This window comes from Narcine bancroftii, chromosome 7, assembly GCF_036971445.1.
Source record: "Narcine bancroftii isolate sNarBan1 chromosome 7, sNarBan1.hap1, whole genome shotgun sequence".
NCBI classification, from domain to species: Eukaryota; Metazoa; Chordata; class Chondrichthyes; order Torpediniformes; family Narcinidae; genus Narcine; species Narcine bancroftii.
This window is the reverse complement of record NC_091475.1, coordinates 173,104,373-173,389,730: the sequence shown is the minus strand read 5'-3', so window position 1 is coordinate 173,389,730 and position 285,358 is coordinate 173,104,373. Positions and strand designations below refer to the sequence as shown.

General features: G+C 39.4%; 3 protein-coding genes and 1 long non-coding RNA gene across 15 annotated transcripts; 2 read left to right on the top strand and 2 right to left on the bottom strand.

Moving 5' to 3' along the window:
- The first annotated feature begins 12,876 nt into the window (after nt 1-12,876).
- On the top strand, nt 12,877-103,054 carry xpo4 (exportin 4). Of its 4 annotated transcripts, XM_069891367.1 has the most exons (23): nt 12,892-12,977; nt 18,691-18,895; nt 27,083-27,224; nt 30,305-30,443; nt 35,571-35,687; nt 40,295-40,448; nt 44,408-44,520; nt 48,181-48,338; nt 53,694-53,868; nt 60,340-60,516; nt 76,996-77,138; nt 77,746-77,891; nt 80,135-80,312; nt 82,394-82,553; nt 85,128-85,297; nt 86,523-86,697; nt 87,703-87,996; nt 90,668-90,848; nt 92,553-92,671; nt 93,118-93,248; nt 96,310-96,427; nt 98,937-99,029; nt 99,124-103,054. In XM_069891367.1, the coding sequence occupies exons 3-23, from the start codon at nt 27,130-27,132 to the stop codon at nt 99,319-99,321; spliced, it is 3,234 nt and encodes a 1,077-aa protein (XP_069747468.1). In that variant the 5' UTR covers nt 12,892-12,977; nt 18,691-18,895; nt 27,083-27,129; the 3' UTR covers nt 99,322-103,054. The 4 variants fall into 4 exon arrangements, with proteins under 4 accessions (XP_069747467.1, XP_069747466.1, XP_069747468.1 ...); XM_069891366.1 differs by lacking the exon at nt 18,691-18,895 and having other exon boundaries at nt 12,877-12,977; nt 35,574-35,687; XM_069891365.1 differs by lacking the exon at nt 18,691-18,895 and having other exon boundaries at nt 12,877-12,977.
- A 4,715-nt stretch (nt 103,055-107,769) lies between these two features.
- On the top strand, nt 107,770-132,651 carry eef1akmt1 (EEF1A lysine methyltransferase 1). 3 transcript variants are annotated; one of them, XM_069891360.1, is made up of 5 exons: nt 107,770-107,917; nt 118,951-119,105; nt 123,327-123,409; nt 127,927-128,207; nt 132,393-132,651. In XM_069891360.1, exons 2-5 carry the CDS (start codon nt 118,968-118,970, stop codon nt 132,518-132,520), a joined length of 630 nt encoding a protein of 209 aa, XP_069747461.1. In that variant the 5' UTR covers nt 107,770-107,917; nt 118,951-118,967; the 3' UTR covers nt 132,521-132,651. The 3 variants fall into 3 exon arrangements, with proteins under 3 accessions (XP_069747461.1, XP_069747463.1, XP_069747462.1); XM_069891362.1 differs by lacking the exon at nt 107,770-107,917 and adding an exon at nt 107,927-108,013; XM_069891361.1 differs by lacking the exon at nt 107,770-107,917 and adding an exon at nt 108,028-108,265.
- A 760-nt stretch (nt 132,652-133,411) lies between these two features.
- Nucleotides 133,412-271,605, bottom strand: ift88 (intraflagellar transport 88 homolog). Of its 7 annotated transcripts, none has more exons than XM_069891355.1 (26): nt 271,523-271,605; nt 254,955-255,055; nt 251,057-251,119; nt 243,413-243,469; nt 226,722-226,775; nt 226,320-226,389; nt 225,490-225,559; nt 220,040-220,130; nt 198,892-198,996; nt 198,285-198,387; nt 197,931-198,045; nt 174,901-175,132; nt 168,740-168,810; nt 168,290-168,376; nt 167,029-167,128; nt 160,312-160,398; nt 158,625-158,811; nt 156,749-156,878; nt 152,900-153,095; nt 151,100-151,215; nt 149,218-149,270; nt 147,292-147,357; nt 141,315-141,421; nt 136,291-136,351; nt 134,626-134,733; nt 133,412-133,808 (listed from the first exon to the last, which is right to left on the bottom strand). In XM_069891355.1, the coding sequence occupies exons 2-26, from the start codon at nt 255,036-255,038 to the stop codon at nt 133,687-133,689; spliced, it is 2,535 nt and encodes an 844-aa protein (XP_069747456.1). In that variant the 5' UTR covers nt 255,039-255,055; nt 271,523-271,605; the 3' UTR covers nt 133,412-133,686. The 7 variants fall into 7 exon arrangements, with proteins under 7 accessions (XP_069747456.1, XP_069747454.1, XP_069747458.1 ...); XM_069891353.1 differs by lacking the exon at nt 271,523-271,605 and adding an exon at nt 258,635-258,926; XM_069891357.1 differs by lacking the exon at nt 271,523-271,605 and adding an exon at nt 258,635-258,926 and having other exon boundaries at nt 254,955-255,047.
- LOC138739404 (uncharacterized) lies at nt 250,639-250,961 on the bottom strand. The gene is made up of 2 exons (XR_011342219.1): nt 250,863-250,961; nt 250,639-250,739 (listed from the first exon to the last, which is right to left on the bottom strand). It is a non-coding gene; the product is annotated as an uncharacterized lncRNA (long non-coding RNA).
- Nucleotides 271,606-285,358: the final 13,753 nt, after the last annotated feature.

Below are 285,358 nucleotides of genomic sequence, written 5' to 3'. Positions count from 1 at the left end.
TTTCTGACGGGGTTGACCGAATCACACCCTTTCTTACTGCTGTTAACTGGGGTGTAAAATGTGAAAAGCGAGGGGGAGGTGGTGGCCCGGCCTCGGTTGAGTGAGGCAGGCAGAGGCCACAGACCGGACAGAAAGAAGGAGGAGGCGGCCCCGGGTCACGGGCACAGGGAAGCTGGCGGCTGCCCTGGCCCCAGTCCGAGCAGAAGGTAGGCGGCGATGGCCCCGATCGGGGCAAAAGCGAGGGGGAGGCGGCGGCCCCGGCCTCGGTAGAGCGAAGCAGGCGGAGGCCCCGGTCCAGGCGGAAAGAAGGAGGCGGCGGCCCAGGCCCCAGTCCGAGCAGAAGGTGGGCGGCGGCGGCCCCCGATCCGGGCAAAAGCGAGGTGGAGGCGGCGGCCCTGGCCTTGGTAGAGTGAAGCAGGCGGAGGTATTACCTGTATTTATACAGGTAATTATAAATACCTGAAATTATAATTAACCATATTATATCTTACATTTAATAATTTCATAAGACTGTCAACATACATTTAGACCATTCTTCCCAAGGCAATACAATATCCAAATCCTCCCACTTCTCCATTCGTTTTATATACATCAATTTTGTTCAATTTTTTCTTGTAATAACCTATACATATCCAAAATAAACCCCTTGTTTCCTTTATCAGCAATTAACATCTCAAATTTTGTTTGACTTGATAATACCAATTCGTCCAAAATTTGTTCGTAAAAAAATCTCAAACTTGTTAATAAGCAAAGAAAGAATTTGACAAAATACCAAACTTCTCTCGCAATCTATTAACTATAAGAAATCTACCTGCTACACAACAATCCTGTACCAAACTTACTCCTTTCAATTCCCAATCTTTCAAATAAGGGTTATTTCAAGAAAAAGGGATTAATTAATTTTGATATAGTAGTTATTTTACTGAAATTTTTCCTTTAGATCCTATAAGTTGATCTTGTCTATACCAAATATCCATTAAATGTCTCAGTGCAGGCAACTTATATTTTTGTAATAATAAAGGGTTCCTTTTATATATAGAGTGACTTATTTTATTTTCAAAATCTGATCCAATTCAACCTTTGCCCACATAGGTAGTTGTTCAGTATCAAATAGCCTATTAATAAATTTTAATTGCATCGCCTCATAATAATTTTGAAATACGGTAATTGAAGTCCACCCAATTCATACTACCATGTTAATTTTGCATAGAACTCTTGACAATTTACCTTTCCACAAGATAAATCAAATTACTTTATTTAATTCCTTAAACATTTCTTCGGTATTGTACTGGAATAGAATGAAAAAGATATTGTATACAGGGATATATGTTCATTTTTTTACAATTAACTCGCCAATTAAAGTTAATGGTAAATCTTTCCATCTATGTGAATCAACTTTAATCTTATTTAACAACAGTATATAATTTAAACTATATAGGATCTTGATATTTTTTATTCACTATAACTCCTAAATATTTAATTTTCTATAGACCATCTAAACTTAGTAATTTGTCTACAATCTGTATAATCTTCATCTGATATAGTTAATATCTCACTTTATCCAAATTAACTTTATAACCTGAAAACATACCATATTTGATGTTAGGATATGACAAATATATCAATGCATCATCTGCAAACAAATTGATTTTATACTCTTGTTCTGCCTATTATAATCCTTTAATATTAGAATCTTGCCTTATGGCTTGAGCCAGAGGTTCTATTACCAAAGCAAACAGAGCTGATGAAAGTGGGCAACCCTGTCTAGTTGATCGAGACAAATTAAATGCCAGTGAAATCTGTCCATTTGTCATCACTCTTGCAGAAGGACTAGTATATAAAGGTTTAACCCAGCCAGTAAAAAGTGGACCAAATTTAAATCTTTCTAGCACCTTAAATTAAAAGTTCCACTCAACCCAGTCAAAGGTTTTTTCTGCATCTAATGCTAATATTATCAGTTGATTAATCTGTTGTCTTGAAGCATTAATTATTGTAATCAATTTAGTAATATCAGCAGGATATCTATCTTTAATAAAACCAGCTTGATCGACATGTACCAATTTTGGTAAAAAATTAGCTAATCTATTAGCTAATACCTTTGCCACAATTTTATAGTCCACGTTTAATAAAGATATTGGTCTATATGAAGCCACTTTTAAAGGATCCCTATCTTTCCTTGGAATAACTGTTATCAATGCCCTTAAAAAAGATTCTGGAAATGAACCTGTTTCGGTTGCTTGTTTCAGGACTTCTATATATACCGGAAATAACAAATTATTAAATTCTTTATAAAACTCATTCTCTCCAGGAGATTTCCCTCCAGTCATCGATTGCAGTACTTCTTTAAGTTCCAAATCAGTAAATGAACTATCTAAATCTCTTAATACCTGTCTCATTCAATAACGGTAAATTTAAATCAGATAAAAAGGTATCAATCTGGTCCATATCTTGAGTACCATCAGACATATACAAACCTTGATTAAAATTTAAGAAACTCATTAATTTCCTGTGGTTTATATGTAATCTCTGAAATTTTCCTAATTGCATTAATCGTTCTTGATGCTTGTTCAGTTTTCAACTGCCAAGCCAGAACTTTATGCGCTCTCTCTCCCAGTTCATAATAACGTTGCTTCGATCGCTGAATCATTTTTTCATATTTATAAGATTGCAAAGTATTATAACAAAGTTTTAATTTAGATATTGTATCTTATTATCTTCAGTGGAATTCTTCTGAAATTTTTTCGCTAACATTGTAATTTCTTTTTCCAAATTTTGACTCTCTAACAAATACTGATTTTTCACTCTTGCTGTATAACTAATAATCTGACCTTTTAAATATGCTTTCAAAGCATCCCATAAAACAAATGTACTCTGTTCCGAATCTTCATTCATTTGTAAATAAAAAAAATTTGATCTCTTATATACTTAACAGAGTTGGGCTTTTTTAACAACACTTCATTAAATCTCCAATGGTAGACAGTGTCTACCACCTCAGTGCCCACACAAGAAACTAACAACAATGAATGATCAGACAATATGCTACTCTTATATTCAGCATAAGTAAATCTACCCTGCAATTGTACTGAAGCCAAAAATAAATCAATTCTAGAAAACTAATTGTGTCGGGCAGAATAAAAAGAAAAATTCTTTTTCAGTTGGATTCAGTCTCCTCCAAATTTCTGCCAAATTCAAATCTCCTCAATTCAATTATTCTTTTGACCATTTTAGTTTTCTTCACAGTTTTTGGACATTTATCTAACAATGGATCTAAGCAGTAATTAAAATCCCCTCCTATCAAAATATCCTCAGCATCAAAATTTTATGGCACGTGGGGTGGGGGGGCGGGGGGGGCAGTAGGGGGAACCTGGGGTTAAGTCCCATACATGTTTTGTGTTGATCTGATAGAATTAAATAAAACCCATTGAATTTTTTAGTTCTGTCAGGAGCATGGTCGCCTATTAACAACATAATTGTAGTTTTCACAGAGTATATATTTCCTCTGGTTTATTTTTCTTTCTTCTCTGTGTCTCGTTTTTACTCCTTCTGTATAAGTAGTAACTGAGAAACACTGAAGGAGTGAAACACCATTTCTTGATTGTTACTTTAATGTCCAACAATTGTGAAACTACTGCAAGATTGAAGCACTCTGGAACAGTGGTTCTCAACCTTTTTCTTTCCACTCACATACCACTTTAAGTAATTCCTATGCCATAAGTGCTCTGTGATTAGTAAGGGATTGCTTAAGGTGATATGTGAGTGTGAAGGGAAGGTTGGAAATCACTGCTCTAGACTCAAATGTTACTGAAATATTTTGCTTGAGAAAAATTGTCATTGGCCCGTTTCCTTTGGAGTTATGAAACTGTGCACATAATGAGTCAATTAGGTACAATTAAAACAATGGTTTTCAAACTTTTTCTTTCCACCAAATACCACTTTAAGCAATCCCTTACTATTCAGAGAGCACCTATGGCATAGGGAATACTTAAAGTGGTATGTGAGTGGAAAGAAAAAGGTTGAGAACCACTGCTCTAGAAGGCAGGTTTCAAATTAATGAAGCCTGAGTTTTTTTTTTTAAACCCCTTCTTCACACCATGTTCAGTCTTATTACACAAACAAAAGTGCTCAAGGAGCCTGGAAGGAGGGAAGCAAATTTTTTCAAGTTTTTTTTTCTAAAATGAACAACAATTCTCCATCAAAGCTGGGTCAGAAACCTCACTTAGCGTAACTAGTAAAACACAGGACTGGTGACTGTGGCTACTATGGTACACTTTGATGTGGTCTTGCCTACAAGGAATCTTTTGATTCCTCATCCTCATCGTTCTGCAAGAATAGGATCACCATGCCTGGCATTGGATCCCCAGGCCCTTTTTTAATCACCTTCTGTTTGTTAACTATCTGGCGCATAGCTCTGCTCTCATTCTTTCTCTGAAGGCCATTTCAGATAGCCTAAAAGTTGAGATGTTAAGGCAGAGAAACTCTGCCAAAACGAATAATCATCTATCTTTCTGAATGTGTGGAGGCAGTCTCCAAGCTGTATATTCCAACCCATCTCCGAGAGGGATAATCTCCGCAGTGCAGCCCTCTGCTGATCAATCTGAATGTACAGCTGCTCTAAGTGGCTATTTAGGGGCGGGCTGATGATGCCGTCACCCCATTCCCTCCAAGTCATGGGCAGCGAGGCAGTGGGAACCCTCAGCAGCGGGGACTGTTGGGGCAGCGGGAGCTGTCAGCAGGACCATCAGGGCAGCGGGGACTGGTGGGGCAGCGGGGCAATGGGAGCCATTAGGGATGGCTGGTGTGGTCTGGGACTGCCACACAGGGCCACTTCGGCCTTTGGGCCACTCTCTGTGGCTCAAAATGTGGCAGAGCAATGGCTGTCTTCCCAACCCATAAACCCCCATGCAGCTGGAGCTATTTTGGGAACCATAGAGCAATTTCAGCTATGTGGGGGATTATGGGTAGAGAAGATGGCTATTGCTCTGCCACGTATTTATGACGGGTGGCTCTACGACACTAGTCGCCCCACCTCCGTCGGATCCAGAGGGCTCTACACAGCACCTCTGGATATGAATAGAACGCTGGAGCAGTTTTAGTGCTGCTGTCTGAAAGGTAAGTTCCCATTTTCCCATCTGCTCCGAAGCTGGTTTCAAGGCGGAGGCCTAACATTAAATGGCCTTGTCTTTTCTCTTGATTGTCATCCCTCACATTCAACCTGCAGGAATTCCCAGTTTTTGGGGTACTCCCTCATTGTACCTAACACTATCCCTTTTTGACTTGCATTTGTTCCTCCAGTTTATTTCTTTAGATTTCTGCCATTCTTGTGTACATTTTCTCCATTTCTTTGCTGCATCCTTTTTCTACACTTATTTGTCCTTGCGATCACATGATTCTTTGTCCTAAGTTCCTCCCTTTGTTTCTGTTCCCTTTTTTCTCGTTGATTTTTGCAGCTTTTTCCTCTGACTCTGCTATAGCGCTCATGTTCCATATCTTTCCTACGGACCATGCTTCATTTGTTAGGGTCACACTTGGCATTCTTAAATTCATTTAATCTCCCGAGTGCAAATCACACATTGCCTTCATCAGAGAACCTTTTTAACTCTGTCCAATACTCACAATCTATTATTAAAAATGTAACATTTAAATTTACCCAGCCAGCACTTTTCTGGCCTCCTGCTCAATTCCTACCTTTTTTTTCTGAGTTGCTCATCTCGCTGTCCAATTTAAATTCTTACCATTAATTTACCAGGTCCTCATTTCCCCATCTCTTTCCTATGTATTTCTCCCATAATAATTGTTCTGCTTTTCTGACTGGTCATGCTTCAATACCCACTCTCTATTTGTTAATGCTATCGACAGCTATCAAAATGATTTTCCATACTTCAGATACAATTAACACATTTGTTGTAAGGTGCGCATCCATCTCGTTTATCCATAAGCTGTCCCATTTCCCTAGCCTGCTTTCCAAATTCATTAAGTAACTACCTTTTACCCAGGCTAACAGATCTATGTGACAACAAGTCAAAAAAATCACTTTTTTTTAAATTACCTGGTTCTTTTCTGGATCTTGGTAGGGAACCAGATCAACCTCGTATGAGGGACCACAATGCTCTTCAACATCACTCTCTAACAGAGAGTGGTACCCACCTGTTTCAAACAGGCCTCAATCGTTCCAATACCCAAGAAGTATATGGTGACCTGCCTAAATGGCTACCCACCAGTGGCACTCACAAAGTGATGAAGTGTTTTGAGAGGCTGGAAGCCTCTCAGCTCCTATCTGAGCAGCTACATAGATCAGTTTCAATTTGCGGACCACAGCACAGGTTGACAATTGATACCATCTTACTGGCTCTATACAAAACTTGGAGTATTTGGACAGCAAAGTTGCATACATTAGGATGGTCTTTATTGATTACAATTTGGCATTCAATGCCATCAGCCCCTCAAAACTGATCAGTAAACTCCAAGACCTGGACCTTAATACCCCACTGTGTCATTGGATCCTGGATTTCCTCACCTCCAGACCCCATTCAGTGAGAATTGGTAAGAATCAGCACCGGAGCACCACAGGGCTGTTCTCTTAGTTCCCTGCTCTATTCGCCTTGCACCTAGATTGCGTGGCTCAGTACAACAATACCATGGTGACCCCCCCCCCCCCCCCCCCCCAGAAATTTAAATTTGCTCATCCTCTCTACCTCTGATTTCCCCACTATCATTCTCACTAGTCACCATCTTGGAAGATCTTTCCTGGACCTGACATACTAATGTCATTATGCAAAAGCATGTCAGTGACTCTATTTCCTCAGGACTTTGCTGATGTACAGTATGACATCAGAATCCTTGGCAAACCTCTACAGATGTGCAGTGCATCACCCCCTGATATGAGGTCACCAATACCTCTGAGCAGAAAGCCCTGCAAAAGGTAATGGAAGCAGCCCAGTACATCATAGGCAAAACTCACCACACCACTGAGCATATCTCTATGGAGTGCTGCTGTCGGATAGCAGCAATAATCATCAATTATTTAAACCATCCAGGACGTGCTCTGCTCTTACAGTTGCCATTAGAAAAGAGGTATAGGTACCACAGGACTCATACCATCAGGTTCAGGAACAGTTGGTACCCCTCCGTCATCAGACTCGGAAACAAAAGATGCATTCAGAGACTCATTTAAGGACTCTTACTTTGTATATTATTTATTACAGAATATTTATCTTTTTCCCCATATTTGCACTGTTTGTTTAAATTTCTTTCTTTGTTTATATTTCTCTTTTGTATACCTATCTTTCTCGAGTGCACTTTACATAAGTAGATATTCTGCCTGGTCCACAGGAAAAGAAAATGTTATACATTAATTATTTTTAAATTTATGGACATACAGCACGGTAACAGACCCTTTTGGCCCACAAGCCCGTGCTGCCCAATTACACTCAATTTGCCTACAACCCCAGTACGTTTTGAAGGATTGGAATGAACCGGAGCACCCAGAGGAAACCCATGCAGACATGGGGAGGAGAACGTGTAAACTCTTTACAGACCGTGTGGGATTCAAACTACAGTTGCTGGTGCTGTAACAGCATTGCATCTACCGTTACACTAACTGTGCTGCCCTGATGTACTCTGGACAATAAATTTAGATTTGGGAGGCGCTAATTATTGGGCATCACAGTTAAGTGACATATACACATGCACCTTCCAGCAAGAGTCACTGGATGGCAAGCAAGAGTTGCAAATTTGAATTACTAGATATAGTTGTAAAAAAAGAGTGATTGTAATAGTGAGAAGTTTCATAGTTGCATTGTCATTTACTGTGGCTATGGAGCACTCCTGTATGTTAGTGATTTCAAAAATGGCATTTTCATCTTTATTCTGATGTATTTTAAATAATGATGTTTAAATTGCAATTTTTTTTCCTTCATAACTCAATTTATTTTATCGGAATTAAGTCTGAATGAAGATCTAAGCTATTCAGTGTGAATGATCTTGTATGTAATTTATTGTATAAATTTGGGGATGAATTATTTTGGAATTGGAAAAGAAAAGCAGAAAAGCTACTGAAAACAAGCAACATTCAGAATCAGAATTTACTGTCACAAACAAGTCATGAAATTCGGTGTTTGCGGCAGCATTGTGATTCAAACATTCTTATTATAACCATCTTACAACATTACTATAAATAAATAAAAGTGGTACTGCACAAAAAGTAAGGCAATGTCTTTGGTTCATTGATTATTCAGGAATCTGATGGCAGCGGGGAAGAAGCTGTCCTTGTGCTGTTGAGTACTTGTCTTTAGGCTTCTGTATCTTTTTCCCAATGGTAGCAAAGTGAAGAGGGCATGGCCTGGGTAGTGGGTCTTTGAGGATAGAGGCTGCTTTTTTTTAAGACACCGCCTCGTAGTTGTCCTCGATGGAGTGAAATCTGGTGCCTGTGATGTCACAGGCTAAGTTAACAACCCTTTGGAGTTTATTCTTGTCCTGGAAGTTGGCGCCTCCATGTCAGGCCGTGATGCAACCAGCCAGAATGCTCTCCATGGTACACTTTTCGAGAGTTTTCGGTGACATACCGAATCTCATCATAAACCTCACAATATACGGCTGCTGGCGAGCCTTCTTTGTGCTTACATCAACGTGGAGGCTCCAGGACAGATCCTCAGATATCGACACCCAGGAATTAGAAGTTCTCAACCTCCTCCACTAATGAGCCCTCCATGAGGACTGGGTCATGTTCCCCTGACTTCTTCCTGAAATTGACATTCATCTCCTTGGTTTTGCTAAAGTTGAGAGCAAGGTTGTTGTCATTACACCATTCAACGAGCTGATCTATCTCCCTCCTGGACGCTTCCTCATTGCTGCTTGTGATTCTATTGACATCTGTGGTGAAATTGGCAGACGTAGATAGCATTGGAATTGTGCCTGGCCACACAGTCATGGGTGTATAATGAGTAGAGCCTCTTTGGAGTGTGCCTGTGTTGAAATTCAGTGAGGAGGTGATGTTGTTTCCAATTTGTACTGACTGTGGTCTTCCACTGAAAGTCAGGGATCCAGTTGCAGAGAGAGGTACAGAGGCCTAGAGTTTGTAGCTTCTTGACCAGAACTGAGGGCATAATGGTATCGATGGCTGGGCTGTAGTTGATGAAGAGCAGCCTTGTGCATGAATTGCTGTTTGAAGTGAACCAGAGCTGAGTGGAGAGCCAGCGATTGCATCTGCTGTGGAGTGATTGTGACAATAGGCGAATTGCAGTGGGTCGAGATCTTTGCTTAGGTATGTGTAAATTCTGGCCATGACCAGCCTCTCAAAGCATTTCATCACAGTTGAAGTTAGTGGTACTGGGCGATAGTCCTTGAGGCAGCTCACTCTGCTCTTCTTGGGTACCAGGATTATTAATACCCTTTTGAAGCAGGTGGAAACTGAGGTTGAAAAGGTCAATGAACACTCCGGCTAGTTGGTTGGTGCAGATTTTCAGTACCCTGCTAGGTTCGCCATCAAGGCCTGAAGCCTTGCATTGAGCTGTTAACTGAAAAGCCATTTTGAATATGAGATTTCAGATGCTGGCATTTAGAGCAAAAAGAATTGCTGGAGGAACTGAGCCAGTTAAGCAGCATCTGTGGAGGGAAATGGATGGCCGACATTTCTGGTCAATACCCAGTTGTTTTGAAACTGCATGACGAATTACAATTGAGTGTTGTTGTAAAGCTGTGTTGAAGCTCTGTCCACTGGAGGAACTCAGTAGATCGAGCATCATCAGTGGAAGTAAATGAATTTTGGGCTAGAATCCACCATTGTTTTGGCCCAAAACATTAACATTTCTTTTTCTCCAACTGATTCTTCATCAACCCACTGATATCTGCCAATAGATGGTGTGTTGTTCCAGGGGATCTAGCATCTAGTCTCTCATGTGTCTTTACGTTTTGTGTTTTTTTTTTAAAGATAATTTATTCATTCCACCATATGGGAATGTGTCCTTTTAAATTCTTTCTTGGAAGCTAAACATTGATGGCAAGACAACATTTAATGTCCATTGCTTCACCTATCCTAAGAATGTGGTGCATCACCATATTGAATCACTGCAGTCTTTCAGATGAAGGTGCATCCATTGTAGTGTGGTTGGGGAACGATTTGTGGGGTTTGGAGCCAGTGACAGTTGATTTGCACCTAGAGTTGTTTGTAACTTTTACATTTATCCCTGGCCTTTTCTGAACATTTTCAATATTCATTTCAATAATATTGTTTCACTGCAAGAGCTGGCTTTCTGATGATTAAAACTGATAATTAAATGATAAAACCTGATAATTTAAACTCCTGTTAACATAAAAAGGAAAGTCAATAAGTGAAACACTTTAGGATGTGAATCAACTGACTTCAAATGATTGGGCTTCTCTAGACAATAAGATGTTAGTTTTGTTCAGTTAATTTAGATTATCCGTAATAATTTTTTAAAATTTTCTGATTAAGACTTTTTATGGTTAGGAAAATAGGTAGAAGATCTGTTTCCCAGTCTTGTCACTTCTATTCCCTGCCTTTCGTCAACAGCAAATAATAGGTGCACCATAGGAAATATTCCTGTCTATATGCATCATAGCTTGGTATGGGAACTACTGTGCCCAAGGCCAGGAGAAACTGGGGAGAGTTGTGAGTGCAGCTCAGGTCATCATGCATGCCAACCTCCTCTCTTGGCTCTGCACTTCCTGATGCTTTGGGAAACCTGCCAACTGAAGAGACCCTTCCTACCTTGGTCACACTTTTTCTCCCACCAGGCACAAGATGCATGAATTAGAGGGCACGTACCACCAGATTTGAGGATGGTTTCTTTCTTTAAAAGATCTCTCAAAATTAAACATGGATAATTTGATCTCACAAAACCTTACTTCAGTATGGTCCTTAACTGTAATTTTCTCTGTGCTGCTTTATTCTGCATATTGTACTATTTGCTGTACTTGAATATGGATTGACATGACTGGATGGCATGCAAATCAAAGTGTTTTCATTGTATCATGGTACCTGTGGCATAAACAATATAATTTTGTTTTTACATGATTTATTTATTACTGAATAGTTATTGTTTTCTCTATTTCACAGTCAGTTTGTTTACATTTCTTTCTTTGTTTACTTTTCTCTTGTACAAATGTCTTTTCCTGAATGCAGTTTTTTTTTCATGACCAATAAATAGAAAGTCTGCCTGGCCTGTAGGAAAAAGAATCTCAGGGTTGTATGTGATGTCATGTATGTACTCTGACAATAAATCTGAACATGGTACTTTGAACATTGGTACTTTGTCTTGGAGAGTTTTATGTGAGTGGCAGAATTAACAATGGGAGAAGAAAATGCTGATGGTGAGATGAAAAGCAGAGTAGCTAGTTGCTGGACTGAGACAGATATGGAAACACTATTTCACTGAATATGTTTATGCTGACAAAATGTGTGATTTGCATTAGTGGATTTCAGAACATTGGTTCTAAATAATAATGCAGAATGGTACACTGAGGAACTAGAGAAGATTACTTGCACAATACTGCAAAATCCCGGAGGGATCGCAAAAAGAAATGACTTTGAGATGCCAAGGTACAGTGAGTTGTAGTGAGGAGCCTGGAGGTAAAGACTGACTAAATTGTAGGGAAGGAAAGGATTGGAAAAAAAAGGATTCAATAGTTAAAGTTGTTTTGAAGATAAGTAATTGACAGTAGAGAAATTAAGATAAAGTTGCAAGTATTCCAGGGAAACAAGATGCTTTTTTTTGTCTGATGGGTGATGCTTTTGCAAGCTCTGAAGAAACTGCTTGATCTCTCCCTGTGGGACCTTCATTAGAATTTAAAGAAGCATTCTTCTGCACTGCAATAAATGTTTGTCCCAAGCAATTTGTTTGTTTACCAGTAATTTCTGTGATGTATTTGGGAATGCACCATAGTTTGCACTAAGATTATTTGTTCTAATATCTTCTAATGTTTTTTAGATATGATTTAAGCTATCTTGACAGTGAAAATCTTGTTTAGTTCATTCTGATACTTTGTTTTGCAGCACATCATGTAGCTGTACTACCAAACTTAGAGGGAGCTAATTGATTTATTTAGCTGAGAATGTTATAGAGCACATGTGAGTGCAGTTGAATATTTGTTTTTTTAAAGTGTCAAATATTTTTTCCCTCTCTTAATTTATTACTTGGACTGATAATCTCATGATAGGCCACTGTTACCAAATAACAGTTCAGTTTAGTTTTTATACAGCATCATGTGCCATTGCATACAAGCTTTGCTTCATTATACATAGTGCCAAGACATTGATTTTTAAAGCCTGGAAATGGGCCCTTTAGCCCAATTCATCCATGCTGACCAAGGTGCCCGAGCTAGTCCTATTTCCCTGCATTTAGCCCATATCCCTCTAAACATTTTCTACCCATGTACCTGTCCAAATGTCTTGTGAATGTTGTAATTGCATCTGCTTAAATAATTATTAAATTAATTAATCTTTTCCATTTGCAAAACACTGCAGGTGGTGAAATTCTGAAATGGAATCAAAATTATAGAAAGACCCCCGTGTCTGTATGGCTCTTCAATGGGGGCTCTGGTTTCCTCGCACCGTTCAAAACATACTGGGGTTTAGGTTAATGAGGCATAGATTGGGCAGCACAGACTTGTGAGCCAAAATGGCCTGGAACTGTATTAACCATATAACCATTTACAGAGTGGAAATGTATGTAAATTTTAAAAAATTAAGGAAAGACTATTGACCATAGATGTTAACTCCTTCTCTTCACCTGCATTTTCTAATTTGAAATATGTTTCTACTTTGTTGCTGAATACTTCATTATAATTAGGCACTGGCCTGCCTAGAACTGAAAAGCTACTAATAATGAATTACCATATTTTGTTCTTCTCACAGGCACCCCCATCCATGGTCAGTCATGAGCAACGCCAACATGCGGAACACATATTTCTATCGTTTAGAAAGTCAAAATCCCCATTTGCAGTATGTAAACACATATTAGGTAACTCTCCCTTTTTATCTGTTTTCTATCGATTATACTGAAGTATTTATTTATTGCATTCTTATAAATGTTTGAGAATCTGTGCAAGGACGGGAAGAGAAATCTTTGGAAAATATGCTGAACTGGGTAGAAATAATTGACCCTTTACTGGTTCAACTTTTTTTAATGGGAATATAAAACAATTTTTTTTTCTCTGAATTATGCGCATCAAATGCTGTGGGGTAAATGAGATACTGTTACAAGCCCAGAGGACCCCAAAACCCAGCAGCAATAGATATTCACCAAGACTAATGATTAAACAAAAGTTGCTTTTAATTATCTTTAAATATGAAAACAGAATCACATTTTAACTTATCACTATTAACTAACCTAACTTAACCCCCTTCTAATTCTAAGCGCATGTGTATGTAATGTGTGTGTAAGTTCACAAAAGTTCTTTGGTTCACAGTCCAATCTCACTTCTCAATCCTCCAGGTTCACTGGTTGCAGGCAATTCTTATACTGTGCACAGAATTTAACATTTATAAAGTTCACCACACTTTGGTGCTTGAAAGGTAAATGGTTACCACTCATGAAGATTTCTTGTCGGTTTTCAGAGAGGTTTATGGTACGCTGGACACCCAGCCACTTCAGTGTCTTGCCAAAGAAACTTTCCCTGTCAGGGTTCTCCAGATGATAACCTCTTTCTTTCAGATCACCACAGAGTTTCTTCTTGTTTCTCTTATTTCAATGAAACATTAGACACCCAGTCCTCTCCTCTTTCATGAACCACAAGGGCTTTAACTAGGCTGAACTAAGCACTCACAACCCATCTTCCAAATGTGGTTTTCCACAAGCTTGCAGCTTGTCCTGTTCCAGTCCCAGCTGCTATTGCTGACTGTAAGACTGTAGAACTGATCTCTCTCTCTCTTTCTCTCTCTCTCTCTCTCTCTCTCTCTCTCTCTCTCTCACTCTCTCTGAGAAAGCCTGTTTGACTCTCTTTTCTTGAAAAACCACATGACCCTCTTAGAACAGCAAGTTCCCTTCTAGACAGAATGTGGCTCTGACAAGCTCTTTCATCTGTTGCCTTTTTGTAAACAACAATCCATTAGTGAAGTCTCTTGGGCACTCTCCAAAGCTTTTGCAAAGGCTCAAGCCCCGATATGTCTAGCATTAGCAGAGCTCCAGTATCTTAAATAAGATCTGTTTTAAAGTGTTTGTATGTGACCAACACTAACACCTGCCCCAATTTATCTCCCAAAAACATATCTATATTCTATCACAATACCTATTATCTCCATTTGTCATTATTTTTCAGAAAATCTCAAGATATGTCTATTTTAGATTTCAGAAGGCATTTCTACAATGATGGTGAAGTTTAACCTGTTAAGCAACTGGGTATCTCCAGCATTCGTTATTTTTGTGGATTTAGTTTTTTTAAAAAATGCTTCTCATTGGTAATTACATCAGCAGTTGTCCTTGTCAAATGTTATAACCTAAGATGAAAGGCATACTAAAAGACAATGATCAACAGAGTTGAGTGGCATCTTGTGAAACAAGTGTGTCCTTAATTCACTTTGAGTTGCACGTTTTTGAGGGTCTGTGTGGTTGATAGGTAACTATGGTTAAAAAATGGGGAAATTCACATGGATTTAGTGGGAGCTGCAGCCCTGCAACTGCAGTTAAAGCACACTGTTGAGATGAAGTAGAGAGACTTTCACCTGACCTGAAAATTCTTGGCTGTCTCTGATTATAAAATATGAATTGACCAAATGGAACAACTGTTAGCTTTGTGGTGTATTTTTGAAGTCTCATCGTCAAATGGAGCCATGACCTTGATGAATGGAAGGGCAGGCTCTGTTTGGCTTACCCTTGCTCCTATTTCTTATGTTCTAATGAAGCTTGGTGTACACAGAAATCCAAAACAGAAGTATAGATTCTGGAAACCAATGATTAAATCAAACTGCTGAGACCCTCAGCAGAAACACAGAAAATACTGGGGGAACTCAGCAGTCAGGCAGAATCCACAGAAGATAAAATGTAGGAGACTATTTGGGCTGAAAACCGTCATTTGAAATAGCAAGCAATGGGTAGATGCTTGAATTTAATGGTGGCGGAGGATCACAATGGCAGCCGATCGATCGGGGGGGAAGGTTGTACCCTGATAAGAGGACAAAAGAGAAAAGATGGGGAGCTGGTGGAACGAAGGTGTGGGTGATAGGCAGGTAGAGAGCAGAGAGGAAAGGAAGAGGAATGTTGGTGCCATATGGTTGGAGAATACCAAGACAAGGCACAAGGTGATGTTTCTCCAATTTCCAAATAGCCTCAACCTCCAGTATATTAGGCCATGGACAGACATGCTTGTATGGGAATGGTAAGTAGAATTAAAGTGGAAGACCATTAAGAGAAATGGGATGTTTTGGTGGATGCATTGAAAGTATTTAATGAAACAATCACCCAACTGCGACCAGTCTCCCTGAAGTGGAGGAGGCCACACCAGGGGCACCAGATGGAGTATGTAACCCTCACAGATTCACCGGTAAAATGTTGCCTCATTTGGAAGGACTCTTTGGGTCCCCGAATGGTTGTCTGGGAGGAGTAGGTGCAGGTGTAGTACTTAGTGTGGTCATAGGGATAAATGCCAGGGGGCCATTAGGAGGAAGGGATCAATAGACAAGGGAGTTACAGAGGGAGTGATCCCGATGGAAAGCAGAGAATGGAGGGAACATTTTGGAGGTGATGGAAATTGTGGAGAATAATATTTTGGATGTGGAGAGAGGTAGGTGAGAACGAGCGAAAATCCTATTTCTATCTTGTTGGGGGTGGGGGGGAATGTTATGAGGCAAGCAGATATGTGGAAGATGTGGGCAAATTTACTGAAGGAGGAGGACATCTGAGGTGTCCTGGAATGGAAAGCCTCTTCATGGAAACCGACACAGTGAAGACAGAGGAACTGGGAGAAAGTAATTACATTCTTGCAAGAGACCAAATGGGAAGAGATGTAGTTAAGGTAACCATGGGAGTCAGTAGATTTGTAAAAGATGTTTGTCGATGCTCTGTATTTCGAAATGGAGATAGAGGAGAGAGGTACTGGTGATGGGCTAAGCGAATTTGGGAACACTGGGGAAGTTAGCGCAAAGCTGATAAAATTGACGATCTCCATGATGCAGCTGCAGCCCTGCAATTGTTGAGAAGTAGAGAGACTTGCACCTGATACTGCATCAATGTCTTTGTCAATAGAAGAGTTGGAAAGATTACTGTGTAGGTTTGCAACATGAATTGTTGAGTTTGCAACATGAATTGTGACCTGGTTGGGGGCTGTGGGAGACTGGCGGGGCTTTGTGTTGAGATGATAGGCGGATTGAAGTAGACCTTGTTTTTGGAAGAAGAGTAGGCAGAAGGGAGGAATAGTGGTAGAGGGCAGTTGGTAGTTCTTCCAGACAGCGGAGTGGTAGAGTATGGGTTAGTTCCTATTTCAGCATGAATGGAAGTCTTGAGGACTTCCTTGTGGGATGTAAGTGTGCAAGGACTAGACTTCAACGGAGAAAATCAGGCAGTTAAGGTTGGGAACTGAAAGTTGTTAAAGTGTTGGAGGGCATGGGTGGTGTCACAGATATAGGTGGGAAAGGACTGAACTAAGATAAATAATGTGGAGCAGGAGCATGCGGAAGCAATGGACCTACTGGGACATTTGGGTTTGTGGATCTTAGATAGGAGCTAGAATGAGGCAGTCCAGGGCTAGGAAACCACAAGGTGGGAAGCTCTAGAAGGGAAATTTCTTTATGGATCATATCGTAGAACAATATGATCACATCAGAAAAATATATAATATCTTGTATAAGGAAATTTTGCATGTAGTATTTGTATAATTTTTGTATTCAATATTATTTTTGGACATATTGCAAGTTATGATTTAATTGTTTAATTATTATAATTATAGAATTTGATGTCCTGAATAAAATAAGTTATGTAATAATTATGGTTATGTTTATAATTTACAATTTTTATATATATATGTGATATGATTTGATTTGTTATCATTAGTATACATTATGCAAATGGATTTTGTTAAACAATAAATTCTTTTAAAGTAAAGAAGGGAGATCTCCAGAGGTGATGAGGTCAGTGATAATGCAACAAACAGTTGCCTGATGATATTTGGTGGGGAGCTCAAGGGACAAGTCATTGGAAGTGTTTGAGAACTGCCATCTGGTCGCGGCAGGATAGTGGTCAGTACACTAGACTACAACAATATCGCCCTTGCCTGCGGGTTTGATGGTGAGGCTTGAATGGACAAAGTGGCAAATAGAACATTTTGAGGGACGGTAAGATAGGAATAGAGGGGAGTGGTGAAATTGAGTTTTATCGGCTGTTCAAAATAAAAAGATCCAGGGTGGGCAGAAGGCCAGAACATGGAGAGTCCAATAGCAAGGAGAAGGCTTGAGGCAGGAGTAGACATTATCAGAATGGTGGCAAATCCTTGTTGAAGAAGTAGGCAGCAGAGAAGTAATTGAGCCGCAGGGGTACGAAGGTAAGGTCCCTACTGAGTACAGAACATTCTGCCTCAAAGGGAAAGTTTGGAGTGGTTAATAAAGACCCAGCAGGCATTGGAGCTAGAGTTAGAGGGGACAGAAGAGGACAGAGGGCTAAAGATTCAAAGTGAGACAGGAGGAAAAGGCTTAGGAGTGGAGAGGGGAACTGGTGGGATGTGTGAGGGAACATGGATAGAACATAGCGCAGTACAAGCCCTTCGGCCCTTGATTTTGTGGAAACCCATATATTTCTTAAAAGTACTAAACCCACCCTACCCGTAACCCTCTATTTTTCTTTCGTCTATGTGCCTGTCTGAGTCTTTTAAATGACATTAATAAAATGGAGGGATACTCTAGCTGGGAGGACAACTGGGAAAAATTGAAGGATACCCTAGCTGAGAGGACAACTGGGCAAAAATGGCAGGTATTTCAAGGCATTTTTCACAGGATTCAGGACAAATTCATTCCAAATAGGAGGAAAGACTCTAGGGCAGGGGTGTCAAACTCAAATTCACGGAGGGCCAAAATTAAAAACTTGGACTAAGTCGAGGGCCGAACTAAATATTTATTGAAATTTTTCAACAACATCTGCATGTTTTCTCTTCTTTCAACATATGTAATGTTAAACTTTAGGATATAACTTTAGGAAGATAATGTTACAGGTCAGGAGTAGGTAGCTCAAGCTCTCCCTTTGCTTGACCTGAGGGAAACATATTTGGTCCCTGTGGAGATGTAGTCAGCATTCACAGGCTGTGTCCATTTTGGACTGCATCAGGACTCAGCATTTCCTGCTCACTCCTCAGGCTCTAGGCCTCTATTCACCCTCGACCCACCATCCCTCTACCTGACCAGTCCTTTACCCAACCTCTACTCACCCCTCACTCCACTCGCTCTGCCTCTACCCACCCCATCCTATACACGCCCCTCTACTGCCTCTCCCCTCAACCTGTTCCTCCCTCTACCTCCCTCACCCTCTAATCACCCCTCCCCTACTCGCCCTGCCCCTCCCCTTTTACCTCTTCCCTATCCACCCCTCCTTCTACTCATCCCTCCCTCTAACTGCCCCTCGCACCACCATAACTTCCCCTGCCCATTACTCCTCACTTACACCCTCTGCCCACCCCTGCTTACCCACCCACTCAGGCCCAGCGCGCTGCTGATTAGCCTTTGCGGACAGCCACCATCTCTCTGTTCATGTGCAGGGCCGAACCAGCCGTCCCTGGGGTCCGCGCGGGTACAAGCGCTGAAGGCCGTGGCGACCGGGAGAAGTGCGCTCGCGCTGTGGAAGGGCCGTCCAGTGCCAGTCGCGCGGGGCTCGTGCTGCCCGGGGACCGTGTGCAGCCTGCCATGTCCGTCGCGCCGACAGGAAATCACAGGCGCTCGCCCATCCGCCGCACCGCTCGACAGGTGGGAGAAGTGACTGGTTGTGCAGGGAGCCTTCCAATTGGCTTGCCGGCTGATGACATCGACAGACTTCTAGTGTTACAATTTCTCGTGTTACAATGGGGAAGGATATGCAATGAAGGGGGAGGATGGTGGGGGTGACGTTACCAAAAAACAGCATTGGCTCTCGCTGCAGGGCGGGCCACCTCTAATACATTTTTGAAATGATCTTGCAGGCCAAATATAATTATATCGCGAGCCAAATTTGGCCCGCGGGCCAGAGTTTGACATGTGTGCTCTAGGGGGAGCAAATGGCAGAGACAAATGAAATCAAGTGCAGTATCAAGTCCAAAGGGAGTAAGTATAAGATACCAAAGCAGAGTGGGAGGTTAGAGGATAGGGAAACCTTCAAAAAACAACAGAGGGAAACTAAGAAAGACATACGGGAGGGGAAAATGAAGTACGAGAGTAAATTGGCAAATAATATAAAAGGGGATAGCAAAAGCTTCTTTAGTTATGTAAAGAGGAAGAAATTAGTTAGGACGAAAATTGGGCCCTTAAAAACAGAAAAGAGTGAAATTATTACTAGAAACGAGGAGATGCCTGAGGAACTTAACAGATACTTAGCATCTGTCTTCAACAAGGAGGATATAGGTTATGGTCAGATAGGGGGTAGAGGTCATGCAGTAACAAGGGACTTGGTGGAATTTCCTAAGGAAATGGGGAATCTGATGGATATCCAGATCCAGAAGCAGGTGGTTGTGGGTAAATTGTTAGGAATTAGAGCTGATAAGTCCCCAGGGCCTGATGGGCTGCATCCCAGTGTGCTTAGAGAGGTTGCTCTGGAAATTGTGGAGGCACTGGTCGATATTTTCCAAAGTTCGATAGATTCGGGGGAGGTGCCTGTGGATTGGAGAGTGGCTGATGCAGTGCTGCTTTTTAAGAAGGGAGGGAGAGAGAAAACAGGAAATTATAGACCGGTCAGCCTGATGTCAGTGATGGGGAAGATATTGGAATCTATCATAAAAGGAGAAATAGCAGAACACTTAGGCAGAAATTATAGTATCAGTGCGAGTCAGCGTGGATTCCTTAAAGGAAAATCATGCTTGACTAACCTTCGGGAATTTTTCGAAGATGAGACAAAGAAGGTGGACTTGGGAGAGCCAGTGGAAGTGGTATACTTGGACTCCCAGAAAGCCTTTGATGAGGTCCCACACAGGAGACTAGTAGGCAAAATCAAGGAGCATGGTATTGGTGCTGACGTGGATAGAAAATTGGTTAAGAAATAGGAAACAAAGGGTTGGGATAAACTGGTCATTTTCAGGATGGCAGGATGTTACGAGTGGGGTACCACAGGTATCGGTGTTGGGTCCTCAGTTGTTTATCATTTATGTAAATGATTTGGATGAAGGGATTATTAACATGAGCAAATTTGCAGATGACACGAAACTGGGTGGCAGTGTTAAGTGTGAGGAGGATGTCAGGAAAATGCAGAGGGATTTGGAGAGGTTGGGGGAGTGGGCAGAGGAATGGAAGATGAAGTTTAATGTGGGCAAATGTGAGGTTATCCATTTTGGAGGCAGTAATAAGAGAGCAGAGAATTATTTAAATGGAGTCAAGATAGGGAGTGGGGTAGTGTAAAGGGATCTGGGTGTACTCGTACACCAGTCACTAAAAGGTTCAGCAAGCTGCGAAGAAAGCAAATGTCATGTTGGCCTTCATAAAGAGGGGATTGGAGTATAGGAGCAGAGTTGCCCTCCTACAGTTGTACAGGGCCCTGGTGAGACCTCACCTGGAATATTGCATCCAGTTCTGGTCCCCAAATTTGAGGAAGGACATCCTTACTATAGAGGGAGTGCAGCGCGGATTTACAAGGTTAGTTCCCAGGATGGCAGGACTGACATATGCTGAAAGGTTAGAAAGACTGGGCTTCTATGCGATGGAGTTAGAAGGATGAGGGGAAACATGATTGAGGTATATAAGATTATCAAGGGGCTAGGCAGGGTGAAATCTGATTACATGTTTCCAATGTTGGGAGAGACTAGGACAAGAGGGCACAGTTTAAGAATACAGGCAAAGCCCTTTCGGACAGAGATGAGAATTTTTTTTAACCCAGAGAAGTGTGGATCTATGGAATGCTTTGCTGCAGAGGGTGGTAGGGGCAGATTCCCTGGATATGTTCAAAAGGGAGTGAGATAAGGCTCTTGTGGGCAGGGGAGTTAAGGGGATAAGGCTGGGGATGAATACTGATAGTGAATGATCAGCCATGATCTGAAAAATGGTGGTGCTGGCTTGAAGGGCCAATTGGCCTACTCCAGCACTTACTGTCTATTGTTTATTGTTTCAGCCTCTACCACAAGGCATTCCAGGCACCCAAAACTCCAAGATTTTTTAATAAAAACCTTACACCATAACTTTATTTTGTACATATGTCTTCTGGTGTTTGCTATTCCTGCCCTGGGAAACAGGGGCTGCCTGTCCACCCTATCTATGCTTTTCATAATCTTGTAGACCTCTATCGAAGCTCCTCTCAACATTCTATGCTCCAAAGAGAAAAATCTCAGTTCCACAAACCTTGCCTCATAAGACTGGTTTTCCAATCCAGGCAAAATCCTGGTAAATCTCCTTTGCACTTTCTTCATAGCTTCCACATCCTTCCTATAATGAGATGACCAGAACTGAACACAATACTCTAAGGGTGGTCTTATCAGAGATTTGTAGAGTTGCAACATGACCTCTCGACTCCCAAACTCAATCAATCCCCCTATTAATGAGGCCCAGCACCCCATAGGTCATCTTAACTATCATATCAACCCGTGCAGCAACCTTGCGGATGTATCACTGCTTCTGCCTCTGCCTCCTGAATGATCATGAGTTCATCCAGCTCTAGCTCCAGTTCGTTAACACGGTCTCCCAGGAGCTGCAGCTGGATGCATCTCTTGAAGGAGTAGTCATCAGGGACAATTGTGCTGTCCCAAATTTCCCACATCCTGCAATCAGAGCTTTCAACTGCCCTAACTGCTGACTCCATTAACTCTTTCTAATTAAATTCAAAGATCTTGCCTTACTGGAATCAAGCTAGTCCTCAGCCTCTGCTTGCCAAAGCCTCATGAGCCAAAGTCTCCAAGTGTCACTCCTACCCTGAGATGCTCTCCACTGCCACTCCATTAGAGCTACCCCTTTTTTTATTTGTCACTACCCCTTATCTTAATTACTCCTCCCACTAATCACTGTTCTATTTAACCCTTAACTTGCTTTTTAAAGACGCTCACATCCAGCTAGTTCTTGACAGTCCCAACTTTTCTAGTCCCACACTCCTCGTAGTGGTCCTGCGATTAAGAAAAGAGCAGTGGAACTCTGCTGCAGTGGCAGGGGTCAAGGTTGGAACTAGTGGTGGCTCCATTCTGAAAACTATTCATCTATCATCTGCCAACCTGTGCTCTTTCACCATCCACTATCCTTTTATTTGTGAGTATGCCAGTTTGTTGTTATTCCCGATAAAGGGCTTTGGACTAAAATGTACACCATCTTTAGGCTTTCTATGGATGCTGCCTGACCTGCTGAGTTCCTCCAGCATTTTATATGTTTCTCTAGTTTTCTTTCGAGCATCTGCAGTCTATTTTATTTATCTCTGAGACACTCAACAGGTCAGGCTGCATCTTTGGGAATATAAATGGTTTGCATTTCAGGTCAAAGTTTCTCTTCCTCTAGGTGTAGTCTGTCTTGCTGAGTATTTCCAGCATTTTCTGATTTTTTTTTTAGTGAGCTTGATATATACTTCTGACACTGATCTAAATCAGGGCAAGAAAACTTTAGCTGACCAGCATAAGTTAACAAGCTTTTGTATACCATTAGCAATGTAGAAAACAAGTCATTTTCTTTCTTCCTCCCAACCTCCATTGGCTTCATCATTAACACATCCTAATTAAAGTTAATAATTCAGCTGAGTGTACATTAGAGTGGTTAGCACGACGCTATTACAGTGCCAGCAATCTAGGTTCAAATCCGGTGCGATCTATAAGGAGCTTTTATGTTCTCCCCGTCTCTATGTGGGTCTCCTCAGGATTCTCTGGTTTCCTCACACCCAAATGTACTGGGGTTGTAGGTTAATTGGGTTATTTGGGTGGAAAAGGTAACTGGGCTGGAAAGGCCTGTTGCCACGATATATGACTAAATTAAAATTAATATTATAGTTTGGAAGAATAATCTCTACTTTGGAATTAATGTCTTGTTTGAAGATATAGTAGTGTAGCAATTAGGTTACTGGACTGGAAGTGAGATCTAGAATAGTGAGCAGCTGGGAAATTGGAATTTAAGTAATTAACCTAATTTGTCTTTTTTTAATGGCTAATTACAGTAATAGATTCCCTGAGATGTCCATAACCATCTAGTTCATTACCATCCTTCAGTGAAGCAAATCTTTCATCCTTACTTAGTTTAGGATAAATGTAACTATTATCCCATCTTTACTGGGCCCTCAATTCAGGGTCAAATGGGAATGAGTAATAAATACCAACACTGCCTGTGATATGCATGTGCTGTGAATGAATATGTATGCCAGGCATGTACTCAGTGCACCTCAGGACATCAAATCCACTAACTACTGTGTATGCGGGGGAAGGACAACATCCATATAAAAGGTTGGTCTTAGAAATTAGATTAGTAATAGATTTTTTTTCTTTTTTTTAATCAGTAATGCTACGAGCCCAGAGTACTACACAATTCAGTACCAATAGAAATTCACCAAGACAAATGATTACTAAGGTGCTCAATTTATAAAGACCGTGGCGAGAAAAAGCAATGGTGGACCTGACTTCCCAGAATGCTGTGCAACAGAGAAACCCCTCGATGAATGCTCTATGCATGCAGCCGGGCATACTGCCACATTGAATTCTGGGAGGGCAGGTCTGCCATCGGTTTTTCCCATGGTATTTATAAATTATATGCTATAGCACTACAAACTTTCCCACACTATAAATTGAGCACTATAGCGCTACCAACTCTCCCTCCCTGTTTAAAAATTCTCCACTATTACAATTTATTGCTCGTACTTTCCCATGGTCCTTTATAAAGGTTTATCTAGGTCGGCACAACAACATCACGGGCTGAAGGGCTCATATTATGCAGTATATAAAGCTTAATTATGTTATAATTCAGTATGATTAATTTTTTTCAAATATAAGATCATAATACATTGAGCAGGATTTAGGGCAGGTTCACCATCACTCAATGCGTCATGATGTTACCAGTAGAAACCCCAGGGATGGCTCCTTGCAAGTGTGAAAGTGTTCAGTGTCCCAGTTAGGAGTGGTCAAGTGTGAAAAGCCAAACCCCCATTCCTATCCCAAGACACTGAACAGCCAATTTAGTGGAATGCAAGTGTGAAAGGGGCTAAGAGAAGAATCCTGTTTGTTTTTTTTCCTTCTCTTTGCTTGTAAAAACCAAATGACCTCTCCCAAGACTCCAAACTCAGTCTTTGAAAGATCTTATCAGTGCTTCAGCCTGGATTTTGTTCCATTTGCACCTCCTTTTGAAATTCTTTCCAAAGTAGTTCCATTGTCTCTGCAAAATCAACCAGAGCCTCAATGTCTAGCTTCAGCAAAGCTCTTGCATTTTAAATGAGATGATTTTTTTGTGAAGTGTTACTCTTTGGAAGTGACTTACACTAAACCCCACAATCTATCTCTTTTAAAGACATAACCATACTAATATAACCTGTAACAGTAACAAGGATCTTGCATATCTTGTTTACTGTTTTTTACATCTATAATTTTATTTTACCTTTACTTAAACATTATTTCATATGTACCTGATAGTATGTTGCTCAAAAAAACAATAAAGAGATTGGAAAAGAAGAAAGCATTAATGAGCTTTGGTCTTATGGAAAGTTTTTTGGGAATTTATAGTGGGGGGGGGGAAAAGAAGGAAATTACATGGATAAAGCAATTTATATCTGTTTTCATCACAGAGAATGCAAGTTATACCTTGCATACCTGTTTGGTTGCAGCAGGTAATAATCTTGGTGCATCTGTATATGTGTGTGCACATTTAATGCCATATGCTTGAACATTCATTCACTTCGCATTTGATCTTAGAAATTGGGAATAACTTTGGGTAAATTGCAATTGTTGGAACGCAGGCTGACTGGTCCGCTGGTACTGATGGGCTTCATCCAAGGGATTTAAGAGAATTAGTTGAAACTTGTTTTTTGATTTTTCAGAGTCCCTAGAATTGAGGAATGTTGCATTAAGTTGGAACATAGCAATTTTATTCAAAATAAAAGAGGGGTACAGGAAGCTACTTTATATCAGTTATACAGAGGAAAAGAAAAATTGGCAGCGTTGCTTGCAGACCCGGGAGAGTAGAGAGTGGAGACACAGCGCTCCTCAGCAGGGTCCAACCATCTTGTTCTAATGCCAACAACTCTGTACAGGCTTCAAATGGTCTGTTAAGGGAGCTGATGTTTTTAAATGAAATTCTGCAACCTTGAAGACCTGTGCCCAAGATGGTGATGCCTGTGCTCACCAGCAGCCATGAGGATTTGCAGACTCTGAGGGAGCAGTGAGCAAAGAGCATCAGAAATAGGGAGATCACCAACCCCTCCCCCCTACGCCTTGTTGAGAAGGAGAAGCAGAGGATATGACCCAACTGGATGGTTACCTTGGCAGCAGATCAACATGAGCTCCAGGCTGCTCGAGACTGGCTCATGGGAACCAGGTTTCGGATCCGGGATTAGAGTGTGCTGAGGGCAAGGGCTCTGGGCCCTGAGGGCTTCCTGATCGTTGCGGAGGTTTGGATTTGGAGCTCGTGTAGCCGATGGATCAAATAGGAGTTGGTGTGGATGCTTAGGCTGGGGGAGCACTGGAGGCGATTCCATAGACCCTCGGGGACTCTTTTGCTTCTCTTTCTCCCTTAATATAAGGGAGCCAGGTGACGTTAATGATGACTGCCTTATTGCAGGCAGAAGGTAATTTTGTATAAGAGTGTACTATTACAGAACAATAAAAGAATCTTGAATCTTGCTGTGTGGCACTGGGCAATACTAATGCCTTATGGCAGAATAATGAATTTTTGTGTAATATTACATTTTCAGTTTTATTACATGTCAAGAGAATTTTGACTCTTAACCACTTCAATAAGCTATTATTAATGGTATTATAGATTGGTAAGAGTGGTGTGTCAGTAGATCTGTACTAAGGCATCAATATTTTACAATTTGTAGAAATGACTTGCATTTAGGCATCAAATACATGACCCAAAGGTGGACAGAAATGGAAATGGTGAAGAGGAAAAAAGCAGGCTGAGAGGGATGTGGGCCCAATATTGTCAAGTAGGACAATTTGGTTGACATGTTGGACCAAAGGGTCAATTTCAAAAGGACCAAAGGGTACAAGTGGATAGGGATAATTGGCAAATTTTTGAAATTCTTCAAAAGGAAGTTTTTTTAAAAAGAAACATTATCTAAATGCTGACAGATTGCAAAGCTGTAAGATGTGGGATGACCTTCTGATTTGTGCGTGATTCATAAAAGATGTGATGGTAACAATATTGTTAGGGGAATTCATTACAAAAGTAGCAAGGCTATGCTTTTATAGAGTGCAGCAGTGAGACCACATTTGTGTATAATATTGGTCTTGCTATTTAATAAACTCCGAGGGACTACTCATCTAACATCTGGAATAGATGGTTTGTTTTGTGGAAAGATTTGCCTCTGGTCGGGTTAGAGAGATGGAGTTTGCAGGCCTATAGGCTGAATTGATTGAAATGTGTAAGATCCTATGGTGTATTCACGAGGTGGATATGCGTAGGATGCTTCATCTTGCTGGTAAATATAGATCTACTAACAGCCATCTTGAAATACACTTACTCAAACTCTATCTGAATATTTTTAAGGTAAAAGTAGATAGATACTGATAAACAAATGAGTGAAAGGTTACAGGTAGGAAGGTGTATGGAGTTGGGGTAACATTTGAGATAGATCTTATTAAATAGCAGAATAGGCTTGAGCGTTTCAGTGGCCTACTTCTGCTTCTAATTTATGTTTATGTGATAATGTGTACTAATCAGTGGTTTCTATTTTTGGCATGTTTATTATGAATACATATTGGAAATGACAATATTTTTTTCAGTTCTTAAAGCTGTCTTACACTTGTGTCAATGGTTAGAAGGAAAGATTGATGAACATTTGTTCTTGATTTGTTTTCTTCACAGAAACAAGTAAAGTTGACTATGTTCTATTTCAAGCTGCCACAACCATAATGGAAGCAGTTGTACGAGAATGGGTACTCTTGGAAAAAAACAGCATTGAATCACTACGGACATTCCTATTAACTTATGTCTTGCAAAGGCCTAAGTGCGTACTAAGTAATTTTGGTCTTGGGGAAAATTGGACTATTATTAGGGAATTTAGGCAGAGGTCTTGAAACTTCCCCCCCCCAAAGTAGTTCTACTTGTAGATGAAAATGGTTAAGCTTTAGAAATTTGTTTACATGATACTGTAAAACTAATAATTTGTCACCTTTGTGATTTTGATAGAACCAAACAAGCAGATTTTCTGGAGTGAATGATGCTCCTTTTATTTCACTTTTTAAAAAGCCTGTTACACAGTAGTGTCATTAATTTTCCAGAATGTAAAGGGAATTAGAAAAATACAAACTTTCTAGATCCTGACTCTATCTGCCTTTGAGCTCCGTTGATTTGGACCTTAATTCTGGATCCAGCTGCATGCCTGGTTGTAGCACAGACTCCCTAGCTGACCGTATTTTGGTCGCTGAGCTCACATTCTGAATTCATGAGTGAGAGATGCTGGTCTAGCAGCATTTATTAACAATTTGATGCCTAATTATCTGAGTTTACTATAAATTGTGATTTCTGAATAGTATTCTAATATAGGCAGCCATTATGGTTGTAACTATTTTTGGAAGTTTTAAAAGAGGGAAAATGAGATCATGTGTGTTAGTGATTAAAATAGTTAGCATCCAAATCTAAGTTTAAGGTTAACAGAAAATGGAAGAAATGGCAAGGTACGATTAGATGAAATCTGTTGCAGTTTCCAGGGGGTGGGGGGGGGGGGGGGAAATATTGTTACCACTGTGCCTGAAATCCTTTAGCCTACAGCTTAATACTAAACTAAAATTATGAGCTTAAAATTTGTGAAACTCAAAAACTGTTTGATAAATATTGACTGGCTATTTCTACCCATGGATGCTACCTGAACCACTGAGTCCTTCCAGCACAGTACAGAAAAGTGCTGGAGAAACTCAGCATCCATAGGGAGTAAAAGGTAGCTAATATTTCAGGCCTGAGCCCTCATCAGGAACCTGGTAAAACTGGGAAATGCCTGAATAAAAGCCCAGCATCTGCAGATTTTCATGTTTGAGTCCCTCCAGCTTTTTTTTTTTCACTCTTTAAAACTAGTCCTGTTTTCATGCTGTTGCTGTAATCCATAACAGAATGTTCAACAAATATCAGTGGAAAAATAGCAATTGCATTCTACGAGCAAATGATTAAAGCTTCTCTTAATAAAGTGCATTTGATATGGGTAAGCTCCAACATTGTACTCTATTCAAATTGCAGTTCCATTAGGAGTTAGCAAGCATTTAATCATACCTCCTCTTGTGCTTAATCTTTATGTACTTTGATGGAATCACAGTGGTCTGGTTCTATTTTAATAGTTTACTGAAAATCACCAGCAAGGACTACTCCGATATATTTAATTGAAATTGCGCATGCCTCTCTGGCCCATATCCCCAACTTGTCAAGTTCCCCATCTCTCATTACTGTCTGTTTACTGATCTGGAAGTGCAATCAGTCAAGCACATTGAAGTTCTAAAATGGTCTCATCACTTTTTGTCCTGTATTCTTCTGCAGTCCTATAATGTTTCTAGTTGTCTCTTTCTTGGCATCTGCAGTATTTAACAGTTGTGCCTTCAGTTGCCAAGGCACACTGGAATCCCATCCTAAATCTCTTCCTTGCACCTTCCTTTTTTTTTAATGGTACTTCTTCATTTCTCTGAAATGTCCTTGCCTGTTTGATCTTATAGTAAGCTTTAGAAACTTTACAGGGTCAAAGGTGCTATGTAATCCTAATGCTGCTGCTCTTCCAAGTTGTTCACTGAACTTCATCTTTTGGAACTTTTCAATTAATGGATTTTAGTTTAGTTTGAAGAATATGTCTTTAATTGTAAGAATTAACAATGATGACCAAACTCTTTTGTCCAGTAGACTTTTAGAGGAATCTAACCTCAAATGAGTGTTTGGTCAATAAATCAGTTATTGTCTGTTTAAAGCTCAAATATACCATCAACCTTGTTTTGGAGCATTGTAATACATGGGATACAAATTTGTCAACTATCAACGTTGATGAAACTACACCTGAGCAAGAAGTTGCCTAATATTAATGGCAAGTGGTGGAATTTTTGAAAAAGCATTAGATCCCTTTTTTTTTAAAAAAAAGAAAATGCACAAAAGCCTTACTTGCACTAAATTATGAAAATTTGGTAGATGGTTAGGTTAGCTAATTCTGTGTTATTTTTCGTTGAGTTGTGTCTTCCCCTTTGCAGTAGGAAAATCACATCTTTTTGGTTTGTCAGTAAACAGGCAACCTTCCTGTTCTTTTTCCAACCAAAAGAAAACTTTTGCATAGGTACTCAAATATGTTCAAAGTACAGTGCAACACAATGAGGAGTACCTTGACCAGCTTTCCCCTTGCTGCCAGCAATTCTGCCAATCATTTTTCTTCAATAATTGCCTATTTATCTTCAAAGAAAGGAGATGTTGCATCAAATTTTAATATAACTACTAATAATCTCGGTATATTAATACGATATCATCTACATTGTAATCCTTTCCTGCAACATCAGGTTTTGTGTTCAAATTGAATGGGTTTAAATTCCTAGATATTGAAGCTATACAAATTCTCACATCTGGAGAAGTACACCCAGCTTCTGTACTATGATAAGGGAGCTCAATGAGCTTGTATGCAAAACTAAAGAGTGAAAGGTTGACCCTTGGTTATGGAGAAATTGAGATTGACAACAAAGATATTTGGATTCACTCTACCTTTTGCAAAGGTTCTGGAGGATAATGATAATTAAAAGAATCAAAAATAGAAGCAAAGCAATATTTAAAGGCACACTGAGAATGGGTTAAAAACATTCAAAGTTATTAGAATCAAATTGATGTTAGGACCTATTTTTTGAGTGCAGGTGCAGATGAGAAAGCTTCTTTTGGTCCTTACTGCCAGATGGGGAATGTTATCTGGAAGAATCATTGGGTATTATGGAAGGTTGTAATCAGATGGACTAAATAACTATTTGTGTAAATTTACTTAATCTCACAGTTCCTTAATTCTGAGCTTTGATCAATGTATTAATAGTATATTGCCATAATTTTCTTTCAGAGGTAGTCAATGTGTTTGTCATTTCTTTATAGCCTTCAGAAATACGTTCGAGAACAGATACTATTAGCTGTAGCAGTAATTGTCAAGCGTGGCTCATTAGACAAAACCATTGTCTGCAACAGCATCTTCCATGAAGTCAGTCACTTAATAAGCAGTGGTAACCCAGTAGTGGTAAGTACTGTCTTCTGGTTTTTCACATTTTTTTGTAGTCATAACTACCTTTGCTAGTGGTGCTTTATGTCAGTGCATTTCTGTCAAAACTTGGTTAATTTTATTTTTGCCTTTGTTTGTCTCTCTTCATTTCCTTTGAGTGAAGAGGAATGTCATCAAGTATTTTCTAAATTTTAATCTCTTTAGTTGATAAAATGAATATGGAAACCGTATCCCAGTTCTTCCACAGAAAGACAAGTAACATCTGACTTCCTCTGCACTCCATTCTATTCTTTTTATATTTATGAGCTTCCATTGCTATCTTACAACTATTCTGATCCGAGCTCCTTTGTATTCATTATCTCTCCTAGTTAATTAATCCTACTTTGTTCCAATACCAGCCCATTGTTCGTTGGTATGGGGCATCTCAATAAGACTCAAAATTGCATCCATCCAGGACAGTTTGCTCCATTGGCATGATACAAGCCATTTGGCCCATGATGTTGTGCTGACCTATCTAAACCTACTCCACAGCAATCTAAGCCTTCCCTACCTCGTGCTCATAACCCCCTATTTTACTTGCAGTCATGTGCCTATATAAGAGTCTTTCCAGTGTTTCTATAGTACCAGCCTCCATTCCAGGCACCCATCACTCTCTGTATGCATAAAATAAATTTGCACCTGATACCTTCTCTAAACTTTCCATCACTCACCTTAAACTGATGTCTTCTGATATTTGCTATTGTCACACTTGAATAAAGGTGCTGGCTGTCTACCCTTTCTATTGCCTCTTATTATCTTATATACCTCAATTAAATCAACTCTCATTCTTCATCGCTCCAAAAAGAAAAATCCTAGCTCTAACAACCTTGCTTCATAGGAGATGTTCTCCAATCCAATCAACATCCTGGTAAATCTCCTTTGCACCCTCACTAAAGCTTCTACATCCTTCGTGTAATGCATCAACCAGAACTGAATGCAATATTACAAGTGTAGTCTTACCAGAGTTTTATAGAGCTGCAACATTACCAAATACTTAATCATTTGACCTAACACTCCCCTTCCTATCCCCCTGTCCACCTTGTTTAAACCCTCCAAAATAGTTCCAGCCGCCCTGCCTGCAAAGATATTGATCCCTCTCATTTTCTTTTTGCCTCTTCTATTTCTGATTCTTACATCTTGTATCAATTACAATTATAGTATATGTCTGTCACTTTATTAACAATGTGTTTCAAAAGATCAACTTAACTCCAATGTGTTTTTCAGGAGTACAACTTAAAAATGCCCATCAGAATCTATTCCTCTAGATATCTGCATTTAAACGGGAAAGAATTGCCTAATGAGCAGCTTAAAATATTGAACAAGACCTGTTTTATTAGTTGTAATTGTGCATCTTAGCAGCCTACCCCAGGATTGTATTCTAGTACTTCATTATTTCATATAATAGCATTTCATCAGTATTTAATGCAGTCTAAAGTCAATCTATTAAGCTTACTAACTCTGAGATCAGTTTCTTCATGGAAATGGTGTGAGAAGGGTTGGGGGGGAGAGTTGGAGAACTGGCTTAATTTTGATCCAAGATCAGAGTAAATATTTGTGTCCTTTCCACTTAGGAATTTGCTGTAAAACAGCTGCACCAAATGGAAGTTTACAGCTGTAAATTGTTAAGTAGACTGTTGAGGATGAGTGATTGATAACTTTAAAGCGTCATATTCATTTGGCACATTTCCCACATGAATATTGAGATGGAATGAATGTCCTATCAAAATAAATTTTCCACTGCTCTCCAATATTAAGCAATGCTTGTTAATTACATTTCCAAATTTGACTTTGTCATTGGCCATTCACTATAAAGATATTGTTATTTTAACCAAGAACAAGACTTTCTACATATACATGTGGTAAAAATGAACGTCTTTCAAACGGATTACCGTTTTGCTATGGTTCTAACAGGACTTTCCCCTTGTGCTCACCCTCTTTATTTCCACCACCTCAGCTTGGATTCTCTGCGGCCATTAATGGAGGATGGATGTCACAGAATTTATCTTAGCTTTCAATAATTTTATTTTAGCTTATAAGGAAATCTAACTTTCTTATTGAAAATGTCAGCATTTTGGATTAATGTTGCTGTAAATTGGTTGTAATTTTAACAAACACAATTATTTAGTGGTTTGCTTGGGTAAGCATCCTAAATACTTAGTTAACAGAAATTTTGTTGATATCTAAATGTCATCACATGTTCCTATTTTCTAGTTATCAATCCCCTAGCAAATATTGAGGCTGCATCAAACTCTTTTGCGACCCTAATATCATATTAATGATGCAATGTAATTCAGACTAGATATCAACATCATTGTTGACGCAGCCTATATCAACCTGAGTAACATACAGTTATGTGACTCCATTTTAATTGCTGCTGAAACCATTATCTGCATTTCTTCTAAAAATAAATAATTGTGCACAATTCACCCTCTAGTATTTTACCTTTTGCCAATGAGATTGTATAAAACTCTTCTGGCAATGTCTTAGTTTGGCAAAAGTTCATTCATCCCCTTACTTGCCAAATTGCATTGGTTTCAAGTTAATAAATTTCTGCATTAAAATTTTCTTCCTTTGTGGCCTTTTTTACCAACTTCCTATGTAATCATTATCAATGCTAACCTCAAATAGCTACTCATTTAAATCATTTAAATTACTCCTGCTGCCAAGCTCCTGGATTTTGAAATCCCTCACCAAAGTCACTCCACTTTTCCATCTGTCTGAAAACCTAACTGTTTTTGAACTATTACGGTATATTCTTCTGTGATTGCGATGTAGTGGCATAGCATACTTCTTTAGAATTCTGGTTGATCCTTTTGTAATGGGCTGTTTTGTGTCTTATTAAAGTTGGCTATTATTCCAAACTACAAAGCTGTATCTTAATTTTTTTTTTGAACTGGGGGCCTGAATTAATTCAGCCACCAAAGTTAAGGTATTACTGTTGAGTGGCATTTCTGAACTGAAATGTTGCAGCTGACCAACAGCATTTCTTCAGCTGTTGTTTGCAATTTCATAAATAGAAACACACTGGTAACATACTTTCAGTGTACAACGATTAACTAGGTAGGAAGACTCACAGCATTTTCCCTGTAGACATCGACTTCACAGGCATAATTTTGAACATCAACACTTTTGTGGACCCCACCTTGGCACCATATGGTCTGGGCATCTAGTCAGTCACTTTGAAGTTGACAATGTTTTAGGGGGAGAGAAGGCATTGAGATTGATTCAAAATTGGTATTTCAAGACTGCACCACTTCTTTCCCTTGAGTTGTTGTATGACTAATGCACGGTTTCTCAAATTGCGCAGGCAGCTCTAAAAGTAACAAAGGCATGACACTTTCCTCAGAGCCCTTATACTCAGCTGTATTTACCTTCATAATTTAAAGTGTGCCTCCAATAATTTTCAGTTGCCCATGTAATTTGAAAGAAAATATTGAACCTATTGAATTATTTAATTCCAGATTACTGTATATTTTTAGGATTGATATTTATAGGTGACACTAGTGATTTTACAAAATATGAGTTGATCCTTGCATCTGTTGCTTTTTGCCAGCTTTATGCCTTTTCTTTTTCTTTTCTCGCCCCATATGCCAATAGATGTCTTGATCTTCTGCTTTTGGTCACCTGTGCATCCTCTCCATTTATCTCGGCCAGATACTAAAATATAAAATAAATCTTAAAACACAATAACCTCCTTAGTTCCACTTAAAATTTTGTGTTGGCAATACAGACCATGCCAGTGGAGATGGGATCTTTACTGAACTCTGACTTGAGTATGAATCCAGATTTCCACTCCCAAACCACCCTCCATCCTCAAAAGCCTGGGTAAATGCCTTGTAGTCCCTTTTGGATTAATCCTTGATTTATATTTTCGACATCCCCACTCCACCATTCATCCAAATGGTGTCTTTTGAAAAGGCTGAAAAGTGGTATGTTTGTCTTCTCTTTTGGTCATAAGATTGAGATCCACTCGTAGATGAACATTAGGTTTCCCTTTTTAAACATTAGAAAAATTAAAACCATTGCTAGAAACACCAATTTTTTCATCTTTATTACAGTTTCCTTTCCTATCCCAACTATACTGAACCATTTTGTAACATGTAGTAGCATCTATCTTTTCCTGAGCTGAATTTCTGCTCTTTGTCATTATGACAATGTCTTGCCACCATCTCTGTAAATATTAGTCAGAGATTAGTCCCTATCTTGGGCTACTTAATATTTGATTTAGTACGTCCTGGAATGCTTCCTATCCTAAACTGTTCACTAACTTCAACTTCTCCAAAATTTGTAGTTGTCCATCCTGTTACTACTTGTGATGTGCACATTTTCTACAGTTTCCAAAGTTTTTGATTCTAGATAATTACTGATGCATCTAACTTGCGCTAATAACTTCATTTTGTAAAATCTCAAACCTGAATTAAAGAGTTGGCTTAGTGATTAAACCTATCTATTATCAAACATTTAATAGGCTTGTATTTTGGGAGCTTAATCCTATTTGCAGAACAAAACCTGTTACTAACTATTTATCAATAGATTTAGTTTAAGTGATAACCTGTATTAAAAGTTTTATTTTTACCTAAGAACAAAGTCTAAAATTCCATCCCAAACCACATTGCAGATTCTTTAATCTTGAAATGATGCATGTATCCATAAGTTTTACAAAGGGAATAAATTTTTATCTTTTATTGTAACTTTTATTATGTTTTTACATTGGACTGTTTAATTGGAATTTTGATTTAAAAGTATTGAGTTGTATTGTCCTGCTTTATCTTGAAGATAGATGGCACTCTGACTCCGTTCTCTATCTCTTGATGGAACTTGAAAGTTGGTCTTTGTAATTCTGTCTCCTGTCGAAGACTCTCATTAATTCTTCCACTGTACCATACCTTAATCTCTTTTATGAGATTTATTGATTCCAATCAGTATTTCTATACTGCACCCCTATCCAAATCCACGATACTGTTGGCTATCCCCCACTTGGCAGTTTTTTCATCTTGCATTAAAGCCTGGGGAGTATCAATCTTTGATGATAAATAATTAGATTAGATAATATGAAGTTACCTACTATAACTTGTTTTTTAAAAAATATTTTAATGTATCTTGCAGCAGACATTAGCATGTTCAATCCTAACGGCATTATTGAGTGAATTCTCAAGTTCCACTAAAACCAGCAATATTGGCCTCAGTATGGAATTCCATGGGAGTTGCAAAAGAATTTTTCAGGTAAAAGATTATTTATTAATATGAAAAATTATTAAGACATAATATAATTTAAGATTCATTATCTTAATTATTATACTTTGTTTTATTCAAACTGTTTGAGTTGGGTCTTTTCAATTTTCCTGTTGCTGTAATAATGGTGAAATAAAAACTGAGGTAGACTTGAGAAAGTATGTTTTAAATTAACAATGAGAAAACTAGATAAAATTAAAAGAAGCTAATGATCTTAAGTGTCCTATTCCAAACATATCGCAAGCATAAAAAGAACCACAAATATAAAGATTGCTTTCATGATATCTTCGCTTTTCAGAACTCTTCCTTTTCATCAAGTTTTCTTGATCTTGCCTGCATCCTTTATTTTTTACAGTCCTATGATTTCTTGGATCTTTGGGGGATTTTCTTAACATTCAGTGCAAACTGCTGTAACAATTTATTATTGTAATCTATTTTCTTCACAAGATTTGACCAATGACATTTTATATTTAATGTTGGAAAGCTGTTTAACCATTGGATTCTTCATGGTGAAGTCCAAACGAGTAATTTTTCATCATTCACACATGTGATGGGATAGTTGGGGATTAGGAATAGTAACCCTACATAATCTTTCCCTCCCTATCTTGGGACTCCCTGCCTAACATTGACTTACCTAAGCCAATTTCCTGATCTGTACTTCTCTGGCATAACCCTCTCCTGCAGAGCTGAACAAATCCCTGAGATCTACACTGCAAATTTTTATTCTGCTGCAGATTGCCTGGTTAAGATAGAAATGAAGGTTTAGTGTAAATATTTCTGAGATTTCTGAAAATGATTTATTTATTGCAAACATCGTGTCTAATAAAAAAGAAACAATTACTCTTGATGAAAGCTCTGAGATAAATGATCTAGCTTTGTTTCCTGGTTTTGTTATGTGACTGAGAACAAAAATGGGAGAAACAATCTTATTAAATATAATTTGCTACCAATCTCAAATGTCATGAACTGATGCAATACACCAGAGCGTTGAATTTGCAAACAGCTTTACTATTTGATTTGCAGGTTGCTTGCCCTAAAGTAGTGGATGTAGTGAATTATGGGAGTGTTACATTTAAACGTTTATGACAACTGAAGGAAGTAGACTTTGTAAACTGGCAGCAAATGGGTATAGGACTGAAAGTGATCTTGTGGGTTAGAATCCGCTGATTTTCTCTTTACTCAAGCTCTTTGGTACTTGGTTGAATACTGGAGACTATTGATGTAATATATCACCGAGCAAAATCTTCAGGGCTGAGATCTTGATTAGTTCTGAAGAAAAATGTGTTTTTTATTTTGTCAGCTTGTGAGAAATGTTTAGTTCTCTGAATTATCAAAGCCTTCGAAAGTGAAGTAACCCATATCACCTTATACTGCAGTGAAATGTGTCACAGTGCTTCAATAAAAATATGAAGAAGACTTTATATGATTAAGGGCCTGAAGCCTGTGCTCTGAGAAACTCTCAACAATTTAGTATGTGAAAGGCTTTAAGCATTTTATTTTAGTCTTTCTTTCCATTCACTGTTGGTCGTAGCAGACAACAACAGGGTGCTTTGGTGAGGCACTCCAAATTCAGAGTAAAGATTTCTATTAGGTTAACAAGCAGGTTACTGACTTTATTAAGGAAACATTGCACAGATTACAGTTTAAATTTCAACTGGTATGAGGATGTAGAAGTGTTTTTATACATTGGAGCTTTTGAAAAGCATGAAGTTTCATAAGTCACTAGATCCAGACAAAATTTATCCAAGGCTACTGTAGGAAACGAGAGAAGAGATTGCTGAGCCACTAGGAAAGGAGAAATATTGGAGGGTTGCAAATGTTGTTCTTCTGTTCAAGAAAGGGAATAAAAATAATCCAAGAAATTATAGATCAGTGAGTGGGCAAACTGTTGGAGAAGATCCTGAGAGACAGGATTGACAAGCATTTAGAAAGGCATGAAACAATTTGGGATAGTCAGCTTGGCTTCGTCAGGGGAAGATTATATCTCGTGATCCTAAATGATATCTTTGAGAATGTAGCAAAGAACAATTATGAATGTAGAGCAGTGGATGTAGTGTATATGGATTTCAATAAAGCATTTGGCAAGGTTCCCCATACATGACTCATTGAGAAAGTAAGGAGGCCTTGTTTTGAGTACAGAATTGGCTTGCCCAGAGAAGGCAGAGTAGGTCATTGACCAGTGGTGTTCGACAGGGATCTGTTCTCTGACCCCCCCCCCCCACCATGCGAATTTTATAAATGACCTGGATGAGGAAATCAAAGGGTTTGCAGATGACAGTGTTGCCTCAGGCGGTGTTGTGGATAGTCTGGAGAGTTGCCAGAGGTTATAAAGGGATGTTGATAAGATGCAGAGATGGAGTTTAACCCAGAAAAGTGCAGTGGTTCTTTTTGATAGGTTGAATTTGAAGGCAAAGTACACAGGAAGAACACAGCACTGTGGATGAACTGAGAGATCTTGGCATTCATGTCAATAGGATACTCAGAGCTGCTGCACAGGTTGATGTGAAACAAGGAAATCTGCAGATGTTGTGATTGTACTGAATACACAAAAGTGTTGGAGAAAGTCGGCAGGTACCACAGCGAGCATAGGAGGCAAATATATAAAACCTATATTTTGGTCCTGAGCCCTTCATCAGGTATGAGCAAAAGTAAATGCTTCACTCGTGCCCACACCTCCTCCCTCACCACCATGCAAGGCCTCAAACAGTCCTTCCAAGTGAAACAACACTTCACTTGTGAATCTGCAGTGGTCATCTACTGCATCTGGTGGCTCCTGTTGTGGCCTGCTGTACATTGGGGAGACAGATGAAGACTGGGAGTTTGCTTCATTGGGCACCTTCATTCAATCTGCAGTAATGATGCAGATCTTCCAGTGGTAAGCCATTTCAGTTCCCTGCCCCATTCCTATGCCGACATATCTGTCCATGGTCTCGTGCATTGCCAGACTGAGACCACCCACAATTTGGAGGAACATCTCATATTCTGTCTGGGCACCCTCCAACTAAATGGCATTAGCATTGACTTCTCTGTTATCCCCCTCTGCCCCCATCTCTCTCTTTCCCTATCCCTATGTCTCCATTCCTCCAGCTCCCCATACCATGTCTCTTTCTATTTCCCTTTCCTTTGTCTTTTATCCTCCAGGTCTGCATTCACAGAACTATCTTCCTCCCCAATCAGTTCTTAACTTTTCTCTCCCTGTCCTCCTATCTATGTCCACCTATGGCCTTGGCTGTTGGCCTGTGCTCTTCCCTCTGTCCCTTCTTCCCCCCCCCCCCTCCTGTCCACGCACATCTGAACTACCCTCTCCTGCCCTGGGACACAACAGGGATGGGATTGCCCTTGTCCTCATCTACCACCCCACCGGCCTCTGCATCTAATATGTTATCCTCTACAATTTCTGCCACCTACAATGTGATCCCACCACCAGACACATTTTCTTCACTTTCTGCAGGAACCAATCTCTCTGTGACTCCCTTGTCCGCTTATCCTTTCCCATTAACTACCCTCTCATCACCTACCCCTGTAATCGCAGGAAATGTTACACTTGCGCCCACACCTCCTCCCTTACCACTATTCTGGGCCCAAAAAAGTCCTGCCAATTGGAGCAACACTTCATTTACTAGTCTGCAGAGGCCTTCTACTGCATCCTGTGCTCCAGTTGTGGCCTCTTCTGCATCAGAAAGTCTGGACGCAGACTGAGAGATCATTTCATTGAGCACATTTCCAGTATCTGCTGCAATAACGGGAACCTCCAAGTGGACAACCATTTCAATTTCGCACCCCATTCCCACACTGATATGTCTGTCCATGGTCTCATGCACTGCAAAACTGAGGCTACTTGCAAATTGGAAGTTTGCCTGGGCACTCTCTGACCACAGCATCTTCCCATGGGCCGTGAGATCGCTGAACAACCAAAGGAACTGCTCACATTTACCATTCAAGACTCTAATATTCATGAAACAATATTTATTTATTTGTATGGATGAAATATTTGTCCTGGATTTATATTATTTGTATGTGTGTGCCTGGTTGTATGAATGTGTGTTTTTGCACCAAGAACTCTTTTTTTAAATTGGGTGTACATGTACAATCATATGACTCAACAACCAGATGGCATTAACATTGACTTCTTCGGTTTCCTTTAGACCCCTCCCCATTTTCTTTCTCTTTCTCTCTCGCTTTGTCTCTTTTCCTCCAGCTCCCCACCTCCTTACCTCTCCATTTAGAGAGCTAACCCCCTCTTGCCCGTTGGCCTGTACTCCTCCCCCTGCTCCTCCTGCCTTCCTCCCCCCCCACCTTTTTATTCAGACACCTGCCTGCTTTCTGCTCATGGCTCGATGGGGGGGGCATAGGCCTGTCGCTTGGTTATGTCGCCTTGCTTCCTATAGACACTGCGTGCCCCCCTGAGGTTCTTCAGCACTTTTGTGTATTGCAGCAAAATCAGAGTCTGTACTGACTTTCCTGTTTAACAGAAATATCATCCGGGAGAGGTCTTAAGCTAAGCTTTTAAAATAAAAACAATAAAATAAGATTCAATATCAATGAATGTAATTTTTTCAAGCATGTGCATATTTTTGTTCTTGTTGCTCAAAATACAGGAAGATGACCTTCGGCAGATATTTGTTTTGACGGTTGAGGTGCTTCAGGAATTCAGCCGACGGGAAAACCTCAGTGCTCAAATGTCTTCAGTGTTCCAGCGTTACCTTGCACTAGCTAATCAAGTTTTGAGCTGGAACTTTCTTCCTCCAAATTATATCCTTTAAGCTTTGTTTTTATATTGTATTTTTGTGGCTAATGTGCTTTGTGATTAATGGACATTAATGGCTGTATTTTGGAAACCATTATAAAGCCATTTTGTTGAAACACAACTTCCATTCTTCCACTAACTTAGTAAATTTAAGAAGCTAAAGGAGGTAGCAGTTATCCTCTGTGCTTTAAGTTAGAAACTAATTCAAGTTCCAATTCCAGATTACTGGATAATACATTTGTTTTGTGGACTGGTTGCAAACAGGAATGTATTTTGCTGTTACTAAAGTTGGGTACTAAGTTGATATCACGGTATGGTTCCTGTGCAGCCATCCTGAATAAGGAGGTAATGTTTTAAGTAGAGAAGAAAATTGGTAAAGAAGAATTCCACAAGTTGTCATTTTATTTGCTGATGTTACTTAAGCATGTTAAATGTTTGAACATAGAACATCACATTACAGCACAGGAACGACATATCTATGTTAAATATTATGGACATATTAAACTAGAACTTTGCTGCTTATGCATGACACGTATCCCTCTATCCCTATATATTCATGTATCTACCACAAATCTATCCTTGACTAGTTCTAATGTCTCCTCAATGCACTGCCTGATGCAGCCACATCTGAGGAAGCCATGTCAGTATCTACATGTGCTCGCAGCAGCCAATTTTGCCTGATTATGAACTCCCTTGAACTTTTATTTCTAAATCGTCAAATTCAGGTAATGAATAAACAGAAATTTCCTCCATCAAAATGTAGGAAAAATGAAGCCTTTGGTCCCCATCAGGAACTTGATTTCCTTCCATCTTCTCTGTCCTTCACATCTGTTGAAGATACAGAACCTGTTTGGGTGCCTGTCTACATTTTGCTCCTATTTTGATGAAAGACTCAAGCCCAAAACGTTGGTTATCTTTGCTATATAAAGTACACTGTTTGTCATGCTGAGTTTCTCAAACATTGTGCTTTTACTTCAATCATGGTGTCTGCAAACTGGCATGGTTTACTCTTGACATCTGTTGAAACTGAACTCGACTGTTTGCTACCTTGTTATATTTGACCTGAGATTAGCATGAGCCTTCTTTCCACACCATATTTAATATTGCCTTTTACCTTTACATATCATTGCCTCCTTCTGTCCCTGGGTCAGCTGGTTTGATGAAACATAATAGACTATTCCAAAATAATTTTGACTGGCATCCTCCACTGTAGCTCCTGAAAACTTGCTGTGATCAAAAATTGTGCCATCTGTGTCTCGACTTGTAACATGTTCTTATTATCCCTGTGCTGACTTGCATTAGCTCCCAATTACAAAATACCTGGGTTCGAGGAATTCTCATCCTATTTTCACATCCATGCCTGTGGAAATACTGCAGATGCTAGAAATACTCAGTAAGTTAGGCAGCATTTGTGGGATGAGAAACTATTAATATTTCTTTCGATAGCTTTCGTGGGTGTCAATCTTAGGCATTAACACTTTCTCCACAGATGTAGAATAATTCAGAATTTTCAGAACTTGTTTTTATTTCAGTCTCTTGTATGTTCTGCTAGGTCAACAAGACTCTATAAACAATATAATGCATTTTAGATGATTCCTGCCAACTAGATATTGTTATGGCTTGGTATAATAGGGTATTTGTACTGAAATTTAGAACTTAATTGAATTTAGTAACTAGTTATTGCTCGTTCTTTGCGAGTCAATATGAACTAAATAGTATAGTAATCCTATAGTGCCAAAATTGTCAACAGTACATTAGTATGAATTGTCTTACTAAAAATAACAGGATGTGACAGCTAAATATCGTGGCTGGTTAAAATAGTGCCAATAAACCTAACTGCTTTGAAGAGATCACAAGTTGTCTAGTTCTAATCATTTGAAGTAAGTGAATACTTAAAGCTCTTAAAGTTTTACCTTTGATTCCAATCATTTGTGTGTCTATTAAAATGTCTGCTCATCTTAATAGTTTAACAATTTAACCATTTTTGCATGTGAACTATTCTTTTAAGATGAACATAGAGGCATTTTACAGGAATATTGAAACCTAAAATATTCATTGTGAGTTTTGTAATTATTTTGTTGAGCATTTGGTATTGATATTTTTGAATGAATCAATCTCTTGAGAATTTTGAAAGTAATTCTTTCTGACTTTATGAAGGAATGAATATTTAACAAACTCATTAAAAGGCCTTAAATAAGGTGCACTGAAGAAGGAAGTTGCAACTTTATTTTTTAATTGAAAATTAATATTTTTGCATCAGCAATTGGAATTCAGTTACTTTTAAGGGTCAAAACGATGGCAACTTCCCATTTTTGTCCAAATGAGAGTGGATATTTTCCTGGAATGCTGTAAAATCTGTGGAATGTCTTCCAAGTCGGAAAAACCAAACACTGCATGAGCACAGCAGGCGAACGCTATATATAGGTGTTCCTTTCAAGTGGGATGCTCCTCAGCTGTGCTTTTTTATTATCTGCACTTCACAGTTTTCTTTAAACACATAAAGTAATTATCATGTAACTTCAGCCAGAGGCAGTTTATCAAACGTTCAGCAGCAAGCAGAAACAACCAAGAATATTCCTAATAGGTATGTAGGATTTTTTATTACATCTTTTGATTTCCCATCACAAAAGCAGTTTGACTGCAGAGAATTGTCAGATCCATTTGAACCTTGTGATTAATATTTTAGAACTTACTAAAGAAACTTAATAAATATCATTTATATTGTATGGCCACATTTTGTAATTACTTTTTAATAAAATCAAATTTATGTTTTAAAGTTATACCGATCATTTGGCAGTCTGAATTTTTAAGCATTTTTATTTTTAAATTGGCTATAAATAATAAGATGGTGAAATCATGTCTTTAGTCCCTGTGTATCTGCAGTGTATGACTGTTGTCCGGTGAATGTCCAGATTTTACTGCTGCCCAATCATAGGGATTGCATCTATATGCTTTGATACATTTGTGTTTGACATTTCTGCAGCTAAAATGCATATTTAAACTAATTTCCATTTATTAAAAAAAAATTAAAATAAAGGCACAAGTGCTGCAGTTTTGCCTGCTTTGAAATTACTATTGGATAGTTCCACGTGTTGAGTCTACAAATGGTTATAGAAATGTAGCATAAGTGTATTTACTTAGTGTCTTTCATGCATCAAAACATTCTAAAGTATTTGATAGACAAGGAAATATTTTTAAATTTTGGATACTATTCTAAGGTAGGAATAATTGACAGGCAATTTCTGCATAACAGAGTGTACCATAATTAACAAAATAATTCAGGGGAAAGTGTTGACCACACTAAGAGCTCCTTTGTCTCAATTTGAATAATGTAATGGGATCTCTTGTCCACTGAAGCAATAGCCTAAATGTTGGCATCTCCAGCAGATCAGCACCCTTTAGTACTGCACCAAAGTATTTGCTTTGTTTATGTGCTTGCTTCTGAAGTGGGCTTTGAACTCGTGGCCTTTGACTTGGGCAAAGCACTAGAACTGAGCAAAGGCTAACACCTGTTGTATGTATATTACAGCATCAAAAGAGTGCCACAGACTAATGACTGCACTTTGTAATGTACATGTAAATCTATAACCTCGGGGAATATAATAAAAGGTATTGGGACAGTTATGGAAAAATCTGTTTTAACTATCTCATAAATCATGACACCTGTTAATTAAAGCTGTTTTTGCCCTCTTGTCATTTAAGATACTGTGGTTATTTATGTGATCATATCACGATGGAATGCCACATGATTATAATCAAACTTTAATCTTGCAACCCTTCATGGGTCTTGTTTCTGAACGGTTAAATGCGTTTATTCCTTGGCCTCATGCAACAGTTATTCCATGTATTTAACATGGCTTAAGGTTTATTTCCATTACAGTCTCCCTCTGAACTCATTTTAGTTGTAGCTAAGAGGTATTTTCCCCCTGGTAATGTTCGTCTATTGACCTTGACTTCAGATAACTGGGCAGGCATTATATAGCTATGTTTGAATCCTCCCAAAATGTGATGTTAAAGCCAACAGAATCCTGGCGAGACACTCTTCTGGACAGCAGAGTTATGAATCTATTCTTTACAGTAAGTAATATTCCAAAAATATATTTAGTTATTGGGTTGAAGATCAGAGAAGCTGATCACATAATGATTAATATTATATTTCAATGTTGTGTGAAACTGCAGTAGATCTCTGAATTTTTAAAGTAAATTGTATAAATATTTGCATGTCTTTGCAAGAAATATTATTGGGAGATTTTCTTGGGTATACCATCTAAAAGGATTGATCCATGTGCTGTACATGATGCTGTGAAAATAAAAAAGTTGATTTAGCGCAACTACCATAATTTACTAATCTATTATATTCTTTTAATGTTAATTTTTTTCTCAATTAAAAATTAACAATTCAATTTACTACAATAATGTAGTATGTTGGAAGCTATGGTACAGCAATTTTCAAGGTAAAAAATGCTGTTATCTTCAAGTTCTGCACTGTCAGTTTTATCAATAAGAGAGACAGGCTTTCTTCTGTTTTCCACGGTTTCCATTGTGCTACATTAATAGGAAATCTCCAGAATCCCATCTGTTACAGTTGGCACTACCATGGTGCAAATTTTAATAAAAAATGTAAAGGGTGCAATGAGTTTGTCCAACTAATAAGTTATTCATTAATGTTAAAAAAAAATTCACATCTTGCTCTGTATCCTCCTTTTCTTGTATGTATTTTGCATTTGACTGTTATTATCACTTGGATAACAATAGACTTCAATCTTAGTCTAAAAATATACTTTTATAAGAAACTGGGTTAATTAAACTACTATTTTAGGAGTCATTCATCCATGATACATTTATGAATTTGACATGTCTCTGTATTTTTAAATAAAAAGTCACCACACGTGCCAAACTCTTGTCAGGGGTGTTAATAATATTTTGGCGTCACTCACAGAATGTATAATTCTGTAACCTGTTTCAAAATGTATGCATTAAAAAAAACTATGTATATTATGAAGCCAAGTTGCATGAATTTTAACACCAACAGGGCATTGCACCTACTAAGTTCTAAAGGACTGACAGAACTGTTGGTTAAATTAATCTGATATTCATTAACTGCTTGCATTCACAAAGACAACATTCAAACAACATTTCTAAATAGTACAATGGGTTCTGAAAGCATTGTTGTGGATAGTTCATTGAATGGTTGTTAAAGACTTAACAATTTTCAGAATTCCCTAATGATCACCTGTGGTTTGTATCAGAACATCATTCAATTCTGACACTAAAATCTTCAAAAAGTAATCAGGTAAATTTCACTTCCATGCCACCAAATCTCCCACAATACTATTTGCTGAATATATGTAGTCTTACACCATTGAATAATACAGATGTGGATTATATGATCATAATTTTGTTGGATTTATGAAGAAATGTTATTCACTTGCATGTGTACAAAGAGGTTTATGCAGCTGAAGAAAGTTTAGGAAATTTCCATTGTCATTAAAATCTTGGGCTCTTGTTTTCATATTTCTGAAAATTTGATCTTGACCATTGATCACACGCTGTTGTACGTTGACTTCATAATTTCAACATTTTTCTTAAAATATTTGACATTTTGTTTCGTAGTAAGATGAACAATGTAAATCAAAGAGCATGAAAAGGCATGCATAGAAATATTAAGAAAAACTAATGTGGCTCACTTGCTTCCAGAGCTACTGCTAGAATCTCAGCTTCAAAATGTGAAATAAGCTTCTTCGAGAATGCACCATTGCTGAATGCCCCCTAAGGTTGTGCACCATTAGTTTTATACCAACTGACCTTTTCTCTAGTTTTATTGTGTGCTGCCCCTTTCACTCTTCACTATGTTCCCATCTTCGTTCAATTAGCTTTCTACTTTAGCATTACTTCTTTTGCTACTGTGTTCCTTCTTTCTCCATTGCTACCTTAAGATTAAACAACCTACCAAGTTTTTTTTTGTCGGTGCTGCTTAAGTTGTCGACGATCAGGATATTCCTGATCTACCATTAGCTATGCTTAGGATAGCAATTGTTTATTTTGTCAGTTCTTGCTGAAAGTAAAGAGGTTGGGAAACTTTGTTCATGGTGTAAGGTTTATTAGAAGAGTAAATTAGTTAACAGAGGGGAAATAAAAATCAGGAATATGTCAGCTGCAAATTGGATATGTTTTCAATCTAGTGAATGATGGATTAGGCAATTGAAAATGTGATCAACTTGAATGCATACATGGAAATTTAAATTTAGAATCAAAGTCAGTTCGAGTTTCTGAAGGAAATATGCATAACCCATATCTAAATAAATGTTTTATTTAAAACTAAATTAAAACCTTAATGGCTGCATAGGTTTTAATTTATAAATTCTTAATGCCACTGAGTTAACTCATAAGACTCCAAATGTAGCACAGCAATGGTGATTAATTGTAACCTTAGTTATACTTTGAAGTGTTTTAAAATAGGTAAAATTTAAAGAAGAAAGCGAGGCTTATTTGACAAGGTTTTGTTAAACTGGTTGTGTAGGTGACTGAAATTCGTAGGTAGTTGTAATTGTCCCTTGAGAAATATATTCACATCTGTTTTCTTTTTTAATATTTTTATTAAAATTGAAATTTCACATCCAATAATACAGACATACAGATACGTTAAAAGTCCAGAAGATACATCACACTTAAATCATATCATTTAATTATATTGTATTAATATTTTATCATTTTATGAAAAAGGAAAATCTCAACCCACTACCAAAAAAGAAGCTGTTCGGCTTTAATGAGGTAATTTATCACTTTTTTTAAAATCAACAGTTCTACCTTCATAACAAATCAAAGATTATAAAAGTAACTCAAAAAGGGTCCCCACAGTGTTTGAAAGTTTGAATTCAAATCGGAAATTGAGCATCTAATCTTCTCTTAAATTTAAACATGACATGACATGACTTAGCCATTGAGCACGATAATGTCCCTCCATCTGAGCAAAACAGCATTTGTTTTAATTCTTGATGTAACATTTGTATTTCCAAGAATAGAGTTCATCCATATTTACACTACATTTAAGTTTTTTGCAATATGACAGAGATTTAAAACAATTTGACTTTCTTATCCTTGACAGATTAATGCTCAGCAGATGTCTTTGTTTACTTGCCAAAGCTGTTTGCCATTTGACACCAATTTAGATTGAATAAGTAGGCACACTTAAATCTTTAATGATATTATTCCAATGTGTAATATCTTGTAAAAGTGATGTATAGTTCTTGGTTCCAAATCTCAAACTAAGGAAGCATTGAATAATCTTTCTTACTCTGATCTGTGTTAAATGTAAGTTTTTAAACTTTTGGTACAAATTGTGGATATGTGAGGCAAGAAACTGATCCAGTCAAATCAGGGCAGGTGATTACAATGAAAAATATTGCATTTTCCATAATTTTGCCCAATGTGTTCAATTTTGGGAATTTACTGTTAGTTGCTGCATATTGGAATTCAACAAATTCAACTCTGTATGTATAAATTGCCATTGATTTGCAGGTTTTTGGGATCTATCATGTTATTCGCTATTTTTTGAATATCATGTATTGGAGAGCCAATCAATTTTTATAGTTGTAGGTTCAAGAAAAATCTATTTATTCAGCAAAAGCTTACCTAACTTTTCAATGTCTTTTGGACAAGAATAGATAATCAAGAAAGACATAAATTATTTCTAACTTAATGCATAACTAGAATTAAAATATCTTTGTTCTATTGTAGGTACACCGCAAAATCAGAGAAGATTCTGACATGGCCCAAGACTCCTTGCAATGTCTAGCACAGCTGGCCTCAATACATGGACCTATATTTCCTGATGAGAGGGCTCAAGTTGATTACCTGTCTCATTTCATTGAAGGATTACTCAATATGATTAATGGGTATGCTCTTAATTTATTAGGAAATAATGGTTTTGTGCTTTAATAGCATGTGAATCATTTTAGAAAATTATAGTGTTTTTTTAATTCTATCTGGGAGGTAAATAAGTTGGGTGGTTCATACTGTGCAGGCTGCTAGTTCTGAATGGAGCCACCACTATCTAACCATTTGAGTAGCATTGTCAAATTTAGATCCAGGATGTTCAATCTGTCTATCAGACGATCTAGGGGTCCATTGATATCAGTGGGGGGGGGGGTTACTGGCTGCAAATAAGGAATCAAAAGTGAGCTTTTTAATTATTAATTAAATTTTAACTGTTTCACTTTTCATAGTTTTAAATGTCTGATTGGCCAAGTTGATGGCAGAGTTTTTACTGCTGTGAAAACTTTCATGGCAGATATGGGGGCATGTCTCCTGGGTGCTATTTGAGGTTTTGCTGCCGTCGGAATCTAGGACACCAAACTATGAATGTGGGACCATTATATCAATCTTACATAATACAAATGTGAAGTGTGATTTTCTTTAGTAATATTTAGTTCCCAATAGAAAAGGATGTGGGCTTTGCCAGCTGAGCCAGAATTTAATTGATTATCCCTAATTGACAGGAGAAGGTGGTGGTAACCTCCCTTATTGAACTACTGCAATCCTTGAGGTGCTGTTAGGGACAGAGCACCAGGATCTAGACCCAGTGATGTAGAAGGAATATTTTGAAGTCAAAATTATATATGACTTGAATGTCAACATCCAGGTGATGGTGTTCCCATGCTTTTGCTGCCCATGTCCTTTTTGGAAGAGATGATAGGGTTGGAAAGTGCTGTCTAAGGAGAATTGGTGAGTTGCTGTGGTGCATCTTGTAGATGGTACAAATTTTTGCTACTTTGTGCTGGCGGTAAAGTAAGTAGGTGTGGATGGGGTGCCTATCATGCAGGTTTCTCTGCTCTGTGTGATGTTGGATTTCTTGTGTAGGTTAGTGAAGGGTATTTCATCACATTCCTGATTTGAGCTGTGTAAATGGGGAGTTAGGAAACAAGTTACTCACTTCAGGGTTTCTAGCCTTTGTCCTGCTCTTGTGTGTATGACTACTCTGGTCATTGGTAACCCAAGATATTGATAGTGGGGTATTCAGTGATAGTAATGTCATTGAATGTCCCGGGATAATGGATGGATTTTGTTTTGGATGTTGTCATTGCCTTATTCTTGTGTAGTGCAAATGTTACCGGTTGCCTAACAGCCCATGCCAAAATATTGCCCAGGTCTTGCTCTATTGGACTTTGTGTCTGAGGAATTGCAAATGGTGCCAAACATGGTGTAATCATCAGGGACCATTTCAGCTTACAGCCTTACAAATGAAGGAGGGTATACTTAATGTGCATTCTTGGGAAGTAGATTTCATGCCAAGGCAATTTTAAAAAAAAATACTTGCTCTATATACCTTAAGGGAAAGTTTGTTTTGAATCTGTGATTGTTCTTTACCCTTTGAAAGCAGTATTGAGGCCAATTATGGTGAATCTGCTGTCACCCTTGTTAACATTCATTCTCTCAGTAGGTGAGGAAGTATTTTTTGTTGTGCTTATCTAAATATTTTTAGTTGAAAGTTGTTTCCATTGGTAGTTGAATAAGAATTGAGAATTATTGAAGTGCCCATGAAAGTGTTGTTGCAAGTTTTATTATCTGAAGGAGACCCAGGAGGATTCAGTGCAAGCAGGAACACCCTTCTGTTTATACTAGTGACATTTAAAATTCTAATAATGTAGGGAGCATATTCAGCACAAGTATAAAAATAGATTGGCTTTTTAAAAACTTTTTTTGAATCTACAACAGGTACCGTTTAATCTTAATTTCAGAGATTCAATGTGTAAGTTGCACAAATAGTATATGTATTGGTCATCCATTTGACCAGATTTGTCAGATATTTATACTGGGGACGTTCCAACTGTCTCTTCAGAAACTTCCTGTGGTCTCCCTTTTTAAAGGCTACTGTTTAGGCCACCATAAAACAGGAAAATTATTTGGTGCATTAAATATATTTTGTGGATGTTAAGCACCTGAGCGGTCTGCCTAAAGAGTGGCCAATTTATTCACTATTAGCCCAAATTACATATTGGATTTCAAAGAATCAGAATAAATTGTGCCTTATTATAGATTCAAAATATGAAAAGATGGCAAATGTATTCTCAGTACTGAATATAACCCCCAAGAATCAGAATCAGGTTTATTGCCATTAACATGTGTCACAAAATTTTATTGTGTAGCAGCACCATCACAGGAGCAAAAATTGCTATAGAGTTCCATAAATGTACTATTTAAAAGTAAATAAATTAGTGCAAAAAAAAGAGGAAAAAGGTGAGGTACTGTCATTGATCATTCAGAAAACTGATGGCTTAGGGGAAGACACTGTTTTTAAATAGCTGGGTGTTTGTCTTCAGGCTCCTGTACCTCCTTACTGAAGGAAGCAGTGAGAAAATAGCATGGCTTGGGTGGCGAAGGTTCTTGATTATGGAGGCTACTTTCTTGGCACCCCTCTTTACGATGTCCTTAATGGAGCGAAGACTAATGCCCATGACAACACTGGCTGAGTTCATAACTCTCTGTCCTGTGCATTGGCACCTCCAGACAGTGGTGCAACCAGTTAGAATGCTCTCCACAGTACACCTTTAGGAATTTGCAAGAGTCTTTGGTGACATACCAAATCTCCTCAAGCTCTTATCAATAATAGCCTCTGGTGAGCCTTCTTCATGATTGCATCAATATGATGGCCCCAGGATAGATCTCTACCCAGAAATTGGTTCTTTACCCTCTCTACTGCTGGCCTTTCGAGGAGGACTAGTTTGTGTTCTGATTTCCTCCTTCTGAAGTCTACAGTCAGTTCCTTAGTTTTGCTAACTTTCAGTGCAAGGTGGTGGTTGTGACACCACTCAACGAGCTGATCTATCTCCCTCTTAAAAGCTTCCTCGTTGCCATCTGTGATTTTGCCAATGATGGCGATGTCCTTGGCAAATTTGTAGATGGCATTTGAATTGTGCCTTGCCACACAGTCATGGATATAGAGAGAGTAGAGCAGTGGGCTAAGCACACATCCTTGAGGAGCACCTGTGTTGATTGTCAGTGATCATTATCTCAGGATATTGGTCTAGGATGAATGTGTAAACTGAATTAAAGGTACATAGTAAAATCCTTTTTGAAATAATATGTACTTTTCTCTTGAAAATATTGAAAACTATTTTCATTTGGGAATAACGTTTCCATTTTTGTTTCCCATCAGCATATATCAATTTGTCTTTCAGCTCATGATCTAGAGTATGTGTTAATCATTTCATTTTAACTCAAAACTAAAAATGAATCAAATTATAGTATCAACGTGATAATGAGTTTGAGTGGCTGAGGGAAGGCATAAAGTACATGGGGGGTCAAAGTAGATAAGAATTTATATAATTAGTATAAGCTTAATTATATCCCTTTGCTCCAGAAGGTTGAGGAAGACCTGGTCAGATGGAGGACTCTGCCCATTACATTGATGGGAAGAGTCAGCTGTGTCAAAATTAAGGTGATGCTAAGGCTCCAATATCTTTTCCAGTCGTTACCCATTGCATTGTTCGGGGTTTTTAAGGTGCTTACCGAATGTGTCAGGAAGCTTCTGTGGAATGGGAAAGTGGCTAGGATCTCCAGGGAAAAGTTAATGTGGGATTGGGGGGGGTGGGGTTTAAAATTACCTGACTTTGAAAAGTAGTATTGGGCATCCTAAGCGAGATTTATCGCCTTTCTATTTGAGGGAGAGGAGCCCTAAAATGGATGCAGATTGGGTTGGGCTGCATTCATTAGGTGAAGAGAAAGTCAAAGAATTTATTTATAAATGGGATGTAAAACTACTCTTAAAGAAAAGGGATAACTCCATCCTAAAACATGTACCTCAGACATGGAAAAGGATAAAACAAGGCATTGGATGGAAGGTGGGGATATCCCCCAAAGCATTCTGACTCAGAATAGTTTAATACCCTTGACTCTGGGTAATAAGATCCTGGACACCTGGTGCCAGAGTGGGATCAGGATTGATACAAAGGTGGGTCGTGGTGGGGGGGGGGGGGGGGGGGGGGGGTGGGGCAGCTTGTGTCATTTCAGCAATTGAGAAACAAGCATGATTTGTCCATCAGAACATTCTGCTGCTATCTGCAAATAAGATATTTTTTGAGGGAAAAGTTGGGACCAGCAATGACTCTGCCTGAATGTAGTGATATGGAGATTCTAATTCAAAAGGGGAATGTGTGTAAATTTATTTCTAAGATGTATTACATATTCCAAACTGAGGGTCCGAAACCAGGCCTACAAATGTTGAGGGAGAGTTGAGAGTCAGACTTGGGTTCAACAATTAATGAAGAATGGTGGCAGGACCTGGGTCTGGACAGTGTGTCAGAGGTTGTCAATTCCAGAAACAGGATTGTATAACTTCCTGCACCAGATGTACCTTACACCTCAGAAACTACACAGATCAAATTCTGAGATTTCAGAAATGTGTTTTAGATGTGGTGTGAAGGTGGGAACTTTTGTCCACTCTACCTGGCTATGCTCAAAGATGAGACCTTTTTGGGAAGACCAAGGGGATATTCTAAAAAAAATTACAAGAGTGGATTTTTCACAGGACCCAGAGCTGTTCCTCTTGAGGGATAATGGTGAAGTGCAGTTTAGATTGACTAAATTCCAAATTTTGTTTGTGAAGATCACTTTGATGGTAGCCAGGAAGTGTATAGCAGTTTTGTGGAAGTCCGACTTCCAGCTAAGTATCACGAGATGGAATATGGAAATACAGAGTTGCATTCCCCTGGATAAAATCACATATAACCTATGGAGAAAACATGACACGTTTGTTATTTGCAACCTTATTTGCAGTACATTGGTTCTCAGATAGATTGATTTCTCCTCCCCCCCCCACCAAATAGGGATGAGGTTAAATTATCCCAGTCTGGCCAGAGGTGTGATTATGGAAATAGGATGGCGGAGAAGATGCACCTATCCTTTTCTTTTCAGATACTTAGTCTTCTTTTTCTTTTGAGTTTCTTTTTAGTGTTTGAATGGTGTTGCATTTTGTGATTTCTTTTAATTACAGGTCTTGATAGGGGTTGTATGCCCCATGATGAGTGGGATCGAGATAAGTTTTTGGAATGTATTTGTTGTGGTGGGTGGGGGGAGTTGGGACAAATATGGACTTTGGGTATGCATATGTTTATTGGATTTTGTAAGTCTGAAAACTAAAATAACATTTAAAAAAATAAATAAATTTTCAAAGTTCATGCTCTGAAATTTTCTTATGTTATTACTGAAAAGTGTCAAGTAGAAATTAATTTCAATTTCATTAAATTTTCTAGGATAGAAATTGAGGATTCTGAAGCAGTAGGAATTGCCAGTGTTATGAGCAACTTGATTTCAGAGTTCCCACGTAGTATTTTAACTGCCATTCCAAGCGAACTGTTTTCTTCATTCATAAATTGTCTGACACATCTCACCTGCTCCTTTGGACGAAGTGCTGCCCTTGAAGAAGTGGTAAGCATTTTCTCATTTCTTCTCGACTTTGTCATAACTTTTGAACTGAAATCAAAAAATTCACATTTTTGCTATTTATTTGCATGTACACACTTCCACTGCTATTTTAGTATCATATGATCACTTCTTGGTTGAAGAGAAATTCTAAAGTTTTCATGAAGTTGAAAAATACTTGGATGTATAGTTTGGAAATGATCTAAATATAGTACAACTCTGATTATCTGAAATGGTCGGGACTGGGCCCATTTCAGATAAATGGTTTTTTTCGGAGAACTGGCCATTTTTTAAAAGCAGCCCAATAGCAACAGCAAATCACTTGTAATAGTATTTAAACAATAACAAGGTAAGGCTTTTTAAGTACTAAAATAATGTTTAATTCTCACCATAAAATGCTGGCCACCGCCAATCCCGCTCCTGTCTGGGAGCTTGAGGTCCCCGCTACCACCAGGAGCCCAGGGTCCACCAGTGCTGGGAGCCTGATGTCCCCGGTCAGTTTGGCTCAAAAAATTTTTTTTGGATAAATGAGGATTTTGGATAACTGAAGATTTTGGAGAATCCGATTTTTGGATAATCGGAGTTGTAATACCAAATAGTTCTACGTGAATCTAGTTTGATTTTTTCAGTGTAGAAAATTATATCACCAAAGATCCCTGATTCATTTATTTTTGTGATTTGCATTGTTTTATTCTGAAGAGAGAATTATTTAACTTTAATGTTCTTGACTTTTAATAGACGAGAAGATGAAAGTCGCATAACTTTCAGTCTTTGGCAACTCTCTTAAACTGATCATGAGTGTTCCCACCCTTGGTGTCATATTTGACACTGAGGTGAATCATAGATCACGCATCTACTCAATGGCTATGATCCTCCATTTTCACCTGTGAAATATTAACCTCGTCCATACCTGAATCTGCTCAACTGCTGAAACTCATCTGTGGCTTTGTTACCTTTTTACCTGATTGTCCCAGTGCACTGCCAGCTGACCTCATTCCACTTTCTGAATTTGCCATCACAGTGTTGCTCTGTCATAATTTGTATTGCTCCATTATAATGAGTGCATTGTCAATGTATATGTGTACCAAAATTCTTTTTAAAATATTTTATTTTTGATTTTCAAAGACTCATGTAAATTCAACAAACATTAGATTCTTTTCCCATGCAATATGATTTAGAGTTCTTGCTCCCCCCCACCTCCCCATCCCTTAAATTATACAAACACAAAAATCTAAGAATACGGAAATACAAAAAACACATAAATACCAGTGAAATTAACGATTCCCCTCAAGGCACGACAACCCCGAATGTTAAATAAAAATGGGTGCACCACATCCTCCTTTTCACACTCTTAGTCATTTACCTGCTTTTTCCCTTATTTGGGGTGGTGGGAAGGGGGGTGGAAAACATAAATTATATTTGCGCACCCATGTGCTTCAGATAAGGTTGCCACACTTCAATGAATGCATCTTATCTCTTCCTTAAATTGTAAGTGATTTTTTTTCCAGAGAAATGCAGCACTGTATTTCGATATTCCATCATGTGATACTTAGCTGGGACTTGGAGTTCCACATAACCTCTATACACTTCCAGGCTACCAACAAGATGACCGTCACAAACTGAATTTGGTGTTTGGACCATCTAAACTGTACTTCCCTAATGTCCCCCAAATGGTACAACTCTGGATCCTGTGGAAAATCCACTTTTGTAATCTTTTTTAAGAATTAAGGATTTCACCCTTTTACACCCTTGTATACACCCTTGTATACAGCCAGGTGGAGTGGACAATGGTTCCAACCTCCACACCACCCGTAAAGCACATTTCCAAAATTTCTGTCATTGAAAATTCCCGTCAGGCTACTCAGACACAAGTCTTCCCACCATTGTTCATCAGTTGATATGCCCAAGTCCGACTTCCATTTTTCCCTCGACCGATGTAAGCCTCGCTTCGGGGCCTCACTTTGGAATATGGAATACATTTTAGAAATAAATTTACACTCATTTCCCTTTCATATTAGAATCTCCATGTCACTACAATCAGGCAGGGTCATTGTTGGCCTCAGTTTGTCCCTTAGGAAAGATCTTAATTTCAGAAAGTAAGAAGAATGTTCTGTTCATTTGCTCATATTTGGTCCTCAACTGCTTGAATGAAATGAGTTGCCCTTGAAGGTAACAATCCTTGATACACCTGATCCCTTTCTGGTACCAGATGTCCAGGATCTTATTGCCCAGAGTCATGGGTATTAAATTGTTTTGGATCAAGGGCTTTTTAGGAGATATCCCCACTTTCAATCCAATACATTGATTTATTCTTTGCCATGTCTGGCACACGTTGCATTATGGGGGTTATCTGTTTTTAAAAAAAATAATTTAATGTCCCATTTGTATATAAATTCTCCTGCTATCTATTCCCCTATTGCATGTAGCTCAATTTGTGCCCAAGAAGGGGGACCTCCCTCAAAAAATGAGGTGATAAACCTCACCTGGGATCCCCAGTAGTATTTATTTTTAAATCTGGCAATTTTAAGCCCCCTCCGATTTATATTCCCATGTAAACTTTCCCATGGAGACTCTAGACACCATTTCACAAAAAGTTCCTGGCACATCCATAGAGCATCTTAAAGAAATAAATGGGCAGCGTTCGAAAAAAAATATTGTAGTCTTGGCATCACCTTCATTTTTACACAGTTAAGTCTGCTCACTAACATTTTGGGCAGAGTTTTCCATCTAGCCAGGTACTCCTCAATCTCCCGGAGAAAAGGGAGATAATTTATATATACATTGCGTAAGTCTTTTCCACTTTTATTCCCAGATATTTAGTGCCTTCCTGTGGCCATTTAAATTCACTTCCCTGCCAAAGGCATAATCTTGCTTTTGTCCAGATTAACTTTATACCTGGAAATCTTCCCATAATCCTCCAGTGTGGTCCTCAGTCTGGCCAATGACCCCCAGGTTTTGTCAAATACAATAACACTTTGCCGGCAAATAGGTTGATTTTGTGTTCCACCTGGCCCACCTTGAACTCCTTTATGCCTGGATCCTGCCAAATGGTTTTCGCCAATGGCTCAATAGCTAGTATGAACACATCTGGGGACAGTGGGCAGCCCTGGCTACTAGATCTACTCAGCGGGAACAATGGAAACATCTGCCCGTTTGTGATGATTTTAGCCTGGGGTTTATAATAGTCTCCTTACCCAATTAGTAAATGTTTGACTCAGTCCAAATCTCTCAAGTACCTTGAACAGAAAATCTCACTCCAATCTATCAAAGGCCTTCTCTGCATGCAAAGATACAGCCACTCCCAGGTTCCAGATGTATTGACCAATCTAGCTATGTTGTCTGCTGATGCCTCTTTTGATCCTGATTTGTTAATTTGGGTAAATGTTTCGCCAACCTTTTAGCCAGTGTTTTTGCTATAATTTTATAATATGCATTCAATAAAGATATAGGCCCATAGGAGGAGAGTTTCATTATGTCCCTGTCACTTTTTGGGTTCACTGTAATGATTGCTGTTGAAAAAGACTCCGGGAGGGTATGAGTCTCTGCTGCCTGATCCACCACCTTCATAAGAAGGGGCATTAAAAGGTCTATAAAATTCGGCAGGGAAACCATCTTCTTCCAGCGATTTACCGGCCTGCAGAGTGCTCAGAGTATGTTTGATCTCTTTAGAGAAGGGGGCAAGGGGGCATCTAGCTCCTCTAGATCCAAATTTGGTAGTTTCAATGAAAGCAAGAAATAATCTATTTTAGCAGGGTCACCCCCGCCCCCGATTCTGATTTATACTGCTCTTTATAGAACTTTACATATGTTTCATTTATTTATTTTGCTTTGTTCAAAATCTTGCCTTCCCCCATTGATTCCCTTAATTGTCCTCGAGACCTCTTCTGCCCTCACTTGCCAGGACAAGACTTTAGGAGCGTTTTTGCCCCCCAATTCATAACACTGTTGCCTTGATCTTAAGATTACCTTTCATGTTTGCAACATACCGTATTTGTGCTTTTTATTCACTGAATCCCTATATTTTTCTTCAGACCCTGATCTTTGATGGTCTTTTTCCAGTTAAGCTATGTCGTGCTCCAAATTATTAAGCTCCTTCAAGTACCCCCTTTATCCTTTTAGTGCATCCAATTACATAAACCTTCATCGAGTCCCAAATGAATAAAATTATTGTCAGTAGAGGGGCAGTTCACTTCACAGAACAGTTCTATCTGAGTTCTGACAAAGCTACAAAATTTTGACTTTCCCAGCAACAGTGAATTTAGGCACATCCATATGCCATAGCCTGCTTATCTGGCATTATGATGGACAAAGTCAGGGATGAATGGTCTGACAACTGCCGAGCCATGTACTTAGTTTCCACTATCCTACTTTCCAACTGGGCCAATGCCCAAACAAAAAGTCGATTCTGGTGTAGTATTCGTATTGCCATGGTTCCTCCTTGACAACTTCCATCTTCAGCCTGCACTTTCTACCGCCTGCAGAGCTCATCGCTGTAGCCATAGCCACCACTGCCACCGTAGCTACCCCCGTCTCTACCGTCGCCGCTATATTGCTGCCATTGCTGTTGCTGCTGCCTCATCCCCTCCGCTGCTCGCAGAGCTGCTCTGGGGTCGCAGGTAAGGTGTCCTCCACAGCGTTCTCTCTGTTGCCACCCCTTTTGGCCCATTCCTTTTGCCGCCCAGGGGTTTCACCTCAACCTGCCCCACAGCGATGTCTGTATTCTTCCCTGAGCCTGCCGACGAGCAGGTCCCATTGTCTTCCAGGAGCTGTTTCTTCTTGTGGGTGCCTCAAACAAGCCCTGCCATTTTCTTTGCCATAAGGCAGCTTCTCCTGGTCTTTGTGGTGCGCTGGGGTCACTTGATTTCTGGATTGCCTTTTTGTCTTTCTTCCCCATAGCTATAAGGTTTAAAATCATTCAGTTAATTTTTCATCATTCTTCTGGTTGTTTTCCAATTATTTTCACTTGCTATTTCTGGAACTCTGAGATTCACGCCTACCCCCTACTCTGCATCAAGTGACTCAATTCTTGTTGGAACGAAACAGGTACTTTGTAAAGAAAAATACAATAACTATAATAGTTTACTTAACTGAAATAATAAATACAAAAAGTATAATAAATATTCGTAGTTATCCCAGTGCAAAAAAAAAGTAACAACAAAAGTGCAATTGTATCAAGGCAGTTCCTGATTAGTGTGACAAGGGAAAGTTCGAGAGCCTTGTAGCTGTTTGAAAGAAACTGTTCTTGAACCTTGAGGAGCTGGTCTTCGGACTTCAGTACCTTATGCCCAAAGGTAGCAGTTAGAAGAGGTTGATGTTGGCTGCCTTCTTGAGGCAACTCCTCACATGGATACATTCAATGAATATGAGGTCAGAGCTGTCAATGTTTGTTATATTTTTGGAGCCTTGCATGTTCCTGGGCAGTCAAATTCCCAAACCAAGTTGAGATGCAACCAGTCAGTAGACTTTCCACAGGGGACCTGTAGAAGTTTGATAGAGTATGTGATGACGTACCAAATCAAATCAGGCTTTCTGGAAAGTAGAGACATTGATGCATCTTGGCCTAATGTGCTTTCTATTGTTTATGCTCCACTGGACAGATTAGCAGGTTTAAATAAGTATTCAATTCTCTCTTGGCTGACATTACTAGAATGTATGTCACCTATATGATTGCAGTCTTGTTCCTTTGTTTTAATCCCTACCCTTGGAACACTCCAGTTCTGATTAAAGGTCATTAATCTGAAACATTAACTGTGAATAGATGCCTGGTTTGCTAACCATTGCCAGTATTTTTTACTTCAATAGAGTAATTTCAACTAAAAGCTTATTGATCTGTTTTCTTGACGTTTAGCTACAATTTTGGTGGACACAGACCTGCTGAGTTCCTCCAACATTCTTATGTTTTTACCTAAACGACTGTAGTTTTATTTTGTAGTACTTTTACCATTAATTTAGAAAAACGAATGTTATTTGAAAAATACATATACTTGGAACTAATTGATTAGCTATGGTATTCTGCTTCATATCCACTGCATTTTTTTTTAATATAATGGGACCTTTGGAAACTTAAAGAAGTCATAGGTTGTGATGAATGTACTGAAATGATTAGTACTCAAGTGCATAGAAGATCCAAGCTCTGCTAAATATGCATAACATTATTGGTTTCTCAGTGTTTACACTGACTTCTGTATGCTTTTCCATGCAGAAAACATAAATGCAATTGTCTAAATTATTTAGGATTACAAAGTACTCCAGATTTTTTTTTCTACATCACGTATTTTGCAATTCTGTCAGTATCCAAAGCAAAAATATTCAGCTAGAAACTATTTTGATAATTTTTGGGAAAGTTCTGGAATATACTGAGTGGTTATAATCATTCATTGATCTTGTTTTTTATTTTGTACTGTGGAATGTTTCCATTCAGTTCTGTATGTTTACTTACCATTCAATTAAATAATTTACTTTTTTTTTGGTTCTCAGCTAGACAAAGATGACATGGTGTATATGGAGGCATATGATAAACTCCTTGAATCATGGCTTACACTTGTGCAAGATGACAAGCATTTTCATAAAGGATTTTTTACACAACATGCTGTGCAAGTTTTTAATTCATACATTCAATGCCATTTGGCAGCACCAGAGGGCACAAGAAACTTGGTGAGTATAACTTCAACATTTATTCTGTTTGACTTCACCAATCATGCTTTAAAAAAAGTTATTTTTCACCCACTACCATAGATTTTTACACCAATTATCTTACATTTTTGCCGTCTCTTGCTGTTCCTGTTTCAAAGCACTGTTCTTGTGTCTTTTAAGTCCTACAACATTAAACAGGCCGTTAACATTGGCATCCACATTGTTAATATAGATGACAAACAGTGGATCCAGCACACCACTGGTCACAGTCCTTCCAATGCTACCCTCTTCCTCCTTCCATAAAGCCACTTTATAAGCCAATTTTGAATCCAATGGGCCAACTCTCCTTGGATCCCAAATGGTCTAACCTTCCAGACTAAGTTGCCTTGCAGGCCCTTGTCAAATGCTTTTCTAAAATCCATGTGAATATATTTATATTCACTTCATTGCCATTAATAATCTTCTTTACCTCTTCACCAAAAACTCTATTACATTCATGAGACATAATCTCCCACTCTGTAAGCAATTATTACTGCCTCCAGTTAGTCCTTGATTATCCAAATGTCAGTAGATCCTGTCCCTCCAAATCCCTTCCAAAAATTATCCAACCACTGACATCAAGTGCATTGACCTATAGTTCTCTGGCTTGTCCTTGTTGCCCTTTTTATATTTAAAAAAAAAAATCAGCACAACTTAAGTCACCCTCCAGTGTTCTGGCACTTCACCCAAGGCCAACGATTATGTAAATACCTCAGCAAGGGCATTGTAGTGGCTGCTTCAGCAGAGCTATGGAGTAAGGACATGTTCACACAGTGTGAGGGTGAACCAAAGAGTGTCCCTATGCTGGCCCGTCCACTTCTTGTGTCGTACCAGCCAGATTCCGGAAGTGACGTCATCACTTTGTGGCGTTACTCTCCGGCCAGTGAGGCGCTATATGGAAGTGGAAGGTGGCTTAGCCCTTACATGTTGCTAGGCACGGGTTCCTTCTTGGCAGTGAAGTGGAGCTCGTTCCATTTTGGACAGGCCACGTGTTGCAGCGATTTGGCCCATTTACTCGTGCAGTCACTCGGCCCGCTGCAGCATCTGCACTTTCTTCCCTAGGTTCCCACATGGTATAAGGATGGATCTTATCAGACCCTGGTGATTTATTCACAGTTTGCTCCAAGGCTGCCAAGTCCTCCTTCCTTGTACTTCCAACATGGTCCAGTACATAATATCTTATTTCCTTGATCTTCACAGTAAAGACTAATGAGAAAACATTCAAAATCTCACCCATCTCCCACGGTTCCACACAAAGATGGCCCTGTTGATCTTTAGTTGGCCAGTTCTCTCCCTAGCCACCCTTTTACTTACAGTTGTACTCATCAAGGGATTTGTTTGATCCAGGGTGCCTCCTTTTGCTGATCGGAGCCTCGATTTCCCTTCTCAAGTAGCGTTCCTTAAACTTCCCAGCCTTGCTTCACCCCAGTGGGGACATAAAGTGCCTCAACTTGTGGTATATTGCATTTCTGGCCTAATTGCTCCAAAAGGATGTTGCCAGGATTTGAGGAACTGAGCTACTGGGAAAGGTAAAACAGATTGGGACTTTATTCCCTGGAGCATAGAAGAATGAGAGCCCATGGTGCTACAGGAAAGATACCAGCATGGATAGAAGAGGGCTGGCCACCAGGAGGCCGAGAGTGGGGATAAAAGGGGCCTTTTCTGCTTGGCTACTAGTGACCAGTGGAGTTCCACAGGGGGCCACTTCTTTTAATGTTACATGTCAGTGATTTGGATGATGGATTAGATAACTTTGAGGCCAAGTTTGCGGACAATGCAAAGATCGGAGGAGGGGTAGGTAGTGCTGAGGCACCACTGAGTGCAGAAGGCGTTAGATAGGTTCAGGGTTTGGGCAAGGAAATGGCAGATGCAGTGCAGCTTAGAATTAGAAGGGGGTGTCTGATCAGCCACGTTGGTGGAAGGGATAAAGGCATAGACTATATTCTAAACAGGCATCAAGTTCAGAAATCAGAGGCCTAGAGAGACTTTGCAGTCCTCATCCAAGACTCCTGAAATGTCAACTTGCATGTTCAATTCATTTATCAAAGATTATACAAGTGCAACCCAATGAAACAGCGTTCTCCGGTCCCCAGTGCAACATACTGCAAAGATACGTACGGACAAAACACGCATAAAGACAAATGAGACATATGCTTAGTTCGTACACGCAAATATAAAAGTAAATCAATGTTATTGTTAAATAAATTAGGGCAGCACAATTAGTGGAGCGGTTAGCACAATGCTATGACAGCACCCGTGGTCCACTTTCAAATCTGCTGCTGTTTGTAAAGAGTTTGAACGTTCTTCCCATGTCTGCGTGAGTTTTCACCAGCTGTCGTAGGTTAATTGGCGGCACAGGCTCGTGGGCCAGAAGGACCTATTACCGTGCTGTATGACTAAATTAATATAAATTAATATAAATTAAAATAGTTGAGTCATGGAGGGCATTCTCACTGCCCGTGAAAAGAAGCTGTTTTTCTGTCTGGTTCTGGCTCTGATACCTCTGTATCTCTTCTTGATGGGAGTAGCTAGAAGATGCCGTGTGTGGGGCAGTCCTCATTGACTTTACAAGATCTCTTTAAACAACAAAACCAGAAAATCCAATCGATGGTGGGGGGGGGGGGGGTGGAGGGGGGTGGTGGGGGGGGGGAGGCTCCAGTAATCTTCTCTGCCGCTCTTATGGTCCTGTGGATTGACCTCCAATCTGATGCTGAACAGCTACTGTATGCTTTTCAGGACTAGGATGCTCTCGATAGAGCTCCTGTAGAAAGTTGACAGGATGGTGGTTGATGAGCCTTGCCTATATCAGTCTTCTCATCACCTCTTACAACCCACTACCATGGTATCATCAGGAAATTTGTAGATGGCACCTGCTGAAATTTTTCCATACCTTGATGAAGGGCTCAAGCCTGAAACGTTGGTTATGTACCTTTTACCTTTGCTATATAAAATACAGGTATGCACCGGTTAACGTCCATTCAGACAATGTCCGACCACATATATGTCTGTAGTCCCATAATTATTCTGTTACTGTGAGCAGGTCTGCAGCAATTTAGAAAAAGCGATCGCTAGCTATTGGAAATTGTATTCTGTATACTCAAATTGAACCGACTGCCCTGCTCTTCTCCCCACAGCCCTATATCAGTCCCAACTAATCACTGCCTCACGTTCTCCCCCCCCCACCCCCAGCCCTAGCCCTGTATCAATCCCCACAGCCACGTGTCGGTCCCCAGACTGATCCCACTGCCCCACTCTCTCCCTGCAGCCCTGTGTTAGTTCCCGCTCTCTCCCCTCATCCCTGTGTCGGTCCCCACACTGATTCCACTCTTTCCCCACAGCCCTAAGTCAGTCCCCACACTGATCCCTACTTATGAACAAAATGTTTACAGGTATACTGCAGTATCCCATATAGTTTTGATAAGTATATAATATAATGTTTGCACAATGACCACATTGCATAACAACCAATTTCACAGAAGGCATCTGGGCGTTAAATGGTGCATACCTGTACACTGTTTGACCTGCTGAGTTTCTCCAGCATTGCGTTTTTACTTCAACCACAGTGTCCGCAGACTTTTCATGTTCTACTTGTAGATGGTGTTGTTGTTGTACTGAACCCCATAATCATAGGTGTAAAGCGAATAGAGCAGAAGGCTAAGTGCATAGCCCCGTGATGCTCTGGTACTGATGGAGTTGTGGAGGAGATTCCTTACTGATTGGGATCAGGAGTTGAGGAAATCTAGGATCTGGAGTTTTGACGCAAAGGTCTTCAGGTTTTCTGATCAGTTTTGAGGGAATGATGGTGTGAATGCCAAACTTGTCAATGAAGAGCATCCTGATGTTTGTGTCTTTGCTGTGCAAGTGTTCCAGTGTTTTCAGTAGAGCCAGTGAAATGACATCTGCTGTAGACCTGTTGCTGAGGTAGGCAAATTGGAATGGATCCATGTCACCTCTCAGACAGGAACTGATATGCTTCAACACTAATGTCTAAGAACAGTTAATCCCTGTGGATGTGAGTGCCACTGGTTGTTAGTCATTTAGGCTTGTTTGAAACAGGTGGGTACCACACCCTCCCTGCCGGAGTGAAATTTTGAAAATATCCATGAATACATTTGGACAGCACAAGTTTTCAGTACTTAGCTGGGTAAACCGTCTGGACAGGATGCTTTCTCCGGATTCACTCTCCTGAAGCCTGCATGTCATCCTTGTTTACTGACCGTAGAAGATCATCAGGGAAGTGAAGGTGCCTTTTTTGTGGTCAAATCAGGTGAAGAAGGCATTGAGTTAATCTGGGAGTGAAGTTTTGATGTCTCTTGCTGCATCAGATTTGGTTTTGAAGCAGGTTATGTCATTTAGGCTTAGCCACACCTGTCAAGTATTCTTAGTTTTTTCCATTCTTGTCTGGAATCTCACTTTGCCAGGGAGATGGTTTTTCATAGGTTGTCTTGATCTGGATCTTTAGACTTAAATGTGTGTGAGTTGGCTCTCAGCAGGTTCTAGATTTCATTGCTCATCCACGGCTTCTGATTGGGGAAAACCCTGAACAATTTGGTGGGGACACATTCATCCACAGCTGTTTTGATATCTGTGTAATCTGCATTGGGAGAGATATAAACTAGTGAGAATCACTGGTGAGAAATCTCCGGGTACGTACTGTAGAAGGGTCTGCATTTAATTGAGATTTGCTCTAAGGCAGTGGAGCAGGAGGTCAACATGACCCAAATGTCCTTGCACCATCTGGTATTTACTAGAAAGCACATACAGCCACTTCTCTCTTTGCTAGAATCAGAGTTCTGATCCAGTCTGAATGGTGAACCCCTCTGATTGGATTGCGGCATCCAGTGTGTTCTCTGTTAGCAGTTCTCCACCGAGATTTGTCTCACCTGTCTCTGTTAAGCAGTTTTATTTTCTAATGATTGAACATTCAGCAGTCGTATGAATGGTATATAAATTCCATCATATACTTCAAAAGGAACTCAGAGGACCCATAAACCCAGCAGCAAAAGATATTCACCAAGACAAATGGTTACTTAAACAAAAGTTGCCTTTAATTATTTTTAAACATGAAAACAGAATCACACTTTAACATCACGATTGTCTTAACTAACCTAATTTAACCCCTTTCTAATTCTAAGTGCATGTGTATGTAATGTGTGTATAAGTTCAGAAAAGTTCTTTGGTTCACAGTCCAATCTCACTTCTCATTCCTCCAAGTTCACTGGTTGCAGGCAGTTCTTAGACTATGCACAGAATTTAACTAAAAGTTCACCAGGCTTTGGTGCTTGAAAGGTAAATGGTTACCGCTCAGGAAGGTTCTTGTCGGTTTTCAGAGAGATTTGTTGTTCCAGAATATCCACAACTGATTCCTTTTTTAATCAGCCACTCCAGTGTCTTGCTGATGAAACTTATCCCCTTTGGGGTTCTCCAGATGATAACCTCTTTCTTTCAGGTCACCACAAGTGCTTTTTTTTGTTTCTCTTATTTCAAGTGAAACATTAGACAGCCAGTCCTCTCCTCTTGCATGAAGCTCAAGGGCTTTGACCAGGCTGAACTAAGAACCCGGCCAGTCCCAGCTGCTGTTGTTGACTATAACACTGTAGAAATTATCTCTCTCTTTCTCTCTCTCCCTCTCCCTCTCCCTCTCCCTCTCTCTCTCTCTCTCTCTCTCTCTCTCTCTGTGAGAGAAAGCCTGCTTGACTCTCTCTGCTTGAAAAACCACATGACCCTCTTAGAACAGCTCCAGGCAATCTGTGGCTCCAACAAGATCTTTCTTCTGTTGCCTTTTTGTGAACAACAGTCCATTAGTGAAGTCTCTTTGGCACTCTCTAAAGCTCTTGCAAAGGCTGTGGGGCCGGTATGTCTAGCATTAGCAGAGCTCCAGTATTTCAAATAAGATCTGTTTTTAAAGTGTTTGCATGTGACCTACTCTTAACAAACCTTTCCCAATTTATCTCTCAAAACATAACTATATACTCTGTCACAGGACAATCTTCCCATTACCAATCTCTGAGAATTTGCTGTGTACCCTCCTCCAGTCTTAATTGCTCTCTCCTTTCTACAAGTATGGTGGGTGGGGAGCGGGTAATGAAGGGGAGGGTGGAAGGTATGGTTCTATCTAATTTGAAGTTATGATGCTGCTGCTTTTAATAATATCCACTTAATTTTTAGTTCTCCTAAGAGAATTTTGAAATCGTCATGAAGTTGTACAGAATCGAAACTTCAGCCCACTGCAACTATGCCAACTATCTTGCTGACCTATACCAATCCCACTGAGAGTCGTACTGTTATAGATTTGCTTTCTGCTCATATTCCCAAGCATTTCCTCTCCACATACTTTTCCAAATGTCTTTTGAGTGATGCTGTTGTATCCATCTCTACCACTTCCTATGGCAGCTTGTTCTATTTACTGGCCATCCTCTTTGTGGGAAAATGTGCCCCTCTGATAAACTTTTTAACTGTTCCCCATCTCACCTTAAATCTACGCCCCCTAATTTTAGACTCCTCTATCCTGGAAAAAGAAATTATGACTCTTTATCTCATCTCCACCTCTCATGATTTTATATACCTCTATAAGGTCACCTCTCAGCCTCCTGTGTTTCAGGAAAAAAAAACCTATCCAAACTCTCCTTGTCCCACAAGTCCACCAGACCTGGTAACATCATGTGAATCTTTTCTGCACTCTTTCTAGCTTAATGGCATCCTTCCAATAGCTGGATTACCAGAACTGTATCCGGTGTACCAAATGTGGCCTCACCAATATCTTGTACGCTTGTAACACTGCTCCTGTCTCTTGTACTCAATTCTTCTACCAATGAAGGCAAGCATGTCTGCTTCCTTCTTTACCACTCAGTCTATATGTGACACCACTTTCAGAGAGCAATATACTTGCACCCCAAGTATTTCTGTTCAGTAACATCCTTCTTTCTGATTTGTGTTTCCCAGTTAAACCTTGGACAACATTTTACACTACCCTTCATTCAGAATCATTAGTTGTTTTACAACAGCATTACAGTGCAAACCTTACAAAAAGAAATTAAAATAGTACATAAAAAGCCAAGAGAGGCAGTGTCTTTGATTCATTGATCATTCAGGAATCTGATGGCAGCAGGGAAGAAGCTGTCCTTGTGCCACTGAGTGCTCGTCTTTAGGCTCCTGTACTTTTATTCTGATGGTAGAGGAGGGAAGAGGGCATGGCCTGGGAAGTGGGGGTCCTTGAGGCTAGAGGCTGCTTTCTTAAGACATCGCCTCTTGTAGATGCCCTTGATGGAGTGAAGTCTGGTGACCATGATGTCACAGGCCAAGTTTGGTGACAAAAGTAATATCCTCAAACATTTCACAAAGTATAGCCACTCATGAACCATCTTCATGATTGTATCGACATGGAGGCTCCAAGACGGATCCTTAGAATTTGAAGTTCTTGATCCTCTGCACTACTGAGCCCTTAATGAGGACTGGATAATGTTCTTCTAACTTCCTCCTGAAGTCCACAATCATCTCCTTGGTTGTTGGTGTAATACCACTCAATGAGTGGTTCTTGTATGCTTTCTTTTTGTAGTTCTGCCGACAACTATGGAGTCATCTGCAAATTTGTAGATAGCATTGAAATTGTGCCTGGCCACATAGTCTTAGGTGTATAGTGAGTAGAGCAGTGGGCTAAGCATGCATTTGAGGTACCTTAGGCGGCCTTCACTGCCCATTACAACTGCAATACCTTTACTGTTTTCTGTTAATTGAATATGACAAGGCATATTGAGACTTTTCAGAAATCCAAAGTGTTTGAATGATAAAGCTTCATTAATATATGCGTAAAGTACAAATGTGGGGAAGTTATAGTTAATATTGATAAATATCTTGGGTATTATCTCCAATTCTTGTTCTTTATACTTTGGAAAGGATGCAAAGGCCTTCAGAAAGTCCAATGAATATTCAAAAGAATTATACCAAGTATGTAGATGAAATTAAGATGAGGTTGTTCTCAAAGCAATGCAAGTCCAAGAGAGATTTTAGTAGGTGTTTGAACCCTATCTGTTGGCCTGAGATTTGCTCAGTATACAGTTCCTGCATACTTGCATTTATCTCAGCCAGGTCCATAGGATGACTAGGCTGAGTGTAGTGTATGTTGTGTGGAAAGGTTTGAGAGCTGCCAATGGTGAGGGTCAAAGCAATGGCAAACCTCGAGGTTTTCATAATTTTTGTGTCTTTGCCTTACAGAGATTTTAAAATATTTTTTATTTATCTTAAATAAACATGAAAACTTAGAAATAATAATAAAGGCAAAGCATTTAATAACTCTTAAATCTGTTTGCCACAATTCGAGTGCATCAGGTCAGACCTACCACAGGATCAGTGCACTTTCAAGCTTTGCTGAGCTTGCTGGGAGTCTGGAGTTTCAGTTTGAATGCTTAAGGTGACCAACTATAGCCAGCATAATTTGGCCCAATTTATTTTACTATGGCATTTGCACTATCCCCTTCTGTCATGACTGTTGATGTGAAGTATTCACTTCGTACCTCAAATTCCAAACTAAACCTGCTGGAATAACTCAGTGGGTCAAGCAATATTAGTGGGAGAAAAAAAATGACCAACAGGGTGTAATGATAAAGGTAAAATATGACATCCAGACAAAGGGAGAAACAAATGGGTCTGGAGGGGGAAGATGAGCCATACTGAGGGGAGTGGGTGCCACTACTGGAATCTGATCAGTTGAGAAGATGAGAGTGGTGGGGTTAAGAGATGAGATGGAACTGAAGAGGGTGGGAGAGAAAAGAAGAACTAAATAATCCAATGGAGGGAACCAAAGAGGAGAGGATGAGAATGGGTGGGGTGGTTGAAAAGGGGAAAGTGAAGAAGAGAGGGGGAGCACATTACATGAAATTAGAAAACTGCTTTGGGAATCATTATGGCAGTAAAGAAGACCCAGGAACGATGGAGGAATGGGGAAGTGGAGTTAAAATGGCATGTGACCAGGAGCTCGGTATGGTCATTGCAGACAGTGTAAATGCTCTGTAAAATGGTCCCCAAGTCTGTTTGGTCTCTCTTATGTAGAGGAGAATACATTGGGAGCACAGAATGCAGTAGAGTTGGTTAATGTGCCTCACATGGAAGAAGATGCAAGAGCAAGTGTTGTACTTTCTGAAATGTGGGAGCAGAGCTGTCGAAGTAATGGTGTGCAAGGTATCTCGGATGTGGATGGGAAGGGGCTGGATCAAGGGGGACAAATGGAGTCGAGTTATGATGATACCAAAGGGGACAAAATTGGTTACCTTTTACTCGCTATGGATGCTGTGTGAACTACTGAGTGTCTCCAGCACTTTTGTCTTCTGCAAAAGGGGAACATACTGGAGATATTAGAGAGGTGGGTGAGGATGGACAAGGGAATCACAGAGATAGCAATCACTGTGGAAGACTAAAAGGGGTTGATGTGTATGGTGCTGGGGTCAGGTTGCAGCTGGTGGAAATATGGCAGACAAAGTCGTCATTTGTATTACCCAGCACCCCTTACAATATGGGAAAAACAAAAGAAAGTCCCTTCAGAGTCCCTGAATGTCTGTAAATTTGCCTCCAGTACACCCACAGCCTCTGCAGCAGTACAGATTCCTGTTCAATTCATCGGCAACCTGAGCCACAAATCAAACCTCCGACAAGATCAGAAAGCCTTCAGGAGCCCTTCTTGCCCTCAACTCTCTCTCAAGTCCTGGCTCTGATGCCTGATTCCCATGAGCCAGTGTCCAGCAGCCACCAGCCCTTAATGATACAGGTAAAATATGACATCCAGACAAAGGGAGAAACAAATGGGCCTGGAGGGGGAAGATGAGCCATACTGAGGGGAGTGGGTGCCACTACTGGAATCTGATCAGTTGAGAAGATGATAGTGTTGGGGTTAAGAGATGAGATGGAACTGAAGAGGGTGGGAGAGAAAAGAAGAACTAAATAATCCAATGGAGGGATGCTCCCAAGAGTCTGCATCCCACCATGGCTGTTGCTGAGTACAGGCACTGCCATCTTGGGCATAGACCTCATGGTTGCAGGATTTACTTATAAACTGCTCCTGTTTAAAGCCTGTAGGTTGCTGTCTACATTCAGACCAGGTGGTTGAAACCTTGAGGGCAGTGCAGTGTCTCCATTCACTTGGGTCCACTCTAGTGGCAGCACTGGTGTTACAACAGCTCGGGCAGCGCCACCATTTTTTTTAAAAGAGCCCAGAAAAGAACAGCACAGTATCATTCTTCATAATCATAAGTAAAACACAAAAGTCTTCAGTCACTGTGGTTGAAGTAAAAACACAATGCTGGAGAAACTCAACAGGGCAAACAGTGTTGTTTATATAACAAAGATGAAAATACATAATCGATGTTTCAGACTTGACCCCTTCATCAAATGTTGGAAGGCATCAGAATAAAAAGATATGGGGGGGGAGGTGTGGGGGAGGAGCATAGTCTCAAAGGCAGGAGGTAATAGGTGGAGAAGGGAGGAGGGAACAGCAAAGGGAGGAGGGATGGCTCGGTAAATTGAGAGGGAAGAGGGTGGAGAGCTGAGGGAAAGACAGGTAAAGGAAGGAAATGAGAGCAGGTTAGCAGAACCACAAAGGTTGATGTTAATGCCATCTGGCTGAAGAGTGTCCAGATGGAAAATCAGGTGGTGTTCCTCCAATTTATGGGTGGTCTTGGTGGGATATTACACGAGGCCATAAACTGACATGTGAATATGGGAGTGGGATGCAGAACTGAAATGGTTGGCCACTGGGAGGTGTGGACAGAGTGAAGGTGTGAGTGAAGTGATTTTCCAATCTGCGGTCAGTCTCTCTGATGTAGAGAAGGTCACAAAGCGAGCACTGGATGCAATAAATCAATCAAGTGGATACACAAGTGAAGTGTTGCTTCACTTGAAAGACCTGTTTGGGGCCCCAGACCATGGTGAGGAAGGAGGTGTGCGCACAAGTGTGGCACCTCCTGTGGCTACAGGGGAAGGTGCTGAGGAAATGATTGGTGGGGAGGGAGCAGTTCCTAAGTAAAGTAGAGAGTGGAGTAGATGGGAAGATGTATTTGGTAGTGGGATCCTGTTGTAAGTGCCAAAAATTCCAAAGGATAATGTTTTGGATGCGGAGGCTGATGGGGTGTAGGTGTTTGTTGCTTATGGGGGCAGGAAATGGAGGTGATGTGGGTGAGGGCTGAGTTGATGGTGGTTGAGGTAAAGTCACATTTGTGGAAGAAGGCAGACATTTCAAAAGATCTGGACTGGAAGATTTCCACAGGGGAAGTTGGGGGGGGGGTCCTTGGTTTCTTTTTCTTTTCATTATTTTCTTATTTTGGTGTTGATTTTACAAATCTTTAAAAGGTTATGTGCAGTATATTCAGCTTTACATTCTTGCTGAGTCATTTATTAAATCTGTCAATGTGGTGCATCTGGTGAGCAATGACAGGATGAGTCCAAATCAGCATGAATTTACAAAAGCTTGATAAAGCTAGAATATTTTGAAGTTGTAACCAGTAGAGTGGACAGAAGTGAACCAGTTGATGTGTTGTATTTGGACTTTCAACGCTTTTGATAGGTCCCACACAAGAGATTGGTGTGCAAAATGAAGAACATGGTATCTCTTATCATGGTAACATTGGTAATGTACTGACATGGATAGAAAACTGTGGCAAGCAGGAAGCAGAAAATGAAAATAAATGGGTTCTTTTCAGATTGGCAGGCAGTCTCTAGTGGGGTACCACATGGATCAGTGTCTGTACCCAAGCTATTTACAAAATATATATATATATATATGATGTAGATGAATGAAAAAAATCTCAGGGTTGTATGTGATGCCCTGTATGTACTCTGACAATGAATCTGAAATCTGAAGGAGTTGTATGTAACATCTTTAAATTTGGAGATGACACTAAACTAGGTGTCAGTGCAAGTTGAGAGGAAGATTCCAAGAGCCTGCAGTGTGATGTCAGAATATTAAATGCATGGCAGATGCAGTATAATGTAGATAAACATGAGGTTATCTGCTTTGGTGGCAATATTGGGAAGGCAACTTTTTTTAAAAATACTTTATTTATACATTTTTATATCACAATAATAGTTATATTCAATCTTAGAAATTGTTTCAAAAAATTATACATGTGGTATATATCATCCCACCCTCTCACTTTCCATCCCCTACTCTGAAAAAGAAAAGAAGAAATAAAAACTGGAGAGTGCCAAGAAAATAAAACATTTATACAATAAAAATCTATTGAGGTCTTCAGAGAGCCTGTCAAACATACAAACCAAAATTTTGTAAATGTGGGTTCCATATTTTCCAAAAAAAAACAATATTTGTCTTGGAGTTCATAAGTAATCTTCTCTAATGGTATATAACTACAAAGTTCTGCATGCCATCATTCCATACTTAAGTCTCTTTCTGATTTCTATGATTTTGCTATATATTTCCTTGAAACTGCTAAAGTAATTAATACAAATTTAATTTGATAGATATTTAATTTTAATTTTGGCCTTGTACCCTTAGTATTACTCAATAAAAATAACATCGGATCCTGTGGGAATTTGACCCGTGTAATTCATTCCAAAAAATTATCTACTCCTATCCAAAATTATCTAACTTGCCAAGTTGAATGCAAAAACAGTTCCAATCTCAGATCTACGCCTAAAAAAGCATACATCTGATATGGCAGGATTTAATCTATTTAATTTTTTGGAGTTAAATATAAGTGATGTAAAAAAAATTATATTGAACTAACCTATATCTTAAGTTTAGTCATATTGTTCTTGCGTAACTTGATCCTTTTCACTTAATTGTGTATTTAAATCATTTTCCCATCTTAATCTTGATTTATGCACCCCAGTTTTTGGGGCCTTAGTTTGAAGTAAATTATACATTACTGAAATAAATTTATTTACAAATTACAGGTATTACAAATCAGTAATTCTAATTCACTTTGATTAGGACCTATTTTGCCAGATGAAAAAGCTTTAACTTGATAGTAACAAAATATTGTTAGATCCATTAAGTTTTTCCCTCAATCTTTCAAATGTTATAAATCTCCCATCCTCAAAACAATCCTGAAGGCATCTTTTCTGAATGGGGAGAAATTTGGGAAAGGCAAGGTGCAATAAGACCTTGTGTCATGGTGGGTCAGTTATTGATGCAGGTACAGCGACTGGAGAAGAAACAAGTGCAATAAAGGCCAACATGCCAAGAAGCAGGGAAGACTTACAGCATTTGTATAGGGGGAAGGACATTCTTGCTTTTGAGGGACTGAGATGAGAAAAAAACTTCTTCACTCAGAGACTCGTGAACTTGTGGAACTCCCTACCACAGAATGTTATTGAGGCCAGTTCATCAGACGTATTCAAAAGTTAGATGGCATTGACACTCTTCACTAAAGGGATCAAGGGGTATGGAGAGAAATTAGGATACTAAGTATACTCAGCCATCATCTTATTGAATTTATAGAAAATACCTGAGGTTATTTGTTTAAGCTGAATGGATAAAAATTTAGGGGAGATGTTAGAAGTAAGATTTTTTTTTACTCAAGAGTAGTAGCTGCCTGGAATACATTACTGGGAGTAGTGGTGGAGGCTGGTACAAGAGGGACATTCAAAAGACTCCTAAGATAGGCACATGGATGTCAGGAAAAATAGGGAATTATGGGTGTGTGGAGGAGAAAATTTAGGTAGTTGTGGTGTAGGGTTAAATAGATCAGCAGGCATTGTGGACTGAAGGGCCTGTACTATGCTGTAGTTGTCTATCTTCTATGAATGGTGGAGGTAACTCAAAGGACTGAATGGGCCTCTGCTCCCGTTTCTCTTAAACATGTTCAGTAGAATGCTTTTTAATGTAAATACAGTTGTGTAATGCCATATTCTGAAGTAACAACTGAAGAAGACTGTTGCCAATATGATTTTAGTTGGATATTTAATTTATTAAAACAAGGGATTCTTTTAAGAGAGGTTTTAAATCCTGGCCAATCTATCCTAGGTACCAGAAGGTCTAGGTCACTTCTGAGTTGCATGTTATTTTGTGCACATAGGTATTCACTGGGATGGATTACTTGGATTCCTTGCCTGTGTGAAGGTGATCTTGGCATATATTAAACAAAAAAGCAGTCCATCCTCTTGAACTATGAATTTTTGTGGGTTTTAGTTCAATATGTACAAAAATTAAAATGGGAACAAATCTGCGATTAAATTACACACCAGGTTCCTCATGTTGAAACTGTATTGATCATGTATTAAATTGTTTCAGTATTTACTTATGCATTTATTCAATTTAATTCAAGCTGTTATAAGTGTTTAATACTCTTCACTATGTTATATAAACTGCCTCTCGCCTCTTCAAAGGTGCCTGGCTATCATCATCGAGTCCACCGCTCATGTTATATTTAAACTGTCTCTGCCAACTGATTTCAGTGTCTAGCCCCATGATCTACAGGCATTTACATGAAACTGAAGATTGTTGGCTGTGATCTTTCTTGCTATGTAGTGTAATGAAAGGTATGCCTACACAAAGTGCCCTTCTTGAGAGATCCAGAATATTCAGATCTGTGGTTTGAACAGGAGTCTGTTATGTTTTTTACACTGCAATTGTAGTATTACCATTATGAGGTGCCTCCCCAATGCCAGCATTAGTTGTTCACATGGGAATGACCAAAACCTGCAAATTTCTGTTTCAGTCCATCATTTTAAACTGCATACAGGCATTCTGCAAACAAAAGGGGTGAGACGTGTAACTTAACAGCATCAGTGTCTGCATCTAATGTCATGTATAACATATTTGATGACATGTTAGACATACTTGTTTTTCCCAAAAAGTGGCTCAAAAATATTCCCCAGTTTTATATGCCAGGTTGAAATTAGGGAGAGAGCGTGGGGGAAAACGCACACAATTTAATAAGACCTTAGTTCACAATGTATAAGAGAGCATGGGAAAAAAGTGCACAATTTAATAAAATCTACGTGCACAATGTATAAAGGAGCATGGGAAAATACACCTTGGGTTTAGGGTTAGGTGTTGATTTCAGGTTAAGTGTTGGGTTCAGGTTAGAGTTAGGTGTAGGGTTAGGCTTGGAGTTCAGGTTAGGGTCAGGTTCTGGTTAGGTATAGGGTTTCAGGTTAGGGTTGGGTTAGGCTTAGAGGCCAACAGCAACAGAAAGAAGGCAGGCGTTCTGGGAAAATGACAAGGGGGTCGAGGAGGAAGAAAGTTGGAACTGGAATAGCACCCACATTCCGGTTCTGAGCTTTTTAACACAGCATGCTTTCCAGGAAAATGGTAATAATTTCACGGAAAGCAGCGGCTGTGTTTTTGAAAAAAAAACACATGGCTGCCCAAATGTGGCGAATCTACGGATATTCAATTACTATTTTACTTCCCTTTTTTTAATGTTGTATGGGATGTCGGGCAGCTCTAATGGCGACTCTGTATACCTTATGGTAGGCAGAACACTATTTTATGTCATATTGTATGTACTGTGCTGTTAGATGACAATAAAGGAATCTAGAATTATCATTTGCATTTTGAAAATTAATATCTTTCAAGCAAAATGCGCTGTTAACTTTATAAAATGTGGTGCCAATGAGGCATATCACTTTTGTAAAAAAGCAACAATTGTGTCGGCTTTGTGATGTTTTTGATTTGCTTTCATTAGACCAAAATAAATAGAGTCTTAATTTTAACTGAAACTTAAATGAAATAATGGTTACTTTTTGGTCCAGCTAAGTAGCTGGATTTTGCAGATGTAAAATACTCAGATCTTTAAAAGACAAAATTTTCACTTGTGTATTTGTACATCGTGTACACATCAGTGTATATTGCAGACTCATATTGATGGTAGCTGGGGAGGAGGGTTTCAGATAATGAAAACTACTAATCTATTAACCAGATTTAAGATAGCAATAACTTCTTTTGTGTATTAGCATTTTTATATAATAAACTACACCTGGTTGGTAGACTTGTGTGTTGGTCACAATCGATTTTTGCAGAACTGTGCTCAAATGCAATATCTTGGTTTTAATTTTTTTTAAAAGTGAATAAAAATTTTAATTCACACTGAACTTCATTTGTTTCCTCGCTATAAATAGAAAAATAAATGTATGCACTACAATTTGTGAAGGATGTTTCAACCTATGGCATGTAAATCATTGAATATGATATTGTGGTTGTATTCTCATATTTTTAATAACATTATTCTGGAAAATTGCTGATGAACCGAATAGGGGGAAAAAAGGGGAAAGGGTATAAATCTCCTTGGCACTTTCTCTACCCCATTGAGCAAACTAATTTAAAAATAACATTTATTGAAAGTAGATTAACCTGTGAGTTGCATGAAAAGGGTTAAGAGACAAAGTAACTGGTTAAGTTGTACAATAAAATTTGTTTCCACTTGACATTTTAATTGCAGCATGTTAGGGAAACTATTCACATCTTGTGCTCTGTTATATTTAATTTCAAATATAGCTTCTGTTTTTATACAGACTACCAATGGTGTAGCAACACGTGAAGAAGAAGAAATCAGTGAAGTACAGGAAGATGATCGAGAGATGTTTTCAGACCAGTTAGCTGGTATAGGTATGCTAGGAAGAATAGCAGCAGATCACTGTATTCCTTTGCTTATCAGGTGGGTACTTTTTGCACAAAAAAAAATTAAACACTTTTCACCATCCAGAAGCTGTAAATTAATATGGCACCACCATAATGCTGCCAAATATCCAACTCCTGCTTTTGTTTTTTTTAGCGTTATGTTTATGTATCATGTGCAAACAGCCAAATTTTAGTTTAATTTGGGCATCATGTTCACTGCAGATGCATGGTCCTGTTCCTGTGCTGTACTGCTCCATATTCTATAATTTCTGTTTATCCTGTTCATTAGAGCAAATTATAATTAGGATCGTTAAATTATAAAATTCTTATGCATCTGTTAACAGAGATGAAGAGATTTTATTAATTTTTGGTCCAATTTGTCGTATTTTATCCTAACTCACAAGTCTCTTGCTTATACACACTTTCCTTCGAACTCTGATCCAGTATTTCATAAGTCTCCCATTTATCCACCTTTTGAGTGTTTCAACAGCCACCTGGGTTATGGAATTTTGATAACATCCTACAGTTTGCCTCTCTTCCCTGGTTATTGCATTTACTTAGATCATCACTTATTTTCAATGTGCACAATTTTGGTGATTATGTGTTGAAGCTTATTATTTAATTGAATAATTTTTTTGGTTCAGTTTGTTAGAAGATAGAGTTACAAGACTTCATGGTCAGTTACAAAGGCAACAGCAACAGTTCCTTTCATCACCAGGACCAGCATCATTGGATAATAAAGTACTAGATGATTTGTATGAGGATATTCATTGGCTAATATTAGTCACAGGTATGTTCATTGCTAATTGAATTATTTCTTAGTGCAGTGGTTCCCAACCTTTTTCTTTCCACTCACATACCACATTATGTATTCCCTATTCCATAGGTGCTCTGTGATTAGTAAGGGATTGCTTAAGGTGGTATGTGGGTGGAAAGAAAAAGGTTGAAAATCACTGTTTTAATTGTACCTAATTGACACGTTATGTGCATGGTTTCACAACTCCAAAGGAAATGGGCCAATGACAATTTGTCTTGAGCAAAATATTTCAGTAACAATTGGGTCTAGAGCAGTGATTCTCAACCTTCCCTTCCCACTCACATACCACCTGAGGCAATCCCTTACTAATCACAGAGCACCGATAGGATTGGGATTACTTAAAGTGGTATGTGAGTGGAAAGAAAAAGGTTGGGAACCACTGTCTGAGTGGATATTAGATTTTAATTATTGTAAACAATATATATCACAAATGGATTAACAATAAATTGTTTTGAAAGAACACAAACAAATTTACTGGTTTTCTTTTAAACTGAGTCTTACCAATGGCTCTTTCAGACTAAGTGTGATGATCCCACATTTCCAAAAAGTTAATTTTGATGTTGCCTAGAGCAGAAAGCTAAGGAAGAATGATGATCAGTAGAGATTTAAGGTGATTATAGTGTGAAAAAGTTGCCTTCTGTGAGCATTATTAGGAAGAAATTCAAAAGTAATGTTTGTGGAAAATAGTTTAAAAAAAAAACTGAGCATAGATTTAAAGTTGAGTGAAACACAAAAGACTGCAGACTCTGCTATTGTAGTAAAAACACAGAAATGCTGGAGGAACTCGGCAGGATTTAGAGTTCCCATGAATATCAGAGGGAAATGTATTTTATTGAGGTGAAAATGGGCATGGAAAGGCAAGGGACAAAGCTGCTTGAAACTCTGTACTGATCATTGGTAGCATAAATTATGCTACCAATATAGTGAAATATTTTGAAATAAATAGATTTAATTCTCTGCACTTAATATAGTTTCTGGGTCATTCAAGGCCTTTACTTGACCTTTTTTCCATCTATCTGCTGCTCCTTAGCAGATTATTTACGTCTGCAATACACTTCTTTTGTTCCTACTGTCTCTAAATTGTCAGACCCAATCTGAATCAGCAGAATTTCTTATAATTGAATATCAGAAAAACTAAAGCCGTTGTTTCTGATCCGCTCTAAAAGCTCTGCCCGCTTGTTACCTTCTCACTGGCATCTTTTTGAAACTGAACCAGATGTGTTCATGTATGTCATATTTGCCCCAGAGATTAGGTTCATTTCATGTATCCATGCTTTCACCTATTCTGCCTACATCACCCTATCCTGTACCTGCTATCAACTTTTGAAGCCCTCATTTGTGCATTTTAACGTCTTGCTTTTGCTGTCCTTGATACGTTTTAGGTTAATGGTTTTCAGACATTTTCTTCCATTCGCATACCACCATAAGTAATCACTATGCCATAGGTGCTCTATGATTAGTAAGGGATTACTTAAGGTGGTATGTGAGTGGAAAGAAAATGTTTGAAAACCACTATTTTAGGTCATTCATTATTTGATCCCACCCAATACCTTTCATGAATTCATTTTTGCACTCAATACTCTATGCTGATCTTCTGGTTTAAAAAAAAATTCTCATCCTGGTTTTCAATTTAGTCATAATCTCTCTTTAAAATTAAAGAGGGGGTGAGTGGGTCAGGTGGCGATGTCCTCCTTCAATTCTGAGGAATGTTCCAGTGATTGTCAATGCTGTGGTCACAGACTCAGCTGTACCTCACACCTCAAAAATTACATAAACCAAAGGCAGAAATTTTGGAAATGTGCTTTAGGTGTGGTGTGGAGATTGGAGCTTTTGTCCATAATCTCTCCCTTTGTACTTCTATAATTAATTCCTGCTTTATATACAAGATCTTTTGGTCTTTGTCCAAATCTGGACTCTTGTTCAGTCTTGCACTTCCTCACTATAGGATTGATTGTTGGGCCCTTTTATGCTTCCTTTCCTGGGTATTTTGGCTCTTCAGGTATTTCTTCTTTCATACCATTTTGACCATGTTTTTTGTCAATTGCCTTTGATTCAATTTATTTGATATTTTTTCTGTTAAGTGTTGTGGGGCTATCCTTTTTGAAACTGCAATATAAATTCAAGTTTTTGTTGTTTGTTGTAATTTATTAATATAATTGTTTACAAAATATTAGCATAGAATTTTAAAGTGTTCTTGTAACCTGCTTTATTGTTAGGCTACCTCTTGGCTGATGATACTCAGGGAGAGACTCCTCTTATACCTCCAGAGATAATGGAATATTCAATTAAGCATACAACTGAGGTTGACATTAACACCACACTTCAGATTCTGGGTTCGCCAGGGGAGAAAGCCTCCTCAATCCCAGGATGCAACCGAACAGATTCTGTGATTAGGTAAATATTTTCAATAATATGATTGGACTTTGTAAGAATCCTGCCATCACTACAAGACTAAATATAAATGTAAATAAAGGGGAAAGAGGGATTCGAGGAAGGATGGTTTGTAAATATCGAAAGTGTGGGGACTACACACTTTATTATAGCATTAATGTTGAAGGGTATTGAATAGATTAAATAAAGAGATACAGGGAGCTCACAGAAAGGGAGAGAACTATAAGTGGAAGATGGGAGGGGGAAATTGGCGCTAATAGCTTGGTTATTGGTCCCGAGTGGGTAAGGGCAAATTGGAGGGGAGGAAAGGAAGAAGAGGGCTTTTTTTTCTGGGGAGGGTTTTTTTAGTTTGATTTTGGAATGTGGGTTTTAGTTCTGTTAATTTATTTAATTTTGTTTGGAGCACGATCGGCTGTGCCAAGGATCTACAGAAGAGAATAAGGGGACAAGAAGGAGTGGGAAGGGCATAATGGAATGGGCTAAAAACAATAGATAAGACAATTAAATTGCGAGTTTTAATGTAAATGGGATAAATGGAGAGATTAAGAGAAAAAGAGTCTTGACTCACCTAAAAAAGATGCAGGGGGACATAGAGATTTTCCAGAAGACCTACCTTACAGAGCAAGAGGATTTAAAATTAAAGAGGGGGTGAGTGGGTCAGGTGGCGATGTCCTCCTTCAATTCTGAGGAATGTTCCAGAGGTTGTCAATGCTGTGGTCGCAGACTCGGCTGTAGCTCACATCTCAAAAATTACATAAAGCAAAGGCAGAAATTTCGGAAATGTGCTTTAGGTGTGGTGTGGAGATTGGAGCTTTTGTCCACCCTGCCTGGCTATGTAGAAAGGTGAGATCCTTCTGGGTGGACCTAGCAGACATTCCATTAAAAGATCCAGAGTTGTACCTTCTGGGAAATGTTGGGACATGAGTTTTAGACTGTCCAAATATCAAATTCAGTTTGTGAAGGTCACCCTGTCAGTAGCCAGGAAGTGTATTAGCAGTTACACGGAAGTCTGACTCCCAATTAAATATCACACAACAAATATAGAAATGCAGAATTGCATTCCCTTGGAGAAATTCACTTATAATCTGAGGAGGAAATATGGCACATGCATTAAAGTGTGGCAACCCTATTTGAAATAAGTGGGCACGCAAATTGACTAGTTCCCCCCCCCCCCCCGCCTTCGAAATATGGACACTATAAAAATCTGTCCCAGCAGGGAAAGGAGTGGAGTTAAGGAAGTGGGACATGACACAGGTGATGTGCATTTTTTAAAGTTTTGTTTTTTAGTCTTCTCTTTTTATTTCTTAACCTTGTAATTTCACTAGCTAGGTTGTGTTTTCTTAAGTTTCGGTAGGGGTTGTGAACCCCACTAGTATTTGTAAAACTTGTATGATTATTAGTTTGGGGGCGGGGAGGGGAAATAAATACAAAGAGTACATTACATGAATGTTGAAAAAGATTGTATTGGCTGTTTGAATTGCTTCATGAGTCTATAAAAACCAAAATAAAATATTTTTTTAAAATATGATTGCTAAATAATTTAAGAAGTCTCTCAAGATGCCTAAGCAGAATATTTACCAACTTAAGCTGTCAGTTGGCAGAAATTGTCCATCTCTTTACAATTAAAACTTAATTTGTGAACAGCTGTTCATCTTGAAATTCTACCCACAATAGTAATTCATTTGGTAAATGTTGCCTGTTAAGCCTGCTGAACTTGAACAGCAAAATGGCAGTGTGTTGTGAATGTCTCAGGTAAGGGAATGTATCAATCATGGTTCACTATTTTTGGAAAAGGAGAGTGGAGAGCTGCTCTGGAGCCAGCTGACATTTGAAGAATAACACTTGGGCATAGTATTAAGAGTGTACATATTGAATAATACCCATGGGAAGTTACTATCTTTAGAGCAAATTAAGACTTGGATTTTGGATAAAGAGCTGCAAGGAATAAATCCATTGTAAAGTATTTCAATAAAAGCACAAGGTATAAATAAAATGCACAGTTGAATTTTAATTTATTTGAAACTGTAAATTTATGTCAATTTTGTTACCAACACATAAAAGGAACTGAAACTCCCTTTTATCAGGTTGTTAGCTGCTGTTCTCAGAGCTTCAGAAGTTGAGTCTCGAGCCACAAGGGCAAACTTGACAGAACTGCTCAGCCCACAAATGGGAAAGGATATTATGTGGTTCCTGAAACGATGGACAAAGACTTATCTTTTAGCAGATGAAAAACTCTATGACCAGGTCAGAAATTGTGCCCTGTGTTTGCATATATGGATAAATAAATATTTCTTATTGGGAATTTTGTGGATATTTCTGTAGATTTTATTCATGTTAAAGGTTTTGATATTTTTCATGGTCCCTAATTCAAACTAATTCTCCATAGCTGTTGGAGTATTATACCTGAAGGGTCATTGCTTCCATTATTAATACATTTTCTTGTGGATTCTTATGCATAGTGATTTATATTTTTAATTTTGCTTAGCATCTATAGATATTACCCTCAATGATATTGATTTCTCTTGGTGGGAAAAATCACATTTAGATCAACTGCCTAATTTTCTTCAAGATTAGTTGATCTTCTCTTGTTTGTGCTAAAGAGAGAAGCATGTTTAAGAAAGTTTCATGATTATTTCAATTACATGGAAACAAAAGATACATTGATCATTCTGGGCACTTACTCTTGGAATGTAAATATTAAACAGGCACTTGTTTGATTTAATGATGACGACTTGTATTTAAAAACCTTAAATATTTGAATCCCCAATGTGTAAAGGCAATTTCACAGAGAGGGGAAAAAAATTACACAAATTGACATGTGCTATTAATAGACTAATTATATGGGGAGAAAAGTGGCAGTAGAATTGGAATAATGCAGGATATTGCAATGTGGAGGCCTCTCAAGGAAGTGGTAGAATTTTAAAAAGTATGGAACAACAGAATTACTTCAGAATGCAAATTCTCACAACCCTGAAAGTATAAGGAAAAGTAGATAGGTGGTTAAGAATCATTAAAAATATCTTTCTCTATTGCACAAGATTCCAAATACAGTAAAAACCCCAGTAGCAGGCATTTAGGGGATTGGTAGATGCCAGATAAGTGAATTTGCAAGTCACTTGAGATTGTGTGTTGCGTGATTGGTGAACTAACCACAATGGGGTACCAATTTTAAGCTTTCGTATTTTTTTTAAACCTATTTATTCTCCATGTTCTTTTTTGTTGGTTGCTTAATTACAGTATATGAACAACGAAAAATATTTTATAATTGGTTTAAAACGATTGAGTTTTGTTAGGTGATGAACAGAGAATGAGTAGGAACACAAGAAGCCGACAGAATTTTGAACTTTTGACTATTGGAAAAAAATTGACGAGTTTGGGATTTTGAGGAAGCGTACAGAAGGGAGATGGATCAGCACGTTGAGTGGTGTCATGCCAACAATCTTACACCCAACATTAGCAAAATCAAGGAGATGATTGTGGACTTCAGGAGGTAGTCAGGGGAACAAAACCCACTCCTCATCGAGAGCTTAACAGTGGAGAAGGTCAAAAACTTTCAATTTCTAAATGTTTACATCTCCGAGGATCTTCCCTGGAACCTCCATGTCAATGGCAATCATGAAGGCTCGCCAGCGGCTATACTTTGTAAGTTTGAGGAGATTCGGTGCAGGTGTACCGTGGAGAACATTCTGGCTGATTGCATCATTGTCTGGTATGGAGGTGCCAACTCTCAGGACAAGTATAAAAAAAAGGGCAGCTTCTTCCTTGCTGCTATCAGATTCCTGAATAATTGATGAACCAAAGACTCTACCTTACTTATTGTGCAATATTTTTTCTTTTAATTTATTGTTACAGAAAAAATGGGAATGGAAGAACAACACTCCATTACATTTAAATATACTTGCAAACAATTATTTGGACAGCTGGTTTTTTGATACAGTAGATGCGGTTGGGCAAGTAGCTTCATTCTGTGCTATAAATTTAGCAAAGGGCTTTCCTAGTATAGTAAAGCCTGTTATAAGGAATTCAAGCAACCGGCAAAAAAAAAGGAAAATAAATGGGTAAAAAAGATGGAAGTTTAAAATTGGCACAGCTCACTGTTAGTTTGCCAATCATGCAACAAGCAATCTCAAGCAACCTGAAAATTCACTTATCTAGCATCAGCCAGTCCCCATTGGTGTCGAATACCAGGGGTTTTACTGCATCTTGGATAACTTTCCTCCTCTAAAATAATCTCATGAAAATAATGGTCCTTTCATTTATTTGCTGTTTGTTGAAAGTTGCTTGTACAAATTAGCTACTACAGAATTAAAATAAAAACAAAATCATTAACTTCTTTGGGATGGTTTTTGACCTGATCCATTTTCCTGTAACTCTTTCCATGTATGTTGCCTGGCACCACAGGTGTTTGCAGTATTTTCTGTTATTTTCGATTTTCATAAACAGCATTTTTATTTAGAATTTTCTGTAACCGAACTGAAGTGGTTTTTGTCTAAATTTCTTAAAGCACTTTAGAAGGATGCTAAATTTGTGATCTGCTATGAAAATGAAAGTTTCTTAATTCCTTTAAAATTATGAATTTTTAGAACAATAAATGTTACCCCAGGCAGGACAAACAAAGTGCCATGAAAGAGTCATTTTATAAAGTCAATATTTTTAACTGCTGAATTATTGAGTAAGCTGAAGTGAATTTGAAATATTTAATTTTATTTCTCTATGATTAGTGATCCACAAATATTAACTTTTTGATAATTTCCTTTTAGACATGAGCTAATTGAGCATCATTGTTAATGTTTTTTTTAAAATCCTCTTTCTTTACAGATAAGTTTACCTTTAAGTACAGCATTTGGTGCAGATACCGAAGGTGCTCAGTGGATTGTTGGGTATCTTTTAGAAAAAGTTATAAGTAATCTTTCAGTATGGATTGCAGAACAGGACCTGGCAAATGACACTGTTCAACTCCTTGTCACACTGGTAGAGAGGAGAGAACGGTGAGTACTTGCTGCAGTGAGGTAGCACAATTGCCCAGTGGGCACGGCAACTCAGTCAACTTAATGGTGGTAGATTTCTTCAGAACAGTATCTTAGCTAGCACGTTTCTGCTCTTCTGTATTGTTAGAACCTGTTTTTTTTAAACACGAATATGGTAGTTAAAAAAAATTGTATTATGGAACAAGAAATGGACTTGTCTGCTTTCCTGGGGTTGATTAGTGCAAGGACTCATTTTTCACTGTGATTTGGCACTGATCATCACTGTGTCAAAATTGTAGTTTTCTGATGATTGCATGATAAAATATCCTTCTCTCCACTTGTATATTAATTTGTGTTAAGACCCTTGCTCCTAGTCTTTGGACATACCAATGAAAATTCATTTGCATCTTGCTCTTGTTATTATTTTGTCCACCAGTAAGATCCATATTGTCAAATTGGGAGAATACAAGCTCATTGTGGCGTATAAATCAAACACCTCATTGTGGTAAATCTTTTTAAGGCTTAAAATATCCGTTGATATTTTAAAATCCAAAAATGCACTCAGTGACCCTACTATTATTAAATGTTTTGCAGTTAAGACTTTGTTTATATATTCAGTCCCATTTGACTGAAATTTTGAAAAATATATTTATTTAGAAGTCTTTTTTTTTCCAATTTGCATTCCTGTGTAAGAATTTCATTTCCAAAGAACGAATCAGGTTACAACCATGTATCTGAAAGTTCCCTGTAAATTGCTTTATTGAAACAACTTTCAAGCTAAGGGAGATGTTTGCTGTAAAGGGACGATATGCTTCAGTGCCTAACCTCAGCAGATGGCTGTAACTGCAGAAGATTTTTTTAAGAAATGACCTTTTTTTTAATATATATATTTATGCATCCATTTGAAACTTCTCAAAGTAATGATAGCCTGAAGACCTAATTGGGAGCAACATGTAGTTTGCTGATTGGATCAGTCTAAATTGATACATAAAAGTGAAAGTTCAAAATTGTGTATAATCCAAAGATTTTCCATGATTGTAATATGATATTTGTAATTTTAAACATGTCAATTCTTTTGAATATTTAATTATGATTTTAAAAGATCTTTGGGTTGTACACAACTGTTAATTGCCCATAAGATTTTACTACTTTTTATGCATTTATTTTGTGAAGGGTTTAATTGGATCATAACAGCATTCTTAGCAAATATTTCATAGGTAATGTTCATTGATAACTTTCCTTTCAGGGCCAATTTAGTAATAAAATGTGAAAACTGGTGGAACTTGGCAAAACAGTATGCAAGTCGAAGTCCACCTTTGAACTACCTTCCTAGTACTGTACAGCGAACATTGATGAAAGCCCTCGTTTTGGCAGGGTTTGCTCATGTGGACACAGAAACAAAACAGCAGTATTGGACAGAGGTAAGAAATTGTACATGGATTTAAGTTAATATTTTGTCTAAAGATTTCCAGGGTCTAGCAAAGTTATTGTTACATGTAATGGAGTAAATGTCTGTATAAGATAATGATTAAGGATCCAAATGTTGATTATTTTAACTTGACTGGTCACAACTGGAATTGACCTCTAGTAGAATATGTCAATAGAGTACAACATTCCATTGAACTTTGTAGTTCAATAAGCTTCAGCTGCTCTGTTTAAAATTCATAGTTTGAAGAGGGTTTGAATCAGCAATTAAGTTTATAAGCTATAAATTTTCAATGTTAAAGCCAAAGTAAGTTTTACATTAAAGTTAGCAGTATGAAAATAACCACATACTGTATATTGTATAGATCCACACGCTGCTTAATTTGAGAGGACAAAATCAAAACTTGAACACAAATTTCCAGTTTCTACAGACTTGTGAATTCAAGTTAAGCCACCACAAGGGATTTGTCATTTATATTAATGAAGGATATTAGGTATCTAATTTATCAATAGAAACATGGCAGTGATTTTTTTTTTTAAAGTTTCCAAGAAGATTTTTTTCTTATTATGACTTCCCTCAAAGGATGTTGGAGCCTCAAGAAGAACAAAAATAGATTTGTTTTTAGAATCTCCAAAAAAGAGATGGGAATGGATCAACAATTAGTGCTCTTGTCTCACTTTGCCAGGAACTGGTTCAAAACTGACCTTGTCATCTTTGTGTTGATGTTGCATATTTTCCTCTCAAAGTAATTTGGAATTCTCCCAGGTCTCAAAGACTTGCTGATAGGTTAAATGGCTACTGTAAATTGGCAAAGTTTCAGGGTTACAGGGAAATGAGATGAGGGTGAATAGGACTGACTGATTACTCTTTAGGTAGCCAGCATGGGCCCAAGGTGCTAAATGGCAGCTTTCTATGTTGCAACAAGCAAGAAAGAATATATCAAGATAGGAAACAATCCATGATTCTCACTTATTTAACACATTTATCATATTTTTCTCAGGTTCTACAGCCACTTCAACAGCGATTTCTTAATGTTATAAATCAAGAAAACTTCCAACAAATCTGTCAGGAAGAAGAGGTAAAGCAGGAGATTATCGCCACACTAGAGGCACTTTGTGGAATAGCTGAAGCAACACAGATAGACAATGTAGTCATACTCTTCACCTTTTTAATGGACTTCCTCAATAATTGCATTGGTTTAATGGAAATTTACAAGAACACACCTGAAACTGTTAACTTGATCATAGAAGTTTTTGTTGAAGTTGCACATAAACAAATCTGCTATCTTGGAGAGGTAAGTGAAATGTGTTAGAACCTTTTCGCTTGTAGCTTGGTGTGTGGGATATTGTTACTAAGAAACAATTTCATGCTTAATAATTTGCCTTTATTCACATTAATTAAGTGTTTCTTCCTTCAAAGGGAATATTTGATTACAGAATAGGAGCAAGTTTATTTTAATTTAATTTAATTTTTAATTTGGACTTACACCACAGTAACTGGCCCATGGGCCCATGCTGCCCAATTACACCCAATTGACCTATAATCCTGGTATGTTTTGAAGGGTGGGAGGAAACCGGACCACCTGGAGGAAACACATGGGGAGAACATACAATCTCCTTATAGAGAGTACCGGATTTGAACCCCACTCTAGGAGGATGGAAGGAAAGGCAGTGGGAAGCTGGAGAAAGAAAGGTGTGGGTGAGAAGGTGGAGCTAGGGTGGGGGAGAAGAAAGGAGGAAGAATGGAGCCAAAGATGATGGAAAGGGGAGGGGAGGTTACCATAAAGAGTATCGAATTATATTTTTTAAGTGTTGTGTTAGCCGCTACGCTAACCATGCCAGATTTTGTTGGTGATGTTATAATTCATTAAAATAGTTGTTCAAAAACAATGTTTTAGACTTCTGACATGAAAACATAGTCAACGAATATAGATGAATAATTCTTCTTCTTTGGCTTGGCTTCGCGGACGAAGATTTATGGAGGGGTATGTCCACGTCTGCTGCAGGCTCGTTGGTGACTGACAAGTCCGATGCGGGACAGGCAGGCGCAGTTGCAAGGGAAAATTGGTTGGTTGGGGTTGGGTGTTGGGTTTTTCCTCCTTTGTCTTTTGTCAGTGAGGTGGGCTCTGCGATCTTCTTCAAAGGTAACATGCATTGTGACTATTACAGTAATGATATAAAATCTGGTTATTCGGAATTGTATGTGCTCTTTAGCGGTTCTAACAAGGCTGGGAGAAAATGCAAATAAATTGCAATACTGAGTACAAAACGCTAGAGGGACTCAGAAGATCTGGCAGCATCTTTGGTAGGCAATAAAAGGGTGAGAAGGAGTAGCACAGGCGATAGTTGAATGCAGGCAGAAGGGGAAGACATGGGAGGAAAATAAGATAGGAGGAAGAGGCTGAGGAAAAGGAGGGAGGGAAGATGGTGGGAAGCTAAAGGTGACAGGCAGCTTGAGAGGGTGGGGGAGAAGAAATGAGCCAAAGGTGATGAGGGGGTGGGGGGGGGGGGAAGGTTATCAGAAGGAGTATCAAATTATAAGCAGTTTTAAAAGTGCACCAGTGTAATTTGGATTTTATGGAGTTGATATCTACTTATTTGAGATTTTCAGTTTTATTGCTGTTGAGTAAGAAGGACCTCAAAATGTGGTGGATGCTCCTGTGTTTGTTATGCCAGATCTTGTGAGATCTTTGAGCTGTGTCTCTCTTAAATGCATTATCTCATTTCATTATAGAGGCAGATAAAAAAAAATAAGTCGGTCTTGTATAAAATAAAAAGAAATAACTAAAAAATATTTCAATAAAATAGTCTCTTTTAAAAATTCTTCAGTTTTCTTTTATCAGGAATTTCAGAATCTCCCTAGCAGAAATGTTCTAATGGCTCTAAATTTTCCTTGTTTCTGCTTCTTATTCACTAAGATGATAGTTAATTTGCAATCTTGTCTTTGGCTCAGGAGATAGTGGGTAGGAATTTCATTTAGTTGGGGGTACTCACAACTCTTGGAGGCCCATTTTCAACTGCTAGCAATTTTGAGGGCTAAGATTGTTGCTGGACTTTCTGCATGAGGCACATATGTAGGGAAGCTGATGAGGATGTGCTATGATGCAAAAAATGCACATGATGCCCAATGAATAGCACTTGCATTAAATTTTACAACAATATTGTTCTGCATTTTTTTCAACAACCACTGTATCACTCGCCTGTCTCTGATCTTCTCTCCCTGGATCACCTGTTTAACACAAGCACAGCAGCAGCCTATTCCTCCCTCACCCCCACCTCTCCAAACTAATTATTGACCTAAGTGCCAGCTTTCACATCTTAGTCAATACCATCAGAATAAATAGTTCACATACTACATAGATACTAACTTACTAAACATTTTTTTAAAATTTAGATATACAGCATGCTAACGAGCCCTTTTGGCCCACGTGCTACCAAATTAACCTACAACCTTGATACATTTTGAAAGGTAGGAGGAAACCAGAGCATCCAGAGGAAACCTGTGCAGACATGGAGAGAACGCACCAACTCCTTACAGACAGTGCCTGATTTGAACCTGGGTTGCCAACGCTGTAATATCATTGTGCTAAATGCTACGCTCACTGTGCCACCCAAACTGACATTTGTTACATAACAGTGATACCATTATTTATTCTTGTATAATATCTTACAATAACATGAGAATGTACAAGTTGCTCAAGAATTGTCTTCAATTTGTTCTTGATATCTAAACTAATGAGCCTTTTTGTTTATCTTTGTTTACAATATATGTTTTATGATGCTTCTAGGTGTTAATAGAATTGTTAAATGACATAAATTCTTACAATCTCTCACCAGATTTTCAGTTCTGAGTATTTATTTCCAAGAGGAAAATAGATCACTGGTTGGCAAGTTTATTTCTAGGTGGTTTGCAGTCCTTTTTGGGGGGGGAGATTAAAAATATATTTTTTTTTGGTTTATTTCTAGTCAAAAGCCATGAAGTTGTATGAAGCGTGCCTGACACTACTGCAGGTTTATTCCAAGAACAGCTTGGGCAGGAAACGGACTGATGTGGCAGCCGAAGAGGAACAGTATCAAGATTTGTTGCTTATTATGGAACTTTTGACTAACCTGCTATCAAAGGAGTTCATCGACTTCAGTGATACAGGTATATTTTAACTTCTGGGTATAATAAAGACAAAAGATACAGAATAAAATAATAACATGCAAATTGCAAGCCAATGTAAATTCTCCATAAATCATGGATACTCCAGGTATAAATTAGCTGTTTAAAATAATGGGTAATGTTGTTACATTTATTTCAATGTTCTACAGCACCTTACTATTTAAGGGTGAAGCTGGCATGGAGTTGTTATTTTTAAAGTTGTTTCTCTGTATTTTTGTAAACACCACAAAGATTTTGAAATAAGATCTTGGGGTCAAGGATGACTTGGTTTAGCTAAAGTGAATGAGGTCAGAATTGGGGCTGTGATAGGTTGACTGGGTGGATCAAATGGAAGGTGAAAATCCAGTGAAATTGCCAAGGGCAACACATCTTGTATTCCTACCAAAGAAACTTGATTATTGGTATTAGGATGTTACTTCTCTATTTTGAATGTCTATGGTCCAGAAAGTCCCAGAAGTAGGTGAAGATGTTACACTTTTCTTCCCCATGAGGTTTTGAGAATGTATTTGAGAATTTCTTCGGTCCTGTTAACTTACTGCCATGACAGATCTTGGAGTTGAGTCCCTACTTTGTGATTCTAGTGTTGGACATTCCAATGGGGTGGCTTGTTACCGTTTCCTTAATTGCAGGAAAATACTGGATTCTGATTTCAGTTCAGACTTCAGATTTATTGTCAGAGTACACACATGACATCATGTACAACCCTGAGATTCTTTTTCCTGCGGGTCAGGCAGAATTGCCACTTATTGGTAATGCAAGAAAACTGTCCCAAATGTGCATATGTAAACAAATAAAGAAATCTACAACTCTCCAATACAGAGAGGAAAAAAAACAAACAATAAAGTATAGAAGTAAGAGTCCTTAAATGAGTCCGATTGATTTTATGGTTGAGGATTTTGATGGTGGAGGGGTAACAGGTGTTCCTGAACATGGTAGTTCGAGTCTTTCCTGAAGGTAGCAGCAAGAACTGTGTGCGCTGGGCAGGGTGGATCCTTAATAATTGTTGCTGCTCTCTGATTGCAGCTTTCCCTGTAGATGTTCCCTGTGATGTTCTGGGCTGTGTCCACTAACTTTTGCGGGAGTATTGGTGTCCCCAGACTGTGATGCATCTGGTCACCACACTTTCCACCGCACATCTGTGGAAATTTGCCACGGTTTCCCATGTCATACCGAACTTCCACAGACTCCTGAGGAAGTAGAGGTGGTGTGAGTGTTAGATCCAGGAAAGATCCTCCGAGATGGTGACTCTCAAGAACTTTAATTTGCTCACTCTCTCCACCAATTATTATTATTATTCTACTCCCAATTTCATTTTAACTGGTCTCTTGTTGTATTCTCTGCCATCCAGTCTGGGAATCATTCTGGAAGATGACAACTAGTGCATCCAGTATCTCCATGGCCAGCTCTTTCAAAGACTTGAGAAGCAGATCTTTATGACCTGGGGAATGATAATTTTGTCCATATTATTTTTTTAACTGATAATTTATTTATCATTCATATTTACTCTTCACTATTTGTGATGGGTATTTTTAAACATTTATATCAAATTAATATTATTTTCACATATAAAATAATTAGGGTGATGGAATTTTTTTTCTCTCTCAGAAACAGTCCCAGTTTAAAGTTTCCCTTTCTGTCTTTTAAGAAAAATATTTTAAGCCATTTTACATATTATTTGCTCTGCAGATGAAGTATTTAGGGGGCAGGAACCCGGACAATCAGGAAACCGATCAGTGTCAGCTGCAGATGTCGTTCTTTATGGAGTTAATATTGTTCTTCCATTGATGTCACAAGACTTGCTAAAGGTATGTGTTTTTAATATTACAAAACAGTGGGGAGGAATTACAGTTTCCTAGTTACTGTCACTGGAGATTGGGAATACATTTGAACAACCTGGAGTGCTGAACAATGTCTTGAGTAAAACTAAATAGGTGAAGACTGGTATTTCAGTTTGGTCTGGTTCAGCAGACTAAAGCTTATGTGAACAGATCAAAGAGGTGGAGATGGAGGGATGAATGTCTAGAACTTTGGATTTTAGACTGATAGAAAGTACTGATAGTAAGGAGAACATAACCTTGAATAGGAATAGTAATGCATCTTAGGATCAGAAAAATCAAATTGTGAAATATTTGTTTCAATTATAAGAATTTGATATTGAAAGGGTAGTTTGATGCAAGTGCTTCTAGGTATGTGTAATTGCTTTAGTTTTGTATTAAACACTGTACATTTTTTGACTTTTTTGTCTTGACAGTTTCCATCACTTTGTAACCAATATTACAAATTAATTACCTTCATCTGTGAAATATTTCCTGAGAAAATACCACAACTTCCAGAAGAGCTTTTCAAGAGTCTCATGTATTCCCTGGAATTGGGAATGACATCGTATCCTTCTACTGCTTATAGATTATCTGGTCTGTGAGAATTATGGTTTGGAAGGTTAGAAATATTTGACATGGTTTGGAGGCGTTGGCATGTGCTGGAGTAATCTGAGCCTGCTACGTACAGAAGTAGATTTATTTTGCATGTTTTGTACTCACTAAGCATTACAAGAATCCTTGTGTATATTTAAAGTAATATGGGCAATTTTCTGTGAGAAATAATCAAAATAATATGGGTAATTTTCTAAGAAATAATCAGTTTTCCCCTTACCTAATGATAAGATGTAGGTGGGGAATTAATGTGGAAGCTCGAACAGCATTACCTTCGAATTAGTTGGCATATTATACACTGTAAATGCTTTCAAAGGTACTTGAAAGGAGGATTATAAGACAAAAATTGAGACTTAGCTGCATGGAGATGAGGCCTAATGATGAACAGTCTGGTGGAAAAAAATTAGGTTCTTAGAAGAGCCTTAAAAGAAGAAAGGGAGGTAGAGATGTTTAGGGACTTGGTATCTTCAAAAAAAAAGTGTATTTGTCAGAGCTGGGGGAATTAAATTCTGGATGAGAAAACCAAAATTAAAGGAGTACAGCTATCAGTTAAAGATTAAAGACCCTAATTATAAAGATGTTTAAAAAAAAAAGTTGTGATAATAAGGCTGAATTATATTATTTAAATCATTTTTTTTTGCCCTTGATCATTAATGAAATTTTGTACCGTTTAGCAAACAGTATTGAAGACTGGAACAGAGCATAATTTATGATACAATACTCAGACTCGCAATATCCATCCAATTTCTTTCAATATCAATTTTGATTTACAAGAGAGATGGAAGTCTTTTAAAGATCAGATTTTGAGAGTGCAAAAGCTTTATGTTCCTGTTAGGTTAAAAGGAGGGGCAAAAGGTTTGAGAGAGCCGTGGTTTTCAAGGAATATTGGAAACTTGGTTCGAAGAAAAAGGGAGGCGTACATTAGATATAAGAAGCATGGAGTTAAGGAGATGTTTGAAAGATACATTGAATGTAAGAGGAATCTTAAGAGAGGAATTAGGAAAGCTAAAAGAAGGTACGAGAAAACTATGGCAAGCAGGGTGAAAACTAATCCAAAAGAGTTCTACAAATATGTTAATGGTAAGAGGAAAGCTAGAGACAAAATTGGTCCCTTAGAAAATCAGAGTGGAAAACTGTGTGTGGAACCTAGAGAAATGGGGGAGATATTGAACAGTTTCTTTTCTTCGGTATTCACTAAGGAGAAGGATATTGGGAGATGTGGAATAAAAAAAGCAAATTGGGTAAATATGGGGAATATAGAGATTACAAAAGGTGTAGTTTTAAGGCTTTTGAAGAATATAAAGGTGGATAAGTCTCCCGGGACCAGACGGGATCTTCCCCAGGACATTGAGAGAAGTGAAGGAGGAAATAGCAGAGGCTCTGGCGGTAATTTTTCGAATGTCATTAGATATGGGGATAGTGCCGGAGGATTGGCGCATTGCGCATGTGGTTCCGTTATTTAAAAAGGGTTCAAGGAGGAAGCCTGGCAACTATCGGCCTGTAAGTTTGACGTCTGTGGTAGGTAAATTAATGGAGAAAATTCTTAGAGATAGTACTTATAAACATCTGGATAGACAGGGTCTGATCAGGAGCACTCAACATGGATTTGTGGGAGGAAGGTCATGTTTGACCAATCTGATTGAATTTTTTGAAGAGGTGACTAGGAATGTGGATGAGGGTAGCGCAGTGGATGTTGTCTATATGGACTTCAGTAAGGCCTTCGATAAGGTACCACATGGAAGGTTAGTTAGGAAGGTGCAGTCTTTAGGTATAAATTTTGAGATAGTCAAATGGATTGAACATTGGCTGAAAGGACGAGGCCAGAGAGTGGTAGTGGATAATTGTCTGTCAGGTTGGAGGCCGGTGACCAGTGGTGTGCCTCAAGGATCTGTATTGGGCCCATTGTTGTTCGTTATATACATTAATGATCTAGATGATGGGGTGGTGAATTGGATTAGTAAATATGCAGACGATACTAAGATAGGTGGAATAGTGGATAATGAAGAAGGTTTTCAAGGATTGCAGAGGGATTTGGGCTGCTTAGAAAAGTGGGCTGAAAAATGGCAGATGGAATTTAATGCTGATAAGTGTGAGGTGCTTCATTTTGGTAAGAAGAATCAGAATAGGACATATGTGGTAAATGGGAGAGCATTGAGAAATACAGAAGAGCAGAAAGGTTTAGGAGTGACGGTACATCGTTCCCTAAAGGTAGAAACTCACGTGAATAGGGTGGTGAAGAAGGCTTTTAGTATGCTTGCCTTTATCAATCATTGCATGGAATATAGGAGTTGGGAGGTGATGTTGAGATTGTATAAGACGTTGGTGCGGCCTAATTTGGAGTTCTGTGTGCAGTTCTGGTCGCCTAATTATAGGAAGGATATAAACAGAGTGGAGAGAGTGCAGAGAAGGTTTACCAGAATGTTGCCTGGGTTTAAGCATCTGGAGTATGGGGAGAGATTGGACAGATTGGGTCTTTATTCTTTGGAGCGTAGAAGGTTGAGAGGGGATTTGATAGAAGTATTTAAGATTATGAAAGGGATAGACAGAATGGATGTGGATAGACTATTTCCGTTAAGAGGAGGAAAGATTAAAACAAGAGGACATGAGTTAAGAATTAAGGGGCAGAGGTTTAGAGGTAACATGAGGGGGAACTTCTTTACTCAGAGAGTGGTAGCCGTGTGGAATCATCTTCCGGGAGAAATAGTGGCGGTGGAGTCAATTGTATTATTTAAGAAAAGGTTGGACAGGTATATGGATGAGAAGAAGATGGAGGGTTATGGGCATTGTGCAGGGAGGTGGGACTAGAAAGGGGTGTTTGGTTCGGTGCGGACAAGAAGGGCCTAATGGCCTGTTTCCGTGCTGTAATTGTTATGTTATGTTATTTAAATATATTAATTTGAATAATCAATTCTATTTGAGTTATTCATATATAGCCTGGTCCTTTTTAAATTTTCATGTAAGGAAAATGAATTTATAGATGGCATTTCTATGATTTCCTTGAGTCTTTCCTTCAGAATGACATCTGAAGTTTCCCAACTCTGTTTGGAAGCCCTCACACCCCTGGCCGAACAATGTGCCAAGGCACAAGAAACAGAATCACCACTCTTCACTGCAACCAGACATTTCCTTAAGGTACATCTTTAAAGGAGCAATAACTGATATGAAATTATTTTGTTCAGTGTGAATGGCAAATCACAGGAAGGTTAACAAAATTATAGCTCATATATAAGTTAAGATGATTAGAGAATGTTTGGTAAATGGGAAAATGTAATTTTAATTCTAAATTTTGTGAGGGTAAAATTGTACTTGTATTTCAGTATTATTGCTGTCAATTGTCACTGCTCTCTCCTTTACATCTTCCATCTCTGACTTTCCCTTTTTTTCTAGATCCCTCAGTCTCCATCTCAGGGTATGGGCTAGATGCAAACATCCAAAGCAGGCTTAGAGATATCTATAACTATTTTGACTCTACTTCTTCGTAGTGCCTCATGTAAGGATTCCATTCTCCTAGTTTGACTGTCTTTGTCATATTCTTTGCTGAGTTTTTTTCAAAATTCTTCTGAAGTGTTGTTCTTTTTACTGAACAATGGGTTTACCTCTATCATGTGGACAGTTCTCATGGCCACATTTTATCTATTTACTGCTTTCTGGACAGGGCAAGGAAGAGTTCCTCTGGAGTTCACTTGTTAGACCACTACCTTCCACATTCAAGAGATGGTGTGTTATTTCCACCAGCTCCAACAGATACCATTCCAGACACACACTTCCCTCCCCTTTTAGCATTTTCAATAAACTGTTGCCTTCACAACTTTCCGGTTCTCTCTGCCAATCACTCCCCCTTTTCATGGTATTTTCCCTTGCAATCGCAGGAGATGGAACAATTCTCCTTTCATCTCGCTTCTCACCATTCAGGAACCCAAGCAGTTTTTCCAGGTAAAGCAGCAACTCTGGTATATTGTTCCTTTTGCCTTTCTAAGTGCTGACTATGGCCTCTTGCACTGTATAATGGAAAATGAAGAGCTGATCGTCAAGCTTACATTGGACCGCTTGTCGGAACATTTCAGCTTTCCACCCTCAATGTTGTATCTTACAACATCAGCTAACTTGCTTTCTGTGTCGATATTAGATCGGTGCATTTCTGTTGTAAATCATCCATCTGTGATATTCACTCTTTTGCCTTCAAGAGCACATCTTGATGCGAACCCTACATTTTGCGATATTGTAGTTTTGTTTATAATATCACCCTCTAACTGGCCTCATTAATCCAATAACTGGAGAGTTTGCAGTTTATCCCCACATCATCGTAGGCCTCACCCAATCACAAATATTCCCTTTCTCCTACCCCATTTCTCACCTGCCTTCTCTGTAACTTAAATCTAACTTGTTTTTCTCTTGGTTCTGACAAAGGGTCTTTGACCTGAAGCATATGCCTCTTCACTTGCTGAGTGCTCGCTAGCATTTTCCATTGTTTGACGCATTTGTCATATTTAGCTGTAATATTACCTTCATCCGTATCATTTTCAAGTGTTATAAAAAGTACATGATCTTTGCACAAAAGGCAAGTTACTTTTTTGCCATGAATTGAATTTTCAACACAATTTCTGCCTTTCATATTTGTTTACAGTCCAGTCTTCCTTGCATTTGTTCTGGACAATATCTTTGCTTGGGTTCAGCCAAGAATATACAACAGCCCTATGATTTTCATCCAAATGTGCTGCTTTAAGGCTATTCCTCTGTTTACTTTTTTTCTTTGCACTAAAGTATAAATTATTGACCTCAATTGGCTGTTATTGGCATTGGTTTCAAGTAGTTCCTCCAGGTATTACTACTGATAAACAAGTTGTTGGACCATTAGAGTTGAATCCTGACCACCACCATTCAAATTCCCACACCGCAGAGCAAAATGTTAGCTACAGGAAGGTATTTGACTGAATATACCTTCTCCAAGATATACATGATTATTGGAAAATGAATGGACTTTTGTTTTAAGATTGCTTTGGTTTCAACCAATCAGTCAGATGTTTTCACTAAGAATTTGGCCTTACTATGCATAGTAAATTCTGCACTGATCACTCTCAAAATATTGATCTTCAGGGACTTGTGATAAAACAGCGAAGGAAGGTGAGAGTATCTGCTTATTTCTCCATTCATTTTGAATCATATCTATAACATGGACTATTGGGAGTTATCTATCAATGAACAAGATTGAAATTTGTTGATCATTGCTGGTGTTCGTACAATTTGCTGTAATAAATTAAGCTAAACATTGAAGGATATTACTTTAAATTCTGCATTTCTATAACAATAACTGCTGACCTATGAACTATGGATGGCGCCGTCCAATCATCTCTATGCCCATTGCCTCAATGGGGAGGAGGAAGGAAAGAGAGTAACCTGACTGTGAAGGAATTATGTTTTAGCAAATGTGTTGTTTTCATTCAATGTAGTGAAATGTGCTTAATTGACTTTCTGAGTTTAAAAAGGAGATATTACAGTATACTTTTTTATATAGTATGGCTGTCGTAGTTGAAAAGAATAAGTTGAAATTGAATAAAAAGTTGTTTGTGACACATTTAACACGGCAAGGATAAAACTTACCAAAAAATTGAGAACCACTATGGAGTTTTTTGTGTGATTACAGCTAGTCTTTGACATGCTGGTATTGCAGAAGCACAATGCAGAACTTACTGATGCTGCAGGAGAAGCATTCTACACACTAGTATGTCTGCATCAGGTAAACTTGTTTAAATAATCTTTATTTGCCCGTCTAATCTTAATGCATCTTTTTCAGATAAATTTCTTTAAAATTCCATGTGTTATTTGAACAGGCTGAATATTCAGAATTAGTTGAAACCCTCCTATCAAGCCAGCAAGATCCAGTTATATATCAAAGATTAGCAGATGCCTTCAATAATCTTACTGGAAGCAGCACTCCCCCCACCTTGGACCGGAAACAGAGGATGGCCTTCCTCAAAAGCCTTAAAGACTTTATGACAAATGTTGGCGGTCTTCTGTGCGTAAAATAAACTCAAGCTGCAAAAGGCCCATGTTGACTAATGCACTGTAAAACGTGGAAATCAAAGCTGACTGAATTTAACACTTGTTTCAAGGCCATCTTGGATTTTAGACTCTCAGGATATCTAGTCTACCACAATAAGACTGAAGGATGAATCCACTATTCAGTTGCCAGTGTTTCTTAGCCATGATTTGCCATATCAACTAATTGTTTACTTAAAAAATAGTGTATTTTAGAGAATTCCAATGTGTGGATGAATGGCACAGTGAATGAATCCAGTGCCTTTTTTATGTCTGGTTTAAACCAGCTGCCCAAATGGTCAGAGAAACTGTCTTATTGCTTATATTTGAACCCTTGCTTTGGGAGAATCACTGTAGACAAAATACACAGCTGTAAATCTATAGCTGAAATTAGCTTTATTTTTTTTCCAACATATGGATTTATTTGTGACCTAAAGAAGAAAACACCAAATTATAGCATTTTGATCTTGATTTTCTTTCACGTGTCAGGCAGAAATCACACACACAACATTTCAGATTCAATTTGTACTGCCTGCTGTTCAGAATAAAGTATATATTTTTGCTTCCCAGCCATGGATTTTCAGAATTGTAACCAGTTGCCTTATTTTCTGTAAATACAAAAGTTCTCTGTTGTGAAAGACTGAAACTGGATTGCCAAAGTGGCAGCTTGTGTTGTTTTTCTTTTAATGTATTTTTTTCTAAAATGAAGTTTGTCACTGTTTGTCAGAAATAGTGTTAACATTTACTTAAGAATGGAAGTTATTTTGGATACAAAAATTAAGTCATCTAAGTTCTGCATTTAAGGTTTAAAGGGATTTACTTTTAAACAAAACACAACTTTACAGCTGAACTGCTACACTGCAAGGTTCTTGTGTTTATTTGAGCAATAACTAATTCTAGGGTGTGAATTGTTTAATAATGTTCATCAGAATTAACTAGGGAATTAAAAAATGAACTCTAGTTTATACTGTTACCCAGTCATAAATCAAAACTTGTGACACTTAGAAAAGTGTAAATAAGCTGTTAGTCATTTTGCTTGTGACAAATTTGCCTTCACTTGCTGTTGCTCAACAAATTTCAATGTATGTACTGTACATAAGTAAATAGAATATTGTAATTCTTCAGAGTGGACTTAAGGCTCCAAAATGAAAAATTAATCAGGATGAGTCCATTGAGTTTGACCATGCAAATTAGTTTTAAACACACAGATTAACTTGTGGGTGTTCACCATTTTAAAAAGCTGAAACAGAAAATATATAATAGAATGATCATCTTAACAGAGGAAAAAAGGTGTGTTAACATTTTGGATATGATCATTATAATAGCTTCCATCCAAAATATTCACTGTTTCATTAACTTGTTTTATTTTCAATTGTGGTGTCTATTTTGTTAACCCTATACAAAAATCCTTTTTGATGAACTATGGGCAGGTTGTGTGTGAAAACTACTGAAAAACAATAATAGTTTATTGAGGGCAGCAGAGCAACTAAATGTAAGTTTGCATGGGTCCCAGTAATATACTCAAAATAAAATTGAAGTACTTGATGGAATAGAAGTTGCTGATTTCACTTCTCAACTTTTATATTAACAAAACAGACCAAAAACAACATTTGAGAGTTTGTAGATATCATTTTTCTGTGGTTGCCCAAACTTTGGATCTCAACAAAATGCTCAATGTAGCAAGCTTTAACTTCTTGCTATAAAAGGCCAAAAGCATAATTTACCTCATTTGCTATCTACTTGTAATTATCAAGCTCAAAGTAAATAAGTAATTTATTCCATTTTCTATGGAAACATTTGATCTGGCCCTCACACAAAATTGTTATTTTTAGCTACCTTGTTTACTTCAGGTTCAGATATAATTTTGAAACCTGCAGATGAGAAGGTTTTGTGCAAATTAGGAATAAATTTGCATTTTTCTTTTCTGATTACACATGTCATCTTTCTATATGGGTGGCAAGATTAGAGTAGCACTTGGCGCAAAGCTCTTGCAGCGCCAACAATCGGGTCTGGGGTTCGAATCTAGCACTGCCTGTAAGGAGTTTGTACATTCTCCCACATGTGTTTTTCTGGGTGCTCCAGTTTTCTCTCACCATTCAAAATGTACTGGGGTTGAGGTTAATTGGATGTAAATTGGCAGCATGGGCCGAAAGGGCTTGTTACTGTGCTGTATGTCTAAATTAAAAAATCTTAAATATATATTCATTCAAAGAAAAAGCATCAAAATGCTTGATATTATCTTAACTACTGCTCTATACTTTGTGCCAGACTTCTATTAAAATGCAGTAAATCATAAAACTGTCAGTTGACTTTTTTATTACACTCATTATGGAAACTTTTTGAAGGGGTAGTTTCAATACACATTTGTGGAAAAAGCATCAGTGGTTAATTTAAGCATAGAATTGTTTACGATGCTCGCAAAAATTGAGTACTGCCTTTGCCAAGTTTTCCCCTCCCACTCTTCCATTCCCTCCAATCTCATGCATTGCTTTCAAAGACACAATCTGATTGTAGTTTGCCTGCCAATAGTGATTTATTTAATTACATTGCAAAATGAAAGATGATCATATTTAAATAATGGATATTAATCAATACATGCTCTGCAGCAAAATAACAATTTTCAAATTTGCATGTGTACAAACTAGTGGCAAAGCTATCTGGCTTTATGACAAATTTGATGTTCTGCATCACTTAATAAATGCAAATATATGCTGAAGACCAAGATTTTTTTTTCTCCTCTGCCATGATCGAATTAGTGTCATTTGTGTCTGGTCAGATACAGGAAAATGGGGTGTTGAGTAAGGGACGCATTGTACATATTTTATTCACCATCCTTTATTGTGGCAATATGTTTAAAAGTTCAAAGGGTGATGAGATTTGTCTTGGGTATTCTTTGCCCCCAAACATTGTATTTAATATTCCATTTTATCATGTTGTATGAAGTTTCTATCCTCTGGTTAAACTGCTGGAACTATTATTGTCTGTTAATCATAAACGTTCAGTAATTTGAAGCCAAGCTATGCTAAAAAGAATTTGTTTTTAATCGGTGCAGAATGAATGCTTCTTCATCATTACTTGTAATATTTTTGAAGTGTCACATTTTAGTTTTAATTCCATGGTTTCAGCCCTTGTTCTGACCAGGGATATACAGGACTGTTGAACAAAGTATTTAACTATGCTGTGAAATAATGCAGGTCAAGAAAAATAAAATGCTGTCAATTGCTGCCATGTGACAACTACTGTGACCTTTTTAATTTGTCTGGAATTTGTTTTGAATGAATCATAGCTTTTCTAGATGTGTAACCTGTTTGTGGGCAGTTATGCATAAATAGCTATGATACATTGAAATTGTTAGTATTTTTTATGTTTTGTACTTTTTGTGTGATTTGCGTTGACATGTTATTACATCCCTGATGTGTGCAAGCACCATTTTATGTACATTATAGGAATTTTGACCATTACATTTTTTAATTGTGCATTGAGGGAATTGTAAAAGTTTGGATATGTTTTGGGGACAACTGTAACCTAAAATGTATCGTACAAGTGTTCTTATAAAATTTAATATTTTGCTGCAGTTGAGTTCAGTACAAATTCTGACTATTGCATAGTCTACCCTTCTTGCATAGTACAAGATACATTTTTAAAAAGAAAAATACACATGGAATGTTTTTCTGTATATATGCAGTGACGACCAAATAAACTTTGGCTGCTCTTTAAATCAAACTGTCACTAATAACAATTGGTTTTGTTTCTAGATTTGCTTACACTACATCTAAACAGCAGAATCTTTTATAACATTTTCAATTCAATCTCATAATTATCAAGTATTTAAAGCACTAGGAATTATAATTGTAGTAGACATTAAACTAAGTTTTAAACTATCCAATTCTAATTAAAAATGTACTTTTGTAATTTGCAAATATTAAGATTGTAACACAAAATGTATAGTTCTTTTAAACAATGATTTATCAGTAAATGTTAATAATAATTCCTAAACTATTGGAATGACGAGACATCAAAATTTATTCTTTTCAAAAATGAAAACTGTTACTTAAAAAATTAGCAGAAATTTCTGAAATGTACTATTAATGCCAATTATTTAATAACAGAATATCTTTCAACTTCAGAAACCAAACTGTGTGCCCCATAGAACATAGTTTTCAAATTATTACCACACTCCAAATCCATTTAACAATCAATTTAAATCTACATATTTATTTTATGCTCCCTTTCACTTTATTTATTAATCATTCTTATTTACATCTGTTGATACTTCAGTTACTAATTGCATCTGCTATCGATCTGCATTTGATTAAAATGATTTTTAAAAAGTACAAATATTTTACAAACAATTTGTGCAGTGTCAACCTTGTAAAGCAATGCATTATGCCACACTCTGTCCTTGGGCATTTTCAAATGCTATATGGATTTGAATTCCATTGATGGCCTTTGGTATTATAGACATAAAATGCAGTGAATCTGTGCACAAGAGTAATCAGTTAACTTTTGTTTGCTCCCTAAGGAAATACAATTGCTTTGAACACCAGGAGAACCAAATAATGTCATGACTCTTCTGTATGAATGCGAATGAGGGATTGGTTTAATGTCTCATACAAAAGATGAGGCCCTCTGATATTGTAGTATGAGTTATGACTTAAAGAATGAAAATAAACTTCAACTCATGACCTTCCAACATGGATGAGAATACAATTACTGAACCAATGCTGCGCTATCCAATATGTGCAGAACAAAGTCTCCTCCTTGTTAAGCCAATTAGGCAGCTGCTGCTAAATTTCATACCTTCCAATTTAGTTTGTGCTGTTTTAAGATGGAAATTACTCCCACCCCCCCCCCCACCAAACATTGCACATATTGTAAATAATTAACTATTTTCTTTATAATAAGTTTAATATTTAAATTCACAACGTTAATTTTCTGTTAGTTTTTTTAATTGTTCATTCTGGTGTGAATTAACATTTGACTGATTGCAATTAAAATTTATTTTTCCCCAGCTGTTTCTATATTAGTTGCATCCTTTTTTTTTTGCTGCCAGACTCTTCTGTTTAGAAATGGAGTTAACATTATTTTAAAAGTCCAAACCAAACAAGAAAATCTGCAGATGCTGGGGACTAGTTCTATACATGAAAGTGCTGGAGAAACTCAGCAGGTCGTGCAGTATCCATGGAAAGTAGAAGGCCATCAATGTTTCAGGCTTGAGCTCTTCAGGATTGCCAAAATCAGACAGATGCGTGAATAAAAAGGTAGCTGGGTGGGAAGAACACAGTCTAACCGGGAATACAGATGGGAAGGTAGAAGAGAAAGAAGCTGAGAAGTGATAGGGCAGAGGGCTAAGAAAGATAACTGATAGAAGGAAGGAAGGGATGGGGTTGGGGTAGACCGCATCAGTAACCCCTTTCACGCTTGATTCCATAAATTAACTGCCAATCGGCCTTTAAAGTGTCTAGTGTGAAAGCAAAATTAGCTCAAAGCCGGCATCAGATGACATCATTTCACGCCAGGGATTGACTGCCTTGACCCATAGTACGATCCCCAGCATTTGCAGACAGCGTTCCAATCAGGCAAGTGAGAAACAGGTAATTGCATTGTAGGATTGAAATGACCTAAGTTTTTGCATGAGTGCAGGAACGTGAAGGAAGAAAAGATTAAAATGAAGGTATAAACTTTGCCATAAATTTTCAGGGGGGGGGGAGGAAATAAATAGCAGTAGGTAACAATTTTTAAACAGCGTGGGAAAATTATAAGTGCTATAGTACACAATTTATAAAGACCGTGGGGAAAAAAGCAATGGCAGACCTGACTTGCCAGAATGCCGTGTGCAGAGAAAACCTTCTATGAATGCTCCATGCTTGCAGGTGGACCTACAGCCCTTTCTCTGTAATATGGAATTATGGGAGGGCAGGTCTGCCATCGCTTTTCCCCCACAGTATTTATAAATTGAATGTGAGAGTGCTACCAACTTTCCCACGCTATATAAATTGTGTGCTATAGCGCTACAAACTTTCCCACCCTATTTAAAAATTGTCCACTATTGCTATAATTTCCCTTATAAAGGTTTATTACAGTCGGCACAAAAACAATGGGGCTGAAGGGCTCATATTGTGCTGTACATGAAGTTTAATTATGTTAGAATTAGGCATGATTAATTTTGTTCAAATATAAGATCATAATTTGATTTGGAATTGGGGCAGGTTCACCATCACTCTATACGTCATGACATCACCGAAGGTAGGAAGGTAGAACAGTCCTAACCCCGGGGATGGATTCTTGCAAGTGTGAAAGTGTTCAGTGACCCAGTTAGGAGTTGTCATTTGTGAAAAGCCAAACCCCCATTCCTATCCCAAGACACTGAACAGCCAATTTAGTGGGATGCAAATGTGATCTCTTTTTCCTTTGTCCCTGTGTCCCTCCAGCTTCCCAGCCTCTTCCCTTTTTTCTATTAGTAACATCTTTCTTAGTCCTCTTTCCTCTCATTTCAGAGCTTCTTTCTCTTCTACCCTCCCACTTGTTAGCCTTTGTTCTTCTCCCTCCCCCTCTTGATTTTCAACACCTGAAAAAGGGCTCAGGCCTGAAACACCATCTGCCTTTTATTTTCTATGGATGCTCCGTGACCTGCTCAGTTTCATCAGCATCTATTTTAAGTTATAGTTTCAAGTAATTTGTAAACTTTGTAAAATAGCAAAATACCATTTTTAATTAATAAGTGGATTTGGGTTATTTAAAAGGGATTACAAAGTTCAAATTTCAGATTTATTGTTCAAGTTCAAACATAACATCACATACAACCCTGAGATTTTTTTTACTGCAGGCCAGGCAGAATTTTTACTTACTGGTAACTTAAAACTCTACTCAATTTTTAAAAAAAGATATGTATACAAAAGAGAGAAATGTAAACAGGAAGGAAGTGCAAACAAAATGCAATACAGAAAATATTCAATAATAAATCAAGTTCTTAAATGAGTCTCTGATTTTAGTTTATTTAGGAATATGATGGTGAAAGGGTAGCAACTATTCCTCCACTTGACAGTACACATCTAAGGGCACCTATTCCTCAGTTCTGATGGCAGCAGCAAGAACAGAGCATGTCCTGGGTTGTGTGGATCCTTGATTGCTGCTGCTCTCTGACAACAGTGTTCCATGTAGATTTCCTCCATGGTGGGAAGAGTTTTGCCTGTGATGTGTTTGGCTGAGTCCACTACCTCTTGCAGGGCTTTCATCTCCATAGGCTTCTGCTTGTGATGTTGGTGCCCTGCATACTAGGCCTGATGCGAATCGGCAGTTTCCACTGTCGAGGTTCAGCAAGGTTTTGGAGGTCACACCAAGCCTCCGCAAACTCCTAAGAAAGTAGAGGTGCTAACGTACTTTCTTCACAATGACATTCATGTCGGGTCCAGGAAAGGTTCAAAATAGTGATTCCCAGGAATCTCCACTTCTGGTTTTCACCTCCTGAAGTCCACAATCAGCATCTTGAAGTTGGTGATATGGAGTGTGAGGTTGTTGATCGTACATCATTCAGCCAAGATTTCAATCTCCCTCCATTATGCCAACTCATTGTCCCTTTTTAATAGAACGGACCACTGGTATCATCAGCAAATTTGTAGATGATGTTGTTTTACTGAACTACACAATCATAGATCTAAAGTGAGCAGAGTAGGGATCTGAGTACTCTGTGGTGCTCTGGTACTGATGGAGATTGTGGAGGGTGTTCTCATTGATCTTCAGTGATTGGTGGTGAGGAAATCTAAACTCCCATTACCGAGTGGGGTATTAAGGTCCAGGTTTTGGAGTTTGATGATCAGTCGATGGCCAAACTGTAGTTGATAGAGAACATCCTGATGTATGTGGATGTCCAGGTGTTCGAGTTTTGTGTAAAGCTAGTAGATGTGTTTCTGCCGTAGGCAAATTAGAATAGATCCATGTCGCCACTCATGGAGGAGCAGAAATGCTTCAACGCCAGCCTCTCAAAACACTATGAGTGTGAGTGGCACTGACCAGGGACACAACCAGGGACAATTGAGGCCTGTTCGAAATAGGTGGGTGCCTTGCCCTGCCTGAGTGATATGATGAAATATGTGAATACACGTGGATTACACCTTGATAAGGAAGGAATCAAAATTATTGAAGCTTAATTGAACCGTAAAATAAGTAGATATGATTATTTTTGAGAATGTCTTTGTGATTATGAAATGCATTAATTAGGAAAACACTAAGTTCTTGATCAAAGCTGATATCGCAAAATCTCTTTTTCCCTTGTTAATAGAGCCTGGATTCCAGCTCCTCTGCTTCTTCAGAGCCTGTGGTGCAAATGAAAACAGGCGGTTTTACTGTGTTCCCGGAAAACATCCTGTGGAATCCAGCGGCCAGGTTGTAAAAACGGTCCGAATAGCCTTTAGGAGCCCCCAGCTCCTGCCCCTGGAAGTCCCCCGTCTGCCAGCGGCTGACGTGCCCCCTCGGAGCCCGCCAGAAACCTTGCCCCGCTGTTCTTCCCACCGCGCATGCGCGGCAGTGTCCGCCCGGAGAAGGGGTCAGAGGGCAAAGGTCAACGGCCCCGGGACGCGTTTGCAGCAGGTCAGTGAGGTCATTTTCTCTGATTTCCTCGCCCAGGACTTGGCGTCAACGAAACCTTTCGCAACTGCCGCGTTCCCCTCATTGGATGTGACCAAAGTAAACATTGCTCGTGGCCGTTAACGTTTCATTTCCAGGGTCCTTCGTGGAACGAGGAGAAAAGTGGCAAAGAAGGCCGGAACCAACTTGAATGGATGGTTTTCGGCCATGAGAAAGGAGGAGTTACCTCAAGCCGGGCTGTTGCTTGTCCAGAGAGAAGACGTTGCTGGAGCTGGAAAGCTCGAGTGGGGATAGAGAATTGAAGTGGCAAGCAACTGGAAGCAGAGTCGCTCCTGCCCTCTGAAGAATAGAGTAGGAGGATTTGCATGATAGAGGGAGATAGGCATTGGTATCTGTTAGCATTTACCCAAACCAGTGAAGAACGTGCAAAATATTGTTGGAATGCAGGAAATTTAATTGCTTTATTACAGCAGGCGGTCATGAACAGTCTTGCACCAATGACCAGATAACATTTTTTGAGCTATCAGAATCTTTGGCTTGGCTTCGCGGACGAAGATTTATGGAGGGGGTAAAAAGTCCACGTCAGCTGCAGGCTCGTTTGTGGCTGACAAGGAGGAAAGGAAGCTATCAGAATGAGAAAGAAATATTGGCAGAGGCCTTAAGGCACACATGTCAAACTCAGGCCCGCGGGCCAAATTTGGCCCGTGATATAATTATATTTGGCCCGCAAGATCATATCAAATATGTATTAGAGCTGGCCCGCTGGCCGCCGCGCCAGAATAGCGCAAGCACAGCTAATACTACAAATCCCAATGCGTTGGCACCGGCCCGTCAGCCCGCTAATCGCCCCCACCTCCTCTCTTTACTTTCATTAGCATCTGCGACCTGTCGCCTCTTCTTCTCTTTGGTTTGGCTTCGCGGACGAAGATTTATGGAGGGGTAACGTCCACGTCAGCTGCAGGCTCTTTTGGGGCTGACAAGTCCGATGCGGGACAGGCAGACACGGTTGCAGCGGTTGCAGGGGAAAGTTGGTTGGTTGGGGTTGGGTGTTGGGTTTTTCCTCCTTTGTCTTTTGTCAGTGAGGTGGGCTCTGCGGTCTTCTTCAAAGGAGCTTGCTGCCCACCGAACTGTGAGGCGCCAAGATGCACGGTTGGAGGCGATATCAGCCCACTGGCGGTGGTCAATGTGGCAGGCACCAAGAGATTTCTTTAGGCAGTCCTTGTACCTCTTCTTTGGTGCACCTCTGTCACGGTGGCCAGTGGAGAGCTCGCCATATAATACGATCTTGGGAAGGCGATGGTTCTCCATTCTGGAGATGTGACCTACCCAGCGCAGTTGGATCTTCAGCAGCGTGGATTCGATGCTGTCGGCCTCTGCCATCTCGAGTACTTCGATGTTGGAGATGAAGTCGCTCCAATGTATGTTGAGGATGGAGCGGAGACAACACACATCACCGGCATTACCTGTCGCCTAACTCACATGTAATAAACCCCTTACGAAAAATGGCCAAACGAAAGACAGAAAACAGGATCTTTCAAGACAGGTGGGAGGCAGACTATATGTTCATCATTTTAAAAGACAAACCTGTTTGTCTTGTGTGTGGAGCCAGCGTGTCTGTAGTTAAAGAATATAACATACGACGACACTATGAAACGAAACACCAGGACAAGTATAAGGATCTGAACGAGAAGCAAAAGCTCCAGAAGGTGGAGGAGATGAAAAGAAGTCTGGTTTTACAGCAAACTTTATTTTATATTTTATTTCTCATTTGTTAATGCTTCTTCTGGAAAGAGTTTAACCAAAACTATTATTAAACATTTATTTTAATAAGAAAAAGTTTAACATTACATATGTTTTTTTTAATTTTTTTAAATTTTTCACACCATAAACCACATTTTTGAAAGAAGATGGAGATGTTGAAAATTTTCAATAAATATTTAGTTTGGCCCACGATTTAGTCCAAGTTTTTAATTTTGGCCCTCTGTGAATTTGAGTTTGATGCCCCTGCCTTAAGGTAACTTTTAAAAAAATAGTGCCGTGGTTCTTGTGTCCACCAAAATTACCAAAAAGTAACATTTCATCTACAAGGATGGCATGAGATGCTGTTTGCACTTTGTATTTGCCTCTTGTGGATGATCATTTACCATTTGTGCCCATGCAGCTCTCAACATCCTGCTCTGCCCATTTTGCTCGACAGAACGGTCTTTGAGAGGTGATGGGGATGCTCGGCTGCAGATGCTAGAAATGTCAATCGTGATGGCTTCAGACTGCTTGTGCTTTTCACACTTTCTAAATATTTTTGTTGATCAATGACATTTCGAGTTTATTGGAGAATATCTAAACCATTAAATATTAATAGAAATCAAAATGTATCTAGATTACTTAAAATAGTATTGATTAAAACAAACATTTGAACTTTGAAAAACAAATTCTTTATTTCACAAGGCTTGTTAACGAGCAGTTTCAGACACCTTGCTAATAATTGGCAATGCCATAAATGCTTCAGCGATGGCTGGTGCAAAGCTGAAGAGTAGATGCAAGAAATCTGAAATATGGTGTCATATGCACTGTGGCTACAGAACTGCAGGTCAGCTGTTAGATTCAACTTGACGTTTCTGATAGAGCCATACTCCCCTCGGGCTTCCCTGGTGCAACCCTAGCTTTTCTCCTGAAATTTCAGGAGTCTTGGACACAAAGATTTTTGACTAAAGAGCTGAAAATGTGCCGACACAGCCTTGACTGTCAAAGATTACAGAAGAGTGGAAAAAATTCCTACAATCTTCTGGGCAGAATTTCCCTGAAATTGGAATAAGTGTAGTTGTGAATGGGCTCTTCGAAAACAGAAGAAATATGTGAGAATTTTTTTTCAGAATGGAAGAATTTTGAGAGATGCCAATTTTGGGGCATTAGCAAAGTGTCTGACCATAGTATGGTGACTCCAGAAATTATGCGCTGAGACTGATTCACGTTTAGGATAGCTGAATTAGGGTTCAAAAGGGACTGCCTGGAAGCAGCAGCCACAAGGGGCTGCAGACTCCGGGGAAGCGGAGGACTGGAGCAGGGCACTGGAGGATGGAAAGATCACCCCCTGTCTGAGAAGGAGGAGCGGAAGAGATGACCGACAGGACTGTGACCACGGAGGTGTACCAGTGAGGAGGCTCTGTGGCAAGCTGCTGGTGACTCGAGGCGAGGAACCCATGGAAACTGGGCTGCTGGAGACTGATGTTGGGAGACTCACACCAGGCTGTGGACTGCTGGAGACTGGCTCGAACTGGCTGGAGGTGTACCAGGTATCGGAACTGGTATGTGAGGGGGTGCTGAGTGCTCCAAAGGGTTTCTGGCCATGTCGGGTTGCCAATGGTTTGGATTGGATATGGCTGTGGAAATGGTGGAGGTGAATCTATGGACACTTGGTGACTCTGGGGGACACTCTTTTGCTTCTCTTTCTCTGTCTATAAGTCTGACTAAGAAATTTAAGAGGCACTTAGGCAATTTCTGCCAGTGGCAAATCTGTTTGCCTTGCAGGCAGAAAGGAATTTCATGTAATAAGACACTGTTATATTGCTATGACAATAAATTCAATCTTGAATCTTGACCTTTCTTAAAATGAACTTTGTGGTGCAACTGAGAGCTCATTAGTGCAGTTCAGAGTTATGAAATAACTCATGGGACAAAATGTAAATGTAGTACATAAAGCCAGAGATGCCCCAAGGAGAGGAAGTGGTGAGCTTGAAATCATCTTCAGGAATCCCTAAGGACTTCAGAACATTTTCAGGCATTTCAGGAAGGTTTGTTGGCATCATGAGAGAGAACAAATGCAGAAGGAGACACTATGGTATTTTGCCAGTGCGTTAAGATGTTGGCATGGAGCCTAGTTTACAACATCTATCCTACCACGCATAAGCAATTTCAGAACAATATGTATCTGAAAACCTAAATGTTAAGATCCTCATAGACAATCCCAATTGTGCTTGACCTGGATTATCTTCTGTTTTCATGGCACAGGGATTCAAATGTTTTTACATTGGGATCTGAAGGATATACCATGAATATGTTGAAGGCTAATTTAAAGAACAAGGCAGTGGGTACACCTAGGAGGCGTAAACTGGAATGGCAGTGCTTCATGGACTGAACTTTGCCTTAAAAGTGAGCTAGACTGCATATCAGTGGCTTCTGCAGAATTAGTGAATGTTCTGTGGCCTTTCAGCTCATTGACTCAGAACCCTCATGCTACAATCAACAGAACATATTCCACAATCCTAGAAGCTTCACCTGAAGAAGGACGAATACATCATCCTTGAAACAATTTTGGTGCACCCTAGAGGGAGAAAAATATTCTGGATGACACTTCCCGCCTCGCACAATGATTTGCAAGGAAGGAGTTGAAAAAATGAACTCCACTGGGTCCTTCTCCTGATTAAATGCTTGAGCCATCGACACATTTCATCAGAGGGACAAACACAAGAGATTGTGGGAACATCTCCGAATCCAAGCACCGTTCATTATCTGTGCATTCTCAGAACAAGGGTCTGCAAAGATGTTTGCCACTGGTCGGACCATGGCTTTATCTCTGTTATCTCCATCAGTCTGCCAAAAATCACTGAATGTTGCTAGAAACAGATAATCAAAGATTTTGTGATCACCACAAATACGGCTCTTAGACACTGCATCACAGATCATGTCAATTCCAAACCTATAAGAGCTGCAGCTAATGACCTGCCATGTTTGGCAGCTGTAAGGAGATTCTTGGCTTCTGTATCAAAAAAGGCCTGGACTTGTTTGATGAAAGATCAAGGAGTTGATCAACTGGATTCCTACATTGTAAGATCCATGTTTATTTAGGATAACTTTATTTACTAGGTAACAAGCTGGCCAGAGACTGTTTAATACTAATGTAGCTTTGGTTATTCACTATTGGATTGGGAATTGTTGGGGAAGTATTAGACTAAAAGCAATAGGCCAATTTCATCATGTCCTAGTGGCAAGGAATAAGCTGAGGGAAAGAGGGATGATCTAATCAGTGATTTGGAATGACCTCAGTTTGAGGTTTACCTTCAAGAAAAGCATTAGCTGATGAAAGAACTGGACCCTGAGATAATTTTGCAATGGTTGGTTTTGGAGAAGCAATTGATGTTGAGATACATGATTATAATAAACACCAGATGTTTACTAGCATCAAAGTGAAGTTTGTGGAGTGGAGATTAAAATGGATACATGATTCATTGTGGGCATACAAAAACAGAAAATGCTGAAAACATTGACCAAATTAGAGAGCTTCAAGAGAAAGAGAATTAATGGTTCAATTCTAAGATCTTGGTGACATTTGTATCTTTTTGTCGCTGCTATCTGAATTGCTAGTTTTCTGCTTTTGATTGTGTTTCACATTTTCATCTTTTGTAGGCAAGTATTAATATTCACGTAATTACACTGGGTAGCAAGTATTTTATGTTAAAAAAACTGCTGTTTGTCATTCATTCAATGCATGTCTATTTTTGCCGTGAGATATCCAAAACATTTTTTCTGCATTCCACATCTTGCAATTAATTAATTATTTGTATGCCCAGATTTTCAAATGGTTGTCTAGAGATTTAACCAGATGGGATCATCAGCTTATTTCCCACAGACTAAAGGCAAAATGTAGACTATTATCAAGCTTGTTAAACAACAGGGAGAGTCACGTGATGGAGTAGTGGCTGGTCGAGTAGAACCAGTCCTCCAGAGAAAAGAAAAAAAAGTTTGAAAAAACAGAGCTCATTAAACATAAAATAGAGGAAGCGAAAGATAAAGTTACAGAGAAGAGACAGAGGATGGCACCTAAAAGAGAGAAAGTAAGAATAACAGAGAAAAGGGAAGAAGGAAAATCATTGGATAAGAAAGAAGAAGGCTTTACCTGCACGTCGGGGCAGGGAGCCACCGTGGAGAGGAGCGGCCGATCTCCGACGTTGGTGAGTCCCTGGAGGAGAGATGTCCTCTCGACTGGCGGGCTTCAAAAATAGCTCTCAGAGCCAAGCAAAGGTGCGCAGTGCACAAGTAAAAGAAAAGGTTAACGCCGGCAGGAGGGGGACTCAGCTGAGGAGCAGACAGCTGAGAGACGCCCAGCATCGGGGCATTCGGATGGGGGAAGTAAGCACAAGAAAGAGGAAAAGAAGAGTGGTGAGAAAGAGAATGAAGGGCTGGAAGAGGGTGAATGGCAAGGGGATGACCTGCAGCAGGAGGCCCAGCAGCGGGTCGCCCTGCAGCAGGTGCCCCAGCAGCGGGTCGACCTGGAGCGGGAGGCCCAGCAAGGGGTCGACCTGGAGCGGGAGGCCCAGCAAGGGGTCGACCTGCAGCGGGAGGCCCAGCAAGGGGTCGACCTGCAGCGGGAGGCCCAGCAAGGGGTCGACCTGCAGCGGGAGGCCCAGCAAGGGGTCGACCTGCAGCGGGAGGCCCAGCAAGGGGTCGACCTGCAGCGGGAGGCCCAGCAAGGGGTCGACCTGCAGCGGGAGGCCCAGCAAGGGGTCGACCTGCAGCGGGAGGCCCAGCAAGGGGTCGACCTGCAGCGGGAGGCCCAGCAAGGGGTCGACCTGCAGCGGGAGGCCCAGCAAGGGGTCGACCTGCAGCGGGAGGCCCAGCAAGGGGTCGACCTGCAGCGGGAGGCCCAGCAAGGGGTCGACCTGCAGCGGGAGGCCCAGCAAGGGGTCGGCCTGCAGCGGGAGGCCCAGCAAGGGGTCGGCCTGCAGCGGGAGGCCCAGCAAGGGGTCGACCTGCAGCGGGAGGCCCAGGAAAGGGTCGACCTGCAGCGGGAGGCCCAGCAAAGGGTCGACCTGGAGCGGGAGCCCCAGCAAGGGGCAGCGGGAGGCCCAGCAAGGATACAGAAGCAGCTCATCAGAGAAGGATGAAGATAGACAGATACAGAGAAGAGAAGAAGACACAGACATAGATACAGACACAGAAGAAGAGGAGGAAGAAGACCAAGAACTTCAAAGGAAAGAAGAAGGTAAAGCAGATTTACATGAAATAGAAATCGAAAGGGCGCATAGAGCACTAGTACTGAAACTGCCACGACATCAAAAACCGAGATCCATATTGGTAAAACTTCTAAAATATACGACAAGAGAGAACATAGTGGAGCAGGCAAGAAGGAAAGTTAGAGAAGTCAACAAGCCGTTGGAATATAAGGGACAAAAAATATTTTTTTACCCAGACATAAGCTTTGAACTTTTAAAGAAGAGGAAGGAATTCAACACTGCAAAAACAATCATATGGAAGAAAGGTTATAAATTTATATTAAGACATCCAGCAGTACTCAAATTATTTTTTCCTGGGGAACAGAATAGACTGTTCTTGGACCCAAAGAAAGCCCAAGAATTTGCTGAATGTTTGCAGAACAGGAGAAGAGAAGAGGAGGAGTGACAAGAAAGACCAGCAAGAGAATATATAAAAATATGTAATAATATAAAGTAAAGATAATGTATATATAAAGATTTAAAGATGGAAAAGAGAAGGGGAGGAGGGGAAGAAGGAAAAAAAAGAGAGAGCTTGGTTATATGTATAAGAAAATAGTGTTCTCTGGGGGTGGGAGGATAACGGTCACTGCGAAATCGGTTGACGCTTGCGAGTAATTTCACAAACTGAATGGAAAGGGGAGCTGTGGTTGCCCGTCAAGGGACAAGGGGCAACCCAAGGAGGGGGGTTCATTTGGGGTCAAAGGGTTATTGCTTGTGGGAATTGTTGGGTATTTCATGTCTTAAGTCCGTTGTCATATATTGAGGTTAAAAAGGAAAATTTAAAGAACAGTAATGGAAAAAAGGGGATGGAGGTGGCGAAGAGGGGGAAAAGAAGTGAAAATAAAGATATAAGATGGCCACGTTGAACTATATGACTATAAATATTAATGGAATACATAACCAAATTAAAAGGAAGAGGCTACTAAATTTACTGAAAAGGAAAAAGTGGATATAGTATTTGTGCAGGAAACACATCTAACCGAGGTAGAACATAACAAATTGAAGAGAGATGGGGTAGGACATGTAGCAGCAGAATCATATAACTCAAAAGCTAGAGGTGTAGCCATATTAGTTAAACATGTACCAATCAAGATAGAGGAGGAAATAACAGATCCAATGGGGAGATATGAAATGATGAAATGTCAGATATACTCAGAACTTTGGAATTTGCTCAATATATACACACCCAATGATGAAGATCAAAAGTTTATGCAGGATATTTTTTTGAAGATTGTAGATACACAAGGAAATGTATTGATAGGAGGGGATTTTAACCTTAATTTGGATCCAGTGTTGGATAAAACTGGAAAAAATACAAGCTAAAAGAATAAAAACCAAATTTATGGTTAAATCAATGCAGGAAATGAAACTTATGAATATATGGAGGAGACAGCACCCAAAAGAGAAGGAATATTCATATTATTCGAGTAGGCATAAAACATACTCAAGGATTGATATGTTTTTGTTGTCAGCTCATTTTCAAGGGAGTCAAGAAAAAGGAGTATAAAGCTAGACTACTTTCAGATCATTCACCCCCGTTATTAGCAATAGAACTGGAGGAAATCCCACCAAGAACATATAGATGGAGGTTAAACCCCAGTGGAGCAGAAAGATCTCGGAATAACGGTGCATTGTTCCCTGAAGGTAGGACCACATGTGGATAGGGTAGTGAAGAAGGCCTTTAGTATGCTTGCCTATATAAATCAGTGCATAGAATATAGGAGTTGGGAAGTAATGATGAAACTGTATTGGTGAGGCCAAATTTAGAGTACTGTGTGCAGTTCTGGTCACTGATTTATAGGAAGATAGAGAGAGTGCAGAGAAGATTTACAAAAATGTTGCCTGGGTTTCAACATCTGGAATACAAGGAGAGATTGAGCAAATTAGGTCTTTATTCCTTGGAACATAGAAGGCTGAGAGGGGATTTGATAGAGGTGTTTAAGATAATGAGAGGGATAGATAGAGTTGATGTGGAAAGGCTTTTCCCATTGAGAGTAGGAGAGATGAATACAAGAGGTCATGGGTTGAGAGTTGACGGGCAAAGGTTTAGGAGTAACATGAGGGGGAACTTCTTTACTCAGAGTGGTAACTGTGTTGAATGGGCTTCTGGGAAAGGTAGTGGAGGCAGGGTCAATTTTGTCATTTAAGAAAGAGTTAGATAAGTATATGGATGGGAGGGGGATAGAGGGATATGGGCAGAGTGCTGGTAAGTGGGATTAGAGGAGGGTACTTGATCAGTGTGGACTAGAAGGGCCAAATTGGCCTGTTTCTGTGCTGTAATTGTTATTTGGTTTTACTTAAAAGGCAGGAATTTAGAGAGTTTGTTGAATGCCAAATTAAAACATATTTTGAAATAAACACAGAATCTGTTAAAGATAAATTTATACTATGGGATGCTTACATTAGAGGGCAGATAATAAGCTATGTAACGAAGATAACATAAGTAGTAAAGAATTAGGTCTCAAATTGGATAAAGCACAAAAAAGATTTATTATGATAGCCTTAGCAGTAGCAAAAAAATGTATCATGTCAACTTGGAAAGTGGATGAGAGCCTGAGAATACAGCAGTGGTACATGGAAATGAATGTGTATTCCATTGGAAAAAAATCACATATAATTTAAAAGACAAAATTACATTGTTTGAAAAAATCTGGGAACCATACATGGAACATGACAGAAAGAGCCGTTCTCTGACCTCCATCCCCTAAAATGATAAGAAGATAAACACGATCAGATTTAATGTATATAAGTAGATGACACATCTTTTTTGTTTGTTTTCCTTTTGTATAAAGATGATGTTTATTGTATTTTATATGTTCAATATTTACTGTTTTTGGAGGGGGTTGGGAAGGGAGGGAGGGAGGGATGGGGAAAAAAGAGAAAATGTCACTGTATATTTAAAGAGATGCATCTAAATATTTTGGTTGATATGGTTCATAGTGTGATAAAGAATTACAAAAAAAAAGATAGTTAAACAACTAATCACAGAATATTAATGACTCAAAATTTCTAAATATCTTAAATTTGCAAGCACAATTCCTGGACAGACCCTTTGCATGTTGGGTAAAACACTTTTGCTTTTAACCATGTCATTTGCAAATCAGATATCTGAGGGGAAAAGTCAATTTTTGGTATAAAATAACATTTGTTAACATTATGCCAAAGGCAGTGTTTAACTACCAGGAAATACACTACAGGGATTAGCTGAAGATAAAACTTCAGAGTTTCAATGCAGGCTGGTATTGTCTTTGAGGGGTGTGGGGTGCCTGAGCATGAGTGGAATCCAGATAGCCATCATGGTTTTAGAAAAGCCACCGATTCCTTAACCACTGTTTGATCTGCCATTTTAAATGTTTAAATTAATTCCAGGCTATGAATTATTTAAAGATTCATTGACCCAGTTTTTACTGAGTTGTGAAAAGGGAGAGTGGGTAAAAGAGGCACCAGCTGATGGATTTTGATCTTGATGTCTAACCTAAATGTAGATTCAGGACTGGATGTCATGCCCTGCTCTGTAACATTGTGGAAATTTGCCCTCCTATCCTCTCTCCCTCTTGGATTTGATTACTTTCCCTCCCTCACCCACCCTTCATGAGTTGTTATGGTTGCTTGGAGTACCATCAGCCTTAGGTGTTAATAGATAGTATTGGCTTGCTATTTGTTGTGAAGACATCATAATTAAGGCTTTTCCTTTCATTATCTGACACCTGATAACCAGAAAAGAAACAGATCTTTGTCAGGTTTCCTTCACTCCAAAATCAAAGAACATAGAGCAATCCTTATTAGTACATAATTTACAGTTCTGTTTGAGGTAGACAAATTTGGCTCTGAATGAGATCAAAGAGATATTCTTCTAGCTATAATCTCCCTCTACCAACTGTCTCCTTCAAGAATTCTAAAACATTTTTCTGCAGGCTGAAGTCGAATCCTAATTATAAATCAACTGTATCTGTTGGTGGAAAAATTGGCACTTTACCAACGGGTGTTTCTGGAAATAGTGCACGTATTGCAGTATCTCTGTGAAGTGAATATCCTTTGATTTTTTTGCAGGATAATTTGTCTTCAGCATGGATGGCTGTGATGATGACGATACACAATTGTCAGCCCATACTTTGGCCGCCCTGCAGGAATTCTATGTGGATCAGCAGAAGAAGCAATTTGTAGAGTGCAATAATTATTTTGTTGGATCCATAGAGGAAAACTGGGTAAAATACTAATGATTATTCTGTGTCCTACCTTTTCCTGAAGCATTTGTTCAAACCGTATTCCCTGTTCAAACTTGAATAGGTCATCTGTGATTTTAGGATTTTAATTTATTTAATAATGGCACAAAATTGTATTTCATATAAATTACCTGTGAACATGAGTCAGGCCTTTTACTTTACAATGATGGATTTTATCAGTAAAAAAAAACTGAGGTACATTTACAGCAAATTAAACTGTTAAGGATGGATACAATCCAGGATTATTGTGTACAATATGGTTGATTTGTAAAATTAGTTTTGCCTGTTATTTCTGTGTCAATATGTTTTATTTTCAGACTAAATTGCTAATATTATTTTAACTAAAATTTAAATATCAGTTTCCCCCAATATCTGCATTTTTCACTCTTTGAGAACATGCACATAAATCATCTTAATTCATTTGCAGAGTAGTTTTTTAAAAATCTGAAACTGGAGGTTCAATCCCACGCAGATGATGGGATGGAAATCTGCTTTACTCTTGGCAGTGGGTCAGTTCAGGCAATGATATTCTGCAAAATGAAAATTATGGGCCCACTAGGACAGCCTCAATAGTATAGCAGCCTGCCCTAGATAAGCAGAGTGCACGAATCTTTGCTCTGTGTCTAATTTATATACCAACTTCATTGTATTTGAAACTGGCACTGTAGAAAGTTAATAATTGTCCTATTTTCTAGGGCTATTATTTTTCAACTTAAAGAATTCTTTAAAATACCTCTGTCATAACTTATCTGTGCATTTTTTAAAAATTGTATGTCCCTTGCATTTTATTTTTTAAAATTAAAATGGTGCATTAATTTTGCTCATCAAATAGAATTGCATTTAAAGGGAAAGCTCAGGATTATATAAATTTCTGAAAATGGCGTCATAGATAGACAAGGTTGTGAAAAAAGCTTTTGGCATCTTGGCCTTCATAAATCAAAGTATTGAGTACAGGATTTGGGATTTTATGGTAAGGTTGTATAAGACAGTGGTGAGGCCAAATTTGAAGAATTGTAGTTGCCAAACTACAGGAAAGATATCAGTAAGATTGAAAGAGTGCAGAGAAGATTTACTCGGATGTTGTCAGGTCTTCAGGAGTTGAGTTACAGGGAAAGATTAATCAGGTTAGGACTTTATTCCCTAGAGTGTAGAAGAGTGAGGGGAAATTTGATAGAAGTTTACAAATTGTAAGAGGTATAAGGGAGAGTAAATGTGAATAAGCTCTTTCCACTTTGATTAGGAGAGATAAATACAAGAGAACAAGGCTTTAGGGTGAAAGGGGAAAGGTTTAGGGGTAACATTAGAGGGAACTTTTTCACTCCCAGAGTGGGAAGAAGTATTTGAATTGGTTTCATAAATAAATCAATTTGGTCGTTCATAAATCTGAGAAATTCGGGATCATTAAGCATATATGTTTTAAATCTCCAACTATGAGATGATTGTGTAATATCTATCTTCCAAGACATTTTTATTGGATTATAGTAAAAAATAATGGCCGGTAGAGCATTTAGTAAACCTGGATACAATACTTTGGGATATTAGAAACATGTCAATTCTAGAATAGGAGCCGTGGACATTTGAAAAGAAGGAAAAGTCCTTTACATTTAGATTAAATTAATGCCAAATATAGCATAACCTCAAATCCCTCATCCCCTAATCCAGGACCATGAACGATTAAAAGATCTTGGTGTAGATCGGTCCATTGCTGGGTCTAGGACCACGTTGAAGTCACTACCTACCAGACAGTGGTCCTAAGCTGTCCTAAGTTTTAATACCAAATCATTAACAATTGTGACGATCCTGCTTTCTTTAATTTAATTTAGAAATTAAATTTAAGAAAGCAGGATTGTCGTGTTGGTGCCATGTACATTAACCAGTACGTTAACTCATTCATATTCAGTTCACAGTTCACAATTAACTTAAAGAAATCTGCCATTCTTATGTTTTTGTTGATATTAGTTTAAACCTCACATTTTATTAACAAGTATAGCTACTCCCCCTGCTTTTGTGGTAAACGAAGAATAGTAAACATGTCCAACTCAATCCCCTTTTAACTTTATATGTTCTATATTAGAGAGATGAGTGTCTTAAATGAACACTCTATCAGTGGAATGTCTCTTTAAATATGTAAGAATTTTTTCCTTCTTAATTATAGAATTAATCCCCCTTACATTCAAATAGATTAGTTTAAATTGACTAGTCGTACCTTAAAGAAAATGAAAAATAATAGATACCTCAGAGCATAAAGATGGCATGGGAACTATGAGAGTGACATTAATTAAGAAACAAAACTAAACCATATCCCCGTATGAGACCCACCCATAATGCCCCCTAAATTAAACATCCCCAGAGGGTAGGCTATTCTTTCTAAATATATAAGGGTTCTCAACAGTTACAGAAAAATGTAATAAACATTAAACCACATTAATTAAGAATTCTAGGTTCTACAGCCTCTAAACGAGTACAAACAAGACCAAGGAGCATGTACATAAAACCCTGTAAAGCAACATGAATAGAACTTAGGTTATAATGTATGCAAGTGTTTAGTAAAAGGAACATCACAAATGAAAAAATATCTTAAAGTACTAGTGTGACAAAATATCAAGTCAAAAGTTTAAGAGATGTATTTTTCATAATAGCCAGGTGGGAAAATAGCCATATTGTGAAACTTTCTCAAGTCCTCATATCAGAATCACAGCGGTCCGTCCAATGGTCATTTAAGTAAAAAGTACATAAGCACCACAGTGACCCATCTGTTGTGTATGGGACAAGAAGACTCAATCATTAGTGTCAATAATCTTCAAAAACTTCACTACAGCAGGAGTAACATTCCACTTGGTTGCTTGCTTATGCATAATCTGAAGTTTAGCTGGATGGTGCAGGGAATAGTCAGTGCCCCTCTCCCATAGGCTCGCTCAGACTGCAGTCGGGAAATATATAAATCCTGTTCATTTTCATAGTAAATGTCTCCTTTTTTCCTAGCCAGGCACATAATTTTCTTGTTCTTAAAGTTGAGGAGCTTTGCGATTATAGTGAGTCATCATCGCTGGTGGGAAATTTTTCTAAGCGGTGAGCTCTCACAGATGAGAGGAGTAGAAAAGTTTTCAACGCCAAAAATTTCTGATATGATTCATTCCAAAAATTCAGATCGTTCCGCTTTCTCAGGGAGTTTAAGTATTCAAATATTGTTTCACCTGCTCCTGTTTTCCAGTCGTCCACCTCGTCTTTCAGCGACTGCACCTCTTTTCCAATTTCTCGATATGCATGGTGGCTTTTTTTATGTTGTCTTCATTGGCCGATATGCGCCTCTCTATTTCTTTGACATAGTCAGCTAGGGTTGATAGTTCAGATTCTATTTTAATTAATGAGGACTGGATATAAGTTGTTTTAGTATTGATTTGTATTGATATTTCCTGCTTTTCCAGAGTCGGTCACCATCTTTATAAAGTACAAGAGTCTGGTGGCTCCTTCAGTTAACAATAAAATATCCTTCATACTCCTAAGATTATAGTGTGTCATGCAGCACTAGAAAGTGAGGTTTGTTTTGAAAGTTTTAGAAATGCAGTTTTGACAATAAGATAGTGAAATAAAGATAACTGTTGAGGTGTTTTACCCAGGGAGCTCACATTTGCATGTCCTTTCTCATGGCTGCCTCATGTGATTTTCGCCTTGCAAACATTTTTAGTACTTTTATTGCATGTGTCGGTCTTTAATTATTTTTTGGCCAGTATATCCAACAGCATGCTTGAAGAAATCGGTATCTGAAGGAATCCCACATGGTCATAGGGAGAATATGCAGACTCTACATAGACACAACCAAAGTCAGGATTGAACCTGGCCTAACTGCCATGCCCCCATGTTACCTTAGGCTGTGCAAGAGTAGCTGGTAGAATGGATAGACAAGTGTCATTGAAACCACTTCACACCACTTAACAAAATTTTTTATCTCAACAATTCCAAAGTGTGTGTAGCAAGACCTGGTTGTATATATGCATAAATCCTTGAATGTAACTCTGCTTATTGAGAATGTGGTCAATAAAGCATAAGAATTTATAAATAGAAACAGATTGCAAATGAAGGGAGATTCGTTGAAACCATATAAAGACTGTTTAGGCTACAGAATCTGAGCATTGTTGATTTTTTTTGTATTATTACCACTTTTAACCACTGACCAAGTGTTATTCCTACCATTGTTTTTAATAGCAATTGAGCCAGTTTTGGTACAGTGATGAAACTGCTCATCGACTAGCCCAGGAGGCAATTGAAGCTGCAGGACGAGGTGGCAGGTATGCATTCTCTTTCCGTACGACCGTAAGATATAGGAGCAGAGTTGAGACTCCTACACCAGTAGGGTCAGTAGCTCAATGTTCCTCTGGTGGATTGTGTTATGTATCAGTAGATGTATAACTCTGGGAGTTTATGTAGTCAGTAAATAAGACAGATGAAATGGTGGAGCCGAGATAGGTAAACTGGTTGACCGTTTTGAGTTCTGTGTGCCTGATGGAGATGTGGGGGGGCTGGTAGTCATGGTGGGGAGCTGGCTGATGGAGGACCTCAGTTTTCTTCAGGCTGAATTTCAGGCCAAACATTTTGGCAGTTTCCGCAAAACAGGACATGCGCTGGAGAGCTTGCTCTGAATGGGCAACTAAAGCGACATCCTCTGCAAAGAGTAGTTCACGGACAAGTTGCTCTTGTGCCTTGGTGTGAGCTTGCAGGCGCCTCAGATTGAAGAGACTGCCATCCATGCGGTACCGGATGTAAACAGCATCTTCATTGTTGAGGCCTTTCATGGCTTGTTTCAGCATCATCTGATGCAAGGATCGACAAAGAGATAGACAACAGACACGCCAAGGCAAATAGCGCCTTTGGAAGACTACACAAAAGAGTCTGCCCAACCACCTGAAAAAGCACACAAAGATCAGCGTATACAGAGCCGTTGTCATACCCATGCTCCTGTTCGGCTCCAAATCATGGGTCCTCTACCGGCATCACCTACGGCTCCTGCTTCCATCAGCGCTGTCTCAGCTCCATCCTCAACATTCATTGAAGTGACTTCATCACCAACATCGAAGTACTCGAGCTGGCAGAGTCTGCAAGCATCGAATCCATGCTGCTGAAGACCCAACTGCGCTGGGTGGGTCACGTCTCCAGAATGGAGGACCATCGCTTTCCCAAGATTATATTATATGGCGAGCTCTCCACTGGCCACCGAGACAGAGGTGCACCAAAGAAGAGGTACAAGGACTGCTTAAAGAAATCTCTTGGTGCCTGCCACATTGAACACTGCCAGTGGGCTGATATCACCTCCAACAGTGCATCTTGGCGCCTCACAGTTTGGCGGGCAGCAACCTCCTTTGAAGAAGACCGCAGAGCCCACCTCACTGACAAAAGACAAACGAGGAAAAACCCAACCCCAACCAACCAATTTTCCCTTGCAACCGTGCCTGCCTGTCCCACATCGGACTTGTCAGTCACCAACGAGCCTGCAGCAGACGTGGACATACCCCTCCATAAATCTTCGTCCGCGAAGCCAAACCAAAGAAGAAATAAGACATGAATTTTATCTCTGATACTGTTTTGCATTAGCTGATCTCAGTGTGGCAATAATTTCATATGATAGGACGAGAGAGTTTATTGTCATATTTATTTATTTATTTATTTAGTCATCCTTCGGTTTGAAGAAGATACATTGTTGTGCAGTTCATCTGTGGACATGAAGGTGACTTTGCAGTCCCAGTCTGAAAGCGCAGAGTCTAGCACAATGGGGGCACTGGAAGCCCATTTTTGTAATAATGGACTTTGCGCGACCCAAAACCTCCAGGTTGGAGATGCGATCTGTCAAACGGAAGCCAAGAATGGAACAGAGGGAGTGCATGTGGAATTTCTTGGGATGACCACAGCTCTTTAGACTTTCATCTTTGTGGAGATGTGGACATTGTGTTGATTAACCTTTTCAAGTCTACACATACCCCCCCCCCACCTCTGACCTCCCCAATCCTCCACCTTCTCTCTGACCTCCCCTACCCCCACCTCCCCTTTGACCTGCCCTTACTTCCTCCTATGACTTCCCCAACTCTCCACTGACTTCCCCTACCTTTCATCTCCACCCTCTGACCCTAACCCCCCCAAACTCTCCCCAATACCCTCTACCACACCGACTCCCACTCTGACCTTCCCTCTTTGAGATGGAGCACTCGGTCCTCAATAGAGGCTTGGCCTTCATCCTCCTCCACCCACACCTTGATGCCAAAGTCTTTTTCAATTGCCTCGGTCCAGGCCTACTTCCACAACCAGGATTCTCCACCCCCCAATTGAAGACCCATTCTCATGCTTTAAGCCTTCTTCCTCCTCTTGGACATCTCATCCTGCCTAGCTTCCCCCTCAGGACCTCTTATTTTCAATTGCTGCCAAGACATCAACTATCTCAACGTCACCACTCTCCTCTTTTATACCAGTCTCACCTCCTGAGAGCTTCCACACTGTCCGCAACAATCCCAACCTCAAAACCGCAGATAATGGTGGCACTGATGTGGCCAGACGATAGCTCTCTCATAGCTCATCACCTCTGGTCACCTCCCGCTCACAGCCTCAAATCTCATTGTTTCCCAATCCCGCACTGCCCAGTTCTACCTTTTACCCAAAATCCATTAACCCAATTATTTGGGTAGACCCATTGTTTCTGCTTGCTATTACCCCACCGAATTAGTATTGTCTTAACTCGATTCCATCTTTTCTCGCTGGTCCAACCCCTCCTCGCCTATATCTGCGATACCTCACATGTCCTCCATCTCTTCAATGACTTCCAATTCCATGAATTTGACTGCCTCATTTTCACTATGGACATCCAATCCCTTTACACCTCCATTCCCCATACAGAAGGTCTCAAAGCCCTTCGTTTCATTTTTGACAAGAGACCTAATCAGTCACCCTCCACTTGTTCTTGCTCTTAATAACTTCTCCTTTGACTCATCCCACTTGCTTCAAATCAAAGGAGTAGCCATGGATCCAAGCTATGCCTGCCTGTTTCTGGGCTTTGTGGAGCAATCCATGCAACAAGTCTAAACAGGCAAGGTCCCTCAACTCTTCCTCTGCTATATTGATGTCTACATGGGGGATGCTTCATGCACTTGTGATGAGCTTGTCAACTTAATTCACTTCGTTGCCAACTTCCATCCCGATCTTAAATTCACCTGGTTAATCTCTGGCAACACTTCTCTTTCTTGATCTCTCTTTCTCAATCTTCGGGTACAAGCTTTCCACAGACATATTTAACAAACCCACCAACTACCTCAACTACACTTTCTCACACTCTGTCCCCTGCAAGGATTCTATTTCCTTTCTCTCAATTTCTCTGTCTCCACCACATCTGTTCCCAAGATGAGGTCTTCCGGTCCAGATCATCTGAAATGTCTGCCTTCTTCCACCAACATGGCTTCCACTCCATCACCATCGATTCAGTCCTCACCTGCATTTCCTGCTCATCTGACCTGGTCTCCTCTGTCCCCAGGCATAACAAAATCAGGATTCCTCTTATCCTTACCCAATCAGCCTCCTCATCCAACACATTATCCTCCGTAATTTCCGTCACATACAACAGAATCCCACTACTAGACACATCTTTCCTTCTCTTCCCCTCTCTGCTTTGGGAGGGACTGTTCCCTCCGTGACTCCCTCATCTACTTATTTCTCCCCACCAATTCCCCACACCCTTCCCCTCTGTCCGCAGGACATGCTACACTTGCGCCCACATCTCCTCCCTCATCACCATTCAGGGCCTCAAACAATCCTTTCAAGTGAAGCAACACTTCACTTGTGATTCGCTGGAGTTACCTACTGCAGCTGGTGCTCCGTTTGTGGCCTTCTCTACATCGGAGTGTCTGGGAGATTGCTTTGCTGAGCACCTTCACTCTGTTCATATAAGTGACAGGGATTTCCCAGTGCCCAACCACTTCAATTCTGTGACCCCCTCCCATTCTCATGTCTGTCTGTAGCCCCATGTACTATCCCACCAAGACCACTCTTAATTTGGAGGAACAGCACTTGATTTTCCACCTGGAAGCTCTCCAACCAAATGGAATTAACATTGACTTCAGTTTTTGCTAGCCTGCTCTTCTTTCCTTCTTCTCTCCACCCCTTCCATCTCCATTCACAAAGCCATCACTACTCCCCCAGCTTGCTGATGTGCCCTCCCTCCCTTAGCCACCTATTTACTCCTGCCTTTGGGACCGTCCTCCTGCCCCTCCCCCACCCACCATTTTGTTCAGCACCTGCCAACATCTTTTCATATCTTGATGAAGGACTCAAGTCTAAAATTGCTACATAAATTACACTATTTGATCAGCTGAGTTTCTTCAGCATTTGTGTTTTTATGTACACCTGTAGAAGCTTGTTTTTGATGACATGCCAAATCTCCTAAGACCTCTTAACAAGTAGAGGCATTGGTATGCCTTCTTACATTTACTTTGAGGTGCTGGTTCCAGGAGAGCCTGCTGCTCAAAGCTTTTGATATCTTTTTAACTGCCTATGATCATTTGACGCATTTACAAAAAGTTATTCCAATAAATTAAGTAATAACATTTACTGAAAGAAAATTAAAGCACTTTTAGTACTTTAATTATTTGATAGTATTTTAAAACGTAAGCACATAATTGATTCTACCTTTTTCCTGAGTCAGTGGGGCAATCGAGGGAACATAGATTTTTTGAGCTGTTGTATTTTCTGAAATGAACGTTAAATTTCCCGTCCTTTTTATGTATGTAAAGCATGGCTGTATTGTACCTTCTTCATGCTGCTTCTATTTCAGAATTGCTTGCATCAGTGTCCCAAGTGTCTATCAGAAACTGAAACAGCTTTGGAATGAAGAATTCTCTGCTGTATTGTTGGAATATGACAGACGGTTTTCTGTTTATGGAAAAGATTTTAATTTCTACGATTATAACAATCCTCTGAATTTGCATGAAGATCTTCACCCTCAGAGTTGTGAGTTAGTGATTGCTGATCCACCGTATCTCTCAGAAGTATGTCTCAGCAAAATTGCACTAACCATCAAATATCTAACAAAAGGAAAGATTCTTCTTTGTACTGGTATGTAGACTTGTTTTGGTTTCCTAAGTTCATAGCAAAGCACATATTTAAGAATGCTTCATCAAGATGGATAGTGAAGGAAAGGAAATTCATTTTTTTAACAATGATTTCATTATAACATTGCTGTAAATCAGATGTTCAAAGCACTTGTGAATATAGTCATTCAATATTCCTATTTCTTTATTTTCACTTATGGGATCACTGTGATCGAATCACATTTACTATTTTGAGAGGTCCACATTGCTCCTGACTTCCCTTTTATCCCTAATCGATTTCTGAGAACAATTGATGTTGATAATGAAATATATCAGATGAGTTCCTTAACTTCAAGCATGACTACTTCTGCAAGCTGCGCCAAGCAGATCTTCTTGTATTAATTATAATAAGTGCAGTACCTAAGTAGTTGATCTGCCTGGAAAACAAGCAAAACAAATCTTTTCACTTTGGTACAAGAGATGATAAACAAATCATTTCATACATCCATTCGTGGTTTCACCATCCAAAGACGAAGAGATTTATTTTTGTTGGTTCCTTCACTTCCTACTGGAAGTCAGGCTCCCACATTTGTTACCTACAGCACTTGAAGGATCTAAGAGCTGGAAAATGACCTAATATTTGATGTTTTTTTTCTGTTCACCATTTTAGGCCATCAATTTTGGCAATACTTCCTATCCCAGAAACCTATTTTGCAGCTGAATTTGGGAAAAGTCACAAGTTTTGTATTTTGTTAAGCAGCTTTCACTTGCCAAGACCAACTGTGCCTTCCCCAGTAGGGTTTCATTCCATTCTTTACTCTGGATGTACATCTTACTTTTCCCAGAGAATAGTGAGACTGTGGAATTCTCTAAATTCTCTATCCTAGGAATCAGTCAAGGCTACCTCATTAAATATTACACGAGGCAGGGTTAGACAGGTCCTTTGCATAGTTGGGAAAAGGCAGATAGGTGGAACTGGGTTCACAGCCAGATCACCCACGATCTTAATCAATAGCAGACAGAACAAGTTGAATAGGCCAGATACTCCTGCACCTATTTCTTATGTAAATGTCGCCAGAATAAAATTGGGCACAATTATGGCCCAAAAAATCAACAGCTATAATATATGTTAATGATTTGAAAAAAAACATACATGGCCTTATTAGCAAATTGTGGATGGCACCAACGTGTCTGGGACTGGAGTGGAGACTTGTTGCCAAAGATTGCAGCAGGATCTTTATAGGTTGGCTGGATGAATTTTTATTAAAAAAATTATTCATCTGCCCATCCAATAATGATCCTGATGCAATATTTGGCTAACTTTTTGGATATGGGGAGTTTTGTAGACTGAAGGGATCTAGGAATGCAAGTAAAATACCTTAAAAATTACATCACAGGTAGATAGGGTGGTCAAAAATATTTCCAGCATATTGGCCTTCATCAGCCAGAGTAATATCTATAGAATTTGGGAGGTCATATTGCAATTGCCTAAGATATTGTCAAAGCCCCATTTGGAATATTGTGCTCAGTTTGGTCATCAATGCTGCAGGAAAAATGTTGTCAAACCGGAGAGGGTCCAGAAAAGATTCATGGGCTCAGGGGGCCTCATTTCTAAAAAGTTGAGCAGGCTGGGCCTTTATTCCTTAAGAGTGTAGGAGGATGAGGAGTGATCTCAAATCATGAGGGGAATAGATTGGGAGAATGCAGTATTGTGGTAGGGAATTAGTAGCCAGAGGACATAACAGTGCCCTCCATGATGTTTGAGACAAAGACACTTTTTTTTTTCTCCTCTATTTGCCCCTGTGCTCCAGTTTTAAATTGTAATCAATCAATTCACATTTAATTAAAATGCACATTTCAGATTTTATTCAAGGTTATTTCTATACTTTAAGTTACCATTAGATCCATCTATTTTTTTAATGGGTTATATGATTCCTTTAAAGGGATTAGGGTTGGATAAATTTCAAATTGTATTTATATATTTAGCATTGTCTGTAGCTCGAAAATGTGTAGCAAGTACATGGAAAGATAATACAGTGATTAATATAATGCGATGGGATAATTAATTGAAAGCTTGTAGTTACAGAAAAAATTACATATAGTCTGCATGACAATTATTCTTTTTTTGTTAATAAGTGGTTACCATATTTGGAATATATGCATTTAGATATATTTTGATTTATTATATACTTTTAGTTTCTGTTTATATATTTTTAGCTCTCCTTAAGAGAACTGGCTGATGGGGTGGGGATTTGATTTAATTTTTTTTGTCTTATTTTTTTCTTTTTAAAAAAATATATATATTCGTATAAAATTCTCTTTATGGAATGTATTCTGTATTACTATTAATGATTCTTCAAATAAATAAAGTTTAATTTAAAAAAAGGTTATTTCTATACATTTTGGCTTGACCACGTAGAAATTACATCACTCCTGTGTTTCAGGGCACCATCATGTTTTGGCTTCACAAGTGTTTGTGATTACTCGGGTGTGTTTAATTGCTTCATTGGTGCAGGTATAAGAAAGCTAGGCTTGCTTCTAAGCTTTTGATCACCTTTGGAGTCTGTAGTTGCCAATTTTCAACGAGGACTAGAGTTGTGCCAATAAAAGCCAAAGAATCCATTATGTGGCTGACAAACAAGAATAAAACAGTAAGAGACATTGCCCAAACCTTAGGATTACCAAAATCAACAATTTGGAACATCATTTAAGAAGAAAGAGTGTACTAGTGAGCTGAGTAATCGCAAAGGGACTGGTATTCCAAGGAAAAGCTCCACTATTGATGACAGACAAATTCTCATCATAATGAAGAAAAATCCCTAAACATATGTTCAACTGATCAGAAACACTCTTCAAGAGGCAGCTGTGGATACTGTCCACAGAAGACTTAATGAACAGAAATGGAAAGACTACACTGCAAAATGCAAACCATAACAAAGGTGGTGTGCTTTGGATCTTGGGCAGTTCCTTTACACCTCCACACTTTGCTTTTGCCATCACTCTTGGTCTCATCTGTCCACAAGACCCTTTTCTATAATTCTGCAGGCTCTTTTAAATACTTCTTGGCAAACTGTAATCTGGCCATCCTGTTTCTGTGGCTGACTACTGGTTTGCTTGGCTTGGCTCAATGACAATAAACTCTGGTCCTCATGTTGAAAAATGGCAACTACAGATTCCAAAGGTGATCAAAAGCTTAGAAGCAAGCCTAGCTCTCTTCTACCTGCACCAATTAAACATACCTGAGTAATCACAAACACCTGTGAAGCCACATGTCCAAAATATCATGGTGCCCTGAAATGAGGGGACTCTGTATAAAAAGTACCTTATTTCTACATGGTTAAACCAAAATGTATATAAATAACCTTGAATAAAATCTGGAATATGCACTATAATGTGAATGGTTTGATTACAAATTTAAAACTGTGGAGTAAAGGGGTAAATAAAGGAGGTTTAAGGTGAAGGGGATGAGATTTATCAGGATTCTGAGGGGTAACATTTTTACACAGAGTGGTGAGTGTATGGAATGGGCTGCCAAAGGTGGTTGGGGCAGGTACTTTTGCATCGATTAAGAACAAAATTGGATGAATGGGTTTAGAGGGATATGGGCCAAATGGAAACAGGCAGACAAGTGTGGCAGGAACATTCTGGTCAGCATGGGTAAATTGGGCTGAAAGGCCTGTTTACATGCTGTATGACTCTAATAGTATTTAAAAGGCAGTAAAGCAACGTAAACTTAATAACTATTACTGGGTAAGTAAATAATAGTAAAACCCCTGGTACCTAGCACCTATAGGGATTGGTAGGTGCCAGTGAATGAATTTTCCAGTTACTTGAGATTGTGTGTTGCATAATTGGCGAGCTAATGGGGAGGAGCTCCAATTTTAAACTTTTGTATTTTTTACCTATTTATTTTCTGTAATTTTTTTTGCCGCTTGCTTGAATTCTGGATAAGAGGTTTTACTGTAGAATGCTAAGAGCGATAGATAATTTCCCAAGACTTTAAGAGAGTTCTCCAATGAACATCAATGGCACTCAATAGGAAAAGGAGGGGTGAAATCAATCAGGAGGAAATTGTCTCTGGATGTTAAATGAGGGCATGATGGAGATCCATCCACATTGACGGCTGAAATTGTAAAATGGTCTATAAAAATTTGCAGTCTAGAGAATCATGTGAATGAAGTATCAGTGATTTATTTTATTTATTTTTCAGGTGCAGTTATGGAAGACTTGGCAGCAAACTTACTTTCAGTGAAAATGTGTCGATTTCACCCAGAGCACCATAACAAGTTAGCAAATGCATTTTGCTGCTACACAAACTACATGTCTGGATTAGATTAGTCCACTATACATTAATGTCTTGAATGGAAAATGCATGGCTGTATTTATACATCATTGAAAGACACTGATTTATAAGAGTTCTGATTGTGTCACAGACTTTTTATGTTATCTATTAAAATAATTGTCTGACATGTGGACTTGCAGACATGGTTTCATTTTACAACTGTCCAAAAATTGGTTTATTTGGTGGGAGAAGACATCCAAAATAATAGTAGGTGCACACTAGACCATGGAAGTTTCTTAATGTCTCTACCCAGTATCATTTGCAATAATTTGGGAACAGATTGATAAATTAGTTTATTTTAAACAAAAAGTTTGTACTATGTATGTTTCTGAAATCTTCCATCTTAAGTGGTGTCTGAGAATGAGTGTACTTAGTGTTTTTCTCATTGAAAGACTTGGACATGTGCTATGTTAAGATTTATTTTTAGATAAAAGTTATCTAAAAAGATCAACTTCCATGGTGGTCCCAAACTGAGATGAGGAAATAGTTCTTTGACATGGTTTGCATCTATATTTAATTATAATGTGATGAGGGTAAATAGGAACCTCCAAAAATGATCTCGAAATGTTGCAGTTGTGTTAATTTGAACAGTGCTTTCAACACCAACCCGTCATGAGATGTGTTTTTAATGGTGAAGCTCATGACAACCCTTTAGCAAAGCTTGAAGCTACTGTTGAGATGATTTTGGAAGCCGAGTGGTTGCCTAGAATGCAATGTAAATTGAATATGGTGAACCAAGCAGAACCAATGCAAAGATTTCCATAGATGCTGGCTGGCAGGCATGCAGTTTCATTATAAAGTTTGCAACAGAGATCTACTTCTGAGCTAGCTGATTGGAGCATTAAACAGGGCCTTTCATATAATTGTTAGAAAAATATAGGTCCATCTTCCAATTTTGATTTAATATCAATCAACAATATAGTACAGTATTACAGTAAAATTGTCACATCTGCAGTCCTAAATACTTTATCCAGGACTGAATTATTGGATAATTAAATAATAATAAATACAGTACAATAAGCAATAACAAGATGCATTAACACTACAAAATTTTACAAATTGAAAAATGTACATTTACAATTAACTGTAGCAATGGAAATAAATGATGCCCATTATAATATCTGAATATATTTAATTGTTTTCTCTTTGAATTCTTCAGTCATCATTCTGGTAACAAATCATCTCCAAGTTCTTCATCTGCAAAATCATCATCTTCGATACGTTTTCGAGCTGCAGTTTTGGGCCGTTCAATTTGTGGTCCGAGTGGATCCACATATGATGCATCTGGTATAATAGAACACAACTGAAACTATAAAGCAGCACATATTGTTTCACTCCTATTATAATTTAGATCAATAGTTCCAAGGAAAGCAGTAGAAACTGACTCATTAAATAGATTTCAGACAGAGATTTTTCCATAGCAGAGGAATCAAGATTCATGAGGGAAAAGGCAAGAAAGTAAAGCCAAGTCTATGACCAGATTAGCCGTGATCTCATTGAATATGGCAGAGGAGGGTCAACACATCAGACTGTCTACTCTTGCACCTATTTCTTATGCAAGCCAATTTTGGACATAATTAGCCAGCTTGTCTTGAATCCACTGCATCTTTAAAAATTCTGTACCAGCTTCCACACAGGACATACTTTTAATATATTTTTATGGAGTTTAACCTAAGAAGCATATACAATAAATCATATTACATTATGAATAATTATATACAAGCAAATACCTACCAAAGGCAGAGGAAAAAATGATGGACATTGTGAATGAATATATTCAATAAATATTTTGCTGAAGGAAAATGGGGAGAAGTTTGGAAAGGGTATTGAAAGGTGTTGAATATTAAAGGGGGCCGACTCCTGCTCCCATTTTCTTCGCTTTAGACTAATGGTTCTCAACCTTTTTCTTTCCACTCACATACCACTTTAAGTATTCCCTATGCCATAGGTGCTCTGTGATTAGCAAGGGATTGTTTAAGGTGGCATGTGGGTGGAAAGAAAAAGGTTGAAAACCACTGTTTTAGATAGATCATTCTCTAGAATAATTTTCTACTTTAAGAGATTTTTGCATTAATAGTATAAAAGAGGGCCATGAACTTGCCTATATCTTTATTGGTGTTGGTTTCATAAGGATCGTTAACTCCTGGCAGTGTCCTCAACTTGGTGCTCATCCTTTCTCCTTTGGCACTATAACTATTTTGTCCATTGTCTGAAAAAAAAATGAAGGACAGACAGCTTGAGATACAAATACACTTACAAAATGTGAAGTTGAAGGGATACAAGAGTATTCAAAATTATACCGTTCTTGTAGAACACAAATTGATACACCAGCTTTCAATATGGGATGATACATATTCCTATCAAAATTTAAAACTGAAAACAAAATTGCTCTAAATTTATAGTTAATTTCATCTGCACAAATGAGAACAGGTAAAACCAAGGAAAATTATGACTTTTTTGTAATCTTTTAAACACTGTTTGTCCTATCACACCTCTGAAAGCTTTTTCCTAAGATATCACAAAATAATTTGATTTTGTTTTCAAATATTATGCTATTTCAATCATTGTTCCAATCGTCTTATTATTAACTCGACAATCTTGTTCATAATTAAATGTTATAATGCAATCTTTGGCTTGGCTTCGCGGACGAAGATTTATGGAGGGGGTAAAAGTCCACGTCAGCTGCAGGCTCGTTTGTGGCTGACAAGTCCGATGCGGGACAGGCAGACACGGTTGCAGGGGAAAATGGGTGGGTTGGGGTTGGGTGTTGGGTTTTTCCTCCTTTGCCTTTTGTCAGTGAGGTGGGCTCTGCGGTCTTCTTCAAAGGAGGTTGCTGCCCCCCAAACTGTGAGGCGCCAAGATGCACGGTTTGAGGCGATATCAGCCCACTGGCGGTGGTCAATGTAATGCAATACATTACAATAAAACCCCTGGTATCCAGCACCTACAGGAATTGGTAGATGCTGGATAAGTGAGTTTTCCGGTTGCTTGAGATTCACTCTTACAAAGCCCAACTAATGTACCTGCATTAAGAATAAACAGTTTAAAATAAAAACTTTAATTAAACTGAACAAACTTAACTGCTGTATCTGCAGATTCCATGGAACTGTCCGAAAGATGAACAATATCATAATTAAGCCCCACACCTTAATACTTAATAATACGAATAAAGATAAAGATTTGCTAAGCAGATATAAGGAAACACTTTACGAGAGCCGCAGCATTAACCAGCTCTTCATCCTGGGCGATTCCATTTTATTCAAACAGCTGCTTCGAGCAAAGCACAACCAAGGCCCTCTGCTGGCCGAATATTTGCTCCCATCGTCACCAAAGGTTTATGTTTTACTTCAGACAACATAATACTTTTACAATTTAAAATTTTTAATTCCTTGATGGCTTTAGCAGGTTGCTTGAATTCTGCATAGAGGGTTTTACAGTATTTGGAAAATTACAAATTTAAGCAATTTAATTTCTAGGATAATATCTGCTTACAAATGAAGACCGTCACATTTAACATGGATATTCTGTGTGAAAAGTGGCTGCCTTTATTAGTTTCATCTTAATTATTGAGAATGAAGCACAACAGGTAATAAAAATATTTTGAAAATAATTGATGTTTTATTGATGGAAACTGATTTAAGATCACTTTATAGTCCCATGTGCCCTTTTACCTTTACCTCATGGATTTGAAAGTTAAAAGATGAAAGAAAAATTAGACAATCTAAATTATTCAAAATCAGTTGAAAAAATATACTGGTGCACTTACCACTACCAGCGCTGCCTTCTCTACGCCCACGAGCACTGCCATCTCTGCCAGATTTCACACGCTGTATTAAAAATATTACAAGTAAACAGTTTTCCCCACAATTATAGAGATTTTTAAATATTTGACAATAGTATCAACATATTATCATAAACAAAAGTGGAATAGACTTTAAGGTTAAAGCCTTGACTCAAAACATTTATTGCTTTCCCTTCACAGTTGCCGTCTGACCGACAGTTTGTGTTTGGTGCAGCAATTAAACCATGGGAAAAATAATAGCCAATAATCAGAAGATTATTCTCAGAGACTGAGAAAGGAAAGTTAATGAAATTACTTGAAAGCAATAACAGGAATTTAAAAATCAATGTTAAACAGGGACAAGTTCTGTGATATATTTTGGAGGCAGGTGCAAACAGAATTACTACCTTCCATAATGTTTAAGACAAAGACACTTTTTTCCTTTACTTGCCCCTGTGCTCCACAGTTTAAAATTTGTGATCAAACAATTCACACTTGGTTAAAGTGCACATTCCAGCTTTCATTCAAGGTTATTTGTACATTTTGGTTTGACCAAATTGCAGGCATTTTTATACCTCCCACTGATCATCCCTTGTGCTGTACATCTAAGTGCATGTTGATCATCTCCCTAAGTACAACCACTGATATTAGGCTCACTGGCCTGTAGCTCCCTGGCTTTTCCTTGCCAACTTTCTTAAATAGAAGCACAACATTTGTCTTCTATCACCTCACCAGTACTTAATGATGACTCACAGTTCTCAGCCAGGGCACCTGCAATTTCCTCTCCAACCTCCCACTGTGTCATTGGATAAATCTGATCATGCATAGAGGTCTTGAATTCTGTAATTCACACTCCAAAAATTTTTACTTCTCCGACCTTTGAATTCTTAAAAATTGGCCTCTTTAACTAAGCCTTTGTGTCAAATACTTTTTTTTTGGCGGAGGAGGTTGGGGGGGGGGGGAAGCATCATGTGACATTCATTATAAATACAGATATTTGTACATTTTTCCTAGAGCGTAGCATAGTTCCACATGGCCCTCTGGCGTCCTATTGAGAACTCAATGATTTGCTGAACTGAGAAGGATTCCATTTCCTTAAAAGGATCAAATTCCTTGCAAGAAATTTCAGCAAATTCTCCACTTTCAGAAAAATCTGTCCAAATGTAATTATTTTGAACACTTCTATTCAGCACAGATTGTGATGTTGGGGTCCAAAGAACTAGCAGAGGAGGAATTGATGGAAATTATCAGTCATAAATTGTGCAAGATAAATTGGTGGTGTTGAAAGTTGATAAATTTCCAGAGCTTGGCAGTTTGCATCCAAGTGTGCTTAGTTAGGAGGTAGCTCTGGAGAAAGTGAATGCATTAGTGATTATTTTCTAACATTCTCTACAGCGTGCAATGTTCTCTTTGTTTGGAGGGTAGCTAATGAGACACCACTTTTTGAGAAAGAGAGAAAAAAACATTGATTTATAGATCAGTAAGTTCTCTTCAGTGTTGGGGGAAAAAAATAGAGGAGTGCCAAAATTAATCCAAATCCGAAAAGGGAAGTCGCTTGACAAATCTAGAGTTTTAGGAGGACATAACAAGTAAAGTTGGCAATAATGAACCAATTATGTGGTATGTTTGGACTTGATAAGGTCCCACACAAAAGATTAGTATGCAAAATTAGAGAATATGGTATTGGAGGTAATGTGTTCAAGTGGATAGAAAAGTGGTAGGCAGGCAGGAAGCAGAGTAGTAATAAATGGGCCCTTTTCAGATTGGCAGAGAGCAACTAGAGGGATTTTCCAAGGTTCAGTGCTGAGATTCCAGCTATTTACATTATACACAAATAATCTAGATAAAGGAATTCAATGTAATATCTCTAAATTTGCAAATGCCACTAAGATGGGCGAATGTGTGAGTCGTGGAAGATTCCAAGAGGCTACAGATTGACTTGGACAGGTTAGGCAAATGAGCAAGTGCAGTAATAATGTAGATAAATGTGAGGTTATCCACTGAGGTGGCAATATTGGGAAGGCAATTTATTATCTGAATAGTGGGAAATTGGGGAAAAGGCACCTTGCATTATGGTGCATCAGACATTGAAGGTAGGAATGCAGGTTCACCAAATGTTGAAGAAAGCAAACACAATAAGGATAATGTGACAGATTATGTTATATTTTATATCGTATATAGATATGTTTTAAAGGAGATAAATTGTGGCAGCAGGTTTTTTAGTGTAGGTCACAAACAAACACTTCAAAACAGATCTCATTTGAAATGGTGGAGCTCTGCTGAAGCCAGACAGTCCAGGCTCCAAATGCCGATGAGGACTTCACAAGTGGGTGTTTATTGGATTATTGTTTTGGAAAGCAATAGATGAACGAACTCGGAAGATTAGGTCCGGTGCCGCAGTCTGTCTGAATGCAGTTGGCTGTTCTAGGAAGGTTATGTTATTTTTTAAAGCAGAGAGAGTCAAACAGGCTTTTCTCTGAGAGAGAGAGAGAGAGAATTCAGTTCTACAGTTTAGCTGCAGCAGCTGGGATTGGAACATGACAAGCTGGCAAACTTGTGGAAAAACCCCATTTTGAAGATGGGTTGTGAGTTCTTAGTTCAGCCTTTTCAAAGCCCTTGTGATCAATACAAGAGGAGATGGTTGGCTGTATAATATTTCACTTGAAATAAGGGAAACAGAAAAGGAACTCTGTGGTGACCTGAAAGAAAGAGGTTATCATCTGGAAAATCCTGATGGGGAAGACACTGAAGTGGCTGATCAGAAGGAATCAGTTTGTGTCCAAGAGCAAAAAATAGCTCTGAGCTTCCTGAGCGGTAACCATTTACCTTTCAAGCACCAAAGTCTGGTGAACTTCATAAACGTTAAATTCTGTGCACAGTATAAGAATTGCCTGATACCAGTGAACTTGGAGGAGTGAGAATCAAAGAACTTTTCTGAACATTACATACACTGGTGCACTACCAGCGCTGCCTTCTCTTAGAATTAGAAGGGGATTAAGTTAATAGTAATAAGTTAACATTTGACTCTTTTCATTTTTAAAATAATTAAAAGTTACTTTTCAAGTCTTGGTGAATTTCTATTGCTGCTGGGTTTTGGGGTCTTCTGGGCCCATTAACATGCTGAAAGACTTTGAACAAAGAGCAGGTAGGACTTACAGCAGTTGTATAGGGCCTTGATGAGGACACAGTTCGAGTATTATGTGCAGTTTTGGTCTCCTGAGGAAGAATCATCTTACTATTGAGGGAGTGCAGTGAAGGTTCACCAGCCCTGGGATGGCAGGACTGACGAAAAAAGTAAGACTGGATAGACCAGAGTTATTCTCATTGGAATTTAGAAGAATGAAAGGTGATCTCATTGAGACATACAAAATTCTGACAGGTTAGATGCGGGAAGAATGTTCAGATGACCCAAAACAATGGGTCACTGTCTATGGATAAGAGCAAGCTATTTAGGACTGAGATGAGGAGCATCTTTTTTTCACTCAGGGTGTTGTGAACATGTGGAACTCTCCACCACAGATAATTGTTGAGGCTTTTTTGTTACACATGTTCAAAAATGAGTTGGATGTGGCCCTTATGGCCAAAAGAATCAAAAGAAAAAGCAGGATTAGGATCCTGAAGACGCATGATCAGTTGTGATCATACTGAATGGTAGTACAGGCTTAAAGAGCTGAATGGCCTTGCACTTATTCGATGAGGCAAAAAACAGAAAATGCTGGAAACACTCACAAACCAGACAGATTCTCTATGTGTTGGCTTCTTTTTTTACTGACGTTCCACCAATTTTCTGTTTATATCAGACTTACAACATTTACAGTCTTTTTTAAAATTTTCATAGGCCATGAAATATTAAAATGAGCCCTAGACTTAAAGAATTTTGCTGAGGTCCAAATGATTTTGAATTAAGGTCTCTATCAGAATAAAAGATCTGGTAGTTTATCCTTGTTCAGCAAGCTACCTGGTCTTTAAAGTTCAGGCACACGCCCAGCTACATCTAACCAAGTACATTCACAAGCAATCTATTATTGGTCAACTGATGTGTCCACTGTCTCTCTCCAGTATGAAGTGCCTACAGCACTGGCTCCTTGAATCTTCCAGATACCAGGATTTAAAGAGCCAGCTTTTACTCTGAAACAATAGTCACAGCATCAGATTCTGAAGCAGGGCTCAAAAAATGTTGTTGAGGGCTGCACTAGCTTCTGGGTAGTTTCAATACTGTTTCCAGCATTGTTCCAAACAATGGTAACAATTTAGTGATCAAACTCCATATATCAATTACAGTACGGAAACGGGCCATATCGGCCCTTCTAGTCCGCACCAATTTAAGTGAACTCCACAAATCCCACAGAATGTGGGAATAAGCTATTTCCCAGCCTGGCTCTCGTGATTTTGATGCTCCTACCTGATGGGAGCAGGTTGAAGATGATGTGAATTCTTGGATTCCATTTGAATTTTGACAAGTGTATTATATTAAATAATCATCCTACACTATTTGAGGAATGTCTCCCTTTAACAAATCTTGTTTGATCAGTATGTATCAATTTTGGTCCTAACTCAAAAGTAATTTGCGTGAAAAACAGAAGTATCATACTAATTCAAGAAGAGATTTAATCTTAGATGAGGCAAGTTAGCTAACCAAATACTGCATTAGATCATTACTGTTGCATAATTTTATTACTTTCCATGAATGGATTTAATCATTTGATAATGAGAAGAGCATACTCAAGTAAATGGGGTTGAACCAGGATCTACTGTAACGGCACTGATTTACCACAGCACACCATGAAGTCTATTTTATTATTCACTCGACACAACATTGCATTCTTTCAACTCCCCAACTACTGCCCAGCTAAACTCATCTGACCTCATTGGCTCACTGACACATGAGTGATCCTGACCCTCTCACCTCCTCCACATTCACTCTAGTGCAGCCAGCACCGCTCCCGACGAAGGTAAGTACATGGCCGTGACACTGCAATGAAAAATTTAATGGTTGTGTGTTTGCTTGCCTGCTCTCGTAACTCCTTCATTTTCTCAACTTTCTTCAATTTTGTGGCAAACTCCTGAACTTCTTTCAATCCCATATCTGTACAAAGGCGAACTAGGAAGCGCAAACCTAAATAAAAGAATCAGATAAGAACAGACCAAAAAATAAATTCTCAAGAGCAGCGTGATCCTCAAATTAATAGATTTTCCTTTGAGAACCCTTATTAAAACAACAATCACAGAAATTTGTCACCCTCCTTGAGATAACCAACCAATTTAATCCACAAATCAGGAATTTTCAAAAAGCCTTTGATAAAGCTCTGCTTAAAAGGTAAACAAGACAATCTGCTGATATTGGGGTCTAGTGTAGTACAGAAAAGTGCTGGAGAAACTCAGCAGGTTCTGGATAATGCATTACTCCTGCACTTTTGTGTACTGCCCACTTAAAAGGTTAGGTGTACAATTAAAATACATAGATTCAAGTTTATTTGGCAGAATCAGCATTTATTGTCATGAACAAGTCACAAAAAGTGTCATTCTGCGGCAGCATCACAGGTGCAAACATTCATATAAACCACCTTACACATGTAAATAAAAATAGTACACAAAAAGTCAAAAGTAAGGCAGTGCCTGGTTTATTGATCATTCAGGAATCTAATGCCAGTGGGGGAAGAAGCTGTCCTTGTGCTGCTACGTGCTCATCTTTAGGCTCCTGTATCTTTTCCCCCAATGATAGCATGGCCTGGATGGTGGGGATCCTTGAAGATAGAGGCTGCTTTCTTAACCCTGCCTCTTGGAGATGTCCTTGATGGAGTGAAGTCCGGTTCCTGTGATATCACAGGCTGAGTTAACAATCCTCTAGAGTTTTTTCTTGTTTTGAGCATTGGCACCAGCTAGAATGCTCTTCCCTGTCCATCTGTAGAAGTTTGAGATTCTGCGATTGTACCAGTACAATGCAATGAAAAGCATTCTCCTGTCCACAGTGCAAACACACATACAAATGATATTATATATATATATACATACACACAGTACATATATTAAAATAGTAGAGCCTATGACAGTTGTTTTAGCAGTTCAACAGTCATTCAGTAGTCTCACTGCCCCTATGAAGAAGCTGTTCCTCAGCCTGGTGGTTCTGGCTCTAATACTTCCGTGACTCTTTCCCAACGGGAGTAGCTGGAAGATGCTGCATTCAGGGTAGTACGCCCCCACCCCGCTCTTTTTAAATACGATCCCAGTAAATCATATTGATTGGGGGAGGGGGGACAGTGAAGGGAGACACCAGTAATCCTCTCTGCTGCTTTTATGGTCCTATGTTTTGATCTCTGATCCAATGCTCTACAGTAACTAAACTACACTGATGCTGTCAGCCAGGATGCTCTCGATAGAGCTCCTGCAGAAAGTTGACAGAGTGGAAGCTGGAAGCCTCGTCCACATCAGCCTTCCAAAAAAGGGCAGTCACTGTTGCACCTTCCTGACAAATAGGGAACTGTTGTGTCTTAAATGGACTCCATGAAACTTGGTACTCTGCACTCTCTTCACTACTGAGTTATTGATGTGAAGTGAAGGGTGGTCATCCCTGGTCCTCTGAAGTCCACAATCATCTCCTTTGTCTTGACCACATTGAAACTCAGGTTGTTATTCGTGCACCATTTCACAAGGTTTTTCACTTCTCTGTCGTGTGACTCATCGTTGTTGGTGACGAGGCCCAACAACTGTCCTGTCATCTGCAAACATGATGACACTGTTGGAACTGGATCTGGCGTTGCGGTTGTGGGTGAGTAGTGTGAACAGGATTGGGCTGAGCACACAGCCCTGAGGTGCACCAGTGCTCAGCACAATGGTGCTCGATGCTCTGCTGTCAACCCAGACAGACTGTGGTCTTTCCATTAGGAAGACCAGAATCCTGTTACAGAGAAAGAGTGTTGAGTCCCAGCGAGCACAGGTTCTCCATCAGTCTCTGGGGTAGGATTGTATTAAAACACCGAGCTGAAACTAATGAACGGCAGCCTGGTGTATGAGGCATCATTTGCCAGGTGGGTCAGGATAGAGTGGAGGGAATGGAGTGGTATGGCTATCGCATCGTCAGTGGTACGGTTCTCTCTGTAGGTGTATATAAATGGGCCCAGTGTCGCTGGAGTGTGCGATTTGTATATTTTCTATAACCAGATATTCAACCCATTTCATAATGGTAGAGTACACTGCCATTGGGTGGGAGTCGTTGAGGCCTGTTACTTTCGTCCTCTTTGGTACTTGGATGATGGTGAGTGCTTTGAAACTAAGGAAACAATGGACTGTTACAATGACATGTTGAAGATCTCCATAAGGACCTCTGTCAGTTGGTCTGCACAGTCCTTCAATACCCAATCAGGTATATTGTCTGGTCTTGCTGCCTTGTGCAGGTTCACACTGGATAGGATTCTCCTCAGCCGCAGCTATGCAAGTGGTCTGTTCTTCAGGAGGAGTCAGAGCTTTCTTTGGCATCAGCCTGTTCTTCTCATTGAAGATCCAAAGAAGATGTTCAGTCTGTCTGGGAGGCATCATTACCGTTGACTTGCAAGGTTGCCGTGATCTGTTATTATTTTGATAACTTCCCACAAAGGATTGGTAGTAATATTGTGGCACAGTCTGAAAATTGGTTGACAAACTGGAAAGAGATGATAGGAATAAAAGGGATGCAGGTTACCTAAAATTGGGAATTAAATATTCCTGTTATTGGGTTGTTAGTTACCCAGCTGCAGTGTGTTTGGTCTTACCTTGGCAGTGAAGGTGGCCAAGGACAGACAGGTCAGTGTGAGAATGTGGATGGGAGTTAAAATGACTTGCAACCGGGAGCTCAAGTTGGCCTTTAAGGACAGAGCACAAGTACTCAGCAAAACAGTTGCCCATTGGTTTCTCTAATGTAGAGAAAGTCACACTGAGAACACTAAATTTAATAGATGAAGTTGGAGAAGCTGCACGTGAATCTTGGCCTCACCTTGAAAATCTGTTTAGGTCCCTGGGTGGTGGTAAAGAAAGAGGTTAGGGACTCCTGTTGCAACACCTATGGTTGTAGAGAAAAGCACCAGGAGACAGAGAGGCATGGATGAGCAAACTAGCAAGCCACAGTAGAATGGATCTTGTGGAAAGCAGAAAGAGTCGGGAGGGGAAGATCTTTTTTTTTCTAAAAACTTTATTTAAGATTTTCAAATTACATAAAAACAATAATAAAATAAACTAAACTAAGAAACACTCCCCACCCTCCCTCCCACCCTCAGCATACCCCGCAAGGAATGCAAAAAAAATCAATCAACTACAAACATAAACTATATATCTTTATATATTCTAAACCCATACATTACAAATAAGGTGACCACATTTGAACAAAAAAGGAATAATTATCATGCAAATTATAATTTTTTCCATTTAAATACAAGATCTCAATTCATTGTGCCAACGATTCAAATTTACTTCTACAAAATCTTTCCAAGTAATTGCTACACATTTCCATGCTACTGCTAATGCTAGACGAACAAAAGCTACCTGAAACTTATCCAACCCCAAACCAGTCAGTGAAACAATATAACCCAGCAAAAAAAATCTCTGGATCTAACGCCAATTTAATCCTAAATAACTTTTCAAAAAATACTCTAATTTTTTCCCCAAATGGTTGGACTTTATCAGAAAGCCAAACTACATGAGGGGAAGATCTGACTGGTGGTGGGATCATGTTGTAGTTGGTGAAAACAATGGAGAATGTTGTTCTTATTAAGGAGGCTGGTAGGGCAAGGATTGGTAGTAATATAGTGACAGAGTGAAAATTGGTTGACAAACTGGAAACAGATAACAGGAATAAAGGGGATGTAGGTTATCTAAGGGAACTCTATTTGTGTTCTGTCTGTGGGGAGGTGGGGTGAGAGCAGAAATGCGGGAAGTGGATAATGGTAATGAGTTTATTGTCATACACATTGTATAAATGTCCAAAAATTCTTACTTGCTGCAAACAAATAGGTACTTATAAAGGAAAACATTAATGAACTAAATGAATTAAGTCAATAAAATACACAAATTGACACTAATCCTTATGCAAAAAAGTGACAGATAGTCCACGATTTGGGTACCATGGGGAGGTTCAAAAGTTTAATAGGTGTTAGAAAGAAAGTGTTCTTGAACCTAGAGGTTCTGGTTTTCAGACTTCTGTACAAAGGTAGCAGCAAGAAGATGTTGTGACCAGGGTGATAGGGCTCCTTTATGATCTTGGCTGCAATGGATGGGAGATTGAAGCTTGTGATGGACCTGGCTATCCGCTGCAGCCTTCTGCATTTCCAAGCACTTGTATTGCCAAACCAGGTGTTTGACTGTCCAACAACATGCTAAATCCTCAGACTCCTTAGAAAGTAGAGGCATTTAGGTGTCTTCTTCGTGGTTGTCTTGATGTGCTGGTTCCAGGAAAGGATTTCTGAGATATGGACTCCCAAAAACTTGAGCCTCTGATTCCCTCTCCTTCCAGTCAATGTGGACAGCTGCATGGTTCCTTGGCCTTCCCTTCTTAAAATCAATATTAAGCTCCTTAATCTTGGTGGTGTTGAGAGCAAGATTATTGTTCTAGCACCACACAACCAGATTCTCTATCTCTATCCTGTATTCTGACTCGTTATTTACAGTTATTCACCCAACAACAGTTGTGTCCACAAATTTGTAGATTTCAGAACTTAGTTGCACAGTCATGGGTGTACAAGGAATAGGACTCCATCAAAGACAGTAGAAGGGAAGTCACATTTCAGATGTCCTGGAGGGTAAAGCCTCATCTCAAAAACAGATGCGGGGCAGAGACTGAGAAACTGTCATACTTAAAAAGACAGTGGGAGGAATTATAGGTAGCTGTGGGAGACTGTGTTTATAGAAAATGTCAGTGGATAGTTTGTCTTCTTGAGAAGGACGGATAAAGGTTCAGAAAGGGAAGAGAGATTTTGGAAATAGTTCAAGTGAATTTGAGGTCGGGATAGAGGTTAGTAGTAAAATTAATAAAATTGACATTGTGCTTGGCAAGGCAACACCAATGCAATCATAGATTTAGAGGAGAAAGTCTGGGTTTTGGAATAAGGACTGCTCTCAGTAGCCCATTGAAAAGGCAGGGACAGCCTGAACACATGGGAATATCCAAGGCTACTTCCTTTGATTTGAGGAACGTGACAGGAATCAAAAGAGATGCTGTTCAGGGTAGGAAGGAGAAGAAACTATTAATAGAGGGAAACATGCAAGCAAATGGTATGTCATTCTTCAATGTACTCAATTATGCAGGGCTTTGTTGAAACCTCATTTGGTCCCTGAATTTTTGGTGTCTACCAAAAAAAAAAGATTTTCCTTGCCATAGAGGGAATGTAATGAATGTTCAAGAGTCTGGTGTCTGGGATGGCAGGATCAATTAGCTTGTGTTCATTCAAGTTTGGATGAATGAAGGACACCTCTTGGAACATGGAAGATTCTGGCACATTTACTAGGCTTGATGCAGGGAGGATACTTCCCCTTGCTGAGGATCTGTAATTAGAGATCACAATCTCAGGAAACAGAGCAAGACAATTTAGGACTGAGATAAGGTAAAACTTCTTACTCAAGAGTAATGTAAATGTGGAATTTATTGTGGATGGCTGTAAAGCCATGAAGTATATTTCATAAGGAGATAGTTTTCTAGACACAAATGGCTAGAATTAATGAGCAGAAATATGGCATTTAGTCAAAAGATCAACCAAGGTTGGATGAATGATGGCCTATTCTTGCTGTTTCTAAGTTCCACACTAAAATCAGTGTGTTAAAAGCTGGCTTAAACTGGGAATCAAATAGTACAATGTATGCATTAATTGAGTTGTAGCTCTAAAACAATTTCACTACTAAATTAAGCACATGAAAACCTTCAATAGGAGAATCTCACAAGCATTCATATGTTTTTCCCAAGCAGTAGACTGGTCAATATGAAAGTGAAATCTTATGACCATTATTAATTTTGGTAATATCACTCACATTCGATATTTTCTGGAAATTTCCGGTGAATATCTTTGTATGTTTCCAATGCCTTTTGGTAGTTACCTGTGTTAATAAATTTAACCCATTATATACAGCATTGAAATTTGCTCTTCAGCCCAACTTGCCAACGCCAACCAAAATGTCCACCCCCTCTAGTCCCACATGCCTGTATTTGGCCTATATCCTTCTAAACCCACCCTATCCATGTATCCATATATAGCGTTACTATTTTAGTAATAGATAACTTTAAAAATGTAAGAACACTTAAGTAAAAATTAAAAAAAATACAATCAAAAGATAAACAAGAAGTCTGCAAATGCTGAAGAATAGGAACAATATAAAATAGTGTTCAAGGAACTCAGCAGGTAATGCAGTATTCATGGAAAGCAAAAGGCAGTCACCGTTTTGGGCCTTAGCCCCTCATCAAGAATGGCAAAAATTGGGCAGATATCCAAATAAGGGGAGGGGAGAGGAGGAGCACGGGCTTACAGTATAGGTGATAGGAGAACACCAGTGGGAGTGAGAATAAATGAAAGCCAAGAGGTGATAGGGGAGGGGACAGAGGGCTGACTAAGAAGCTCAGACATGAGGAAGGAAAGAGGGAAAGGGTGAGGCACTGGAGGAAGGAAGATGTAGGTGACCGGCAGGGGAAAGAATTAAAGGAGTCAGAGAAATGATGGAAAGCGAGGGGGTGGGGGAGAAAGAACGGGAGAGGGAAATTACAGGAAATTGGATGTCAATATTGATGCAATTTGGTTGGAGATTGCCAAGATGGAACAAAAGCTTCCTCCAATTTGCAATCAGCACCGCCTTATAGTGTTCAAATCCCAATTTGGCTTTGTTTCCATCCCCTCTATAATTTTTTTCAATCCAGCAACTCCTAAGAATTCTGCATTCTTCCAATTTTAACATTCTATTCATTCCCAGTTTCTGTGGCTGACCATGAATTGCTTTCCTGCACCATTCCTCATCTTTAAAGATCCTCCTTAAAAACCTGCAATCTAGCCAGGATATTGCTAATTTGACCTGATATCTCCAATGGAGATTAGTGATGAAAATGCCCCTGGCATTGCCTTCGGACACAATATGAATACACATTGCTGATGTTATTGCAACTCTGTACACTAAGAGAGATGATATAATTGTTTAGTGCTTTACAGGAAAATATATGGGTTCTAATTGGTGTACCCCTATGCAACATGACTCGAAACAATTAAGTTGTATTAGAAAAATAATTCAGTTATGTTTCTTGGCCCTGCAAATATAGCACTACTTTAATGTTCTACTGCTCTTTATTTTATTTGAAAATTAACATTTAGAGAGAGGAAAACAAATTAGTGTTAGGACAAATATAGTTTCACCAAATTTGCTTCAAACACCTCGAAAGCAACTGGATTTATAAGTGGGATACTAATAATGAAGCAGTATTGTATGCCAGTCCACATTTTCTCTTCTTGCGACACCATTAAATCCCCAAATATTATTCATCAACATTATACATTCACTACCTAAATTAACGAAAGGAGAAGGAAATGAAAAGAATTGACTCAGTGGAATTTCTTATTTATTTTTATTGAATGACAACATTGTTTGACTGGTTTAAAAGTATCTTAGATTTTGTACTTTAAATGGATGGGGGGGAGGTAGGGAGGGTGGGATGGGAGGAGGGAGGGGGGGAGAAAATGACACTGTATATATTTGAAAAGGAAAATGTATGTATCATGGTCAATGTGGTTTATGGTGTGAAAAATAAAAAATTTTAAAAAAAAGTTATAATTCAGCATTTCAACAATTTTTTTAAAATCTAAAAATTAATTCAGAATATCACTGACATTTCTTTTTTCAAGTGACTTTCAAATACATTTTAAAATAGGCTCATTTTGAATCTGGGCAATGCAAATAAAAATTTGATGCCTGTCTTACCACTTCTTCTGTAACAACTAGCCACCATTAACCGCCATTTCACTTGAGTAGGTCTGTAAGGAAAATTTATAGATCATTATCAAGCCATGGAATTTTACAAAACAGAAACTGGGCCTTCTGCCCAAATGATCCATGCCAATGAAGTTGTCTACCTAAAGCTAGTCCCATTACTTGAGTTTGGCTATCCATGTACCTGTCTAAATGTATCTTAAACATTGCAATGGACACACTTTTATCATTTCCTCTGGCTCTTGTTCTATCACAATTTTATGTGAAAGTATCCCACAGGTACCCTTTTATATCTTTCCCCACTCATCTTAAATCTGTGCCTTTCTAATTGTAGACTCCCCTATCCTGGGAAAAAAATGAAAAATAATTACTTTTCCATGCCCCTTAAGATTTTATATACCTATGTAAGATCACCACTTAGTCTCCTACATTTACAGAAGAAACAATAATTACATTTGTAAAGTTTCAACCAAAGCAATTTCCCTCTCAAAGTTTTTAAGTTGGTTAATATTTGTACTTCCAAAATTAACTATTTTTCTACACCCTTCTACAGGTCACATGCTTCTTCACCCCCCCCCCCCCCACCCCCCCAGTTTAGGTCTCTTTAAGCAAGAACACTGTTTCCTGGGCCTCCAAACCTAAATTTTAAATTTTACTGTGTGGTACTGTGTAAAAGACAGAATGATTTCTTGCCATCTCTTTTTACCCATTTCCCAAAGGTTTGCTTAATTCTTTTATGTTATTGAGAGCTCACACATGGAAACCATATAACACTCTTCAGTTTCTTTGGTCCCATGCACACTATTATTTTTAAAAATTACTAAAAATCTAAACAAATGAATCAAGACTTCAGGGAGAGAAAGAATGGAGGGAGAGATGGATACATTGACAATTTCTGGCAGTTTCCATACAGCAAATCTCTGCTGGGGTGGTTCTTAAAAAAAAATGTGGTTACGATCTACCCAAGTAGTGTTATTCTGGAGTACATCAATATATCTAAATGTGTTTCACAACCAGGAACTGCAAAACATGTCAGTAATAGGCTTAAAATATACCTCCTGTTGATAACAATTTTTGATAGAGTATTTTTACCTGATTAAAAAGCTTATTTAATTTTCAAATTAAGTTGTTGTAAAGCTTAGAGAAGTCAGCAAGTAAATTACAGTAAAAGTCCAAAAATCCAGACCACTCAATTCAGACCTTATTAAAAAGCTTATTTAATTTTCTACCTGAGTTGTTGAATAGCTTAGAGAACTCAGCAAATAAATACTGTAAAAGTCCAAAAATCCAGACCACTCAAAAATCCAACTTCTCAAAAAGTCTCAAACTTTTTAAACTTGTCTGTTTTTCTCTACTTAAATTTGAATTTTAAAAGTACTGCCCGAGAATTTGGAAAATCTGGACTGATCCAATCCCAGGGTAGTTCGGATTTTAGGCCTTCAAACTAAGATTAAAAACATGCTAAAGAAAAATAGGGTGCTTATTCCTGGAATGTCCATTAAATGCTTATGTCTCATTTAGTTACATCTTTCTTCTTACCCATTTCTGGAAATACGAGATAATCATCTGGAAGATAAGTCACCTTAATTATGAAATTTACAGCATCCAAGTCGTGTTTCCCAGTTTAGTTCTGTAGTTGTGTTCCACCTTCCATGCAAGAAGATGTAAACCCTCTCCAAGGCACAAGTTCATATGTGGACTAACACTTCAGAGTAGTTCTGTGCTGTTTTTCTGTTGAAGTGGATGTGAAAGATCTTTTCTGAAAGCCACTGATGCTCAGAGAAGGTACTATTTGCATATTTGATCACCAATGGGGTAAAAATCTATGATACAAAAGCTCAATACAAAATATCAAAGATGAAATATGACTTACTGGATGAGCACTGCTCTTTCAAAATATTGAATAGCTTTTTCACAAAATTGTGTGTCAATGTAGTAGGCCCCAAGCCATTCAATGCCTTCAATGTTTGATGGGAAATATCTAAATGACTGACAAAAATAACACCAAACAAAGGAAGAACTGAATTACAAACACCAAAAACATGTTTAGTTTAAGTATATCAAGTTGCCTTGTCATAAAGATTCACATTTAACTTAAGGAAATAAACCTGTACAATATTCAGGATTCATTAACTACATTTAAAATTGCTTTTTTAAAATTTATGAAATATATTCTATACAAGCATTATGCCTTCAAAGGTAGTTATTGAACATGTTCGCTTATGGGTTCAGTGCGTTTTAAAAAGGGAGAGAATATAGAATTGCGATAAAGTACATAGCAGCAAAGTAATCTCAAAGATCAAATTAAATCTTAACACCTGTAATTCACTGATAGAAATAAACTATTTGGTATAGGATGAATCTGACCACAATTTCCTGCAGGTCTGTCAAACTGTGCTAAAACAACAAAATGTATTACCACGTACCCAGGCTAGATCTATTCCCAGTCTACTTTAGTAGACTGAGTCACCCTAAAATAATGCATCACAGGCATCTGTTGTAATCAGCTAATAGACTACAAGTTGAACAAAGCCCAAAGATAATCCAAATCTTGCTGACTAACTAGTTACTCAAACTCACTGGTCTCTTGCTCACCAACACCCATTCTTACCAGCAGCAATTCTTCAAGCATAATCTTTTGCAGGTAAGATAGCTAGGAACTGCCCCATTCAGCCCAGTGTAGCATAGGGTTTTTCCAAATGTAAATAGCTTCACATGGTATAGCTTGAACAAACTCTAATCGTGGAATTATTCTTAAGGGGTTCTGCTGTGTTGTAATTAAGATTTCTGGACAGTTGACAGAGAGATACAAATTTAAATTCTACTTTTTGGGAATTCTAATTAAAGTAATCTGATTTTTTTAAAAAACATAACTTGTCTCAGGTAATCACTAAACTAGCAAATTGTCTAAAAACCATTCTGCTTCATTGATGTCTCAATTTCCATCCTTATCAGGGTATTTGCAACTCCTGACCTACCAATTGGTTTGACTCTCTGAGACAGATAAAAATCCTTACAGTTCAACAACATTCACAAATTTTTAAGGTCAATCCATTCCTGCAGACATCACCTTTCAAAGATATAATTTATGAATATCTAACATGAAATCATTCAAAAACATCAAAAATGTAATAAAATCCAAAATACTGAAATTCTAAAAAAAATCAATAGGAATGAAACACTGAAAAGCATTTAATACAATTTTCAAAACTTGATGTTTTCCGAAATTTCTTGCACTCTCTAATGACCAGATCCAACCTAACCCAACATTGTGCAGATTCCTCGTCAAAAGTGATGTAAAATTACTGAAATTTTGGCTCCTTGCTTAACTCTAGGAAGACTTCAGCATTTGAGTGCAGGTGGGAAAATAGCAACAAATTGCTGACAACAATCCTGGTACCTCCACATTCTTAAGGAAATTCCAAAGCTGTTAACTGGAGAAATGTGAAAAGGATACAGAAATGCTGCCATTTTCTTGCAAAATCCAGAATGTTATGATGTGAACACTTTTTTTAAATTGCCATTTTTTGTAACAAAACTATTAATGACATTAAAGAGATAAATGGAATTGGACCCCACATTTTTAACTTGTTCTTTCACTGACCACTGTTTTGAGGATTGTAAACTGCCACCCATGCCAATTAGTCTCTATATTTCTATTACTATGGAGTACCTCATAATAATACTGGAAGGCTTGAGATTTGTCTCCCTCAATGTCATACAGATCCCCTAATTTCGCAAGAGCCTGTGGATCAGTGGGGGCAATGCTAATCAACTGCATGAGCCACTCAATGGCTTGTGGTAGATCCTCCAACGTTTCGTATCTCAAGAAATGTGAGTCAAAGATCACTTCTTTCCAGTCAACAAGTCTGTCAGATGTATAGAAGTTTGGTTTTACAATCATGTTTACGATAGCAGCAGAGTTAAATTACAGTCACGAGTATCAAACTGAGAAAATAATAATGAAATGCATAAATCAACATCAATTACACAAGATCGTAACTAAAGAAGAATACCCTATATTCAAAAATTGGCAACGACTAAAATATTAAAAATTTCATAAAATGCTAGAAGTACTCACGTGGTTAGTTAGCATATTCGAATAAAGACAACCTAATATTTCTAGTTCAATCCTTTCAAGAATTAGGTTTAAAAAAAGTATAGAAACAAAATAAGGGGAAAGAATGCCAAAAGAAATTTTTTTGCTGTAATTCCCTTGTTACAACCTCTCTTTTAACTCCCATTTTTGGGGCAGCATGATTAGTGTAGTGAATAGCACACCAGAGATCGGGACTGGGGTTCAAATCCCACACTATTTGTAAGGAGTTTTTACATTCTCCTCGTGTCTGCGTAGGTTTTCCCGAGGGCTCTGGTTTCCTCCAATTGTTCCAAACATACTGGGAATGTAGGTTAATTGGGTGTAAATGGGCAGCATGGCTTGCGGGCCAAAATGATCTGTTACCATACTGTATGTCTCAATTTAAATTTAAACTCATTAATTGTTCACTGCCACCCTACTCTCCTGCAGGCGATCAAGACAATTCTGTAATCAATTACATTCTAAAAAAAAGGCCCAACTCGCAACATTCAACTTCAGGCGCAATCAGTATAAGATGGGGGGAGGAAAATTTAGGGGAGACGTCAGTTTACACAGACAGAGGTGGGTGCCTGGAATGCTTTGCCAGGGGTGGTGGTGGAGGATAGTACAATAGGGAAATTTAAAATACTCTTCAACAGCCACATGGATGCAAAAAAAGTGTTATGGGTGTGAGGTAGGGAGGGTTTAAATTGTTGAGTAGGTTTATACACTGAAGGACGTGTACAGTGCAGTAATGTTCTATGTTCTGTGCTGGGGGAACTCAGTGGGCCAAGCAGCATCAGTGGGTGAAAAAAAGTCAATATTTTGAGCCATAATTCTTTAGGACAGACGAAAGTGTACAAGCGTAGTGAAAAGAAGAAAGGGTGAGAGGTGAGGCAGAAGCCCCACACAGGACTGGTCAAAGAGGTAGAGATGGAATATGATCGACAGAGGTAGAAGAGTGGCAGGTACCAGACAAAGGGGTGAGAAAGGCAAGAAAAACAAACATGTGAGGTAGAGGAAAATGTGTCATACAGGGTAGAGTAGAAGACAAAGGCTCCCAATGATGGAATCTGATTTAAGTAAGAATGGTTTTATAAAGAGGGACCCGAATTAATCAAAGTTTTTTTTTGAGGGGGAGGAAGAGAAGTGAGGGGAGAGAGCAAAAGAATCCAGTGGGAGATGGGTATGAGGTGGGGGGAGGGGGAAATGAGAACTTAATACAACTTCAATTGCCCTTTCATCTCCCATTAACCAACTCAGGGCTAAATTATTCTTGTAGCTCTCACCACCATCTAGAATTTGCCAATTTCTCCTTTATACTTTCCACCAGATTGTATGTTCATTCTGGGTTAAGGCTCTGAAAAACCTGACTGCAAATGATTGCATCATCATTAATGTAATTGCCAATTTGTGGTGACGCACATAATTGTAATGGCGAACCAGCCCCGCATGTCACGCGTGGTCAGCAGGGCAGCTGTGGCAATGATGGCATCGCAGGTCCTTCTGGTGCAGATCAGAAGAGCTCACGCGCGCTTACGTCATCATGACGCAAGTTCAGGCTGAGGACAGCATTAAAGGCTACAATGCGAACTTCAAAGTAAATCAATTGTGCTAAACGAGCTCACTGCCTGTTGTCTGTCTTTTTGCTGCACTCGCGCACAACCCGCTACACTGGTGACCCCAATGAGTCTCCATGTTCTGAAGACTGGGCATAAAGAACCAACAGCCGTAGGCGCCGTTGCATTAAAGCTGTCAACCTCTGGACCAACGAGCTTTTGGCTAAGTGGAGGCCCAGTTCAAGATCAAACAGATAACCTCCAATTTGACGAAATACTTCTAGGTCATCAGCTCACTCAACCAGGAGGTCGCTTCACAGGTCGATTACTTCATCCATGAGCCACCAGAGGCTCTTAAAAACCTCCTCATTAGCACATTCAGACTTCCACAGTGCAAGAGGGTTGCCAGGCTCCTTCACTTGGCAGCCTAGGGGGATAGGATTCCGTCTGCCCTCATGGGACAAGATGCTCACCCTGGTAGAAGGACACAAGCCTTGCCCCATTTTAGACCAGGCATTCCTCGAGCAGATGCCCAAAGATATTTGTCTCCTATTGGCTGACGTGGATTTCAGCAACCCGCGTAGGGTCATGGCACGAGCAGACGTTCTCTACCACTCCAAGCGTGAGACAACAGACATAGTCAATTGCGTTACATGGCCGCCACCCAAGGCCATGTGAACAGGCTCCCCCCACCCGAGAACTGAAAGGTCCGAACCAAAATGGTACTACTTCCATCAGCCGACCGAACAGCCTACTCCATGTCTGGGACAGGATCTTGGGCCACAGATTCCTCATAGACACAGGGGCAGAGATAAGCATCATTCCCCCACATCGCTCAAGAGATGCACGAGACCTCATGGCCCCACCCTGTGCACAGCCAACAACACCACCATTAAAACTTTTGGTAAGAAGTGAATTCTTGTGCATTTCAGCGAAACCACTTTTAACTGGTCATTCACGTTGGCTTCCATGGACAAGCCTCTATGAGGCACAGATTTCCTGTATGCACACTCCCTTCTGGTGGACCTCCAGGTCAGATGACTAGTCCACATAAAAATTGTCCAGTCAGTACCTCTTAGCATGTCCAACAAGCCATCCACCCAGCTTGCCTCCATGGAGACTCCACATGGCCAATAGTCACCCCTCCATGGTGCCCAAGTCCAATGGTAGCAAGATTACAGATGTCTCAACAACGCGACGGTGCCAGACCGCTAACCGATTCCCCACATCCAGGATTGTGCAGCAAACTTCCATGGTGTACACCTTTTCTCAAAGGTCAACCTGATCCAGGGATACCACCAGATCCATGTCCACCCGGACAATGTCCAGAAGACCGCTATCATCACCCTTTTCGGTCTTTTTGAGTTTCTTCACATGCCGTTTGACTTGGAAAAAAAGCAGCCCAGGCAGACATTCCTGTGCCTTATGGATGCAGTCGGCAGAGACTTGGCTTTCCTCTTCATAGACCTGGACAATAGTGAGCAAGACTCCCAAGGAGCACATCTTACATCTTTACCAGCTTTTTGACCGACTTGCTGAGTTCGGCCTCACCTATAACCCAGCGAGATGTCAGTTTGGCCTGAAGAGATCAATTTTTTGGGCCACTGAATCACCAAAGACAGTGCCACTCTGTTGCCCTTATGAGATCTTGATGTGTATTTTGGCTACCAGTATAGGCTGCATTACAGTAGTGACTAAACTTCAAAAACACTCAAATGGCTGTAATACGCTTTAAAGGCATTCTGGAAACATGAAAAGTAAAAACTCTTTTGTGTCAAAGTAAGCAAAATTATTGTGGAAACTATAGGACTACAAAAGTACAAACTAGTAATGCAATTTTCTCTTTTTAAATATTTTGCCAATGTTCAAATGAAGCCTCTATAACCTCAACGCTGGGAAAGGATACAAATTTGCAATCTGGTACATAACTTGAGCACTGTTTCTCAAGATTGCATGGAGCTTCAAGAAACAATCCAAAGACTCCTCTAATCTGTTCAACTTCTTGTAAGTAAGACCTAAAGTTAAAAAGTAAAATGAATATGAAACATAGAGAAATGACAAATTGCATGGTTATGGAATCATGAGAAAATAAAAACACAGACTTTCCCCAAAAATTGAGAGCAGATGCCAAGAAGACAATGTTATTCCTAACATGTGCCTTTCCTCAAGGAGTACAAAACCTAATGTCTGACCTGCTTGAATTCCTGCAGCAATTCTTTGTTTGCTATTATCCTTATTCTGAGCCCTCTTAAGACCCAAGGAATTGTGATCATTCCTAAAAGGTTCTCGCATGAAAAGCTCCAATCACCAACCAGGCTCATTTCCCAGGGCAAGGTCTAGCATGGCCCATTCCCTAGTTGGTGCTTCAAGAAACCTCCTGGATGCATGCAACAAATTATTTTCTAGTACAAAGGAAGTCCCAGTCAATATTGGGGAAATGAAAGTCTTCCACTTTGATAACTCTATTACTTTTATATTTTTCAATAATCCGTGTACACATCTGTTCCCTTATATCTTAGTGACTATTAGGAGGCCTATAATATAACCCTGCCAGAGCGATGGCACCTTTCTTTGTTTATCTCTGCCCATATTGCCTAAGTTGGATGAGCCCTCCAGTGCACCGAGTGCAGCTGTAACAGATGCCACAATTAGTAATGCAACCGCTCAACCTCTTATCTCCCTATCTATTCTATCTAAAACATCAAAATCCAGGAAAGGATCCTGTTCCTCTTGCAGTCAAGTCTCTGTAACAGTCACAACATCACAATTCTATGTACTGCTCCCATCTTCAAGTTCATCTGTCTTACCTATCGTATTCCTTGCATTAAAATAAACACACTTCAACATAACAGTCTCCATGTGTTCATTTTCTCCATCCATTCCTGTCCTTCCTTTCAAACTTACTTGTCATAACATCTACCATCTCCATCTCCTCCATATTGCTCTGCTGCTCTGGTTCCCAACCCATCACCTCTCTAGTTTAAACCCTCCCAAATAGCATTAGCTTATCTCGCTGCAAGTATGCTGGTTCCCCTCCAGTGCAGGAGTAACCCATCCTTCTTATACATTCCACCTGCCCTGGAATTGAGCCCAATGAATATATATCCAAAGCTCTCTATGCTGCACTTACTCCTTTGCCATATTTTAAACTGCACCATCTTCCTACTATTTGCCATACAAGAACATAGCACATGTCATAATCTTGACATTACAACCCTGGGAGTTCTTTTTAAAAAGAACTTGTTACCTAACTCCTAAAATCATTTTGCAGGTACCCATCTCCTTTCCTGAATATATCATTGATACCAAATTGGACCACGACCTCTTGCTGCTCACCTTCTCCTCTCAGGGAGTCCCGTACCCTTTCAGAGACATCATTGACCTGTCACCAGGGAGACAATACACCACCCCAGATTCTTGCATTATTGACACCAGAATTCTGTTTGGTATTAAAATATTTTACTATCTTTTAGAAGTTTCGGCAGCACGGTCACCGCAATGCCTTTACAGAGCCAGGAATCAGGATTCGAATCCCGCACTATCTCTAAGGAGTTTGTACATTCTCCCTGCGTTTCTGTGGGTCTTTCCCAGGGTCTCTGGTTTCCTCCCACTCTTCAAAAAGTACCGGGGTTATAGGTTAATTGGGTGTAAATTGGGCAGCGTAGACTCATGGGCCGAAACGTACTATATGTCTAAATTAAATTTTAAAAAAATTAAATTAAGTTTTAACATTCTTTGTAAAGAAAATAAATTTAACTCACCCAGGTTATAGAGCGCCTCAGTAAACGATGAATCATTCCGTAAGGCTTCCTTATAAAACTCCGCTGCTTTTTCATAGTCTCCACGTGCAAAGACACAGTTTCCTTTATTGGTTAGTGCTGCTGGATTATATCGATCAGCAATCATAGCAAGGTCTGCGTATCGGTCTGCAAGTCCAAAATCGTTTTCCTGCACAAATCCATTTAAAATGGAATCTTTCTTTGTATGGGTAACTTATTGCATTATTCCTCCAATTCATTATTGAATTTAAATCAGAAGAATAAATGTAGATGGAAGAACATTTATTACAAATCACATTAATTTTTAAAATATGCAAGCAATTAGAACTGAATAATTTGAACTCAATATTGTACTCCAGGTTATTCCCATCAGCTATTTCCTTACAGCAAAAGTTTACTGCCTGAATCAAGTGAATATCAAAAAGCATTAAATGCAAGCATAGAAATATCCAAGACACAGAATATTTAATCAAATACTGGAATCTAGAGTCTTAACCCATAATTTTATCAAGAATAGAATATATTAAACTTTTTCTCATAAACACAAAAAATAAAAACAAAACAGTCCTTCCCTTCTCCCCCAAATACATACAGATCTGTTCACTGTCAGAGCTTACATATATTTTAAGTATATAGAGTATAGTTGGGGAAACTATGTTTTTTGTATATATAATAGTTACTTTTATATGCTTTTTTTGTTCCTTTTTATTACTGTATTTGAGCCCCTATGTGGTCCAGGTATGGCTGCCAGACCTTTAAAAAAAGTGTTTTACTTATTCTTTAAGTTATATGTGATTTTTTTTCCCCATAGCTATACAGCTGTCCATTTCTGCAGTCCACCGTGCTATAAGTAGAGGGGAGTCGGACTTCCAAGTGATCGGGACCCATTTTTTCACTATTTTTATAAATGAGATTTGATATTTGGTCAATTGTCGCTCATTTCCATGAAATTGCCTAATTTTGCTCCAGGTTACCCGTGATTCCACCCTTGTTATCCTGGTTCATTTTTCTGCAATTTATTGCCTAAATGGCCTCACTTTCACACACGACCACATGGCATGTAGAAAAGTTCCTGTCTCAGACCCATGTCTGCAACACATCTCTGAAATTTCCGATTTTGATCTGTGTAACTATTGTGGGGTAAGATATAATTGGTGTAAAGAAAAATTATAATGAACCAATCCATCATTTATAATTGATGTCATGCTACCCTTACACCAATCTGACCAGTTTCTTTCTGAAATCACCACACCCAAGTCTAACTCTCATCTTTCCCTTGACCTCTGCAACCCTAGTTTTGCACTTGCGCTCTAGAGAGCATAGTACATTTTTGTTATAAATTTGGATGTATTGTTCAGTTTCACTAATTTCAGGTGGGGTCAATGTTGGTCCCATTTTTCTCTTAAGAACAATCTGAGATGAAGAAAAAAACAGGAGGTGCCAATGAACAATTAAAACACAAACACCTAGTGGCCAAAGGACAAAGATTTCCTTCTGTGTAACAGTCCTTAAATATCTTAAACCTTTGTCATATCACAAATTTAATATTCTATTGCCCACAACATATGAACAGTGATTAAAATGTTTTAAATCAGAGATGGTGGGTGAAAATTGCCTACTAATTAGAATACACTACAATTCAAAAAATATTTTAAATTTTAACACATACCAAAAAGTAAAGGAAAGATAGATTTGTTGCAGCTACACTCTTAACTCGGCTATCTCGTTTCTCAAACATTTTCAGAGTCTCCACAGCCTTCGAAACAAAAGTTACAAAGAGAAACAAAAGTTATAAAAATAAACAAATAGGTTACAATTAACAAAAATAAACACCTAAAGCCCAAGAAACCCAATTGGATTAAAACAACCAATTGTGTTTCTAGTACTTTTAGTACACCCAGAAATCCTACAAGCAATAAAATAATCCTTCAGCTGAAAAAAAAATTAACTATATTAGAATAAAGGTGAATGAAGACCTTTTACATACTGTAAATCTAAAACTGCAACAAACATTTTCAAACATAACAGCACAGGTGGAAATATTCAATTCATTATTGTTGAAAAAATGTTTAAACCACATAACATTTTGCTCAACTACCTTCAATAGTTGTCTTCTCTGTAAGATATTTAAAAACAGCTACATCATACAGCTTCTAGTAATTGGGAAATTGTTGCAATCTGTAATTAAGGAAGTAATAATAGGGTACCTAGAAATAATATGACTGGAATTTACAAAAGGAAAAATCAAGATTGACAAATCTACAGTATTAGAATTTTCGAAGTACTAACCAGTTGAGATGTTGTATGAGGACTTTCAGAAGGTCCTCAATAAGGTGTCACACAATAGAGAATGTAACAAAATAAGAACAGAAGGTATTGCGGGTAATGTATTAGAGTAGTTTCAAGATTTGTTAATGGACAAAAAAAGAGTATGTATAACATTGTTTTTTTTGGCTTGGTGGGACAGGGGAAAGAAAGAGGGGGAAGAGAGAGAGAGAGAGAGAGAGAGAGAAATTATAGGAATTATGGGATATGTAGTTAGTACAGGACAGAGAAATTTAAGGTAAAAGCCATGACCTTATTGAGTGACATAACAGGCATGAAAAGCTTAATGGTCTACTCCTGCTTCTAGCCTTGCAGACTTGCATATTTACCTAGCAACAGAGATTTCTATTGGTGTATTATAATAGAAGGGAAGTCATTAATAAAAGACTGGTATTGTGATTATATTCGCCTCTTCAAACAAGGCTTCCAGTGCAATATTTAAAAACTTTGAACCTCTATTAGCTGTTTTTAAAAATGTTCTTCAATAATTCAAAAACATTATATTTATTAATATTACTTTTAGTCAATATCAGTTGTCCCTTTCCACAAAAAAATGGAGATGCTATTGCAAGCCTAGTTTGGTTGTTCAGGAGGATTTTCCAGAATTTCATATTCCTGTGTTAGATGATACCAGCAAATGTCAGACAGCAGGTTTGGGACTCTACTTTTGCACATACACTTTGGTACATTGGTGGGTAACTACAAACATTTGCATACAGAATTGCCAGTATTCCTCCACAAAGTCTAGGTCAATAAACAACATTTAAACATTCTGAAGATACATGAGAAATTCTATTTATCAGAACAGAAATACAGTTTGAAACTCTCTGGTGGGGCATCCTTGGCACCTGAATGATACCTGATCACAGAAAAATTAGACCACAGTAAATTGACCCCAATCATTGAGCTTTCAGCAAGAGAACTATTATTTTTTTCAGTAAGGATTCTTCATAGGTTCCAAGAACTGTTCATAATTTGAAGTTTCTATAAGTCAGAAAAGTTATCAGCTGAAATCACAGATGTTTCATTGCCAGGTTAATTTGTGACAGATACCTACAGATCTTAATAAATTTTAGATCTTATTTTGAATTGGTTGATTGATATTGATCTGTATTACAGAGTCAAAATATGCCAGACCACAGAAGTTACCAGTCCACAGAATGCCAGACTAGAGTTTTAACCTGTCTAATTAAATTGTGGAAATAAAATAAAACTTAAGCAAGATGTAACACAATAAAAGCTTAAAATTATTGAAACAACATTACAATAGATTTTTAAAACTCTATCCTTCAATAGGTTTCAGGAAATATAATTTTTTGGATTTATTTTACATTGTGTATTAGACAACATGACATATAAAAAATGATGCTAAACAGTGCAATGCACAAATGTGCTGGAGAAACTCAGCAGGTCATGCAGCATTCATAGGAAGTAAAACAGTGGTTCTCAACCTTTTTCTTTTTACTCACATACCGCTTTAAGTATTCCCTATGCCATGGGTGCTCTCTGATTAGTAAGGGATTGCTTAAGGTGGTATGTGGGTGGAAAGAAAAAGTTTGAAAACCACTGTTTTAATCATACCTAAATGACTCGTTATGTGCATGGTTTCATAACTCCACAGGAAATGGGCCACTGACAATTTTTCTCATGCAAAATATTTCAGTAACAATTGGGTCCCTTCCCACTCATATACCACCTTAAGCAATCCCTTACTAATCACAGAGCATCAAGAAAGAAAAAAGTTGAGAACCACTGAAGTAAAGGGTATCCAACATTTTGGACCAGAACCCTTCATCAAGGCATCAGCAAAATATAAAAAGCAGATGCTTAAATAAAAAGAAGCATGGGTGGGGGGGGGGGGGGGAATGGGGAGAAGGAGGGAGGGAGAGAGAAAAGGAAGAAGGGGCAGGGTGAGAAGTACAGGCTAATAGGTAAGAGCTGGGAGGATAGAAAATTTTAAAAAAGAGAAATGATAGAGGGAGAGGTTAGCTCTCTGATGGGAGAGGGAAGGAGATAGGGAGCTGGAGGGATAGAGAAAGAGAGACTTGGAAAAGGGGTTTAATGAATATTGGAGACGTCAACGTAAAAGCTGCTGGCATAATCTAAAGAATGATCAATGGTTTATGATCAACACAACAATAGAGACAAGATTCTGTATCTTTCTGTATATTCTGTATAATTCTGTATATAGCTTAAATAAGGAATTCAATATAGCTGTGGCAAATGGACACAAAATGAATATTTCTTAAATCAGCATACTGTTAAAATAATTTTAGTATTCAAGTTATCCCTTTTATTGGTTAGTTGAGGATATCATAAAAGTATTCCTAATATCTATTCAGATCCCTTTTTTCTAAAAATTGAAGATATTAACTGAAATAGCTTTCCAAAGAAAAGGACAAAACATAAAATCATATTGTGTTGTATTTTTACCCATCTTGTCATACTTCAACATCAAACAGAAATAACAGACGGTCAAAGTGGTCGCAGAAAAATAAATATTGCATACCATCAATTCTTTAATCATACTCTTTTTAGTAGTGCAATTTTTTCCTCTTAATTTGGTTGTGAATTCCATTAATATTAATTGTCGTATATTTGAATGTATTCATCCTATCAACCAATTTTTACCTCTGTGCCACCTCTTAAACCCTTCCATCTCTCTTCCTCTAAAGCCACACTTTTGAATGTTCTTATCCCTTACTAGACGCACCAACAAAATTAATAAGAAAATTACAAAAATTATAAAAAGATTAAAGAGTTGTAAAAAAGAAAACCACAGAAAATCTCCCCATAATGAGTTGCTTTTGCTACCTCGCAAGACAACTACAACTCCCTTTACTTCATGGTTGCGGTATATACTGCAAATGTCAACTGATTTCACAGTAGACCATCCCTCCCCCACCCCAAGCCCTGCCCCAGAGAAATCACAATATATTCTTTAAAAAAAAACAAAGCTTATTTTTATATATGTAATCCAACTATTAACTTTCAAACCTATTTTTATACATTATTTTTAACAGTCCTTTTGTTATTTTCCTTACACTTCTTGTCGCATATTTGCCAATTGTTCCGCACATTGACAGGCTTCTCCTGGATCCGAAAACAGTCTACTTTATCCGCTGGGGATGTATATCTTCAAAACTGCAGGATGACATTATACAAAATTGTAACCTTTCCTCCAGAGTAAAGTTTTTGTTAAGTTGAACTCCTTAAACTTCTTTAAAAGATCGAAGCTTAAGTCTGGGTAGAAGAAGAACATTATTTTCATTGTATTCCAATGGTCTCTTGTTTTCTTTTACTCTTCTAACAGCCAGCTCCAATATTTTCTCCCTTGTCATGTATTGCAGTCGTTTTACCAGTATGGAAAACAGTTTCTGCTATGGTTGTGGATTTGGAGCTAAAGTCCTATGGACTCTTTCAATTTCTCTCTCTTCTTGGAGTTCTTCTACTCCCAAAATCTGCAGGATCCATAGTTTTAAAAATCCTTCTTCTCCTTCTTCATACTTATTTTTATATTATTACATCTACTAAAATTCTCTAAAATGTCTATTTTAAGGGCCAATAAGTCATGTGACTTCTTAATTTCTTTGTCTCTATCTTCCAGTTTTTCTATTAATTTATTCACCTCCATTTCCACACCTATCACTCTGTCTTTAACTTCTTCACTTCTCTTTTTCATTTCTGTCGTTACATTCTCCATTCTTTGGATTTTTGCATCTGTCTCTTGTATAATCTTTCTAATAGCTTTAAATTCAAATTCCTCGCGCATGCACGCTGGCATTTCTTTTTCTGCCTCCATGAGCCATCGTTCAAGCCCGCCTTATGAGACATTGCCAGCTCGGGCCGTCCTCTTCAGGAGAGCTCCTGGCTTCCGATAAGGCCTTCTTCTTTGTTGTCAGGGGATTTCTTTGTTTCTTCCTTACTTGTTGTTGTAGGCTTTTCTTTCTTTGGAGCCATCTTCAGGCTTTTTTTGTACCGTTTATTTAATGGCTTTTTGCTTTACTCCAAATCTTTGCTTTATTTGTCAATTTTTAAAAAAAATTTCTCTATGGAGGGCTGGATTTACCTGACCAGCACATGACTCCTTGAATAAGCTTTTAAATATAATTATATTACTATTGTTAAAAATAAACTGTAAAATGGGAAATAAGTTGGGACGAGGACATAAGTAGTCTACAAAGGGAAATAATGTAAGAGATTTTAATATGGCGGTTCTCTAATTTGGCTGAAAAAAATCACGGTGAAAATTTTAGAGCTCTAAGATGCAGAGGGAAATAGGTTTTATAATGTACAATTCTCATAAGGGTAGAATGCAGGTTCATCATGTGATTAGGAAAACTATTATGTTTATTATTTCTGTAATTGTATGAAAAAGGGCATTTATACATCCAGAGTACTGTGAACAATACTGGTCTGCTTTTGAAAGCATGAAAGATAAAGAATTGAATGTACTTAGGAGACTAAATTAATAACAGGAAAGAATGGGTTGTCTGATAAGATAAGTTTTAATAGGCCAGGCTTCTACCCTCAAGTTTAGATGAATAGAGGAGATTTTGGTGAAATACACCACCTTTCATAATGTTTGGGACAAATACACTTTTTTCTCTTTATTTGGCTAGTTTTAAATTTGTAAACAATCTACACGTAAATAAGGGAGACCACAACAGCAAACAGAGGGAGGGGGCATGGGAGATGTCCACCTATTACCTTTTGCCTGTGCTCCTCCCCCTACCCCACACCATTTGATTCAGGTGCCTGCCTACCTTTTGGTCATATCTTGATGAAGGGCTCAAGTCCAAAACATTGCTTATGTACCTTTATCTTTCTTATATAAAGTATACTGTTTGACCTGCTGAGTTTCTCCAGCATTGTGTTTTTACATAAAATTGGTGGTACATTCTGATTATTCTTACTGTTACGAGCCCAGAGGACCCCAAAATCCAGCAGCAATGGATATTCACCAAGACAAATCGTTACTTAAACAAAAGTTGCTTTTAATTATCTTTAAACATGAAAACAGGATCCAACTTTATCTTATCACTATTAACTTAACTAACCTAACTTAACCCCCTTCTAATTCTAAACGCATATGTATGCAATGTGTGTGTGTAAATTTAGAATGGTTCTTTCATTCATAGTCCAATCTCACTTCTCATTCCTCCAAGTTTACTAGTTGTAGGAAATTCTTAAACTGTGCACAGAATTTAACATTCATGAACTTCTCCAGGCTTTGGTGCTTGAAAGGTAAATTGTTACCACTCAGGAAGGTTCTTGTCAGTTTTTAGTGAGAGATTTGTTGTTCTTGGACACAAACTGATCCCTTTTAATCAACCACATCAGTGTCTTACCAAAGAAACTTGCCCCATCAGGGTTTTCCAGATGATAATCTCTTTCTTTCAGGTCACCATAGAGTTCCTTTTTTGTTTCTCTTATTTCAAGTAAAACATGAGGCATCCAGTCCTCTCCTCTTGCATGAACCACAAGGGCTTTGACGAGGCTGAACTAAGCACTCAGAACCCGTCTTCCAAAAAGGATTTTCCACAAGCTTGCCAGCTTGTCCTCTTCCAGTCCCAGCTGCTGCTGCTGACTGCAGCACTGCAGAACTGATCTCTCTCTCTGAGAAAAACAACTGTTCAACTCTTTCTGCTTGCAAATACCACATGACCCTCTTAGAACAGCAAGCTGAACTCCAGACAGCCTGCGGCTCTGAACTACTCCTCCGATCTCTTTGATCTGTAACTTTTCAAAACAATAATCCATTAGTGAAGTCTCTTGGGCACTCCCCAAAGTTTTTTCAAAGACCCCCAGGAGCCGCCCTATCTGGCTTGAGCAGAGCTCCAGTATTTTACATAAGATCTGTTCTGAAGTGTTTGTATGTGACCTGCACTAAAAAAACCTGCCACACTTTATCTCCCAAAATCTATCTATATACAATATAAACACATATAATCTGTCACATTACCTGCTGTTATTCTTCAAAAATCATTAAATTTTATACAACAAATAACTCTAGGAAAAATTTGCAAATAGTCAGCGGAAATAACAATCTTATTGATACCTGGTTAAAATCCCTCTGTCTCAGGTATGTAATAGCCTTATTAATTTCCAGGTCATTAGCCAGCTCGACATATTGTGAAGCCTTAACCATTTCCACACACCTACAATAATTAGAGATCAAATATGCATTATTTAAAAGCCAAATTATTTTCACATTTCATACTACAAAACTTTAAGAAAGGAGAACAAGGAGAATTTATAGGAATCAAAGTGAAGATATTAATACAAGACCAAATAATAAAGTTAAACAAGAAAGTCTGCAGACTCTGTGATTGCAGTTTGAGACACAAAAGTGCTAGAAAGACACAGCCAAATGCAGCATTATTTATGGCAAAGATACATAACCAACATTTTAGGACTGAGCCCTATGTCAAGATTCGAGCAAAAAGCAGGCAGGAGCCTGAATCAAATGGTGAGGGTAGAGGCAGGGGGAGGAGCACAGATCAACAGGCACAAGAGAAAATAGCAGGGAAGAGATGGAGGAAGAGGTTAGCTCACTGAATAGAGCGGGAAGGGGTGGGGAGGTGGAGGTTTCCCATTAAATGTACAGTATTTCAGTTATTAACATTAAATATACAAATAACTTCTAGATGAGGAGCTCAAATTAATGATCACTCTCTAGATTAAAACATTCTAAACACTTCCCCAATTATTTCAAATCTATCCACCTCTTCTTGATGACCAACTTTGCTGTTAAGGGAAACCAGCTGTTCTAATCTATTCTGTCCCATTATATTAATTAAACCTTGGCTATGTCTTCTCTGTTCTAAAAGAAACAATTCCAGCCAGTCCAATTTTTAATCATGGCAAAAATGCATCTAAAATGCAAGTTGTAAAATACACCAGGCTCTTGCTTTTGAGATTCTTGGGTTTATTGGAATTTCAAAATGTTTATCAGGCTAAGTAAAAAATTATTGAAAAGTACTCTGTAAGGACTTACCTACAGGTCTGATGGAGATAATTATTCAAAGATAATGCACTCAAGTTTAGGTATTCACATCTTGGTGATATGTACCTATTACATCAGTGTATTTTACCTAGAACCAATTCAAATATAACAAATTCCAACTGCTTTGCTGCTTTAACTATCAAATATGCTCAAGCATTTTACCGGCAAGTATTTTTTCTGTTGAGACTACTGCCTTGTATTTGAGAATCAACATTAATGTTAATCTTATCCAAAGTTTTTGAGTGTAACATTTTCTTGGTTATTTATTTACAGCAATCAGTCCAGAGAACCAAATGGAATTGATTGTTCCTACCAGTCATAACCAGCAGCAAAAGATGTTTCAAATGCAGGTGCTATCCACTTAGCTGCTGTCATTATAAATCTCTCGGCCATTGCTTTCCTGGAGAAATAAATATTTTTAAGAACATTACACTTGATTCAGTAGTATAATTCTAAAATATTGGTACAATGATCCAAAATGATTTTTTTTTCAAATTTTTACGTCTCAAAGCTGTAAAAATAGCTGCTCTGAATTTGTTTTCCTTTTGAGAATTTTTCTACAATTTCTTTAAAATACATTTTAATAATATATATTAATAAAATAATCATTAATAACTGGGACTGTGATCTAATTTCTACAAAATAATGAGCCGCTTACACATATGGAGTAAGTGACACATATACTGAATGTCATTTAAAATTAATTGTTCCAGACTTAACAAACATAAAAATATTAATTTTCAAAACAGCAGATGTACATTACCTTTCACGCTCCATTTGCCTGAGTGGATCATTCTTGATAGCTTCAATTACTAGATTCATATGTGCATCATCCTAAAAGAGTTGGGAAATAGTTAAAAAATAGTTGCATATTAGATTATAAATGATACTGTAATGACTAAAATAATTAAGCCAGAAGAACATTCAGGGCTGCAAATGTTAGATTATGAATGGGTTAGTTTATCATTTGGCCTGTGCTTGTAATAAAGAACTGAGAGGTAATGGAACATACACCACTTGTTTAAGCCAGCATGTCCATTTGAATGATCTTCCACTTTCCCAGGATTTGACCATAGAATCCAATATGAACAAGAAACAAAGGTAATGGCCAGAAACAACCCTGAATAGAAGTAGCCTGCGTATGTGTAAAAAAGAGTGCCTTCATCCTGAGGAATTACTAAAAAGACAAGTGCTGTCAAATCAGGAATACCAGTGGGATGATCAAGAACTTTCCTGAATATTAAGAGCATTCACAAATGTATTTATTGTCATGAACAAGTCACTATATTTTTTGTTTTGCATCAGCATCACAGTTGCAAACATTCCTATAAACTACCTTACAAAAATAAATAAAAATAACACATGAAAAGTCAAAGTACGGCAGTGTCTTAGGAACTAGGGGACACAGCCTCAAGATTCAGGGGAGTAGATTTAAAACGGAGAGGAGGAAAAACTGTTTTTCCCAGAGTAGTGAATCTGTGGAATTCTCTACCCAGGGATGTGGTTGAGGCTACTTCATTAAACATATTTAAGGTTCAGTTAGATTTTTACATAAAAAAGAAGGAATTAAGGGATATAGGAAAAAGGCAGGTAGGTGGAGTTGAGTCAATAATCAGATCAGCCATGATCTTATTGAATGTCAGAGCAGGTTCAATGGGCCAGATGGTCTCCTCCTGCTCCTATTTCTTATGTTCATTGATGATTCAGGAATCTGATGGCAGAGGGGAAGAAGCTGTCCTTGTGCCATTGAGTGCTCATCTTTAGGCTCCTATACCTTTTTCCTAATGTTAGCAGAGTGAAGAGGGTGGTGGGGATAGAGGCTAGTTTCTAAAGACACTGCCTCTTATAGATGGCCCTAATGGAGTAAAGTCTAATGCCTGTGAAGTCACAGGCTGAGTTAACAACACCCTGCTGTTTTTTCTTGTCCTGAGCTTTGACATCTTTGTACCAGTGATGCAACCAGCCAGGTCAAGAAACAGTAGTTGCTCCCTTCAGGAAAAAGATTCAGAAGCCTAAATCCCAGCACATCGAGGATCCAGAACAGTTTTTAATCCAACAACTCTTGTTCCATAACAATAAACTACTCCAGGAGACCGTGTGCATTTTTGAAGCTATTTTATCTTGGACTAACCCCAACTGCAGATGTGAATATTTATTTATCTATTCTTTAAATTTATTATCTAATTCTATACTGAGGTAATTTAATATATACGATTGTTGTTGCATCTTGTGCACTTAATTGGCTGCAGCAAGTAAAAATATCTGTGCATTTTTACATCGTATGTGTATATATATATATCTATCTATCTATCACAATAAACTTATTATCAGGGAGATGCAAGAGGGGCTTGTAGGGTGATCCAAGATCTCCCTGTGGAAAAGAGAATAAATGATAGATACAAGATCCCCCAAAATAAAAAGAACCCAAAAAGTAGGAAGACAATCAGAATATGAATAATGGAAAGAAAAAAGATGGGAAAAAGAATGAAGAAGAGACTCACCACATGGTGAAGGTGGAGAGACTGACCTGGGGCTTAGTGGGACATTGGCGGCAGTGACAGTGACAACGGAGCCTTGAAGCTTTCTGGGGGAACAGGACTCGCCCAGGAGGGAGAGTCAGGATGACCCCAATAATGTTGGATCTCAAGGGAAGGATGCAACCAAAGTGACGAGAGCGCTGTCAGGCACGGGAGACGTGGAGGCCTGAAGATGCAGGGGCCCAATTGAGGGGGACCTGACGGCGACACGGGCAGCGATAGGAGCACTGTTGGGCATGGGAGAGTCGGAGAGTGGATGGTGATGCGGGTGGTGATGGGAGCACTATCGGGCGCGGGAGAGTCGGGGACCTGAGGTTGGGGGAGCCAAGTCAAGGCGGTGGAGGAAAAGACCCTGTGAGCTGGAAGAAAAGGTAAAGTTGAAGACAAGAACTTCCCTGGTAAGGCCGCTCCAACCGGTGGGTGTGAAGAGGTTGGGTCTGAGGCATTGGATGGCATTTGAGGGTTCAGGCCTGGAGGACTCCAGGAGCAGCTCAGCCAGAAAATAGTGTGACAGGATGGGAAAGCAAGGCGGAGAGGAGGAAGAAGAGGAAAAGGAAGAACAAGGGAGTAAAAGAAGGACATTACTGGGAGGTGAAAGACAGATAAAGGGGGAAGAGGGCCTGATGCCCTTTGCCAGAGAGACCATTGGCCAGATAAAAAGAACTTTGAAGACAATGATGGCAGGGCAGGGGTCAATCAAAGAAAGGATGGAAAGCCTGACAGAGAGGGTATCCGAAACAGAAGAGAGTGGAAGAAAGATTGGATAAGAGAACGAAACGGATGCATGGAAAAGGGATAGAGCATAGATGTGGGAGAAGATAGATACTTTAGAAAGCATCAGCAGGAGGAATACAGTTAAAATTGTGGGGGTGAAAGAGGGTAAAGAGGGGAGAGACATGGTGGAGTTCCTGAAAAAGTGGATCTCAGATACACTGAAGAGGGAACAAATTGGAAATAATCTAAGAATAGAATGGGCCCACCAATCTTTTGTCCCCCCCCCCACCCCAAACCCACCAGGGGCCAAAGAAACAGCCTCGCTCCTTCACTACCAGGATAGAGAGAGGATTTTATGGGTGGCGGCGGTGGGTGCAAAGGCTAGGAGGGTCTGGTAGAATATGAGGGGGAGAAGGTTTTATTCTACTTGAATATAAGCACAGTACTATTGAAATGCAGAAGGGAATTTGATCCAGTTAAAAAGAACCTTAAATAAAAAGGAATCAAGTTTACCCTCCTTCACCCAGCAACGCTGAAGATATTAAGGGTGGAAGGGTAAAGAAAGTTTTTTTTAGGATCCAAGAGAGGCAATATTTAAAGATGAATGTACATTAGAAGTAGGAATGAATATGGGGAGTTCAAGGAAAGGGAGGGAGATACGAGTGATAGGTGGGTGCATTAGGCATGTCTCAAAATGGCAGGGGGGTTGGCACCAATAGCTTGGTTATTGGTACTGGGGAGGGGGGAATGATAAATTGGGAGGGGGAAAAAAGGAGGAGGGAATATATGGGTTGTTTTTCATTTTGCTATCGAGGTAATTTAATTGATGGTACTTTCAGTTGTACGAGGGTGGGGGCTGGGGGGGATAAATACAGACTCTGTATGTTATATGAATGTTAAAAAAGATTATAATGTTTGTTTGATGAGTCTATGAAAATTAAAGTAAAATATTTTTTAAAAAATGAACTCATTATCATTTCCTCTGCTAAAATTTACTGCATTTAGTTCCAGTTAATGTAATTAGCGCTCTTTGAATAAGCAGCTTCAGTAGCTTTTTACATGAGAATGGAACAGAAAGATTTAAATTATTGCAAATATGTCAGCTCAACCTGGAAGAAGTCAGAAACATAATAATGTAATGCCATGAACACCTAGTCTCCAACAAGGTGATCCTTGGAGATTTGCATTGGATCTGTAGCACATAGAACCTTTCAAAAGGATATCCTTACTGGAAAAGGGATATCTCCATTTTTCTCATGAAATTCAGATATGAAAACCCATTCCTCAATACCTTGGCAAAGCGTAGCCTTTGGCTGAAAGGTGTTCCGAAAGGTAAATAAATACCCTGAAGTCAACAAAAATGTCCTTGCCATATTACACCTTACACCATAAAATAACTTTAGAGGTACATAATTGTAGAAATGGAGCAACAGTCCGAAGAGAACAACAACCAACTGTAAGCAGATGTTGCTTCCTTTAAATAACAGAAGTGGGGTAAAGAACTTGCAGCTGACGAATACATGCACACTCATACAAAGATAAAGGAGGATTGTGGTTGGAGTGTCAAGCTCCAAAATGGCCTGGCAGAGTCAAATCAGTATTCCACACTGATTTATGTCAAGATCTGCTTGGTTTGTATACTTACACTGAGAGTGCACTGCATGGACTAAGGTGATTGTGACCAACATGTGCATGCCCACTTCTAAAATTCCAAGTTTCTCACTGTACTTTTTATAAGATTCATATTTTTTCAGTAGATAAAGAATGGATAACAGTTCATAACACAAAATTCTGAACTGACATACTTTAAATCAAGCCAATTTTTAGTATACCAGAATGCACTGCATTGGTGATCAAAAAATGTGTCTAAGAACAATACATGTTTTTGTAGATTTTCACCTCTGAGCAGCATGCCTAAATGAGGTATATAATAGCACATGTACACGCTAAACTGTTTTGAAAGTTTAGTTTCACTGAAGTCAAAGGAACTGAATATGGAAGTGGAGTGGAATGCACAGCTGTTAATATGGTGCATTTAGTTGACAAGGAATGAATTTCTGGGTAAATGCTTTACAGTGAAGAATAAAATAACATTGGAAACTATGCAAACTAGAATAGGAAGGAACAATCAAAACAGGAATAGGAACAGATAGAATGTCTAAAGAATAAACTATATCTCTTGTGAGAAAAGAGAGGTGTGGGGAAAAAGATCTGATAATGAAATAGTCTCAGAATAGGCTTCATGCTGATCAGACCAGACAAATATCTCACATTGTTTTTCAACGTTTTCACTGATACTCCCAATATCAACTGTGCATTTATCATCACCTCAAGGAAGTTTAAGAATTCTGAATATTGAGTGCTTACATAGCATGCATCTGCAGGTCTGAATCCATGCAAATTATGAAAGCAACAAAAGCATTGTTCCATCATCCCAAATTCTGCATCAAAAGGGCATGAGTTAACAAAAAAAGACCACTCCACTTCCTTTGTTAGGCAAGTCATAAATTGGTATTACATAATAAAATGTGTCCACTCAAGATTTGAGGATTAAAATCAGTTAATATTTTTAATTTTGAATTCTGTGCAGGCTAAGTTTACGATGCAGGGGCTTTTCTTGTAACATAAATACAATTGACCTATGAAACAAATGCACTTAAGCAGCTGTTTAAAGAAAAGGCACGGGTCTCAAAGGAGATCTAATTAATCCAAACAACTGCTTCACAGTATTTAATCATACATACAGACGTCAAAAGCCTCCAGAGTTGACTTCCATTGTCGTAACTTGAATTTGAAATTACTCACTAGCATTTGTTCTCCAATTTCAGAATACATCCAACTCTCTCAAATATCAGCATCCATCCCAGTGCAGCATTCACAACTGCAAATTTGCTGCTTTGTAAAGACAGGAGTGTCCAACCATATAAAGCACAATATGATTTTTAAAGAGAACCTACCCTAGCACAGTCCCCCTGTCCACCTCCTCAAAAACTTGCAGGATCGATGTAGTTGAAGAATTCAGATGGTGGAACAGAAAGAGCAGCATTCTTGATTTTTTCTGATTCTTTGCCATTTTAGCAATATGGAATGAAGCATGGAGGCTAACTTTATAATGGAAAGCCCCAGCCTCCTGTTACTAGACACCAATAGCATTTTACTCTGTAGATTATGCATGCAGTTGCTGAATTTAAATTTTGTTCATAACTGAGAATTAATTTCCTCTGTAAATTTGTGTTGTCTAATTATTGGATAATTTAAATTTAAAAATGGCTGAATTATTCAAAATTGACTTCCATTTACATGACTCAAAATAGTAAATGATTTGGTGAGCCAATGCAATTTATTTAAAGCGATTTCTAAAACACTTCAACAATCATTGTTATTTCTTCTTTACAATCAAACAATCGTGATGTATCATTCGCCGTGGTACATACATTAATGACTACAGATATCAGTATATATTAGTAATTACTACCATAACAATGCTTGTTAAAAATAAGTAGGGTCAAATAGATAGTTTAGCCCACAAATAAAATCTTCAATAATAATATGAGAAGTTATTATATGTCCTATGTTCATATTAATTTTGAATTTTATCTAATCTATTCCTTATATGTTTACACAGATAATCAGCAGGCATCCAAACCTCATCGTCATTAATTTCTCAACTTACGTTTGGTGGAATGTATTTTTCATCTTCATCAATACCAAGTGGAACCATTATCAATTTCTGGAATGCCTTTTTCATCTTTTCCCGATCACGAATGGCAAAGTAGCACAGAATGAGGTTGAAGCTGGTTTTTAAATTTGGGCTTTCGCTCATAATATGCTCAAAGGATGTAATAGCATCAGAATACTGTCCCATTTTGACAAACACCACACCAATATTCTGCATTATTTTAATCCTATTCAAAAAGAAATATTGTCATATAAGGAAACATAACAAGTTATGAAGAGATAACAATCAACAAATTACTATTTAATATTGCAATCTAACCTGTAATAACTTAATAAGGTTACGACACAAAATAAAATGGTGTATTTAGCTAAATATTTTTATCTTGTATAAAATTCTAATAGTGAGTTTGAAATGTCAGGAAATGTGCTATCCAGAAAACTTCTAAGTTGTTAGCTACTTGCCCAATATCACCATTAAAACGAGCAGAAATTTAGTAGTTATTGGAAATAATCATCTGTGGTCCTCACCAAGTCCCTTGCTACTGAGACTATGCTTTCAAAAGCATTACCATTGTCAAATCCTCTAGCATTGACATCCTGTGGTGCTATCAACATTGACCAGAAATGCAACTGATCGACATCAATACTATGAATACAGGACTGGATATCCTATGGTAAATGACTCATGTTCTGATATTCACCCATATCCCCAAAGGTCTACCCCCACCTGAAAGGCACAAATCATGGAGTATGAATGAATGGAGTCCCCAATGGTTTGGATGGACTTAGCTGAAACAGTCAAGAAATTATAATGTCACTCAGGGAAATCTCCAACATGAAGAACTAAGTCCCTTGATTGGTCAGCACCTGATCCATCATCCTTGTTGCCGTGCAGATGCAGCATGTTCCATCAACTAAATGGCTTCTTTTTTTTAATTTAAAAAATTTTTTCACACTATGAACCATATTAATCAAAATACACACAAACATTTCCCTCTTGAATATACACAGTGTCATTTTCGAATATAACTAAATGGCTTCTTCAAGCCTGATATATCTACCACCATTTAGAGCCACACAGGAAAATTGGATCACTGCCTCCTCCAAACTCCCCTGCAAGTCACATACAGTAATTTGGACAAGCATCACAATTCCTCATATCAAGGACAAGTTCCTGGAATTCCCATTCTATCAGGACTTCCAGAGTAATTTTGATGAAGTAGCCCTTTTTCCACTGGCATCCAAGTTAAATGACCATGTGGTGTCCTGGGATAGGACGCTGTTTGTGCTGTTTCCACTGGGCTAACTTTAACTCGGACAGTGAATGCTTTTCCACTGAACACACTCGTCCCCAGGGATCAGTGTTCTACCTTCAACTTGAAATGGGTGACATTCTTCCGTCTTTTTCCACTGGTTTAATCGAGAAGCAGGGGATACGAGTGGGGTAAAGGCTGTCAATCCCCGGCATGAAATGACGTCATTTGACACTGGTGTGCCAACTGTTTTCTTTTTCCACTGTACCCTGTCCCAGTTAATTCCTGGGACAATGTGCCAGTGGAAAATGGCAGATTGCCTGAAGCTTTGTGAAAAATTAGGCATTGTAGTAGATGGCATATTCCCAGGAATAAACAGATAAACCTTTAACTCTTAAATCCTCCAAAATCTTTGGGCTCAAAGCTTCCTCCAGCAAATCCTTGATTTTACTCAACCAAATAGGAAGTTAAGTTTTGACTTGGAATTAATTCCCCATCTCTTTTGCTTCTCTTTCTCTCTTACTGTAAGCAGCACCAGTAAGAGACTTTGTCTGCCTTACGGCAAGCAGATGGCAATTTTGTGTAATATTACTTGTTCTGTATTATTACATGTCAATAAAGGAATCGTGAATCTTTCAAACATTACTCTGCCCATCTAACCATAAAACATTACAACACAGAAACAGGCCCCTTCGGCCCTTCTAGTCTGTGATGAATAATTTTTCTACCTAAACCCGTGATTCTCAACCTATTTCTTTCCACTCACATACCACTTTAAGTATTCCCTATGGCATAGGTGCTCTCTGATTAGTAAGGGGTTGCTTAAGGTGGTATATGGGTGGAAAGAAAAAGTTTGAAAACCACTCTTTTTAATCGTAGCTAATTTACTCATTATGTGCAAAGTTTCATAACTCCAAAGGAAATGGGCCAATGACAATTTTTCCAAAGCAAAATATTTTAGTAACAATTGGGTATAGAGCAGTGATTCTCAACCTTCCCTTCCCACTCACATACCACCTTAAGCAATCCCTTACTAATCACAGAGCACCGATGGCATAGGGATTACTTAAAGTGGTATGTGAGTGAAAAGAAAAAGACTAAGAACCACTGGCCTGACCTACACCCAGTTCATAGCCCTCCATACCTCCATCCATGTACTTGTCCAAATTCTTCTTAAATGTTTAAATTGAGTCTGCATTCACCACTTCAGTTGGCAGCTCATTCCACACCCCTACTACTCTCTGTGTGAAGATGTTTCCCCTCATCTTCCCCCTAAACATTTTCCCTTTCACCCTTAACCCATGATCTCTGGTTTGTATCTCATCTACCCTTGGTAGAAAAAACCTACCTACATTTAATCTGTCTATCCCCCTCATAATTTTAAATACCTCTATCAAATCTTCACTCATAATTAAAATCCTAACCTATTTAACCTTTCTCTGTAACTCAATTCATGAAGTCCGGGCAACATCCTAGTAAATCGTCTCTGCACTCTTTCAGTCTTATTGATAACTTTCCTGGAGTTAGATGACCAAAATTGCACAGTACACCCAAATATGCCCGCACCAATGTATTATACAACTTTACAATTCACAACTCCTCTTCAAAAAATCCACCTATTTTGAGCATCCTCCTCAGTTTCAAATTTTGCTTAATAATACTCTTTTGACAAATGTTGGCATGTTTTACTGCAATAGAAGTGTTTATATAATTTAAGTTATTTCATTTTATAAAGAATAAAACCATCCAAGAAGCAGCATCCTATCTTCCGACAAAAAGTACACCACTTGTAGCAGGCCACCAAACGCACCATGCCCAAAGTGGCAACTCAACACCGGGAGCCCACAGCCTACACAGCCAGCCAAAATGGGTTGCACTCTTCGAAGTCGGTGCCCGACACAGCAGTATGCGGCTGCAGTGCCCCACTCTGATGGGCTGGCCAGCAGCAGCCAATTGGGTGGAGCTAGGGAAGCAGCCACACCAGGGGATGAGAGGGGCTCACTGATTGGCCGCTTCCTGGATAGCACTAAACAACCAATCACAGGAAGCAGATCGTAATGCCACCAGTTGGGTGGCATGAAGACATAAGAAATGGGCTTCTCAGCCCTTTATAAGCAGAGCTGCCAGCACAATAAACCAGTGTTGAATTCACTCCCGTAGTGTGTGTCTCTTCTTTGAACGTAAGCTCTCCAGCAGTAGCAGCTGCTACAGTGGTGACCCCTGACTAGTCCAACTGGCATTGTGGACCTGAAGAATTAGTGACCAGCCTGCAATCAAAGTGGTTTCGTTGAAGCTGCCCAGCTTCTGGATATCACAGCCTTGGGTGTGGTTCCAGCAAACCAAGACATCGTTCGCCGTACGATACTTCACTGCTGACAACACCCGCTTCTTTTATGTGGTCGGTGCCCTCGAGCAGGACATGGCAGTATGCATTACCAACTTCCTTCAGAAACCTCCAGAACAAATGAAGTATCAGGCCATCAAGGAGCTACTAACCCAAGCTTACAGGCTTTCACAGAGCGACCTGCTCTGAGCAGCATAAAGGGATGCCTGCGTTTCGTTAAACCACATGGCCTCTTTTCGTCAATATCGGCCTACCAGGAGGCCATTCAACAGACCAACCAGCAAGTCTTCCTTCAAGCCTGCAAACCCCAGTGAGCCGTATTGCTTCTACCATCAGTGATGGGGTGCTGAGGCCCACCAATGCCAATCACCCTTCAGGTTCCTGGGAAATGGCAACCCCAGCCATTGTTAGTGGCTGCAGGCGGCTGGCTGTAAGGTAAAACATCATGAGATGGGAATGTGTAAGGAGTTACCCTGTACAGGGCTGTAACAAGATGTGAATGCATCCTTGTACTTACAAGATAAGAGAGACATTGATGGATTGAGAGGCAGGAAGCTAGCAGGGAAAGGATAGCAACAGTTTTAGTCATTGGACAAGTAATGATATGATGATGTTCTAAGCATGTATCCAAGGGTATAAAAAATCACCATTTTGCTGATAACGGCAGAATGCATTCTCCGACTAACATTGTTAGTCGCAAGTGTTACAATCCGGTAATAAAGAACAAAGAACCCTGATTTCGACTCAGTCTGGTGTTTGTCTCACTCATTCATGAACAAAGCAGACCTAACATGGCCTATACAACAGCCTTCTCCACGTCCGGGATACAGTGTCAAACCAATACTTCCTGGTCAACACCAGGACCAAAGTAAGTGACCTACCCCGCCCCCCCCCCCCCCCCCCATCTCTGACGCACACCACCGGAAGGCAGAGCCCGGGTTACAGGCTGCCAATAACTCTTCAATACGGACTTATGGCATTCATTCTATCCCCCTCCATTTTGGCAACCACCGCTTCACTTGGCGATTTGTTTTAGCAGACGTCCACCAACCTCTCCTCAGGGCGGACTTCCTGAGGGCCAACTCTTTCCCAGTCAACATCAAGGGCCGTAGGCTAGTACACACAGAGACCCTTGCACTGGAAGTCACCAAACTGACAACTCCCCACTTACACTCGATGGCAAGTCCAAGCAATGAGTTCGCCAAGATTCTGGCAGAGTTCCCATCCATCACGATGCCACACTTTACAACTCCACTGAGTCTGAACACGGGGTAAGGCATCACATCCTCGCTAAAGGCCCTCCACTTCATGCCAGAGCATGCCGCCTCCCGCCAGATAAACTCAACCTCGCCAAGGAGGAATATTTTTTAAATGGATGAACTCAGCATTGTCCACCACTCCAACAGCCCCTGGCCCCTGGCCCTCCCCCCTCCACATTGTCCCTAAGGCATCAGGGAGACCATGCAGGGACTACCACCGGCTAAGTGAAGCCACCATTCCGGATAGATACCCCGTCCCCATGTTCAGGACTTTTCCGCAAACCTGCAGGGGGCACGGATATTTTCCAAAATTGACTTAATCCATGGCTATCATCAGATCCCCGTCCACCCTGAGGATATCACAAAGACTGTCATTATTACACCATTTGGGCTGTTCAAATTCTTCAGAATGCCCTTCGACCTAACAAATGCCACACAGACCTTTCAAAGACTTATGGATGCTGTGGACAGGGATTTTAAGTTTCACATCAGACAGTTGTGCCACAGGTTGAGTGAGTTTGGCCTGACAATTTATCCAGCAAAATGCCAGTGTAGCAAAGACTCAATTGACTTTTTATGTCACAGGATCAACTGCCACAGGGCTAAACCACTACCCAACAAGGTAGAGGCCATTTGAGCATTCCCCAAGCCTATGTAAGTAAGGGGACTACAAGAGTTTACCGGCATGGTAAATTTTTAAATCAAAGATTCCTGCCGTGGCGGCTCACACCAAGAAACTTTTATTCTCCCTTATGACCAGTACGAAGAAGGTAATTTTGTGGAACCAAGAGGCATCCGATGCGTTCCAGGCATCAAAAGACGCCCTGGCTAACGCAGCCCTCCTGATACACTCTAAAGCTGATGCCCCCACTGCTCTCACAGAGGACGCTTCTGACACAGCAGTAGGGGAAGTCTTAGAACAGTGGGTGAGTGGACACTGGAAATCCCTTGCATTTTTCAGTAGACATTTGCGGGCGCCTGAACTGAAATATAGTGTTTTTGATAGAGAACTCCTGGCATTGTACCTGGCATTCAGGCATTTTAGATACTTATATAACCATATAACATTACAGTACAGAAACAGGCCATATTGGCCCCTCAAGTCTGCACCGATTTAAATGAACTCCTCCAGTACCATCTACCTGCTCCCTGCCCATAACCCTTCAACTCCCTCACATCCATGTACTCATTCAACCTCCTTTTAAATGACAAAATTGACCCTGCTGCAACCACCTTTTCCGGAAGGTCATTCCACTCAGCCACCACTCTCTGAGTGAAGAAGCTTCCTCTTACTTTACTTTTAAAGAGTTGCCCCATAACCCTTAACATGACCCCTCATTCCAATCTCTCCTATCCTCAAGGGGAAGACCCTATTCACATCTACTCTATCTATTCCCCTCATAATTTTATATACCTCTATCAGATCCCTCCTCAACCTTCTATGCTCCAATGAATAAAGACCCAGTCTACTCAACCTTTCTCTTTATTCTAGATACTGCAAGGCAGACAACATTCTAGTAAATCTTCTCTGCATCCTCTCTACCTTATTGATATCCTTAAGGACAAGAAATTCCAAATTTTTACAGACCACAAGCCCCTCACCTTCACCTTCACTGAGCTTTCCGACCCATGGTCAGCCTAGCAACAAAGGCACATTTCATATATTTCAGAATTTTCTACTGACATTCAACATATTGAAGGAAAATCCAACATGGTGGCCGATGCCTTGTCACGTCCCACATTACAGGCGGAACACACCTCAACATCTAGCATTGACTGTAAGGCTCTGGCTGAAGCACAGGCAGCGAACAAGGACAGTGATGCATATCGCACTGCGATTACCGGCTTCCAGTTGGAGGACATACTGCTTGGCCTTGGAGGGCAGACCATCCTGTGCGACATGTCTATGAGAAAGCCTCGTCCCATCATTCCCACTACCTAGAAGAGGCGAATTTTTGAGGCCATACAAACCTGGCACACCCCACCATCAAACGACCATCAAAATGGTTGCTAGTCGATTTGTCTGGCACGGCCTCTGCAAAGAGGTCACCAGTGGGCCAGGAATTGTACACAGTGCTAGACATCAAAAATCCATACCCACACTAAACCCCCCCCAACCCCACAGTCATTTCAACTGCCATGATGTCATTTCAGCCATGTCCATGTAGATCTGGTGGGCCCCCTACCAATATCCAGAGGCGCACACTACTTACTGACCCTAGTAGACAGGTTGACTAAATGGCTGGAGGCCATCCCTTTGCCAGAGACCTCTACGGAAACATGCACCAGCGTGCTCCTGCACAACTGGGTGGCTAGGTTCGAGGTTGCAGGACATATAACCTCTGATAGGGGCTCCCAATTTACCTTCGGCCACTGGTCTAATCTCGCTAATGCCCTGGGTACTCAGCTCCACCATACCATGGTTTACCACCATGGCTTACCACCTTCAGGCCAATGGTTTGGTGGAGCAATTCCATCAACACCTTAAAGCAGCTCTCATGGCCAGACTCAATGGATGAGCTCCCGTGGGTACTCCAGGGGATCCAGGCTGTTCCTAAAGAGGACCTAAGAGGTTTCTGCAGCTGAAATGGTATACGCAGCACCATTAGTGATTTCAGGGGAATTCCTGGCCACCAAAGATACTGGAGACAATTTCCTGCGGCATTCTTGTTCCGCCTGCGGGACCACCTGGGCACACTTGTCCCGACACAGCCAAAGCAGCACGGCTCACTGGTAACATTTGTATCTAAAGAACTTGAGACTTGTGATATATATTTGTCAGATGCAGGGCTCACAGACCCCCATTACAGAGACTTTATGACGGCCCATACAAAGTTATATGACACAATGGGTCAACAAGTCATTTGGATATTGGGGGGAGAAATGAGACTTTCACCCTGAATCTGCTCAAGCTGGCATTCCTTGAGTCTGACCACCTGACCCATGACCCACCCCCATGCCGAAGAGGCAGGCCTCACCTAGCACCAAATCTAGGGGGTGGGGGGGGGTGGGGGTCGTGTAGCGGACTGCCGAACGCAGCATGTCCGAAGCAGCAAACTGACACCAGGAGTTTGCGGTCTACACAGCCAGCTGAGACAGGCAACACTCTTTGAAGTTGGCATCTGACTCAGCAGCACCTGGCTGCAGCGCCCCACTCCGCGGAGCTGGCCAGCAGCAGCCAGTCGGGAGGCCGAGGATGGGAGGGGCCGCTTCCCAGATAGTACTAAACAACCAATCCCAGAAAGCAGATCATATTGCCACCAGTCGGATGGGATGATGACGTCAGAGATGGGCTTCTCAGCCCTTTATGAGCAGAGCTGCCAGCACAGTTCACTCCCATAGAGTGTGTCTCTTCTTTAAATGTAATTTCTCCAGGAGTAGCAGCCGTTACACACTGCAAATTTAACAGGCGATTTAAGTTTTTGGTACATTCAATACCTTTTAAAGTACAAAACAATAAATAAAAATTATATTTGCTCACATTCATTATGTATTATATAGTTGAACCAAGCTATAAAATCAACTAAGTAATGAAGTAGAGGCTTCATATTGATTGTGACGTTGATGGATCTTTTTATTCAATCATCAATGTTAATATAAACAATTTACACTTTATTGTAGACATTCACATGCCTTGGGTAAAAATTGAGAGTCAACAGAGGAAATTATATGGAAATGAAATTGAAACAAAAAAGGCAATGTTAGAATAAGATTATGGATTGTTCAATTTTATTTAGCATCCAATTGTACAATTGAAACAGCGTTCTATGGTCCTCAGTACAAATCATTGCAAAAATCACATACAGACATTAACAGACTAAAGAGAAACCATACAAATATTAAAATCAATAAATATTATATTGTTAAATAAATAGTATAGTCATGGAGGGTTTGCATGAGTAGTTCATCAGACGTTCAGCAGTCTCACTACCCGTGGAAAGAAGCCTGGTGGTTCTGGTTATGATATTCTGTTCTTGCTGACGTGAGTAACTGGCAGATGCCACATGCAGGATAGTACGGGTTGTCATTGATTTTCCGTGCTGTCTCTGGACAATGATCCCGGTAAATCACGTTGATTTGGGGGAGGGAGGAGGGAGACCCCAGTGATCCTCTCTGCTGCTTTTATGATCCTCTGGATTGACCACTGATTTGATGCTCTACAGCAACCATACCATATGGGGATGCAGGCAACTCTCTCCCTTTTCTCGACCTCTCTGTTTCCATTTCGACAGACAAACTCTCAACAAACATTTTCTACAAACCCACCAAATCCCACAGCTACCTTGATTACTCCTCTTCACACCTGTCCCCTGTAAGGGTTCGATTCCTTTCTCTTAATTCCTATGTCTCTGACGCATATGCTCTCAGGACGAGATCTTCCATGCTGGATCATCTGAATTCTCCTCATTCAAAAAAAAAAACGTGGCTTCCCCTCTACCACCATCACCTGAATATCCTCCATTTCATACACATCTGCCCTGGCCCCCTCCTGCAACAGGGACACGATTTCCCCCTGTACCACACTAACAGCCTCTGCATCCAACATATCATCCTCCAAAGGCAAAGAGGAGAGGAGAAGGGAAAGTTTACAGGATGATCACCGGTAACTTTGCCCACTTCAGTCATCTCAGGAAGTGGAGTTGCTGTTGCATCTTCCTGACGCAATGAGATGTTGTGTGTCCAGCATAGGTCACTTCTTAAGTGCACTCCCTGGTGCTTTCTACTCTCTTCATATCGGAGCTATTAATGTGTAAGTGGAAGGTGGTTGACCCTGGTCCTCCTGAAGTGCACAATCACTGCATCCATCTTGTCCACGTAGAAACTCAGGTTGTTATTCTTGCACCAAAGCACAATATTTTCCACCTCTTCCCTGAATAAGAATCATTGTTGATGCTGCTGAGGCCAACTACTGTCAAGTCATCTGCAAACGATGACTCTGTTGGAGCTGGACCTGGAGTTGCAGTCGTGGGTCAGTAGCGTGAACAAGAGTGGGTTGAGCACACAGCTCTGAGATGCACCAGTGCTTAGTGTGATGGTGCTCCATGTTCTGTTGCCAACTCTGACAGACTGTGGTCTTTCCGTTAGTAAGTTCAGAATCCAGTTATGGAGAGACCTATTGAGAGCCAGCCACTGGGGTATTGTCCGTAGGCAAATTGAAATGTGTCCTGTGTCTTTGGGAGATGAATTTTGAGGCATTCTATAACCAGAAGCTGGGTGGTAGTCTTCAAGCCCTGTTACTATTGCCTTCTTTGGTACTGAGATAATGGTGGCTATCTTGAAACTAGCAAGGACAATAGACTCCTGCAATGATGCACTGAAATTGTCCGTAAAGACTCGTCAGTTGCACTGTACAGTCCTTCAGTAGCTAATTGTGTATGTTGTCTGGTCCCGCTGTCTTGTGTGGGTTCACCTTGGATAGTGTTCTCCTAACCTCGGCCGTTACTATTCAAGGGGCCTGGTCATCAGGGGGAGACAGAGCTTTCTTTGGTGTCAACTTGTTCTCATCGAACCATGCATAGATGTTCAGTTTGTTCAGAAGGGAAATGTCATCGTCTTTGACTTGCAAGGCTGTCTTGTGGTCTGTTGTAGTTTTGATCCCCTGCTACATGCACCTCGTGTTGCCAATGTCACAAAACTGACTATGAAGGCTCTGCCTTCCAGAATGCACAAAAGAGTTTAGTCCTAGCCGATCTTCGTGCTATCTTGTCACTCACCTGTCCTGAAGATATCATCACAAGCTCTGAGAAGTGCATGGATCTCCATCCATGGTTTCTGGTTGGTCCTGTTTGATCTCTGGCTAATGCAGCCAATCCAGTCAGACTGTGATCTTTCTGTTAGGAAGTCCAGAATCCTCCTCCTCTTTATGTACCCATCATTCACTTCTACAATTTAAGGTAGTACATCAAGTCTACTTTTCTAAAGTTCATTTGGCTAAATTTTATTGTAATATTTCTTTGAACTGTGATAGATAATGAGACAAAGAATGTACTTTATTACATATGTTTTGGTCTTGTTCCTTTCTTTCCAAATTTGGGAAGATGTCTTTCATACCTTATCTTTAGTTCTCAATGCAAATCTTATACCTAATCCTTTAATTGCTCTTTTTGTATCAACTAAGGTCAATGATCTGAAATTACTGTGTCTCAATCCCATGTAGTTTCTTTCGCTTCCCTTATTGCTAGATGATCAATATTGATGCTGTTCCTCCTACTCATACTGAATGGTTATTTGACATGATAGTATGTCTAACTTTGGGGAAAAAAAATCAGATCTTCCTCTAATGTAAAGGATTTAAACTTTTCAAGTTTATGGGGTCCATTTATAATGTTTTTATAATCATTCGGATCTTGTCTTGTGAGTTTGTGTTTTTTTTTTAAATGGTAGTGAAATGGTATGTATTTACCAAATAACTTTGTAAGGCAAGGGGGTAGAATTTGTAGTACTGTATCAATTTATTTTTAAAAATATTTTTTCAATTAGCTGCTTTATGACTGATTAAATGATTACTCGATTATTTCCTTTTTTTTGTTTGATTGTTAAGATATCTAATTTACATGTAACAACTTTTCTTATACAAGTTTTTCTTTCGTATATTTCCCTCTTCACATTACCTCTCTATTTAGATCAATATGGCTTCTACTTTTTGTATTATTATTGTAAAATATAATAAAAATATTGAAATAGGAAGTCCAGAATTCAGTTATGGAGAGGGCTGTTGAATGCCAGTGAGGACATTCTCTCCACAAGCCACTGGAGTATGGAGCTTGTGTATTCCTTGATGATAATAATAATAATAATATGCACGAAAAGTAAGGCAGTGTCTATGGTTCATTTATTATTCAGGAATCTGATGACAACGGGGAAGAAACTGTCCTTGTGCTGCTAGTGTTCACCTTTAGGTTCCTGTACCTTTTCCCCGATGGTAGCAGAGTGAAGAAGGCATAGCCTGGGTAGTAGGGGTCTTTGAGGATGGAGGATGCTTTTTTAAAATACCACCTCATGTAGATGTCCTTGATGGAGTGAAGTCTGGTGCCTGTGATATCGGAGGCCAAGTTAACAACCCTCTGGAGTTTATTCTTGTCGTAAGAGTTTGTCCCTCCATACCAGACAGTGATGCAACAAGCCAGAATGCTCTCTACGGTACACCTGTAGAAGTTTATGAGAGTCTTTGGTGACATACTGAACCTCCTTAGACACCTCACAAAGTATATCCACTGGCAAGCCTTCTTTGCGATTACATCAATGTGGAGGCTCCAGGATTGATCCTTGGAGATGTTCCTACCCAGGAATTTGAAGTTCTTGTACTGAGCCCTCAATGTCAATGAGAACTGGATCATGTTCCCCTGACTTCATCTTCAAGTCCACTGTCATCTCCTTGGTTTTGCTATGATGAGCACAAGGTTGTTATCATTACACCATTCAAGGAGCAGATCTATCTCTTTCCTTTCTTCTTTGCCGTTCATGATTCTGCCGACAACTGTGGTGTAATTGGCAAACTCGTAGATGGCATTGGAATTGTGACTGGCCACAGTCATGGGTGTATAATGAGTAGAGCAGTGGGCTAAGCATGCATCCTTGGAATGCGTATGTCTTGATGATCAGTGAGGAGGAGACGATGTTTCAAATTCGTACTGACTTGTCTTCCAATAAGAAAGTCAAGGATCCAGTTGCAGAGGGGGTACAGAGGCCTAGAGTTTGTAGCTTCTTGACCAGCACTGAGGGAATAATGGTATTGAAGGCCGAGCTGCAGTCTATGAAGAGCAGCCTTGGAGATGTTCCTACCCAGGAATTGCTGTTTTCGAGGTGATCCAGAGCTGAGTGGAGGGCCAGCGATATTACATCTTTGTGGAGTGATTGTCATAATCCAGCGCCCTCACAGAAACCTACAGCACCTGGTGTTCTTAAGCTGTCTCCCCTCCAAGTACTGGCTAGTCCTGAGCCTGCTTTGCCTCCAAGATCATACAATCTCAGGCGTATTCAGGCTATTTTAAAAAAAAGGCCCTACAAATCAACTCGTCCATGCGGAACAATTTGCAATTCTGGACTGGTCATATTTCTTTTCATCTGGTCCATACCATTCTAAACCTTTCCTAACTATATTTCTATCCAAATGTTTGTTGAACATCATAACATCATTTCTACAGCTTCCTCTGACAGCTCCTTACAGATATGGATTACCCTCCAAGTAAAAAAAGTTGCCCCTCAGGTCCCTCTTGAAACTTACCTTAAACCAATACTTCTAAATGAAGAATTGTCTTCCTGGGACAAAGACTATAAAAATTCACAGCATCCATGCCCCTCATGACTTATATCTCTAAAGTCATCCTTCAGCCTCCTGCACTCCAGGGAATAGAGATCCAGCCTGTCCAATCTCTCCTTATAACTCTCCACACTGTTTATCCTTCCTTTGGCAGTGTAACCAGAACTACACACAGCACTCCAAATGTGGTCTCACCAATACCTTATACAGTGTATCATGAGATACCCAAATTCAATGAATACTAATGAATAGAAGGGGGCCATACACTTTCTTCTCCACTCTGTTGGAGGTGCCACTTTAATGGAAATATGCACCTGAACTGCTAAATTTCTCTGTTCTATAACACTCCCAAGGCCCCTGCAATTTACTGTACAAGTCCTACCTTTAGTTGACTTACAAGAGTCAAAATGAAGACAAACCAAAGGAGATATTAGTAAATGATTTAATCTTTGGTCAGAAATGGGAAATAGAAAGGCAAAGGGAATCGTTTAGATTAGAGTATTGCTGGGAAGAATAAATCAAAATTGTTCAAGACTTGGAGCCAATGCAGATTAGTTTAATTGAGAGTATTGGGTGAGCAAAGTCTTTTTTTGGGTCAGAAGTGGAAATATTTTGAGGTGAGGTGTAGGGCACAAAATACAGAAGGCATGAAGTTGACTAGTTAAGCAAAGAAGTGACAGAAATTAAATTGTCAGCATTAGATACTTCACATAAGAGTCATCAGCCAAATTTCTGACATTGAGTGCCAAAGACAAACTAAATTAGTCAGAGATAGATTTTAAGTATGCTGAACATGCCACAAAGTCAAATAGATTAGAAGATACAAGATTTACCATATATGCTGTTGTATAGGATGATCCTCAAAACTTAAACATTTTGCTTTAAAATTGGGGTCGTCCAAAACGTTGGGTCTAAAAATCTTTCCTTAATGGCGAAGTCTCAACATTGCTGCCATCTTCCCGCCAGCTCCAAAGCAATTTCATGCATACCCTGTTCAGTTATTAGCCAAGTCTCAGCTCTCATCAGCAGGATCCATCCACCCAGTCCAATTGCTGTCGGCTGTGTACAGGCATTAAATGGCTGTTACTTGAGCTGACTGTGGTTTACAGGTAGTCCCTGGGTTAAAGATGAGTTCTTTTACCTAGGTCTGTCTTTAATTCAAATTTGTATGCAAGTCAGAACAGGTACATACTGTCCTTATTTAGTGGCAATACACTAAAACACCTTAAACATAACAATACAGAATACAGTACATAATAATGTAGTACATAATAATAGTATTGTACGCAATATTAAAAGTAACTACATTTATGTTGACACTTAACCATAGAACACTACAGCACTTAAAACAGACCATTCAGCCCTTCCAGTATGTGCCAACCATTGTTCAGCTAGTCCCAATAACTTGCTCCCATTCCATAACATTCTGGACCTCTCCCATCCAATGTATTCTTAAAAATCAAGATAGAGTCTGCACCCACCACATGAGTGAAGAAGTTCCTCTTAAACTTTTCCCCTTTCACCCTAAAGCCATGTTCTCTCATATTTATCTCTCCTAATCTAGATGGAAAGAGCCTATTTGCATTTACTCTGTCTATTCCCCTCATAATTTTGTAAACCTCTATCAAATCTCCCCTTACTCTTCTTCGTTTCAAGGAATAAAGTCCTAACCTGTTTAATCTTTCCCTGTAACTCAACTCCTCAAGACCTGGCAACATCTTAGTAAATCTTCTCTGCACTCTTTCAATCTTATTGATATCCTTCCTATAGCTAGATAAAAATCTGATAAATACCTTAATTGTGCTGCTCTATAATAATTTTTAAAGTTTGGTAACTGCAAACCACCTTGGTTGTACCTCTCTGTTAATTTATCTAATGCTATCCTCGGTTTCCCCTCTTGCCATAAAAATTATTTTCTTTAGTTCATTAAAGAATTTCTCTGTTAAGGGAATTGGTAATGATTGAAATAAGTATTGTATCCTTGGGAAGACATTCATTTTAATGCAATTTACCTTCCCTATCAACATTAGCGGTAATTCTTTCCAATGTTCTAACACTTCCTGCAATTTCTTTATTAGTGGCTGATAATTTAATTTGTACAAGTGGCTTAAATTATTTTCTAACCTAATACCTATGTATCGGATTGCTTGTGTTTGCCATTTAAATGGTGATTCTTTTTTAAATTCTGTATAATCCGCATTACTCATTGGCATCACTTCACTTTTATTTGTGTTGATCTTGTACCCTGATATTTCTCCATACTCCTTCAATTTCTTATGTAGTTCTTTTATTGATATTTCTGGTTCTGTTAAGTATACTATGATGTCATCTGCAAATAAACTGATTTTATACTCCTTCTCCTTTATTTTTATCCCTTTTATTTTATTTTCTGTTCTTATCTGTTCTGCCAATGGCTCTATGGCTAAAGCGAACAGTGAGGGAGATAATGGATATCCCTCCCTAGTTGACCTACTTAATTTAAATTGGTTCGATACATATCCATTTACTGTTACCTTCATCAATGGTTCATTATATAATGCTTTAATCCAATTAATATATTTTTCTGGTAGATTGAACCACTGTAATACTTTGAATAAATAATTCCATTCGACCCTGTCAAAGGCTTTTTCTGCATCAAAAGCAACAGCTTCTGTTGGCATCTTATTTCTTTGAACTGCATTAATTATATTAATAAATTTACAGACATTATCCGCTGTTCGTCTTTTCTTAATAAATCCAGTTTGATCTTGTTTTACTATTTTTGGTACACAATCGGCCAATCTGTTTGCTAATAATTTTGCTATTATCTTATAATCTGAATTAAGTAGAGATATTGGTCAATATGATGCTGGTGTTAGTGGATCCTTCCCCGTCTTTGGTTTTACTGTAATTATTGTTGTCTTACATGAATCTGGCAAGTTTTGTGTTTCATTACTTCCAGGAGAGGAGGAATTAATAACTCTTTAAATGTTTTATAGAATTCTATTGGGAATCCATCCTCTCCAGGCATTTTATTGTTCGGCAGCTTTTTTAATATATCCTGTACTTCCTCTATTTCAAATGGTTTTATCAGTTTGTTTTGTTCCTCTTCTTGCAATTTCGGCAGTTCAATTTTAGCTAAAAACTCTTCTATTTTATCATCTTTCCCCTCATTCTCAGTTTGGTATAATTGTTCATAAAATTCCTTAAAATTCTCATTAATCTCCATTGGATTATATGCAATTTGTCCTTTTTCCTTGATGCCAATACAGTTCTTTTAGCTTGTTCTGTTTTAAGTTGCCAGGCTAATATTTTGTGTGTTTTTTCTCCTAGTTCATAATACTTTTGCTTTATTTTCATTATGTTCTTCTCCACCTTAAACGTTTGTAATGTTTCGTATTTTATTTTTTTGTCCACCAATTCTCTTCTTTTTGTTATATCATCCCTTGTGGCTAGTTCCTTTTCTGTACTTACTATCTCCCTTTCCAACTGTCCTATTTCCCGATTATAGTCCTTTTTCATCTTAGTTACATAACTTATTATCTGCCCTCTAATGAAAGCTTTCATTGCACCCCATAATATAAATTTGTCTTTCACTGATTCCGTATTTATTTCAAAGTACATTTTAATTTGGCATTCAATAAACTCTCTAAATTCCTGCCTTTTATGTAGCATGGAGTTTAACCTCCATCTATATGTTCTTGGTGGGATGTCCTCCAGTTCTATTGCTAATAACAGGGGTGAATGATCAGATAGTAATCTAGCTTTATATTCAGTTTTCTTAACTCTCCCTTGAATATGGACCGACAACAAAAACATATCAATCCTTGAGTATGTTTTATGCCTACTCAAATAATATGAGTATTCCTTCTCCCTTGGGTGCTGCCTCCTCCATATATCCATAAGTTTCATTTCCTGCATTGATTTAACCATAAATTTGGCCACTTTATTCTTTTTGTTAGTCTTTTGTCCAGTTTTATCCAACATTGGATCCAAATTAAGGTTAAAATTCCCTATCAATATATTCTATATATCCTATCAACATAAACTTTTGATCCTCTTCATTAGGTGCATATATATTGAGCAAATTCCAAAATTCTGAATATATCTGACACTTTATCATTACATACCTCCCTGCTGGATCTATTATTTCCTCCTCTATTTTGATTGGTACATTTTTATTAATTAATATAGCTACACCTCTAGCTTTTGAATTATATGATGGTGCCGCTACGTGCCCTATCCAGTCTCTCTTTATTATTTTCCATTTCAGTTAGATGCGTTTCCTGCACAAATGCTATGTCTATTTTTTCTTTTTTCAGTAAATTTAATAGCCTCTTCCATTTAATTTGGTTATGTATTCCATTAATATTTATAGTCATATAATTCAACATGGCCATCTCATACCCTGTTTACACCTCATTTCCACTTCCTCACCACCACCATCCCCTTTTTCCCCATTTTCATCTCTCAGTTTTCCCTTTTTAAACTCAATGTATGACAACACATTTAAAACATAAAATACTTCAACAACTCCCACATCCAATATTCCCTTATCCCCAAATGTCCCCCCCCCCCCTCTAAGTTGTCCCTTATGCCTTGCCAGGCAACCACAACTCTCCTCTCCATTTGGATTGCGAACCCGCTCGCAAGCGTCAACTGATTTCACAGTGACAATTATTCTCTCCCACCCAAACCCCCCAGAAAACTTTTTTTTACACATATAACAAAGTTCACCCTCTTTTTTCCCCCTTACTTTTTCCTTTCTCTTTCCCTTCTTTAGTTCTTACATATACATTATTTTTACATCTTTATATTTATTTTATCGCCATTCTTCATTCTTGTTACATCTCTTCATCTCTTCTTCTGTCCTGCAGGTGCTCTGCAAATTCTCGTGCTTCCTCTGGATCTGAGAACAGTCTGTTTTGCTCCCCAGGGATAAATATTTTAAGCACAGCTGGATGTCTTAACATAAATTTATAACCTTTTTTCCATAGGATCGATTTTGCTGTATTAAACTCTTTCCTCTTCTTTAAGAGTTCAAAACTTATGTCTGGGTAAAAAAAATATTTTTTGACCCTTGTATTCCAATGGTTTATTGTCTTCTCTAATTTTATTCCTTGCCCGCTCCAGTATAATTTCCCTTGTTGTATATCTCAAAACTTTTACTAAAACAGATCTTGGTTTTTGATGTGTCCGTGGTTTTGGAGCTAGTGTTCTGAGTTCCCTTTCTATTTCCATTCCTTCCTGTATTTCAGTCATTCCCAGGACCTCTAGGATCCACTCCTTTATAAATTCCTTCATATCTGTGCCTTCTTCATCTTCCTTTAGGCCCACTATCTTTATGTTGTTTCACCTACTATAGTTTTCCATTATATCAATCTTCTGAGCTAACAACTCTTGTGACTCTAACTTTTTTATCACTTTCTTCCAATTTTCTTCTTAAGTCATTCACTTCCATTTCTATAGCTGTTTCTCGTTCTTCCACATTTTCTAATCTTTTCCCTATTTCTGTCATGACCAGCTCTAATCTATTCACTTTTTCTTCTGTACTTTTCATTTCACTAAATTCTAATGTCAACCATTCTTTTAATGCTCTCATTTTTTCTTGAAAATAAAACTTTATATTCTGTCCATCTGTTTTACCTTCTATTTCTCTGTGCAGATCTTGGTCTTCTTCTTCCTCTTCTTCTGTGTCTGTACCTGTGTTTGTGTCTTCTTCTTCTCTTCCTTGTATCTGTGTCTCTTCTGACTTTCCTGATGAGTTGCTTGTCTCACTTTGCTGGGCTTCTTCTTCCTTGGCTTCTTGCTGTTGGTCCTCTTCTTCTGGTCTACTCATCTGTTGGGCCTTCTGCTGCTGCTCTTCTTTCCTTTCACTCCCTTTTCCTGTCGCTTTCCTCTTCTTCCACCTGAGAGCCCTGGTATCGGGCATCCCTCAGCTGGTCGCATTGTGTTTGCCCACTCCTCGGCTGAGCCCCCCCTCCCGTTGGTGTTCTTCTTCTCCTTAGTATGCGCAGTTGCACACTTTTGTTTGGCTCAGAGAGCCATTTTTGCAGTCTAGCGGTCAGGGGGCCGCAACTCTGCGGGGTCGTCACCAGCCTTGGAGAATGGGCTCTCTTCTCCACGACGGCTCCCTGTTTCTTCATGCAGGTAAGGCCTTCTCCTTTCTCTTCCGGCAACTTTTCTTCTTTTTTTCCCGTTTTTTTCACTTTTTCCTTTTTGGGTGCCATTTTCTTTCTTTTCTCTACAATCTTTTATTTGTTATGTTTTGTATTTCTTGAACTTTGTATTTTCTTCACTTTATTTCTTCTTTTCTGGAGAGGGCTGGTATTCCCCTACCGGCCACTACTCCATCGCGTGACTCCCCCTCTCTCGGTTCTTCTTAATCAAATCACCAATATCCCTTGAAAACCAAGGTTCCCTACGCCTATTAATTTTGCCTTTAATCCTGGTAGGAACATGCAAACTCTACACCCTCAATATTTTGCCTTTGAAAGACTTCCACTTGCTGGACATTTCCTTTCCAGAAAACAGCTTATTCCAATCGACTCTTCTGAGATCCTTTCTCATTTCCACAAAATTGCTCTTTCTCTAATTTAGAACCTCAGCTTGAGGACCAGACCTATCCTTATCCACAATTAACTTGAAACTAATGACAATATAGACACTGGAGCCAAAATGCTGACCAACACAGACTTCTGTTACCTGACCAGCCTGGTTTCCTAATGGATCAAGTATTGGATCCTCTCTCATTGGTACGTCTACGTATTGATTTAGAAAACTTTCCTGTATGCATTTGACAAACTCCAAGCCATCCAATCCTTTTACAGTATGGGAGTCCCATTCAATATGCATAAAATTAAAATCTCCTACTACCACAACTTTCTGTTTCTTACAATGGTTGGCTATCTCCCAACAGATTTGTGCCTCCAATTCTTTCAGACTATTGGGCGGTCTATAATAAAGCCTATTAGTGTGATCACATCTTTCTGATTCCTTAGATCCACCCATGTGGCCTCTGTAGGCGAGCCCACAGTTCTGTCCTGTCTATGCACAAATGTGATATTTTCCTTGACTAGCAATGCCACTCCTTCCCCTTTCATCTCTCTCCCTCTATCATGTATGAAACATCATAACCCTAGAACATGGAGGTGCCAGTCAAGCCCCTCCTGCAAACACATCTCACTAATAGCAATGTCATAATCCCACGTCCAAATCCATGCCCTAAACTCATCTGCCTCACCAACAATACTCCTCGCATTGAAATAAATGCATCTGAAATCATTTCTGTCTTTACATGCAGTCCTCTCGTGATTCTTACCATCCTCCACCTCATTATCCACTCTATCACTCTGTTTTCCCTCCCCTGGAAATCTAGTTTAAACCCCCGGAGCAGCATTAGCAAACCTACCCGGAAGGATTCTAGTCCCCCTCCAGTTCAGGTGCAAACTAGAAAAAGTCCCACCTTCCCTGGAACAAAGCCCAATTATCCAGAAACATGAAGCCCTCCATCCTGTGCCAGCCCTTTAGCACGTGCTTAGCTGCATTATCTTCACGTTTCTACCCTCACTAGCACATGCACAGGTAGCAATCCTGAGATTACCACCCTGGAGGTCCTATGCTTCAACTTTGTACCTAACTCCCAAAACTCTCCTAGCAGGACCTCCTCACCCTTCCTACCCACATCAGTGGTCCCTACATGGACCACAACATCTGGCTGCTCACCCTCTCTCCTTAGAATCAGGAGAATTCAATCTGAGATATCTCAGATCCTGGCACCAGGGAGGCAACAGACCATCCGAGACATTTGATCTCTCCAACAGAACCCCCTATCTATCCCCCCAAACTACTGAATTCCCTATCACTACTGCAGTCCTCTCTTCCCTCCTTCCTTTTTGAACTGAGAACCCAGTCTCGGTGCCAGAGACATGACCACTACAACTTGTCCCTGGTAGGTCATCCCTACCAACAGTATCCGAAACAGTATAGCTATTGTTGATGGGAATGGCCACATGGGTATTCTGCTCCTTCTGCCTGTTCCTCTTGCCTCTGCTGACAGTCACCCTGATGCCTGCCTCCTGATTCTTATGGGTGACTGCCTCCCTAAAACTCCTCTCTATCTCTGCCTCTGTCTCCCAAATGATCCAAAGTTTATCCAGCCACAGTTCCAGTTCCCTAACTTGGTTTATTAGGAGCTGTAGCTGGGTGCATCTCTTACAGGTGTAGTCATCAACAATAAATGTGTTGTCCTTGATTTCCCACATGCTGCAATCAGAACACTGAACTGCCCTAACTGTTGCCTCCATTACCCAATTCCTCAGTTAATTAATTTAATTAAAGAAACTTGCCACTCTTACCTTTACTGGGAGCAAACTCCTCCTCAGCCACTACTCAACAAAGCCAGTCGAGACAAAGCCACATTCCCCCCCTCTGTCTCTGAGCCATTCCATTGCTGGCTGCTTCTTGCTGGCCACTTTAACAGCTGTCTCTCTTTTTATAGGTCCCTATTATCTCAATTGCTCCCTAGCCCTAGATGATGGAGCAATGGCTACAGTACAGGTACCCAACAGCCCTCCCAGATCTTTGCTCCTTCCGATCGATGTCTGGCTCCTTCGTTCACTTTTGACCCCTCCTGGTGGCACCTTGCCCACCTGTTGCTTTGCCCAGGCCACAAACTTTGCAGTCTGATAGTAGCATGACGATTGCACACACTGCTGCTTCTTCTTCTTCTTTCCCCGTCCCTCCCCTCCACATAGCTGTTCGTCCCCTCACCCGCCTGCTGCTTTGCCCAGGCTGTGTACAGCGTTACCGGACAATGTCATTGCAATGGTGCCTGACATTGCTGCTTCTTCTCTCCCCCTCCCACCCTGAAATCAGTTTGTGGGCTGGTGGTGAGCCGTCAGGAGGGAATGGGCTGGTGGGATCAGTGTGGGACAGATGGCAGGCTGTTGGGGGGATGCAGGGCAGCGGGACCAGTGCGAGGACTGTTGGTGACACAATACTAATAAAATTGACCAATTTTTGGTCATTACCAAAAACCACGCTCAAACCGGAGGTTGATGCCATTCTACTTCCAGACGGCTTGTCGGTTCATAACTACGGGTTGTTCATAAATGGGAAGTTTTTAACCCAGGGACTGTCTGTATTTTAAAATATCCAAATAAAATTGAAACATTTTACATGGTAATTTATTATTAAAATACTGTGATTTGCTTTTAACAACATCCACTGGTCAGCAGTAAGTGCCAGATTTGAGGTCGCCATATACAAAGGGTATTACTCAAACCCAACATTTTAGGTGCAAGTTCTGGGGCCATCCAACACAAAGTCGTTCTGTACAATAAGGTAACTCAGAACTGAGCTGACTTTGATGATCCAAGACAAGGCAATAATTAAAGCATTAAAACTGATCTCAGCATCTCAGGTCACATGGAAAGTAAGATAAAGATTCTGACATCTTAGTGTTATTCAGTTATCTCAGCAGAAAGTTCATGCGGTCTAAGGTTAGATGAACTCCACAGTCAAATGACCATATCACCGTTTACAGTGCGGAAACAGGCCATATCAGCCCTTTGAGTCCGCGCCGGTTCACTTGAACAACTCCACTAGGTCCTCCCTCCCGCTCTCCGCCCATAACCCTCCAACCCCCTCACATCCATGTACACATCCAACCTTCTCTAAAATGACAGAAGGGACCCTGCCGCAACTATCTCTTTTGGAAGATCATTCCATTCTGCCACCACTCTCTGAGTGTAAAAGCATCCTTTAATATTTCTCCTAACCCTTAACTTGTGCCCTCTTGTCCCTCAGGGGATCTTCCAGCATTTCTTAGTACAAGAAAATTTGGATAAAATAAATAGTTAAGCATGTTTGATTGGCATGGAGTTGGGTAAAGAACTGCTTTAACACTTTAATTTCACTCATACATACCTCATCTCCTTGTGGGAATTCGATATCTGATCCAGTGCCATTCGGTAAAATTTTATTGCCTTGGGATAATTCCTTTGTTTGAAGTAAATATTTGCCATGTTTACCTTTAGCCGTCCTATCAAATAAACGTAACATTTTAAAAGAGATACTAAAACTCTATTTTAACACACTAAAATGCTCAACCCTTTGACAGGATGAAAACAAAGGGTGTTAGGAGTGGATTTTTGGCACTAGCAGACTTTGTCATTTCTTTATGCATGCACAGATAATCTGGCATTGTTTTTCAATATTCTTGCGGCTTATTGTCATCACAACGATGGGATTGTCTATCACTACACTTGCTAATGATCTTACCTGCATTATTGAACATCTTGTTTTTCACAATCACCTGATAGGTATTTAATGCTTCCGCATACATGTCATTCGCAGCATACTGGCTGGCTAAATTGAAAAGAACCTATGGAAAATAAGCATGGACAATTTTAAATACATTCACAGAGTAATTTGAAAGATATTTACTCGATTATAACTTCAAAAGCACATTTTGGAATTACCTGATAAATTCATTTTAACCCCTGCTGAAGTCAGAATCATAGAACCATAAAGGCAATTCTGCTCCAGTTGTCCACACTGCCCAATGGGTGCTAGACTTAATCGCCAGCATTTGGTCCACAGCCTCCTACGCCTAAAGAATTCAAAGGTACACCTAAACACCTCTCAAATGCTGTCAGTGACTCAGTTTCGACCCCTTGGTTAGATACTGCAGTCCAGGTACTTCCCTTTACTATGGGTAAAGTTTTGTAAGAACTGTCAGTATCTTTAGTAGTGAAAATGCCATGAAAGGCTTGATTAAATTCAAGAAAGCCCATGTTCTATTAAATGCTATGCATTAAAATATGAGCTAAATTTTAATCTTGAAGGAGATCTTGAGGAAATAGTAGTCATTCAATATCCAACTCACTGAATAGGTAAGATCCAGATTGATGTGATCCGCAGATGCTGTTTGTTCTCTCTGTCTCACCAGGATCCTTTCTTTCCTCCCTGCTTCTTTGGCTTTTTCTAAGGCCTAAATCAATATCAAAGGAATTAGGTAGAAATTCAAATTTTGAATTCAAATACCTAAAAGAAAATTATTGTAATTTTAACAGATTTGCATCTATTTAAAATTCTTTATTTAGTACAAGGTTCTATAAAGATTGAGATCTATCTAAAATGTGAAAAATAAGGAAGAAAATAAATAGACAAGCCTGATCTAAGTATTATTTCACACATTCATAATTGGCCAGGTAAAAAGATACATTGGCAAATGCATACAAGAATGAAATCCATTGAATCTCAGCCTGGGAATGACTAATGAATGGAATTTTTAAAATTAATTAGGTAGTGAAGCAAATAAAAAAAGGAGTAAATACAAATTTCAATATTATAGAGGTAAAAACTTTACTCCTATTTGCTAAAAGTTTCAATGTTCAAACATACAAAAGTTATGCAAAGGGCAAGATCTACTGATCCATCTATCTCATCCCATGCAGTTGTGATACTCATTCATCCCAAACATATTCTCCTCACACCCAAAAATCAGTTGGGAGTGGTAACAAAAAATCTAATCACAATCGAAATTTCATCCTCTTTAGGGAGAATTTGTTTTAAATCTGGAAAATTCCAGTTCTTCAAAAAAAATGAAACGTGTTCAGCAGATTCCCTGGGCATAAATTATACCGAACTCATAAAAGGTAAACACCTCAAAAGGAAAAAGATTTTTTTTTTAAACTACAGATGCTGGAAATTTGATGAGTGGGGTTTCACATGAAATGTTAATTCTATTTCTCTTTCCATAGATCAGTGGTTCTCAACCATTTCCTTTCCACTCACATACCACTTTAAGTAATCCCTATGCCATAGGTGCTCTGTGATTAGTAAGGGATTGCATAAAGTGGTATGTGAGTGGGAAGGGAAGGTTGAGATTCACTGCTCAAGATCCAATTGTTACTGAAATATTTTGCTTGAGAAAAATTGTCATTGGCCCGTTTCCTTTGGAGTTATGAAACCATGCATATAATGAGTCAATTAGGTACGATTAAAACAGTGGTTTTCAAACTTTTTCTTTCCACCCACAGTGGAAAGAAAAAGGTTGAGAACCATTGCCATAGATGCTACCTGAATCAAGTTTTTCCTGAATTTTTGGTTTTATTCCACAAAATGAGTTTAGAAGATATCATTCAGGCACAAACTACCAACTCATTTCAAAGGTCTACTATTCACTGACAAAAATTAAAGCATTTTCTAATTTCTAATCTAATTTACCTTTTCAAAATTGGCAAGTGTGATCCAAATCCTCACAAATTAATAATGGTTTACACACACACTTATAAAGGATAAATTGCTATACTACTAGGCAACAAAAATAATATCAAACAAAAGGTTTTATAGATGAGGGAGCATAGAGTGAATTTGATTCTGTTGAAAACTCTGCAGCCAAGAAGAGTTCAAAAAGGGCTGGACAAGAACATTCAGTACATGCAGGAACTTGTGCCCATAAATTACTGAGGGAGTTGTAAATAAAGGTAAAGATTTTTGTATTTGATATACAGTAAAATCCCAATTATCCGGCACCTAAGAGGATTGCAGATGTCGAAAATACGAATTTTCTGGTTGACTGAGACTCACTCTTGCAAAGCCTAATTAATCCACGTCAATTAAGAATACATCATTTGAGGAGTCACGTGATGGAGTAGTGGCCGGACAGTGAACTCCAGCCCTCTCCAGAAAAGTCGGGAAAAACAAAGGAAAACACAAAGGCACAGAAATAAAAGTTACAGAAAAGTGAGTATAAAGGTAGAAAGAAGATGGCGACAAAAAAGAAAAATCAAAATCAACGGTAAGAAGAGAGGAAGAGAAGACAACGGAGGAAAAAGGTGAAGGCCTTACCTGTCCGAAGAGGCCCGCTGCGGAGAGAGAAACCCGCTCCCTCAGGTCGGTAAATAATGGACTACAAAAATGGCTCGCTGAGCCGAGTAAAAGTGCGCAACCGCGCATGCGCGATGCGCATGAAAAAAAACACACCGACGGGAGGGGGGACCAGCTGGGGAGTCGATCTCCACAGCCGGCAACGACAGCTGCAGAACACCTGCAGCAAGAAGAGACCACAGAAGACAATAGAAACAAGAAAGAAGAGAAGGAAAGGGCAACAAAGAAACAACAGATGGCCAACCCAGAGGAAGAAGAAGAGGAAGAGTACAGTGAAATAGAAGAAGAAAAGAAAGGCAAGATAAAGGAGGTACTTTCTCTTATTAAGGGAGTCATTTAAAGAATGGCAAACACAGGAATTTAATGATTTAAGAAAAAGAATAAACAACACAGAAGAGAAAATGAATAAAATAGATATGACCTTAACAGAAATGGGAAAGAAAATGGACAAGATGGAAGAGCGGGCAGTAGCAGCAGAAATGGAGGTAGAAGACTTAAAAAAGAAATTGGAGGAATCTAATAAAAAAACTAAAGAGACACAAAAACTACTAGCTCAAAAAATAGATACAATGGAAAATTATAACAGAAGAAATAACATAAAGATAGTGGGCCTTAAGGAAGATGAAGAAGGCAAGAATATGAGGGAGTTTATAAAAGAGTGGATCCCTAAGACCCTAGGATGTCCAGAACTACAGCAAGAAATGGAAATAGAAAGGGCACATAGAGTATTGGCCTCTAAACCACAACCACAACAAAAACCAAGATCTATTGAAGTAAAATTCCTAAGATATACTACAAGAGAAAAGGTACTGGAGAAGACAATGGAAAAAGTAAGAGAGGGCAACAAACCACTGGAGTATAAAGGGCAAAAAATCTTCATTTATCCAGATATAAGTTTTGAACTCCTAAAGAAAAGAGTTCAATACAGCAAAGGCGATTTTATGGAACAAAGGGTATAAATTTATACTAAAGCATCCAGCGGTATTGAAAATATTTATTCAAGGACAACAAAACAGACTATTCTCGGATCCAGAAGAAGCACGAAAATTTGCAGAACAATTACAAAAATAGACTGAGGGATGAAGACGGGTAATGAGAGTAAAAATGATCACGATTGATATGTATGTGGGTAAAAACAAAAATAGACTGAGGGATGAAGACGGGTAATGAGAGTAAAAATGATCACGATTGATATGTATGTGGGTAAAAACAAAAATAGACTGAGGGATGAAGACGGGTAATGAGAGTAAAAATGATCACGATTGATATGTATGCGGGTAAAGAGGTATAAGAGTGAATAGAGACAATGTGCATACGTGAAAGTATCTGTACTTAGAGGAAAATATAGATAGTATAGACAAGAATTAATAAGGGAAGGTAATGGAATAGAGAGAATAAGGAGGGAATTAAAAGAGTGACCTTTGTGACATCTGAAAAGTGAAATCTTTTCTGGGGGGGGGCTGGGTGGGGGGAAATAGCGGTCACTGCAAAATCAGTTGACGTTTGCGAGTGGATTAGCAAATCCAAATGGAGAGGGGAGATGTGGTTGTCCGACAAGGGATAAAGGACAACTCAGGAGGGGAAGGGGAGATTGGGGATAAAGAAGATAGAAATAGGAGAATAAGGAAAATGTTGGATGTTGTAGGAATGTTGTCTTATAAAGAGTTGAAAATAAGAAAACAGAAATGGAAAAGGAGGAAAGGTAATGATGGAAAAACGGAAAGAGAAGATAAACAAAATATAAAAGGGCTACGCTGAACTATATGACTTTAAATATTAATGGAATACATAACCAAATTAAAAGGAAGAAACTACTAAATTTAAATGAATAAATGTATTCCATTAGAAAAAATAACATATAGGTTAAGAAATAATATTGAAATATTCGAACAAGTATGGGAGCCTTACATTAAATACAATAGCGAAAACCTACCGGGGACAAACATTACCTAAGTTGATGGAAGGAGAAGGAAAGAAAAGAATGGACTCAGTAGAATTTCTGGTGTATTTTTGTTGAATGACAACATTGTCTGACTGGCTTAATGCAACCTAGATTGTATACCTAAAATGGATGAGGGGGGGGGGGGTGGGGGGGTGGCTTGGGAGGAGGGGGGGGGGGGGGGAGAAAAAGTCACTGTATATGTGTGAAAAAGAAATAGTGTATATCATGGCTAATGTGATTTATGGTGTGAAAAATAAAAAATTTAAAAAAAAATTAAGAATACATAATTTGAAAGACAAAAAAATGTGCAAGATGACAAGTAATTTGAAAAAAAAATCAGTATTGTAGTCTTTAATTATTTAAAGTTCATTTTATTTAAAGTTCATCATCTTGGTCACAGTGAACATTCCACCCCAGGCTAATGTCAGGTTGGCACTGGAGGGACTGAACACTGTGATTAACAGACTTGAGACAACATATCCTGATGCCTTCCTGATCATTGTAGGGGACTTCAATTAGGCCAACCTGAAGAAGTCTCTGACAAACATCACATGCGAGACCAGGGGAGCCAACACACTCCATCGCGGCTACACTACCATGAAGAACACCTACCGAGCCAAATTACGTCTGCATTTCAGCAAGTCTGATCACCTGGTTGTACTTCAACCCCAGTGTAGAAGCAGAGACTGAAGACGACAGCACCAGTGGAGAAGATGGCACCAGTGGAGAAGATGGCAAAAGTATGGTCGAGGGAGGCGGAGGAGCATCTGCAGGACTGCTTTGAATCGGTGGACTAGAACATATTCAAGAATTTATCAATAGATGAATGAATATGCAATAGGTGTCACTGACTTCATCAAGACCTGCAAGGATGAATGTGTGCCCATACGTACATTCCAGGTGTTTCCCCAACCAGAAGCCCTGGATGAATCAGAGGATTTGCAACCTGGTGAGGGTGAGAACAAAGGTATTTAAGGCCAGGGATCTAGATCTCAACAAGAAGACCAGGTACAACCTGTGGAAGGCCATCTCTGAGGCAAAGTGGCAATTCCAGAACTGAACACCTTTTACACCCACTTTGAGAAGAACCAAACAAGGCCTACTAGAATCCCTATAAAGGCTGAGAATCCTGTGATATCTGTCTCTGAGGACGATGTTAGAACATCTTTCAAGAGGGTGAACCTTTATAAGGCATCAGGCCCTGGTGTACCTGGCAGGGTACTGAAAATCTGCACCAACCAACTAGCCGGAGCATTAACAGAAAATTTCAACCTCTCATTGCTGCAGTCAGAGGTTTCTACCTGCTTCAAAAGGGCATTAATCATCCCGGTGCCCAAGAAGAGTAGTGTGAGCTGTTCAGTAGCACTAACTTCTTATGTAATGAAATGCTTTGAGAGGCTAGTCATGGCCAGAATTAACATGTACCTAAGCAAAGATCTGGACCCACTACAATTCACCTATTGTCATAATCGCTCCACAGCTGATGCAATATCACAGGATCTCCACTCAGCTCTGGATCACCTTGAAAACAGCAATTCATACTGGTCTTCATTGATTACAGCTCAGCCTTCAATACCATTATTCCCTTAATGCTAGTTAAGAACCTTCAAACTCTGAGCTTCTGTACCCCACTCTGCAACTGGATCCTTGACTTTCCCACTGGAAGACTAAAGTCAGCACGAATTGAAAACATCTCCTCCTCACTGAATAGCAACAGAGGCGCACCCCAAGGATTCATGCTTAGTCCACTGCTCTACTCATTATACACCCATGACTATGTGGCCAGGCACAATTTCAGTGCTATCTAGAAGCTTTATCCCCGGTGCCATCAAATTCCTAAATAATCAATGAACCAAAGACACTGCCTGACTTTTGTGCACAACTATTTTTTTTTTGGAATATTATTGCTGAAAGATGTTTCATAATATGATGCTGACGCAACCAGAATTTTGTGACTTGTTCATGACAATAAATTCTTATTCTAATTAGGTAATTCCCATTACTTACAAAATTTAAATTTGAAACCTGGTCTTTGGTGCTGTAACTGATGCACTAGACGCTAAGCTAACCCCCTTCCAAGTTTACAGATAAAGTCTTACTAATATTCTTAATACTCAATAATAATGACTTTTACAAGACAGAGATAGAGAGACCCTTTGGAAGAGTCACCCCAGCAGTGAGCAGCATTGGGCAGCTCTTCATCTTGGGCGCTGCTATTTAATTTCAACGCAACTTTATTCAAACAGCTACTGCGGATGGGCACAATCAGGGCGTTCTACTGGCTGAATGTTTGCTCCCATTTACACCAAGGCAACCCAGACTTGCCTCCACTCAAGTGTTCTAGTCTGGTCCATGGCGTACCTTCCTCACACTGACATGACTCACTTCCACAAGTGGCAACACTGAAAAGAATGTGCATTGCTAGTTCAGAGGAGCAACCCCGCATGTGTCCAATGAAGTCTCAGCGCTCCCCTGTGGGATCCATCTTATGTATCTGAATTTTTTTTTTTTTTTGCCAGTTGTTCAAGTTTTTGCTTGATTGAATTCCATATAATGGGGATTTTACTTGTATTAGAGAATAGGGACTCACTTACTTTTGATTCTTGCCAACTCCCAAAAGAGCAATCCCATTAGTCTCATTCCCCTCTCATTTCACTGTAACCCTGCAATTTCTCTCTTGTGTATTCACTAATTTTTCTTTAACTTTTTTTGCCACTTATCTGCAGCTAAGGGGTAATGTTCAGCAGCAAATTAACCTACCAGCATGTATTTAGAATGTGGGAGGAAACCAGTACACTTGGGAAACCTCATGGTCACAGTGAGAATGTGTATAGACACATGAGCACCCTTGCATTTTATGTCACCAAAACCAAGGAACTGATTGTGGACTTCAGGAAGGGAAAACTAGAGATGTATGATCCAGTGATCATTGGGTTATCAGAGGTGGAGAGGGTGGGCAAATTTAAATTCCTGGAAGTCACTATCATGGAGGGCCTTTACAACATACTAATGTAATCGTGAAGAAAACATCAGCGTCTCTGCTTCCTTAGGAGTTTGCGAAGATTTGCTGTGACATGGAAAACCGTGGCAAATTTCTAGATGTGTAGTAGAAAGTGTGCTGACCGCCTACATCACAGCCTGGAATATGGGCATCAATACATCTCTGCACATTATTACTGAATAATTTTTTTTTAGTATTGAACAGTTTGTTTACATTTCTTTCTTTTATAGTGTATACCTATCTTTTGAGTAGGTTTTTGCACTACCAATAAGTAGAAATTCTGCCTCTCCTGCAGGAAAAAGAATCTCAGAGTTGTAAGTGATGTCGTGTATGTACTCTGACAAGAAATCTGAACTTTGAGGTCAAAATCCACCTGGATCCTTAGTGCTGGGAGCTACAGCTGAGACACAAAAATGATTAACAAAACAAAAAAGTTTAGATTGGGAGGGGCAAATTTCAAAAATCCAGCAAGGAGACCTCTAAAATAATTAAGTTTGAGGGTCAGAAAGGTTCCAATTAATATTTCTTCAGGGGTAGGCTTGAGGAAAAGATAAGATATTGTTCCTAAATTATTGTCTTGTAGCCACTGAAAATGCAGTGGTGGCTGATGAACGTGAAATAACGACACACACAGTTGCAGGTAAATGAGAAACTCATTTACTTGAGTCATGTGCATATTCTTTTAAAACAGTGAACCCATCCCAGTTTGCTAGACTTCTGGGAGTTGTAGTCTATCTCTTTGGCTTGGCTTCCCGGACGAAGATTTATGGAGGGGGTAAAAAGTCCACGTCAGCTGCAGGCTCGTTTGTGGCTGACAAGTCCGACGATTGCAGCGGTTGCAGGGGAAAATTGGTTGGTTGGGGTTGGGTGTTGGGTTTTTCCTCCTTTGCCTTTTGTCAGTGAGATGGGCTCTGCGGACTTCTTCAAAGGAGGTTGCTGCCCGCCAAACTGTGAGGCGCCAAGATGCACAGTTTGAGGCGTTATCAGCCCACTGGCGGTGGTCAATGTGGCAGGCACCAAGAGATTTCTTTAGGCAGTCCTTGTACCTTTTCTTTGGTGCACCTCTGTCACGGTGGCCAGTGGAGAGCTCGCCATATAACACGATCTTGGGAAGGCGATGGTCCTCCATTCTGGAGACGTGACCCATCCAGCGCAGCTGGATCTTCAGCAGCGTGGACTCGATGCTGTCGATCTATAGCACCGCTACATGCCGCACGCACCCACCCCCCCCCCCCCACCACCATGAAAGAACCAGCACTAATACTTGGCATTTTTTTTGGGAGGTCGACCCCTGCATCGGACTGCTGACTGTTGAATAGGGGCAATTTTGTCAACATGGATAGGTTTGAGCCCGTTAATTGTGAATGCCCACCAATGTCCAAGATGCAGGTTGACCTCATTTGTCTTATCACCCTGTATGGTTCTTCATATGACGCCTGCAAGGGCTGTCCACGTATTCCTCTACATATGGACATGTATTCATAGTCCTTCAGTGCGTATGGTACAAAAGAAACAGTTGATGATAGTGGTACAGGGGATAATTTGCCTATGGTATTCCTTAGACTGCTCAGCAGCTCTTTGGGATCTTCATCTTTACTGTATCTGTGTGGAACAATTTCCCCTAGGGCCACCAAAGGTGTGCCGTATACAAGCTCCACAGACGAAGTGTGAAGATCCTCTTTTGGAGTTGTCCTAATGCCGAGCAACGCCCATGGGACCGTCCAAATGGGCCATTAAGGCTGATTTAAGGTGACAATGGAATTGTTCAACCATCCCATTAGACTGCGGGTGATAGGCGCTTGTATGATGAAGCTCAGCAGCCGAGATATAGCCGTCCATAACGAAGATACAAATTAAGGTCCTCTGCCGAAGCAAACCAGCCAGAAATTAAGACATGCTCATGAACAAGAGTCTATAGAAGCATCCGCCATGGGGACCGCCTCAGGCCATCTCGTTAACCTATCAATCACCGTAAAGAGATAGCGGTAGCCTTGTGAAACTGGAATTCGTCCCACAATGTCCACATGGGCGTGGTCGAAGCATTGAGTTACCGGTGGGAAGGATTGTACTGGTGCTTTCATATGCTGATGGATTTTGACTTTTTGACAATCTACACAAGATATGGCCATTTGCATGACATCAGACTTTGCCAAATGAATCTGTCTGAAATCAGATGAACAGTCAATCTGATGGATAGATGAGAAAGACCATGGACAGAATCAAAATGCAAAGTCTCCATGAAGCTGGAACCACTGGCCGCGGATGTCCTGTTGACACGTTGCCAAAAAGCAGCTTGCCATCAGCATCAATTTGCACATCCTTCCATTGTAGGTTAGTTATCAAAGTGTGATATGACTTCATCTCACTGTCTTGTGCTTGGGCAGCTGCAAAAACCGCCTAGTCAATACCATGGTCAATAGCTGAATACTCAAGTGCAACTGAGTGGGAAAGTGCATCAGCCACTACATTGTATTTTCCAGAAATGTGCATTATTCGGATAGAGAATTCCAAAATGAAGGATAACTGCCACTGTTGACCAGGGCTCAGACATCTTCAAAAACTCAAAGGTCAAGGGTATATTGTCTGTGAACATAGTGAAGAGTCTGCTTTCCAAAAAGTAACAGAAGTGATGGATGGACAAATGTATGGCTAGGAGCTCTTTATCATAGGTTCTGTATTTTTTTCTCAGCCTCACAGAGGTGGCAGCTAAAGAATGATAATGGCTTCAATTGTCCATTGACATACTGCTGCAGAGCACCCCCTATGGCCACATCAGACACGTCTGCTGAAATGGTGGTGGCTGCGTTTAGGACTGGATAACGGAACATGGTTGTTTGAGCTAATAGTTCCTTTGTCTTTATGAAAGAATTTCAACTTTCATCAGTCCACTAAATAGATTTGGCATTACCAGACAGCAGATTGAACAGAGGCTTCATAATGCGGACTGCTGCTGGAAGGAATCGACGATAAAAATTAACCATGCCCAAGAACTCTTGCAGACCTTTGACAGTGGAATACTCAGTAATGGCATTGATCTTGGAAGGCAGCAGAACAATGCCCTTGTCGGTGATTGTATGCCTCAGGAATTCTATGGACTGTTGTCCGAAAACACATTTATCTGGATTGATGGTCAGTCCAAACTCTCACAGATGTATAAAGAGTGTACGCAGATGCTCCATGTACTCTTCTTTAGTTTTGCTGGTGAATAATATATCGTCCAGATCCATAACTCACTGAAAGGTCTGAGGTACATTTTTAAACCCAAAAGGCATATGTAAAAATTTGAACAATCCGAAAGGGGTAATTATTGGTGTTTTCGGGATATCATCTGGTTCCACTGGCACCTGGTGATATTCGCACATCAAGTCCATTTTTGAAAAGATTTTCGCCCTGTGCAGATTCACTGAAAATTCTTGAATAAGGGGAATAGAGTAGTGATCTGGTAGAGTGGTGTCATTGAGCTGTCTATAATCTCCACAAAGTCTCCACCGTTTTTGGACTAAATGTAATGGAGATGCCCAGCAAATTATCCCCAGCTCTTCCATTTTGTGGAATTCTTGTTTAGTTAACTGCAGTTTTTCCAGAGGCAAGCGACGTGTCTTAGTATGAACGAGAGGACCCTTGGTAGAAATATAGTGAGTTACTCCATGTTTCGCGGTGGGGTTGAAAACTGCAGAGTTGTAATTTCGGGAAAGTCTTCTGCAAGTCTGGAGAACTTATCAACAGTCTTACACAGGGCTTAAAGGCATAGCGCAGGAACATGCGATTCTGACAGGCGAATAGTTTGAAAGGTGGTACTATCCACCAACCGACGCCTTTTTAAATTCACCATGAACAAATGATCTTGAAGGAAGTCGGCCCCGAGTAGCGGTCGTGACACTGCTGCTATAATAAAAGGCCATGTGTAAATTTTCCCCTTAAACTGAACATTCATTATTTTTGGTGCCATACTTGGTTACGTTGGAACTATTGACTGCAGTGAGTTGGAGGTTGGGGGTAGGATAATGTGTATTGAAACTGGTTAGTGGAAAAACTGATCCTGTGTCCACCAAAAATTTATGTTGGATTAGCTGATCCCAAACTTATAGAAGGCTCATAGATTTTTGGCCAACCGTCGCAGCCAGGGTGTTTCCCGAGAATGCACAGGGTGGCAGGCACCCAAGTGCATAGACTCCCCAATGTCCGTGGTTTAAAAAAATAGGAGCTGATACGTTGAGAGCATTGGCTTAGGAAGTAGTGTCAACCACAGAGGTGCTGGGTGTGGACAGCTGTGATGTAGTGACATTGTCCGAAGACCATTCCGTGTGTATTTTTTTTGCCAGCCATAGGACATCTGACTTTGCAGTTACTGCTCTGAGGTCTTCAAAAGAACTCTGCGATAATAAGTCTAATGTCTTCTGGCATCCTCTCCAGGAAGAGCTGTTGGAATAACATATCTGGCTGTTGGCCGGATCCCAGGCACAGCATGTCATACATTAGTTTGGCGCGGTCACCCAACTCCTCCATGTGTAACAGTCTGGTGGCCCTCTCTCTGCGGGACATGCCATAAATTCACAGCAGGAGCACTTTTAGAGTGTCATACTTGCACTCTCCAAGCTCTGGTGCATCGCGCAGGACGTCACTGACTCACTTGGCAGTGGCTTGGTCCAGAGGTGATAATAGTAAGTCGCGACCACCTCTATCTTCCGGAGGTGAAATTGTGCCTCAGCCTGTCAAAACCACAGCTCTGGTTCCGCTGTCCAGTAGGGCGGTAGCTTAACAGGAACAGCTGCAGTATCCATATAGTCCAAAAGGTCGTTTTGGACCCATTGGGGGTCACCAATTGTAGCCACTGAAGATGCAGTAATTAGCTGATGAAGGCAAAATAATGACACAAACATTTGCAGGTAAATCAGAACTTGTTTACTCGAGTTAAGCACATATTCTTTTAAAACACTGAACCACACATGCCACGTCATGATGTCCCGTGCCAGTTTGCTAGACTTCTTGGAGTTGTAGTCTATCTATAGTGTGAAATTAAAATAGTCTAGTTACATTCTGGGCATGTAACCTCAATTTGAAGTTGCATATTATTGACCTTAGCTCAAGTGAGTAATCAGGAAGAGCAATGGAAATGCAGAGATTTTATAGGAATTGAAAATAATTGCTTTTGTTTTGCTGCAAGTTACAATTTATGTTGGGACTGAAATACTTGAATAGCACAATGATGGGAGAGTAGTGTCAATTACAATGGTGAAAGCATTTGTATTAAATAATAAATTTTGCAATTAAAAAAATATTTTTGTAATAAGAACCAGCATTATATAGCATTTTCACACCATCACAACTTCTCAAACCATTCAGAGTCAATTAAATATTTCTGAAGTGCAGTCAATATTGTTTGTAGGCAAACGGCAATAATTATGTGCAGCAAGAAAATCTATTTTGATGATGTGGTTTTGGATAAGTGTTGATAAGTATGAGCCTTCTATATGTTGGTGTTTTACATCCAGCTGACAGACATGGGGCCATGAATTGAAGTATCATGTAAAAGAATAGCTGTTGATAATCACTTATATTTTATTTTTTGCATCGGTCAAGATGATATGCTCAAGTTCTAGAGTAACATTTGAATAAAAAATATATTAATAAGAGATGGGAATATAATCAGTTAAAAATAAATCCTTACTGTTACATCATATCATATTATGTCTAAATCAGTGTTCTCAACCTTTTTTGCGTTAGGCCCCGCTTTAATTTTTCAAAAAAAGCTAGGCCCCACCATTAGTGGAAAAAAGTTAGATATTCAAAAGAAGTTTAAATTCAATCATTTACTGCAAATGTATTTTAATGCAATTAAGGTCAGGAATACACTGGAACACCCTTTCAGGTGGCCTGAACACCCCATTGTAAAGCCGCATATTCTCCCCCCATGCATCTAAGGAGGTACTCATCTGAATTCTCCAAAAGCGCCTCCGAGGTGCTGGCACCAAACCTCCTTCAGGAGGGATATCTGGCGGAGTGCCAGGCTCCACCGAGGCACCTGAATGTGCAGCCGCTGTAAGTGGCTGCCTGGGGGCGGGCTGATGAATCTATCAGCTGGCGACCCAGCTCTCCACTGCCTGACAGTCACCCCCCCACCCCCATTGGGGAGGGGGGGGGGCCGGTGAGGGACGTCAGCCAGGGGCAGCTGGCGCAGGCTGTCACAGGCCGGCCAGCCACTCCTGCACCAGGGCTGCTCTCTGCAGCTCAAAATGTGGCATAGTAATGGCGCTCTTCCCTACCAATAATCCCCCATGTAGCTGGAACTTGTGGGAAATACAGAGTGGTTCCATCTGTGTGGGGTATTATGGATAGGGAAGATGGTCATTTACGACGGGTAGCGCTGTGACACCAGTTGCCCCAGTTCCATCAGATCAGGAGGCGCTCCAAGGTGCCTCTGGATATGAATAGGCCCTTTCAGGTGGACCAGGCAACAGTGCAAGCACCCTTTTAGGGCTGCCACCTGAAAGTCGAGTCTGCAGGTTAAGATCTGCTCCTGCCGTCACCCTCAAGGTCCACCTATAAGGGCCTATTTTCAACTACTACTTCAATATGTCAACCATCTCAAACACACATTCAACAATTGTTATCACTTCAATGGGAACCTTGCCCCTGACCCTGGCTACAGATTTTTTTTTTTGATTCGAGGGACTAATTTTGTTAATTTCAACTTTAAATGTCCACATTGTGTAATTTCCAGTCCATTTTTCTTAGCTTGTAGAAAATCACTAACAGCACTGAAGCCATATTCTACTGAATAAAATGATGGGCAATGTATCAATGTATCTTGTTAAAGTAATCGAGTTTGGATATTTCTTTTCTATCACTTTGAACAGAGTTTTCACAGATTCATCATGTTGGAACTCATAACTCGTCTTGGAAACTTCAGATAAGACCATCAGCAATGGCTGAGTTAACCAAGAGGGAAAATCCATTGCCTTTAAATCACAAAATCTATCATTGAAGTTGGTAACCAATATTTTCAAATGGTCAACAATTACGTTTGTAGTAGCATTAGTTACCTCACACTTATTCAACCTATAGAATTGACTGAAATTTCTTGCAAAAATATTCCTTTGGCATAATTCTAGAAGTGTCATGAATTCAAATATTTTTGTTTTTGCATCATTTTTGCTATTTGGAGTTGCTTGTTCAATGTACTTAGTTTCTCAAAAATGTCCATCAAGTAACTCACATAAGCTTTGCCATCCGTTGTGTCCAGGTTCTACAATGGAAATTCTTAATAAACACTAGAAAGGCTTACAAGTTTAACAGCACATTTCTTTACTCACATCCTGCTATTGGGTTGCGTATAGATACAATGTATTTCACCGCACATACGCCACTCTCAATTGTGATGTGGCTCTTACAGTGCTGGTGTTTATGTTCTAGCATAAAGAAGTCCCAGGTTTCCTCAGTATATAACATCCCTTCTTTAAAAAAATTAACATTTAAAGAATTTATTAAAATTAAGATTTCTTAAAAATAAATCATTACTGCTTCTTTATCTGCAATTGCAATTAAGAATGAACTATTCTATTTACACATTTGCAGTTCTATATTCTTTTCAGCAGAATTGCACTGGTGGTAGGATGTTGCTTCTCCACCTCATAGACCTCGTGTCAACTGTTTGGTTCTGCAGTTCTCCTGCTTCTTGCTGTGCAGTTGTTGGTCGGGGTTTCTCCTCGCGTCCCCTCACAAATTGTTGGAATTACAGACGCTGCTGATGCTTCTGGTGCTTTTTGTGTCAGATCTGGTGTTGGGCGAATGTGGGTCCTGTTTCGTCTCAGTTGCCTGCCAGATTCTGTCTCAATGTATGACCTTGGCATCTCAGCCTCTCTAACAATCTTTGCTCGACTCCATGTTTTCATCACTGGCTCTTGAACATGCAGATGCTGCCCTGTGAAGAGTTCTGGTAATGTTTGTTATAATATTGATGACTTCCCTCTTGTATGTTAGTCAACTTTCTTCTTATTTCCTCTTGGTCGTCTAGTGGACAGATTTTGCTTGGCAGGGGCTGTCTTATACTTTCTGCCATTCAGAAGCTCTGCTGGAGACTTCATGTTGGCTCTCAAGGGTGTTGCTTACAGTGACAGAAGAGCAAGATAAGGGTCTTCCTTTGTCTCTCGACTCTTTGTGAGAGTGCGTTTAATTGTCAGTATATGCCACTCAATGAATCCATGGCCCTTGGGGTAAAATGGTGATAATACAGTGATGGCAAACCCATATTCTGCAGCTACTTCTCTGAATTCACACGATGTGAATTGGGCCCCATTGTTACATATCACTTGTTTGGGAATCCCCTGTTCTGTGAAAAGCACTTGTACTGCAGCAGTGATGGTTGGTGCTCTCAGGTCCTTCACTTTCCCGATGAAGGGGAATTTGAGGTAGTAGCAGGACACAATGAGATACCACTCTTGGTTTTCTGTAAATAGGTCTGCTCCCACAGTGTGCCATGGCCTGGTGGGTATTTCAGCAGGAATCATCTCTTCCTTTTGTTGTGTATTTCTGGCACGCTGGACACGTAGCCTTTCCATGTCCTTATACAGGCCTGTCCAGTAAACTGCTGACTTTGCTCTAAGTTTGCATTTCTCCATTCCCATGTGGCCGTAGTATAGTTTCTGGAGATATTCTTTTTTTCATGGTCTTTGGTATTATCAGCCGAGACCCTGCCAGCAGTACATCATTCTCCAGGGATATGTCATCCCTGACAGACCAATAGTGACATATTGGAGGCTGCACCTATTTTATCCTTTCTGGCCATCCCTGTATCACCTATTGCGAGAGCAGCTACAGCACCTCGTCCTTTGCAGTTTCTTCTTTAATCAGGTTTAGTTTGTTAATGGTCACACTGACGAGGTGATGTACCTTGATCTCCAGGTCCCTGGCCTGTACTTTAAGGTGAAGTCATAACATTGCAGCTGGAGAAGCCTCTGTAATCTGGCTGGTGCCTTGCTGAGGTTCTTTTTCTGGATGTGTTCCAATGGGTGAAGATCACATTCTACTGCAAACTGTCTCCCATAGAGGAATTTTTCGCATTCATATACGACTGCCTGTTGGCAGTCCTTTCGATATTAGCAATGCAGATCTTTCTGTTGTCAGAGCTTTTGAGGCAAAAGCTATTAGCTTTCCTTCCTGCACCAATGTTGTCCCAAGGCCTCTGATGGAAGCGTCTACTTGTAATGTGACAGCTTTTTTTCCTGTCGTAGTAGCTCGGTTCTGTTTTCTCTCCAGTCCATGTCCTTAAGCTTGACAAAATTTTGTTTATGTGATGGTGACCACTGAAACCATACATCCTCTTTCAGAAACTCTCCAAGGTTGGCTGTGTGGTCTGACATGTGAGGAGACAGAACTCATGAACTGGACCAGGCCAAGGAAACTTCTTAGTTCCTTTATGTCCTTTGGGTGGTTCATTTAGCTGTTACCATCTCTGGGCTTGGCCTGACCCCTTCAGGTGTGTTCACCATTCCAAAGAATTGGCTCTCCTTCTCCTTAATGATGCATTTGTCTGTATTGAGCTTGATGCCAGCCCCTCTTATTCTCTCCATGGCTTCGTGTGGGTGAAGATTGTGGGTTTTCCCATCTCTACCAAACACATGGAGGTCGTTTGCGATGCCGACAGCACCCTTGCATCCCCTGTTGGTCTCATCTATCTTTTGCTGGAAGACGTCTTGGCTCACCTTTAGGCCAAAAGGTAGTCGCAGGAATTTGTACTGGCCGAATGGAGTGTTGAATGTTGTGAGCAAGTGTTGATTCTTCATCCAGCTTCACGTTCTAATATCCATTCTTTGCATCAAATTTGCCAAAGATTTTAGATCCCGCTAGTTCAGAAGTGATGTCTTCCTGCGTTAGTGTTGGATAGTGATCTCTTTTGATTGCTTGGTTCAAGCCTTTGGGATCCAGGCATATCTTCAGGTGGCCATTCAGTTTTTCCTTTCTTGTCTCTTTGGCTTGGCTTCGCGGACGAAGATTTATGGAGAGGTAATGTCCACGTCAGCTGCAGGCTCGTTTGTGGCTGACAAGTCCGATGCGGGACAGGCAGACACGGTTGCAGCAGTTGCAAAGGAAAATTGGTTGGTTGGGGTTGGGTTTTTCCTCCTTTGTCTTTAGTCAGTGAGGTGGACTCTGCGGACTTCTTCAAAGGAGGTTGCTGCCCGCCGAACTGTGAGGCGCCAAGATGCATGGTTTGAGGCGATATTAGCCCACTGGCGGTGGTCAATGTGGCAGGCACCAAGAGATTTCTTTAGGCAGTCCCTGTACCTCTTTGGTGCACCTCTGTCACGATGGCCAGTGGAGAGCTCGCCATATAACACGATCTTGGGAAGGCGATGGTCCTCCATTCTGGAGACGTGACCTACCCAGCACAGTTGGATCTTCAGCATTACAATGGAATTCACCCAGTCGGTTGGCTCTAACACTTTCGCTATCACTTGTTTTTCTTCCATTTCTTGCTCTAGCCTTTGTTTCAGCTCTATTGGCACCTTCCATGGACAAAGGATCATTAGTTTGCATTTTGGGTTTATGGTTATGTGGTACTCTATATTTCCAAAGCACCCGACTGTGTCATCATTCAGGGAACATGTCCATGAGCCCGGCCTGGTTTGTGATCGGAGGGCACTGCTCAAGCGGAATGTTGCTATTGATCCTCTTGGACATTTTCTTCTCCCTGATCTCATAGTTTACAGAGATTAGCTATAATTCCTGACAACTAGGATTGCTGGTCCATTGGCATCAACCATGAAGAATGTGCATAAGATGCTCTTTCCTTTATGTCTACCTTTTATTTGGACTTTTCCTAGTTGTTTAATCACGGGGCCACCAAAGGCTGTGAGCATGACATTTACGGCATCTAGTGTGCCTGCCTCCGTGTACTCGTTCACCATGTTCTCAGGGAACATCTGATGGTACAGTCTGAGCGGGAGGACGTTGCTTTGTGATCCAGTATCCAACTTTATTTTCAAGTTGAATATTGTCAGTTTGTTTCCGATCTTTCTTTTCACTTGGATTGTGCAATTCACTTTTTCCTCCCTTCCCTTTCTTGGAGGTCTCATGGAGGAGTATTGTTTCAATATCGAGCGTCAGTGTGTCAGAGTCACTGCTGTTGCTTCCCTTGACGTGGTGAACTTTCTTTCTGTATTCTTGTTTTCTCTCTCTCTTCGTGCCAGACCTACACACCTTCCCACTCGTCCTGCACTTCGAATCACACACAGGGCATTTCTTGCAGTCATCGAAGGTGTGTAGTCTGCTGTACCTCCTACAGTTCTCAGGTGTCTGCTGCTTTCTCTGTGTGCTTTATGGCATCGACCCTTCTATCACTGTGCTGCATATTGGCCTGCACAGAGAGGGATTGCATTTGCCTCCTAGTACCCTCAAAGGCCCTAGCTGCGTCTACAGCATCTGCTAGTTGTAAGCTATTTTTTTCTATGAGAGTTTTCTGCACTTTGAGATGAGCGCTTCCCTGAATTAGTTGGTCTACTATTTTTTCCTCCATTACTTTGAACTTGCATTTCGCAGCAATATTTTTTAGCCTTGTGAGGAAATTATCTACTGACTCGTCAGGCTCTTGTTTCAATTCCTGGAACTCTTATCACTTTATTCTATGGTTGGATCAGAGTTTCAGATGAGAGGAAAATTTTTCAAATATTCTCCTTCAGCCAGCTCTCAGCTATTAAACGGGTCTAGTCCTCGCTCCCCCGTCCAATGAAGGATGTAACTAACCTTTCCCTTAAGGAAACTTTTGAATGGCAGGTTGCACTTCTGCTTGAACATTTTGAAAGTCTCGATGATGTTGTTGGCTTCCCCGTCCATTACTGGGTGCAATGCTGCTGCTGTGGCCATTTTCCTTTCCAGCACTGGTAATCAGATAATGATGCTTTTTCTTTGTTTCCTTCTCTCTGTGTTTTTTTTTAATATTTGGTGTGGATTTCGAATGATCCCACCACTGCCACCATGTTGTGTCCGGGATGTAACATCAGAGGTCTTAATAAACACTAGAAAGGCTTATAAGTTTAACAGCACATTTCTTTATTCACATCCAGCTACTGAGTCGCGTATAGATACGTGTCTTACCGCGAATGCGCCACTCTCAAGTGTGATGTGGCTCTTACAGTGTTAGTATTCATGCTCTAGTATAAAGTAGTTCCAGGTTACCTCAGTATATAACACCATCTGTTGTTAGCAAGAGCTTCATTTCAGGTTTGTCCTTCAAAAACTCACTGAGGAGATCAAACAGTTTCATAAACCTTTTGAAGCAGTTTCCCTTTGACAACCACCTTATTTCAGTGTGAAGCACTAATCTCACATTCTGCATTTTTATCGACACAAAACTGTTTAAACAGACATTCACATTTTGGCATTAGCTTTGATGGTATTGATACACTTGATCACAGAATGCAGTATCTCAAGTAGAACAGGGGAAACTTTCTTGGCAACTAAGTTTTCTCAGTGGATAACACAATGCACAACCAACATGTTTGGATTTTCATCCTTCATTAATTTTAAACATCCTTTTTTTTTAAACCAATCATAGCAGGTGCACCATCTGCAGCACAAGATACAATGTTTCCTTTTAGTATTTCATTTTCATCCAAATAATTTTTGAGATTTCTGTAGTAGTTGTTTCTAATGATTCACAAAACAACATCTCTTCTTGAAACTCTTCCTGATCAATACATCTCACATATGCCAATAATAGAGCCTCACTGTCCCATATAGTAGATTCATCCAGCTGTATTGAGAACTTCTGTGATTTCAACTTCTCAATAAGCTATTTCTCAACATCTTGATCCACGTCATCTATTCTGTTGCAGACAGTACTATTACTCAATGACATTACTTGGACATCTTTGTCATCCTTTTGCAGTACTGTTTTGAGAAACAATGATATTGCGGGTTTAATCAGTTCCTCCCCAATCATATGATTCTTCCCATGTTTTGCTATCAGCAGAGAAATTTCAAAGCGAGCTTCAAGGGTACGATTCAGGGCTGTAGTTTGCGCAGCGAATAATGAAGTGATTTTTTAATCTATTTTCAAACTTCTCTTTCAGTGCTTTCATTGATTCATTGGTCAAAGTCTGTTGGCATAATAGACAAAAAGGTGTACGTTCGTCGTGTACAGCAGGAATAAACCCAAACTTCAGGAACTCTACTGAATATTGACAAACCCTTTGCTTGCTCGGTCTGCTCATTTTGAATATACAACACCGCGAGCTCACTGAAACAGATTAATACAACAGCGCAAGGTCCCTAAAACAGATTAATCAATATTTTATTGTTTTAGAATTGAAAAATGTAATAAAAGTAGTGATCAAAGGAAAAATATTGACCATTAAAAAATTTTTAAAAAGACTAGTGCTGTTTCTACTTTTCTCTCTCAGATTATGCATCGAAACTGAGCCAGCCTTGTGCTTTAATTTCTGGGGTCCCCTTTTTTTCCCCTGATTTTGGCATCCTCCTCAGGTTGGCACTTGGGGCAGACCCCCCTCACCCCACCCCCCCATCAATACTCTAGTGCACAAAGATAAATACTGATACAGGTCTCACTCACAACTGAACTGAAAAAGTAAAGGGGTATGGACAGAGACATGATTGTTGAGATAATTTGGAATCCTCGTCACCAATGAGATAATTTGGAATGGATGATAATAAGACCAGTCAGAAAAAATATAATTATAATGTTAACTACAGATAACAACAGTTAAAATAAGAGAAACATTGGAAGAGCAAAAACACATTATGAAAACAAAAAGAACAAAGTGATTTTACTTTAAAGTGTCCATAATTGTGTTGTACTGATAGTCTTGCCAAGTCACATCTTTCACACCAACATAACAAGCTTACTTTTTCAAAATATTTCCCAAAATATTCCCACTCCCACCTTGAGAATCTATGGTCTAAATGGTCCCTTTCTTTATTATGCAGAACATACCTCACAGTGAAAAAACACAGAATTGTATGCTCTCTTCTGCTGGTTTTGATCACCTATATATTGGAAGAGGAAATTTCCAGGTAATTTTTAAAATGTCTGTCCGTATGGTTATGAGAAATGAGAGGCGGGATGGAATTTCTCTAATCTAAGAGCTCTCATCATCAAGTCAGGCAGACTTAATGGATCAATGTGCCTTTTTCTCCCTTCAAAGTTATAGGTTTGTAGAAAGATTTATCTGTTCGAATGCTTACCAACTGTAGATCACCACGCCCATTAGCAATGCAACTTTCTTCTATCAATTCATTCACTGTCTTTTCCAAATTCTTAACTTTTTCTTCTGGCCTAGATAAAGATTATAATGGACACGGAATAATTACATGTTATTGATATGAAAATAATTTGCAATTTCCTGCACCTCCCCTTTTCCAAATTTGTCACCATTCAGATGTTCTGCATTATTTCTTTTGGACAAGTTACCTAAGAATATGATGTTCAGTCCTAAATCTTTCATTTTCAAAACAGATATTCAGAAAAATCATCAAGGCCATATGATTAAATGAAAATAACAAAAAAGAAAAAAAATAACTGCATTTATTACTACTTATAATCAATAGAAAATTGCAATGAAACCAATGTAGCACTAGACACAAAAGTGTATTGGAATAATCTCCTGAGTGAATATTTACATTAAAGTTTAACCCTAAATTGTTTTTATTCTATAATAATAATGATAAACAGAAATAATTTATCCATTTAATATTAGATTCAATTATCAAGATAGCATCATGCATGTTTTACATTTATGCATATGTAGGTTTTGTTTAGATACAAAATGTTGCAGTCAATAAACTAAACCTGTTAAATAATACACAAAGAGAATTAATAAAATCTACTATATCTAGTGATAACATCGTGACCTCCTCTGCATCAAAGAGACTGGGAAATTATTTCATTGAGCACCTTTGCTCTGTCCATAGCAATAACAGGGGCCTCCCTGTGACCAAACAATAATTCCACACCACATTGTTGCACCAAAATGTCTGTCCATGTCCATCCACTGACAAACCAAAATGGAGGATGTAACAGATGTGTTGATAATATTTGAAGTTAACATAAAATTATTCATCTTAGGTTATGTTGTGGGCTTGGTTGCAGGGCTACACACACCACAGACACTAAGAGAGAACAAGAGCAGATTCGATTGGCTGAATTGGCCTACTTCTGTTTCTTTCTCCTATCTTCTGAAGATGTTAGTTAGTTTGGAAATGCCGAGTATGGCAGACAAGCCAATAATGGAATTAAAATGGATCATCATGGATGTCAGGACAATGTGTTCCTTAGGGAATAGTATTGGATACATTCAGTCTTGTGCTGGCATTGCTGCAAACCCCAGATCCATTTGAGTGACAGGCACCAGACTTTGCAAAAACAAATGTTGGAACAAGGAGAGGTTTTGCAAAACAGACTGAAGCTGTGAGATGTCAGGTCAGATGGGAAGAAAGGCAGGAAAAAGAAGACTGCAGGAGTTGAGAAGACCCTGTGGCACCCACACAGGAATAAAGCAGTAATCTCTAGAAAGAGAGGGAAATACTGGTCTGTACTATAGCATAGCAGCCAGAATAAAAGGAGTCCCTGTGAGACACACCGTTGTTAGACTTTTGTGAAGCAAAGGGTTGAATTACAGTAACCAGAATAGGTGCTGTTATGTGACTCCTAACAAAAGGGGATAATAGAAATGTGGATTTTGAAAGGGAGACCACTTCTTGACTGCTCTTTTGAAGATAAAGGGTGCAGCCTCATAAAGGAAAGAAACTCCAGAACTCTTAAGAAGCTAAGAGGGAGTGAAGATCATCAGCATTAGAGTTTAAGAAGAAATCCCTTCCTGGGAAAATAGCTCAACAAGATTTGTGAGTTTGAGCAGTCGAAAGACTGAATCAGTGTTAACAAACACTTCATTTCTGCTTTAAGCAACAATTTATAAAAAAACTTGATGTTTCATAATCACTTCAGGGGCAACCAGCAGGGGGCGTCAGGGCAGAACAGGCCCGTGGGAGGCATCAGGGCAGGGCAATCAGTGGAGGTCGTCAGGCGGGAGCCGTCATGCAAAGGGTGCCTTCAAGCCAAGGGGCTGGCAGGGGCCATCAGGGCAGGGGTAGTCAGTGAGGGCCATAAGAGCATGGCTGGTGCGGGCTGTGATAGCCCCACTGGCTGCTCTAGCACCTCACCAGGCCGCTCGTCAGCAGCTCAAAACTCGACAGAGCAATGGCAGTCTTCCGTACCCATATCCTCCACATAGATGGAACCATTCTGGGAAATATAGAGCAGTTCCAGCTCGTGGGGATTATGGATAGAGAAGATGACCATTGCGCTGCCTCATATTTATGAAGGGTGGTGCTAAGACACCAGTCGCCCCGCCTTCATCAGTTCCAGAGGGCGCTACGAGGCGCCACTCAACATGTATGTGATGCAGGAGCAAACTTTTAGGGCTGCTCCATGGAAGTAAGTTTATGTTTTCCCTCTACACTTACAGCTGGCCTACAGGTGGAGGCCTGGCATGAAAGGGCTCAAATAGCATCATGAAGAAAGCTGTCAGTACCTCTACTTCCTCAGGAGTTTGTGAAGGTTTGGTATGACATCAGCAACCCTGGCAAATTTCTACAGAGGTGCAGTGGAAAATATGTTGACTGGCTGCCTCAGAGCCTGGTACGGGGGCACCAATACCTCTGAGCATAAAAGCCTGTAAGTGGACACAGCCTAGGACATCACAGGAAAAACTCTCCCCACCATCAAGAATATCTACAGGGAACTCTCCTGTTGGAGTGCACTGGCAATCATCAAGGATCCCCACCACCCAGCACACGCTCTGCTCTTGCTGCCGCAATCTGGAGAGAGGTATAGATGCCACAAGACTCGCACTACCAGGTTCAGGAACAGTTGCTACCCCTCCACCATCAGACTCCTCACAACAAACTCAATCAGGGGCTCACTTAAGGACTTTTACGTATTTTATTGATTTTTAAAAAATTCTCTGTTATCTATTTACAGCTCTTTACACTATATATGCTGTGTAGTTTTTTTCTGCACTACAAAGTGGTAATTCTGCCTCACCCGCAGAAAAAAATATCAGGGTTGTGTGTGATGTCATGTATGTCTTTGGCTTGGCTTCGCGGACGAAGATTTATGGAGGGGGTAAAAAGTCCACGTCAGCTGCAGGCTCGTTTGTGGATGACAAGTCCGATTGCAGCGGTTGCAGGGGAAAATTGGTTGGTTGGGGTTGGGTGTTGGGTTTTTCCTCCTTTGCCTTTTGTCAGTGAGGTGGGCTCTGCGGTCTTCTTCAAAGGAGGTTGCTGCCCGCCAAACTGTGAGGCACCAAGATGCACGGTTTGAGGCGTTATCAGCCCACTGGCGGTGGTCAATGTGGCAGGCACCAAGAGATTTCTTTAGGCAGTCCTTGTATCTTTTCTTTGGTGCACCTCTGTCACGGTGGCCAGTGGAGAGCTCGCCATATAACACGATCTTGGGAAGGCGATGGTCCTCCATTCTGGAGACGTGACCCATCCAGCGCAGCTGGATCTTCAGCAGCGTGGACTCGATGCTGTCGACCTCTGCCATCTCGAGTACTTCGACGTTAGGGATGTAAGCGCTCCAATGGATGTTGAGGATGGAGCGGAGACAACGCTGGTGGAAGCGTTCTAGGAGCCGTAGGTGGTGCCGGTAGAGGACCCATGATTCGGAGCCGAACAGGAGTGTGGGTATGACAACGGCTCTGTATACGCTTATCTTTGTGAGGTTTTTCAGTTGGTTGTTTTTCCAGACTCTTTTGTGTAGTCTTCCAAAGGCGCTATTTGCCTTGGCGAGTCTGTTGTCTATCTCATTGTCGATCCTTGCATCTGATGAAATGGTGCAGCCGAGATAGGTAAACTGGTTGACCGTTTTGAGTTTTGTGTGCCCGATGGAGATGTGGGGGGGCTGGTAGACATGGTGGGGAGCTGGCTGATGGAGGACCTCAGTTTTCTTCAGGCTGACTTCCAGGCCAAACATTTTGGCAGTTTCCGCAAAGCAGGACGTCAAGCGCTGAAGAGCTGGCTCTGAATGGGCAACTAAAGCAGCATCGTCTGCAAAGAGTAGTTCACGGACAAGTTTCTCTTGTGTCTTGGTGTGAGCTTGCAGGCGCCTCAGATTGAAGAGACTGCCATCCGTGCGGTACCGGATGTAAACAGCGTCTTCATTGTTGGGGTCTTTCATGGCTTGGTTCAGCATCATGCTGAAGTATGTACTCTAACAATAAATACGGAAGAGTGAGACTCGGTCAACCAGAAAATTTGCAATCCCTGTGGGTACTGGATCATGGGGATTCTACTATAATTATATATAACAATAAATGCTCATATGCATAGATACTATATCAGCCACAATCCTCCAAAATAATTTTCTGGGTACACTTTATCCAGGTTATGCATAAATACCAAATATGAAAATCGACCAAAATATTACAAAGATTTTCTGTATTATTCAATAGATATTTACTATTAATGATTTTAACAAATGAATGAATATTTAATAAACAAGCAGTTTCCAAAGTTGATTTATTGGGATAATTAGACGCAGATGGCCTTGCAGTAAGAACCATATCTTGAAAAAGAAATGTATCAAAAAAGCTAAGATAGACTCATTGAAGAGTTATGAGCACAGAGGGCCCCAAAACCCAGCAGCAATAGAAATTCACCAAGACAAATGGTTACTTACACAAAAGTTGCTTTTAATTTTCTTTCAACATGAAAACAGGATCAAACTTTAACTTATTACTATTAACTTAACCCCCTCCTAATTCTAAGCACACGTGTATGTAATGTGTGAGCAAGTTCAGAAAAGTTATTTGATTCACAGTCTAATCTCATTTCTCACTCCTCCAAGATCACCGGTATCAGGCAATTCTTATACTATGCACAGAATTTAACATTTATGAATTTCACCAGGCTTTGGTGCTTGAAAGGTAAAAGGTTATGCTCAGGAAGGTTCTTGTTGGTTTTCAGAGAGAGATTTGATGCTCGTTGGATACCCACAACTGAGTCCTTCCGATCAGCCACTTCAGTGACTTGCCAAAGAAAGTTGCCTCATCAGGGTTTTCCAGATGATAACTTCTTTCTTTCAGGTCACCACAGAGTTCCTTTTCTGTTTCCCTTATTTCAAGTGAAACATTATACAGCCAGCCATTTCTCTTTTATGGACCAAAAGGGTTTTGAACAGGCTGAACTAAGAACTCCAACCCGTCTTCCAAATGGGTCATGTTCCAGACCCAGCTGCTGCTGCTGAACTGTAGAACTGAATTCTCTCTCTTTGCCTCTCTCTCACTCAGAGATAACCACATGACCCTCTTAGAACAGCAAACTGCATTCAGACTGCGGCACCAGACCCAATCTTCTGACTTTGTTCATCTGTAGCTTTCCAAAACAATAATCCATTACTCCATAGCATGTCTAATTAACACCTACTTGTGAAGTCTCTATAGGCATTCTTCAAAGTTTTTGCAAAGGCAGAGGCCTGGACTGTCTGTTTTGAGCCAAGCTCTTGCAATTTAAATAAGATCTGTTTTGAAGTGTTTGTACCTGTCTGTGACCTAACTAAAAACCCCACAATCTATCTATACATAATACAAAATATAACAATCTGTCACAGAAGCAGCTCTGCATTTTTAACTTACGTGTCCTCGTTTTTTGTTTCAAGAGGCGCAGCAGGTCCTCTTGATTGTCCAAGTGGATCAAATGGAGAGCCTGAAGCAAATAAAATATTACCATTTTTAAATTGCCATTGTTATCAAATAGTTATCCTCAGCAAAATTAGTTACTCTAATAATGTAAAAAAAAGGCCAAAATAATTAATATAATTGTAATTAACACTAGATCTCAACCAGATACATTGATTGACCATTTCTATCTGGAGTCACTCCAGCTTTACTTTGTTCACTCAAGATTCCAACATTTTTAGTTTGTGTTTCAGTACCATTTTTATGTCTGATCCACTTAAGAACATATCACACATAAACTTCGTAGTTATGTTCAAAGTTATATTCTAGTAGGCCATGGTAAAATAAAATAAATTAAATTGGCTAAGGTCGGGGAGGTGCAAGAATATTGGGTAAACTGACACCAGGATCATTGTTGAGATTATGTCAGCTTCTCAACAAGACTTGGAAACCCAACACAAATTTGTTTGAAGTGTGATCCTATGGAGCAGTGCAGGACTGGAAACAGTTTGGAATTAATAAATCTAGAAAAGTGAGCGACTGGAACAAGGTGAAGGGTGGAATTTGCAGTCACTTTAAATTATCAGAAGTTAAACTTAGAACCAACATTGGAATGTTCCTATTCATAAACAGAGATCAATACACTCCCAAAGGTAAAAGATGTGAAGATTATGGAATCTGCTAAGGATCAATTGCATGCTGTAAATAGGAGATTGAAGATTGTTTTGGTTTGATGAGCTAACATGCCCCATGTTCATAATCTGTGGAATATTTCAAACAAAACAAACCTTTGTGGACTGAAGAGGAATAGCCTGCTGCACGCACTGCTGTCATAGGTCTAGCAACAGAGATCCCATCCTTAAAATAAAATACACAGGTCACTTCAAAAGTGAATTTAAAACGAATGAAAAATACATGATACATTACTTTGTTAAATTAATTCTTTATATTTATAGATGAAAATGTTCAGAATAGAAACAATAACTGTAATTTGGTAGGAAAAACGAGGGAATCAGAAATAGGATGCATGGAATCAAACTAAATAGATAAAAGAAAAGTGGTAGCAGTGTACAGGATACACATGGTTGGAGAGAAGTGAGAATGATTATTATTGCATTAGAATTTGGGTTTTTTTTATTATCCAGAGATGTCATGCTAGTAGAAAATTATATAGTTAAGTTCTATCTTACCGGAATAGCCCCAGTTGCAGGCCTTCCCATTGAAGAAGCCAATGATACTCTTGCCTACAATTTGAAAAATATTTGTTAAAATACAGAGAATATATTAATATATAATTTGAGCAAAATAAATATTTAGATAATATTGATGCAGTTGCATTGAGGCTTCACACAATCTATTTTTTCTCAAATGTGATTTATAAAGCACTGTGCTCCAAATATAAAATAGGAAAAATACATTTCAATGTGAAGTTCTAAAATCAGGGTCACATAGTAGGATGAAAATGATGCAGTGGCTGATGAAAATGTTCAAATTAGAATGATACATCTGAACTAGGAATCTCAGTCAGCAGTAAATTTGTACTTGAATGTCACAGTTAAAACAGAATTAACTAAGAAATAACGTACAAGACAAGTGACTCATTATTTTGACTCTACTCACAGGACAAAGTGTCTCATCAAAATTTCTTGTGCCTCATGTATCCAGTAGTGAAGATTATTTTATAGCAGCACCCCTGGATTTCATTTGCTGCTTTATTGGATATGTCTCCATTGTCACTCACCATTTGCTGCTGCTTACAGGTCAATGGAAAATGCTGAACAACCCAAGCCCAGAATTAAAGGCACAATTCTAATCATTACTTCTGTGACAGAGTATATAGAAATATTTTTGGGAGATAAATTGGGAAAGGTTTGTTAGAGTTGGTCACATGCAAACTCTTTAAAACAGATCTTATTTGAAATACTGGAGACATAGTGGCATCTCACACCTTTTTGCAAGACTTTTGAAGAGTCCTCCAGAGACATCACTAATGGATTTTTGTACATCAAGGCAACAGATGAAAGAGCAAGCTGGAGATGCTATTGTCTGCAGGAGAGTTTTGTTGTTGTAAGAGGGTCATGTGGTTTGGCAAGCAGAGAGTCAAACAGCCTGTCTCTCAGAGAGAGAGAAAGAGAGAGAGAGAGAGAGAGAGAGAGAGAGAGAGAGAGAAGTAGAGATCACTTGACAGTGTCAGCCAGCAGAAGTTGCAGGAACTGGAACAGGACAAGCTTGCAAGCTTTTGCAAGACAGCCTGGTTGAAGCCCTTGTGGTTCATGCAAGAGGACTGGCTGTCTAATGTTTCACTTGGAATAAGAGGAACAAAAAGCCACTCTTTGGTGACCTGAAAGAAAGAGGTTATCATCTGGAGAACCCTGAAGGGGGAAAGTTTTGACACTGGAGTGGCTGATTAAGAAGGAATCAGTTGTGGATGTCCTGGAACAACATATCTCTCTCTGACAACCAACAAGAACTTTTCTGAGCGATAACCATTTACTTTTTGAGCACCAAAGCCTGGTGAACTTTATACATGTTAAATTTTGTACACAGTATTGTTACGAGCTCAAAAGACCCCAAACCCCAGCAGCAATAGGTATTCACCACAACAAATGGTTACTTAAACAAAAGTTGTTTTTAATTATCTTTAAACATGAAAACAGAATCAAACTTAAACTTATCTCTATTAACTTAACTAACCTTAACCCCCTTCTAAGCACACGTGTATGTAATGTATGTGTAAATTTAAGAAAAGTTATTTGGTTCACAGTTCAATCTCACTTCTCATTCTTCCAAGTTCACTGGTTGCAGGCAATTCTTATAATGTGCACAGAATTTAACATGTATAAAGTTCACCAGGCTTTGGTGCTCAAAAGGTAAATGTTTACCACTCCGGAAGGTTCTTTGGAGGTTTGCAGAGAGATTTGTTGTTCCAGGATTTCCACAACTGAGGTACCAGCATTAGTCACCTCAATGTCTTGCTGATGAAACTTGCCCCATCAGGATTCTCCAGATAACCTCTCTGTCTTGGTGAATATCTATTGCTGCTGGGTTTTGGGGTCCTCTGTGCTCATAACACTTCTCTTCAGTTGTTTGAGAGGAAAAACAAAATCAACTCAAATTCTCAGCTTTCAAGAGTGTAATATTACAAACTTATTCTTTAATTGTTAAAGAGCTTGCATTTTATATTTAGTTGATCCTGGCTGCCATTGCTCCTCAGGTCACCTGACCTCTCTTGCTCTAATCAGCTTCTTCCTCCAATCAGCTTCTAGCTGCTACCTTGCCCTTTTAAAAATTCTAACTGCTGCCATACCATTAGCTTTATTTTCATACTATTTAGATCAGTAATCCCAATGCCATAAGTGCTCTGTGATTAGTAAGGGATTGCTTAAGGTGGTACGTGAGTGGAAAGGTAAGGTTGAGAATCACTGCTCTAGTCACAATTATTACTGAAATATTTTGATTGAGAAAAATTGTCATTGGCCCATTTCCTTTGGAGTTAGGAAACTGTGCCCATAGCGAGTCAATTAGGTACGATTGAAACAATGGTTTTCAAACTTTTTCTTTCCACCCACATACCACCTTAAGCAATCCCTTACTAATCACAGAGCACATATGGCATAGAAAATACTTAAAGTGGTATGTGAGTGGAAAAAGGTTGAGAACCACTGCAATAAATATTTAATTATTAAATTTTACAATATATGCAAGTTTTAACCTCGCTACCATGCCACTTAGTTCTCGAACTGTCATTCAGAGGTTCAGGCTATTGCGAGAGGGGAGCTAGAATACTGATGAGCTGGATGCTCAACACTTATGACATCAAAATGAAAAACGAAAGAGAAGCTGAGCAGCAGTTATTTTTACAGGCAACTTCTGTGTGCCTTGTTCACGACACCACTGGCTAAATTGGTGATCTGACGGTCCAAACGATATTTTGAACCTCACAGTTTTGAACACTGCTGCACCCAAACTCCCAGTATTTTGGACCTTGCAGCCACAGGTCTGCTTCAAGCAGGCCAGGCCCAGTTCTATCTATGCTAGATTACTACTGATGTAATGAAGTATTATTATATCATTGCATCACTGAGCCAGTATACTGCGGGGCATATTGTCAATTTCTTACGCCAGCCTCCAGCCAACAACAGATATGAAGCCATCAAAGTTCTGGTCATATGCATTTTTGGCCTTTCCCTATATAACAGGGCAGCACAACTTCTCCATGTGGACAGCCTGGGGAACTGCACTCCTTCTGAACTAATGAACAAAATACTGGCCCTCATGGTCAGACACAAGCCCTATCTGCTTTTCAAGCAACTTTTTCTCAAGCAAATGCCAAAAGACATCCATTTGCTGCTTGCAAACAAAGACTTTAATGACCCCCATTATTTAGCGGCCCGCGCTGATGAGTTATAGCAGGCTAAGCAGCATGGTAGACTTATGGTTGGGTGCATAGTATCCTACCCACCTCGGATAGCGGTGTGACGTCAGTCTCAACTAGATGCAGCGCAGACAGCAGTGCTGCTATTACTAGCAGAGATGGAGAGCTGCAGCCTGGTGCTTCTATTCCCCTTGCAAGCATCCAGGAAACGCAACGGTAGTGGCTGTGACAGCTGGCCACAAAAACAACCTTTTTTTCTGGGATCAACACTCAGGCTGTCGGTTCTTGGTCGACACAGGACCAGAGGTTAGTATGTTTCCCCCATCCAACCCAGACAAATGTTCAGGAAAGAAGGACCCTCCTCTCACGGCCACCAACAACAGCAGTATCCGGATGTATAGGTCACAGACAATTCCACTTCATCGTGGTTCAGGTGGTCCTTTGCCATTGCTGATGTATCACAGCCACTCTTGGGAGCTGAGTTTTTGCAAGCACACTCTCTTCTAGTAGATCTCAAAGGTCAGCGCCTAATTAATTTAAAGATTTTTTTTAGTCCCTCGCCTTGCGCACCACAGCATTGCCTGCACCTCACCTCGACGATGATCTCAGAAAACAAATATGCAAGAATTCTAGCAGAATTCCCCAGCATTATTACTCCACATTTCTCGACGGATCAACCGAAACATGGAGTACAGCACCACATTCCGACATGTTTGTCCCCTGCACGTGCAAGGGTGCAAAATACCTCCAGATAAATTGTGGTTGGCTGAAGACAAATTCCGATACATGGAGGAAATGGGGATTGTTCTCCGCTCCAACATCACTTGGGCATCATCACTGCATATGGTAACCAAGGCGCCTAGAGAGTGGAGACCTTGTCGGGACTTTCAGCATCTGAAAGATATCATTGTGGCAGATAGTTACCCGATTCCCCATACATGGGATTTCTGTGAACCTTCATGGTGCTAGGATTTTCTACAAAAATTGACCTAGTGCATGGGTACCATCTGAGACCAGTTCACCCAGACGATATTCCTAAGACTGCCTTGATTATCCCATTTGGGCTATTTGAATTCCTCCGTATGTCCTTCAGTTTAAAAAAAGCATGACCCAGACATTTCAATGCCTAATGGACACAGTTACCCGGAGCTTGGATTTTGTATTCATTTATTTGGATGACATCCTTATTGCCAGCCACTTGTGGCAATAATGGGACCGGGCCCATCTCCGTCAACTATGTCAGCAGCTAGATGACCACAATCAACCTGACCAAATGCTAGCTTGGCCTCACATCAATTGATTTCTTTGGCTATTGCATCAGTCAGTATGGAGTGATTCCACTACCTTCCAAGGTTGAGGTCATTTGCAAATTTCCAAGACCCTCTATCATAAAAGGCCTGCAGGAGCTCAATGGCACAATTAACTTTTACCAAAGTTTTGTGCCAGCTGCAACCAAAATTATGCAGCCACTTTTCAAACTCTTGTCTGGACATCCCAAAGAACTGAAATGGAATGATGAGGCCATGGCCACATTCAAGACTGCCAAGGGAGCACTAGTGGTTCAGACAGTGGATGCATCAGGCACTGTGGTAGGTGGGGTCCTGGAGCAATTCATCAACAGCATCTGGAAACACCTAGTTTTCTTTAGTCGTCATTTGAGACCACCATAGCAGAAGTACAGTGCTTTTGACAGGGAGCTCCTTGCCCTCGACTTGGGCATACAGCATTTTCACTATTTCTTAGAGGGCAGAATGTTCACAGTTTACATGGATCACAAGCTGTTGACTTTCACCTTTGCCAAAATGTCAGATCCATGGTCAGCACAACAACTCTCCGACATTTCAGACTTTACGAATATGATAAAACACATAGCTGGGAAGAACAATCTAGTCGCCGACACTCTATCCTGCACCACCATCGCTTCCCTCCATTCTCCGGCTTCCGGTATAGACTACACGGCTTTGGCAACAGCTCAGCAAGGAGATGAAGAGATGGTCATATCAGGACTGAAATTGGAGGACATACATTTTTGTCCACCAAATGCCTCACTACTTTGTGATTTATCCACTGGCCAACCGAGGCCCATTGTACTGCTACAAGGCGATGTCGTACATTTGATGCCATACACAGTTTGGCTCACCCTTCGATTAGGATGACCACAAGACTCATGGCGGGCAAATTCATGTGGCATGGCCAGCGCAAGTCGGTGCTTGTGCAAGGACATGCATCCAGTAACAGACCTTAAAAGTTCAGCAGCACACCAAAGCCCCACAACAGGTTTTTGCATTCACGTAGTGCAGGTTTGATCATATCCATGTGGATATTGTCAGCCCATTGCCCCCGTCAAAGGGCGCTATTCACCTCTTCATGATAGTAGACAGGTTCACGAGATAGTCAGAGGTTGTCCTGATCTCCAACACCTCTGCTTCAGCTTCCCCATCCAATGGCTTAATGGAAAGTCTTCACTGTCATATGAAAATGGCTCTCATGGCACTTCTTAAGGGACCAGATTGGTTAGATGAACTGCCTTGGGTACTTTTAGGTATCTGTACCACACTGAAGGAAGATCTAGCTATGTCCTCCGCAGAACTGGTGTATGGAGCCGCCCCCACCCCTCCCCAACAATCCTGGGGAGATTTCATTCCGTCAGCATGTGGGCAGCAGGAAATTTTTCACTTTGGTACTCACATGCTTAAGGGAGAAAGTGGGTACACTGGTGCCTATCGCGGCCACACAGGATTGGTCTACAACTTCATACATTCTACCTGAATATGGCAACAGCCATATGAACGTCCTTTCAAGGTGGTACAGAATGACGGCTCCATGTTTATCATCGACATGAGTGGCAGACACGAGACTGTCTCCTTGCATCATCTTAAGCCAGCACACTTGGACATTGACCAACCAGTGCAAGTAGTACAACCCAGCCACAGAGGGCATCCACCATTATGACTAAACTCACCCTCACCTTGACAACCTAACCACCTCCAATACTCCAATTTTGGGTGAGGTCATGTGCCATTCTGATGTTCAGGCTATCGCAAGAGGGGAGCCGGAACACCAACGAGCTGGACATTCAGTGCTTATGACATCATCGAAAGATTGTGGGATTGCAGAGGCTGGGGGGCAGTTATTTTTACAGACAACTTCTGTGTGCATTGTTCATGGTACCATTCACTACAATACAATCTTTATTTTTGACACTTTTATCCTTTAGCTGTCTGTAGAAAGTAATAGCAGTAATTCTTAAGATCCACAAGACTGGAATCAACAATAAAAACAGTCAGAAATGATTATACTTCAGAGACAATTAAGTTTATCAATTAAACTGTATTGTATTTTTAATGTTTCCATTTTCTATCGCCATTATTTCAAAATGAAGACTTTGGCCCTCTTTAAAACCATGTTTTTGTCTATAGTATTGTAAAGCTGGACAATTAAAGTTGCATTATGTAGTCAGCAATTTAACAAACTTCCCAGAATGCATTTAAACACACAGATGTCCACACTTAACTAGAGAGTCGTGCTCAATCCCCTTTGGAGTGGTGGATATCCTTAACAAGTACTATTAATTTTGGTTTCACAGATTTATTAGAATTCCTGAGCTTGTCAATTAAACAAACAGGAGAGGGAAAGCAGCATTTGCAGGTACTAAAGCCAAAATGAGAATAGTCATAGTTGCTCCATTAACTGAAATTTTGGAAACGTTGCCTTCACTTTGGAAATTCTGCTATCCAATCTGCAATTTAGAGCTTAGCTCGATCATTGCACATGTTTTTGAAGTTAATTACCAGTACTCTGCACTTTAAGCACCAATATGACTCCCATGAGCAGCAAGAATGGCAAGAACAAACTGCAACTCAAATTCTTGCTAGATAAGTCAAGCCACTTATGCACTTAGGTTGCAATATCATCAGCATTGAACAATTACACAGAAAGGCTACATTCAAAGGAAGGTCAAGGCATTGCACAAAAATGAAGGTGAATATTGAAGATGGACTGACAGCAATGTAAAAAGTGCCTGGACAAAGAAGAATGAATGCACTCTCAAGTTACAAAGTGAGCTGTGATGAAGTGAGTAATGATGTTTTGGAGAAGCAAAGGTGTACAAAATATAGTGAGAATTGAACAAATTCACCATCACATTTAATTTTCTTTACTGTTGAAAATCCATTATTCCATTTTCTTTGACTCCGAAACTCAAAATGTTTTAAATACTACGAATCAGCATTCAGTAGTGGAGTATACATATCACACCCACTTACATTAATGGTCCAAGAAACCTATAATTACTGTACAAATGCAATGGTTGTATATAAAAAAAAACTCCTACTATGAGGTCTACCTTACTATTTTAGGCCCATATTATTGGTACATTTACTTGTTAAAATCCAGGTTGATGGATGAAATCTCTGCTTAATATTTCTTGGAAAATAATTTTTTCTATTGACATTCATATTCCACATGCAGGACACATTGTAATTGCTTTTAAAAAAAAAGTTAATTTAGGTTTTTTTTCTTATTTGGTCCAAATTTAAAATAATTAATTTTTCTACTATGTTCAACAAGCAGTCATCAAACTTGATTAAGTGGCACTTGATTGTGTTTGCATGCCAGATCACTCTATTTTCAAAGATCAAGTCTCAAACAGTAACCTGCAAATGCTCTAAAGAATAAGATGATAAGGTCCACTGGAAACGCCAATCGGGGGGGCGTGGCAAGATGGCGTAGAGGGCAGACTTGCAATCCCACCCCTCCTCAGCCAGTTTTTTAAGCATCTGTCTTTAAAGTTTATCTAATTAAAAGTTGTATCTTTATTTTTGGGAACATTAGTGGGTCATAATAGTGACTAATGTTAAAAAAACGAAAGCTCAATCACAGAAGAAATTACCTTTTAAAAGTGCTGAAAAATCAAGGCCTACTTGTCCAATTGAAGCCACGGAATTGTCGTTTGGAACTCCAGCCAGGCTGAGTATTACACCGGCGCCGACCTTGTCTCCACAAGGTGGCGCCTGCATGTTGATGAGCTCGGCCGGAGTTGATTCGCACATTGCGATGTCGGATGCGGAGGTGACCCGGCTGAGAGAAGAGCCCTTGAGCCCAGGCTGCCGTCGGGTGAGCCAGGGACGCGCAGAATGGCGTCAGAAGCTGCCTCTGTGCAGTCCTTGGCCTTGCCGGGCATGCATGGTGCTTCAAGGGTCCGCGAGTTACTGGACCATGTGTGGGCTGTGGGGGGGCCCAAGCGGCGGCGTCCTGAGTTGCAGTTTGTTCTTGCCATTCTTGCTGCTCATGGGTGTGCAGACCCGCAGCCGCTCCAGGAAGGGCCCAACAATGTTGGAAGAAGAGGAAAACTTACCTTTAACGAGTAGTTCAAGGGACAATTGGAGGTGGAGTCTAGAGAAGATAGGCCTCAAAATGTGGAACTGGAACCTGGAATGGAGTCTGTTTGTAGTCTTGGAAGGGATTGCCTATCATATGGACAATATGTCTAAACAAATGATTCAAGGATTTTTGGATGTGACAACTAAAATATCTAATATGTCTGAAGATATATCTATAGTTAAGAGGGATACAGTGGATACAGTGCAAGAAATTTAAAAAAAATTGAAACAGCTTTTTCTGAATGTAAAATTCAAGTTGTACGTAATAAGGAAAAAAATAGAGAAAGTGGAAAATTCCAGAAGAAAGACTTACTGAAAAAAATTGATTCACTGGAAAATCAAAGTCGGAGAAACAATGTGAAAATTGTGGGTCTTCCAGAAGACATTGAAGGGTCTGATCCAATAAAATTTTTCAAGAGTTGGATTCCCAAGGTGTTGGGTAAAGAGTTTTTTTTTCCTCGTAAGGTTTAGTATTGGAGAGGGCAGATAGAGCATTACAAAAGAAACCGTTACCGGGACAACCACCACGAGCGGTCTTAGTTCGGTGCCTGAACTATCAAGACAGAGAAATGATATTACAGTTGGCGGTACAGAAGGCACGACAAAGTCAATCTCCAACGATGATTCAAAATAACAGACTATTTTTTTTTTTAAACGCAGATTTGAGTCAAGAAATTATTAGACGCTGACAGGAATTTAATTCGGCTAAAGAAGTACTGTGGCGGAAGGGTTATAAATTTGCTTTTCGATATCCTGTTGTGTTAAGTCTTTTATGGTAACTTTCAATCACAGTTTTTTGAGAATGATCATGATGCATTCATTTTTGCTAATTAATTACCGGATTTACGAGGACATGGAAGTGTTTCGCCACCGTCACCTAAAAAGAGGGTATATGGAAATGGGCAAAATGGGAAAAATGGAAAGAAAGAGGTTTTAACACAAAGTCTTATTGACATTGAAGATCCGGATCATTGGGAATGGAGTCACTGGGTTGAATATATTTACAGTATTGGATTGTATTCATGTGAATTATGTATTTCTGGCTGGGGGGGGGGGGCGGTGGATACCAATGAAATCTTTGATAGTCATCTGCCACTAGTGGGGTTTACCACACCAATTTTTTTAGGGCGTTACTACCTTTAGGTAGTTTTTTTTTTGGTGGGGTAATTAATTTATATATATATATATATATATATATATACTTTCTTTTAAAAAATATTTAGGGGAGGGAGAGTGGTTTTAATTTACTAGAAGGGGGAGCGATCTTTTGTAGTAAGTGATTATATTGTTAATTTATAAGGATGTCTTATTTGAAATTTGCAACTTTTAATGTACAGGGATTAAATAATACGATTAAGCGAAAGCGAGTTTTGGTTTATATCAAGAAAATGAAAATTAATATTGCCTTTTTACAAGAAACACATTTGACTGAAAAAGAACATTTGAAATTGAAGAGAGATTGGGTTGGGCATGTGTTTTTTTCATTTAATTCTAAGGCGAGGGGTGTAGCAATTTTAATTCATAAGAATTTGTCTTTTGAGTTGCAAACTACGGAAGGGAATGCTGGAAGGGTTTTAAAGGTGAATTGTAAAATTTTTACTGAATTTTGGACTTTGCTTAATATTTATGTACCTAACGTGGACGATGAGTGTTTTATTTTGGATGCTTTTTTGTTATTAAATCAAGCTTCTTTTTTTTAAACTTTATTTATTCATTCAAAAAACAAATAATATATGATATATACAGCAATATATATATAAAAAGAGAAAAAAAAGAAAAAAGATCCCCCCAGCCAACTCTCCTAAGGAGAGCCATAAAAAAAGAAAAAAAGAATATTAAAAAAAATTAAATATACATATTAAAATCTAATCAATATATATTGAAATGTAAATATTCAGAGTATAACAACCATTTATTAATAAAAAATCATAATTATCATGCAAAACATACATAATTTTTTCCATTATTAAACAATATGTCATCTCATTATGCCATCTATTAATATCAATCATATTTGTATCTTTCCACGTACTAGCAATATATTTTTTCGCTACGGATAAAGCTAAATATACAAAAGCAAGCTGAAACTTATCTAATCCCAAGCTTTTCAGAGGTTGCAAACTACCCAATAAAAATACTGTTGGATCTAAAACTATTTTAATCTTATACAGATATTCTAAAAATGATTGAATTTTCTTCCAAAAAGATTGTATATGTATACATGACCAAACTGCATTAAAAAATGTTTCAACCATATTACCACATCTAAAACACTAATATCCTTCACATTCAAATGTGTTTCTTGTAAAAAGGCACTATCAATTTTCATTTTCTTAATATACGCCAATACTCGCTTACAATTAATCGGACTATTTAATCCTCAAACATTAAATTTCGACATATCTACTTATTATTACTAAATACCAATAATATCTTTATATAAAAACTCAAATCAACGTATATAGGCCCTCCAATAATAAAAAAAGTCACAAATTAAAAACTAAGAAAAAAAGTAAAAAAATAAAATAAAAAAAAATATTTAAAAAATCTCCCCCCCCCCCCCCCAAAAGGTAGTAATCCCCTAAACAAAAATTTGGTGTGGATCACCCACCAGTGGCTGATGACTAGTAAAGAACTTAGTGCAAATCTCCCCCTCCCCAGCCAAACAATCAGTAACATCCAAGTATCATAATAACAAAAGAAAAAATAAAATTAAAAAATTCTTCTTTTCATCCAAAAGATTCCAATCTCGAAGATCCCATTTCGGAAGGAGGTGGACTCTTTCCATTCCCATTTTTCCCATTTCTGCCATTTCCAGAACTACCAAATTTTTCTTTAGGAGATAATGGTGGGCTACGTCTTTGTCCACTTATATCTGGCAATGAGTCAGCAAAAATCATTGCTTCACAATCAGTTTGAAATAACCAAAATTGATAGTCTCTGTAAAAGACCTTCAACACTGCAGGGTAACGAAAAGTAGACTTATAACCTTTACACCACAAAACTTCTTTAACTGGATTAAATCGACGACGACGTTGAATGACATCTTGACTCAAATCAGGATAAAAAAAGACTCTACTATTCTGAATCAATAATGGGGTTTGTCGTTGTCTCGCATTTTGTACTGCGTCGAAGTATTGCTTCTCTATCCAAATAACTCATACATCGAATTATTACCAGTCTCGGGGGTTGACCAGCTGAGGGTATTCTTCTTAAAGGTCTATGGGCTCTTTCCAGTGCCAATCCCCCAGAGAAAAATTCTTGCCCTAATATTTGCGGAATCCAGTCTTTAAAGAAACGAAGAGGGTTTTGTCCTTCTATACCTTCTGGAAAACCAACAATTTTCACATTATTCCTTCTGCTTTGATTTTCCAAATAATCTATTTTTCTTTCTAGCTCCTTCTCATGATCTCTTAATTCTATGACTGATTTTTCCACCTTCAACATTTTTTCTGTGTCACTTGTTTACAGTCCAAAAAAGCAGTCTGAAGTTTTTAAAATTCTTCATAAGATGCATCAACACGTGTCTTAACCATATTTTATTCTGAATTTATACCAGGATTCATTTGAACCATCTCATTCATTAGAGATGTCAACATGGGTTGAATAACTGCATTTAATTGCATACATTGTGAATCTGTAAATCTCAGCTCTGCTCTCTCTGACATGGTGGCAGAACAATGTATCTGCAGTTCCTGCTGCAATTCAACAAAAGGCATTTTAAAAGATTTACTGTGGGTCTGGACTCCTAGCGACGGCATCCCGACTTCTTCAGGGAGTCGCCGCTGGTCTCCCCCTGCATCTTGTTGTTTTCTCATCTGTTCACGAAGAAAAATTATTTCTTCAGATTGTAATGCTGCCTGATGCATTTCCTTTTCAGCTCCACAGGCGATCTTTGGGATTTAGGCAATGAAGAAATTGAGCCTGGGGCTGTTTCAAGTCGTCTAGGCCCCAGATCTTCAGTACTTCGAAAATGTATCTTCTTTTGAACTTGAGATTGTCTTTTTACCATTAGTGGCCATAATAATTCCTTAATACTTTAAACTAAAATTTAAAAAGTTTAAACTTGGAAACAAAGGGTTAAAAAACGGGTATTTAAAAGTCTGGCCAGAGAGGTCGAGATTGCACGTCTAGACTCTACGCCATCTTGCCACACCCCCTTATTAAATCAAGCTAATGAAAATATTTTAGTTGGGGGAGATTTTAATTGTGTCTTGGATCCTTTGTTGAATAGATCCCCAAAAAGTATAAAGAAATCAAAGATGGCAATACAAATTGGGGCCTTGATGAAGGATTTAAATTTGGTGGATATTTGGAGAAGGGTTAATCCTACAGAAAGGGATTTTTCTTTTTATTCGTCTCGACATGATTCATTTTCTAGAATAGATTTTTTTTTGTATCGGCACATTTACAAGGAAGGGTATCACAGGCAGAATATAAAAGCAGGGTGATATCAGATCATTCTTTATTATTTTTTTCTTATGTAACTTCTGAAGTGGTACGTTCATCTTATAGATGGAGATTTAACAATGTTCTTGAAAAAAAAGTTTGTTATCTTTGTTAAAGAACAGATTACTTTTTTTGTCTGAAAATGCTAATTCAGTAAAAAGTCATTTTGTGTTATGGGATGCGTTAAAACCTTATTTAAGAGGGCAGATTATTAGCTATACAACTAAAGTTAAGAAGCAGTATATGGCAGAAACTTTAGAATTAGAAAAGCAAATTAATGAATTGGAGAAGGAATTTCAGAAGGAAGTGACAGAAAATAAAAGTGCCTTTGACGAAATTAAATTGCATTATAATACGTTGCAGACTTATCAATTTGAATGTTTAATTAATCTATCTAAGCAGCGTTATTATGAGTTGGGAGAAAGGGCACATAAGGTACTTGCATGGCAGTTAAAGAAGGAACAGGTTTCATGTATTATTAATGCTGTAAAAAGAATTCAACAGTTACCTATAAACCTCAGGAAATTAATGACCAGTTTTATTCATTTTATAAAAAATTATATACTTCTGAGGGGAAACAGGATAGTGGTTCTATTGATTCTTATTTATATGAGTTAACGTTATCAGCATTAGAAGAGGAGGATGTTATGGATCTGGAAGCTCAGTTTACAGAATTAGAGATTAAGGTGGCTATGTTGGAAATGCCCAATGGGAAGTCACCAGGTGACGACGGGTTTTCAGTGGAATTTTATAACATTTTTTATGAAGATTTATCTTCGGTGTTTGAGGAGGTTTTACAACAAGTGACTGAACAGCATGAGTTACCAGAATCTTGCTCTAGTGCTTTAATTACTGTAATCCTGAAAAAAAAGAGATGCGTTGAAAGTGTCTTCGTATAGACCTATTTCTTTATTGAATGTTGATTATAAAATTATAGCAAAAGTGTTAGCAAATCGACTTGCTAAGTATTTACCTAAATTGATATATGTTGATCAAACAGGTTTCATTAAAAATAGAAATGCTTCAGATAATATTCTTATTGATTAGTTTGGTCAATGCATATCGACACCAGCCCAACAATCCAATGGTGGTTGCGCTTGATGCGGAAAAAGCCTTTGATAGGGTCGAATGGGATTTTTTTTATTTAAAGTATTGGAGAAGTTTAAATTTGGCCCTATTTTTATTGGTTGGGTTAAAGCTTTATATACGAACCCGAATGCTAGGGTGGTTACAAATGGTCAAGTTTCATCATCGTTTAAATTGATGCATTCAACTTGACAAGGTTGTCCATTGTCACTAGCTCTGTTTGCATTGGCTATTGAACCATTAGCTCAAATAATAAGGCAGAATGAACAGATAAGAGGGATGAGATTTATTGATGAAGAGTATAAGATTAATTTATTTGCAGATGATGTTTTGATATATTTAACAAACCCAGAACAATCATTGCCACATTTACAGGAATGTTTATTACAATATGGAACATTATCTGGGTATAAAGTTAACTGGGATTAGAGTGAAATTTTGCCAGTTGGAGGAGGAGATTATTCAGAGTATAAAGATATTATAAAACTGAAATGGTCTGATAAAATTAAATATTTAGGAATAATTGTAAATACTGAGTATCAATTTTTATACAAGTTAAATTATGTTCCATTATTAAAAAAGATTAAAGCAGTTTTAATTAAGTGGAAAGATCTTCCATTAACTTTAATCAGTCAAGTTAACTATTAAGATGAATATTTTTCCTCATATTCAATATTTATTTCAATCAATACAGTGTTCTCTTTCAAAGAGTTTCTTTCAGAATTTAAATAAAGTAAGGAGAGAATTTTTATGGAAAGGTAAACTACCAAGTGTAGCATTGTATAAATTTACTTGAAAGTATGCATGAGGTGGGCTTCAATTACGTCATTTTCAAAATTATTATGAGGCAGCCCAGTTGAAATTTATTAGTAGATTGATGGATTTGGACCAGCCCCCGAGTTGGGCTAAAGTTGAGATGGCTTGTATTTCTGAAGTCGAGGTGTATCAATTTATATTTCAATGAAATGTAAATTTGTTGAGGGAATATAATATGCCAATATTAAAACATTTATTAAAACTATAGATTTTTAAAAAATAAGATTTTACAATCAAAAGATAAATTGTCAATTTTAACTCCATTATATAATTATCAGCTTATTTCTTTTTCAATGTTTAATAGTCATTTAAAGAGTTGGGATTCTAAGGGTATAAAAACATTACAGGATTGTTTTGTAGAAGGACAGTTTCTTTCTTTCAATCAATTGAAAGAGCATTTTGATATTGCTGAAAATTCTTTATTTGTTTATTATCAACTTCGACCTTTGGTGAAAAATATGTATGGTAGAGAGATGATTTTACCTGTATTGACAGAATTAGAGACTTTGATTTCTTCTATACCAAAAAGGGGTTATATTTCTGTTATGTACCAAGTATCACAAGACAATATGGATAAGTTGGAATGGGAGAAGTATAAGCTTAAATGGGAAAATTATTTAGCTTTTGTTTTTCCTGAAGACTACTGGGCAGATATGTGTCATGACAGTGTTACTAGATTGACGAATGTGCGGTATGGAATGGTTAATTATAATTTTCTACATCAGTTGCATTTAACCCCAGAGAAATTGAAAAAATATGGTTTTAGTAATTCTGATTCTTGTTTTAGATGTGGTGTATGTACTGGAACTTTTTTACATGCTGTTTAGTCTTGTGTGCATGAACAACCATTCTGCGATGAAATTAAGTTAATTTTGGAAAAATTATATAATTTTAAGTTATCATTAGATCCATCTATTTTTTTAATGGGTTATAGGATTTCTTTAAGGGGATTAGGGTTGGATAAATTTCATATTGCATTTATATATTTTACATTGTTTGTCGCTCGAAAATGCGTAGAAAGTACATGGAAAGATAATATAATGATTAATATAATGCAATGGCATAATGAATTGAAAGCTTGTATTGTTATGGAAAAAAATTACATATAATCTGCATGACAATTATTCTTTTTTTGTTAAAAAGTGGTTACCATATTTGGAATATATGCATTTAGATATATTTTGATTTATTATATACTTTTAGTTTCTGTTTATATATTTTTAGCTCTCCTTAAGAGAGCTGGCTGATGGGGTGGGAGGGGATTTGATTTTTTTTATATATTCTTTTTTTTTTAATATATATTTATAACATTTTTTTCATGGAATGTATTTTGTATTACTATTAATGATTCTTCCAATAAATAAAGTTTAAAAAAAAGGAAACGCCAATCGATATAGGATTCTGGTTCACAAACATTAAAGCCCTAATTTAGCTACACTTGTAGCAAGATGTAAAATACAGTCCACCTGAAATTTGAAAGACTAATTACTTTCACTTTCTTCAACAGCATTAGCACAGTCTTGCAAAAAAGTTACACACAAAAGGTTAGATGTAGCAATTGGGGTGTGGCAAGGTGAGTGATTATGGATATACAGAAAGTTGAAAAAATGTTACTTAAAATGGTTTCTATAAAAGTATTATTATACAATTGTAGATAAAATGTTCTTCACACAAAATATTTAGTTGAGAGTAGTTTAAAATTGTTTGACCACTGATGAAATTACTTTCAATAATTACAAACTATTCCAGCGATTGTTTAATACATTGCACATACCCCCATGTACCCATAGGAACGTGTGCCTGCTGCAGTACTTGGTATTTTTGCAGTCATCTAGAAAGGAATTGTTAAAAAACACTTAGCAACCACAGGTTTCAAATATTACACATTGATAAGATTTTATTTATAAATTCCTTTAATTTCTTTAAAGAAAAAATGATAGCACAGATACGTTAAGAGCAATGAAGACATGTCAACAATATGACAAGAAGCAAGCAATTTTAAATATCAACAAATACAGTATATGTAAAGACTCTATACAAAAGGAGTTACCATGGCTATGTTTTAAATAACTCAGTTGGCAATATATAGCCAAACATGAGTGAGAAAAAGCCTTTGGTGGCTAATTAATATACTATGTTCTATTGGAAGGAAGTAACAAGAATAAATTGGAAACAGACATTCAAGGGTGAAAGCACAGAAGTAATGTAGAGGAAGTTTAGGAACCACTTATGCAGGGTTCAAGTTTGTCCCACTGGGTCACGGAAAAGATGGTAGGAAAATGGAACCATGGCTGACGATACAAGTCAGGCAACTAGTCAAGAGGAAGAAGAAATCACACATTAGATATAGGAAGCAGTAAACAGGAAGGGCTCATGAAAAGTACTGTATATTTTGGCGTACAAGTGAACCCTCCCCCCCAGCTTCATTTTAATGGTTTTATGGTATATCCGGCGTACAAGTCAAGCCAAATTTTCAGGATGCCTGAATTGGCCTGTTGACCAGTGTATACATTGACCCCCAACGATCACATGGATTGATCTGCTGGGCATAGGCTAGAGGTGACTGCTGTCATGGAGGGTCCATCATAACAACGCAACTCACGACAAAAATTTGCAGTGAATTTTAAGTTGAAAGTGATAGAAATGGCCAAGAAAACTAACACTGAGCTGCTGCGAGGAAATTGGATGTAGATGAGAAGTTGGTAAGAGATTGGAGGAAGAAAGAAGAGACTTTAACAAAAATACCAAAAAGACAATGTTCTTTGAGAAAAGGAATCACTCATTGGCTAGAGTTGGAAAATCAAGTTGCAGAATGGGTTGTGAACAGAGTCAAGATTGCTACATAGTCACCTGAAATAAAATAAGAACATTTGCACTGAAGTAGGCAAAGTCGCAACCAAACGTCAAAAATCTGGTATTATGCCAAAAAAAAAATCAAAAATTGCACAATAACTACCAAAGGATCTTGATCATAAAGTTGTCTTTCTTCTTTGGCTTGGCTTCGCGGACGAAGATTTATGGAGGGGGTAAAATATCCACGTCAGCTGCAGGCTCGTTTGTGGCTGACAAGTCCCGTAAGTTTTCACCAATTATACGTAATTGGCAGAAGCACAAGTTTACGTTGGCAAATATCAGAAACATAGATGAAACCCCCATTAATTTTGACATGATAGGCAAAAGTGGAATGGAAAGGTGTTAAAACTGTGCAAACCCGAAGTACAGGCCATGAAAGGACCAGGTTTACCATGATGATATCGTGCTTGTCCGTCAGGATGAAGTTAAGGCCCACGGTAATCTTCAAATGCAAAATTAAACACAAAATAAAATTCCCTGCGGGTACTTTTGCACATTTTCATGTTAAAGGATGGATGGATGAAAATGGTGTAAAACTATTGATAAACAATGTGTGGAACAGGCGGTCAGGTGCTTTACGCAAAGAATGGAGTTTGCTGGTCTGGAATACGTTTTGTAGCCACTTAACTGAGAAGACTTCTCGGGTGGTACAAGACATGCAAAGACCATGTACCTGAGGAATGGAATACATGGATGTCGAGTGTAAAAAAAGTCATTTTCAAAAGGTGGGTCAATGCATGCTGCTTTGCAACTTTGTGCTCAAGACATGGGACAAAGTTAGAGCCTGTGATAAAATCGTTTAAAAAGTATTATGCAATTGATGCCACAGAAGATGATTTATTCTCGGACACTGACAACGAACCTGAAGTTGCCTCATCAGATACAGGCTGGGACCCATATGATAACAGTTTAAACAGTGAGAGTATGGAAGTGCTTGCCACCATCTTTGCCTCAGACAATGATAGCAAGAGTGATTTTGAAGGGTTCTAAATGTGTCATTTTTAGATGATGATATTGATTTAAAAGTTCTAATTATGTTGTTTTTTTAAATAAAAATCTCAATGAAAATCTATCGCAGTCGGATTTTTTTTGTTTTTCAAGGGTCAACTTAGCATGTTGGCATGGATTGGATATTAAGCTGAATTTAAAATCTCAAAAGTATATCTGGCGTACAAGTCGACCCCCTATTTTTGAGAGTTTTTCTGGGTTTCACAACTCGACTTATACACCAAAATATACAGTAGCCACAAAGGAGCTTAAGAAAGGACGTAGGAGTCCTTGAAGGGGGCACGAGAAGGCCTTGGCAAGAATGAAAGTGGGGCCGCTAAAGGATAAAGGAGGCAACGTACCTGGAGGCAGAGGAGGTTGGGGAGGTCCTAAATGAATACCTTCCATCAATATTCACAAGAGAAAAGGATCTTAATCACAGTGAGGTTGAAAGTGAACAGGTCTACCTGCAGGACAATGTGGAGATTAAGGAAGAGGAAGTGTTGGATCTTCTTAAAAACATCAAGATTGATAAGTCCCCAGGGCTGGACACTATATATCCCAGGCAGGGAAATGCGAGAAGAGATAGCTGGGGCAATAGCTATGATCTTTGGCTGCAAGAGAGGTGTCGGAAGATTGGAGAACGGCAAATGCAGTCCCTTTGTTTAAAAAAGGTAACAGGGAATTATAGACCGGTGAGTCTTACATCAGTGGTGTGCAAATTAATGGAGAGGATTCTTAAGGATAGGATCGATAAGCATTTGGCGAAGTACAGTCTACTCAAGAATAGTCAGCATGGCTTTGTGAAGGGAAGGTTGTGCCTCACGAGTCTAATTGAGTTTTTTTAAGGTCAAATAAATTGATGAAGGTAGGGGGTAGATGTGGTCTACATGGATTTTAGCAAGGAATTTGACAAAGTACCCCACAAGAGGCTCATCCAGAAAGTCATGAGGCATGGGATCAGTGAAACTTTGGCTGTGTGGGTAAAAAATTGGCTTGTAGGAAGAAAGCAGAGAGTAAAAGTGGAAGAAAAGTATTCTGCCTGGAGGTTAGTAACTAGTGGAGTGCTGCAAGGATCTATTCTGGGACCCCTGCTCTTTGAGAATTTTATAAATGACCTGGATTAAGAGGTGGACGAATGAGTCAGAAAGGTTGGAGGAGTTGTGGATGGACCTGAAGGTTTCTGAAGGTTACAAGAGGACATAGACAGGATGCCGAGTTGGGCAGAAAAGTGGCAGATGGAGTTCATTCCAGCTAAGTGTGAGGTGATGCATTTTAGAAGGGCAAACCAGAAAGTCAGTTACTGAGTGTGGATAATCAGAGGGACCTTGAGGTTCAAATCCATACATCCCTCAAGGTCGCCACATGGGTTGATATCATACTTAAGGCCTATGGAATGCTGGACTTCATTAAAAGGGGGATTGAATTCAGGAGTAGGGAGGCAACTGTACAAATCTCTGGTGAGACCACACTTAAGAATATTGTATTCAGTTCGAGACACCACATTATAGGAAGGATTTGAAGCTATGAAGAGGGTGCAGAGGAAATTTACCAGAATGTTGCCTGGATTGGGAAACCAGACCTACGAGGCAAGGTTAGGAGAACTGAGAATTTTCTCTTTGGAGTGTAGAAGGATGAGTGGAGATTTGAAAGAGGGCTACAAGATTATGAAAGGCATAGATAGGGTGGACAGCTAGCACTTGTTTCGCAGGGCTGGATCAGCAAACACCAGATGACATATGTTCAAAGTTAGAAGTAAATCACAAAATTCTGTAGACACTGTGGTTGAAGTAAAAACACAAAATGTTGGAAAAGCTCAGCAGGCCAAACAGTGTCCTTTATGTAGCAAAGGCAAAGATACATACCCAACGTTTCAAGATTGAGCCCTTCCTCAAAGTATGAGAAAATGCCAGCAAGCATCCAAACTGAAGTGGGGAGGTGGGGGGGGAAGGGGGGTGGCAAAGGCAGGAGATGAAAGGAGGGAAGGGAGGGGGGGGATGGTTGGGCTGGGTGGGTGAAAGAACTGGAAAGAAATGAAAGGGGGAAAGAAAAGGCAAACAGGTTTAATGGAAAGCAGCAAAGTCAATGTTCGTGCCATGTGGCTGGAGAGTGCCCAGATGGAAAATAAGGTGTTGTTCCTTCAATCTGCGGGAGGAGCAGTACACAAGGCCATGGACAGACATGAGAGCACAGGAGTGTGACCCACTGGCCACTGGGAGGTTGCTGTGGCTGCAAACAGAGAGGAGGACTGAGCGAAGCGATCTCCCTGTCTGCGACTGGTTTCTCTGATGTAGAGAATGCCACAAAGGCTGCACTGGATGCAGTAAACAAGTCTTCTGGATGTTCAAGTAAAGTGTTGCTTCACGTGAAAGGCCTGTTTGGGGCCACGGACCATGGTGAGGGAGGAGGTGTGGGCGCAAGTGTTGCACCTCCTGTGGGCACAGGGGTAGATGCCAGGGGTGCAATGAATGGGGAAGGATGAGTGCATGAGGGAACCATGAGGGAGTGGTTCCTGCAGAAGGCTGAGAAGGGAGGAAATGGAAAAATGTGTCTGGTGGTGGGATCATGTAGTAAATGCCAGAAATTCCAGCAGATAATCTGTTGAATGCGGAGGTGAGTACGATGGTAGGTGAGGATGAGGGGGCAGAGGGGCCCAGGCTAGATGAGTGGTAAGTTGAGGAGATGTGGGTGAGGGCGGGGTTGATCGTGGTAAAAGGGAAGCCACACTTGTGGAAGGAGACAGACATTTCAGAAGATCTGGACTGGAAGACCTCATCTTGGGAATAGATGTAGTGGAGACGGGGAAATTAAGAGAAGGAGATAAGAATCCTTGCAGGGGACAGGCTGTGAGGGAGTCCAGGTTATTGTGAGAGTTGGAGAGTTTGTAGTATATTTCAATGGAAAGCTGGTTTCCCAAGATGAAAACAGAGAGATCCAGGAAGGGGAGAGTGTTATCAGAGATGGATCAGAGTTTGAGATCAGGTGGAAGATGGATGCGAAGTGGATGAAGTGGACATGCTCATTGCAGGTGCATGAGGCAGTCCCGATGTAGTTGTCGATATACCAGAACAAGAGTTTTTTTTTTGGGGGGGTAGGGTCTTACCTGTGTAGGCTTGTAGCATGGATTGCTCCACAAAAGTCTATAAACAGCCAGGCATAGCTGGGACCCATGCAGGTACCCATGGGTACTCATTTGATTTGGAGTAAGTGAGATGAGTTGAAGGAGAAGTTATTTAGAGTGAGGACAAGTAGTGAGATCAAGTTCTGCCAGATGGAGGAGGGTGGTGGTAGAGGGTGACTGGTTGGGTCTTTAGTCCAGGAGAAGTGAAGTGCTTTCAGACCTTCTGTGTGGGAGAGAGAGGTATAAAGGGATTGGACATCCATCGTGAAGATGAGGCAATCCAGTTCGGGAATCTGAAATCCTTGAGGAGATGGAGGGCATGTGAGGTGTTGCGGATGTAGGTGGGAAGGGATTGGACCAGCAGGAGAAAGGATCAAGTCAAGGTAGTATGAAACTAGTTCGGTGGAGCAAGCAGAAACATTGGGTCTACTCAGATGCTTGGGTTTGTGTATCTTGGTTAAGAGATAGAAATGGGAAGTGCAGGGGTGGGAGAGAATGAGGTTAGTAGCTATGGAAGGGAGGTGACCAGAGATGATGAGATTGGAGATGGTTTTGGAGATAGTGGGTTGATGTGTGGTGGTGGGGACCTGTAGGAGGAATTGATAGGAGGAGGTGCCTGAGAGCTGTCGACTGGCCTCATTAAGATAGAAGTCAGTGCGCCAGACCAAAAGTGCACCATCCTTGTCTGCGGGTTCAATGGTGAGGTTGGGATTGTTGAGGAGAGAGCAGAGAGCAGAGCGCTCTGAGGAGCTGAAGTTGGAATACAAGAGGAAGGTGGTAAAGTTGAGACAGTTGATGTCTTGGTAGCAGTTAGAAATAAAAAGATCCAGAGCAAGCATCAGACAGCCGGCCAAGATGAAGTGTCCAGGAAGAGAAAGGCTTGAAGTGGGAGAAAGGGTTTTGGGTGGGGTGTGGAGAGTCTGGTCATGGGAGTGGGCCCAGAGGCTGAGGCAGCAGAAGACGACTTCAGCATCACAACATGGGTGGAACTCATTGAGGTGTGGGCGGAGAGGGACTAAGGTGAGGCTTCTACAGAGGACCAGGTGTTCCATCTCAGGGAGGGGAAGGTCAGAGGCGATATTAAAAACAAAGAAGGGGTTACAGTGGGTATGGTGTTGTGGAGGGTGTTGGGGGGTGGGGGAAATGGTCAGAGGGGTGGGGGAGGTCAGGGCAAGGGAGAGGAGGGTAGAGGGAGCTGCCAGAGAGGAGGGGGGAAATGAGGTCTGAAGGTTGGGTGGTAAGGGAGATGGAAGTGGAGTAGGGAGAGGTGTAGGAGGATAGAGAAGGAGTAGTGAGGGGGAATAAGTATGTGGGATCCAGTAGCGAGTTCAGGTCTCCGATAACAGTCTATGTCGGGAGCCATGTAGTGTGAGTCAGTGAGGGAGGCTCCAGCATCTTCTTCTGCAGGTCCAGCACTGGAGTCGACAGTCGAGGCGTCAGGAGCTCCAGTGAGAAGGGGGTTTGGAACTCTGTGAGATATGCAGCCAGGGTTTGTGTTCCGGTGAGAGGCCATGGTGTTGGGAGTACTGTCATATCATTAGCCGGATCCTGGGTGGGAGTGGGCAGCCGTGGCGTAGGGAGCTCCATGGGGTCCATGGTCGGTGTCGTTGTTCCGGTGAGGGCCATGGCATTGAGAGCTCCATCAGGTAGGCAGCCAAGGCCAGGGCTCGGGTCAGCAGCCGTGTCATTTGGAGCTCTGGTGAATCGACAGCCAGGGCCTGGGTAGGAGTGGGCGGCTGTGCCCTAGGGAGCTCTGTGGGGTCAGTGTGTTCCGATCAGCGGTCGTGGCATAGTTTATTTTTGTGGATACCTTGTCTGGATGGTGGTGGAAGCTGAAATATTGGGGGCATTTAAGAGACTCTTACATGACATGATGAAAGAAAAAAAAAGAGGTTTATGAGGTAGGGAGGGTTTGGTACTTTTTTAAATAAAGGAACGTTATATGGGATGGCACAACATCGCGGGCTGAAGGGCCTATACTGTTCTATAAAATACAACCGATTACAGAAAGAAAATGCACAAACTCCACAGGGACAACATTGGAGGTTAGGATTGTTAATGGGTCACTATGTAGCAGCAGCTCCAGTAGGTCTGCCACCATCACAACATTTGTTATTTAAGGAAATTCTGATGTTCATTACTGCAACAAAGAAAAAATGGTGAGCTCTTTCTCATGGCCAAAACACAAGCTTGTCTAAAATAGAAATTGCTAGAAATTTTCAGCAGGTTAGACCACATAAGTGGGAAGAGAAAAAGAGCTAACATTTCAGGTTGAAGATCTTTCATCAGTTCTGCATATGCAGTTTATATTTTCATTTCAGTTGGACTACTGTTTTAGAGGATTATTGGAAGTGAGCTGGTTCAATGGTATACCTGGGAAAAAAAAAATTAAAATGAAAAGAGAGTTGTACACAACTGAAGAACTTAATCACCATGTAAACCCATTGTAACACTTACAGATGGTCTTCTTCCATGACTTGTCCTCAAAGCTTGCTGGAAAGCTTCATCATTCTCAAGTTCCTATACACAAAGAGATTTTTTTTTAATTTCTAGACTATTAAACTGGCAATCATGTTGTTGAGAAAATTCCTTTTCCCAGCACACAAAAGCATTGTACTATGGAAAAGAATTTCTAGATCAGTTTTATTTAAGTGTTTCAATTACAAATCAGAATGAAAATGCAATTATCTTGTGTCTGCCTGTCCCGCATCAGACTTGTCAGCCACAATCGAGCCTGCAGCTGACGTGGACTTTTACCCCCTCCATAAATCTTCGTCCGCGAAGCCAAGCCAAAGAAGAAAAGAAAGAAGAAATATTTAAAATGCTCATTTTAGTCCAGAAAAAAAGTGTAAATGGCAAGAACCACTTGCCAGCATTTAGAAAACAGATTGTTGTGGCAAATTAAAAAGTAACACTCAAAGGCAGCGGCGCAAGTGGGAGGCTTTCAAATTCCTGGGGCACTGGAACTAGTACTATGGGGAGGTGGGATCAGTACAAACCAGTCTACACATGGTCAACACTGGGATCACTGTCCTAGCAGGATTGTTGCTCATGCTGTAATGGATAAATATTGGGAGAATTTGATAAGATTAGAGTGGGTTACATACATACACACATTTTAAAACAGATCTTATTTGAAATATTGAAGAATTCATATTCAGTGAACTTTACAGAAACAATGGAGAATGCTAAGCACATTTCACAAGTATGTGCTAATTGAAATGACATCATGAAATGAAAAGACAAACTGGCTGTTTACAAGTACCTACAGAGTGCTCACAGAAAGGCCACGCCCAGGTTTTGTTTATCTAAGACAACAGATGGGAGCAGAAGGATAACTCCTGTGGTTTGCTGAAGAAGGTGGGTGTTTTTGCAAGTGAGAGAGTCACATGGGCTTTCTGGCAGTCTCAGTTGGAGAGAGAAGAAAAGCTCAACAAGCTCTCTCAGCTAGTGTGTGTGTATGTGACACTGAAAGAGACTGAACAGGACCGGCTGAAACAAGGCAGGAAAAGCTGTTGGGAAACAGAAAGTTCCAGAGTGACAGATGGCTGAAAGTGCTATCTGTCTGATGTTTCTCTTGGAATAAGTGGAACAGAAAGGAATTCTGTGGTAGCATGAAAGAAAGAAGTTATCATCTGGAGAACCCTGATGGGGCAAGTTTCATCAGCAAGACATTGAGGTGACTAATGCTGGTACCTCAGTTGTGGAAATCCTGGAACAACAGATCTCTCTCTGCAAATCCTACAAGAACCTTCCTGAGCAGTAAACATTTACCTTTCGAGCACCAAAACCTGGTGAACTTTATACATGTTAAATTCTGTGCACAGTATAAGAATTGCCTCCAACCAGAGAACTTGGAAGAAGAAGTGAGATTGTACTGTGAACCAAAGAACTTTTCTTAAATTTACACACACATTACATACACGTGCACTTAGAATTAGAATGGAGTTAAGGTTAGTTAAGTTAATAGAGACAAGTTAAAGTTTGATTCTGTTTTCTTGTTTAAAGTTAATTAAAAATAACTTTTGTTTAAATAACCATTTGTCGTGGTGAATATCTATTGCTTTGGGCTCGTAACAATGCTATTGGGGAGAGTTTAAACTAATATGGTAGGGGAATGGGAATCCAGGCAGAAAGATAGAGGGAAGTAGTGCAAAGACTTCATCAAAAGTTATAAAAGAGAAAAGTAAGAGTGAAGTGCTGAAAAGTCAAATGCAAAAGACACTAATGTTACTTGATTTTAAAAGAACAATGAGTGTAAGAGCATTTATCTGAATGGTTGTAGTATTCCAAAGTCCTTGAACTTGTGACACAAATTCTGAATCAGAATTTATTGTCATGAACATATCACAAAATTAGATGTTTTGCAGCAGAATCACAGTGCAAACATTTATATAAACTACCTTACAAAATAAATAAGAGTGCAAGAAAAGGACAAAGTAAAGCAATGTCTGTGGTTCATTGTTCCTTTAGGAATCTGACGACAGAGGGGAAGAAGGTGTCCTTATGCCGCTGAGTGCTGATCTTCAAACTCCTGTACCTCTTTCATGATGGTCAAAGAGAAAAAGTGGTGGAGGGTCCTTGAGAATAGAAGCTGCTTTCTTGAGACACTGCCTCTTGCAGATATCCTCAATGGAGTGAAGACTGGTGCCCCTGATGTCACAGGCAGTTAACCACACTCTGGAGTATTTTTCTTGTCCTAAGCATTGGCACTTCCATAGTAGACAGCAATCCAGCCAACCAGAATGCTCTCTACTATACACCTGTAGAAGATTCCAAGAGTCTTCGGTGACATACAGAATCTTCTCAAACTCATGACAAAGAATAGATGTGGGCAAGCCTTCTTTGTTGTTTTTGTGGTAGCATTACAGGTCCAAAATTGCTATAAATTATATTTAAAAAATAAAAAGAGTAACTAAGTAAAAGAAGGCATCAAACTAGAAGCTTGTATGCACAAAGTTAGCAAGAGTAGTGGGAAACTGAAAGATTGCAAAAACTTTACAAAGCAACAAAGAACAATGAAACAAGCAATAAAGAAAGGGAGACAGAGTTTGATAGGTTCTAGATTAGTAAGGGCATCAAAGGTTATGGGAGAAGACAGCAAAATGGGATTGTAGTGTGGAAAGTGGATGGTCATGTGACCTCTGTATCTGGAATCTGGTGGGAGTGTGGATTGTGGAGGGTCATGTGGAACCTAGTCAGATGTCACATCACCTTCTTATCAAGGTTGGACTCTGCCCACCCATTGGTGCACACCTGAATATTGGCCCTTTTAATTACCTGATTATCTGAGCCATATCCTCCAGCTTCATAAAGTCCATAAGTGCAGTAGCTCTTCCTCTCTTCACTCTTCAGTCTGGAGATTAACCCTGCTCCTCACCAGGTCATGAACTGTGGACAATGCTGGAGGAGTCATTGTCAGGTGTGCACTACACACGGATTGGGGCTGTGAGATAGCATTGAAGCCATGCCCACGTTAGACAAGGAACGTCGAGTAGTATATTGAAATCCTTGGTTGTTATAAGTTTGTACACAGTTACTACCATCAGTAATGTTAAGTCCAATGTCACTAGGTTGCACTGGGCTTGTAAGTCTGTACACCTTTATTAGTATTGATAGTGTTAAGCCCAATGTGACTGGTGGTGTACTGTGTTTGTATGAGTGTAAGCAGTTGCTATGAGACAAGATTGAGTTGCCTGGGACTAAAATTCAAAATAAAGGTGATCTTATAGAAACATAAAATTATGAAAGGGATAGACAATCTAGAGGAAAGAAAGTTGTTTCCATTAGTAGGTGAGACTACAAGAAGGGAATATACAGCATCAAAATTTGGGGGATTTAGATTTAGGACGATGAGGAAGAACTGGCTTTCTCAGAGTAGAGAATCTGTGGAATTCTCTGCCAAAGGAAGGAGTAAAGGCTGTCTCATTAAATATATTTAAGATAAATTTTTTGCATTGGACAAGAATTAAAAGTTATGGGGAAAAGGCAGGTAGGTGGAGCTGAGTTCACTGCCAGTTCAGGCAACACCTGCTCTTATTTTTTAAGTTTCCTTTGATTTTGATGAATTATCTGCTCAGCCACCTGATACAAGTGCGGACACCATAGTGGGAACTTCGGGAACAAGACTAGAAGTAGGTTCATCCTTAAGGTTATTGTATTATAATTGCATGCCTTAATGGTGTCAAATTTGCAAGTTTTCAGCTAATAGTTGTTAAAATGTTGCAATGCATTTTGGCCCTTATCAATATTGCCTTTCACAGTATTGTATACTTCAAGCATAGACTTTGACATAGTTCGATCAAAACAAGCAGACTTATCAAATGCAGATAAAAATGATATCATATAGTCATACCTCTGTATCATATGTTGGGTTATAGTCATTGTATCCTGAATACAAATCCTCTTCATCTAGTGCTGCCAAATGTACATGCTCCATTATTTCACCCTGTGAAACTAACACAAATAGAATTAAATTCATCATTGGAACCAATGGAATTTGTTCCTGCAGATTAAGCTCTTCATTACAATATAGAGGAATAATGACCATTTCTGATTTTACTTAGTCTCATTAACTTAAAAAAAAAACCCCAGCATTTGACGAGGTAAAGAGACAACTGCAATCTACAAACTTTAAATATTCAATGATTTATCCAGCAATGCTGAGAGTGAATGTCTCAGAAGGTAATTGACAAATTTTCAAGAATAAAGAAGTGGAAGGATTTTTAAGAAAGTTATGACAAGATTAAAGTCGCCAGCTGAAAGGTCTGAAAAGACTATTTCAAAATGGGACTAACTGAAAGACATCTTTTCTGACTTCTATGAATAGTACTTTCACTGTTAAAAGGGGGGGAAAAAAAAGATTGCTTTATATGGAGAGCTCTGAAAAGACAAAAAGATGGTAAGGAAACCAGCAAAGTGGGAATTCCAATTTGGGGAGGAAGATGGCACCAGAAGAGGAGCAATTTTAAAAGATGGTGCCAAAGGGAAGGTTTCTTCAGAAGAAGAACCCATGTACTTTGTCAATGGCACCATCAGAGCTAGGGGTGTGTGTACTTTTTAAAGGGGAAATGAATTTTAATAGGGAAATGCTATGACCATATTTAGAAAATTGGGATGATAAAATTGTTATACAATATTTTTGTGGATATAACACTATTTATTAGTCTAATATTTATCCCATTAATGGGTTTGTGAAGAAATTAAAGTGGATATAATCTTTTTGCAGGAAACACACCTTACCAAATTGGAACATGATAAATTAAAAAGAGGATGGGTCTTCCTTTGCTTCAAACATAAGAGGAGTGGCTATTCTAATTAATAAAAGTACACCAGTGTTAATAAAAAATACCTTGATTGATCAAACCGGAAGGCATATAATGGCACACTGTAAAATTTATGGAGAAGCATGGAGATTTATGAATATTTATGACCTGAATTATGACAATGAAACTTTTATAAAGAACATCTTTTTTAAAACAAAAAGCAGAGGGAAGACAAAATATACAAGTTGGAGGTGACTTTAATTTCTGCTTGGACCCAATACTAGTTAAATCAGCAAGAACAATAACAAGGGCAAAAGCAGTAAAAACCACAATATCATATGAAAGATCTACATCTTTCGATGTATGGAGGCAATTAAATCCCACAGAGAGATTACTCTTTTTACTCAAGGGTGCACAACTCTCATACAAGGATTGATTTGTTTTTAAATGTCTGCCTAGTTAAAAAGTAGAGTGATAAAAACAGAATATCTAGCAAGGCTTCTATCAGACCATTGTCCATTAATATTAACTATAGCAACAATGGAAAAGCAAGAGAATGTATATAGATGACATCTCAATACTACATTGCTTAAAAGAACAGACTACTGCAAATTTATAAAGAGATGGAAATATTTTGTGAAACAAATCTGCCATCTACTTATAATAGTTTTCTGATATTGGACACACTTAAAGCATATTTAAGGGGACAAATTATATCCTATATGAAGAATCGTAAGAGGGAACATATGGCAGAAGTAAACAGTTTGGTAAAGGATATTAATATCAAAGAACAGGACTACAAGAACGATACAGATTACTAGAGAATAAAAAGCTAAAACATAATACAATACAAACATATAAAAGACAGATAAAGCTATATAAAAAAACTAAACAACAATACTATGAGTTTGGTGAACAGATGCACAAAGTTTCAGCTTGGCAGATTAAAACAGACGAGTCATCAACAATGATGAATGCTATAAAAACACAAAAATACACTCTAGTACTGTGTTCTCCACCTTTTTCTTTCCACTCACATACCACTAAGTAATCCCTATGCCATCGATGCTCTGTGATTAGCAAGGGATTGCTTAAGGTGGTATGTGAGTGGGAAGGGAAGGTTGAGAATCACTGATCTAGATCAAATTGTTACTGAAATATTTTGCTTGAGAAAAATTGTCATTGGCCCATTTCCTTTGGAATTATGCACATAACGAGTCAATTAGGTACGATTAAAACAATGGTTTTCAAACTTTTTCTTTCCACCCACATACCACTTTAAGCAATCCCTTACTAATCACAGAGCACCATCACACAGGGAATACTTAAAGTGGTATGTGGGTGGAAAGAAAAATGTTGAGAAGCACTGGTCTAGTAATATAAGCAAAAAGAAATTAATGACACTTTTACACAATATTACATGATACTATACAAATCAGAATTACTAGGAGATGAGAACAAAATGGAAGAATTTTTGCTGAATGTCGAACTTCCAAGGCTGGAAGAGAGAGAAAGGATAGAATAAGATACTCCCTTCACAAGGGAAGAAATCAAAAAGGCCTTGGGCACCCTACAGGCTAATAAATCACTGGGAGAGGATGGATTTCCACTTGAGTTTTATAGATAACTCAAAGAATTATTAATGCCCCTTTTAATGGATGTCCTGGACCAAGCTATGGACACATACACGCTCCTAGAGTCATTCTCAACCACGATTATTACATTACTACAAAAAAAAACTGTGTCATACTGACTAATATCCCTGTTAAATGCAAATTATAAGATACTAGCAAAAGCAATGGCTAATAGGTTAGAACAATATTTGCCAAAACTGGTACATGCGGAACAAGCAGGATTTGTTAAAGGAAGGCATTACTCAAATAGTCCAGGAAGATTATTTAACATAATACACATGGCTAAATCTGAATGAAATCTAAGTATTACAGTCTCCCTAGATGCAGAAAAAGCATTTGACCATTTGGAATGGCCCTTTTTATTTAAAGACACTGTAAAAAAATTGGTTATTGGCAGAACATTTATAAATTGGATAAAAACTTTATACTATAAACCACAAGTTAAAATAATAACAAATAATCAGATGTCAGCAGTGTTCCCCTTGAGTAGATCGAGTAGACAGGGATATCCTCTGTCCCCAGCACTTTTTATTTTAGCAATTGAACCACTGGCAGAGATAATGAGAAGGGATTCAGATATAAAGGGCTTCAAAGTTGGGCAAGAAGAACACAAAAATTCGCCAATGATGTGCTATTGTACCTATCAAAGCTGACTAAATCTTTGGAAAAATTACAAGTAACAGTAGAAAAATATGGAAAGATATCAGGCTACAAAATAAATATAGATAAAAGTGAGATAATGCTATTCACAAATTTTGAATATGAAAGATACCAAAATGGAAGTAAATTTAAATGGAAGATGGATGGAATAAAATATTTTAGAATAGCAACTGACAATAACTTGCAAAATCTGTACAAACTAAATTATGTTCCTCTTCTTGGGAAGATAGAAGGAGACCAACAGAAATGGAGAGGCCTACCAATTACTTTGGTGAGAAGGGTTAACTGCGTCAAAATGTAAGTGATGCTAAGACTGCAATACCTTTCTCAATTGCTGCCTATTTCATTATCTAAAAACTTTTTTTAAGCTACTAAACAGCCATATTATGAATAAGGTACCAAGAATTGTATTGGAAAAACTGAATTGGGACTATGGGCTGGGAGGTCTTAGACTTCCAGATTTCAAAAAATATTACCTTGCTGCAGAGGCTAGATTTCTCACAGCCTTCTTCACTGAAGACAAACCCCACCCCCGTATTGGATTCAAATGGGAACGTACTCAGTGGAGGAGGGGGAAAGCAAAGGATTTTATCTATAAATGAAGTTTCAAATCACTAAAGAAAAAAAAGGATTAACCCCATTCTAATACATAATTACAATGTGGCAAGAAATTAATGTACTGTGGCGGTGTACATCCTCATGGCGAACCGGGTCCGCTTGTATTGCCACATGGGAGGGCAGCCATGGGAAAATGGTGTCGTCAGAGGTTTCTCTCTGACTCCAGCATCCCTTCCAGCATGCACCCTGGGCAGCGATTATGATGTCACAATGCACCAGGTGACTGAGCTCATGCTGCCCATAAAGGGGCAACCCTCAACATGGTGGCTGTGTTTCTTCCACTGCTCACATCGTCACAGTGGTGACCCCGATGAGCCTAGTCATTTTTCTTGACTCAAAACACCATGGATTCAGCAGAGGTTAACACCGTCTCCATCAAGCTTCCCCCCTTTGGGACTCACCGACTGAGAACGTGGTTCGGGTAGGCGGAAGCACAATTTCAACTCCGCAACATCTCCTCAGACGCCACGATGTTCTATCATGTCGTCAGCGCTCTGGACCAAGATACGGCAGTGAGGGTGGACGACATCATCCACCACCCCCTGGCTACGGGCAAGTACACCGCCCTCAAAGACCTGCTGCTTGGAACTTTCTGGCTAACTCCCCAGCAACGGGCTTCCAGGCTCCTTCACCTAGATGGGCTTGGGGATCGTAGTCCGTTGGTGCTGATGGATGAAATGCTGGCCCTGGCGGAAGACCACAAGCCTTGTTTTCTTTTCCGCCAGATATTCCTGGAACAGATACCGGAGGACATCCAGCTGCTCTTTACAGATGAAGATTTCTCGAACTCGAGGAGAGCAGCAGCCCGTGCGGATGCCCTCTGGCGCACGAAGAAGGAGAACGAGGCAGCCCTCAACCAGGTGGCATGACCAGGAGCCAGCCGATCACAAGCCGCTCCCAAGACCAAGTCAGAGGATGGCTAGTCGAACTGGTGTTTCTATCACCAATGCTGGGGAGCGCAAGCCCATAAGTGCCGCCAGCCCTGCGAATTTCAGGGAAACGACCAGGCCGGCTGCCATTGATGGCTGGGATGGCTGGCAACACAAACAGCCTCCTTCATGTGACAGACGGATCCACCGGTCGCCGATTCCTGGTGGACACAGGCTCTCAGCGTCCTTCCCCCCGCAGCATTAGAGACTCTCACCCGATCTTATGGTCCAACCCTGTGGGCGGCCAACGGCTCCACCATCAGGACCTACGGCACCCACACGGCACAGATCCAGATCGGGAAGGAGAAGTTCCACTGGAGGTTCATCCTAGCCTCCGTGGGCACCGCGCTGTTAGAGGCTGATTTCCTCAGAGTTCACAGCCTACTGGTTGACATGAAGGACAAAAGGCAGGTCAATGCCCGAACATTCCACCCCACCCGACTGGGCCCAGCAGAAGCCTGCAGGCGTGAAATCGCCACCATGGCCACCGCCAGAGAAGAGTTCGATGAGATCCTCCACGAATTCCCCGCCATCTTAGAGCCACGGTTCAATGCCACCCTGCCCCAGCATGGGGTCTTCCACAACATCGCCACACAGGGCCCCCCGCTCCATGCTAGACCCAGAAGGCTGCCGCCGGAAAAGCTCCAGCAGGCAAAGGAGGAGTTCTCCAGGCTCCAGGAACTGGGAATTGTCTGGCGCTCGGACAGCACCTGGGCATCGCCACTCCATATGGTCCCAAAATTGTCCAGGGGCTGGGGACTGTGTGGGGATTACCGTCGGTTGAACGACACAACCACCCCCCAACAGGTACCCGGTGCCCTATATACAGGACTTCTTTGCCAACCTCCACGGCACACGGGTCTTCTCAAAAGTGGACCTCATGTGGGGATACCATCAGATCCTGGTGCATCCAGACGACATGGGTAAGACAGCCATTATCACCCCTTTCGGCCTCTTCGAGTTCCTGTGTATGCCCCTTGGTCTAAAGAACGTGGGCCAAATGTTCCATCGCCTCATGGATGTGGTTGGAAAAGACCTAGACTTTGGATTCATTTACCTGGACGATATTCTCATTGCCAGTCACAACCGCGATGAACACAAAGCCCACCTCCACACACTCTTTCCCCAGCTGGTGGACTTTGGCCTCTCAGTCAATGCGACAAAATCCCAGTTCAGCAAGGAGTCCCTCCAGTTCCTGGCGCACACCCAGGAATATACGCAAGCTTTGACGGTGAACAGATCTATATGTATGGAAGGGGAGGAGGGAGGGAGGGTCTGCTTTGTTTTTGTTTGTTGTGTTTGTGAGAAAATGTTTAATATATTTTATATTTAAAATGTTACTTGTTTGGTATAAGCCTACCCATTGCTGGACAGCACAATACCTACATCATGATATCACCATTCCATACGTATAACCCTGTGTGTCAGTAGCTATTTTGCCAAATAGAAGTAAAGGATGAGAAAGCATCACGTCTCAGAGTCTTAATTGTGTGAGTGCATACACAAAAATGGTGACAAGGAACAAAACGAACCCTACACATATTCCATGCACCAACCGTGAGAAGGAAAACAACAAAAGTTAGAAAATGACTACCTAACAACCCCAACAAGTTCCCTCCAAAAGATCAAGGCGAAAACGTGCCAAGATGGCGGAGGGAACGTTCGGGAATTCAACGAAGCAGTAGAAAGTTGGAATATGTAGAACGGTTTAACTACTACTGCGTAGCCCACAATATTGTGCAAGGTCTAGTAAACTGCAAACATGCCCTCTTCCTCAGAATAATAGCAAAACAATCGACTTCCTTAAAACCTTGCTGGCCCCAGAGGATTGAGGGTCGAAGAGATTCAACGAATTATGCACAGCACTAAGGAACCATTTAAGCCCCAGACCACACATTTATGACAGAAAGGCAACGATTCTATGAAAGGAGACAAGGACAAGGAGAAACAGTAAGAGAATACGTGGCATCTTTGCGCAAACTGGTGAAGCACTGTCATTGAGCAGTTTCCAAATCAGGTAGTGCAAGACAGATTAGTGATGGGGCTGGCATATCACCAAGCACGGCAAAAATTGTTAGAAATGGATGAAGACATAGCGCTGCAAATTGCATACAGAACTCCCTGCAGTTCTGAAATGGCAGATAAAATCTTGAATGTGGGTCAACCAGACCTACTGGTTGGGAGGTCTTCCTTCCAACAATGCTTAAATTGTGGAAAATACAAGCACTAGCCAGAAAACTGTTTCTTCAAAAATTCTAAATACAACCATTGCAAAACAGAAGGACATATCAGAGCTAAATGTCCACTTCTAAAGTGCAGGTGGCCTGCAAACCAAAGGCTGACCTTCAAGCTCCTGAAATTTCAGCTGCTGAGATATTACACAACTGAGAAATAAACAGAGGAAACACAGCAACCTTGATATAGCTAAAAATAGACACCCCTGATGATGGAGTGAGACAGAGGGGCAGCTTGCTACCACATCTCCCAGTAAAAATAACTGAAATAACGCTAAGATCTGTTGCAGGAGACAGAATCAAAGTGTTTGGAAAATGTACAGTCCAAGTACAATACAAACAACAGCAACCAAAAATACTCGTTCTACAATGTAGATACCCAGGGACCAGCACTCTTCAGAAGAAACTGGTTACAACACATTCCCCTAGACCAGTGGTTCCCAACCTTTTTCTTCCCACTCACATCCCACTTTAAGTATTTCCTATGCCATAGGTGCTTTGTGATTAGTAAGGGATTGCCAAAGTGGGATGTGAGTGGGAAGAAAAAGGTTGAGAACCACTGCCCGAGACTGACTGGAAATTGGTTCAATATTAAATGTAAACCACACGGACACCTCCCAGCCAGAACTCGACTAAATCCTCAACAACCACGCAGTGGTTTTTCAACAAGAGTTGGGGAAGATCAAAGTTGTTCAAGCCAAACTGTAATTAAAAGATAATGCAGAACCAAAATTCTTCAAAGCCAGGACAGTCCCATTTGCTATGAAAGGGAAAAATTGAGGCTGAATTAAACAGTCTAAAACATGAAGGCACCAATACAATAGAGCAATTGGGCAATGCCCATCATACCCATACGAAAAGCAAGCAGCAGAATTCGCGTTTACAAAGTCATCATCACTCACAATACCCGAACACCCCATGCCCAAGGCAGAAGAATTGTTCCAAACACTAAACAGAGGGCAAAAATTCACAAAACTAGATTTGTCACAAGCACATTCAACAGATAGAATTGGACAAAAAAAAATCAAGGGAACATGTGACAATCAATACCCATCTAGGACTATTCACCTAGACATGTAATCCTTACGGAATTTCAGCAAGTACCTGCGAGTTTTCCAGCAACAATGGACAAATTACTACATGGACTCTCAGTTACTTAAATGATCACGGGCTGAAATGAGAGTGAACACTTACAAAATCTTGAATAAAAAGTACAGAAAAAAAAGTGAATAGATTAGAGATGATCATGACAGATATAGGAAAAAGAGTAGACAAGGTGGAAGAACGAGAAACAGCCATAGAAATGGAAGTAGATGACTTAAAAAAAAATTAGAAGAATCTGATAAAAAAGTTAAAGAAACACAGGAGCTGTTAGCTCAGAAGATAGATATAATGGAAAATTATAATAGAAGAAACAATATAAAGATAGTGGGCCTTAAGGAAGATGAAGAAGGCAAAAATATGAAAGAATTTATAAAAGAATGGATCCCCAGGGTCCTAGGAAGACCAGAATTACAGGAAGAAATGGAAATAGAAAGGCCACACAGAACATTAGCCCCTAAACCACAACCACAACAAAAACCAAGATCCATTCTAGTAAAATTCCTAAGATATACAACAAAAGAAAATATATTGGAGAAGGCAATGAAAAAAATAAGAAGACAAAAAAACATTGGAATACAAGGGTCAAAAATTTTTTTTCTATCCAGATATAAGTTTTGAACTCCTGAAGAAGAGGAAGGAGTTCAATGCAGCAAAAACAACCCTATGGAAAAAAGGTTATAAATTTATGTTAAAATACCCAGCGGTACTTAAAATAGTTATTCCGGGGCAGCAAAGCAAACTATTCTCGGATCCAGAAGAAGCACGAAAATTTGCAGAACAACTACAAAACAGACAGAGAGATGAAGAGATGTAACAAGAACAAAAATGACATCAAATTATTTGTATATATCTATGTATGTGTGTATATATATATATATAGATAAAAATAGAGTATAGGTAAGAACTAAGAAGGGAAAGAAAGGGAAGAAAGGAAGTAAGGAGGGAATTAAGAGAGTGACCTTTGTTATATATGAAGATTAAAATCTTTTCTGGGGGGGCTGGGTGGGGAAGAATAACAGTCACTGCAAAATCAGTTGACGCTTGTGAGCGGATTCGCAAATCCAAATGGAGAGGGGAGATGTGGTTGCCCGACAAGGGACAAAGGGCAACTCAGAAAGGGGAGGGACTATTGGGATTAAAGGAATTTTAGATATGAGAATAGTGGAAATATTTTATGTTTTAGAAATGTTTTCTTATAATGTGTTCAAAAAGAGAAAGCAGAAATGGATAAGAAGGGAAGGTAGTGATGAGGAAACGGAAAGGAAAGATAAACAAAGTATGAAATGACTATGTTGAACTATATGACCTTAAATATTAATGGAATACATAACCAAATCAAAAGGAAGAAACTGTTAAGTTTATTGAAAAAATAAAAAATTGATATAGCATTCGTACAAAAAACACATCTAACTGAAGTGGAACACAAGAAATTAAAGAGAGATTGGATAGGACATGTAACAGCAGCATCATATAATTCAAAAGCCAGAGGAGTAGCTATATTAATCAATAAAAATGTACCAATCAAAATAGAAGTGGAAATAATAGATCCAGCAGGGAGATATGTAATGATAAAATGTCAGATATATTCAGAATTTTGGAATTTACTCAATGTATATTCACCTAATGAAGATCAAAAATTTATGCAAGATATCTTTTTGAAGATAGCAGATATGGAAGGGAACATACTAATAAGAGGGGATTTTAACCTTAATTTGGACTCAAACATGGATAAAACTGGAAAAAAAACTAACAGAAAGAACAAAGAAACCAAATTTATAATTAAATCGATGCAAGAAATGCAACTTTTGGATATATGGAGGAAACAACACCCAAAGGAATATTCATATTATTCGGGTAAACATAAAACATACTCAAGGATAGATCTATTCCTGTTATCAGCCCACATTCAAAGGAGAGTTAGAAAAACGGAATATAAAGCAAGACTATTATCGGACCACTCACCCCTGTTATTGGCGATAGAGCTAGAGGACATCCCACCAAGAATGTATAGATGGAGATTAAACTCCATGCTACTTAAAAGACAGGATTTTAGAGAATTCATTGAACGACAAATTAAAATGTTCTTTGAAATAAATACGGAATCAGTGAAAGATAAGTTTATACTATGGGACACAATGAAAGCGTTCATCAGAGGGCAAATAATAAGTTATGTAACTAAGATGAAGAAGGACTACAATCGGGAAACAGAACAGTTGGAAAGGGAAATAACAAATATAGAAAAAGAATTAGCAATAAAGGAAGATACAACTAAAAGAAGAGAATTGGCAGATAAAAAAATAAAAAATATGAAACACTACAAACATATAAGGTGGAGAAGAACATAATGAAGACAAAACAGAAATATGAGCTAGGAGAAAAAACGCACAAAATTCTAGCGTGGCAGCTTAAGACAAAACAAACTAAAAGAATGGTATTGGCATTAAGGAAAATGGACAAACAAATTACATATAATCCAACGGAGATCAATGAAAACTTCAGGGAATTCTACGAGCAACTATATCAAACTGAAAATGAAGGGAAGGAAGACAAAATAGATGAATTTCTAACTAAAATTGAACTACCGAAATTACAAACAGAGGAACAAAATAAATTAATAAAACCATTTGAAATAGAAGAATTACAGGAGATATTAAAAAAACTACCGAACAATAAAACACCAGGAGAGGATGGATTCCCAATAGAATTCTATAAAACATTTAAAGACTTATTAATTCCTCCCCTCCTGGAAGTAATCAACCAGATTGATAAAACACAAAGCATACCAGATTCATGCAAAACAGCAATAATTACAGTAATACCAAAGCCAGGGAAAGATCCACTTGCACCAATGTCATATAGACCAATATCTCTACTTAACACTGATTATAAGATAATAGCTAAACTATTAGCAAACAGATTGTCCGACTATGAACCAAAAATAGTAAATCTAGACCAAACTGGATTTATTAAAAAAAGACGGACAACAGACAATATCTGTAAATTTATTAACTTAATTCATGCAGTAGAAGGAAATAAAGCTCCAACAGTAGCGGTTGCTTTAGACGCAGAGAAGGCCTTTGACAGAGTAGAATGGAATTATTTATTCAAAGTACTACAAAAATTCAGCCTACCAGAGAAATATATTAATTGGATTAAAGCATTATATAAGGGGCCATTGGCGAAAGTGACAGTAAATGGACATATATATCAAAACAATTTAACTTAAGCAGATCAACAAGGCAGGGATGTCCACTATCTCCCTCATTGTTCGCGTTAGCTATAGAACCACTAACAGAACTGATAAGAACAGAAAATAAAATAAGAGGGATAAAAATAAAAGAGAAGGAATATAAAATCAGTCTATTTGCAGATGACGTTATAATATACTTAACAGAACCAGAAATATCAATAAAAGAATTACATAGGAAATTGAAGGAATATGGAGAAGTAACAACGCAAATAAAAGTGAAGCAATGCCAATGAATAATGCGGATTTCACAAAGTTTAAGAAAGAATCGCCATTTAGATGGCAAACACAAGCAATGCGATACCTAGGTATACAACTAAATAAAAACCTCGGCCATCTATATAAACTCAATTACCATCCATTAATGAAAAAATTACAAGACGACTTAGAGCATTGGAAAGACTTACCACTAACACTGATAGGAAGGATAACCTGTATTAAAATGAACATTTTCCCAAGGATACAATACCTATTTCAGTCACTACCAATACACCTAACAGAGAAATTCTTCAAGAAGTTAAAGAAAATAATAAGGAAATTCTTATGGAAAGGGGGGAAACCGAGGATAGCACTAGATAAATTAACAGAATGGTACAAACAAGGATGCTTACATCTACCAAACTTTAAGAATTATTATAGAGCCGCACAATTAAGATACCTATCAGATTTTTATCAAACAAGGGAAAAACCAGATTGGACCAGATTAGAACTAGATAAAATAGGGGAGAAGATACCAGAACATACACTATATAAATGGGATGAAAAATTGGTGCAATGTAGGAATTCACCGGTATTGCATCATCTGCTCAACATTTGGAAGAAGATTCATGTAGAAAGGAATAAAACAAATTACCAACTACCAAAACTAATATTGACACAAAATCAGCTAATCCCTTTTACAATAGATAACCTTTCCTTTAGAGAATGGGAGAGAAAAGGGATCAAAAGAATAGAAATTTGTTTTTCGGGAAATAAATTATTATCCTTTGAACAAATGAAGGATAAATATAATATAACTCACGATACAATGTTTGCATACTACCAACTGAAAACCTACTTGAAGGACAAATTGGGAAACAGTCTGAGGTTACCAGAAGGAAGCAATTTTGAATATGTGATTACAGACACAATGATAAATAAATGGGACCCAACAGTATCAGACAGATGTTTTCGCTGTAAAAAGGAAACGGGAACAACAATTCATGCAATTTGGACATGTGAGAAAGTGGAAAAATTTTGGGAAGATCTAAACCAGATATCAAATAAAATCACAAAAAGCAATATACCAAAAAACCCAGAGATCTTCCTCCTAAGTAATATAAGAAACAAAGAATTTGGACTCGATTTGGATGGAGCACAAAAAAGATTTGTTATGATAGCCCTAGCTGTAGCAAAAAAATGTATTATGTCAACCTGGAAATTAGAAGACAACTTGAGAATACAACAATGGTATATAGAAATGAATAAATGTATTCCATTAGAAAAAATAACATAATTTAAGAAATAACATTACAATATTCGAACAAATATGGGAGTCATACATGAAACACAATAGAGAAATCCTACCATGGACTTCCACCACCTAAAATGACAGAAGGAGAAGATAACGAAAAGAACTGACTCAGTAAAATTTCTTGTTTATTTTTATTAAGTGACAACATTGTTTAACGAGTTTAATGTATCTTGTAGATTGAACTTCAAATAAATGGGGAAGGGGGTGAGGGAGGGGGGGAAGGGAGGGGGGAAAAGGGGGAGAAAATGACACTATATATTTAAGAAAAAAAATGTCTGTATGTATCTTGGTCAATATAGTTTATAGTGTGAAAAATAAAAATTTTTTAAAAAAAATTATACTTTCAAGATGTGAATCGCAGCACAGAATGGATTAAGCAACTTAGAAGTTTAAATGGATAATATTTTTTGAATCTGAATGCCCTTTATAAATGCCTTCACGATTCTGATGTTCTATTTAGTTCATTCCTGGACAATAAATGTTCTTTCATTCACGGGAAAAAAAAAGCAGGAACATTCAACAGCCTTGCAGAGGCCTTATCACTAACCGAAACAGAACAAAGAGAAATTATTAAATGGACATCAATCAAGAACAACTTCAACAACTCCCCATTACAGCCCAGATGATCGCAAAGGAAACCAGAAAAGAAGCAACCTTAAGCAAGATCCTATACTTCACCCTTAATGGGTGGCCTGAATCTGAAGTCATTCCAGAAGATCTAAAACCTTACCATACACGCTGCTAGTTCTATCAGTCAAAAAAGGATGTTTACTATTGGGTACCCACACAATTATTCCTGCAAAATGGCAAACTACACCACAACCATCTTGGAATGGTACGAATGAAAGCACTGGCCCAGTGGCCCTCCATAGACAGAGACATCGAAACAACAGTAAGAGTCAAACAATGCATCCAAAATTGCCACAAGCCAAAGCTAACCCATGGAAATGGCCAACCAAACCCTGGCATTGGACTAGTCGCTGGACTATTCATGGATGAGAATTTCCTTATAGCTGTGGACACACACTCCAAATGGCCAGTAGTTTCATATCTGAAAAACACCACAGCAGTTCCTATAATTGACTGTCTACGAGCTATCTTTGCTACTTACGGACTGTCTCATGAATTAGTTACAGACAATGGGCCCCAATTTACATCAGAACATTTTTAAAATTTATGTGCGATGACAACAATATCAGACATGTTTTGTCCGCATCCTATCACCCAAGTACTAATGGGGAGGCAGAACGTTTTGTACAAACATTCAAAGAAGCATTGAAAACCATGAAACTTCTAAATGCCTCCTGGACACACAAAAATCGCAGATTTCCTATTGGGGAACTGAAACAGACAGCATTCTACCACAAAATGCATCCCAGCAGAACTAATATTTGGCTGCAACCTGCAGACCAGGCTGTCCACAGTTCATCCAATCATTTTCATTCCGATTGTGAAAAAAAAAGCATCGCCACAGATATCTTCTAGAACATTCAAAGTGGCCGAGAGAGTTCTGGTACAAGATTATAGACAATATAAAGACCCAAGGGTGGTAGGAGTAATCTTACAAAAATTGAGCCCCTACTCATACTCTTTTCTAGTGGGGGACAGATTGTGGAAGCAACACATTGACCAATTACGAGTATTGACTGACACTAAGGTCCATGAACTGCCTCATGAACTGGAGGAGGTGGAACCAGACCTGCTGTGCCCCGACCATCCCACCCCTCAGGCCGCATGGGGATAGGGATGGGGGCAGAGCAGAGATGGTCACGAAGCTGAGGAGTCCAGTAACTGAGACACACAGCCATGAGGGCAGTGAAGACAGGCAGTGGCCACCAAAGATCAGCAAGTCCAGGCAGTTGCCGCCAACTCGACCGTCAACCCAACTACCTATGGGCCCCAAGCAGACCAGCGCAGCAAACAACGCAAAGGCAGTCCAAAGAGAAAGAAGACCACCTGAACACTTTAAGGACTATGTGCCCTGAATATTATTATTAAATACTTTCCCTTTGTAATTACTCACGTGATGTATTCTAATTCTCACTTGTAGTCCTGGCCTGATGTAATCTTATTAGTTAGAAGAGGCTCAGTGAGCATTCACTGCACCGGGGTGGGGGGGGGGGGGGGGGATGGGGGGGAAAGAGAGTGTTGAGTATAAGCCTGCCTTTTGCTGGCACCCACGTCATGATTGTCATCCTTCCATATATCACCCTGTTACTCTAATACAAGTAAAGGATGAGAAAGCATCACGCCTCTAAAATTTAATTGTGTTAGTGCATACATAACATTTATGAAAAAAACAATAAAATATTCAAAAAAGTCATACTGCAAACTGTTTTTGAGGTGGCACAAATTACGTAGTATAATATATCAAGAATACTTATCATAAACAAGACTTTTAAATTTTACAGTTAAACAGGAAAGGACACTGCAATGGGAGTGCAACATACAAAAGCGCTGGAGAAACTCAGTAGGTCACACATCCTTTTTGGATGCAAAGGGATATAACCAACATTTTGGCCCTATGCGCTTCATCAAGGTACGAACAAAAAACAAGCAGGTGGCTGAATTAAAAAGGTGGGAGTAGAAAGGGAAAGAAGCACTTGTATCCATGGATACGAGTTGGGGTGGAGGAAGAGAGAAAAAACGTGCACACTCACGTGCAAGCATTTCAATTCCACACTGCCATGTCTGTCCACACCTTCATGCACTACTAAACTGAGACAACCTGTAAATTGGAGGACCACCACCTAACGTTTCATCTGGGCACTCTCCAACCAGATGACATTAACAAAGACTTCTCCAGTTTCAGATAGATCTTTCCCCTGTCTCTCTCTCTCTCTCTCTACTTCCCTATCCCTCTGACTCCTTTCCTCCAGCTCCCCATCCTCTTCCCTCTCCATTCAGAAGAGCCTCTCCAATCATTTCTTGGTTTCCTCTTCTGCCCTCCCACTCATATCCACCTATGCTCCTTCCTCTGTCATTTCTTTCCTCACCTCACCTTTTTATTCAGACACCTGCCTGCTTTTTGCTCATACCTTGATGCATGAAATGTTGGTTACATCCCTTTGCTTTCTGAATGACCTGCTGAGTTTCTACAGCACTTTTGTGTAGTTCACATACTACAATTGATATTCCATGACATTAACAAAAAAAGTTACTGAGAGTATGACACAAGGCACATTTTATTATTGTTAAACCCGTACTCCATCTCAGTTGGTGCCAAAATTAGGTCATGCGATCCTAGAAGTGAGCACAACCTTTTAAGTTGGCATGCTTGTGCAAACAAGGTAATGCTGTACCAGAAGTGATTTTAAATTGAGGCATTCATTTGTTCTTTCAATAGCCCGATTTGAAGAAGAGCATCCTGTTATTTTGGTTAAAAAAAGAAAATCTTCAGACATTGAGGTCCAGTGAAGAGCTGATGGGGTCCAGCACTTTTGTGAACTGTATTCTGATTTCTACCAATATTTAAAGAATCAACCACTGTGAGAAACAAACTATTTTTGCCATAGATCGACCCAGTTTGTGTACAGTGACAATAAATCTTTCTTTTATGATATTATTTGGGTTTTTTTTTAAACCAATTCTTCAGCCATCCCTTCGAAATGGGCGCAATTCCAGACAAGCTATGGCATTTCACATACACACTGAAAACCTTCATCCACAACACTAAGGCAGTCAGGGATAGCTGATAGCAAATTATTCATCACATCTACCTCTTGAGTAGCTCGTCTCCGCCAGCAGAATTTTTTTAAAACCAAATTCAAAACTTCTCAGCTCAACGGGCACAATCCAACCACCATCAAATTCGCTTCTTTCCCACAATGCTCGGCGCCGTCGGCGGGGGTGGGCACGAACACAATCAGCGAATTGATTGGACAAGACGAAGCCTGTTCACGTGTCTGGATAAAAGGACGGATGTGATTGGCTGCCGACGGAGCGGAGCAACCAAGTCTTTGGTTGCTGTGAGACCGGTGAGTAAACGGCTGGATTAACGTGAGAGGCGGTTATCGCTTCAGCCAGTCTGGCCGTGCTTTACTCGGGGAGAAAGGTCGAGTTTGAGGATGGTTACGTTTATTCGACGTTATCACTTTTGGGGTGATATTTATCACGAGGTGAAAAGTCCCCACGTTATTTTTCGCATTGATGAAGATGCAACACAATTTCTCAGTGTTCACCCATCTCGCTCCTTAAAAAAATCACCTCGATTTCTTCCAATGTTGATAGACCCTGTCTATTTAACTTTACCCCATCCATACACGGGAGTAACAACCATTTCTAGTGAATTACTTTTCTTAAACGGGGGCCAAAAATGTTTAAAATAGACAGTCTGTGACAATAGGCTGGGTGAGTTGTTACCAGCCCAAAGGACCCCACAATCCAGCAGCAATAGATATTCACCACGACAAATGGTTATTTAAACAAAAGTTATTTTTAATTAACCTTAAACATGCAAATAGCATCAAACTTTTAACTTATCTCTATACTTAACTAACCCAAATTAACCCCCTTCTAATTCTGTGTGTGTGTAAATTTAAGAAAAGTTCTTTGGTTCACAGTTCAATCTCACTTCTCCTTCTTCCAAGTTCTCTCGTTGCAGGCAATTCTGAATCTGTGCACAGAATTTAACATGTATAAAGTTCACCAGGCTTTGGTGCTCGAAAGGTAAAATGGTTACTGCTCAGGAAGGTTCTCATAGGGTTTGCAGAGAGAGATTTGTTGTTCCAGGATTTCCACAACTGAGGTACCACCATTAGTCACCTCAATGTCTTGCTGATGAAACTTGCCCCATCTCCAGATGATAACCTCTTTCTTTCATGCTATCACAGAGTTCCTTTCTGTTCCACTTATTCCAAGAGAAACATCAGACAGATATGACTTTCAGCCATCCACTGCTCTGGAATTTTCTCTTTCCAACCAGCTCTTCTTGGCTTGCACTGTTCAGCTGCTTTCAGTCTCACACAAACACACTGGCTGAGAGAACTTGTTGACATTGGTCTCACCTCTCTCTCTCTCTCTCTCTCTCTCTCCCTCTCTCTCTCTCTCTCCAACTGAGATTCCCAGGAAGCCCATGTGACTCTCTCCCTTGCAAAAAAACCCCTCCTTCTTCAGCGAACAACAGGAGTTCTCTCTTGGTCAAGCTCTCTTGGTCTTCAGATAAACAAAACCCAGGAGTGACCTTTTTGTGAGCACCCTGTAGGTACTTGCAAACAGCCAGTTTGTCTCCTCCAAAACAATGGCTATTCATTTCATGCTGTCATTTCAATTAGCACCTACTTGTGAAATGTGCATAGCATTCTCCATAGATCCTGCAATGTTGCTGAATATGAATTCTTCAGTTTTTCAAATAAGATCTGTTTCAAAATGTGAGTATGTGTGTAGTAGCCTACTGTAATCTTACAAAATTCCTCCCAATATTTATCCATTACAGAGTGGATGAGCATTCAGGAGGATGCAGAGAAGATTCAGGCTAGTTTGGAAAGTTAATGAAGTGGTCCAATGCGATATATGCTAGTTATCCACTTTGGTTGCAGTAATAGGAAAGCAGATTATCAGAATGATAATAGGTTGAGGAAGGGAGGTTGCAATGAGACTTGGCAGTCTTTTTGCATAAGACACAAAAAATAAAAATTCAGACATAACAAGTAATTGAAAAGGTAGATTCACAGAGAATTTGAAGGCAGGAGCACACACACATCATGCCACATTTGTGCAAGGTCTCGATGAGACCTCACCTTGAGTATTACATGCAGTGTTCTTATCTAGAGAAAGATGTTTTTGTAATATTTATAATTTTAAATATATTTAACAATCAAGAAATATAATACAAAACGTCAAGAAACCCCATCCCTCCACCCTCTTCCTCTCTATTTAAATCCATTAAGGAGGAAAAAAAAGAAACAGAAAAATCCCATCATCAGTACATACAGTAAAACAAAAACCAGAGACATGATGGTATCATAATGTTAAAATCTTTTCAGAGGTCTGCTGGCTAATCAGGAGTGATCATAACCCTTTGTGGCACCAGTGAGGTACCTATATGTTCAAATTAAGGCTGCCAGATTTTTAGGAAGGTGTTATATCCCCACCTTGGAGCTGTCTGAGGGCAAAGACCATGTCAGTAGTTCCTCTGCGCGAAAGCCGCACTGTGATTCTGGGAGAACATTCTCGGCGACACTAGGTATTATTCTATTTAGGAGAATCCTAGCGAAGATTTTGCCTGCAATGGAGAGCAGCGTGATTCCCCTGTAGTTTGAGCAGTCTGATTTCTCGCCTTTGTTTTTGTACAGGGTGATGATGATGGCATCACGAAGGTCCTGAGGCAGTTTTCCTTGGTCCCAGCAAAGCTTGAAAAACTCATGCAGTTTGGCATGCAGAGTTTTTCCGCCAGCTTTCCAGACCTCTGGGGGGGATTCCATCCATACCTGCTGCTTTGCCACTTTTCAGTTGTTCAATTGCCATAAATGTTTCTTCCCAGGTGAGGACCTCATCCAGCTCTAGCCTTAGGGGCTATTGAGGGAGCTGGAGCAGGGTGGAATCTTGGACTGAGAGGTTGGCACTGAAAAGAGATTGGAAGTGTTCTGACCATCGGTTGAGGATGGAGATCTTGTCGCTGAGGAGGACTTTGCCATCTGAGCTGCGCAGCGGGCTTTGGACTTGGGGTGAGGGGCCGTACACAGCCTTTAGAGCCTCGTAAAAACCCCTGAAGTCGCCAATGTCCGTGCTGAGCTGGGTTCGTTTGGCGAGGCTAGTCCACCACTCATTTTGGATCTCCCGGAGTTTGCGCTGAAGATGGCTGCATGCGTGACGGAAGGCTTGTTTCTTCTCTGGCCAGGATGGCCAGAAAAGTGCAGAGAACAAAACAAAGGACTCTACATCACCTTTGTTGACCTCACCAAAGCCTTCGACACCGTGAGTAGGAAAGGGCTTTGGCAAATACTAGAGCGCCTCGGATGCCCCCCAAAGTTCCTCAACATGGTTATCCAACTGCATGAAAACCAACAAGGTCGGGTCAGATACAGCAATGAGCTCTCTGAACCCTTCTCCATTAACAATGGCATGAAGCAAGGCTGTGTTCTCGCACCAACTCTCTTTTCAATCTTCTTCAGCATGATGCTGAACCAAGCCATGAAAGACCTCAACAATGAAGACGGTGTTTACATCCGGTACCGCACGGATGGCAGTTTCTTCAATCTGAGGCACCTGCAAGCTTACACCAAGACACAAGAGCAACTTGTCCGTGAACTACTCTTTGCAGATGATGCCGCTTTAGTTGCCCATTTAGAGCCAGCTCTTCAGCGCTTGATGTCCTGTTTTGCAGAAACTGCCAAAATGTTTGGCCTGGAAGTCAGCCTGAAGAAAACTGAGGTCCTCCATCAGCCAGCTCCCCACCATGACTACCAGCCCCCCCACATCTCCATCGGGCACACAAAACTCAAAACGGTCAACCAGTTTACCTATCTCGGCTGCACCATTTCATCAGATGCAAGGATCGACAACGAGATAGACAACAGACTCACCAAGGCAAATAGCGCCTTTGGAAGACTACACAAGAGTCTGGAAAAATAACCAACTGAAAAACCTCACAAAGATAAGCGAATACAGAGCCGTTGTCATTACCCACACTCCTGTTCGGCTCCGAATCATGGGTCGTCTACCGGCATCACCTACGGCTCCTAGAACGCTTCCACCAGCGTTGTCTCCGCTCCATCCTCAACATTCATTGGACCGACTTCATCCCTAACATCGAAGTACTCGAGATGGCAGAGGCCGACAACATCGAATCCACGCTGTTGAAGATTCAACTGCGCTGGATAGGTCACGTCTCCAGAATGGAGGACCATCGCCTTCCCAAGATCGTGTTATATGGTGAGCTCTCCACTGGCCATCGTGTCAGAGGTGCACCAAAGAAGAGGTACAAGGACTGCCTAAAGAAATCTCTTGGTGCCTGCCACATTGACCACCGCCAGTGGGCTGATATTGCCTCAAACCGTGCATCTTGGCGCCGCACAGTTCGGCGGGCAGCAACCTCCTTTGAAGAAGACTGCAGAGCCCACCTCACTGACAAAAGACAAAGGAGGAAAAACCCAACACCCAACCCCAACCAACCAATTTTCCCCTGCAACTGCTGCAACCGTGTCTGCCTGTCCCGCATCGGACTTGTCAGTCACAAACGAGGCTGCAGCTGATGTGGACATTTACTCCTACATAAATCTTCGTCCGCGAAGCCAAGCCAAAGAAGGATATCCCCACCTAAGACTATCTGTAACCTTTTCAAGTGGAATGCAGCTGTTCATTTCAAAAGACCATCTATCAATGAGATGGGAGTCAGATTTCCATGTTATTGCTATACATTTCCAGGCCACACATAAAGCAGTTTCTGTGAATTTAATTTGGAAATTAGTTAGCAATCTACCCCAGAAGAAAAAGCTCTGAGTCTACTGGGAAGGTGATTCCTGTGATCTTAGTTAGGATGTCACAAAGTTCATACCAGAAAGGTCTCACATTCATGTAGAGCCAGGTAAAGTGTAAGAAGGAACCAATCTTGATACCACACCTAATGCATATCTATGATAACTTGGGTTTATATTGGTGTAATTTGTGCAGGGTGAGGTACACCTGATGAAGAAAATTATAGTGGACCGATGTACACCTGGCATTGATAGTAGACAACAAACTTCCCTGACATAGATCTGACCAGAGTTGTACATTAACTCTTATGTCTAAATCTGACTCACATCTCACTCGAGAATAACGCAAACCTAGTTTTGAGCTCTCACATCAATAAAAAGTACATACTAGAAATAAATTTATATAAACTTCCTTCATGGAGTAGCTTCTCCATTTCAGTAAGTCATGAGAAAGTAATTACAGGGCCTAAATTGGCCCTAAGAAAGGATCTTAACTGAAGGTAACAAAAGAAGCTCTTGTTGGGCAAGTTGTATTTCTTCTTCAACTGTTCAAATGACATGAAAAGTCCTTTTTCATACCAATGATCCACACGTATCCAATTATGATACTGCACTTCCAGGGTTTTGTTGTTCAAAGCCATAGGTATAAGTTCATTTTGTCTGAAAGGGGTTTTCGGTGACAATCCCCTTTTCAGTCCAGAGCCTCCACAGGTCTCACACCATATTCTAACCAAGTGTTTTTAAATGGGGTTGTCTGTCCTGTTGGCTATAATTCTGGAATTCCATTTATAAATAAAACCATTATGCACCTTCTCTTTTAGGGTGTGCAATCTAATTTGTACCCAGGAGGGGGTATCATGACCCTCAAAAAATGAAGAAATAAATCTCATTTTGGACACCAAATAATATTTTTTGAAACTGGGCAACCAGATGCCTCCTAATCTCCAATCTCATTTTAATTTTTCCATGGATATTCTGGGTACTTTACTGTTCTATATAAACTGCCCAACATGTTTATTAAGGGTTTTAAAAAAGGATTGGAGTAGTGCAATGGGCAAGGACTGGAAAAGATACTGCAATCTCAGCAATATATTCATCTTCACACAGCTGACTCTGCCAATTAAAGTGATGGGGAAGTTCACCCACCCACTCAAATCTTCTTCAATTTTACTAAGTAATGGGAGGAAATTAAGTTTGTATAAATTCTGAAGATCATTATCTACCATTATTCTACGTTATTTAATACCACTCGAGGCTTTTTCACTGGTACTCAGTGTAGTCAAAATTTGTTAGTGGAATAATTTCACTTTTTTCCCAGTTTACCTTGTATCCTGAAACTTCACTGTAAGCTTTTAATAAAGTCTGTAATTTAGTAAGGGAATTAATCGGACCTGTTGTACAGGATTACATCATCTGCCAGAAGATTAATTTTGTGATTTGTCTGACCCACTATAAAACCCTTTATATCAGAGTCTTGTCTAATTGCCACTGCTCAGGACTCAATAGCCAAGATAAAAAGTCCTCAATCTAAGGGACAACCCTGTCAACTCAACCTGCTCAAAGAGAACATTGCTGAGAACTGTCCATTAGTGGTGACCCTGGCTTTGGGTCTATGATAAGAGTTTTAACCCATTTAATAAACAGTTGCCCAAACCCAAGCTTGGCCAAGACTAAATGAATTCAGCCATTCCAGCCTTTCAAAGGCTTTCTCAGCATCCCGAGCCACAGCGACACTTGGTTCAGTCTTAGACTTTGCACAGTGGATAATATTAAAGAGCCAACATAGGTTATTTGCTGACTGGTATTTCAAAATAAAGCCACACTGCTCTGGACATTTTAATTTCGGCAAGTAATAGCCAAGCCTTTTGAATCAATTTATAATCTGATTTAGTAATGAAATGGCCCAAAATGAAGAGCATTTTATTGAGTCTGTTTTTTTTTAATGAATCACAGTAATTATGGCTGTAGAAAATCATTCAGGAAGAGTTTGGGTTTTAGACACTAAATTAATTACATCCATGATGAGAGGCATAAATAATTCCTTAAATTCTCTATAAAATTCTAGTGAGAAACTGTCCTCCTTTGATGATTTATTAGACTGTAGTGAACCTAAGGCTTTTTCAACTTTGGAGGGGTGGTGGGGGGGGGGGGGGGGCAGTGGGAGGGTAAAGGGAGGTCCAAATTTTCTTGATCTTCGTGGTCATGTTTGGGAAGTTCAACAGTGGATAAGAAGTCATCAATCTTAGGTCTTCTGGGGATTCTGATTTACAGAAATTTGTTTAGAACTGTTTAGTCTGAATTGAATTAATCGTTCTCAAACTTTCCTCTGCTTTTAATTGCCAGGGCAAGACTTTATGTGCTTTCTCTCCCAGTTCAGAATACCTTTGCTTAGTTCTTACAATGTTTTTTTTTAAATTTTATGTGTATTATACTTGAGTTTTTTGTTTACAAGCACTTTATATGCCTTGGAGCCAGACAGTTGGAACTCCTTTTCCAATTTCAGAATTTCTGTTTCCAGTCCTCCTATGTCTGCAATGTATTTCTTCTTAATACCTTTTGTATATGAGATTATCTGCCCCCTAAGGTAGGCTTTTAACATGTCCCATAAAATAAAACTATTGGAAGCAGAGGGGCATCTTATCTCACAGAATAATTTTATCTGGTCTCTAATAAATTTGCAAAATTTTGGTTTTTGAAGTGGGATTCAAATGCCATCTGTATGACTTATTTGATTTTTCTCGCATCAAAGGCGAATTATCTAACAGATTTCTAAATAAGTATTCAGACTCTAATGTTCTATGTTGAAAACAAAAAGAGGTAAATCCTAGTGTTAGAACCATGGGGGGAGAGGAATTAAAGGAGTAGGCCCTGTTTCAAAGATGTGTTTGCCTCCACACATCTATTAAATTTAAATCTTTCATGAAAGCCAAGTAGTTTTGTCCGCTTTTATTTTGGATACTGTCTGTGTTGACTTGTCCAGGACAGGATTAAAACAGAAAGTAAAGTCACCCCCCTATAAGTATATTTTGTCATCCCCATAAAGCCTTAAGGAAGATATCTTGAATAAAGGATTCATCATCATAATTAGGTGTATATAGGTTTAAAAGTGCCCAGGACTCTGAATAAAGCTGACAATTAGCTAATACATATCGACCTAACGAGTCAATGATAGTTTCTCCAATCGTTACTGGCGTATTTGTTTATCAGGATGGCTACCCCTTGGCTTTGGAATTAAAAGATGACGATATTGCATGTCCTACCCATTCTCTCCTTAGTTTCTTGTTCCTGTGCAATAAGGTGGGTTTCATGTATAAAGGCAATCATCAGTTTGCATGTTTTTCAGGTGTACCAGGACTCTTCTTTTTAACCGTTCTATTCAGCCCATCCACATTAAAGCTGACAAATTTCACTACCTTATTCAACTATATGTTATCGGAAGTGTTATGACCTCTCTGTAAAATCTCTATACAAGCCAAAATATATCTCTCATGACAAAATAGTAAAAGATCGGAAAAGGCTCTGACAAGGTCAATAAAATTAAAAATTAAAATTAAAAGCCTCCCCTCCCCCTCCCAATCCCACCTTCTGAATATTCAGCATTACCTTCCCCATCAGACTGCGATATGCATCTTGCTCTCATTAAACACGCATTTCTAACTAATTCTTAATCATTTTGCCTGGCCAAGGGCTCCTATCTAAAAACATGAACTATTATAGAAGATTATTCCATTTTGAATAATAGATTTAAAAATGCCCAACTTAGAAACAATTATTGTAAAAGTCACCTACTATAGAAACTAATCAGTTTAAATTGGAACTCGTCTATCCATTATAAATGGAAAAGGTAATTACAGTTTAAGGCACATATCCACGGCAGCTTGGGAGGACCACGACTATCTATCCAGTTTTCCTCCATCTGCTCTTGCTCACCATTTTATTCACTTCCTGGCCAATCATGCAAGAATGTGGTCACTTCCCCAGATGTTTTGAAGAATTTTCTCCCTTCATTAGGGGGTGTGATCCTCAATGTTACTGGGTGAAGTAAGGCATATGGAATATTCTTCAACTGGAATTCCTTCTTTACTTGATCAAACTCCTTCATGCATTTCATTAAACTTGCACTGAGGTTAAAGGAAAAATAGCACTGGCTATTGTTGTATGTGATGGGGCCATTAACTTTTCTTGATCACTGCGCAACCACACACAAGATTTTTTTCCTGATCCTGATACTTCAACAGATGTATCAGGGCAAGTCTCTGTATCTGGGCTGGCCAATAAGTGCAAAAATTTGATGGGTCCATTCAATTTTTTTTTGGAATATTTTATTAACATTTTTTAAAGCCAAACATGCAATAAGAATAAAAAAGAGAATATTGCACATACAGAAAAGAGCTAGTGATCTATGATACATGATAACTATAATCCCTCATCCTACCCAATCCCCACCCTCCCAAAGAAAGGAAAAGAGAGAATTAGTAAAAAAAGAAATCCCAAGGAAAAAAAAGAAGGAAAGAATTGTTAAGGATCCATCGTCTACTCTACAGGCTTCAAATTTCCAAACTTACCTAGATCTCGAGGGGACGTTGACACAGGTCTCGAGGGTGGGGGGGGGGTACAGCTAAAGATTTGCTCCCACATTTTGTAAATATAGCTGCCATATTTTTAAAAACATTCCATACTTATTTCTTAGGTTATATATAATCTTCTCAAGGGGAACACAACTATACATTTTTTCATTCCAACGAGCTGTACCTAGATGGAAATCAGACTTCCAAGCAACCACTATACATTTCCTGGTCACTGCCAATCCAATCTTGACAAATTTGGTTTGATATTTGGACAGCCTCATTTTAGGTCATACACCCACAATATTTCCCAGTAAAAAACAGTTCTGGGTTCTGTGAAAATTGAATTCCTATAATTTGCTCTCGGAAATTCCCTAGATCCACCCAGAAGGGCCTCACCTTGGGACATAACCAGGTTGAATGTAAAAAGGTTCCTATCTCCTTGGCACATCAAAAACATTGATCCGAAATATCTGATTATAATTTATTTAATTTTTGGGGGGTGAGATCTAAATGGTGCAAAAAGAAATTATATTGCACCAGTCTGCATCTTACATTTATTGTGTTTGTCATAGTATCCCAACATAAATCGGACCAGTTTTGTTCATCAGTTCTTGTATCTAAGTCAGATTCCTATCTCTGTCTAGACCTAGACTGTTTAGGAGCTCTCATTTGAAGTAAGAGATGCATTGCTGAAGTAAATTTCTTTGTGCTTCCCTTTCAGATCAGAGTCTCCACATCTCTGCACTTTGGTAGAATCATTGTTGGGCCAAATTTGTCCCTTAAATAAGCTCTGAACTGAAAATAGCAGAACATTGTATTATTAACAATACTATACTTAGTTCTTAATTGATCAAATGGCACAAATTGCCCCTGCTCATAACAGTCCTCAATATTCTTGATCCCTTTCCGGAACCATGTTTCCAAAACCTTTTTATCCATTGTTAAAGGTATGAACCTATTTGGAGTTAGAAGTGTTTTTAAAGATTACCCCCCCCCCCACCCAGTCCTGATCTGATCATTTATTTGGTACCAAATATTAATTATATGTTTTAACAAGGGGGCTTCTTTCTTGCCAGTTATTAATTTTAAGTCCCATTTATATACAAAATCCTCTGCTGTCCTCTCTCCCACTTTATGCAGTTCTATTTTTACACATGAAGGCTTGTCTCCTCCCTTGAATATGGAGGTGACAAATTTCATCTGGGCTGCCCAATAATAATTTTTAAAGTTTGGGAATTGTAAACCTCCCAGTTCATATTTCCATGTTATTTTTCTATGGAGACTGTATTCATCCTACCGTTCCAAAGAAATTTTCTGACATATTTATTTAAATCCAGAAAAAATCCCCTGAGGCAATGGTATGGGCAGGTCTGAAAGAGGTAATGTACTCTTGGAAATATGTTCATTTTTACACAATTGACTCTACCAACTAGTGTTATTGGTAGATTCATCCACCTATTCTCTTGAACCTTTTTAAGCAAGAGGAAATGATTTAATTTATATAAATCTGTAAATTATTATCTATTCTAATCCCTAAATATTTTATCCCACTTAGTGGTCACTTAAATTGAGTATTTCTTTGACATTGGCTATAATACCCACCTGTAAGCAGAATAATTTTTTCTTTTATTCCAATTTATTTTATAACCTGAGACTTCAACATAATCTTCCAGTTTTAAGTACAATTTTTGTAATGAAGTTGCTGCAAATAAATTAATCTTGTATTCCTCCTGGTTGACTCTGAATTCCTTAATGTCTGGATCTTGCCAATTACTTTTGCTAACAGTTCTGATACACCCAGATCATCTCTCATTTGCACCAGATGGCTTATACTATGCAGCCTGCTTATATTATCAGCAGACTGTCTCTTTTGCTAATCTATTTGCCAAGGCTTTGGCAAAAATGCAATCTGAATTCAATAATGAAATAACTCTATAAGATGAAAGTATCAATGGATCCCTGTCCTTTTTCGATATCATCGAAATTATTGCCGTTGAGAATGATTCTGGGAGAGTATGTATTTTATCTGCCTAATTTAACACCTCCATAAATAGAGGTATCAAAAGATCCTTAAATTCTTTATTAAATTCAGGGGAAAATCCATCTCCCCTGGAGTCTTGTTGACCTGCAATGAGCCCGATGCCACCCTTATCTCTATTTGAGTAAAGGGGGTATTGAGTCCCTCCTGTTCTTCTAAATCTAAATTTGGGAGTTCCAATTGTGACAGCAGTTCTTCTCTTTTATTGATAACTCCTTGAAATTCTAATTGACATAATTTAGAATAAAATTGTCTAAAGGCCTAATTAATACCTTGCAATTTATAAGAAGTCCTATTTGTATCAGTTTTTACCGCATCAAATATTCAAAAAAAGTTTTATTTTGATTTTATCAACAAACAATACCATCACAAATAAATTAAATGTGAATTAATCATTGATACGTTTCCAAATATAACCCCATCCCCCTCCTTCCAAACAAAACCTTGAATAAGAAGAAAAGAGAAAGGAAAGAAGAAAGAAAGACAAAAAAGAAAAAGGAAAAAAGAGGAGCTGTTGAGATATGGATTCCAATTCAACATAGCATTGATCATTCTTGAGATCTGTTTTGCTTTCAACTGCCAGAAGAGGATCTTAAGGGCTTTTTCCCTTAGCTCATGTTTCTTTCATTTAGTTCTTATTATTGCTTTTTCTGTCTTATATGTTTGTAATGTATTGTACTTGAGATTTTTATTAATAAGTAATCTACATTTTTCTTCAGAACTCATTTGCCGAAGGTTCTTTTCCAAATAAAGTTTTTTTCTTTTCCAATTTTCCACATCCCTGTATATTCTTTCTTAATCTTTGAAGTATAACTTATTATTTGTCCTCTTAAGTATGCTTTTAGAGCTTCCCATATAATAAATATTTCAGTAGTAAAATTACAGTTAGTTTCACAGAATATCTCAATTTTTCTCCTGATAAAGTCACAAAACTTTGGTCTTTTCAACAGCAATGAATTAAGACGCCATCTATACACTGACTTTTGTTTATCCGGGATTATAATTGTTAATACCAGAGGTGAATGATCAGATAGAAGTCTCGCTTTATATTCAGCCCCCATTAATCCTACCCTGTAATTGGGCTGATGCCAGAAACAAATCTATCTAAGAGTAGGAATCATAAAAGGAGTAATCCCTTTCTTTTGGATGGGATGTTCTCCAGGCATCCATGAGATTCAGTTTTCTCAATAATACCAAGGTTAGTATTTCCTTTAGTTGATCAACTGTGTTTTTAGTCTGTTTAATTTAGTCTCAATTTTCCCTTTCATAGGAAATGGGACTGTTCTGCCTTTGAAGAATTTTGGTTCTGCATTATCTTTTAATAGCAGTTTGGCTTGAACACTTTTGATTTTCCCCAATTCTTGTTGGAAAACCACTGCATGGTTGTTGAGGATTTGGTTGAGTTCTGGCTGGGAGGAGTCTGTGTGGTTTACATTTAGTATTGAACCGATTTCCAGCCAGTCTAGGGGAATGTGTTGTAGCCAGTTTCTTCCAAAGAGTGCTGGTCCCTGGGTATCTATGATGTAGAGAGAGTATTTTTGGTTGCTGTTGATTGTATTGTTCTAAGACTGTACATTTTCCAAACACTTTGATTCTGTCTCCTGTAACAGATCTTAGTTATTTCAGTTGTTTTTAGCAGGAAGTGTGGTTGCAAGCATTCTTTAACATGTAACGGCATTAGTCACACCTCTGCCCTTTTGTCTAACTCCATCTTCAGGGGATGTCTGTTTATTCCTTGGTTGTGTAATATCTCAGGAGCTGAAATTTCAGCAACTTGAAGGTCAGCCATTGGGCTGTTATCATCATCTTTGCTAGGTTGCCTCTCTCTCTCTCTTTCTGCAATTGTTTTGACTTTAGCTTCCTGCTTATTTGCAGGCCACCTGTGCTTTAGAAGCGAAGACTTAGCTTTGATATATCCTTCTGTTTTGAAATGGTTGCATTTAGAATTTTTGAAGAAACATTTTTCTGGTTGGTGGTTGTATTTTCCACAACGGAAGCATTGTTGGTGGGAAGACCTCCCGACCAGTAGGTCTGATTTATCCACATCCAAGATTTTATCTGCCATTTCAGAGTTGCAGGCAGGCCTGTATACAATCTGTAATATTATGTATTCATCCATTGCTAATAATTTTTGCTTTGCTTGGCAATTTTCCAGCCCCATCACTAATCTGTCTCACAGTGCCTGATTTAGAAACTGCTCGAAATGACAGTGCTCTGCCAGTTTGTGCAACTATGCCAGGTATTCACTTATTGTTTCTCCAGATCCTTGTCTCCTTTCATAGAATCATTGCCTTTCTGTCATAACTGGTGGTTTGGAGCTTAAATGGTTCCTTAGAGCTGTGCATAATTCATTGAATGTCTTCGTCCCTGGATCCTCCGGGACAGCAAGGTCTTTAGGAGGTCGAATGTTTTGCTGCCCATTATACTGAGGAAGAGGGCACATTTGTCCTTTACTGGACCTTCCACAATATTGTGGGCTCTGCAGTCGTAGTTAAACGTTCTATGTAGTTATCCCAACTTTCTTATTTCTCATGG

Bases quoted from the DNA above. Each gene is read 5' to 3' on its own strand.
- xpo4 (XM_069891365.1), top strand. From the start codon at position 12,884: ATGGTCAGTCATGAGCAACGCCAACATGCGGAACACATATTTCTATCG. The intron at 48,339-53,693 runs GTATGCTCTTAA...TAAATTTTCTAG, and splicing joins TTACTCAATATGATTAATGG to GATAGAAATTGAGGATTCTG. The intron at 82,554-85,127 runs GTCAGAAATTGT...CTTTCTTTACAG, and splicing joins ATGAAAAACTCTATGACCAG to ATAAGTTTACCTTTAAGTAC.
- eef1akmt1 (XM_069891360.1), top strand. From the start codon at position 118,968: ATGGATGGCTGTGATGATGACGATACACAATTGTCAGCCCATACTTTG. The intron at 123,410-127,926 runs GTATGCATTCTC...CTTCTATTTCAG, and splicing joins GCTGCAGGACGAGGTGGCAG to AATTGCTTGCATCAGTGTCC. The intron at 128,208-132,392 runs GTATGTAGACTT...TTTATTTTTCAG, and splicing joins AAAGATTCTTCTTTGTACTG to GTGCAGTTATGGAAGACTTG.
- ift88 (XM_069891352.1), bottom strand. From the start codon at position 258,859: ATGAGGATGTACACCGCCACA. The intron at 198,997-220,039 runs GTAAGCATTCGA...ATATTGATTTAG, and splicing joins GGCGTGGTGATCTACAGTTG to GCCTTAGAAAAAGCCAAAGA. The intron at 160,399-167,028 runs GTATCAATAAGA...TTTGTTTCGAAG, and splicing joins GACAGAGGGATTTTAACCAG to GCTGTGGAGACTCTGAAAAT.